Genomic DNA, 236,696 nt, shown 5'->3' with positions numbered 1-236,696 from the left:
TATAGCCTACATGAACAGCTGTAAGTCAGAAGATAAAGTGGAGTGCAAAAATATAGCACTTAGAGGACTATATCAGTTTCTGTTATGATATTTAAGTTTTTTAATTTTTAGCTTATGAATTATGCATTTTGCAATTTTGTGTATTTATTTAAATTTGATTGCATTTTAAATTTTGAATGCACTAATGTTTTCTACTTTGTTTATTTATTTGTGGAATTATTGTGGAGACATATAGCCCAATTGATATTGCAACAAAATGTTACATCAATCCACGGTTTGCCCTGTACTTGAAAAAGAAAGCAATTTATGCAGGTTACAGCCTTTTCAAATATTAAATTAAATTAATAAGTAAAATGTTTCATTGTCAAAGATCAATGCTGAATCAACATGCAACATGAGTATCATTTGGCTTTCATTTAAAAATAAACGTTTGGCTTGCTCAGCAAACGAACTGTTAAATTCATGGTCATTATAAACCACACAATGCTGTAAACAAAGCTATCTGCCAACAAGAATGTCTTTATTATCATTGTGAACCTTTAAAGATTGGTGTCAAAGGTTTCCTGCATTACATGGTCAAGCAGGAAGACAAAAACAATCTTTAATCTATAATAGATTAAGCAAACATAATATATAATTTCAACACTAAGCCAAAAGCTGTTTAACCTCGGGATACTAAAAGCTCTACCACAAATTATACATAATAAATAATAATTATACACATTGCATTATGAAGTATTAGCTAGAGTATACAACTTTAAATTGAAACACCCACACAATACACAACAGCATGTTTTCATTTAATAAGAGGTTGAACCTCTAGGTCATAGTTTCTAAAGTTTTTCTCTTTTTTTCTCTCCCTCTCTCTCTCTCTCTGTGGTTATTTTTTTTTTTTCCTACTAAATAAACCTCTTGATGCAGCATGACAAACTGAATCTATTTATCGGAACCGGTCATAATGAATTTGAATGAAGGTTTTTGGTGTCACCGCCACCCATGCATACATTGCAAGCTGGATGTTTTTCATAAGCCCTAATGTCATTTTGCAATGTGTCATTCAGACGGACTCTTTATTTAAGCAGGCAGCACAAACAGACGAATGTGAATTTGTGCCGCAGGAGGAGAGACAAGTTTAACAAACTCCAGGCTGACCACAGACTCGCATCAGAGAGAATCTATGATTGCTTTATTAAACAAGACCATATTATAAACTAAACTTATAGAATAGAAGAATAAATAAATAATGTGCATTATTAATGCATGCAATGCAGAAAAAAAGTGAATTCTAAAATACATTTTAAAATCAAATTTTACAAATGAAAGTAAGGCTTGTGATATCAATGAATGATTTATTTATGTATTTATATACTGTATGACACACCATATCAGCAGCAACATCTATATTCAAGGCAAAATCAACAACATTTAAATTTTAAAAAACAATTATGATTGCAATATTTCAATGCATTATTTATAATATAACAATTTTTGGCATAAAAAAAACAATCAAAATACAAAAATATACATATATACTGTCAATAATGATGATGATAATAAAAAACAAATGTATTGTAAGATAGAAATTAAAACATTAGATTTTTGCTGATTTTTTTAAAATGTCCATTATTATATTTTCTGAATAAAAACATTTCTAACATTATAAAAAAAAAAAAAAAAAAAAAAAAAAAAAAAAAAAAAAGACATTCTATTAGAATATGTTTCAAACTCAAGAAATTCTTATATAAATTACAAACTGGTTTTTCCTCTTTCAATATATATGAATGAGGGAGTCTTCAGTATCTCGTATATACAACCTAGCCATATCTATTCTCAAAATAATAACAATAATTAATTCTGGGTTGAGTTTTACTCATCTACTAACATTCAAAAATACACTTAAAGCACCTTTTCATTGACTAGCCATAATTTAATTTTTTTTTTACTCATTAAACTATAAAATCAGCCTCAGAAATTTGCTTGAACACATGAATAAACAGGAAAAATGTGAGAGGATTCTGCTGTGCACGAGCAAGTGCATGGGAGATTTTCAATCTGTGACGTGAACAAATGCAAACACACACACACACACACACACACACACACAGCCTGCCGGCCTGGTCGAGCCATTATGTCAGTCACTTCCGACTTGAGTGCTGCCATCTGCCCCCTAATGAAACCGTGCACTGTGGCTCATCACACACACATACACACTTTCTTCTTACACCCATCTAATTCACACACACACATACACATAGACACACACACAGAAGCAGCAAACAAACACTTACACATGAACCCTCTCAATGAAAGCTGCAGAAACTCAATGCTTAGCTAAAACTACAAATGTTACTATTTTGGCAATGGCATTTGTCTTTTTATAGCTGTCTTTTTAATTTTCTGGGAGATTGTGAGTAGCGCTACATTGCAACACATTGCAACCAGTTCTTGTTTGTCTAAAGGTGTAAAGGTATACAGTACTGTATATAAAATTAGATCATGCATGCATCATATAGCCCTGCTGAATTGAATATCTCTTTTCGCCTTAGCTTTCACACAGGTAACACATACACATATGCATGCAGCAATATTTTAATTGCTCAGGTATGACCAAAACATAATCACTTCTGTCTGATTTTACCTCTGGTTGCCATGGAAACTTTTTCATTGTTGGTCCTGTCGTTCTCTTTCATACAGAGTCAATCTTAAACGCAGCAGATTTCCAGTTTGGAGAGCAAACATTTTTCTTGTTTACCTTTTATTAATATTTTGACTCAGATTACTTTTTGGAGTAGTCCTAATAATAGTTTTCATTGACGGGGAAATCACAAATAAATATGATATAAAATGAGCCACTAACCAAACTGTCCAAATGCAAGGCTTTTATTTGACTTTTTCTCTCTCTTTATGCAAATGTTTCAGAGTGGCACAATGTTTCCAAAGAAAATGCTTCTATTTTGTATGCTTTTCTGACTCAATATAAGTTCTTTCATTACAAATAACATTATCAGTATGACATTTGTTTCAAGCAGCATGTTGTGCTTCAGCTAAAACAAGAAAATCAGATTTTTTCCTTTGGTGATGTTCACATTGCCAGTTTTACAATTTGATTAACAAAATTTCTTAGATTTGCTTTGTGCAGAATCTTACATATAAAACTTTTTTCTCTGAATTATATTGATTTTATTTAATTGTTTAAAAAAAAAACAGTGTGATCTTAAATTTTATGCTTATATATATATATATATATATACACACACACACACACACACACACACACACACAGTATATAAATAAAGAAAAAATAGAAACTTTGCCTTGGCAAAGAGTAATAATATGAGTTTTATGGGAGTAATAATATGAGTTTTATGGGAGTTTTTTTATTTTAATTTCAGTTAATGTTTATTTTAATTTAAGTCACTTTTTTATGGTTTTAGTTTTGGTTATAGGTAACTTTAATAATCATATAGACGATAAAAAGGTTACACTTTACAATAAGGTTTATTAGTTAACATTTACTACATTAGCTATAAACTAATTATGAACAATACTTTATTATTATTAAGCATTTATTAATCTTAGACAATGTTAATTTCAGCATTTACTAATGCATTAAAATCACAAGTTGTGTTTGTTAACATTATTTGATACATTGCAAACTAAAATGCACAAACAATGAACAACTGTATTTTTATTAACTAACATTAACAAAGATTAACAGTTTATAGTTCACTGTTTGTTCACATTATATATTAACTTATGTTAACAAATGACACCTTATTGTAAAGTGTTACCAAAAAAACATTAAGGCTAGTTAAACATGGTGCAAGTACAGTTCTTTTTATATTTTTTCAGTCCATCTAAAGACGCTGCATTAAGTTAAATTGTAACATTGTAACATTTCACATGACAGATCTAACACAGCAGGCTTCTGACGTCATACCCGGAGTATTTTTAACAAAACTACTTTTTGTAGATTTGTTACAGGTCAGCTGGATTTCAGGTAGATAACTGTATGTTTGAGATAAATGTGACAGATGTTACCTGTAATCACAGTCTCAATGGCATGTCAGGCATGAGAAGGAATGCAGTGCGTCTCCAGGACGTCTGAAGATAGAAACACTCCTCGTGCTGCGCTCATCTCATAGTCTGAAGGGTAACAATATATCAGTATATTATACATAACTGTTTATATTCCACTGTCGCACGTCTGACCCCTTAAACATTATGAAGCTTCAGCTGTCAGGCCTCTACAACTGATTCATGCAGAGATGTAGGAAGGCATATTTCTATCATGACATATTTTTGTCTTTAAAAGTAATTTGTTTTAGCTCAAACACATTCTAACCAGACAAAATTTGATAAAATGACAAACAATAAGCAACCAGTAAGCAATGAATCTATAAAGGGACAAGCAATCTCTTCCTGTAAATGTGTTTTGCATTAACCATTCGCAAATGATGACACATTTATGTTACCCTAGACCACAAAACCAGTCTTAACTACACTGTAAAAAAAAACAATAAAACACAATTTGTTGAGTCAACTTAAAATAATTTATTACCCTGCTGCCTTAAAAATTTACACTGAATCAACTCAAATATCTAAGTTGTCACTTAGTACAACTTAACATTTTAAGTTGATTAAACTTTTGTAGCAATAGCCAAAAACACATTGTATGGGTCAAATTATCGATTTTTCTTTTATGCCAAAAATCAATAGGATATTAAGTAAAGATCATGTTCCATTAAGATATTTTGTAAATTTCCTACAGAAAAAATATATAAAAACTTAATTTTTGATTAGTAATATGCATTGCTAAGAACTTAATTTGGACAACTTTAAAAGAGATTTTCTCAATATTTAGATTTTTTTGCAACCTCAGATTCTAAATTTTCAAATCGTTATATTATATAATACTGTCCTATCGTCCTAACAAACCATACATCAATAGAAAAATTTATTCAGATTTCAAGTGATGCATAAATCTCAGTTTCAAAAAACTGACTCTTATGATTGGTGTCATATATATATATATAACACGCATACATACATACACACAAATACAAGAGCAATTCAGTGTTTGAAAATTAAGACCTTAAACTGTCTGAGATGGATGAAGAAATCACCAAAATCAAGTGATTATAGAAAAATAATGTGAATTCCAAACAGATTTTTGTGCTTTTCAAGGGCAACTCGAGAGGGGAAACCTGTTCAAAAGTGAGCAAATGAATGCTTTCACAAGTGGCCCCTTTTTTCAAGGCTGTACGTTCAACGATCACTTTAGCCACCCTAATGATTTATTATGAAACATGAGGAAATATAACTATATTTTCTGGGAATTTTTTATGATGTTACCAGTAGTGTATGACATGCGTCAAAATGGCCATATAAGAGACACGATTGATCTGTACCATTCATAATATTACCTTCAAGTGGCCATAGAGATACTTGAATGGAAATGCTTTTCCTTGAAGTGACCATCGTTCATACATTTCACTCACGGCCTTGTGGAAGGGCCCTTCATGAAGGGATTTATTTGCTGTTATTTGGAACAAGTGAACTCGAATGTACAAAAACGTCCAGTTTTGTTTTTTTTGCACAGTCAAGACCAGGAACCCTTATCCTTAAATGAAATCTCACTGATCCAATACGCTGCTCTACATCACAGTGTATTAAATATTAATCATCTTCTGATTGGCTGCAGTTCATCATATTAAAGGAACAGTTCACCCAAAAACAAAAATTTGCTGAAAATGTACACATCCGCAGGCCATGCAAGATATAGGTGAGTTTGTTTCTAACAGATTTGGAGAAATTCAGCATTACATCACTTGCTCACTAATGGATCCTCAGAAGTGAATGGGTGCCATCAGAATGAGAGTCCAAACACCTGATAAAAACATCACAAAGTAATCCACTCCAGTTCATTCATAAATGAATCCATCATTAAGACAAAATTACAATTTTACAAAATACAAGTCCTTTATTCATAACATTACTTTCTCAAGTGAAAAAGTCGTCTTGTCTGATTTAGGAGAGAAATATGCAAATATGAAATATTATGGATTATTTCTTACAAACACGCAGATTTGTTATTTTTATGAGATATTGTTATTGTTTTTATGAGTTATCTGATGGACTGGAATGGAATACTTGTGGATTATTGTGATGTTTTTATCAGCTGTTTGGACTCTCATTCTGAAGGCACCCATTCACTGCAGAGGATCCATTGGTGAGCAAATGATGTGATGCTACATTTATCCAAATCTGTTCAGAAGAAGAAAAAACTCATCTACATCTTGGATGGCCTGAGGGCGAGTAAATTTTCAGGCAATTTCCATTTTTGGGTGAAATATTCCTTTAACTACAGTACAAATATGTTTCACTGAGCTGTTCTGTCATTAAAAAAAAGAGAGTTCTTGTACAGTGTGCTTTCTTTAAAAACAACTGGCATTTGGTTTGACATTTTAACTAATGTAATGACATTCTACCAGGTTTAAGTGTGTTAACATGTTTAGGCCCCACAATAATGATATATAAATCTAACAAATAATTTCTCCACTGTTTTCAAAGATTGAACTCAAATGCACTTCCTTTGGGGCTGCAGATTGTTTGAAGAGCTATGTCAAAAGAACATTCCATGACTGGCTGACTGGCTTTGATCTTCCTAAGCAATGCATTTGGGACAACCTGTTGGGCTACAGTACTAACCACTACAAACAGCATCATAGCTCGCCTGGAGAAACATCTGAGGAATGCTTTAACCAATCGCAAATGTTTTTTAATTGAGTGGCAACATCTCAGGAATGGAGATGAACCCCTCATATTGCTTTTAAAATAAATTACTACACAAATTATTGATGCATACATATATTTTCATATCTTATTGGACCATAGTGGTTAAAACATGCAAACCAGTGGAGAAGCCATAAATTATCACCACCTGTAGCAACACATTTACCGTAGGTTGCTTCATAATGGCATTCTCTGTATTTTAAGACAAAAGAGTCAACTAAATTGCTGCAATTTGCAAAAAAAGAGAAAAAAAAAAACAAAAAAAACACGGTAAAGGTTACATTTATGGTTGACCAATTACAGTGACAGCATCCAGAAGCAATTTAGAGTTGAGTGCTGCTAAAGAGGAGAAATGCGAATGCTTAGCTTTCTGCATTCATCTCAATGCCGCTCACGTGGAAGTACTTGACACACAGTTCTGGCCATAATCACCTGAGCAATAACTGTCATGTGACTAATCACTCTACAGTTGCAGGAAAATTTCATCATGATACTCCAACTAGCTGATGGCATTACAAATACACACACAGTGCTAAAAAATCTAGAGATTATCCTGAGCTGTGATGATAAAGACAGCAGATAGGAAAAAGAAAGTCCATTTTAATTTGAGCAGAATGCAGTTTAAAACATTTACCAGCAGGCACCAACGGCGCATTTTCATTCAACTATGGTTTGAACATGTAATTATGTTCAAGCAATCAATCAATTCATACTGAGGGAAGAAATACAATATCTGACCTTAATGTTCACTGCTTCATATAGAGGGTTTGCACTTACGCCATGATTTGGTCAGTTACCCAGATGCACTGCAATATTGGTGATACTCAGATGTAAACAACAGCATGGATTGCACAGTTAATGTACTACTGAATACGTTTTTCTACTAATTTATGTTGTTGAAACCATGGGAAAAACATGTGGAAGCTTCTAAATCATATACAGAAGGACTTAGTGAGCAGGAAAGGGCACAAACTAAAGTTAATAGGTGGTAAAGATACGTACGAGCAGTATTAATTAAGATATTAGCCTAATATTTGACCTAACTGACCGATGAGTGAAATTTGTTATAACTTTTGGCAGTCTATAGTACTCAAAGGCCTGGTTTCACAGACAGGGCTTAGACTAAACCAGGATTAGGCCATAGTTCAATTAGGACATTTTTTTTATAAATTTTTATAAAAAAAAAAACAAAAACCAAAAAAAAAACATTACTGTGTCCAACCTGAGATAAAACAAAGGCATTGATATATTTTAAGATTAGTCAGTACAGGACTATTTCAGTTTTAAAAGCTCAGACTTGCATTTTAGTCTGGGACTAGGCTTAAGCCTTGTCTGTGAAACCAGGGGCAAATGTTTTTCCTGGTCTGACCGATTAGTGCAGCCCAAGACATGACAATAATTGACCATTTTCAGTAGCAATAATCAGCGAAATATGCGAGTTTTGTTCGGTTCAGTGGCATTGCTTATGTTCGTTGCCGCTAGTACGGCCAATTGATGGCGTGTCGTGAAAATACTCTATAAGTACCAAGGTGTATACACTGATAATCTGGCCGGGCCAATACACCAATATATTAGAGTGAAAATTCTCACACTCAAAATATGACTAGAGAAACCGAACATCATACACTGAACAACTGAAAACAACTCTGTATAGGCCAACAGAAACACATTACTAAGTAAACATACCAAGTAAACGACCACATGTAAACATTTAACAATTAAACATTTAAATGAAAAATTAATATTTTAATTAATATTTAATAATATAACAGTTATGCACACATTTGCAGCACAAAAACAAATCTTACCTTACACTGAAAGTTGTCTTTTCAAACAGCACATGGACTGATGCTGATTTCTCAAATGCATCCACAAATGCAAAGTACATCCATGATTTACTTGTGCATTCAATTACAGACACAAACTGATGTATATTTTTGGATTGTATTGTTATCTTATAGTGGATTTCAATGCATGCTTTAAAAACAATGTACATTCAACTGTGCAAGTTGGTCTTCATGAACAATGTATAAATCTATAATTGAGAATGTTCAGCACCCTTATTTCCTCATCCTTTCCAAACAATGCACGTTTTAGATATTCCCTTACCTGAGATGGTGGTGTCTACAGAAGCCCTGAAGTCCAAATTGCAAAAGGATTTTAAAGTGCCTTCCTGAATCTGCTTTTTTTCCTGCTGCGTTCAGCAGCAAAGCATTACAGATTTCTCAGTCTTTCTGAATATCTTTCCATTTTTTTTTTCCACATTAAAATTAATTTATAGATTTTTGGCTACCAATGAGCATGCAGTGTGCACTGATATATTTTGTTTCTGGTTGTAAGAAGCCTTTGGCTGTAAGTTTACCTTCAGAGCTTCCATAAAATGTTAGATACAAATAAAATGTGCAGTAAAAGTGAGGAACAATACAGAATATAGATGTAGTATAGACTAATTCATAGTAGACGTCACAGTTATGTCACTTGCAGTTGTGCGCGCATGGTGGTGGCAGAAAAACACTCGTAACAAGGGGAGGGAAACGGGTAAAATTCATGGAATAAGAGAAAAAAAAACAGTTTTTGTGCCCTTTGAGGCCAGAATCGGAATGCAAATAATTTTTAGAATACTGTCGTCAAAGACAGCCCAACAAACATGAGACGTCCACCCGACGTGCAGATCATGTCTATATTCCGACAAAGACGTTGAAATGACGTCGTTTGGACGTCGTTTGCTCAGTGGGAGGGGCGGACTGGCCATCGGGAGCACCGGGAAAATCCCCGGTGGCCTGGCAGTCAATTGGCCCGCTGCCAGGGGCGTCGCTAGGGCTAATCATTCGGGGCTCGAGCCCCGAAAGTTTTTAGTCCAGCCCCGAATGTTTTTTGATTTGCACGGAATTTGACAAAGTTTGAATGATTTAATCAAAAGTTGGTCATTAAACTTAAATCAAGTCGCGATATGGACTAGTATCTGTGAATATAATGCCGCAAAAGACTATTTAAACATGAATCCTGCATGATCTGCCTGTCTTTTTATGAATGAATGGCGCGGATGCGCGGTTTCGTTTTCTATACTGACACGCGCAGTGATTTCAGCGTCTGCCGTTTCACTAAATGAGGACATAAATACATTAACAACAACATCTCCAGAACTGCTCTGAGAGTCACTGTTCCATCTGAGTAAAACAAGCGTCAAAAATATACAAAGAAATTTAAAGGTATTCACGGCAAGTCGGCAACCCGTCAAAGTAAAAGTTCGGGTTAACTTTATTAATCATTCAGTATAATGTACGTGCCTACTACTACGACTACTACTACTATTAATTAATAAAAATGTATACATTTTTTTTTCACACAATATTTCTTCCATGTTTTTACATTTTAATAGTAAATCCCCTTTATTTGCCAAAAATAAAATATAATTTTCATTAAAAGATCAATAAAATCAATATTTTATACCTTCATCTGATAACCAGAAAAATGCACAATACAGAAGCTATTGTAAAAAATAAATAAAAATTGTTTTTATGCATTCAATAAACAGAGATGCTAAAACATATCTGGTAACAATAAAACGTAAGAAAAAAAATTAAACATTTCATAGCGTCCTAAACATGTATTTTTTCTTAACTTTTGATAAATTGACAGTAAATTGTATAAGATTCATGGTTTTAATTAATTACACATGATTAAATACATTTTGATTAATAAAATTAAATTTAACCATTAAAAAGAAGACCAGAAAAATGAAAACAGAAAACAGAATTTGAAAAAATAATAATAATAATAATAATAAAATAAAATAAAATGGAATTTGGGAAAATATATATATATATATAGATATATATATATATAGATATAGATATATATATAGGGCCCTATTTTTGCATGCAACTATATATTTGTTACAGTTATAAATACATTTTCAAATGTATTATTTTATTTGTCTAACATATTTTTGTAATGTTATAATTTTGTTATAATACTTTGATATGTTTGCTATTTGCAGTGATTACTATTTACTATTGTTAATAGTGTGACAAGGTCTTTAACACCCAGTTTAATGCCCCCGGTCCCACCTAGAAGGATCCAGGTTCAGCCACTTATGTCTAACAAAATCTTATGTGAGCATGATGTGAGCTCCCACCCACCACCACTAGCCCCTGATGTTTTGGCACCAGCCCCGGATGTTTTAAAATCCTAGAAACGCCCCTGCCCGCTGCCCTACAATTTATTCAATTTATTTTTATTTATGTTTTATAATGTTGTTGTTGTTTTTGTTACCTGCCGACTGTACTTAAGTTATCATTTTCCAATTCGCCATTTAATAATAAAACTCTAATACATCATGATTCGGTTAGTCTTGACTGGCAATGCATCCGCGCATCCGCCAAAAGAATGCGACAGTGAATGGTGTGGAAGTGCCCAGGTGGAGCAGAGAGACAAAACTGTCCTGGGGTGCGTTTCCCGTACAACAACGTAACTCGCTGATTAACCTCCTTAGTTCGATGCATTGTTGTGGAAACGAACTAGCTAGTCACGACTGTTTCCCGAACACGGTCGCATCTCCGTCGTTTGAACCACATTAGTTCAACAACCTAGGTCCGTTGTTAATGATGTCACCGAGTAATATTTTATGCTTTTTAACTTATTAGAGATCTCTAAAATGCAGCTATGTTAAACATGGCACCTGATGACTAATTTACTATTTTTTGTTCCATGTCATTTTGCTTTATTTGATGTTTGATTAATCGCGGGTTCCCGTAGGCATTTATGCGCATGCGCACTATACAAAAACGTGGCTTGCAGTGGAAGCTTAAAAATACATAGATTAAAATGCATTTATATTTAGGTCGAGTGTAAGATATAGATTGTACAGCATATTAGCTTGCTTATTGTGCCCAAGAGCATAATTTATTGAGCCCATATGTCTTACTAACAAGGAACTATGCTTCTAACCACAGGTCGAGAGCTGTAGTTCTAACCACGTAAATTTGCGACGCTGTTTGCGAATGTTCGTTTGAACTATGGTTTCGGGAAACACCAAATCGTTGAACTATGTTGGTAACGACGGAACTTGCGACCATAGTTGGCTAACGATGCTTTTGGGAAACGCACCCCTGTTCAGGACTTAAAGTGACGGTTGGTCAGTTACATCTGTAAATTTACTATTGTACTTTTGCCTTTATTTACTTAGTTAAGCATTAAACGCCTAGCAAAAGTTAGGAGTAGCAGCCATTTACCTCCAACTTAACAAAAGTGCATAATTCGTAAAGAGTAGGAATTTAGCCGACAAAAATATAGATCAGGGGTGCTCAACGCTGGTCCTGGAGATCAACGTTCCTGCAGTGTTCAACTGCAACCCTGACCAAACACACCTGAACCAGCTAATTAGGATCTCGAAGAGCACTTGGTAATTACAGACAGGTGTGTTTGATTAGGGTTGGAACTAAACTCTGTAGGAAAGTAGATCTCCAGGAACAGGGTTGGGCACCCGTGATATAGATCTTTTTAAAACAGGTTTAGAGGGAACTAAGGCAGATAACAACACAAACCTTCAGAAAAATTAACTGGTTTTAATAAAAATAAAACCAAAAACACATGGTTATTATAGTTAAACCATGGTAACCACGAATAAACAATGGTTTTGCTACACTATATAGTTTTACCATGGTATTTGTAATAAAACTCTGGTTATACAAATAGTAATCAATTTTAAGATTTTTCTATAAATATATTCAAGATGTAGCTATTATTGTATCAATTTTGACATTTAGGCACAATAAAACAATAACACATGGTCCTAAAGTAATACTTGTACTGCCCCAGCCTAGGGATTTAAACTTTTTTATGTGATAATGATGATGGCCATACAAAAAATATTGTTGTCTGTGATTTCAAAATGTGTTGTGGGTGTATGGGATGTCCTGGATGAGTGTGAGATTTCCCGGGCTGAAATTTTGTCCCAGTCTGCCCCTGGTCAAAGATGCCATTTGAAGTTAAATGCAGACGTTTAAATGAACAGACTATGGATGAAAACTGCTATGATTACTCTACTTTTAAAGCATAAATTTGATTTAAATAATATGTCTTATATTCACATATGCTGTTTGTAGGGGCCCTACAATTATAGGATGGGATAATATTTAAACCTATTACTATTAAAGGATTAGTTAACTTCCAGAACAAAATTTTACAGAGAATGTACTCACCTCATTGTCATCCAAGATGTTCATGTCTTTCTTTCTTCAGTTGTAAAGAAATTATGTTTTTTGAGAAAAACATTTCAGGATTTCTCTCCATGTAATGAACTTCCAAAGTGCAGTTTAAATGCAGCTTCAAATGGCTCTAAACAATCCCAGCCGCTGAAGAAGGGTCTTATCTAGTGAAATGATCAATTATTTAAAAAAATAAATAAATAAATACGTACAGTTTATATACTTTTTAACCTCAAACGCTAGTCTTGTGTAGCTCTGTGTAAACTGTTTTTTTCCAGTCATAACAGTTAGGGTACATCTAAAACCCCTACATACTTTCTTTACGAAGAAAGAAAGACATGAACATCTTAAATGACAAGAGGGTGAGTACATTATCTGTACATTTTTGATCTGGAAGTGAACTAATCCTTTACATTATTTTACATAACATTTTTTATTTTATCTAACAATTCTGACTTTTTCTCGCAAATGCAAGTTGATATCTCCTAGTTTAGACTTTATAACTCGATTTAACTCAACAATAATGAGTTTGTCAGTTCTCAGGGGAAAAAAAGCCAGAGCCGAGGGGAAAAGAGCGAATGACAAGTTGTTTTTTCTCATCACTGTGAGATTAAGGCCCAATCCCAATTCTACCCCTTACCCCTACACTTTCCCCTACCCCTCCGTTTGGCACGTTCACATGTAGGGGTAGGGGTGTCTCAATTCTCTTTTGGTTGGAGGGGTAGGGGAAAGGGGAAGGGCTAGATAGCCCTCCAAACTAAGATTTTTCGAGACCTCACTTCAAGCGAAGGGCTAAGAGAAATTTCCAACATGGCTGCTCACTAGAGCAAGCAGACCCATAAATGTAAGGATTTTTATGACAATTTTTCATTATATGTATATTACCTTCAATCTTGTGTTTGTGTTTACGGTGATGTTCTGTAAAGAAACATTTGCAAAAAAATCGCTAAAGTTTGCTAGTGGATAGCACTGATTGCACGATATTAGAAAATATATTTTTATGTCATATACCTGGTGACTTGACTGCATGTTAGAAACAAATATGAAAGTCCAGTGGCAAGGCAATTTGCTTTAACCGCGCATGTGGTAACGCATTGTTTTGTTTTGCTTATGGCCATATGTGTACATGTAAATGAACGGTGCTTACACTATTCGCACTTTTTGCAACATGACAACATTTTTGTAACTTATATTCTGTATAGGGACAGTGCATGTCCTCTGACGTAATGTTAGGAGCTAGCGACAACGTATGATGACGTATGACAGTGTAGTAGTGGTGTCCCATTTCTTCTTAGGGGAAAATTTTTAACCCTTCCCCTTTCCACTTCGTTTCAAGGGGCAAGGGGAAGGGGCGAGGGTTAGGCAAAGGGGTAGAAAATAGGATTGGGATTGGGCCTAAATCTCTGAATTGCAAGAATAAAGTCAGAATTTTGAAACATTAACTCAAATTTACCTTTCCATGGCTCCATAAACTGCTACTTGAAAACCGTCATTTTCTGCAACCAGATAAGCTCCGCCCACAAAAAAAAAACGTCATCACTGTTTGCAAACACTGAATGCATCTATAATGACTGCCAAAATTAATTGTGTAATATTGAAAAACAAGCATCAGCACTTCTGTTTTATCAATATACAGAGGCCCAGTTCATCACCAGTTCAATATGACGTGGCCTTTCTGTTTGAAGGGCCTCATGGTTTTGTTCCCACTGCTCCCTCTGATAATGGCTGCGATGGTAATTTTGTCTGAGCTCAAAAGGGCAAGCATGGCATTTGGTGTAATACATGTTGCAGAATAGCAATTATATATGTATTTGGGTTTAAAAATAGGTTTCCTGCAGATAAACTGGACATGTGCATGCTGAATTCCTGAGGCAAGTGTACCATTCCTGTTGCAGCATTGAATTCCTTAATGTCTTTTGGAGTCAAATGAGTTCTAAATATGGTATATTAAATCAATATTTCTCTTGCGTCATCCATCATTCAGATGGATTTATTGGTTTATGCTGATTAGACTTGTAAGATCCCAGTAGTTTTTGTCCAGGTGAAAATGACCAGCATTATTAGACTATATATATAGATATGATATTACCTCAGTTTTTTAATTTATTTGTGAGTATCTGCTTGTCTCAGTATTTGCTAGTGCATCACAAGGTAGAAAGTTCCCTGTCAGTGAGATTAATGGTTTTATGACAGGTACAAGAGAAGTTTGACCAGGCTGCCAGTATGTTTAAATCCTGTGATTATTTTCTGACTTTCTGCTCTTTCAAAATGACGGTGCTCCATCTTAGCAAAAGGTTGCGTCACTTTGCGTTTCAGAAGGTAGAGAGAGCAAAGAGTAGTAAGTTAATCACAGCGTTCTGAAATACATACCATGGGAACATTCGGTTGCTCAGAGCAAGCAAAAAGCATAAAATTAAAATGTTGGCAGGGCAATTTCTCTATTCATGTCATCGACAGCATGCAGTTCCTTTGCTTCGAACACTAAAAGAGATTTACTTACTGTATATGCAACATGATCCAAGTTCAGATGAAACCCACACATATCACAGGCATACATAATTACATCACTTCAGATTTTCTATACTGTTGCAAACTTGTATTTAGATGACTTTTAGGACAGAAAATTAAGATCTCAAGCAGCATTTGTTTGCAGATTCCACTTGGTTTGATATTTGTTTGCATAACACAGTGGCATTCATGTATAGTTGTCCAGTGCACTGTACTTAGATATATTAAGCATATTATTGGATAATTAGAAAAGACAGTTTTCAGATGCACAATTCGTCCTCCTTTTCCTGCTCCTGACTATTGCAAAGCCTTTTATGGATACAACAAAGGAAACACAAAAGAGGGATTCTCTTGTGATTTGCGAGAGGAAATGTGCAATATGGCAAAGTCCCTCTAATATGCATAGTTTTACAGAAACACATGCAAATTGGCTGAATCGCGTGAATAAACATCAGGGTCAAAAAGAGATGTGTTGGGGAAAATTGTTTTCTGTTTTTTATAAAGATACCCAACAGGCAAAATAGCCTCGATGTCTGTTCATTCAAAACGAAACCATGTGGCCCTGGTCATTTTCACAGGAATTATGTTGCATTAATGATCTAATTTCAATATCAGAACAAGGACGGAAATTTGGAAGATTAATAATAACTAGAGGCAAGTTATGACTCACACTCCTCACTGAGCCACGACGGTTAACCTGCGTTTTCCCTTTTTTCTCATCTCTCTCTTTTGCTTGAAAAATATATTCCTGACAGGTTGTCATATGCAGTGTCTGAACAAAACAAAACAAAAAAGGTGGCTAACTTAAAGGAGAAGTCCACTTCCAGAACAAAAATTGACAGATAATGTACTCACCCCCTTGCCATCCAAGATGTTCATGTCTTTCTTTCTTCAGCCGTAAAGAAATTATGTTTTTTGAGGGAAACATTGCAGGATTTTTCCAAAATGCAGTTTAAATGCGGCTTCAAATGATCCCAAATGCAGTTGTAAACAATCTCAGCAGAGGAAGAAGGGTCTTATCTAGCGAAACGATCTGTTATTTTCATTTAAAAAAAATTTCAATATTTTTAATCTCAAACGCTTGTCTTTTCTTGCTCTCCCTGAACTCTGTGTATTCTGGCTCAAGACAGTAAGGGTATGTCAAAAAACTCAAATCGTATTTTCTCCATCAACTTCAAAAATCATTTCAAAATCATCCTACATCACTGCAGAAGTACCGACCCAGTCTTTGCAAAGTGAACATGCAAAGAAGATCAAACATTCTTAACAAAAATGGTAAAACAGCGATATAGGACGATTTTGAAGTTGAGGGAAAACATGAGATGGGAATTTTTCGGACATATGACCCTAACTCTCATCAATTGGAAAAAAACAGTTCAGGCAGAGCAAGACAAGATGAGCGTTTGACATTAAAAAGTATATAAATTGCATTATTTTTATGAAAATAACCGGCTATACAAGACCCTTCTTCCTCGGCTGGGATTGGTTACAACCACATTTGAGATCTTTTGAAGCTGCATTTAAACTGCATTTTGGAAGCTCAAAATCGGGGCACCATAGAAGTCCTGAAATGTTTCCCTCAAAAAATATAATTTCTTTACGGCTGAAGAAAGAAAGACATGAACATCTTGGATGACAAAGTACATTATCTGTCAATTTTTGTTCTGAAAGTGGACTTCTCCTTTAATATCAGAGCATGCAAAGTTTGCAGAACACTTCCATTATCTACCCAATGTCACAAGAGTTTGCTTCTTCTTGTGTTCATACTTTCAAACATATTTGTCAGAAGTTATGTGAAAACATCATTCGTCACTGCTTTTGATAAATAACTCTTTATTTCTGAGAGCAAAAGTAGAACCTGACCAAAAGCGGCACAACAAAAACACATATTTGGTAACAAGGCCTGCAGCGCTCCAGAGCTGACATTCATGACATCTGCTGTTATAAATACCATTTGTTTACAAGAGTAGAAAAACTATAGAAATATTACTGTACAAAATGTACACAGCCATTAGTCCTCATTTTTTGCACAATATGTTATTTTCATTCACAATGTTTTGTGAAAGGAAACTCCACGAGGAGGTGAAATGTGTGGGAAAGGAGTTTGGAGCACAGTTTGATTTTGAGATCATGAATCATTAAGAAAGGCTATTAATCATTATGAATGGGTAACCAAATGACATGCATGAAACAAAAATAGGACAGCAGATCAAAAAAAAAAAAAAAGAAAGAAAGGCTTTTGTGAAAGTTTGGAGTGCATTTACTGATGAGGTCTGAATATGTGTTTGCGTATAAATGCAAGTTTTTTTTAGGTTCATTATAATGATCATTATAAAGCTCATTTTAAACATGTACTGCAATTATGAAACAATTATCGTATTTACAGTATGTGCTACAAGCACAAAGCAAGTTTTTCCATAGTTCAATGATACTTATATATACTTACATCAGTAATCCATTTAAATGCATATTAATTGGGAATATCTAAAATAGAATTTAATGAATATTTCTGGCATGGTCACAGACAACCTGATCTGCCCAGCACTAATCTAACTGGTTGGTCTATGCAGATTTTGGTCATTTACGTGGGCAGTTCTTGGCCAGACTACAATATTTATAACTTTGCCATTTGTTTTTAAAGAAAATATGCAATTGAAAAATGAAAATTTGCTTGAAATGTACTCAACCTCAGGCGATTAAAGATGTAGATGAGTTTGTTTCTTCATCAGAACAGATTTTGGAAAAAAGCATGGCATCACTTGCTCACCACTGCATCCTCTGCAGTAAATGGGTGCCATCAAAATAAGAGTCCAAACAGCTGATAAAAACATCACAATAATCCACAAGCAATCCGCACAACTTCAGTTCATCATTTAATGACTTGTGAAGTAAAGAGCTGCATGTTTGTAAGAAACAAATCCATCAGTAAGGTGATTTAACCATAATCCATAATTCTTCTTCTAGTGAACAAGTCCATCCCATGTTATCCTCAAAATAATAATTCAACAACAGTCTTTTTGACTGTTTTTGTTTGCAAATGGGGTTTGATGTGTGCATATTTCTCTCCTGATTCAGAAAACAACTTTGTTTTTTACTGGAGAAAGCAATATTATGGATAATGAACTCATATTTTAGTCAGAAGCAGCTGTTTGAAGTTAAAATACAGACTGATGGATTTGTGGAAATAATGGATTTGTTTCTTACAAACAAGCAGCTTTTTGCTTCACAAGATGTTAACTGACGGACTGGAGTGGTGTGAATTACTTTGGATTATTGTGATGTTTTTATCAGCTGTTTGGACTCTCATTATGACGGTACTCATTCATTGCAGAGAATCCATTTGTGAGCAAGTAATGTTATATTTCTCTAAATCTGTTCTGATGAAGAAACAAACTCAACATCTTGGATGGCCTAATGGTCAGTTAATTTTTCTTTGAAATTTTCGCAGTAGTTGACGGTGCAGTGATGTTGATTTACATGAATTGTTAGTGTAAAGGATTCTGGGATACATTTGAGGTTCTCACACCAGCAATTTTTCCATCTGCCGCTGGACTTTCTAGCACAGAAAGGGTCTCTGTGACCCTCACTAAAGGGTCACAGCATGAGTCTTCATATGAATGGCAAGTATTTACTGATGATAATTCGCAAACTCTTGGGCAGATCAGCACTCTGTACACAGGGAGGCCATTGGGCATATTTCAGAATACTGACTGATGGGAAATCTTAAGTAAAGTTTGTTTTAATTCATTACTTAAATCACATTCAACAGAATGGGTCACAAGAAATGAAATGTAAATAACTGTAATGAAGTGATTAAAGAAAAACAAAGATTTCTTCCTCCACAGATTCGAGGAAACGTTTAGAAAGCTAATCAGAGAGTATGATGATATCCGAAGCGTCTTACAAATGAGTGCCATGAGAGAGATGGAATGTGTGATATGCCTTTCAAACAGAGCGTCAGAGGTGAAGATTGTTAATGAATTCTCTTGCTCACAGGGTTGTTTGGTCTAATTATCCGGAATGTGAATTATTTGGTAATTATCAAAGCAGCAAATCACTCGCCTACGTTGAAAATTACATGAAAATGTGCCTCAAAGCAGGGCGCGTTAAGAAATTAACAATCCTGCGTTGGTTAACGACTTGTGGAATTATGAAATCAGCTGTTATGTATGGACGGGGGCTTCTTTTATGCCATAACGTGATGGTAAACACGTCCCGTCATAAGTAATTAAGTGCTTTGCATTTTAATCAGATGCTTCTAAGAGGCATGTTTACTTTGCGGCGCGTTCGGGTTATTGTTGGCGACGGGCTTTCATTTAATGCTACACAGCTCAATCAGCCCATCTTCCTGCTTTTTGAATGCTAATGATCACACTCACATAGTCAGAAAGACAATGTAAACAAAGGTTAAAACTTTGTACATTAAGAACATTATTACATTGCATATTGCTTATCAGATCATTAGTTAATGTGCATTCAAATTGTTTTAAACATCCACCAGATTCAAAACATAAGTCTGATGGCCAGTGAGCACATGTATGTCTGCAAGATGTCTGTTAAAGATCACTTGATCTGGAAAGCATCTGCTGTGTCCAAACATCTGTAAGATGTCAGTTTTACATACATTGTAAGTCATAAACATTTGAAAGACATCTAATAGATGTCAGATTTGACATCTGATTGGAAAAGTCCTATAGATGTATTGCAGATAAGCAAACAATCTAAAAAAATACATCTTCCAGATGTAAATGCAGACGTCAGTTAGACGTTTCCATGATGTATGTGTGCTATCAGGGATTTGAATTTACATAAACTACTGATCTGAGTTACTGGGCATAATATGACATGCATTTTAGGAACGCATGAGTGATGTTTGACTGTGCAAAACTCAGTTCTGAAGTGCGGTTACACTTACTGTTGCTCTGCAAAACTGAATGGGCAAATTCAATTAATTTCAATAGAAATTTGTGCAATTGAGAGTTTCACACAATGGTGAAAAAGCTCCCCATGCAGATTTTGCTTGGTTTGAAACTGACTTTTGTATAAGCAGCGCTTCATACATCCCTACATTATCGACAATGGAAAATTGAGCCGAAAGGCATTCCGTTCTCTAGATATGACTCTGGTTCTTCCATCTATGTGATTTTTTTTGGCTTTTTATGTACTATAACATGCATTTGGTGGTGTTTGAATGTGAAAATTTTTTTATCCATTAATTTTATGGACATTTCCGTTAACCCTAAAATACCATGCAATTAGGTACAAAATTCAAAATACAGGTAAACACCTGTAAAAAAATCAATACTGAAAATTCTTTCAGTACATTGTGCCCTATTTTTTTTTACAGTGTTATCAGTGGTTTTTAGTGAGTTGCTATATGTTTAAAAATGCATTTTGAGTGTGTTTTTTTTTAGCCCACTGCCATGCAGTTGCTATGGCGTTATAGATAATTGCAAAGTCATTGCTAACACCATATCTACACTGGATGCAAATATTGTTTACTTTAAAAAATGAAAGACGAAGCAGAACGTGGAAAAAGAAGCATACCAAAAAAGGCCCAAAGGTCAGGACAGCCGTGTCCATACAGCTTTCCAAATTGCATTGCATCGCACCACTTAAAGGAGAAGTTCGCTTCCAGAACAAAAATGTACAGATAATTTACTCGCCCCCTTGTCATCCAAGATGTTCATGTCTGTCTTTCTTCAGTCGTAAAGAAATTGTTTTTTTAAGGAAAACATTTCAGCTTTTCTCCTCCAACTTCAAAATCATCCTACATCGCTGCAGAAGTACTGACCCAGTGTTTACAAAAGAAAAGTTAAAACAGCGATGTTGGAGAAGAAAATTAGATGGGAGTTTTTTGACCTACATGGAGAGAAATCCTGAAATGTTTTCCTCAACAAAAAAAAAACAATTTCTTTATGACTGATGAAAGGAAGACATGAACATCTTGGATGACAAGGGGGTGAGTAAATTATCCGAAAATATTTGTTCTGGAAGTAAACTTCTCCTTCAACATAGAGACTTTGTTCAGGTCTCTAGCTATGACTTATTTCATCATTGTAAGTCTATGGCATTTTCCCACCAGTTTTATCATCCATCAGGCAAAAATCGAAAGTCTGTGAAATGCATGAACAATGTGGGATCCCAAACATACTAAGTATGAGTAACAGTAATTGTGATGGTTGGCAAAAACCATTAAAATGCTGGTTGATGGCTTATTAATAAATGTTATATGTAAGTAAAAAAAAAAAAGCATGCACATTACTCATAAAGAGAGATACTTACACACAATTAAGCACATCCCACCTGTCTGCCCCTCTCTTACCTTTCCTGTATGACTAATACAATCGTTTATTATGCTGAAAGTTAAAGGTCAACTAGCAGATTTTTCTGAAAACAGTGATGTCTGTCCAATGGGCAGAAAATGTCAGTGAGATCATTTTACTGTCCTGAGTGCAAAGAGTAGTGTAATTAAATGAGGGCTTGTGCGGCTGCATACCTGAACAGCTCCTGCGCAGACACTGACTCATCAGACGACAGACACAGTGCACCGAGTGAGTGAGTGTGAGTGTATCTTTGTGTATGTTTTACATTATGTAAAAAGATGAAGATACCTGGACATTAAAATATGCTGAGATGTAGCACAGAAAATAATAAAATAAGCAGATATTAAAGGTGAAGTGTGAAATTGCATGAATAACAACTGTTTCCGAACAGGTTTCCAAACAAAATTTCCTTATGAAGAAGTAAATATTCTTTCCAGGTGCTGTGAATCTGTTATATCTTTTATGGAGTGTCTATTTACACTACATGCAAATAGCCCGCCTTGTTGGCAGAGGCTATTTACATTAAACATCAACTTCAGTGGTGCAAATAGTGAAGTGCGTGCTTTTAGAATCTGCTGTTTGGCAAACTTTTTTTCTCACTTTTTTTTTTTTAAATCTCATATCAAATCAGAAAGGTATTTATTTATTAATAAAAATGAAGAAAATAATAAAAAAAGTTGAAAATAATGTAACAGTTAGGGTTAGAATAGCTGTAGGGAGGGCTTATTGTCCCAATAAGGCAGCATCTAATGAATAACTTATAATTTACACTTCATACGTTATTGCATACTGTTTTATAATGTACTACAATACTGAGGTGCAGATAATTGCCTCTATATGCAATATTATAAATAGCAGAAAATTCTGCTATTTTAACATAGCATAAATAGAATCTATAGCTATTTGCACATAGTGTAAATAGAACCCACTGCTATTTTCACTGTGTTAACAGAATCTATCGCTATTTGCACTTAGTGTAAATAGCACATATTACTAAGAAAATATGCTATTTTCACTTAGTGTAAATTGCATCTATTGCCATTTGCACTTAGTGTAAATAGTATCTATCGCTAAGAAAATATGCTATTTTCACTTGGTGTAAATCACATCTATTGACATTTGCACTTGGTGTAAATAGCACCTATCGCTAAGAAGATATGTTATTTTCACTTAGTGTAAATAGCATCTAATAGCATCTGTCAATAAACATTTACCTCAGTACAAAGATTGTCTGTACTCTATGCGCATGTGTTCTGATATACTTTACATACGGTGCCTTGGTTATTAAATATAATTTGTGTTTATTAAAGTCCATGCTCACCAAGAGTGCATTTATAATTTTAAATACAGTAAAATAGTAATATAGTGAAATATTATTTTAATATAAAATAAATGTTTTCTGTTTTACTATATTTTAAAATGTAATTTATTCATGTTATGTCAAAGCTAAATTTTCAGCATTACTTTAGTCTTTAGTTTAGTCTTTACTTTATCAGTCTTTAGTGTCACACAGTCCCTTAGAAATTATTCTAATATGCTGATTTGCTGCTCAAGAAACATTTCTTTTTTAATGTTTTCTTTCCTGTTTTTAAAATACAAATCTTTTGTAACATAAATGACTTTACTGTCACTTTTCTGATTCTATTATACATTTGCAATGCATCTTACTTTTTACTTCATGAAATAATCAAGTACACAGTCTTTTACCTGTTTAATAGTTTTCTAATAGCTTTCATTTGACTCAAATACGGTAATGTGATTCACCTCAGTGCTGGTTGATTTGACAAGGTCCTATTTGAAAAATGATTTGAAATCTCTGTGGAGGAAATGAATGAGTAAAATCCCTCTAGAGTCATGGCTGCTGAAAAAGTCAACGTGCATTCAATTGTTTGGATAAACAGGTGCCTCATCCGCAAAATTACTCCGTTGGTTGAATTAATGCTGCAGTTTCAGATCAATCAAACAAACAGGGAAATCATGCTATAAATAGCTCACTTATAATTTCTTTGTTTATTAAACCTGAATATTAAAATATGTTACTATTAAAAAATTACACACTTCACCTTTAATGCAGCTCCAGAATGGCTGTGATGTCAATAGTAGACATGTTTGGAATGGAGGACAGATACTGTCTCTGTGTATACGGGTTACAAAGATGCAGCCTCTTTTTAAAATTAAAAATCAAAACCAAACCAAAGTTACCGGCCATATTCTGCATAGACTAACAAAGCAAGGGCTCTCTATACTGAACTCAGTCCATGCATCATAAGGATCACAGGAAGCCAGTGCCATGATTTCCTGTTACGTAACTGATGAGGTAAGACCTTGGTCCAGGGCTTGACTGGGTGTGACAATGCAGTCCAGATGAGACAATGAGAGAAAGAAAGGCCTTCTGAAGAACAGGAACCCATCGCTGTCACAGCCTATGAAAAGGAAAACAAATAAGGTTAAACCAGCATGACGAATTATGTTAGTCTCTTCTGCTTCTCATGGGTTACACTGAAAAATTACACAAACGCATTACCTCCAAAACCTTGTGAGCTGCCTAGCTAGACAGGATTTTGAGGCATATGACACAAAAGCTGTTCATAAATGTAGACAGCAACATCATGCCTTCGGAAATTGCGATTCTAAGGCTATTTCATACTAGTGCTGTGTTGTTAGCTTAGCAACATGCTAACACAAACGGAATCAGCTGTGAGTGTGTGCAAAGTAAAAAAAAAAAAAAAAAAAATTTGCGCTGAGTGAGTCAAATCACTGTATCATAAACTAAAAGCATAAAAACATTGTTACACTGCAAAAAATGCTTTTTTGCCAAAATATCTACATTTTGTATGTTTCCAGCCAAAATATCTAAAAATTCTAAAATTAAAAGGATTTTCTAGACAAGCAAAAATTATTGTAAGTGAGTTTTGCTTGAAACATGCAAAATAATCTGTCAATGGGGTAAGCAAAATAATCTTGTTTTCTGCTACCCCATTTGCTTACAAAATATTAAAATATTCATTTAAATCTAATCTAAATCTAATTCAAAATATTAACATACTGTAAACTATAATAAGATATCAGTGATACTAAAATACACTGAGCCAAAGTCACTATTAGATTTAAGTAGGACAGCTGTCTATATGCAGTAGACAGCAAGGCAGCTCGCTAGGTTTTGGAACAGAGCTAAAAAATAAAAAAAATAAAAAACCTCACATTATTCTTTTCTGTTTCTTTATTTACATTGTCAGTATCCATCAGCTCAACTGTAAGGATCTCGGGAGAGTAAGCAAAGTTTGCTCTCAGGTGGATTTTTCATACTTTTAATATATGGAATTCCTTTTGGATTTTTTTTTTTTTTTTAATAATTTTTTAATTAGCATAAAGCATTTACCATAAAGCCAGCTAACAGGTAATATTCTCTGAATTTTGGTTAAAGTTCTGGCATAATTTTTTTTAAAATGACGTCTATTTAAAATGATCTGGTCTCAAATAATGTTCTCAAAACACTTTAAACATTTTAACTATGTGACTATTATATTTCAAAACATTCAGAGAACATTCAAAAACAGTGTTCTAATAATGTTTTCAAAATGATCAAATTGATTGTTCTATTAATGTAAGTTTCAAATTTAAAAATGGAACATTTCAAATGTAACATTTAGAAATAACTTTTTCAAAATTTAATTGGAACATTGGAAAAATGTAGAACATATCTGTTAGTTGGGAATTGTCTTTATGATCAGTTTTAACTGAACTTCTATGGAAAATCTTGCTGATCAAGTTAAAAATGTGCCAACCTGCCAAACTAAAACTAGCTTGAAAACTATCTGAATGATATATTAAAGGGATAGTTCACCCAAAAAAAAAAAAATCTGTCATTAATTACCATCATGTTGTTCCAAACCCATAAGACCTTTGTTCATCTTAGGGACACAAATTAAGATATTTTTGATGACATCCGAGAGCTTTCTGACCCTGCATAGACAGCAACGCAACTGACACGTTCAAGGCCCAGAAAAGTAGTAAGGACATCATTAAAATAGTACATGTGATATCAGTGGTTCAACCGTAATTTTATGAAGCTATGAGAATACTTTTTGTGCGCAGATAAAATAATGATAATTTCTTCAGTGTGCGTTCATGAAGGTACCTCGATTAAAAACAAGGCACAGGGTCAGGAAGCTCTCGGATTTCATTGAAAAAAATCCTAATTTGTGGTGTAAGACGATGGTCTTACTGGTTTGGAACGACGTGAGGGCTAGTAATAATGAAAGAATTTTCATTTCTGGGTAAACTATCCTTTTAATTAAAGTTATTTTCCGGCAAAAATGCAAACTCCTCGGGACTCTGCACTTTGCAATGCTTTGGCCAAAGGATTTCCGTCTGCATTTGCGCACCTACGTCGAATATGTTTTGGCCCTAAGACCCTAAAATACACACAATAACACAATGAGCAAGACGAGATATTAAAAGTCTGCGTCAGCGTTTTGGGTGTCATTGCTAGTGGATCTACTGCCTGCTGTGCGATTCAGTATTACCACTCTTTTTATCACTCGTCTTTGAATCTAACCTTTTCTCATTCTCTCACAGCTCTCTTCTTCTTTGGCCCAAGTTCGTGACTAATCAGCACAAGCTCAGTGAAGTGTGTGGGTGTCTTCAGCGAGGTAAAGAAAAACCACGACTCTTCTGCGCATATGACTTTTAAACTAGACATCTGAAGCATGAAATTGGTCCGAAAGTCCTCCCACGTAGAAAAGGCATATATTGATACAGTACCTGTGACTGGACACCCTTTAGATTGGAGCGAAAATGCTCATTTTCAGTGCAAACTGAGCTTGAGGCCGTAAATCCAGATCAAACCTTCACAAATGGGAGTGTGGTAGCAACAAGCTTTGGATATTTCGTTTACCTCCAGGCCTGGTTTGCGCATCCCGGTTCATTCAGAAAGACAGACTCATTATGGGTGAGAGAAATTATATGTGGAGGAGGTAAAAAGAGAAAAGTTGACAATGGAAGGTTCAAAACGTTTCAACAGAAGGTCAAGTTTAAAACATCAGACACTGGACAAAAAACACAAAATTATTCCTCTTAGATTTTAGCTCTGTGTGACTAAATATTAGCTATAAGCTCTGTTCCAAAACATAGTGAGCCGCCTTCTAAGACAGCATAAATGAAATGGAACAAGCTATGTCATACTAATCATGTAATACAAATAATTTTTCTCATGTAAATAAAAGAACCAAATGTTTGAAGAACATTTTGATAATCTAATAAATAACCTTTACTTTTTAAGAGCATAAACATTTCTCTGAGCATAAACATATGCCTAGTTATGCTTAATTATTTAATATGCAATTTATTTAATAATTAAATAATTATTTGATAATTAATTAAATAAATAATTATTTATTTAATAATTAAATAATTATTACGTATATATATATATATATATATATATATATTGTGTGTGTGTAGCATTAAACACTCAAAATTATTGTGCAACATAATTACATTTTAATTACACATTTTTTATTTTATTTTAGTATTTTCAGGACATATTGAAATGTATTTATAATAGATTTTCATTTTTATTTATTTATTTACTTATTTATTGAGCTTGTTGCACTGCATTCAGGTATTGCATGATATTATCCAGCACAATCAAGTTGCCTACCTTTCGGAAAAGCCTTCGCACGTTTACGATGCCTTAAAATGTTCCCTCTGAAGTCAGCACACTGGATTTTGGAAGAAATATACTGTAAATCTAATATTAAATACATACAACATGCTTATCTACTGTGTGCACTGACAAGACAGCCAATTACAACATCAAATTTTACTTCCTTTACCCTGCGCTTTCTTTGCTCACTGCTTCTGATTCAATTAAGGATCCCCTGCTAATAATTCTTTTGTGGTTATGGTCTTTTATGATAGTACTCCACGTGTCTTTCTTAAATGCTAACCCTCATCTAACTCTGATCAAGGGAATTCAATTAGTTTATCCGCTTGTAATTGGAAGATCTCAGAGGTGCTTCTTGATGGAGGTTTTGGGTCAGTTTGTTCTCGCATATTTCTTCAGGCCACTTTTTATTATGTGAAACCAAGGTTTTTGTAAAAGCCAATTTTTTAGCCAATTTAGGTTATAATCACTTTGTTTTGCATTGACACACTTAACTAATTGTAATTAGATGAGGCATTATGTGTGTATAAATGCATTATATTTATTATACATTATATATCCATAAACTAATATTAATCATATTTTAAATTAAATATGTAAAATATTAATATTAATCCACAATATATAAAAATATGTAATTAAGCCTCAATTTGAGCTATATATTTGTAGTGGGTTTCAGGCTCACCTCATTTCACATTTTAAACAGTGATTTGACCTAATTAAACTCATCAGCTGAGGGAGAAATTGGGAGCACCAGGAGCAGATCATTCTCTCATTAGAAAGACTAGCCAGTAAAGATGTGATGTTTGACATTTGCAGTCAGGTAGTGTCTGCTGCCCAGATTCTTAAAGCGACAGCTCACCGTAAAATGAAAATTGTATCTCGTATCATTCCAAACACGTATGTCTCACTTTCTACTGTAGAACAGGAAAGGTGCATGAAGAAAAATATCAGTATATTATTCAGAATTCACCTTTTGTGTACAAAGAACATAGAATCTAATATTGGTTTTGTTTGAACGGTCTTTTTAAGTGGCCTAAACATAATTGACAGCTCTGTATGTTCAGCTTTACCAGTGTATACTGGACATTCAGTTGAATCAAAAAGTGATAGATCAAAGGTTTTAAAAGGATAGTTCACCCAAAGATGATAAAGTATTCATTTACGTTGTGTCTACACCGTGACGCAGCTTGAGACTGTCTACACGTGACTCGATAAAGCGACCGTTGCAAATCATTTGAATTTTGTGTCAGTACATCATAAATAAAACGAGGCATCGGTTTACTGTCAGGGATTTGTTGTGTCACACCACATCCAGTGTAGACAGCATCACGACTTGGTCAGTTACCTGGATGCATGGCCATATGTGACTAAAACCAGTCATAAGTAGCGTGAGTATATTTGTAGCAATAGCCAACAATACATTATCAATCAAATTATTGATTTTCCTTTGATGCCAGAAAGCATTAGGTATTAAGTAAAGATCATGTTTCCATGAAGATATTTTGTAAATTTCCTACTTTAAAAATATCAAAACTTAATTAAGAACTTCTTTTGGACAACTTTAAAGGTGATTTTCTCAATATTTAATTTTTTTGCACCTTCACATTCCAGATTTTCAAATAGCTGTATCTCGGCCAAATATTGTCCTATTCTAACAAACCATACATCAATGAAAAGCTTATTTATTCATTTTCAAATATTGACCCTTATGATTGGTTTTGTGGTCCAAGTCACATAATGGAGATACTCGGATGTAAACAGCAGCATGGATTGCATGGTTAATGTACTACTGAATATATTGTTCAAATTAATGCTGTCTAAATAAAGAATGACTTGGTAAGCAGGAAAGGGCGCAATATTTTGACAAACTAAATTTAATAGGTGGTAAAGATACCTACAAGCAGTATTAATTAAGATATTAACCTAAGATATTATCACCTACCTGACCGGAAATGATAAGAACAGACAGGAATGTTGTCATAATTCTTGCCCTGGAAATCCTGGTTCAACCTGGGTCAACCACAAACTCTCCTTGATTTGTCATAACTTTTGACAGTCTGTAGTACTCCAAATGTTTCTTCCTAATTTGAGCGCTTACTACAGCCCAAACGTGACAATAACTGACCGTTTTCAGCAGCAATAATCAGCCAAATGTGTGAATTTCATTGGGTTTAGTGGCATTGTTTATATTAAGTGCCGCCAATAAAGCGTTTAGCCGATTGATGACGCGGCATCGCGAGGCACCGCTCGTTTCCGGTGTAGACACGTCGTAACCACTGATCTAAAATAGAGAACATTATATATATATATTATATATTATATATATCATCATATAGATCAGTGGTCGTTACCCTTATGTCGTTTCAAACCTGTATGATTTTTTCTGTTGAAAACAGCTAACGGTCACCGATACGGTCAAATCTTCGGTTACCCACATTATACAAAAACAAGCTCCTTTTGTGCTCAACAGAAGAAAGAAACTCGTACAGGTTTAAAACGACAGGAGGGAGAGTACATTTTTGGGTGAACTCGACCTCCTTACCTGTTAAACCATGTTTATCTCCAGTCTGTATAAATCAGAGTTATGAATTCTTAGAGTAAATTAGATATGAATAGAATTTGCAAAATGTTTAATACAGATATTTACCAAGTGTGATTTGAATAATTATAAATATTTATGATGTAGTTTAGTCACTTTTTTTTTCTTAGTTTAAACGAAAGATTTTAAAGCTTTATTCTGTTCCTGATCCAATTACTTGTTAAAATAATTACAAATGATTATTAAATCATCATTTACTTACAGTAATCACTTAAGAACTTATCAGGTTTAAAGCTGTTACAATGCAATATAGATTTTATACCAACATAAAACATGAATCATGACAAGGAGTAAAAAGAAATGACGAACAAAAAACAAAAGTCCAAAATCAACACGTTTTTATTTTCATATATTTTCATAAAGGATGAGTGCAAAGAAAGAGCTTGTGATGTGTACCAGTCGCTAAGCCATGGACCATAAGGCATCAGTAAATACAAGCTTTATATATACTTACAACAAATACATAATACAAAAACTCAATCATGGAGGCCATCAAAGAAATCTGCGAAGACGCGCACACAATATCAGAAAAGAAACATAAACAAGAGCGATGGAGAAGTGTTGAAAATAATCAACGACCACTGAGTTAATGCATGGATGGATAGTAAGAAAAAAAAGGAAAAGAAAACGTTAACAACAACACACACACATACACACAGAACAACTCATACATTCATAATGGAGCAGAAATATAAGAGATGATGATGAGGTCGGATTGAGTGATTGGAATATTAATTACAGCAACAGATTATTAAGCAAAATGTACAGCCTGTTAAATAGGCCTGATATGGAAGCTGCTAATAATGGTTGTTAACAAGATCCCATCTTCTCACGATTTCCCATCATTCCCAGCGTAAAAACACTGTCCCGGCACTTCCTCGTAGCCCCGTTTCAAAAAAATATATAAACATTATAGCACAGTTATTGACTTATAGATTTAAAACGTGTGCCTTGCTAGGCCCGATACAGACTTTAAATATCATTTTGTATTACTTTCTCTGTCACATACTCCATCATTTAGTCATAGCTTGTAAAACTACTATGTCTGCTTCTGTACTCGAGGGGACAAATCCCCTAAAAATGTTCTCATGCATGTAAAAACGGTCGACCGTACAAATATAAACGCCCACTTAACAACAAATCTGTATTTTTGTGATCCTAAAATATACTCGAGCACTTCAGAAAATAACAGCAGCAACAAGTTTGTGAGCACTGGCACTGTTTATGACCCAAAAACCATGGCTTTACAAGTGAGCAGATTGTCTGTACCCAGAGTGCATGGTGGAGAAAGCGGGATAGCGGTTCGGTTTAAGCCATACCTAGCTAGCGACACCAACCTTCACACTCATTTCGACATGATCACCGTTCTGTGTTACAACATGGACACTCCAGAACTTGCAACATGCAACAGTCATAGTAATGAGATGTGGTTTAGAATAATATACAAATGCCGTGGTGATGGTGAAAATAGTGCACTATTACTCATGGTACTGTATATTCTCTACAATATAACAATGTGTAGCCTAGTACAAACAACGCAAAGCTTTAAATTATGCTAAAACATTCGTAAGTATGCACTGATAAGAAAAGGTTCGTAAGTGTGATAGATACACTCCGCCATATCTATCCCTTTTTCTTTGTAGGCTCAGGAATAGCAGTTTACCCTCGGGTAATTCTGTTTTTGTCACAGTTAGGCATGATACAATTCAAGTGTCGATAATATACATACGCGATTACGGCGCCACCTTTCTGACCGCGCAAGTAAATGAGTGACGGCTGTACGCGCTACCTTATCTACAATGCGACAGGAAGGGAGAAAAATTCTTCACATTCTCGGAATACACGAATCTCCCTGCGTTACGGTAAAGCTTTGTGATCGGAAAATTCAAACGACAGCATGGAGACACTGATACAGCGTGAATGAGAGAAAACAAACAAGTGTAAAACAAGTCCAAAAGGGTACATTTTTCAAAAATCGAAAAAAATAAATACATTCATCCAATGACTAAATTCAAACAGAAAAAAACAATACAGACAAAAACTCCAATAACACTAGTTTCAGTTGTTTATAAAAATGCATTGCAGAGGTTCAACGAAAGAAAACAACATTCACTGAAAGTGGACTCATTCAAGATAATAATGAGAAATAATCACAAGCAGTTGATATATGCAAAACAGATCAAACATTTAGCAACAAAAAAAAAACAACAACAAAAAAAGAAGAAGAAAACATCTCCCTTTCATGAGCAAATGATACACCAGAAAATACCGTGTGCTCTAAATATGCTAAATGATCACTGCGTTTAGGAAACGTCGCTAAATACAGCAGAATTACATGCACCATCCAGTAGCGACTCTCTCAGTCACGCCGACTGACTCCATTTTAGCGTTACCTCACGATTGTTTTGCGTTTTTCTTTTTTTTTTCGTTTGTTTATTTTATAAACAGGCGTTTTTGAGTTTAGCTTAGCTCATTTCACATACTCAGCTGATTTCCAGAAGTGTACTGGGTGAGACAGGCGACGGTTGCGTTTCGGGAGCTTCTCCAGTAGCTCCACGAGCTTGGAGAAGCTGGGCCGCTCTTCCTGTTCATACGCCCAACAGAACAGCAGGATGTCCTACACAGAAAAGAAACGTCTGATCAAGTACTAGGTTCTAATTTGACACGATCTAACAGGCAGTCAAGCATCTCCATCTCCTCAAGTGAAAGGAGAAGTCCACTTCCAGAACGACACCTCCTTGTCGTCCAACATGTTCATGTCTTTCTTTCTTCAGTTGTAAAGAAATTATGTTTTTTGAGGGAAACATTTCATGATTTTTCTCCATATAATGGACTGCTATGGTGCCCCGATTTTGAACTTCCATAATGCAGTTTAAAGGCAGCTTCAAACAATCCCAACGATCCTCTGTGTACTCTGGTTCAAGACAGTTAGGGTATGTTGAATTAGGGTATTTTCTCCCTCAACTTCAAAAATCATTTCAAAATCATCCTGCACCACTGCAGAAGTACCGACCCAGTCTTTGCAAAGTGAACATGCAAAGAAGATCAAACTCCCTTAACCAAAAAGGTAAAACAGCGATAGGACGATTTTGAAGCTGAGGGAGAACATGAGATGGGAGTTATTCAACAAACCCTAACTGTCATGAACCGGAAAAAAAACAGGTCGGGACGAGCAAGACAAGATGAGCATTTGAGATTAAAAAGTATATAAACTGTATTATTTTTATGAAAATAACCGATCGTTTCACTAGATAAGGCCCTTCTTCCTCGGCTGGGATCGTTTTCAACCACATTTAGGATTGTTTGAAGTCGCATTTAAACTGCATTTTGGAAGTTCAAACTCTGGGCACCATAGCAGTCCATTATATGGAGAAAAATCCTGAAATGCTCAAAATCAAAAAACACTCTGACTGAAGAAGGAAAGACATGAACTGTCAGGACTCTGGGCTGATCAGCCTGGCTCTGTATGTCTGTTTGTGTTTATGGTTGTCATGTGCGTCTAGCACATGGCTTTTGTTTTGTTTGCAATAGGTGTGTTCGACTTAACGCGGCGCTGCGCAGCTCGATCAAATTCTGACTTGAAGCAGTGCATGCCGGTTAGAAATTTTGTCCGACTTGAGACAGCGCAGACGCCTCGTGACTGTCACGTGTGGCATCAAACGTAGATGATCAAACGGTGCAGTTTCTTCAGAGCGGCTGCAGGAGCTCTGATGACCACATGGCTGTTTTATGATTGGCCAGATTCACCGCATGACAACGATCACGTGTGTTTTGGGTTTATTCTAACATCTTCAAGTCCGATAATGCTGACAAATCTGTGTTTTTAGAACAGTAAAAATGTTTTTACTGTAGTCGCAATGTTATATTGAGTCACACTTATTCATAAAACACTGATAAAAGCATATATAACCCCAATTTATTAGTATTTAAATAGTATATGTTTATGTTGAACATTATTCTTGTTCAGATGGCGCTGTATTAAGCAGTATATGAAACGTGTTTCTGTTCATGAAAACGCCTTTGAAAAGTCTGTGTATTTGATGAACATTGCATTTAATCCACTTCATCTGTGATAGTGCATGCAAACACCGCGAGAGCTCCAATGGCGAGAGCAGAAAGTGTCCGACTTGACAGCTCCGTTTTCAACTCCGCCCTCGACTGCTCTCGGCTACTCTCGTTGATCGCCGTCTGTAGCCGTAGATGAAGTCGAACACACCTAATGTGTTCCTTTGTTTGTCATGTCTTGGCCCCGCCCTCTCGTTTTATTTTAGTCTATTTGCCTCACCTGTCATTGCTCGTTATCCTGCTCATTGATTGCTCTACTTATTCTTTTTGTGTGTATTGTTCTGTGCCAGACTGTTGTTTGCTCTTGAGCGCTCAGCTTTAAGTTGTTTTTTTGACTTGTCAGTTTGTCCAGTTTGGGTTTTTTCTGTTGGCTCCAGGATTCTCTGCTTGTCTTGTTCTTCTTTCTCTGTCAACCCCTTGCCAGGCTTCATCTATCCAATTTGTGCTCCTGGCTAGCCTGGGATAAGGAGGTTTCATGTTCAGACCTGGATCCTTTGGATTTGTCATTTGGATCTCCCTCCTACCTGACCTCTGGCCTTCCAAGCCTGTACACCTGTTTGTTCCTGGAGATTTCATCTGGTTACCTTTGCCACTGTGAGGGTTGCAATGGCCTGGTCTACTTCCCTCATTTTCTGGTACTGACTGCCCAACTGGTTTCGAACTCTGCCTGTCCTGACTTCAGAAGCAGCCTGCACCTATGTGGCTTTGCCTCCAAGGTTCTCCTGCCATTTTGTGATTGTTGCTAGGCTGAGGATCCTGCTATTCTGTGACTGTTGGCTGTGGATTAATTTTTTGACTATTTTGGCCTGTTTTTTTTTGGCCTGAGTTTGCTTTTTTCAAATAAACTCATAACCTTCACCTGCATTTGGGTTCTCTCTCTGTTACTGCCCGTGACATGAACATCTTGGATCACAAGGGTTTGAGTACATTATCTAAAAAAATTGTTGCTCTGGAAGTGCACTTCTCCTTGAAGTAGATTGTATGACACATACACTATATCTGACAGCTTTGTGTGTGAAAGTCACACGAAGTCTGTATATAGTCTGGACCTCAGAGCCTGTGAGGTATATGTGAATACTCACGGATATCTCCTTGCCCATGCCGATCTGAGTAAGGTTGGGCTTCATTCCACTTCCCACCTGCCAGATAATGACTTCAGCTGGCTGATTCTTAAAGGGCCACTCGCGTGCATGGAGCTCGTACCAGATAGTGCTGAAACACGACACATATAAATGTTAGTGTACATGCATTTACTGGTTTCTCTATACTTGTGAGGGACCCTGGAAAACAAAACCATGTTAGGGTAGGACACTATTTGGCTAAGATACTATTTGAAAATCTGGAATCTGAGGGTGCAAAATAATCAAATTATTGAGAAAATCGCCTTTAAAGTTGTACAAGTTCTTAGCAATGCATAATTACTAATCAAATTTTTTTTATATATATTTAAGGTAGGATATTTCTGAAATATCTTAATGGAACATGATCTTTACTTAATATCATATGATTTTTGGCATAAAAGAAAAATGGATAATTTTGACCCAAACAATGTATTAGTTATAGCCATTGCTATAAATATACCCGTACTACTTATGACTGGTTTTGTGGTCCAGGGTCACAAATGTTTAAAAATGTTGCCATTGATATAATATAAAACAAATAAAAAAGGTTTGTAAATTAAACAATGTCTTAAAATACATTTATTTTATATAAATAATACATAAATAAATGTAATATGCTTTAATAACTTTAAATACGTTTTAAAATTTTATGTTAAAATTTATTTTAAAAAATTCATATATACTTTTAAATGTTAATGCATTTAATAAGTTAATAATATATTTCTGAATGCCTTAACATTCAGTATTTAAGAGGAAACAAATAAAAAGGTTAATAAATTTAATTAAAAAAATATATATTATTTGTACATTTATATAAATAAAAATGTTTTATATATTATACAATGAATAAATCTATAAATCTTAATTATAATTTGCATAATTTAAGAACAATAGGAGTTCTTTTCCAAGTATTTGTGTACAAGTTTACAAGTCCGTACTTGTTTTGCTATGTCTTTGAGGGCCAAAGATCTGAAAATGTTCTATTTTGCTAAAATAGTAAAATCTCTGAATAAAAAAAGGTTTGTAATTGGATCAAATAATGCATTCATTAAATTCTTCAATTATCTTAATTATAATTTGTTTAATTCAGAAAGAACAAAAAATCAGATGGAACTCCTCACAAGTATGTCACAAACATACTTGCTTGAGTATGCATGTGTGTGTGTGAGTACAAGAACATGTGAAGAGTGCCACGGGCCTCCCTGAGGAGCTGCAATATAGCAGTTCAAAAGCTTTAAAGCACTTCGGGTGCACGACGTCACTTTGCGTTTCCATTTAGTTAGAAGTCATTCAAGATAATTAATAAATGATTTTGAGGTGCTGTTGACTGCTGAAAAACACTGTATTCTGCTCCAAAGAGCATGCTCGTGTTAAAGTTTACTAAACCACACTTAAGAGCTAATTAACAATCATTGAATGGAGAGCGTCGCTGAAAAGCCCAATCATCTGAGCTCTGCAATTTAAAACCAAAAGTAAAACGTGCAGCTTGCTGGGATTGGTGAGGGAAACAAAATCAATCTGAGATGGCTTTTGCAATATTTAGTGGGAGAATTCACTAGGAATTGAATTTGAACCCGATGACAGACTTTTACACCATGTCCTAACTATAGACCTTTTTCCTAAATAAACGGTGAGCGCCGCCATTACAAATTCTAACTTCTGATTGGATGCTCTTCTGTTCCGATCTCCATAGGAACCCATTCAAATAGCGCCCATCTGTTTGTAATGTTGCTAACGTCGGCAGCTTCGTGTCATCTACACACTCAGTAAACTTTGAGGAGTGAGGCACTGACAAATGACGGTCATTGCAACATTGCAAAGTGATGGCGCTATGAAGCCACGTGCTTTTTAAAAACATTTTAATAGGTTTAACATTACATCATTAACTCGGAATATAAGCTAATGCGACTAGAAACACTGGAGACCGGAAAAGCAAAGCATCCTTCTGGTTAAGAGTCAGGCATGACTTCCGCATTCAGGAAAAATGCCTATATGTGATGCGACAAGATTCCAGCGACAAGCAATTTGGATGTCCAAACCAGACACAATGCAACAACACGATGCAACAGAATCAATCAAATACTGTATCACAGCCAATCAAAAGCATGCGTGGGTGGGCTCTCTAACGAAATAGATAAGCTTAGAATCTAATTCACAAATATTAAACCTTTTTAACATTATTAAATGTACATACTGAGTGACTGATACCATCTTTGTTACAGAATACGCTTGATGGTTCGCATTGAGTTCGCCGTTTAACATCTTTGCTTAAATTTATTTTCAGGATTTTCATCTGTTGTTGCTTTCAGTATGGCTATAAGGTCACGCAAAATGATATTTAAACCCACATTAGACATATTTAACTTTGAGTAAAGCACATAACAGTACCTGATATTATCACTGTCATATACAGTGTTGCCAAGTCCACTGTTTTCCCGCGGAATTGGGCTACATTAACACCGCTGCCGTGGGTCGTTTTTCATGTCTACGGGTTGAAGTGACCCCCAAAAATGTGATATTTATCCTCTGGAATGCAAATTTTACTAGGGGTTCCCCAACAAACACGCGTATTTTACCCTGCAGAATGCGTTTTTTAATGGGGGACCCCCCTCTAAACACGATCAGCCTAGTTGGGTAGCAATTGGGCTGTAGTTTGTATGTTGTTGTTCCAGCGGTGACGTTGTGGAAATAGAAATTGTTTCTAAAGTAGAAACTTAGCTTGTTGCCATTGTGACTAGTTAGGATAAAATCTAACATGGAAAAGATGGCCTATGTTGTGGCATCACATCATGTAGTTAGGACACAATGTTAGGCTTTGTCCACATTAATTTGGATACATTTGAAATGCATCTTTTTCTCGTTTTTTTAGCCTTTAGTGCACAATGAAACAGCATTTTTGTTAAATGATGTTTCGCCTTGACTGTGAAAACAGAGGTATTTGAAAATGATGATACGTTTAGTCATGTGACACATATTGTACCCATGTATATCTACGAATCTACCGGCATTGCTGTGCCTGCCGTTTAATGCATATATAGAACAGTGTCGACGAGCAACCTTTCCAAAACGCTTAAAAACACTAGTGTGAGCGGAGAGCATTTTGAAATGAAAACACAGTTTTTAAATATATGCGTATTATTATTGATGTAGCATTAAAGTTCTTTACTGGTGTCGATGGTTCCATGAAGAACCTCCACAGAACATTCCACAAAAAGTTCTTTAGATTTTTAAAATCTGAATAGTTTCTTTAGGAAAAATGGTTCTTCTATGGCATCACTCAAAAATCTCTAAAATTTTTATTTTTAGAAGCATAGTGTCATTCATTTCGTTTCCACAACACATTTTTAATCTTCCAGGCTGTTTTTCAGGATTGGAACACATGACTTTTGCCCAGATTTTTGTCCCAATTTTCAAGATGGAGCAGTCGATGCTAGCTGCCAAAAATCAGAGCTAATCTGCAGATTCAAGTTGATAGACTTCTAAGAAAATTGTGTTGTGTATGACAGCCAAAGACTCATTTTTTAGCTTTAGACTATGATTCCATCCAGTCATCAGATATCAAATATGTTCAATATTTTGAGCTGATTTCAGAACACAATGTTTGAATTTGTCATGCACCTCCTAACAACAATGCGTGTGTTTCTGTGAGAGTCTGCTGTGTTCTGAACGACTTGAAAGTCTGGTAGTGTGAGCGTCATTCGTGTGGTAGTTCTCCTCTGCAACTATATACCAAATGTATGATTCCTAGTGTTTAAAATCTTTTAAAATTTAAAAATGTAAAATTTAAAATTGTTAAAAAGTTGTGTAATGTGTTCCAGCCTTTAGTGCTTTTTGTAGAGGATGTACTAGACTTTCTTATCTCCTATACTTTACTGAGACTTTTTTCACTTTACTGTGATCCAGACACCTGAATCGGCTCCTAAAAAATGCTGAAAATGCACTTGTCTACACCGAATCTGGACATATGCCCGGTTTCTCCATCATTTGATAATCGTTTGATGAATTACCACTGCCATGATCGCTAGAAAACATACGTAAACATGTCTTTTTTTAATAATAGTACATTTACCGCCCACAGAAAGCAAAGTCGATAGTGCCAGGCACATAGTGCTGAATAATGCATACTATAATTAGCCAAATTTACATAGAAAGGATGCACATTTATGCTGAAAAGAATGACAACAACTTGTGGGTGGTTAGTGAATAAGGCCATTTAGTGAATTCGCCCCTGATTTTTTAGCTTAACATATTGTCGAGTTCACGGCGTATATACGGATAGCATCATAAAAAGTCCATAAAACAGAACATGAGAGCATTACGTGCATAAAATATCCCACAGCTGCTGCGAACTCTGCACTCGCAGAGAACAACGGAAGTGAAAAGAGGAGGCAGACGGGACAATAGGGAGAATGGCTTTGGGGTCACCTCTAGGTAATGTCCCTTTAGTGTGACCAGCTGGACAGCTTGCGTGGGTGCTGTATTCAGCTCCCATAGAGTGACAGTGTGACAGAGCCTCCATATGGAGAGAACAGCTGAGGACGCAATTGTGTTAGGACCCAACAGAGCAGCATTCCTTCATTTCATCAACCATCCATCCATTCTTTTATTCATTTGGCCCACACTCTCACTGCCTCTGGAAAGGCCCAGGTCAGGTAGAAATAAGTACAGATGGAGGTTCAGTTCTGCATGTCGCCTCATGTGAATACAATCTGATTAGTGGAGGCTGAGCACTGAGCGAATCAATTTGGTAATAATACTCATCCTAAATGGGACATGTTCTATTTAGATGTTCATGTTTTTTGTGATTTCATAACATTTGTGACCCTGGACCACAAAAGGGTAATTTTTTTGAAATTGAGATTTATACATCAACTAAAAGCTGAATAAATAAGCTTTCCACTGATGTATGGTTTGTTAGGGTAGGACAATATTTGGTTGAGACAACTACTTTAAAAATCTGGAATCTGAGAGTGCAAAAAAAAAAAAAAAAATCAAGATATTAAGAAAATGACCTTTAAGGTTGTCCTAATTAAGTTCCTAGCAATGCACATGACTAATCAAAAATTAAGTTCTGATATATTTACAGGAGGAAATTTACAAAATATCTTAATGGAACATGATCTTTACTTAATCCTAATGATTTCTGTCATAAAAGAAAAATCTATAATTTTGACCCACACAATGTAAGGTTGACTATTGTTACAAATTTATGTGGGCTACCTGGTTTTGTGGTCCAGGGTCACATTTGATACTATAGCTGTCAAGTTTGAACATCCAAAATGCAGTTTACATGCAGCTTCAAACGATCCCAAATGCGGTTGTAAACGATCCCAGTCAGCGATCGGTTATTTTCATTAAAAAAAATGTCAAACACTCATCTTGTCTTGCTCTGCCTGAACTCTGTGTATTCTGACTCCAATCGTATTTTCTCCATCAACTTCAAAAATCATTTCAAAATCATCCTACATCGCTGCAGAACCAACCCAGTCTTTGCAAAGTGAACATGCAAAGAAGATCAAACACCCTTAATAAACAAGGCAAAACAGCGATATAGGATGATTTTGAAGTTGAGGGAGAACATGAGATGAGAGTTTTTCAACATACCCTAACTGTCATGACCCGAAACAAAACAGAGGTCGAGCAAGACAAGACGAGCGTTTGACATTAACAAGTATAGAAATTGTATTATTTTTATGAAAATAACCGATCATTTCACTAGATAAGACGCTTCTTCCTCGGCTGGGATCATTTACAACAGCATTTGGGATCGTTTGAAGACGCATTTAAACTGCATTTTGGAAGTTCAAACTCGGGGCACCATAGCAGTCCATTATATGGAGAAAAATCCTGAAATGTTTTCCTCAAAAAACATAATTCCTTTCCGATTGAAGAAAGAAAGACTTGAAGATCTTGGATGACAAGGGGGTGAGTACATTATCTGTAAATAGTTCTGGAAGTGGACTTCTCCTTTAAAAGGATTGATTTAAATGGAGAAGGATTTTGGCTGATCAGAATGGATATCCAAAATGTATTTGGACACTTAAAGCCCAGCTCACATTGTGCGATTTTCGCCATGATTTGGTCGTCTGAGACAAATTTTAAAATCATAGAAGATTCCTATAATCCTAGGCTAAAATCTGTAGTCTTTGATCGCTAGTTTGACATGTTCACCTACAGCCGATTAATGGCCGTTGCAATCAAATTTTACCTCAGACGAAATTCTGGCGGTGTCAGAAGATTTGGCGCATAGTCCTGCAGTGTGACATCTCCTACGACGCACGCCAAACTGTCTTAGTTTTTCAAGACAAGCCATGATCAGAATTAATGCTAGAGATTTCTTCTATCCGCCCTAATCTCCGGCGCTCCCATCCTCTACTCACGGAATTCATCCGATATGTTGTCTTTTCTATGATAAACACCGGTTAAGCCGCAGTTTTAATGTGGGTGTGTAGTACTGCTTTCACTATTCTTAAATACGCAGGTATTGCCGCCGTTCATATACTTTTAATGATAGCCAGAATTTCAGCCCTGCGTGCAATGCAGCTGGCAGTCACTGAGCGTTTATAGGTTGATAAAGTTTTCTTGTGTGCACCTGTTTTTAACACGTCTTGGCTGTCGTACAGTTTGACAATAATAACAGCGAAATGCATAAAGTCAGTTCTCCTCAAGTTAATTTTAAATAGTACAATACTATTGAAAAGTTTGGGTTATTTTATTTTATTTTTGAAAGAAGTCTCTAATGCTTATCAAGTCTGCATTACACAGCGGGTAAAATAAGTATTGACCACGTCACCATTTTTCCCACTATATATATTTCTAAAGGTGCTGTTGACACAAAATTTTCACCAGATGTCGATAACAACCCAAGTAATCCATACATAAAAAATAAAACAAAACAAGTAATTTCTAATGACACAGGGAAAAAGAACTGAACTACTGAAATGCATGAAATACTTTGTACAAAAAGCTTTTGTTGGTAATGACAGCTTCAAGATGCCTCCTGTATGGAGAAACATGTTGCATGCATTGCTCAGGTGTGATTTCGGCCCATTCTTTCACAGAGTCTTTAAATCTTGAAGGTTTTGTGGGCCTCTTCTATGAACTCTGATCTTTAGTTCTTATTTTCTATTGGATTCAAGTCAGGTGATTGACTGGGCCATTCTAGGAGCTCTATTTTCTTTTTCTGAAAACCAACTGATAGTTTCCTTGGGTGTGTTTGGGATCATTGTCTTGCTGAAATGTCCACCCTTGATTGATACTGTAGGTGTTGGGACTGAACCAGCTAATATTACTGATAGATTTCAGCTGGTGTCTTGGCTTTCCATGCCTCTTTGCACCTCCCTTTCTTCATGTGCTCAATACTTTTTTCCTGTGCATTTCATTTTATTACACATAACTTCATTTCTGAACTTATTTGTTTTGTTTTCTTTGTATATATGGTTTACTTGGGTTGTTACCGACATCTGGTGAAAATTTCAAGTCAACAGCACCTTTAGAAATATATTTACTGAGATAAATGCTGTCGTGTTCAATACTTATTTTACCTGCTCTAAATGTCTTAAAGGTCACTTCACTGTCAATTTACTGCTTAAAAGAGAAGTTCACTTCCAGAACAACAATTTACAGATAATTTACTCTCCCCCGTGTCATCCAAGATGTTCATGTCTCTCTTTCTTCAGTTATAAAGAAATTATGTTTTTTAAAGGAAAAAAATTCAGGAATGTTCTCCATATAGTGTATTTCTAAGGTGCCCGCGAGTTTTAAACAATCCCAGCCGAGGAAGAAGGGTCTTATCTATCAAAACGATCAGTTAATATCTAGAAAAAAATTTATATAGGACAATTTTGAAGTTGGAGGAGAAAATGAGATGGGAGTTTTGAGACTGTATTCTGAACTGTATAAGAACTGTATTGACCCAGAATGCACAGAGATCATGCAGAGCTAGACAAGATGAGCATCTGAGGTTAGAAAAAATATAAACTGTAAAATAACCAATCGTTTCGCTAGATAAGACCCTTTAGAGCCCTTTAAAAGTTCACGCTCGCAGGCACCGTTAAAGTCCACTATATGGAGAAAAATCCTGAAATGTTTGCCTCAAAGAACAATTTCTTTACGACTGAAGAAAAAAAAAGACATGAACATCTTTGATGACAAGGGGGTGAGTAAATTATCTGTACATTTTTGTTCTGGAAGTCAACATCTCCTTTAATAAAAGTGTTAAATAAATCTTACTGACCTCAAACTTTTGAAACTTTTTTTTAGTGTATATATTCTATTATTTAAAACCAAGCAAACTTAAATGAAATAAATGCCACTCAGTTGAGATTTTCTATCTAATGCAATGCTAATGTTGCAATATGCATTTGTACGCAATTTACAATATGAATACTATACCTAATGAAGTTCTATGATATTTTTAGCTTTTGTATCCAAAAAAGATTAAAATCCCCAAATGCTGACACTATTATGGCACATGAACTGTGAAGAGAAAAGTCCTAGGCTTATTTCTGTAAATAAAATGGATTCTGTTCGTCCCCTGAGTGACAAAGGCACAGAAGCAGTGAGGGGTGAAAACACGGGTGCTGCGAGGGGTACAGAGAAGGACCCACCCAAAGGCAAAGACGTCAGACTGTTTGGAGAAAGGAAGCTGGTTTTCTGCGGTCTCGGGGGAGAGCTGACGGATGAGCTCAGGAGCGAGATGACACAGCCAGCCGCTTGGGATCCGCAGCTTATCCTTTCTCCTACTGGAGAAAGAGACACACAGAAGACGAAGTTTAAAGCATTATCAATCACAAAACACAAATCCTTTTTGAGTTAGATTTATCTGTACCATACAAAAGGTCAGAAAACAAACTAAAAGATCATTACAGTGACAATTCTGTCTAAGGAATACAATAGAGGGCAGGGAACAATTAGTCTCCCATAGTCAGACTATCGACAGTCTAGTCCACAAATGAGACCTCTAGTTGAACTTATCATTTCCCCTAGAAAGCAATGAGATCAAATGAAAAGCAAATGGAGACTTTTCCTATAGTCTCTGTCAAAATGTTCTCCTCAGACAAATAATACTGAAATCTCACATTCTGTAGAGAATTCAGATTTCTCTCAAACTTTGCTCAGATTCAAGCAATCGTCAATTAATTGTCTATGAACTCAACATTTCTTATAAAATTGTCTAAATCTGTTTACTTAAATAATAGATAGTTAATACGTGCTAGTATACGTTCTACAGAAACTCTTCAACAAGACTGAATGGCAAGAAACTCAAACTACTACTAGCTGTTTTTTTTCTCAGAAGTACACAATGTAACAGAGTCTGGGAACTTGTAAACACAACTTTGTTTCCCACTGGACCGATTAAAAACCTGTGAACCCTCTACAATGATAAAGTAGTCGCCTCCTTCTCAAGTGTCAGACATGGATTTGAAAGTGGTCTATCACTGACAGACATAGAGCTGTTTCAGCTTGACTGATTCTCTGATCCGAGTAAAAACTAATTCACTCACTCATAATGCTGCAGTACACATATATATATATATACACTACACACACACACACACACACACATATATATATATATATATATATATATATATATACACCAAACCAGAGTCAAAAATGAATGGGCTCAGGAAAAAAATGCCCCCAAAACTGAAATAATGGGGACAAAATGCACTTTTCTTTATTTCCTAAACATCCTATATATATATACATAAATTCAAAATAATATTACCAATTAATAATATAATACATTGATAATAATATATTAATAACACATTATTTTATAATGCATTTTATACCATTTAAATTTTATAAATTAATTATTGATTTCATCTTTTTAATTTTGTTCTTTGATTAACAGACATCACAGCAGCTGGTTATTAGAATATTTTGGCTGCTGTTACTTTAAAAGCTGCCGCTGCTAAACTGGACGCGGATCTGACACTGCTTTAAATGTAACTCATAAATAAATACTTACATGCACTGTTTTAAGGCAGCTTTGGTCGCCTTTTTTGTAACATCTTGACTTAACTGACGGCATAACTACAACATTGCATACTCATAGTTTCATTTGGGTTTGAATATGATACAGCTCTTTAATATAACCTAATACAGCGAGGCACATTCGTGCGTGCACTTGAAGAGCACGCGCTACGAGCATAGTATAACGGCTGACAGAGCAGGAAGATCCGTTTTTACTGACACATGACCTGACAACATCTCATCTGACCGCAGTTCACTGTTGTTCTACTGAAGCTCCTCATCACCGGTACTGTTTCCGTGCTCATTTGACTTGTGCCTGGTGCTGAGGTGAAATTGGAGCGTGACTCTGAAATGTCTCCTGTTTATGTGTGCTCGTACAGACATTCAGCATTCAATTCTTTAGCAGTTGTGAGTGGGAAGGCCAAACCTAGCCCCGTCCCTGGGTTAAAAATATTTAACGCATTACCCTGAAAAAATGAATCACCTGCGTTAACACGCTAATTTTGACACCACTAATTTATAAATTACATTTTTATAAGCAACAATCTATATATTATGCATAGTCAGACTTCATTTTAATAAATGAGATCAATCTATTGACTTAAAAATATAAATACAGGGTGTGGTTTTATATGTTAAAAAAAATACCCACATAAAGGTAAAAAAAAAAAATACCCCCCAAAGCTCAAATAGTGGGGACACAATGCATTTTTTTTTCTTAATTTTCTTAACATCCTATATATACATACATTTAATACTATATAATTATTATTATATTAAATTATGATTAATTTTATACACTACCAGTCAAAAGTTTTTGAACAGTAAGATTTTTATGTTTTTAGAGAAGTCTCTTCTGCTCACTAAGCCTGCATTTATTTGATCCATAGTACAGCAAAAACAGTAAAATAACTGTAAATTAAAATAACTGTTTTCTATTTGAATATATTTTACAATGTATTTTATTCCTGTGATTTCAAAGCTGAATTTTTAGCATCATTACTCCATTCACATGATCCTTCAGAAATAATTCTAATATTCTGACTTGCTGCTCAAAAAAACATTTATTATTAGTAATACTCATGTGATCATGTGACACTGAAGACTGGAGTAATGATGCTGAAAATTTAGCTTTGATCACAGGAATAAATTACATTTTAAAATAGATTCAAATAGAAAGCAGTTATTTTTGATAGTAAAAATACTATAATATAAATATTTTTAAAAATGTTCTAGTTTTGCTGTACTTTGGATCAAACAAATACAGGCCTGGCGAGCAGAAGAGACTTATTTAAAAAGCATTAAAAATTTTAATTTTGACTGGTAGTGTACCATTTAAATTCATGAAAAATATTTTATGAATAACATTTTTATAAGCAACCTATATAATTGTGCACTGTCAGACTTCTTTTTAAAAAATACAAATCTATTTGACTTAAGAGTATGATTTTATATAGTTAAATACATATATGCATACATATATATATATATATATATATATATATATATATAAACAACCCCCAGAAAACTCAAACTCAGGAGCATATATTGCCCTTTAATTAAAATGACCAAGAAACAATAACAACAACAGACCTGTGTTACATTAGATCATGTTATGTTACATCATGATCACAAAAGACAGGGGAAAAAGATGCATGAGCTCCTAGGGCTTCCATAGCATTGAAACACCATTATTGTCTGAAATCTGGGCGGCCCGTCAGACTGCCCAGAGTAAATTTCCAATGACTTCATCTCTCCAAAAGACTCAAACCCACACAAACCCTCATAAACAAACCTTGACATTTCATGATGCTTCAGTACGAGCGCGTTCACAGCCTCGCTAGGCTCTCGTACCTGCTAGATGTTGCCTTACATGGCTGTGGTATTTCAAACAGCACCAAATCCCAGAATAATCAGATCTTATTACAATACCCAGTCAGGTCCTGAGTCATAATACATAACTAATGTAAAATCGTGTTATTGAGAGCCAGACTTGTGCCTTACAGATAAACAATTCATAATTATGCTAGAGCCTGCACGTCCCTGATGGCCTGAGAAAAATGTGCCCCTCTCAAATACTATCCCTTCCTCCTAATAACTCCTGATCATAATTCACATGGCTGCGGAGGTGTAGAAGTGGGCTGATCAGAACGGCAACACTGAGCCCATCCAAGAGACTCGATCAACAATGGCTGCAATGTAAACCTGTCGCTGTGGAGACGTCGTCTTTTTCCCGGTAATTACTGCCAACATACGTAAACACACTTGTGCGAAATCAGCCTCATAATCAGATGAACCGATGGGTACGAGTGTTTGTAATATCGCTCCATCGGGGATGTTGATTTACTGCTTGCAATGCCAATGAAAACATTTTCGAAGAGGCGCGACACGCAAACACGAACGGGACGAGTGCCAAAACAACATCAACATCATCACGGTCATCAGCGGTGGCAAATGCTTCGTGTTGCCCCAGATAATTTACTCTCATTTTCAGCACTTTCAAAGCCAAAGACTTCATTAAACATCTTATTACACAAATAAACAGAAATTCAAGACAAAGAAGTAGAATTTCTTAATTTAAATTGTGTTTCACGGCTGTTGTTTGGCAACTTCAAGAACTGAATACTGTTAAGACTATGCTTAATCTCACAAAAATGTTTTTCTTTGCTTATTCATGATTTATTATACATATTTATCATATTTCCCACAATCTGATTACTCGAATGCTGAAAAAAAGAAAGTAAACTTATAAAATTACACAGTTATTAAATTGCAAAGTATGTTTACATGTCAGTACTAAATTCAAGTATATTACAACATCACATTTCTAACATTTTTCATATTTCTTTGTTTTTCCTTATTTTAATGCTGGACAAAAGCTATTATTATAAATGTAAACATTTTAAAATTATGTGTGTACATCATGGCACCATTATATTAACATGACATCATATTTATCATATTTATCACATAATTATATTAAATTAAATTATTTACAAAAAAGTAAAATGTCTGGATGCATTGTGGTAATAAGAATTTGAATAGAAAATGTGCTTAATTGTCTTAAAAATAATATTACAATGCAAAACGTATTAATTTTCCTAAAAAAACAGGCGTTAACTGCCTTTATGTAAAATATTATTCCTTTTTTCTGATTTTTTGATCAACATATTTATCATAATTATCACATGTATCATATTTCCTTCATTCTCATTACTGGAATGCTGTAAAAAAAAATATTACTTAAAATGAAAAGAAAAATCTGTATTTTTAAAAATTATATAATTACTCAAAATGACAAATTATTAAATTAAATTAAATTAAATTACTTACAAAAAAGTAAAATGTCTGGATGCACTGTGGTAATAAGAATTTGAATAGAAAATGTGCTTAATGTCTTAAAAATAATATTACAATGCAAAACATATTAATATTCCTAAAAAAATAGGTGTAACTGTCTTTATGCAAAATATTATTAATTTTTTCAGATTTTTTGATCATCATGTTTGTCATGTTTATCACATGTATCATATTTGCTTTATTTTCATTACTGTAATGCTGAAACAATACTACTAAAAAATGAAAAATGATATATTTTAAAAAAATTATAATTACTCAAAATGGCACAGTATAACTAAATTAAATTAAATTAAATTAAATTATTTACAAAAAAGTAAAATGACTGGATGCACTGTGGTAATAAGAATTTTAATAGAAAATGTGCTTAATTGTCCTTTAAATAATACTACAATGCAAAACATATTAATATTCCTAAAAAATAGGCGTAACTGTCTTTATGCAAAATATTATTCCTTTTCCTGTTTTGTTGATGCATTGTTACATGCTGTACAGGAGGACGTCCTCGTATAACCTTTCCCTTTGCCCTATGAAACATTCAAAACTGAAAAACAACTGAGATATATGAAGCATATCACAGTTTTGCAAAAGAAATCAAACGTCTGCCACTTTTCACGGTACTTCAGCGGCCTTGCCTGGAGGAAGGAATATCTCTGAGTTCATTCGGCCATAAAGAAGAGGATGTTTCCTCTTCATACATCGCAAGAGAGTAACAAAACACATACATCAGACACCCTTTTTCATGGATTTTCCTGTTCAAAAGAGTGTGGCAGAGAAAGGCTTCTTTTAAGTCTTTGTCTCTTAAAGGAGATGGGAATATATATATATAGACACAGGTCTTAAGAATTCCTAGGCAGGTGATTAGTACAGAGCCAAAAGAGATGTCATATACAGAAAAGATAGCTGTTCAGTGCTTCAGTGCTGATCAGAGACAGATGTGCTTTTTCCTCATGTTGTGTATTATGACACCTAATCATATATAATTTTACACCAGATGATGCATGCATATCATATACACAGGCGGAATTAAATTAATTACTTGGAGAAAATGGCAATAAAACATAATTAATTGAATATTCGTAACAGTGAATACTGATTTGTGATTTAAACTAAAATGAAGTAACCCTAAGGGAAATGCATGCTCAATTAAAGGGATATTCACCTAAAAATACTGGTCAACATTCACTCAACCTTATGTGAACGGAAACGCTCCTAGCTATACAAGCTCGATTTCATGCACTGCTGCTTTCTGAAATGTGTAACATTAAAGGGATAGTTCACAAAAATTACAATTTTGTCAGTTATATTTTTGTCTATACTCTTCAACATTTCTGGCTTTATAATGTTAAGCTTTAAAAATGACAAAAAACAAAGAAGTCCATATGTGACTCCGGACCACAAAACCATTCAATAAATAAGCTTTCCATTGATGTATGGTTTGTTAGGATAGGACAATGTTTGCAGAGATACATCTATTTGAAAATCTAAATATTGAGAAAATCGCCTTTAAAGTTGTCCAAATGAAGTTCTTAGCAATGCATATTAAACTGTAAACGTTTTTACAAATTTCAACTTAAAACTTTAAGTTCAGAAGCTCCTTTAAAATGTTAAAAGTTACATCAACTTAGTACTTTTAAGTTGATTTAACTTATTAGTTGAAATGACTTGTACTTTTAAGTTGATTTAACTTACAATTAAGGCAGCTGCTTAAACTGGTAAAAACTTTTTACAGTGTATTACTCTGTGAATATCTGGTTGGCAAAAGCAACAATTTTCATCTATTCATATTTTTTCCAGTGCATTGAAATTAGACTGCTAGAGGGAGTTTCCCCAATAAAAGTTACTGACGTCCTGTCAAACGCTCGTGTGATGATAACATCTGCTGCTGCTTCAATTCACTGAAGCAGACATTTATCAGCAACCATGAGAACACTGAAGGTGAAACCGGATTTAGCTCTGTGGCCCACACTCTAATAATTACAGGCTTTGGTTTTTAATAAGCAGTTCTGAAAGTCATTATGGAATTTAAGGACGTTATTAATGGCTTGCCACATGTAAAGTATGATAGGTTGTACATTTGTCACTCTTCTGTTGGAGACACAGAGCTCTTGCACTCTCGATTTCAGCTAGTAACAGCTAACCTTGTACATCTAGGGATACCAACAGCTTGTCACTGGGGCAACACCCTTAAAGGTATATATCTGTACCATATTTACCCCTAAAAGGTGCATGGTAGTACCTTGAGGTACATACTGTAACTCTAAGGTGCAAATATCTGCCTTTTAGAGATACAAAGTTGTCTCTTGTTGTTGTAAGGGTATTGCTCTAGCAAAAAGCTGCTGTAAAGCTCACTTTATTTTTTCTGGCAGTGTAGACAGCATTTTACAACATTACAGGTGCACCCCTGAAGGGAAGTCTTTTTCCAAAGGAAGGCTGCAACATCATGTTGCCTGCCTAATTTTGGCCAATATATAAGGCAACATCGCAGGGTTTTTTGCAGAGGTAATCCCAGAATATAAAAGCAAGCCCAAACATGTATCTGAGATGAAAATTAATATATAAAAAGTTGATTAGTTCACTGACAAAAAGTATATATACAAATATCATAGTTCAATATGATTTAAAAACCTACTCATTATTCTGTTTGCTACATGTTTTTATGCTTACTGGACTAGAGTATCACATCACTGGTTTATCAACTACAAAAGCAATAGTTTAAAGACTTAATTTAAAAATGTAAATTATTGCAATGGCTGGTAATGAAAAATATACATTTTCTACGTGAAGAAGAAAATTTTAACTTAAAATTACAGTAAAAGGAATTGTGTGTTTGTGTGTATTTTGACCTACCTGCCTGCTTGTAGGACACCAGATATTGTGAACAGGCCAAAGTCGGTGATGACCACTTTCCCGTTGTCATAAAATACATTCTTGGATTTCATATCTTTGTGAAGGATCCCTTTGGCATGTAGGTAGCCCATGCCCTGAAAAAAAAAAGTTGTTAATGTAATAAGGGATACATGTTTCTAATTTTTTGTATTTTTTGGCTTCGCGTCATGCCTAACAACGCCCCTTAGCTGTTATAATTCACCGTAAACCACAGCTTCACAGGGCTTATTGCTTTTATAAAATGATTATTTAATTTATGTAGTAAGGTTTCACAAAATAAAACAGAGTAAATAAAGTGTAATAATACTAATAAAAACATTATTCTTCTGCCAAACATTGTAGTTCCTCAGAAATGGTTGTGCTTGCAACAAAGTGGCTGCTGAGCAACACACAGACATAAACAAAAGTGTTTGTAGAGTAATTTACAGCAGCTTTAAACAGGGCTCAACCAATCAGAATCAAGGACCGGAGCTATCCATTTTATAAGTAAGGGATAATTAATTGTTCGCCGTGCATTAAAGGATTTTAAACGCACAACACGGGGGCGAAGAACCACCCGACCCGACAAGTCTATTTAAAATCCTTTAATGCACGGTAAGCCGTTGATTATCCCGCTTATTCCATGGTCATTTGCCAAGTTATAGACAAGTTAAAACTAGCATTGCTCTTTGCAGCGCAATATTTGAAAGAATGTGTAAAAATTAGTTATTTTCGTCCGTTACGGCTCGTTAACTATTGCATTCTGCCCACTTCAAATCAGACAAACAGATGAAATAGTGTGGTAAGATCACATTTATTTGAATGAATTATAGTATTTACTTCAAATAATTATCCATCGAGAGAGAGAGAGAGATGACAGTTGTGTATACATACCTGCATGCTGCGTCTGCACGTCTCTCTCTACAAACAACTAATTCAAAAAAAAAACGCGGGGAAGCATTGACAACAAGTTTATGTATGTGCGCAGTGCGATCTCCGACCCCCCTCTTTCTCTCTCTCTCTCTGTGTGTGTGTGTGTGTGTGTGTGTGTGTGTGCGTTTGTGTGCATCAATTAAAGCAGCGCATTAATATAGAACAGTGATTAAACTGACTTGGTACTACCTGTACATTAAACGGTTTTACTGCATACCTGCCAGCCAATCAGAATCCAGTATTCTGACAGACCATGGAATAAAAGTCTTGATTTTCTCTCGACATCAGATCCACTGAGGACGCAGTGGATTAGTTTTTTTGTTTTTATGGTAACGTGACACAAAAAAAAAAGAGAGGGGCGGAGTGAGCAGTAGCTTATTAGCATTTAAAGAGACAAGCACTAAAACGGCTCGCTGTGAACAGAGCTAAAATGAGTGTTGTTTTACACAACCAATTAAGAATTTTAACAATGTGTGTTGCAGACTTTTCATGAAGACCCTAAAGAATCAAACCAACTTGTGGAAAGTAGGCATCTGATGTCCCCTTTAAATCACGGTCTTTGTGATTTGATAATCATGTACTTTCGGTTTATTCTCATTATTTGTGCAGCCCAAAATGTAATCACATACTGCATGTGTAAAGGAACAGTACATACACAAGTACTTTAGTTTTCCAAAATGGCTTTTACACATGTGTGAATCAATTTTAGCTGACATTTAGCGAACAGTCGTCACTGTTCGCTTATTCTTACCTTCACCATCTCTTGTGCGATTTGTCTAGTCTTGTTCACGTCGAGAACGACTTTTGCATCTCGAATCACTGAGTAGAGGGTCCTGCCCTTACACAAACTACAACAGAAGAACAAAAAAACATATTAGAAATCAAAATGTGTTCATTTTCATCTTATTCAGCTATTTGTGCAGATTGTGGGTTTTCAAAACAACCTTTGCAGCAATAAAGAATAGCATTACAGGTTCAGGCAGATTCAGTGTATAAAAACAACTCACTCAAATATGAATCAAATAAACATTTGACTATTTTTACCAAGGCAATTTGAATTAAATGAAATAATATCATAAGATTGCTTATTGATGTCCATGTGCTAACTGGTATTGGTCATAATTAAGAATTAAGCAATTTAACAATATATTAAAAAATCTGAATTCAATTTAGCTTGTTGACAAAAGGCAATAAAGCTTGCCACAAAATACAACTCATTTAGCCAGCTGAGAAACACAGCAGGATTGTGTATTATTAAGGGCAGTTTAAGTCAAAATAAAACATAATGAATTTCATCCATTTCCTTTCTTGTGCTGCCACCAAGAATGATGGGAAATGAAGGTAGGGTCATGACTACCTAAAGCACATGAGTAAAATAAAGTCATATGCTTTAAATAATAAAGCCCTTAAAGCAACCTTTGCTTTTAGTCACAATGCTAAAAGTTCAAGGATCACCACTTGTGGAGCTTGAACCTACAACCTACATTATCATATGACATGGTAGGACAAGTATGATGCATGTTCATATTTCAGCATGCTGTACTGAATTTGCATACAGCCAGATATGAGCACTGTCACTTGGAGTACTAATGATGCTGAGCGAGCCATGAACTTCACCTCTGCGGGAATGAGGAGAAAGACAGCCCTCCAACTCCCTGACATCTGAGCTCCTACTGTGCCACCTGACAAAGACGTCTACGTCTTTCCCTGGGCTGCCTTCTTCCTTCATTTATACATATTCATAACACCGTCAGGGTACGAGGCCCATTTTTAGCATCACTCTGGCCTTTTGGCCTTCTGCAGTGTGGGACTCTTCAAATGAGTGATACACAAATGCAAATGCTGAACTCTGCATATATGCCATCAGTACAGAAATGTGTCACGTACATCACGTTTCAACTGTTAACACTAATAATGTCAAGACTGTTCTAAATAATGACAGGCTCTGACATTCTGCTGCAATTATGCTGTACACAGTGCATTTGTGAGCAAAAAGCCGAACTTTTATTCTACACTGCAGGGGTGATATGGAAAACAATCAATGCGTAATCACTCACGACAATGCTAAGACACACAATCAATATTTATTTATTTCCCTTATTTATTTTTAAGAAAGAGCCCATTTCTAGCAATTATATCTCAATTTGTTTGTTTGGGCCTGCTGTCCTATGATTAAGGACTATGAATAAAACCATTATAATTTATGTCTGTGTTAACAGAAATACACAAAATCATGAACTAAACTTAGAGAGAATTAGACATTAATATACGTTTACCAGGTTTTCAGGGGTTCAAGCACATAACGCTGAAACCCTATTGTAATTGTTAGAATGGTTATGGATCAGCAATCTCTGCGTAAAACTGATTGTGTAGACCAAAGTCGTAGAGACTTGAAACTTGGGAGGGATGGTAGTACTCACACTGCCGACAACGTCGCCAAAGCTCACCCCAATCAGCCTGACAGGGGAGCTACAGCGATCAAAAGTACAAAATCGATGATAACTCCTAAACTGTCAGTCGCAGGCTCAAGTATCTTAAGTCGTTGGAATCCTTGGCTCACAACGGACAAAATGCATGCCTCAGATTCAATCGTGAAATTTTCAGGTATTTTGGATTTTTTGCAAAACCTACTTTTGTGAACTAGTCCTAGGTTTTTTGCCCGATCTGAACCAAACCAGTGCAGAAAGATTCTCTGTAGAGCGAATATCATTATCAAAAAAGTCAAACTTTCGACTCACCGTCGCAAAGAAATGTCAAAATGTTCGAAAGGGGCAGGGCCACGTTTAGAAAAATGCCTATAACTCATGAACAGAATGACATATCTTCGCCAAACTCAAAACACTTACGTAAGAACTCAATCTGATGTCGCAAAACAAAAATCGCAGGGCTCTGCCACTTGGTAGCCCATAAGGTGGCTTATAGGTGGCTATCCCTACGCAACCATTTGTCCTATCAACATGAAAATCACTTGGTCCAAAGTGCCACAAGGATATTTGCATATATCAAAAAAACATGCCCGCCATTTGGCTGATGAATTTTGAGCACTTATTAGACACAGTAAACGGACGCCGATCGAAACCAAACTTGGTGGGCCTGTTTGACTCACGGCCTGTGAGAAATATGAAAGAAATCGGCCACTGGGAGGCGATATCGTACATTATTTGTACATTGCGCGCGTTTTCACACATAGACGCGGTATTCGTATCACATGATAGAACTCCTCATTCTGGACAACTTTGCTTCTAAAACCACTGCTGTCAAATTGATTGTTAAATGATTGAGAAGATGTTAAAAAACAACTTTTGCGAACTAGTCCTAGGTTTTTCGCTCAATCTGGAAAAAAAACACCGCAGTGCAATTCTCTGGACTTTCTAGGTCAATAATTATTAAAAAATGTTGAAATATACCCTTTGGGAAGCTATAACGGGGTAGTTTAAAAAAGGACACTGCCCAAATATACCCAAAATCCTATAAAGCCTAAAGGAAAACTCAAAACTTCATGAAAACTGGTGAGCACATGGGACAGGTGATTCTAAACAAGCATGCAAAGTTTTAAGGAGATGAGACCACAGCTGGCACTTAAACAGTCATAAAAGTTACAAAACATAATATTTTTATGGTAAACTACCTGTATTTGCAAAAAAAAGCTTGCATAATGTTTTTTTCATGTGTGTTTAAATGCCTTAAAGCGCTTGAACCCCAGTAATCGGTATATATATTTTGCCAATAAGGTAAAGGTATAAATAATGGAATTAATATAGTTGAGCAAGTATGCATCATTAAATTTACGAAAGTGACAGTAAACTATTTCAAATAATTGCTCTTCTTCCAAACTCTCAATTCTCAAAAAAAAAAAAAAAAAAAAAAAAAAAATATATATATTTTTTTTTTATTAAATAGTAATATAAACAGAAAAAGAAAATAAAAAATGAATCCTCCGTTGAAATATTTAACTGGCTGTGGCCATACAGTACAGCATTTTTTTGCAGACAAACAAACAGGAAGCACCAATTTGTGTGGCGAGAGGAAAGAAATAATATTGGCCATCTCCTGTTCAGACAGGATGCTAAAGTAGAGCATGTTTTTCACAACCCTCTCCATTCATATACTGACATGCCTTCTGAGAATTCTGAGAAGTGAAAAAATTCAGCCACTTATGTTTACATTTGTGGTCAAAGACATGACTTTTTAAATTAGGTTGAAAGCAGGCAATAACGCAAGCTATGAGGTCATGCTGATTAGAGAAGATCAGGAAAGGTGAGTCAACTTTAAGAGCACACACGAACTGGAAATACTGAGCTGCGGTCACTCACCCAACTCTGTTCAAGCTTACCTGGTGATGATGGCCAGATGAGGGGGTCTCATGCACGCTCCCATGAATAGGACCACGTTTTCATGCCGTGTGTTCCTGTACGCCATCACCTCTCTTTTAAATGCTTTCAGCTGTTCTTCATTGTCTCTTTCAATGTCAATTAGCCGTATGGCCACTTCTCCGTGCCAGCGTCCGTGGTAGACCTGTCCAAAGCGGCCTTTCCCAATCAACTCTCCAATCTCCAGTTGCTCCATGGGAATGTCCCACTCCTGCAGGAAGATGCTGGTCTGGCTGGCCTTACGTGGGAAGTTCCGTGCGGACAAGAGGGAGAGATTCATCTCTTCGAACTCATCCGCTGAGCCCTCGGCCTCATCGTTGCCTTCCTCATTCTGATGGATAGATAGAACGATAAATATAACTGTTAACAACAGACAGACAGATAGATGATTGAATAGATGGATGGAAGATCAGTGGATGGATGGATGGATGGATAGATAGAGTAATAGATAGACAGAATGATAGAATGATGGAATGATAGAATGACAGAATGGTAGAGCGGTGGAATGACAGAACAAATAGAGAACAACAGATAGACAGAACGACAGATAGACAGAAAGAGTGATGGAATGATGGGATGTAAGACAGACAAAGCAACAGAAAGTTGGAGTGATGCGAACGATAGAACGAATGACAAAATAACAGAGCGATAGAATGACAGAATGACAGACGACAGACAGACAGATACCAGCAAACAAATGGTAGAATGATCGTAGAGTGGTAGAACGATAGATAGATGATAGATAGAAATATAGATAGATGATAGATGATAGATAGATAGATAGACGAAATGAAAGAATGAAATGACAGAACAAATGAATGATAGAACAAAAATGAATGAATGAATGAATGCATGAATGAATGGGCAAATGAACGCTAGACAAAACAAAAGAATGACAAAACGAACGAATGAACGAACGACAGAACAAACGAATGAACAAACAAACAACAGATATAGACAAAATGAAAATGACAAAATGAATGAAATAAACAAACAACAGATATAGACAAAATGAAAATGACAGAACCAATGAATGATAGAACGACAGAACAAACAAATGAATGAACAATAGATAGATAGACAGACAGATAAACAGAGACAAATAGACAAAATGATGGAACAAACGAATGATAGAACAGAGCAAACGAATGAACGAACAAACAAACAACAGATAGCTAGATAGATAGATAGATAGATGACAGATAGATGACAGATAGATAGATAGATAGCCAGATTGACAGACAGATAGATAAATAGACAGAGAGAGATAGACAAAATGATGGAACGAACAAATGATAGAACAGAACAAACGAATGAAAAAATGAACGAACCATAGATAGATGGATAGATAGAATGGTAGAACGATGGAACCATGGAACCATGGAACGTTAGAACAAATGATAGAATGACAGAATGAGAGAATGAGAGTACGATAGATAGACAGACAGAGAGACAGATAGATAGACCAACCTTTAAATCTAACGAATGATTGTTAGATAGACAAAACAACAGAACAACATAACAAAAGAATGTCACAACAAATAAATGATGGAACGACAGAACGCATAAATTCTTGAATGAACAAATGGACGAACAAATGAATGACAGATAAAATGACAACGAACAAGTGAATGATAGAAGTACAGTATAAATGAATGAAGAAACAAACAAACAAATGAGCGAACAAACGACAGTCAAAATGACAGAACAACATATCGTCAGAACGAATGATAGAACAACAGAACAAACTAATGATAGAATGAATGAACGAATGATAGACAGACATAGATATGTTCAGGTTTTATCACATGATGGTACACATTTGCTATAGAAGCAGGATGACTCACATCAGATGTTGGCTCAACCTCAATTTGTAGCAAGGGACTCCCTTTGGTACTGTGTGAACAGAAACAGATAATGTGTTTGCTCAGGGAGGGTCATTTACCTCAGCAGAACAAACTGATGTTTCATTTTCAAGGACCTATAATCTAATTAAAATCCATTGTTTATTTTATCTGAAAAGATCACATGCAAAATTCTGCTTGTTCATCTTCATATTTTTAGCTTGCACACAAGCTCTGCCTAGTCAGCTGCCAACATTAACCGTCCTTAATGTAACGTAACCACATATTGCTAAGCTGACAATACTCTAATCAGCATAAACAAAAATATAGATATATTATGCAAAATAATCCACTTTTAAACACAAATCTATTTCCTATTAACACTTCTAGTAAAAAATAAAATAAAATAAAATAAAATAAAATAGCATTTTTCTTTATGGGTCTCTGAGTTTTTCAAAACATCCATGGATATGGTGGACATCATCACTGTAGCTTAAGCTCCACTCTTTGTTTAGCCAATGTTTATGTGTGTGTGTGTGTGTGTGTGTGTGTGCGTGTGTGACTTGTCTTCAGTCACATCAGCTTTTGCGCCACAAATATTTTTGCTCTAATAATTCTGTTATCTAAAATGCTCATATCTGCCATAAATAGACACAAGCCGTGGTGAAAACTGAACTGTCTGACATGTCTGTGGCCTTTCACTGGGCATCGCTCTAAATACGAACACTAACACACTCACTGTACAGGACAGAACATGACATTTCAGACACATTTGTATATTAATAAACAATGTTAAGTGGTCTTGGCATGTCATTAGAAGTGACACAAAAAGATAATTGCACATTTTGCAGTATTTGACCTCCATCTGAAGGAGCAAGAGAGCATCATAACTACATTTTATGCTACTAATTTTTGCATTTGGAATAAAAAGATGCTGATTAACATTTGACCTTCAGAGAACTTTGTTAGGTTAAATAAAACCAGGCTTTTTAGGCAGTTTTAGCTTATTGGTTTACTCATACAGACTGTTTGGATTTGTGATCAAATCTTTTCTAGCTCTAAAACCTAGATTGCCAATCAGAATCAATGCAAATCAAAATTTAGTTCCAAATCCCAGTGAGCTGTTTTGCCGTTTACGACCTCATGCTGATTTGAAATGCTCTACATAGACAGACTGATGTCATCATGTTTAAATGCGTCCTAAAATGTCAAATCAACATAAACGCACATAAACACACACACACTTACCCGGGCTCAGACAGAACAGGGTGTAGAATGACTTGAGGGGCCCTGGTGGGAACCTCAGGGGCCACATCTACAAAGAGAAAGAGGAAAAAGGTAAGTCACAAGGTAGAGATGAGAGAGAAAATGACATCATTTGTAAACAAGTGTATTTTTATAGACTAAGTTTATCACAACATGCTGGAGTACTGCTGAGAACAAAACATGCAGGAGTACTGCTGAGAACAACAACATTTAAGTCTCTGATTTACGCCGCGGCTTACACTGAAAAAAACAACAACAATCTGCACTCAGAAAATTGTATTTTCTTGAAAAACACACTCCAAATATCTTCACATAAAAATCATTCTTATTTTATCATATCTTATCTTATCTTATACTTTTTTCCTACTACACAAACCACTGAAGCCATTCACTGCTGTTTAAAAGTATGTGGTCGATAAGATTTTTATTTTTTAAAATTTTTTATTCATCAAGGATGCATTAAATTGAGGGATGCACGATATTGGATTTTTGCCGATATCCGATAATTTTTCAACTCATTTTGGATGATAGCCCATGCTGATACCGATATACAGCAGGTAAAATAAGTATTGAACACGTCACCATTTTTTCACATATATCATTCTCAAATATATCTCCAAAGGTGCTGTTGACTTGAATTTTTTACCAGATGTCGGTAACAACCCAAGTAATCCATACATACAAAGAAATCAAAACAAATAAGTTGATAAATTAAGTTGCGTGTAATAGAATGGAATAACACAGGGAAGAAGAATTAAACACATGAAGAAAGGGAGGTGCAAAAGGCATGTAAAGCCAAGACACCAGCTGAAATTTATCAGTAATTAGAAAGCAATCCTGCCCTTTGTCAGTGGAAATTAATATTAGCTGGTTCAGTCCCAACACCTACAGTACCAGGATGATGAAGATGAAACGAGGGTGGACATTTCAGCAAGACAATGATCCCAAACACGCCATGGAAACTTAATTGGTTTCAGAAAAAGAAAAAGCTGCTAGAATGGTCCAGCTAATCACCTGACTTGAATCCAATAGAAAATAAGAACCAAAGATCAGAGTTCATAGAAGAGGCCCACAAAACCTTTGAGTTTTGAAGACTCTGTGGAAGAATGGGCCAAAAATCACACCTGAGCAATGCATGCAACTAGTTTCTCCATACAGGAGGCGTCTTGAAGCTGTCATTACCAACAAAGGCTTTTGTACAAAGTATTAAATACATTTCAGTAGTTCAGTAATTTTTCCCCGTGTCATTCCATTTTATTACACATAACTTAATTTCTGAAATTATTTGTTTTGTTTGTATGTATGGATTGCTTGGGTTGTTATCAACATCTGGTGAAATATATTTACCGGGAAAAATGGTGACGTGTTCAATACTTATTTTACCTGCTGTATTTCCTTTTGTTTGGAAACAACATTAAGTCTCTCCTGTGCGGAAATTATAAGCAAATTATTTTTCATTTTGGTTAGTTTTTAACAAGAACTTATTTGTTAGAATTAAATAAACAATAATGAAGTTCTTTTATCATTACAGTACTCTAAAGCTTTTAAAATAACTTTAAATAAACTACATATCAATCGCTGCTTTTCTCAGAAAAATGCAGTTTATTTTAAGATTTAACATTTGTAGATGGTCTAAAGCAAAAGAGTTGTAAAAATTCTGAAAATCTTTTAGAGCTCATTTTGTTTAAAAAAATGTAACATATTATACATTAAAGAATAAATCAGTATATATAAAATTATTTAATTTACAAGTGTCATGTTTATGATTTTTTTTTAAATTCATGTTAGCTTAGCTATAGCTTCTGACCTTTAAATTAAAACATACTTATGATTTTATGACATCAATTACTGCTTTATGTCTAAATGTTATTTGTGTATTTATTAGAAGTAGGCCAACAGTGTCCCCTACAGAATTAGAACTCCTAATGAAGTTCTTTTATTATGACAGTACATTGAAGCTTTGAAAATAACTACAAAAAAAACTATATATCAATCGCTGCATACTTTCCATAAAAAGTAACTAAGCAACGTAATTAGTTACTTTTTTAGGGAGTAACACAACACTGTAGCGCATTACTTTTAAAAGTAACTTTCCCCAACACTGTTGGTGAGCATAAGAGACTTCCTTTAAAAATCTTACTGAGAAGAGAAGTCCACTTCCAAAACAAAGATTCACATATAATGAACTAGCGTAACGATTGGTTATTTTCAGAAAAATAATACAATTTATATACTTTTTAATGTCAAACGCTCGTCTTGTCTTAGTCTGCCTGGACTGTTTTTGTTCCGGTTCATGACAGTTAGGGTATGTCGAAAAACTCCCATCTCATGTTCTCCCTCAACTTCAAAATCGTCCATTATATGGATAAAAATGCTGAAATGTTTTCCTCAAAAAACATAATTGTTTTTCTTTCTATTGAAAAACAAATGAATGGTTTTGCCTAATAGACAAAACCGGACGTGTGTTCCCTGTTGAAAGGTACAATGGTGACTGATCTCAGCAGCTCACCTCTTCATTGGAATAAACCAGCAAAGTTGGCTTCAGTAGCCTTTATTCTAAACTATCAGGCTACCAACACAACATGGCTTTCCTCCCTCCACACGTTCATAAAAAACACGCAGCGAGCTGAGTGCCTCCCACAGAATACAGGCACTTATCAGCCTTTATTTGTCAGCGAGGCGCAGGCGACCTCGCCTTTAAAAGAACCATCATTAGAGAATACAGCATTGCTGGTTAAGAGACGACGACAAGAAGAGCAAAGAAAGACAGAGGGAGAGGGAGGGGGTTTGTTGCGCGTCAAAGAAAAGATGGCATAAAAAATGACATCAAAAAAGTTCGCCTCGGCATGTCGCGCTGCATTATGGGTAGGGGTAATGACCAATTATGACACACTTACCGGGGAAGATGAACTGCTGCTTGTATTTGTAGAAATGAGATGCTGAGAAGAGCACAGGAGAGAAGGAGACAGAATTCAATAAAATTCAACACACCCCCAGATGCTTATTGGTCTGTGTTATTGTTCTGCAAAATTCATCACAAAGATGCATTTGCCATAAAAATAGTCACTTTTGGGATACAGAAGGGTCCAAAAGTCTGAAACCATGCTGAAAATCTTACATTCATTGTTGAAAAAATAAAGTGGAATAAATAGAAAGTTTTATGATTCTGAAAAATGTATAAGAAATGTTGTGATTTAAAATATTTAATATTCAAATATTTATTTTTCTGCTTTGTTATCACTAATCAAAATATGGATGTCAAGTGAAGTCAAATTTTCTGGTTCTTTGGCTCATTCTTCACAAACTTTCACAAAAGTTTGACTGCTGCTTCTATTAAGTGCTATTATAACTGAAAACCAGGACATTCCAAACAGAACTCCAGACTATGATTCGAATGATCACAAATGTGCCAGAAAATTCAAACGGCATAATTGCAACAATTTAAACTCTTTTTGCTGTCGGCAACAGTCAAGAAAACTTTGTGTGTGTCAACATTAGTGGTTCCTTCAGATATTGTCTGATTAGAAAGTGCACTAGTGTTTTCTGCACGCAACTACAAACACAGCACGAGTAGTGATGTCCAATTTGAAAAAAAAAATATATATATATATTAGAAATATATAAAATGTAAATATATATATATATATATATATATATTTTTTTTTTTTTTTTTTTTTGCAGTTAGCAAAGTTAGCAGTAAAAGTTAGCAGTTTGAATCAGACTCACTAAGCCATTCCGGTGTTCACAGGTTGACACCTGTAGTGACATGATGGTTTTCTAGTAAAACACAGTAATATATTTTCTACACACCTTTTTCACAGCATTGTAGATTATGCTAACTAACTAATTCAAATTGATATAATACATCAATTCACTGTATTAACCATTTAATACCATCTCAATAAATATTTTTATAAGGTTTTGAGAATAACTAAGCCTGAACTGGCAGAAAAAATGTTTTAACCTAGTTTATATCATTAAAATTGTCCTTGTCTTTTCACACATAATCATTGCTGTCATTTTTTGCTCTGCCATATACCGGAAGATTCTAAAATCCAACTTTTCACTTAAATTGTTACGCTAATATAGTTGTATAAAGTGAAATTTTTGTTTTATTAACGTAGGCCTCATTATCTGTGCTAATGCACCCTTAGTATTGGAGTGGAAAAAGCATTATTTTTAGATAACCTTTGGAAAATTCACTCAAAAACCGAGGTGCATAAGGTCAGATCACTCTCAGTTCCACAAAGTAATACAAAACCTGTGTTAACAGAAAGAAAACAAGTTTATAAAGGAATATTTATAAGTAAGTTTATAAAAGAAATGTATAAGCAAATTGTGTGACAATATGTAAAGATTATAATTTTTTTGTGTGAAGATACCTTGTGTGAGCAAAGTCAGTAAGTTTTAGTCCAATGTGATAATATTAACTAGCATTTTCACCAAAAAAAGAAAACCCTCTCTGGGTCAAAATGACCAACTTGAGGATTAAACAATTATTATTTGAAATTTAGTGAAAAAGACTTAAAAAAATCATAAAATAATTAAGGATAAGTTCACTTCCAGAACAAACATTTCCTGATAATTTACTCACCCCCAAGTCATCCAAAATATTTCTCTTTCTTCAGTCGAAAAGAAATTAAGGTTTTGTGGGAAAACATTCCAGGATTTTTCTCCATATAGTAGACTTCAATGATGGCCAACAGGTTGAAGGTCCAAATTGCAGTTTCAATGCAGCTTCAAAGGGCTCTACATGATCTTAGCCGAGGAATAAGTGTCTTATCTAGCAAAACAATCAGTCAAAAAAAAAAAAAAAAAAAATTAATTTCTGTACTTTTTAACCACAAATGCTGCCACCACTAAAGTCCACTATATGGAGAAAAATCCTGGAATGTTTTCCCTTCAAAAACTTTTATTTTTTTTCGACTGGAGAAAGAAAGACATGAACATCTTGGATGACATGGGGGTGCGTAAATTATCAGGAAATTTTTACTCTGGAAATGGACATTTTTACAGAATTAATAGCAAAGTATAATATTAGCTTATGTTTTGGGTTGGTACCTGTAAGGTTGGACTGTTTCTGCTGTCTGGCGCTCTGCGGGGAAGGGTGCAGAGGAGATGGGGGCGTCGCGCTGGGTGGCAGAGGGGGAGCAGGAGACGACGGGGTGGAGGAGGTGGTGGAGGAGGGGTTACTGCTGGAGTCGGGCTGATACGGCACAGGGATGTGGTCCTGAAACACAGACAGACAGACTTTTCATAACACACAGAAACACTCCCTACTCCCTGCTCATTACCAGCACGGTCACACATCAGTAAACCCGGCTTCATTCTCACGGTCGGTTAAAGATTAATCAAAAACCAGGGGTGTGGTGGCTGTAGACCTGATCTCCCACGGGCTGAAAACTGGACAGCCGTGCTTCATTTGAAAACCAACATCGTGTTAGAAAGAGAAGCACATCAGTAGCCAGTGTTGTCGTAAAGCATGACTGAGTGGCATATATATTTGAGAAGACAACAGAAAGCCAAAAACATGTCACGACTCTATGCTCTGCCAGTTATTAAAAGGCTTTTCGACTGCTATATTTGTAGCTTAAGTGTCACAAATTGAGTCTGAGGTTGTGGGAAAAACAAAAGTTATAAAACATAATGCAATATAAAACCAACTGCACCTCTTTAAAAATTGAAGAGTGGAACAATAACAATAAGCTCATGAGTTTTAAAACTCTAATGTCAAATGATAAGGTTATGAACTTTTTCTATTCACTGTCATGATTTAAATATTGTATCAGTTGCTGTTGCATAAAAACATCAAACTGCCCAAAGACAAAACATGCAAGGAGAATAAAATGCCAATTTTTAAATTCAGTTCAGGTTCAGGTCAGGTTATTCTTTTTTTTTTTTTTTTTTCATTTTAGTTCTCAATTTTCCATAATTAATTATAACCAAAAACGTCTAGACTCAGGCTTTAGCTTATTTTATTTTTCCTTTTTTAATTATAATTCTAATTAAGTGTCACATCCACTAATAGGTTCAATCTACCCTAGTGAAAAATAAATATTCTAAAATGTATTTAAAATACATTTATTTCATGCTAAGTATACTACAAATACATTTACATATTATGTACCTAATAAAAATACCTTGCAATTGCACTTTTAGTATACATAACTGATGTATTTAAAGTCTGATAAATTGGAACTAATTTCGTACTTAATGCACTTTAATTGTGCGGAAGTAGTGCTAAAGTCTAACTAAAGATATACCTAAGTATATTTGATTGTGCTAAAGTGGAACATATTTTGCATTTAAAGACTGCTATTATTTAAAGATCATACAATCCTCATCAATAGTGACATTAAAACATATGTCAGGCTTAATATTAAGAAATATAAAGTAGTACTCCAAATAAAGTTTAATTGCAATTATTATATATCAGGAAGTCTCAAGCGATATGTCAGTAAATGTGTTAACAGACTTTAACTTTATACTTAGCATACGAAAACAGTTACCCAAGATAAAAAAATGTGTCAAGGTTTACATTTATAAATTATTCATTTTTGATTTATATTTATCACCTTTTAATTAATTATGTTTTTTATTTTAGCTAAAATAAATGAATTTTAGTTTTAGTAATTTTATGTTGTGCTTTTGTCATTTTTAGTTTTTATATGTCTATATAGTTTTTATTATTTTTTGTATTTCAGTTTTCATTTTAGTTATTTTAATACATCAAGTTAAATTAAACTAATTAAAATGAGGAATTTTGCCTTGGAAACTAGCTAGTTTTTATATTTTATTTTATTTTATTTTATTTTATTTTACCTAACATTTCTTTTATTTCAAATAACATTTTTTAATTTATGTTTTTAGTTTCAGTGTTTTAGTTAACTATAGTAACACTAAACTGAACTACGCATTCTCAAACTACGAAATTCTTTGTCACAGTTAAAGGAGAACTCCACTTTCAGAACAACAATTCACAAATAATTTACTCACTCCCTTGTCATCCAAGATGTTCATGTCTTTCTGTCTTCAGTTGTGAGGAAATTATGGTTTTTGATGAAAGCATTTCTGGATTTTTCTCCATATAATGGACTTCATTGGTCCCCCGATTTTGAACTTCCAAAATGTAGTTTAAATGCAGCTTCAAAGGGTTTTAAAGGATCCCAGCCAAGGAAGAAGGGTCTTATCTAGCGAAATGATCGGTCATTTTTTCCAGAAAATAATTTTTTAAAATATTTTTTAAGCACAAAAGCTTGCTCTGGGATGCGCATTCACGACACTACATACTACTGAATCACATCGAAAAGTCACGCGGAATGTAGGCGGAACTACAGACCCAGTGTTTACAAAGCAAACGCGCAAAGACTAAGAAAGTGCAAGTAAGTTTGTAAACGCTGTTTTTGCCATACTCAGTACACAGACTAATCTTTTTTCAAGTAATTTCGTTCATTTTAGCAAAATATAATTAAAACGTTACATGTTACTTCCCTAACACATCTACTGCTTAAACAAACGATCACACTACAAACAAGACAAAACAATTATGCTATAAGAAACAGAAAAGATTAATTCATTGTTTACCTGGGTCTTTAGTCAAAGATTAGCCTACCTCACCTTTTTTCTGAGAAGTTTTCTGGTTTGAGTCGTTCGTTAATCAAAGGGCTACATATGATGAACGAACGACTCGAAAAACCCAAAGACTCAAAACAGGCAAACTAATTCCAGTACAGAACCTAATAGGATGTTGCGAATGCACGACTGAACGAATCACTCTCCGAGACGACTTTTTCTTCTCGAGTCACATTAAAGATTCGTTCAAAATGAAAGAATCATTCAAGAACGCCCCATTACTAATTCATAGCATCGTGAACATGCATCCCAAAGCCTGTGCTACATGAGCTTTTGTGCTTAAAAAGGATACAAATTTTTATTTTTTGAAATAACTGATCGTTTCACTACATAAGACCCTTCTTCCTCGGCTGGGATCATTTAGAGCCCTTTGAAGCTGCATTTAAACTACATTTTGGAAGTTCAAACTTGGGGCACCAATCAAGTACATTATATGGAGAAAAATCCTGCAATGTTTTCCTCAAAAACCATAATTTCATAAAAGACAAAAAGACATGAACATCCTGGATGACAAGGGGGTGAGTACATTATCTGTAAATTGTTGTTCTGGAAGTGGACTTCTCCTTTAAGGTCCTTGCACACTGAGTCCGAAATTCTCGTCCGAAATCGGGTTCAATTTACTGCATTTTTTGCAACCGTAGCAAGCATTTTACAAGGTGTTTTCACAATTCTGAGCCACTGTGACGTTCTGAATTTTGATGAATGCAAAAAACACACATACAAACATTTCGGACTGAGTGTGCAAGGAAAATATCAAACATTTCATAGCAACATTTTATTTTTAATCACTTTTTTAACTTATAACCAGCTGGTCTGAAGGTGATTTTTAGAGGATATAAGTCAGTTCTCTTCACACAAGTACTAGCAGCATTTATGCCATCAGAAAGCGCACACATACACACACAGGACGTGTTCTTGCATTTAAAAACAGCTAGATGGAGCGCAATGGAATCGAATTGAATGCAAGGATCCCCAGACACGCTTTTTAAAAGTAGACTTGACATGGTGGGTTAAAAATGCCATCCTTTTTTTTTCGTGCCTTGTTTTCTAATAAATATATAAGCACTGCAAACCAGTTGTTCCAAAAATTACAGGAAGGCTGTTTGATGTCGGTCTGTAAAAATTACCTTTCTTGCTAAGTTGTTTAAATAAAAAGCAAAAGCAAACAAGTTGTTCTAAAGATTACAGGAAGGGCTTATAATGCCAATTTGCCCGTGATAGTTTTGTAATAATGTTGACAGTGGAGGGATGTTACAGGGGTGAGTTGTGTTTGTTCAAACAAAATGGAAAGTAACTAATCTTACCTTGTTGATTTTGTTGGTCTTGGGGAGAGTCTGGCTAATGTGGAGGTCTGAGTACCTGAGGGGGTTGTTTATGTCACATGGTACCGACTCGGTCCTGACGAGCTGACGAGCTGAGAGAGAGGGCGAGAGAAACAGCATAGTATCCACGGTAACAGGAGGCAGTTGTCACGGTAACAGAAAAACTCTGAAAAGTCTTGTCACATTTTAATGGAGGAGCCACTAAACCATGTATTATGTACAGTATATATCAGAAATATCACATGTATAACATGCATGGAAATTCAACAGCAACAACCGGGTTGTGTAAAATCTCATAGGAAAACACATCTTTATGTATTTTATATGCAAAAAAAAACAAATATTTTTTATATTATGGGTCCAATAAATTGAAGCATGAAAATAAGACGCGTTAAAAGTAGTCATTTATCACAGTAACTCATTTCATATAATTTCCTAAAGTTAGTGTAATTTCCTAACACACTTATCTTGAAAGTGTTTTACAACCTATGACTTTTTCCTATATTATATTCATTTTTTTCATATGCTGTAATATACTAATATACACTACAGTTCAAAAGATTGGGGTCAGTAAGTAGGGCTGCAAAACGTTTAATCGCGATTAATCGCATTCAAAATAAAAGTTTATGTTTACATACTATATGTGTGTGTACTGTAGTTATTATGTATATATATAATGCACACGATAAATTTTTCAAGTTTAATGCGTTAAAAATATTTAAAGGGGTCCTATTATGCTTTTCAATTTTTGAACTTTATTTAGTGTATGGTGTGTATCTTTGGCATAAAAAAAGATCTACGAAGTTACAAATCTCAAAGTCCACTTCAAAGGGAGATATTTCGTTTTTAAAAAAATCCCTTTTCAAGAACTACAACGAACGGACTTTGGACTACAATGTTTGTTTTCCGCATGCAATGATGTCACAACGCGGTCCATTAGAATATCATTAAATTAAATCCCGCCCACGGAAATTCGAATTGTTGAAGGGAGGGTAGGGAGGAGGTGGGGGATTAGCCTAACTTTAGCGATGCAGCATGGAGAACCGCTTCAACGAGCCGCAGCACGGCAGGTATAAACACAAGCTTTGACTAGAGTGGCCGCTTCAGAGCTGTAACGCGCCGCAGACGTGTGCAGTACAGTGGGTCGAAACACATGCCGAAGCCGCGATCTACTCCCGTTGCCGCGTCGGAGCCGTAACGTACCACAGACGTGTGCAATGTGTGGTAAGAGATTTATTCATCATACAGTGTAGATAACGCTAGCTTCACCTATAACACAAGTGTGTATAAGTGTTTTTTAAAATGCATAAACTTGCACTAGAATAGGCTAGGCTAATCAGTGATGATGTTTTTTGATAATGTTAGGCTGCTTTTAGCCTTATGCTGGAGCTGGTTTCAGGCAATGAAACTAAGTATGTAAATAATTAAATACATTAGCATGATAATATCATGTATTGGCAAACTTGCAGGCTGATGATAGGACCCAACACTACTGTAGCGTATTATTTATTCATCCTCCATGCATCGTAGGTGTATATGACTTCCTTCTTTTAGTTATATTACAATTTTTCCTGGCACTCCCAAGCTTTAGAACGGCATAGACGGGTGTTTCTCCTCATCGGTCCAAAACAAGTGAAATAATATGCATCCATCCATAATAAAAAGTGTCTCACACAACTCCGGGGGGTTAATAAAGGCCTCCTTTAGGAAATCAATGCATTTATGTAAGAAAATTATCCATATTTAAAACATAAGAATCACTTTAATCTAGCTTGCGCTAACAGTTGTACGTGGTAGTACTAAAACACTGTCTAAGCTGTTCGCCAATTGCAACACAGTGGGACAGCTAACCAATCACAACACATTTCATTTTTCAGAAGGCGGGCCTTCAGTAAACCTGGAACTAATCGAGCCATATGTGCCAGGCTGGGAGAAATGTATTGTAATAATGTGAATTATGTTATAAAATAATGCATTTTTCAAACCACCAAGCATGAAAGCATATTCTAGTACACCCCCAAAACAAAATCAAGACTTTGTAAAAGAGCATAATAGGACACCTTTAATGTTAGATGGAATTAATTTCAGAAAAAATGTGCGATTAATTAATTTTTTTTTAATTGATTGACACCACTATTATATATAAATACATGCACATACATGTATATATTAAGGAAAAGTATGTTAGATTTATATATAAAGTACTTTTTTTTTTTTTTTTTTTTTTTAGATTTATTTTTTGCCTTTTTTGCCTGTATTAGGATAGAACAGATCATACGGGACAGGAAGCGAAGTGGGAGAGAGAGAAGGGGACGGAATCGGGAAAGGTCCTCGAGCCGGGATTCAAACTTGGGACGCCCGTAGTGCAATAGCGCAATTTATATATAATATAAAATATATACAAAAGTATAAATATATATGTATAAGATTTTTTTTTATATTGACATTTATGTGTGTATTTATATATACATAGTAAATATACACACTACACACATATATATGGTATGTAAACATAAAGTTAGATTTTGAATGCTATTAATCACGATTAATCGTTTTGCAGCCCTGGGTCAGTAGTATGTTTTTTTTTGTTGTTGATTTTGAAATAATTGATACTTTTATTCAGCTAGGATAAAATTGCTCAAAAGTGACAGTCAAGACATTTGCAATGTTACAAAAGATTTCTGTTGCAAGTAAATGCTACTCTTTTGAGTCCTGAATTTAAAAATGTTTTCACAAAAAATATTAAGCAGCACAACTTTTTTTCAGTTTTAATGATAGGAAATGTTTGTGTATCAAATCAGCATATGATTTCTAAATGATGATGCTGAGAATTAAATCAAATTACATTTTAAATTATATTAACATTGAAAACTTTTTTTTTTTTTTTTTCAAATGTAATATTATTTCACAATGTTACTGTTTTACTGTATTTTTATCACATAAATGCTGCCTTGGCAAAAATAAGAGACTTCTTTTTAAAACATTGAAAACTCTTACCAACCTCAAACTTCTGAACATTAGTGTACATTTGTTTTTACCTTTCCAATGCAAAATTTAAGGTATGAAATAGAAAACACTGTGTTTGAGGAGCATAAACCTGCTCCCTTACCTTGAGATGTTCCTTGATCTGCAAAAATTAGAAATGAGTGAAAGATAACATGATGAAAACAGGAAAAGAGAGAAAGGGTAAGACAGGTACAGACTTTTACGTTTAACGAAGAAAAAGACAAACTGTTTAATACATTAATGCAAAACAGCTGTGAAGCCACTAACAATGACAGTCTTTTAAAATACATTTTATTCTCTTGTTTTGGAAGCCAATTTTCAAAAATGCAATTTTTCTGAAGAAGATAAAACGTGTAATTAAATATGTTCAACTGAATATAAAGGAATTACGAGGTTGTGTAACACTGCTGTTTCTGAAATCATATTTGAACCATAATTAATGGCCTGCCTTGCGTAGTACTTTTTATTTAAGCATTTATAGAGTGAAAAAGAAAGAAAGAAACCATGAAAGTTTAAATACCTCTGAATGGGTCCCTACCTCCTCTGTGGTATATGAGTAAATGACAGGGCGGTGCTTCTTTGGTGCATTTGTTGTGGCACTTCAATCTGACAAAAGAAAGCATGACAGAAATGTTTATTAGTTTGCTCTTGTAAAAGCAAATCAATGAATATTCAAAACAAACACTTAATATGCAGCCATTATTTTGAGGGTGTCAAAAGCCAGCAAGTATCTTAGTAACAAGATGCCATAGTCAAGGGTGGTAGAGTGGAAACTATTAGGCAGGTAATTTATTCAAATAATCTTTTAATGATAATGATAATTATGCTCAATTTGAATGTTCAGACACTACCGCAGACATAAAGTGTCTAGCGCTGAATTCTAAAGAGGCTCTGATGCAAACAAAAACATCAAATCACATCGCTGCAAAGCTGAAATGTTAGGAATTTTCATTTTCAGACATTGGAGTAGTTATAAGAGATGGTTCAAGAAATGATAATAGATAGTGGAGTGTATATTTAACACTTGACATTTATGATTTACACGCTGTGAATCAGTCTGTAATCAGACAGAATTACAAAAATAACTTGTTTTTTTTTTAAGATCTTTTGATCTTCAAGAAAACATAAGTGCTGTTTGCTGATGCAAAACAAATGTAACAAATGTAATTTTTGTCATAATTATAACTTTATCTCATACAGCAATTTACTTGTATCTCAATTATGTATTTTACCTAATCATTTGACTTTGTCAACTGTTTTCATATCATAATGTACATATTTTGACATTATTTAAACTTTTATATGACTTAATACCTCATAATTTTCATCAAATAATTTTGACATTGTCATTAGTATCTTATTATTTAAACTTTTTATCTCATAATTATGACCTTCATACAGTAATTTACACTTTTTATCTCATGTATTTTATCTAATCATTTGACTCATGTCAATTGTTTTAATATCATAATTTAAATGTTTTGTCTCATACAGTCATTATGACTTAGCATCTCATAATTAGGACTTATTAAATAATTTTGACATCATAGTCATAATTTAACTCCTAATTATAACAGCATCATATAATTTTTATTATATGATTTATCTTATAACTGTCTATCTAATAACCTCGACTTTTTTCATAATTGTTTTAGTCACAATTTCAACCTTATCTCATAATTATGAATTTTTATCTCATACAGTAATTTAGACTTTTTATCTCAGTTATGTATTTTATCTAATCATTTGACTTACGTCAATTATTTTTAAATCACAATGTAAATGTTTTGTCATAATTTGAACATTTTGTCTCATACAGTTATTATGACTTAGCATCTCATAATTTCCACTTTGTTATAATTATGACTTTTATTTAATAATTTTGACATGTCAGTCATAATTTTTGACTTTTTAACTTCTAATTATGACATAACTCATAACTATGTCTATCCAATAACCTCAACTTTTTGTCATAATTGTTTGTCACAATTTCAACTTTATCTCATAGTTATGAATTTTTATCTTATACAGTAATTTAGACTTTTTATCTCAATTATGTATTTTATCCAATCTTTTGACTTGTCAACTTTGTCATAATTATGACTTTATCTCAGATGACATTTATGTCATAATCAAAATGTAAACTTTATCTTATAATCTCATTATGACAGCATCATGTAATTTCAAATTTATCTTACAGTTATGACTATCTAATAACTTTTTCATAATTGTTTTTGTCACAATTTCAACTTTATGACATAAATATGACTTTTTCTCTCATACAGTAATTTAAACTTTTTGTTTCAGTTATGTATTCTATCTAATCATTTGGCTTATGTCAACTGTTTTTATATCATAATGTAAATGTTCTGTCATAATTTGAACGTTTTACATCATACAGTAATTATTACTTAGCATCTCATAATTTCAGCCTTTTATCTCAGAATTATGACTATCTAATAACTACACATTTGTCATAATTGTTTTTGTCACAATTTTAACTTTATCTTATTATGACCTAGTATTTTATCATTTAAACTTTTAATCTCATAATTATGACTTTTTATCCCATACAGTAATTTAGGCTTTCTCAATTATGTATTTTATATAATAATTTGATTGATGTCAATTGTTTTTTTATAATAATGTAAACTTTTTATCTCATATAATTCTGACTTAGTAACTTATAATTTCAACTTTTTATCTCATAATTATGACTTTTTATCTCATACAGTAAATATTACTTAGTATCTCACAATTTTAACGTTGTCATAATGTTGATTCTTTTTATCTAATAATTATGACAGTATCATATAGTCTCAAAATTATGACCATCTAGTAACTTTTTGTCATAATTGTTTTTGTCAAAATTTCAGCTTTTTATCTCATAATTATGACTTTATCTCATACAGTAATTATAAATTAGTATCTCATAATTTTGACTTTGTCATAATTTTGACTTTTTATATAATAGTTTTAATATTTGTCATAGTCATAATTGTAACTTTCTATCTCATAATTATGATATTATCATATAATTTCCAACCATTTATCTTATAATTATGGCCATCTAATAACATCAATTTTTGTCATAATTGGTTTTGTCACAGTTCCAACGTTTATCTCATAATGACTTAGTATCTTACAATTTCAACTTATCTCATAATTATGACTTTTTATCTCTTACAGTAATTTAGACTTTATCTCAAATATATATTGAATCTTTTTATCTCATACAGTAATTATGACTTAAAATGTCATAATTATGACAGTCAAAATTATTAAATACTATATAATAATTTTGATATTCATGTCAAAATGATTTAATCTCATTTTATCTCATAATTATGATAGCATCATATAATTTCAACCTTTTATCTCATAATTATGACTACCTAATAACTTCAACATTTTGTCATAATTGTTTTGCCACAATTTAATGTCATCTCATAATTATGACCTAGTATCTTATAATTTAAACTTTTTTTCTCATAATTCCGACTTTTTATCTCATACAGTAATTTAGACATTTTATCTCAGTTATGTATTTTATCTAATCATTTAACTTATGTCAATTGTTTTAATAGCATAATGTAAATGTTTTGGCATAATTTAAACTTTTTATCTCATAAAGTAATTACGATTTAGTATCTCATAATTTTGACTTCAAATTTTTGTTAGAATTTCAACTTTTTAATCTCATAATTATGACTAATAATTTAAACATTTTGTCAATTGTTTTCATTCATAATTCAACTTTTTATCAAATGTTTTTAGAATTTCAACTTTTTATCTTATAATTATGACTTTGTATCTTTCAACTTTTCATGTCATACTCACAGTAAAATTTACAAAAGCATGATTTATGTTGCAAAAACAGATTCTCACACAAACATGTTACCACTTACTTGCAGTTTTTGCATTTTAAGCCGAACAGCATTCCTTTCCCGCACACGATACACGTCTGCGACATCCAATACTTTGTGGAAAACCTGCACAAGCACAAATAAGTGGCGTGATTCATTAATGAGCCTTTTTTTGAGACATTTTCCCAGAAAAAACACTAATTTCATCCATTTTTAAAATGCATGAGGCCATATGGGTTTGTTTTGCATCACTGTCAAACTATCAGCAGATGGTTCTGACCTTTTGACAACCACTCCTAAACTCTTCAGATGAAAGAGCAAATGTGTCACAACAGCGATTACATTTGCCAAGTAACCTTTTCATCGAGAGACAGATATGTGTAGCGTATGCCCAAAGATAGGCACTTTGGCAGTAATTCTCAATTTAGAGTAATTTAATTGTAACCGAGTATCTCTCAATATCTCCTTTGCACTCAACTGCGCTTCCGCGCTTGACAAACACACGTGAGGACAAAGGCCGTACAGATGCATTGCCGATTGTTCAGCAGAATTGCATGGAAGGTGCTCGCTTTATTCTTCATTTCTTCTCTCTTTTTGTTTACATGTAGTCACATTTGCTGCTCTCCACAATAAAAGAGCCATTCAAATCTCCTGCAATAGAGTTCCTCTGAAGGGTCACTGTGCATTTGCCAATCTATTTCTCTGATATGAACAGAAGCTGACAGTTAATAGAATATGACTAATGGGCTCTGACAGTGTCAAAGTGTCTTCATTAGATTGAAGCCATGCTGTCTTATAAAAGAGGAGGCTGGCTTTAGTACTCAGCTCACATCACCGTAGCCAGCTCAAAGTTGATATGAGCGTTTCAATTTTTTGGATCTGTTTATCAGCTTGCGTTTTGAAAGTGGCAGTTGTCCATCTATGATGACACGCAGACATGAAAAGTGTAAAATGAGACATTTTTTTAAGCCTTAGTGAACTTTGCATATGTTTTGATTGTTAATCTACATTCAGCTCTCATTAAAACCATTATAACTTCCATCACAAAAGCATTGTGTTTCATGGTGTACGTGCAAACGCAGGCTCTTTGTTTGACTTGGGATCGATGGTATTTGGAGTAATCAAGTCATGTGAGCAGGAATGACTGGAGTTGCACAACCGCACAAGTTAATTGGCTTGACATTTTGTAACCAATACCATGCATTCACATCTGCACAAATCTTACCTGTGTTTTATGGAGTTGCCGAGGTCTCTGCGAGGTATCTGAGGAGACCAACGAGGAACAGACAGAGTATCTACAAAAGAACGGTTGGGTCAGACAAAAGAAAACACAAAGAACAGGACATTAAAACACCAAGTAACTATTATAAACCTTGAAATCACTTTCATAAAGTGGATAAAAAAGGTATTCCCGGATGAGCTACAAAACGGTTGTAAAAAAGCAATAAGTTACAAGAAGCCAAACAGTAATTTTACCATGGTTAAGAGGTTAAGAGCCACAATATTAATAAAACAGCTGCAAAATTGAGATTTAAATTCTACATTTTAAAAAGTTATAACAAAACATTTACATTATGATATAAAAACAAAAAAAAAAAACGTTGAAATTATAAGATACTAAGACATAATTGCGAGATAAGTTGGAATTGTGACAAAAATAATTATGACAAAAAGTTGAAATTATTAGACATAATTATGAGCTAAAAGGTTGAAAATACCTGATACTGTCAATTATGAGATAAACAGTTAAAATCATGTCAAAATTAAGTCAAATGATTAGATAAAATTAATAAAAATAAAAAAAATAAAAATAATTGAGATAAAAAGTCTAAATTAGTGTATAAGATAAAAAGTCATAAATAAATAACAATCATAAACTTTAATTTGCATTAATATAGAAATCAACTGACATATCATGTATTGTGCAACAACTGTAAAACAATTTATTAAAAAAAAATAATAAATGTGAAACAGATTATTTTTTAAGATTTTTTTTTTTTTGCTTTAAATAGATCCAAGGTAAAGACAGTAAAGACATTTATACAAGATATTTCTGAAGGTTTTGTTTTTGAAATAAATACTGTTCTTTTTATTCATTCTAAAAAAAAATGTATCAGTTTCCATAAAAATAATTTGTAACAACTGTTTTCAGCATTGAAAATAATAAGAAATGTTCCTTGAATCAGCATTCTGGAGATTTTTTAATTACATTTAAAAATATTTTAAAATAGAAAGAGTCACAATATTCCTGTTTCACTGGATTCTTACACTGTTAAAAGTTTCACCAGTTTCAACTTAAAAAGTTAAGTTAAGCAGCTGCCTTAAATTTTAAGTTAAATCAACATAAAAGTCATTTAAACTAATAAGTTAAATTAACTTAAAAATACAAGTCATTTTAACTCACTATATTGTAGCGAGTTAAAATGACTTGTAGTTTTAAGTTGATTTAACTTAAAATTTTAAGGCAGCTGCTGAACTTAGGTTTTTGAGCTGAAACTGGTAAAAAAAAAAAAAAAAGTTTTACAGTGTACTGACCACAATTTTCAAACAGTAGTGACTTTGTTATTATTTGTATTTTTTAAGAAAATGCTATATTTAATATATAAATCCTTAAATGCTTAAAAAGATCACTCAGATAGAATTTGAAGAATTTAAATTTGATGTGTTCTGTCATCGCTTAGATGGACGAGATGTGATAAAAACCAAATGGAGACTTGTAAGACAATAATCACATTTGCTGCCCACAGCACTGTTAGTTCAAAAGGCCATTCATTAGATTGTCCATGCTCAATTATACTCTATTTGTATATGATTAAGAGAGAGGACAAGTACACACGCACACACGCACACACACACATGATAATCTGCTCTGCCTTATTCTAAAAGGATAAAACAGTGTATGAAAAAATATGAGGAGCCTTGCTTTAATAACCTGCTTCATAGTCTGCCTTTGATTGCATCCACTTATATATTCACTTGAGATTCCTGATGACTGCCTCTGTCAATGCGCATTGCCTGATGCTTATATCAAATATGGATGCGAGTGTGTCTCTATCGTGACCTCGGCATTCGGCTCGGCTGGTTCTTTCTGGTGGATCAGGATGAACACGGAGTTCCAAATTAGATCAGAGCTTTGATATGATCTTTGTTCTGGGGTGCTGGACTTCTCCTGAATCATGAGTGATCTTGAGGACACAAACAGCATAAATATATGAGTGTTTTTCCGACTATGGGAACTTTAATGGCTCAGAGGTTGATTTTTATCAAAACTTACACACAAACTTACACTTTTTATTATATGACGCTCAGATTAAAACATTTTCCTTTTACTCTGCCTACTTTTCAGATTCTTCTTCTATACAAATTCTATTACTTTACTCTTGCCCCAGACCCACACTTTCAACCTTTAAGTATGAAAATCTATTATAAAATGTCATATTCTACAAGCTCTGATATCTACTAAAGCTTGTTTCCACCATAATAAAAAAGGAAATTGCGACTTTTTATCTTACAATTTGGATATTTTTCACAATTCTTAGTTTATATCTCACAATTTACTCTTTTTTTCCTGGGAACTGCGAGATATGAACTTACAGACAAACTCAAAAATGTGAGATTCAAATTATGAGATAAAAAGTTTCAATTACCTTTTCTATTGTTTATTTCATGTTGGAAACAAAAAAAGAATTCAGAGATAAAAAAAAGTAACTAAGAATTCTGAGAAAATTTAGAATTCTGCATTCATCTTACAATTTTGACTTTTTCTCAGAATTCTGAGGAAATTTGTGAAACAAAAATTTGCAACTACCTTTTTAAATTTATTGTGTAACATAAATAATAGCAATTTTTACACAAATTATGAAACTGACTGAAAATTCTGCCCATAATAAAATCCAATCCAAATCCAAACGTTTGTATAAAATGTCTTTTACACCTAGGGCTGGGCGATATGGGCAAAACAAATATCACAATAATTTTTTTCATATCAGTTGATATCGATAATTAGCACGACAAATGTCAAATCTTTATTTCTTTCAAGTTTAAAGTCAGATTTTTGCTCCAAAGTGAAAGTTGTAGAAACCAGACCATTAATTTTCCTTAACGAAATAAATATCTAAATAGAAAAATTAGTTGATGTTCTAATCAGTTATATTGTTTCAAATCAAGAAACAGGTTTGGGTTGTCTGATAATAATAATAATCATAATAATAATATCACTTTTTTTGTCTCTTAGAAATGCACATTTGATAGTAGCTTGAGGATGCAAATTTTTGTTCATTATCAATCAGTAACATCTGTAAAAATTGTAGCAACCTCAGTTTTATATGGTTAAATTTATTCTGACCCATTTTTTTTTTTTTTTTTTTTTAATTAAGCATTGGTCTCCCATAGTAGCAAGCATACATTTAAAACATGATAAACACAGTTAAAACCACACATAATGGCACCTCATCACCATGGTAAAAATATAACTACATGGTTTTATAGGTAGCCTATTTGCATTAAAAACGTTAGTGTAAAAACATTCAGTATAAATGCACACATGTTATAGCTTAATCATAAATACATACATACTATAATTATATACCATTACTCCTGTAATAAAATTCAATGTGAATATCCCACATTGCTGCCACAATACTATGGTGCAGTGAGTGTTACTACATGAAAATCCATGGTAAATGATGTTGATGTGTAGATTGAAAAGCCTTCTGACTGTCTTGTTGCACACAGCTTTAAACTAGTTTAAATCACTAAAAGGTCAGTGTGGCGCGATTTAAATGAGTCATGCTGTTTCGTTCCGCTTTTGGCACATAAAAATTATACTGAACATTTATCAAACTCTTTATATAGTTTTATAGAGGAAAATTATATCGCGATAATTATTGCTATCGCATTATCGCCCAGCCCTATTTGCACCACATACTTCTATCACGCACAAGGCATAATTTGATTTGAGAAAGAATTTACATTGTGGTGAAAGGTAAATGAACAAACTCTCAATCAAAAAGTAAGTGTAGTTTTCTAGAAGCTGTACCTTTAAAACATTTGATTACTGTTATTTTACTCAAAAGTCATCATCACACATGTGAAATGCCATATTTAATTTTCCATTAATAAAAACAAGCACAACCTGCTCAAAAAGTCACACTGTTTTGCACATGGATGTCAATCATTCATAGTTTTCCACAAATTTACAGTGCTCAAAAAACTCATGGGCTGTGAGAATTAGATATAGTGTAAGCACAACATATCAAACAGACTGTACGTCTATCCTTTAAAGTCTTTTTTCACTAATGTACAAATGTAGCAGTGTGCATACACAATTATCTTTTTAAAGCAGCTGGATTTTTCCACTTATATAAATGTACACTCTTGCATACAAAAAACAAATCCACGGTGTACAAAGCAAAGAGCCTCTACACTGATGTCTTTTGTACATTATTACAATGATACCTTTAATGAAAGTAGAATATAAAATGCTCAAACGATGAAAACAAATGTTATTTTTACTTCAGCAAAGCAATTCTGCTCATGCTAAGAGGCTCTTCTCCGAATTAAAAATCCTGGAAGCATTTCATTATAAAACCAGAAGCTGGTCTCCACTATTGATATCTTTATATCTGGTATATGCATCAATTTAGTCCATAATAATCAGAGACGAGCACATCAACCAATGTTGTTATTGTTAAATAAAGCTATTAAAAAATGATCTGCTATTTGAAATAAAACTGAAGTATATGGAAAACCATTTCCGCCACAGATAAAAAGAAACAAATAGTCACAGGTTATTGCAACTTCTTACCTCACAGTTCTGATAATTTTCTTTTCTCAGAATTGTGATATAAACTCGCAACAGTGAGTTATAAAGTTAGAATTGTGAGATATAAAATTGCGTGACGAACTCGCAATTGCAAGTTATAAAGTCAGAGATGAAAGACAAAGTCGAAATTCAGAGAAATAAAGTCAAAACTGCAAGATACAAACTCGCAATTCAGACTTTTTTCTCAGAATTGTGAGTTATGAAGTCAGAATTATGTGATTAAAAACTCAAAATTGCAAGAAATAAACTCATGATAAATAAAGCCAGAATAGCGAATTCTGAGGAAAAAGTCACAATTGCAGGACATAAACTCGTAATTCTGAGAAATTCTGAAAAACTGTGAATGTACAACTCGCAGCTGGGTCATTCTGTGTCAAATCAACCAAATTTCAAAAACTTTTTGATACATTTTTACAAGATAGACAATGTATAGTGATGAAAGCCAAAATATTCAATGTCATGGATGAATATCTACTGAGTAATCCACTATTTGTAGAGGGAGGTCAAAATGGCAATTTCACCTGAGATTCAGAGTCAAGTTACAGCGAGTAAAAATGACTTCAGAAAGATGGCAGCATCATAATGTTATTTTTACACAGAGATTGGTAGTTCTATTAGTAAAATCTGTTCACTTCTGTCATCTTTGTTGCATTGTGTGCCAATGGTGACCATTAAAAAATGGGCAAAACGTTTTTCTCCAAAGTTTGCATGGCTGTAACTCAAGAAGTATTAAAGATATTTAAATGCCCTTTTAGATATTTGGTCTTAACAAACTTTCCCTTTTTTGCATATTTATTTTTAATGCCCTATGAGGTTCGGTTCCAGAGATATTGGAAATTCAATATGGTGTTTCTAATTACAACATTATTTCTTCTTCAGACATTGTTCTTTAAATAAAATAAGTATCAACTGTATACAAAGTGACCAACATCTGATTTTCGACCACTAAAAACGGGTAACATTCAACAATCTGGACATAGAGCCTCAGTGTGATCCCCATATCTCTGGGACTGAATGATGTAGGGCCTTAAAAAAAAGTTAAGATTCCCAAAGAAACGTTTATTAACAATTAGAATCTAAAATCATATTGCAATATCTTTAATACTTAAGTTACAGGCACACAAACTTTGGAAAAAGAATATTTATGGCACTCAGGTACGTTCAATACAGTTGTCTTGTCTCTAGTTTCAAGATTATTTGTTGTTCAGCCATTCCTCTTTAAAGGAGAACTCCACTTCCAGAACAACAATTCGATGTGATTCAATAGTATGTAGCGTCGTGGACACGGAACACAAACTTTTGTGCTTAAGAGGTATACAAATTCTTATTTTCTGAAAAAATGACAGATCGTTTCGCTAGATAGGTGTATTCTGTGTAAAAATAAGATAATGATGCTGCCATTTTTCCAAAGTAATTTTTAACCCCCTGTAACTTGACTCTAAATCTAAAGCGAAAATTGCCATTTTAACCTCCCTCTACAAAATAGTGGATTACTCAGTAGATATTTATCAATGGTATTTAATATTTTGGCTTTCATCACTATACATGTCTATCGTGTCTACGAATGACTAAGAATATTAGCAAAATCCAAAATTTGTTTTTGAAATTTGGTTGATTTAACATGGAATGATCCAATTGCGAGTAGTAAATTTCTCAGAATTGTGAGTTTGTCCTGCAAATTTCTCTCAAAATTTTCAATTCTGGCTTTATATCATGTATTTGTGAGTTATTAAGTCCGAATTGTGAGATATAAGCTTACAATTCTGAGAAAATATCAGTTGTAAGTTTATATCTCTCAATTCCGAGAAAAATCGTTAGAACTGTGAGAAAAAAGTCAGAATTGTGAGTTTTTAATCACACAATTCTGACTTTATAACTCACAATTGCTAGTTTATATCTCACAATTCTGATAAAAAAAGTCTGAATTGCGAGTTCGTATCACACAATTCTGAGAAAAATATAAAACAAACAAAAACTATAAATATTGAACTAAATGAATACTATAACAAAAAATATAAATACTGAAAAACTAAAAAAAAAGTTAAATTAATTGTTGCCTTGCAACTGAAGTAAAGTTGAAGTACTAAAATTACTAGAATTAAAAACACACATTAAAGCTAAACAGAAATATAAAACTAATTAAAAACTAATAAAAATGACAAAATCATAATTTACTAAAACTTAAAATAAAATGAATTTTATGAAGTTTCAAAATATAAAGAAAGATTCATAAATACAAACACTGTTTTGAAATACTTAAATAACACTGATATTAATATCCTATGACTCTGCAGTGATAAATGCATTATGATTAAAAATGATAACAGTTATTTAAAATAAAATGATTAGAGTATATATTAATACACATAAAAACAAACAATCTAAACAAGTAGCATAAACTACACTGCAGTGATAATTTTAGACAAAACCCTTGCTTGCCTGTTTCTATGGCAACCGCTCAAAGTTTTAAAGGAGATGATGCAAATCATAACAAAAACCAGAAACTAATCTTATTTACTATAATAATCAAATACACTTGTAAGGGTTAAAGTGAAACAAAAGCCAGCTGAAAAATGATCCAACAGACTTCAGCATCCATCAAAAAAAGCACAGCGGCAGCAAAGTACCAGGACTTAATCAAATATAGAATGATTACCATATTTCTATACCATGGCATTTACATGGCATTTAAATGTAAATCAAATCCTTTCATGCTATGAAGAAACAGAGCAAAAGAGAGCAGTCTTTCATCAGACCCGAGTTAAAAGTTTACCTGACAAACTCCCATCGTCTCACAGCAGGTGGATGCTTTAACCGCAGGCACAGAAACAGACCTACTTACTTGTGAACACAAACCAGCATCACTACTGAGCAGGTGAATGTGTGTTTAATTGGTGCATCTAAAAAAAACAAAAAAACCCAAACTACAGCACAAATATTGCTAAAAATACCAAATCTACCAGAGGCAGATGTCTAATTAGCAGAAAAACATTCATATGGTACTGTTTCCCCTTTTTAAACCAACAACCAGTCATTAAGAACCACCATGTTGACTCAATTAACTATCAGATTTAGACAAACAAGAGTTTGTTCAGCCAGATGAAGCAGCAGTTGGCCCATAGTCACGATCGACCAATCACATGCCAGTGTAAGTGATATAAATACCACAGGCATCTTACAAACAGACAGACTAAACAAAATGGTTTGTAAAACAATGACTAACATAGTGATTTGCTTCTGATCAGGCCTTTCCAGAACAGTACAAAGCACCATTATTGGATTTACAGTTTGCTAAGATTTCAACTGACAGGCTTTTTTCAAAAAGGAAATATGAGTGACGTTAAGTACATTTAACACCTGCTATTGACCTGCTCTTAAACAATTCTATGGGTTTGAGTGACAGCCCGATAAATGATGTTATAAAAGTGCTGCACTGCGTCTTTGTGTCATGAGGATAAATTGTTGCAGCCAAGAAATTACAGTCAAGAGTTGGCTATTACATTATACAGTAGTTTACATTTGTTCTACAGCTAGACACACACTTCAAAAGGATGTAAATGACAAAAGAGTCCTTAAACTTTCTATAAAGTATTGAAATTAAATTGAGAACAATTTTTTTATTTATTTTTTACCAAGTGATCTCAAATTTAAAAATTATTTATTTATTTATTGTGTGACCCTAAATTGTGGAGGTGTTGAATAATATTAATAACGATACTATTAAAATTATTTTTGCATTGATAATAATAATAAATAAATAAACAATAATAATAATAATAACAACAAATAACTATTAGTAGTAGTGATAGTAGTAGTAGTAGTATTAAGTGATCTCAATGTATTATAAATAAATTTATTATTATTATTATTATTATTATTATTATTATGTGACCAAATGATCTCAAGATACAATAAATAAATGAATAAATAAATAAATGTTACTATTATTATTATTATTATTATTATTATTATTATTATTATTATTATTATGTGACCATAAACTGTGGAGGTGTTAAATAATAATACTAATAATACTATTAAAATTATGCTTGCTTTAATAATAATAATAAAAATAATAAGTACTATTAGTAGTAGTGGTAGTAGTAAGTGATCTCAAGGTACTATAAATAAATTGATTATTATTATTATTATTATTATTATGGGACCAAGTGATCTCAAGGTACTATAAATAAATAAATTATTATATTATATTTTAATGGGACCCTAAATTGTAATATTAATATGATACTATTAAAATCATGTTTGCATTAATAATAATAATAATTATTATTATTATTATTGTTGTTGTTGTTGTTGTTATTAGTAGCCATTATAATAGTAGTATTAACCAAGTGATCTCAAAGTACTCTAAATAAAATTTATTTATTATTATTATTATTATTACTATTATTGTGACCCTAAATTGTGGAGGTGTTGAATAAAAATAATGCTATTATAATACTATTATAATTATGTTTGCATTAATAATATTAATAATAAATAATAATAAAAATAGTCAGAAATTTCTATTCAAACACAAACATTTTAATCACCTAAGAAATTTTAAGAGAAAAATCTGAGATTCTTAAATAAAACCAACTAAGAATTTTTAGTCTCCTAACCTATCCTAAGTCTAACATGCAAACACCAACAATATCCTCTGGCTTATTTGTCTTTCTCTACCCTATTCTCAACTTTTAGTTGTGAAGTCTAGAGTTAAACTGCACGAAAGCATTTCACAGTATTGCACACACTGATTGTATTCTGTGTGGATGTCAAGAAACTTGAAACCGTGAAGTACAGACCTTGGGCAAACTGTTGCTTGCTGTGTACAAAAATATTGTCACCACACGCAGAACAACAGCAGACGCATTACCAGGGCTGACGACACTCGCGAGGCCTGGTTACTGCCACCGCGTCCGGCCTGGAGCCCCATCGGGAAGTCCAGAAAGCAAGTAATGCTATTAGAGAGGCTGCCACAAACCCAATGTGATTATACCCCTGCAACCGATTTATCGGAAATTCAACTATAACGATCTTTCATCTGGTTTTGCAACAAAAGCTCTTGCATCCAAAACTCTGGAGGAATTTAGTTGTTTGGGTTGTTGTCATTAAGTAAAAAGAGAACTAAAACTATTAAAACATTAGTGCTAATTGAAATAAAAATGACAATTTGCTATACAATTACAGATCACACAAGATGTAGATGAGTTTGTTTCTTCTTCAGAACAGATTTGGAGAAATTTTGCATTAAATCACATGCTCACCAATGGATCCTTTGCAGTGAATGGGTGCCGTCAGAATAAAGTCCAAACAGCTGATAAAAACATCACAATAATCCACAAAAGAATCATTTTGTACTGCTTTTGCTTGTAAATTGTGTTAGATCTGGGTTTTTTCCTCTCCTGATTTAGACAAGATGACTTTTTCACTGGAGAAAGCAATACTGTATTATGGATAGAGAACCATATTTTAGCCAGAAGGAATAGTTTGAAATGAAAAACGTCTTAATGATTGATTTTCTTTATTACAAACATTAAATGATGGACTGAAGTGGTGTGGATTACTTGTGAATTTTTGTGATTTTTTTTAATCAGCTGTTTGGACTCTCCTTCTGACGGCACCCATTCACTGCAGACGATCCATTGGTGAGCAACTGATGTAAAGCTATTTTTAGTAAAAAATAAGAGTAGAAACACTGCTCAACAGTGGTTGGACTTCAATTAGAGCCAAAAATTGTGATTACCTGAAGTATTAATTTGTCAAAACCATCAAAACAGGGGTAGATGAAACGAAAAACACCCTAACAGTTACCTCTCCGGATATTTCCCCCAGCATACAATGTACAAAGCACACGGTAGATTGCCAAAGCTTGGAGGGGGTCTATCACTCATAATTCTGGAAACAAGCAGTCAAAACTTTTCCCTCCATCTGTACTATAATCTCATTCCAAAACAGAATGTTTTGCGTCATTCTTGTGTCATTCCCAGTCTTCTCACATACACACGGCTTCCGTTCGGCCCATTATTCCTCTAATAGCCCACGCTAAGAGGCCCCCGGTGTAGGAGACATTGGGCTTGGACAATATGCGCTCACACGATGCCAGGTGTCCTGGGACACATGTAGGTTTGGGACGCTGCCCTTTAATAGGTGATGAGAAGAAAAGTCACATTGTGGAAGAAAACGACAAAGAAAGTTGTAATTGAGCGACGTGCGTCATCGGACATCTGTCAACGCTAGCGGTGATCTAACGATGTTGACCAAGAGTTTGAATGTCTTTAAACGCGCCTGAGATGAAGCGGTGCAATTGAATGCAAAAAGGAAATTTAGATCAGGGATTTTTCTCGAAATGAGAAAGTCGATACAGGTAGCGTATTATAATAACATATTAAAAAGTGATTAGTAAATATGATGCATTTCTTGAATATTTCACATAAACACTGTATACACTACCAGTCAAAAGTTTTTGAACAGTACGATTTTTTATGTTTTTTAAAGACGTTTTTTTTGGTCACCAAGCCTGCATTTATTTAAATTTATTCAAAGTACAGCAAAAACAGAAATATTTTTACTATTAAAAATAGTAATTTTCTATATATATTTTAAAATGTAATTTATTCCTATGATCAAAGCTGAGTTTTCAGCATCAGTACTCTAGTCTTCAGTGTCACATGATCCTTCAGAAATTATTCTAATGAGTTGATTTGCTGTTCACTAAATGGTTTTTATTATTATTATCAATATTTAAAACATCTGAGAAATTTTTTTCAGGATTCTTTGATGAATAGAAAGATACAAAGATCAGCATTTATCTGAAATAAAAAGCTTTTGTAATATTATACACTATACCATTCAAAAGCTTGGAGTATATATATATATATATATATATTTTTTTTTATTACAGAAATTAATACTTTTATTTTGCAAGGATGCTTTAAACTGATCAAAAGTGAGGATAAAAACATAATGTATTATGTTGCAAAAAAATTCAGATCAGAGATTTTTCTCAAAATGAGAAAGTTTCTATTAATCGAAGAAACCTGAAAAAATTCTATTCAGCCATTTTTAACATAATAATAATAAATGTTTTTGAGGCAGCAAATCAGAATATTGAAATGATTTCTGAAGGCTCATGTGACTGCAGTAATGACTCAGCTTTGAAATCACAGGAATAAATGACATTTTAAAATATATTTAAATAGCAAACAGTTATTTTAAATAGTAAAAATATATCTAAATTTTACTGTTTTTGTTGTATTTTGGATCAAATAAATGTAGGCTTGGTGAGCAGAAGAGACTTCTTTAAAAAAACATTAAAACATTTTTAACTGGGAGTGTAAATTAAATGAATTTCTCACATGTACAACCCATTTGAATTCTATTAGGCAACATATTTCTGATGGTACAACAAATTACATCAGCAAAAATGATTTATTTTTAATCAAAAAGGTTTAAGCAAGGAATGGAAAATGGAGCCAAGTGGAGAAAAGGAAATTAAAATTTATTAACCTAATATGATTTCATGACAGATTATTTTTCTTTGGAATCAAAGAAATGTGCCTAATAAAACCAGAAACATATATTAAAAAAGGTATTATAAAAAGGTATTATATTAAAAAAAAACAAAAAAAAAACAAAACATTTTTTTAATTTTATAAAATGAAATAAATTAGAATATGTTCAATTAAATTATTAATTAATTATTAATTAAATTAAATTATTTAATACATATATACACATACATATACATACATATATATATATAAATATATATAACAAAAACGTTACTTAATAATTATTCATTAATTTATTATTACAATTTAATGAATTTTAATCATTGCTGTATCATCTGTTTATACGATAATATTGACTTAAACTAATAACTTGTAATGTATTATATATTAAAAACATATTTTTCTAATATGTTACATTCAATTATTTTTAGTACATATATATTTTATTATATATTTTATTAAATACTATTTTATTATATAATGTTTGGCTATAAAACAACAGACACATACACACACACACACAACATTACTTAGTAATTATTTATTAATTTATTATTACAATTTAGAAAATGTATTAACTTGTAAGGTATTATATATTAAAAAATATATATATTGGCTATAAAGAATAACACACACACACAAACATTACTGACTAATTATTCATTAATTTTAATCATTACTGTATCATCTGTTCATCTGTTTATATGATGATAATGTCACCAGATTGCTTTACTGTTCTGTCTGGATATTTGGGATATTTGCCATTTCAAGCAAAGAAAAACATACTACGCAGGGAGGCTTTTCAGGAGTAATGCTCTCATCATCTGTATTTTAAGTAGGACTGAAACAATGTGTTGTTATGCATAGAGGTTAATGGCTGTTACTCACTTGCTGAGGGGGTGTCGGAGTGCACCGGTGGTGTCGAAGGGACAAAATTGGGGAAAAAGAAGGAGCGGAGTGAGTGATCGGAGTGGAGAGGAGAGCGCTGGGTTGGCAGGTTTTCACAGCTCCCAGCCACACTGCTGTGGATCTTCAGGTTCAGCGGCTTGTTCTTCTTTTTTGCTCTACAAAGAGAGACAGAGGAAAAACAAATGAGCCCAAAATAAGACAAGATCACAGTGTTTACAATGTCATATCTGGTTTCAAAACAAGCTCTTGCACGTCATACTCCAAAACAGATTTAGCTCGAAACCTGGCATAGGTAAACCTGCAGACACATGCATGCTTACATAAGCTCATGTCCTCAAAAAAAAAATAAAAAGAAATAAAAAAGAAATGATTAAAATGGCTTGAGCTGATTGATTAGGGTTGGTTGAACATTATAACTAGTCACAGACCTGTCCATTGAGCACATGAATGCAGTGCAGATTTAAACCAGTCCTTAAATCAGTCAGTTAATTTCCTTTTTTTAAAATTATTTTTTTATTACTATTGGTGCCAACTTTTTTTGTGTTTATTTTATTTTATTTTATTTCTGTGGATTTGTGACAAAGTAAAATTGCCTCTATAAAAAAAAAAAATGAGTATACGGTGCAAAATAAAATAAAATAAAATAAAATAAAATAATTTTAATCATGCATTTTTGAATGAGAACAAAAATTTGGTAATAAATAATAAAATAAAATAAAATAAAATAAAATAAAATAAAATACTGGAATGGAACAAGGTGGAGAAACTGAAATTAAGCAGAAAAAGTTATTAAAATTTAATGAAAGATTATAAACTTTTTTCTTTGGAATAATATGCACTGATGATATGTACACAATAAATAAAATAAATAAAAATAAAAATAAAAAAAAATAAAATAAAATAAAATAAAATAAAATAAAATAAAAATAAAATAAAATAAAATAAAATAAAATAAAATAAAATAAAATAAAATAAAATAAAATAAAATAAAATAAATACTGGAATGGACCAAGATAGAGAAAATGAAATTAAGCAGAAAATAATGAAAGATTATAAAATTTTTGTCATTATCCTGTAGCCCTAAACTCATAACAAGTCCTTTCAAATTATAGTAATTATTATATACAAATTATTATAGTATTTCTCACATATCAGTAGGACACACACATCTATGAGAAACCGCTTATTTAGACAAGTTTGCTTGTGAACTCAGGAAAGCTGTTCTCCAACTGAGTCACACAATGAGAGATTTCTGGCTTCACACAATGAATAAACAGACCACAGGTTATCATGAGGGCACAGTCAGCAATTAAAAAACACATTATAGCATTCAAATCCAATTAGATCCATTTCTTTTCTGTGTGGGTGCATGTTTGCAAGGGCAGATGTCTTGCTGTTCAGAATATCCTTCTTTCTTCTCTATGAAAATGTCATCATGTCACCTTTCTCTTAACTTCATTAAGTCTATCATGTTTAAAAATCAAGGCAATAATGAAACAGACTCGGAAGCAACTGTTAAATCTGCTCTAGATATTTTCCCTCATGATGTCATTATTGCTGTGAGCAACTCTTAAAATGCAAAGTAAGAAAAGTAATTGTCAGATCTAGATGCAGCTGATAAATATGCATTCGCATGTATGTTCAAATGCCCTGCATAACTAAAGTCTTTACAGCTTGTTTTAAACATGTTTACAAGCATTTCTAAACACTTTTCACAATTTTTCAACATTCCTCCAGCATGCACTTTCACTCAGCAGTTTGTTTTCTGTCAAAATGCATTAAAACTTCAGAACATTTCTCAAACTCATCCCATTCTACCATAGGGCAAACCCATGTGCACGAAGGGGTTGTCCATTTTTACTAATGCAAAATATGAATTTTGCCAAATGCTCTCACTAAATACATTTTGTATCAAAAGAAAGACAAAGTGATCCACAGTTTAGTCCACAGATACTGTTGTTGTGCTGTAGGGATTGAGAAATGCACAAAAACAACTGTTTAAGAAAAACTGTATCCAAGTAGGGCTGGGCGATATGGGCAAAAAATGATCACCATAATTTTTTTCATATCAGTCGATATTGATAATTATCACCATAAATGTCACATTTTTAATTCTTTCAAGTTTAAAGGTAGATTTTTGCTACAATGTGAAAGTCTTTGTTTTTTGAATTTCCAGTCATTTTTCCTTAACAAAATAAATATCTTAACGAAAAAAATATTTCTTAGTTTTGCATGTTTTAATGAGTAATATTGTTTCAAATCAAAAAAAAGGTTTGTGTTACCTGATAATATTAATAATATAACACTTTTTTGTCATTTGATAGTATCTTAAGTTAGGATGCAGATGTAAATTTATGTTCATTATCAAAATCAGTAATATCTGTAAAAATTGGTGAAATTTTATTCTTTTTTTTTTTTAAATTAACCATTGCTCTTTCATAGATTCATCCATAAATCGTGATAATAACAGTTATAAGCTCAAATATAGCCCTTAATACCATTGAGTAAAACTATGGTACTATGGTAAAAAATGTAATATGGTTCCTAGGTATTTGTACGAAAAACAGTAGTCTAAATACATTTAGTATATATGCATAAACGCTACAGCTTAATTACAAAAATACTGTAATTATATTCCATTATTCCTCCTTCAATACATTTAATACATGTCTACATTAATAATATAATAAAATTCAAGACAAATATACCCACATTTCTGACAGAATACCACTGTGCAGTTAGTGCTACTACAGTAAATCTAAGGTAAATGATGGCGATTTGTAGATTAAAAAGCCTTCTGACTGTATCGTTGCACACAGTGTTTCTGCTGTTTGTCAGCGCTGTTTCATCTGGCTTTAAACCAAGTCATTTGTGTCTTCGCTGAATTCAAGCACCTCACGCTGTCACTGTTTAATGACCAAGACTCCTCATCAGCAAGTGAACTCATCTGCTCTAGTAAGTTTATTGTAGTAAGTTCGCACCGTGCCGCCGTTTGAAATTTGATCCGAGCGGATAAACGGTCCGAGTGGCACGCTTTGATTAGTGCTCTTTTGTTTCGCCTTTGCCGCATAAACATTATATCGAACATTTATCGTATTTTTTTATATCGTTTATCGAGGAAATTCGAACCCTATATCCAAGACTTAAAGGGACAGCTCGTTCAAAAATTCTGTTGTCATTTACTCACCCTCAAGTTGTTTCAAACCTGTATTTTTTCAGCTGTTATACACAGAAGATGACATTTTGAAGAATGTTGGCAACCAAACTGTTGGCGGTAGCCACTTACTTCCATAGCATGCAAAAAATACTATGGAAGTCAATGGCTACCGTCAACTGTTTGGTTACCAACATTCTTCAAAATATCTTTGTGCTCAAATCATCTTGTGGGCCAGACTGGACTCCTCCACAAGTCAAATTTGTGTTTGACAAACCAATTTTCATTTGTTTTCACCATATGAAAGAGCTCGAGTTGAATCAAAAGAAAAGTGTGGGCATCAAAACATGCCTGATTGGCATTTTACAGTAGTCACATAATTTACTGAACCTACTTCTGAATGTAATATGGATATGAACAAACTGGTTTTGGTAAAAGCATTGATGTTTATGAAGCTTTGAAGTAGGAGGGAGAGAGAATCGTGTCATCTAATAGCAAATTAAAAAGGAAAACGCTTACAACATGATGATCCGCTTAATAAACAAACTCCAGCTGGTCCAAAATGCAGCAGCTAGAGTTCTTACTAGAACCAAAAAGTATGATCATATTAGCCCGGTTCTGTCAACACTGCACTGGCTCCCTATTAAACATCGTATAGATTTTAAAATCTTGCTAATTACTTATAAAGCCCTGAATGGTTTAGCTCCCCAGTACCTGAGCAAGCTCTTATCGCATTATAGTCCCTCACGTCCGCTGCGTTCTTAAAACTCTGGCAGTTTGATAATACCTAGAATATCCAAATCAACCGCGGGTGGCAGATCATTTTCCTATTTAGCACCCAAACTTTGGAACAATCTACCCAACACTGTTCGGGACGCAGACACACTCTGTCAGTTTAAATCTAGATTAAAGACCCATCTCTTTAACCTTGCTTACACATAACACATTAACACATTTTTATTATTCAAATCCGTTAAAGGATTGTTAGGCTGCACTAATTAGGTCAACCGGCACTTCCCATAACACCCGATGTACTCAGTGCATCGTCAGAAGAATGGCATCTACGCTAATATTAGTCTGTTTCTTTCTTATTCCGAGATCACCTTAACCACCAGATCCAGTCCGTATCCAGATCAGATGGTCATTGCAGTCCCCCGGATCCAGTCCGTACCCAGCCCAGAAGGTGGATCAGCACCTAGAGACGGCCTCTACAGCACTGAATGTCAGCGGAGACCACATCGACTAGATGAGCCCCAGAGACGGATCCCCAGTGAAGACCTCGTCACCTAGACAGCTGTCGGCACAGGACCAGAGGGACCTGGTGAGTCCTCTGTGTCTGGCCAGAGGAGAACTGGCCCCCCGACTAAGCCTGATTTCTCCCAAGGTTTTTTTCTCCATTTGTCACCGATGGAGTTTTGGTTCCTTGCCGCTGTCGTCTCTGGCTTGCTTAGTTGGGGACGCTTTATCTTCAGTTTATCTTCACACAATATTGTATTTTATTTTGTTGTATTTGATTAACTACCTTTACCTGAAAATTGAGTGTTTACTGTTGCCCTTTGCATTGTTGATGTACTATTTCCTATTTAATACTGTACAGCCGCCTTGTCACAATTCTGTATTGTTATAGGCGGTATATAAATAAAGGTGATTTGATTTTGATTTGATGCAGATCATTAACAGAAAGATTCTTATGATTTTATGCCAAAAAAGGAGCAAAGAAATGTATTGTTCAGCAACGGTTAGATATTTTTGGTTCATTGTGAGCATGTTTCTGCGTATACAGACGATGACAACAATGTGCAAGACTCTGAGAGCACAATGCATTAGTGTGTGGATTTGACAAATACTGACAGTGTGTGCGAGAGAAGCTTTCTTATTGTGCAGGAATAAGCAGAAAGGTGAGGTGTGTGAACGCGAAAGCGAAGAAAAAAAGAGAGTCGGAGAACAGGAGACAAACAAACAGACAAATAAAAATGGATCAACAGGGTGACAAGCAGAACAACTGACTGGCAGCAAACTACTGGTGACAGATTCTCATTCTTTCTTTTATGCTTTTTGTTTCACTTTGTGGTGTCTCTCTTTTTTTCTTTTCTTTTTTTTACTTCTTGCTTTATTATTGTGTTGTCTTGAAGTTTAAGGTTGGGTGTAAAGTGAAAAATAATCTGACATTTGCATCAAAATATTACACAGTGTTGACATGAATGTTAAAACAAGACAAAAATATATAAATATTAATAATAATAATTTAACTGTTTAAACTGATTAACTGATTAAATCTGGTAATTAAATAAAATCACATATGTGAGATTTACTGAGAAAAGCCCCCAAAACAAAGAAAATGTAAAAATACTAAATAAAAAAAACTAAATTATTGAATAGGCTTTACAAATAGTGTTAAAAAATATAAATAATATCTTAGTAATATTTTTTTCCATGTTATTGAATACAGCTATATTACTGACCAGAGGAATAAACAGCATGTTTCAATGAAAATAATTTCATTACTGTAATGATGCATTTTTGAATGAGAACTATAAATGTTATGGGACATATTTTGGTGCAAAAAAAACCCCCAAAACAAAACAAAATAAAATAATTGTCATGATGCATTTTTGAATGAGAACTATAAATGTTAGGGGTATAGTTGTTAAATGTTAAATTTTCTTTTGGTGTAAAAAAACAAAACAAAACAAAACAAAAAATAAATGACATAAAAACTATAAATGTTGGGGGATTTTTCTGAAGGGGAATAAATAAAATAAAATAAAATAAAATAAATAAAATAAAATAAAATAAAATAAAATACAATAAAATAAAATAAAATTGTCATGATGCATTGTTGAATGAGAAATTTGGGGGAACAATTCCTTTATGTAGAAAAATAAATCAAATAAATATATTTGAAATTCACATGCAAACGTGAATAAGAGTTTATATTGATTTTACTTTGAGTTTATCTTGTTTTTTATGTATTTATTGTATTACTAATTGTTTATTGTATGTTTGTAGCAACATTTAGTCCACAACAAATGTGCTTTTGAGGACAATAAAGTATACTACTACTAGAGAAATTAACCTACTTTTACCTACCTATTCATGTAAAAATTCTATGTTAATGTAACTGTACATATATATAATGAATCAATAATGTGCAATATATATATATATATATATATATATATATATATATATAATTTATTTATTTATTTTTACAAATAAACACAACGTACTCCACAGGTTAGTGACTTTGTCAAAGAAAGCAGCCACAGTGAGCGTGTTGTTTTTGTAGAGCTGTCAAAGGTTTTTGGAAATGATCTGTTTGTTTTGTGCGTGTGTGGCAATGCTGTCACTGATGACAATGATATGTAAGTGTCCAAGCGCGGAACGCATTAGTGTGTGGATATGACACACACTGACAGCAGATGTTCTTGAAGGTGTGTGTGAGTGAGAGTGTGAGTGTGTGGCGATACTGAAGCTTTCCGAACATGACGCAAGCACGAAAAAGGTGACAGGGAGAGACCTTGACATGCTGTTACTCCTAACCTCAGAAACTATATTTAAAAGAGAATTATCAAGCAGCAAGGAACTAGATGCCATTTCTTCCACATTAATCACAAATGAAAACCAATTATCTGCTCTACAACAATTATTAAAGATGAATAGTGCACACAAAAGTCACACTTTGCTTTAAAATCACCACAGATAATGAAACAAACTGATATTTTAGTGGAAACTATTATCATGGTAAAATTATAAAAAAGATCTCAGCCAGTGACACACACACAGAAAATTAACCATATCCTATTTCAAAAAAGCACCTCTAATGATGGTCATTAAAGAAAATCACAGTGTGCCTTTAGTGATATAGAATTGTCCATTTATCTTTTACAGTTTCATTTCTTCTCATCTTTTTTCCTTAAATCGCCTCTGTTTCTGAAAAGACTACAATCTTACTTTGATTAATTGAAATGATTCATCAAAGTACCTTAAAGTAATAGATTTGTTCAAATTGAGTCAGTCTGTCTAGTAAACATTACACAATCCAGTAATGACATAAAAACGCACTTACTGTGAAGAACTGAAACCCTTTAAAAATTTTTAGCTGAAATTTGAATTAAACTCGACATAACACAGAAAACTGAACCATGATGACAGGAAAATGTATTTAATGAATTTTAAGTCAAAGACATTTAAAACAGGTAAAACATTCTGGAAAATAAAGTGTCCTATCTATCTGTCCACCTATCCATCCATCTGTCTTCTATCCATTTATCCATCCAACCATCTTCTATCCATTATTCATCCATCCACCTTTTATTCACCCACCCATCCATCCATCCATTTTTTATCCATTATCCATCCATCCATCCACCTTTTATCCATCTATCCATTAATTCATCCATTACTTCTGACTTCTATCCATCATTCATCCATCCACCTTTTATTCACCCATCCATCCATCAAACCATCTTTTATCCATCATCCATCCATCTTTTATCCATATCCATATCCATTCATTCATCCATCTTTTATTTATCCATCTATCCATCCATCTCCTGTCTATCCATTTATCGATTCATTCATCCATTTATTGATTCATCCATCCATCTTCTATCCATTCACCCATCTTTTCATCATCCATAATTTATCTTTTATCCATCCATTTATTTTTTATTCACCCATTCAACCATCCATCTTTTATCCATTTATCCACGCATCCATCCATCCATCTTTCATTCATCCATCATCCATCCATCTTATATCCATCCATCCATCCATCTTCTATCCTTCAACCCATCTTTTATCCATCCATCCATCATCCATCTTCTAGCATCTATCCATCTATCCATTCATCCACCGATCCATCTTTTATCCATCATGCATCCACCCATCTTCATCCATCATCCATCCATCTTCTATCCATCCATCAGCCATTTTTATCCATCTATCCATTCATCTTTTAATTATCTATCCATTCATCCATCCATCCAAATGTCTATAATCCATCCATCCGTCTTTTATCCATTCATTTATAAATTCATCTGTCTTCTCTCCATCCATCAATCCATCTCTTCTATCCATTCATCCATCTTCTATTCATTCATCCATCCTTTATCCATCCATTATCCATCTTTTATCTATCTATCCATTCCTCCATCCATCTTTTATCCATCTATCTATTCACCCGTCTTTTATCCATCATCTATCCATCCATCCATCCATCCATCTATCCATCTTCTATCCAGCCATTCGTAAATCCAATCCATGTCTTCTCTCCATCCATCCATCCATCCATCTATTCATCATTTAGGCTCTTTGAACTGTTTTCAAAACTCTCAAATGTTTGTTAAGCCAGCATTCATTTTTCTTGTAGAGAAACTTTGCTTTTCTAGATAAAAATGACAGTACCATGAATTTGACTTTACATTAAAACTTGAACCTTTCAAACCTTTCAAACTTGAAACACCTCCTTTCAAATTTAAATTTCAATTAGGTATTCTGTTTGCCACCTCAATTAAATTCAATAACTGGATTGGAATTCAAAAGGCATTCTCAATTAAATTCTGAATGGCGCACAACCCTACACACAGAAACACACTCACATACACACTATATCTTCTGCCCATAAACATCACATTAAAGAAACAAACTGCGACTGGCCACTTTATATTGGTCAAATGGCATCTTTCTGCCTAAGTGGGCAGTTCTTTTCTGGACTAAGCTGTAATGAGCTGCAGACTTAATGCCGCTAGTCTGGTTATGTGAGACTGCAGCGTAATGCCTGCCGTGGACTCTCCCCTCAGTACGACCAGTGCTAATAGGGAGGAACATGGATAGTTAGGCTTCATTACACCTCACCTACGCTCATTATTTGCAACTCTGCTCTGCAGAACGGAGGGAAAAAAATGTGTCATTCAGGTGAAGGAGAGGAGCAGGGGGACAATTTAATTTATCTGTTTAATAAGGTTTTATATTCAAGATAAAGAGCCAGAGACTCACAACGCAGACCGTAAATGAGAACAAAGTGTGTACTTACGTTCATGTGTGCAATTGTTATGCAAGATTATAAAACAGTGAACATGAAAACAAAAATTTACCATGGTAACCAGGGATTTAGAAAAAATGCCAATTAGCACAGCTAACAAAATATCATGTTATTTTTTCTCACACTTGCTGTTTTTCAAAACACCTAGAAGTAACAGTAATGACATTTTGGCCGAAACTGTAGTTACCATGGTGAATTTTTGAAGGGAAGAAAGGCTAATAACTCTGTTATGGATTTTTCTTATTAAAGGAATAATTCACCCCAAATTAAAATGTAATCATCCTGAGGCAATAAAAGATGTAGATGAGTTTGTTTCTTCATCAGAACAGATTTGGAGAAATTTAGCATTACATCATTAGTCCACCAATGGATCCTCTGCAGTGAATGGGTGCCGTCAGAATGAGAGTCCAAACATCTGATGAAAACCTCCCAATAATCCACAAGTAATCCACACCACTCCAGTCCATCAGTTAACATCTTCTGAAGTGAAAAGCTACACGTTTGTACGAAAAAACAACTCCATCACTAAGACATTTTTAACTTGAAACTGCTAAAATGCTAAAGTCCTCTATCCTTTATATTGCTTTTTTGAGTTAAAAAAATTGACTTGTCTGAATCAGGAGAGAAATACGCACAGATCAAGAATGGTTTAACAGTTCAAACCAAATATGTGAGTGGATTTTGATGTGAGAGAACAACAGGAGACTGACTTTTTCCACCTCAGAAAATGTTATTATAAACTACCGTTTCAAGTTAAAATGCACTAATGATGGATTTGTTTCCAACAAACATACACCTTTTGGCTTCACAAGACATTAACTGATGGAGTGGTGTGAATTACTTGTGGGCTACTGTGATGTTTTTATCAGCTGTTTGCACTCTCATTCTGACGGCACCCATTCACTGCAGAGGATCCATTGGTGAGTGATATAATGCTACATTTCTCCAAATCTGTTCTGATGAACAAACTCATCAACATCTTGGATGACCTGATTTTCACAGATCAACAGATTTTCAGCTATTTTTTATTTTTTTAGTGAATTATTCCTTTAAGTTAATAAGGACAGTAAATAGAGAAAAGCCATATTATATAAAAGGGAATTTTATAACATAAACTAATAAATCATTGCGTGTCTCTTTAAATGAACAGCACTTCAAACTGTGATGGAACCAATAATTCAGGCCTCCGTCAGACTGCACTGCATACATATAACTGAGATGAAAGGCAGATAGGAAGGGGGAGCTGATTCATTGATATAGGTGGTCTCCAGATACTCGTTCAGGGTCTCCTGGCAGGTTTGTGTCCGACAGTTCGACTCCCTTCAGTAGGGCACGGCTGTGATAAATCAATGATACGCAGGGATGCAACTGAAGCCGGGCCCTCTTAAACACTCATTTAAATTCGCAATCATGATTCCAATCTGGGCGGGAGGGAGGGTTAGAGCGGCTCATTACAAAGGCCAGACTGGGGAAAGGAAAATCAGCCACACTGGTGCTTATATGCCTTTAACCTGACCACTCATTAATGGGACGCGGGGAAAAAAGGCTGGCATTAACATGGATGAGGTTTGCCTAATGGCCAGATTGCTCAAACACACAGTGCTTAAACACAAATGAAGGGAAATTGGCCTAATACATTACACATACAGAAAATGTAAGAGTGAGAGTGAATGCCCCATATGTATGGGATAAGACAAAAAAAACTGTAGACATGAAACAAAACAATGCTAATATTACAAAATATAACATTATTAAAAAGTGTAGAAATCACTTGTTTTCTAAAGAAACACTGTCCAACAGCGACACAAGCAGGAAAAGTTACAATGGGTCGCTCTCGCCTCCCCCATTGAGTTTTAACAGACCCACTAAAGAATGTCGTAGGTTTGGTGGTGGTGGGGGGGACTGAGAATGAATGGGGGAAAGTCACATGAGAGGAGGCAATTCCTCTATCACAATATGATTGGACATGACTAATTATGATCGGCTGTGATTGGTTCATGCGATAAATCCCACCTCTTGTGTTTGTGCGCATCGCACATTAATAAATCAGTCTGAATTAACCACATAATGGTATTAATAGGAAGACTAATTTAAAACAGTAAGTAAACAACTCACACACTTAGATATAACCACTTTGTTACGTCAAAATAAAACTTAAAATTACATGAAAACATGGTCTGCATGCAAGAATTTTTAGTAAGTAATCAGCTTGGTGAAATTTAAAGTAATTATCCGTGTCTGTGACCAATATTTACAGGGTTGCCAGGTTTTGACAACAAAACCCACTCAATTGCTAAGCGTTTAGAGGGGGCTGCGTGGTTAAAAATCATTTTTTTTGCTGGGTTCCCCTGGTAAAATTCGCATTTCATTGGATAAATATCACGTTTTTGGGGTCGCTTCAACCCACGGACATGAAAAACAACCCACGACAACAGTGTTAAAGCAGCCCAATTCCGCAGAAAAACCACAGACTTGGCAACACTGAATATTTACCAAGCTTTGATGACTGATAATCCAAAAAATTCAAAAATAGCTAAAAGTTAACTATTAAAAACAATAGCTGAACATAAGATGATAAGATAAAATATTTTTTAACTACTGCTTTAAGTTATTATTTTAGAATGAATGTAAAATACTTAAAAACACTAGCTTGATAAGATTCATGTTCAGCTTTAATAAACAGAATATTGATTGCATTGTTAATGTAAAAATATAAAATAGAATTTTTTTCTGATAGTGTAAGTAATGTTTTTTTTTAACCAAGAAAATGTGACTGGGACATTAATTTACATTTGAATAATTTAAAAAGAAAAAACTTTTTGCCTCCTCATTTCAAAACACCAACATTCAAAACATACACAGTTGAGGTCAAAAGTTTATATTTCAAAATCTGCAAAATGTTAATTAGCCTATTTTACCAAAATAAGAGGGATCATACAAAATGCTTGTTACTGCTTATTTAGTACTGGCTTGAATAACATATTTCACATAAAAGATGTTTACATATAGCCCACAAGAGAAAATAAGAAGGTTACAGAGAGTTCAAATGCTCACTGGTACTCTAGAAGGAAAAACCATGCATTAAGAGCTGGGGGGTGCAAACTTTTTCAATTTGAAGACCAGGGTAAATTTACTTATTTTGTCTTCTGGGAAATATGTAACTATCTTCTATAAGCCCCTGAAGGGCAGTACTAAATGAAAAAAATATTATATTTAGGCAAAATAAGAAAAATGTACACATTTCCATTCTGTTCAAAAGTTTTCACCCCCGAGTCTTAATGCATCATGTTTCCTTCTGGAGCATCAGTGAGCGTTTGAACCTTCTGTAATAGTTGCATGTCAGTCCCTCAGTTGTCCTCAGTGTGAAAAGATGGATCTCAAAATCATACAGTCATTGTTGGAAAGGGTTTGAATATACTAAAATTTCGTGGGACCTGAAGGATTTCTCTGAAGACGAACGGGCAGTTTAACTGTTCAGGACAAACAAGGGACTCATGAACAACTATCACTAAACAAAAAAACAGCTGTGGATCATTCAGGTAACAACACAGTATTAAGAATCAAGCATTTGTAAACTTTTGAACAGGATGATTTTTATAAATTCAACTATTATTTTCTTTTGTGGACTATATGTAAACATCTTTTATGTGAAATATATTATTCATGTCAGTACTAAATAAACAATAACATGCATTTTGTATGATCTCTCATTTTGGTCAAATAATTAACATTTTGCAGATTCTGTAAGGAGTATGTAAACTTTTGACCTCAGCTGTATATATAGACAAAGCTTTTATACAAAACTAAAAAATCTTATCTTGCTGCTTGCAAAATTTCGGCTTTCAGTTTATACAATGTTAATACAAATCTAATATTTACACACATCTATACACAAAATGTGTATTGGCATTCCATTGCATCATAATAAGCTTGATTCACTCATTTTTGTATGACTTCTGTGATCCCAAAGCAACATGATCCTATTTCCATATCTTTTAGATTGAAGCCCCGACGCCTCAATAGCCCTGAACTACACACGATGATCAAACACAGGTCTGCTCCTCTTCTCATTTCAAAAGTTTTCAGCCATAAAAAACACTCTCATTAAAAGTGAGAGATGTGAGGGGAGACAGAGTAAAGGGGAGGTAACAGACCTAATCAATCCAAACACAGAGGCTCGCATCGGATCGGATGCAAATTTCTCAATTTCAAGTAATCCACAACAGAATTACTTGAAGAAAAGGCTTCGCGGCATGATTCATGCATCTCCTCCCCCGTATTCCACCCCGTTCCCTGTCCCCTCTCCTGTATTTACTCCATTTCTCCATCGGAGTCTCCTGAGCTCATCAGAATAAATAAAAGAGTGCTTAACATTTGCCATAAAGGCAGCCGTTCCCACGCATATACACACTCTCATTAAGTACTGCTCAAACTCACCTTAACTTTCATAAAGTGCTAATATATTCTTTTAGACATCTTTATTAATGTAAGCTTTCACACATTCAGATAACGTTGCATGTACTTTGTAACGTTCACTCATATTGAATAGGATTAGTAAATGTCATCTGCATGACAAACTTCTAGAGTGAAACTTAAATTAGGGTCTATTTCACACAGAAATATATATATATATATATATATATATATTTATTTATTTATTTATTTATACATCATGGTAGTATGTGTGTTTTTTTTTTTCTTTTTTTTTTTTTTTTTTTTTTGAGACTTTTCAAGATGCCCTAACCTTTTTGTATCATGGCTTTTAAAACAATAAATAAAAAAAGTGTTTATACATCATGTTTTGTTTTTGTTTTTTTGGTAGAAATGAATTATATTTAAATTTACATTTATGTATTTGGCAAACACTTATTTAAAGCGGCTTGAATTGCGTTCAATGTATACAATTTTATGAGTTCATGCATGCATGCATTTCATCCTTTCCTTTGAAATCATACCCATGACCTTGGTGTTGTTAGCACCATGCTGTACTGTTTGAGCTACAGTAATACAATTTTGTATATTACAAAAACTTCAGTGCAGTTTGACTACATTTTAACTCATGAGTAGCATGTAATTTGGTAAGCGACAGTTTTAAAGCAGCTTCCCCAATCCTCCTCCTGTCATCTGGCTCATCAACTAGTTGACTAGCACAGAGGCCTGGAGAGACATTGGCCTTTATGCAGATGCATGTTGACGCTCATTAGCATAGCAAATAAGCCTTGCTAATTATCTCTACAGCAGAGAGCAGCACTCAGTTTGAAAAGGGCAGAGAGAGAGAGAGGTGGCCCGGGTACATAAGCAAAATTAATAGACCTCCACTCCACGCTAAAAAAAGTTTAAGAGGTGACAGGAGTGTGTTTATAAATTGAGAGAGAGTGTTGAAAAGATCGGCTTAGACTAGACAGATAGATAGATAGATAGATAGATAGACAGATAGACACATAGATAGATGGACAGATAGATAGATATTTTTGTAATTTAAGATATATTTATAATCGTTTAATTTATAATTTTATTTTAATTTATAATTTCTTTTCATTTTTAGAATATATTTATAAACTAAATAACATAATATAATTATTTGTAATATATAATTTATTTTTAAATATATATAAAAGACTGTGATGTATACATATATTCTGAAGAATATCACATAAAAATAATATTTTTTGTGATACATTTTTTTAAGATATACTATATATATATATAGTTATGAAAAATAACGCGATTAAAACATTTTAACACAGTTAATGGCTGGCCCCGCCCCCAGACCTGTACGTCATCTTATATTTCATACAGTTGACTGTTGACAAATAAATGCAGTTATGCCCTAAAATTCAAGATATTGGTGCAAAAAAGTCCCGATCTATCACAAGCTTAAATGTGATTTTATACAACAGTTCAGTAAATAAGAAGTTGTTATATTTTAAACACAATATTATGTGTTTTTGGTCAATTTTGAAGACAACATATTACCATGGAAGGCATAGCAGAATTTTTGCGTGACTCAGAGCAACACAACTGTGTTTAGTTTCTGCATTTTGAATGAATCGTGTGAATCAGTGACTCAAAGGCCCATTCATAAATAGAGCCATTCTCTTCATTCCTGAATGAATCAGCCATTTGAATGATTCGAATTGAATGAGTGAATGACTCATAAAGACATTTACCGCCACCTGCTGGCAAATTTAGTTTCTTATTCAGAGCATCATCAGAGTATCAAAACAATAATAATACTACTAAAAACATTAAAGGCCACCTTTAGTTGTTTTAGCTGTTTTAGTTACCAATGACAAAAATACTGAGATGTTTCTCAAATTATCTTCTTCTGTCTTCCATAGTTCACATTAGGCCTTTGCAGCCTACATGTTTATGTGTAATTTTCTTTCTAAAGCTACAATTTGTAATGTCTACTTGATACTTTCTCATTTAACACAAAAATAGCTTTAAATAATCTTTCGTGGGTATTTTCACAGTCAACTTTATTTTGCGATTAATTAGATTAATTAATCAACGCATCATGTAATTAATTAGATAAAAAAATTTAATCGGCTAACAGCCCTAATATATATAAAACGCTCTATCAGTTCACAAGGCTCCCCGAAGACGTTGAAACTTATGTTATTCAGCCAAAGTGGGTACACATATAAAACACCACTGAAATCATATTCGACAAATTACAATGGCAAATGAATCTAAAAAATCCTATCAGTTACGATCCAATCACAAAGGCAGAAATAGATGACATGCAAATCAAACAGCACTAATTTCATCATCTCCTGCTTCTCCATTCCTGCAGTTTTCCCCTTCAAACCTGCCAGATATAATAAAACAGCTGTCAAGCATTCCACACTCCAAGCTCCTTTCAAAAACATCTCTCTCACACACATACGATACAATACAGGACCCGGCAAAAAGAAAGAATGCTGCACGGCACAAATGACACCATGAATGATGACCAGAGAGAAAATGACATTCATGTTAGTGCTTTATCAGGCGACTAAAGGATAGACACATTCTTACGGTCTCCATAATACAGATTCCTCTCATATAATCAGAAGAAACTCTGTGCTAGATGCACATTTGAATGTTAAGAGAATTCCTCCGTCCGTCTGTCTCATTAAAAATCCCTCATTAGGAATTCGGGAGTGTGTGTGAGCGTGCGTGTCTCACTGTGTGAGGGTCAAAGGTTAATGCAAGCTGTCAAAAGGTCCGTAATTATGAGGAAGAAACATGGTGAGCTCAGGTTTATGGCCAATTCTGTCGCTCAAGACAACGAACATTTATCCAAAACACATTCCTAAAGGGAACCACAATTTTAGACCCCATACAACCTGTGTCTGAGCTCTTGAATATAAAAGATCCGCAATAAAAGATTTGTAGATGATTCTTGGGGTTTTTAATTAACAGCACAGAGCAGAGTTGAAGCCGTGCTCTTGCAGTATTAGTCTCGAGACCTTTCCAGCCCGAATGAACGTGGCCTTGGTCTAAGTCTCATTATGTGGTGTCTTGCTCATGGTCTGGGTCTCAGGTTATGGCAGTCTATTTCCACTGTACTAAAGGTGATAATTACCTCAACTACTAGTCGACAGTGTCTTTTCAGGACAAAGATGTTTCTGCAGCTCTTCATGTCTTTGTGTGTATAGAGCATGTGCACTAGCCACAAGGCCACAGCTCTGACATTTGTACAATACTCTTAAAGTCAAAATGAATTGCCAATTTTACTCACATAAAGCAAACATTCAACAAGAAAAAGACTGGGACTTACATGGCAACAAAAAAGGTGAGTCTTTCCATAGAATGAGACCATTTTTATTAAAGTTTATTATTATTATTTATTAATGGAATCACAGCTGTTATGCAGCCTACGGATAGCAGACAAAAAAGTATTAAGCTGCAAAACTGTTTCCCAGCATTTATAATTCTAGGAAATGTTTCTGTGCAGCAAATCAGCATATTAGAATGATTTCTGAAGGATCATGTGACACTGAAGACTGGAGTAATGATGCTGAAAATTCAGCTTTGCATCAAAATCTTTTCAAATACAAAACATTCTTTCTAAAAAAAAAAAACTTTTAAAACACAATTTAAAAATATAGCTGCAAGCAGCACTTCCCGGGGTTCAAGCATTTTAAGAACTTGAGAAATAGAGTATATTTGGTCACCTGGCCAAACCCAGAAAACAGGTCTCATCGCTTGTCAGAGAACGTATTAATACCCATATTAATGGATTTTTAAGGTAATCAGTTAAATTAGTTAGCTGTTTTTATTGTTGATGTTTTATTCGACCAGTCATATTTGTCAATTTCTCAAAACTGAGATCTGAAAGCTGAATAAATAAGCTTTCTATTGATTTTCCATTGAAAATCTGGAAACTGAGGGTGCAAAAAAAAACAAAATACTGAGAAAATTGCCTTTAAAGTTGTACAAATGAAGTTCTTAGCAATGCATATTAATAATCAAAAATTAAGTTTTGATATATTTACGCTTGGAAATTTGCAAAATATCTTCACTTGAACATGATCTTTACTTAACATCCTAATAATTTCTGGCATAAAAGAAAAATCGATAATTTTGACCCATACAATGTCTTTTTGGCTATTGCTACAAATATACCCATGCTACTTGGTTTTGTGGTCCGGGGTCACATATGTGATGGACATTGGTTATGATTATCTTTAGCCGATCGTCTTTTCTTGTTTACTTAAAGCACAAAATAAACATGAATGAACATCAGAACGTATTTTATTTAAACCGCCTCAATTAAGATACACAGTTTTTCAAGTTTATGTCCAGCAAAGTTAATCTACTTTCCTGTCTGATTTATCTGTCAGATCGCCTGTCAGTCAAGCTGTTTGCGAAGGGTCAATTATAGACATTTTAAGATAGATTTACCCAAGAGGCTGAAAAATGAAGTTCCAAACATAGGTTCGGGAGGAGCCTAATCATTCAGTCCTGTCAATAATCATTGCGAGCCTATATAAGCAGCTCTCATTGCACCGTCCCAGTGTCAGTTCTTCCGGCATTCCTCCACCTCCCCTTCTCCTCCTCTATTTCTGTTATATAGCTCAAGCTCGGTGCTCAGGTTCGAGCCTCCATTAAGGACAGCAAGCCAAGTTTGTTTACCATTGCCCATCAGGACTAGATGGGCAGGCGAACTCGTGAAATAATAAAAAAATCACTAGAAAGAGCCTTAGATCCATTTTGGTATTTTTTCATATCTCCTGACCACTAGGTAGCACTGTGCTAAAACTGTGCAGGTAACCTCAGGACATGGTTGTCAAAACAAACTCCAAGTTTGGTCTGAATACAACAAAGTGTTGAGGAGATATAGCCTCATGTCTACGTTAGTGAGCTCTTTGTCAAATTTATTTGTGCGTTATTTAAAAAATGTTGAGTCTATTACAAAGCTTTTGATAACTTTCTGTTAGTGTCAATTTTGGTGAAAATTGAATGAACCGTCTAGGATGTGTTAAAAATGTATATATATATATATATATATATATATATTTTTTTTTACAATATGTAAAATATTTAACTAACTATTTGATTGACAGCAGTGGTTCTAGAGCAGGGGTAAGCAACATCGAGTTTAGCTCCAACCATGGAAAAAAACCCTCTATAGTCATAGTGATCCTGAAGACGTTGCCAACCCCTGTTCTAGAGGCAAAGTTGTTCAGAATGAGGAGATCTAACATATGAGTACTGTGTGTGTGTGTGAATAATTGTGTGATACACGAGGCGTAAAACCCCGTGAGGCCACCTAGTGGCCAATTTCTTTCAAATTTCTCACAGACCTCTAGAGACACGAGTCAAACAGTCCCAATCAAGTTTTGTTTTTGTCTAATAGGTGCTTAAAGTTGATTGGCTAATGGCCATATATTTCAAGATACACCAATGCCCTCATAGATATTAGCTGCACCTTGGACAATGACACTGCATGCCAAATTTCAAGTCGATCAGACTAACGTGTGCATAAAGCCATTTTCATGTTTTCTTCAAGTTATAGTGACGCCAAGTGGCCAAACTTTTATTTTAAAATAAAAATAAAAAATCTGGAAAAACTGTGGAAAGTTGTTTTGGAGAGTTTTCAGCCATGTTCAGACAACAAACGTCCATTTCCGTCCACTATTTCCAAACTAACCACTGAGATCGACAACATACCAGATCCAGGTCCTGTCTTAGTGATGCTTATGATGCTTTTTATTTTTAAAGTAACCAAAGCATTACAGGTTCGTCAAGACCACTGAAGCAAAAGAACAAGAAGATGGTCTCAGTGTTTAGGATCTGAATGTGAAGCAAAAATGTAGTAGATCCAGACTGACAACTGATAAGCTCAAAGCAGGGCACTCCATTTTACAAGTGAATGCAAATGCTGGTCATAAATATACACCCAAAGAGATGCCTGTCTTTGGATCTTTATTTATGACCAGCATTTGCCTTGCTTTGTATTTTTGGTATGTCATGCATGTGCATACCTAAATTTATTGCTCCATGAGACAAGGGTTAATTATACAATATGATGACCTCCTTGCCCAAATGTCATGTTAGTGTCTATTGACCAAAGGTGACAGTAAAGACATTTCAAACGAATGCTGTTTGTTTGTACTTTACATTCATCAAAAAATGTATCACCATTTCCAAAATATTAAGCAGCACAACTGTGTTTAACATTGCTAATATTAAGAAATGTTTCTTGAACAGATCAGCATAATAAAATGATTTCTAAAGGATCATGTGAGACTGAAAACTGGAGTAATGATGCTAAAAATTCAGCTTTGCATCACAGTGCATTATATTTATGACCAGCATTTGCCTTGCCTTTATTATTTTTACATTTCTGGTATGCCATGCATGTACATACCTGAATGAATTGCTCCATAGGACATGTCTATTTAGAAAGAATGCATGAGCAAATCAGCATATTAGAATGATTTCTGAAGGATCATGTAAGACTGAAGACTGGAGTAATGATGCTGTAAAATACATAAAAATATAAAATATATTTTAAAGTGCAATAATATTTCACAATATTACTGTGTTTTTTATCACATCAATGCAGTCTTGGGGAGCGTTAAAAGAATAAAACAATTTTGATTTGATGTTGACTTTAACTTCAGTTCTTGCATTAACAAATATGTATTCAATACATTCTTAATTGACAGTTCCAAGTTTGCTCCAAATTATAATTAAACCGTCAAAATCGGACGGCGACAGGGTCTCACCAAGATGCATTCGTAATCATTTTGGATGCATGCTGCACACAAGCTAAGCGTCTTTCCTTCAGTCGTGATCCTATCAAATCAACAGAAAATCCAAATCCGTTGTGACTTAAATATGAAGCAGGTGTACAACTTAATTTACCTGTCCTGACATTAACTATGTTCCCTCTTTTATATGATTCGGCTAAGGCAGCTGTTCTAATGAGATATATGTAGCACCAACGCAGTAAGAATTGAAAACACAGCATTTCACAATCAGCTTAAGCAAATATGTAAATCCGGCCATAAAACAATTACGGTTAGAATGTCCTGCAACTGGTGATGAAACAAACCATTATGAGGCACCAAGGCTTTATACAGAAAGTACGCCTCAACAATGGCAGTGAAACAATGTGGGTTTGACAGACAAGCTCATTAGCTGTTTCAAAAAATAAACTGTAGCATTATGAAACCTTCACAAATGAGTAATATTCTGGATAAATTGTGAAAAGTTGTTTTAGAGAGTCTTTAGCCGTGTTCAGACAGCAAAAGCGCAACTATTTCCACAGTAACTGCACAACATTACATGCTTTTTGCACGCTATTTCACTAATCAAAGCATCACAGGTTCATTTATAAGAACGGGGAGACCGAGCTACTAAATCAAAAAGATGATCTCGGTGTTTAGGATCTGAATGTGAAGCAAAAAATGTAGCAAATCCAGATTGGCAACTGATTAGCTTAAAGGTCCAGCAGTGCACTCTTTTTTACAACTAGATGCAAATGGTGGTCATAAATCCACATCCAAAGACAGGCTGTAACTATGAGATATGCCCGGCCTTTTTGGTATGCCATGCATGTGGGTCAAAGACCAGACATCCCATTTTGGTGTCCACTAAGGCTGTCACGATTTCTTTATTTAATTCAAATCCTCAACTGCATTTTCCCTGTGTCGAGTAACCAGCAAAAAAAAATGGAAGTGGTGCACTTCACAGATGAGAATCCCTGAGACGCATTATTAGACAGTTTTCCAAGGCTGCATAATATATTTAACCCATTTAAAAATCATAATAAAGCATAATGCTACTGTGAATTCACAAACTCCATTTCTGCATATTGCTGTGAGCTTGGGTTTATTATAGCGCTCATCTGTGAACGGCATTTCATAAGATTTGTAGGGTAAATCATTTATAAACCTACGCAAACACAGGAGAATACATCAATATCTCTAATTGCTAACTGCGATTTCAAAATAAAAGTTTAAACCCTCGCTCTGAGTTTACACGTTTTGTCCACATATTCAAGAAATTACAGTGGCTGTGGCATTTCTGTCAGAAAGAAATGGCCAAATATTAAAGATTAAGTGGACATTTAAATTAAATGTTGTTTGGTCAATATTAAACAAGGATTAAGTCGTGGTGTAAAGTCTATAAACAATCATCAGGCCATTGGGCATTGAATCATCAGGCCATTATATATGTATTTTAAGCCGTTTTAAAGGCTATTGTTCACTTAGGTCTATTTTTATTACCACAAAAATAATTAGAATAATTATAATATAATATTATATTATAATTATTTGAATTATAGGACCCCATGACCCTATGAATTTTTTTCCAAATTCTGCTTTTTTTTTCGGTTTTAATTTTTCTGGATTCTGTTTTTTTTTTTCCGGTTTTAATTTTTCTATACTCTGTTTTAATGGTTTAATAATTTTTTTAGATCAAAAAACGTCATACTAATTGAAATTTGGAACTTACACAATTTAACAGTAATTTTGAAAAGTTCAACAAAAGTTACATTTTAAGGCTCTATAAAATGTTTTATTTTTTCCTCAAATTCAGTTTTATTTTTAATTCTGTTTTCCATTATTTTTCTGGGTTCCATTTTAATGGTTTCATTAAATTTTAATAATCAAAAGCATCTCCAATTAATTGACTTTATTAAAAAAAAAAAAAATAACGTATTATAATTTTCGAAACATGCTAACTTCATCGCGATTTCAAAATAAAAGCTCAAACTCTCACTCTGAGTTTACATGTTATGATGTCCACATACGACAAATTACAGTTGCTGTAGCATTTCTGTCATAAAGAAATGGCCAAATTTTAAGGTTTAAGTGGACATCTGAATTAAATGTTGTTTAGTCAATATTAAACAAGTAAAGTGTAAAAACAATCGTCAGGTCGCTGGCGCCCTCTGCAGTCATTTGTTATAATGCATAATGTACATTTCAACAGTTTTGTTCAATAAAACAATATGATTACTTACTTTTGATACTTTATTTAAACTAATTATTATATGTGTTTTAAGTCATATTAAAGGCTGTTGATTGCTTGGGTCTATTTTTATTACCACAAAATATAGTTATCAGATTACTTGACTAATCATCAAAATAATCAACAGATTACGCGATTATCAAAATAATCGTTAGTGACAGCCCTAGTATCCACAACAAATTTACAAAAGTGATTTTATTCACATAAAAAACATTAAATGTACAGTAAGTAATGTTTTCAAATAACTCTTATGAAAATGAAATGTCAAAATATGGGTGAAATAACGTTCCATTGTCATTCAGCATAACAGATATATTTATGTAAAAATTAAACATTATTAATTCTGACCTGTACTTATTAAAATATATAAAAGAATAAGTGATCATACTAAATGTTATTATATTTTAAATGATTACAAACTTCTAGCTGGCAAATAGATACAACCTAGTGGTTTACAAGATGTGAAAAAAGTAAGAAAGATTGGTAAAGATTTAAATTTATAATTAATTAGTATTTGGGTGCTGCACTGTGGTCTAATGATTCTGCTTCTGTATATACTTGATAAGATTTATCAGATGCATCATCTGAAAGCTGATAAAGCCTTTCATTGATTTGTTTGTTAGGATAGGACAATATTTGGTCAAGATACAACTATTTGAAAATCTGGAATCTGAGATTGCAAAAAAAAATCAAAGTATTGAGAAAATCGCCTTTAAAGTTGTCCAAATGAAGTTTTTAGCAATGCATATTACAAATCAAAAATTAAGTTTTGATATATTTCCAAAAGGAAATTTACAAAATATATTCATGGAACATGGTCTTTACTTAATATCCTAATGATTTTTGGCATAAAAGAAAAATCCATAATTTTGACCCATACAATGTATATGTGGCTATTGCTACAAAAATACCCATGCTACTTAAGACTGGTTTTGTGGTCCAGGATCAAATATAAACTATTGTTACACTAAATGACATTTTGATGGGTGTCTGTAAATCATGGTAAAATGTATGACAATCATTATTTTTTTGCTTAGGAAAAAGTGTATTAAGCAGGACACATTCTAATGTATAGAGGAAAGGAAATTAAAGCTGTATTAAACTTATCGTTTTGATGTTTGAAAACCCTTTTTTGTCTTTGACCCACGTAGATACCTAAATGTACTGTTCCGTTAGACATGGCTTAATTATACAACATGATGATCCTTGTCATTGTCTGTTCGCAAACTGTCCTGTTCATAAATCAGCAAAGTCTCAAATGCGCAATACAAGTCCCAAATCAGGTCTAGTGGAGGTATCGGAATAGCTCTGTCCTGATTGGATTTCCCTATTTGCTGGCATTCACTGCGTCCAGGCCCTTATTAAAGGGACATGGAAAGGGTCTGGATCACATCAGAGCAGGGGGACTGGTAATCACCCATCTAATGCCATTTAATCTGGTTTACTGATCTAAACTAGGAAGTAATGTCTCTGTATTCTTCTCTTTTATCTTTCTCTCAAGACAGCGCAAGGCACAAGTGGCCAAACCTGAAGTTACTGACTCAAGACGCTCTAAAAGTCTTTAGATGAATATTTTTTCACTCATGCACAACACACAAAGACTGCATAAGAGTCTAGAATATTGCTTACAGACTATTCAAACAGGCATACAGATTGTTGTTAACATGTTCCTGAACTACAGTAAATACATGATACTCTGATTCAAAAAGTAGTGGTGTATTTTGTTTTACTTATTATTTATATGTTATTTTGGTATCATTGATATAGTATATATTTCTTCTCATTATTTTGAACGTATTTTTATTTTTTATTTCCCATTTTCATTTTAATTTTAGTTTAGCTTTAGTAATTTTGTCTTACATTTTTTAAACGCTGCAACCAAAATAAAGTTTTTTAGTTATATTCAAATAAAAAACTAAATAAGATGTTCAAGATGTTTTTTTTTCTAAAAACCTTTTTTCTAAAAAATATATATGGGTCAATGATGTGACGGCTAAATTTTCTGTTCGCATTTTTTCAGTTAAAAATTGGTTCAAATGCATTAAAAATGGCTGGTATGTTATTACCACATTTGGATATCATGTGGTATGACCTTAAAAAAACAATAAATATTAAGTTATTTCTACAAGTATTTATTTTTATTATAAATTTCATAGTGGTCTTTTGTGGGAAGCTAGCTTGTTTTGTGTAGGTGGACAATTCTGTGCTTGTAAATTTTGAATAAATTTGAAATATCATGAGGTGCGACCAAATATCATGTGGTGCGACCACTGCAGAGTGTTTTCCATTATAGATATATGTCCCAGATTGTCAGTTTTTGTGCTTTTACATTCAATCAACGGTTTATATACATAAAACGCTTTATTTTAGAATCATTTGGAACAGATTTTTATGCAATTTGGGTCATTTCAGGGGGTTTATGTTTGATCTTTGTACAATATGATTTAGTTTGGTAATTATGCATTTATTAGTAATTTATTATTTATTTATTAATACTAACTATTTTAATCTATTTTACCAGATTCCACTACCAAGCAAAGTAAAATAAATGGTCACCACAGGCAGCATGTTAATTCTGACTCTGCAGTCAAGTACAAACTCCAGATGTAATTTTCTCCTGCAAGAAAGATGTTCATGCTGTGATCTCAGAATCTGAACCAGCAACCTCCCGCAACTCTAAATTGACCCTTTGCAAAGACCTGCCCCCTTAGTTACTGCTGCTATGTCCGACAAACTATGGCACTTTTATGCCACACATCATGTTCTCATGCAGTGAAAAATACATCACGGAGCAAAGAGGTCATTTGGGCGACCACTTATCATGTGGTGCAACCAATAATAGAAATAACTGTATTAAAATAAAAATAAAATATCTCATTTCTGTGGTTGAAATATGAATCACTACTACAGCATGCTTAAGTGAATGGTATTTTTAAAACATTTTTATCAGTTTTATGCCGTTTTACAGCAAAAATAAGTCTGCTAACTAAATTTAAAGAAGAAGTCTACTTCCAAAACAAAGATTCATATATAATGTACTCACCCCCTTGTCATCCAAGACGTTCATGTCCGTCTTTCTTCTGTCGTAAAGAAATTATGTTTTTTTAAGGAAAACATTTCAGCATTTTTCTCCATATAATGGACTGATATGGTGCCCCGATTTTGAACTTCCAAAATGCAGTTTAAATGCAGCTTCATATGATCCCAAATGCGGTTTTAAACCCAGCCGAGAAAGAAGGGTCTTATCTAGTGAAACGATCGGTTATTTTAATAAAAATAATACAATTTATATACTTTTTAATGCCAAACGCTTGTCTTGTCTTACTCTGCCTGGACTGTTTTTGTTCCGGTTCATGACAGTTAGGGTATGTCGAAAAACTCCCATCTCATGTTCTCCCTCAACTTCGAAATCGCCCTATATCGCTGTTTTACCTTTATGTTGAGGGTGTTTGGTCTTCTTTGCATGTTCACTTTGCAAAGACTGGGTTGATACTTCTGCAGCGATGTAGAATGATTTTGAAATGATTTTTGAAGTTGAGGGAGAAAATACAATTGGAGTTTTTCAACATGCCCTAACTGTCTTGAGTCAGAATACACAGAGTTCAGGCAGAGCAAGACAAGACGAGCGTTTGAGATTAAAAAGTATTTCAATTGTATTTTTTTTTTTAATGAAAGTAAACGATCGTTTTGCTAGATAAGACCCTTCTTCCTCGGTTTACAACCACATTTGGGATCGTTTGAAGCCGCATTTAAACTGCATTTTGGAAGTTCAAACCCAGGGCACCATATCAGTCCGTTATATGGAGAAAAATCCTGAAATGTTTTCCTCAAAAAACATAATTTCTTTACGACTGAAGTAAGAAAGACATGAACATCTTGGATGTCAAGGGGGTGAGTACATTATATGTGAATCTTTGTTTTGCAAGTGGACTTCTCCTTTAAGAAGGCAACTCTGAAATTCTAAAACCAAAATATGAGATCATATTTTACAAAAAACAAATTAATGCAAATACTTTGTTTCTAAAAACTTTAATTACTGAGAACATCTAAAATAAATGTTAAGCATGTTAAGGAAATGAAATAATTTGAATATACATCATGGTCGCACCACATGATATTTTTAAGGCCATTTTTTAAGATGAAAAAAATCACTTAATTTTCATGCTAAAAATCACTTAATTTTACATTTTAATATGAATTTATGCGTAAACAACATTCTTAATGGTTGAACAATTACAACAGATACATACATACATATACACACACATATATATATATATATATATATACACACACACACACATACATACATACATACACACACACTTTTTTAGTAAAGTCATTAAATATATCCTGATTAATCTAATTATTAATCAGTGCATTCTGGGATTGTCTTACCTATTAAGAATTACATGCAATGCTGTTTTCAAGGAGTTTAGAAAGGAAGTCTAATGCTTTGTTGCCTAACTTTTGGCCTTTATGTCAAAAGCACGTTTATAACGTCTAAAAATGCTCTCTACCTAGGCAGCTGACTTGGTTTTGCTGAGATGTGGCCTTCACATCGAAAAACAAATCAACATTTGAAATGCACTGCACAATGCATTACGTAGAACGCTGCATAATGTAGTGTGACTCACTTGGGTGTCTGTGCGTCATCTATTCTGTTCCCCAGCTGGAACTCGTGGGATTTGCTGCGGTGCAGAGCCGTGAACCCCGGCAGAAGGTGGATGAGCTTCCGGCTGGCGGGCGGCGGGGTTCCAGGGGCCTTCAGTTTATTCCTGCGTCTGACCTGCGGCGTCCCTGGAGGGGTCATGGTGTTCACTACTAAGGGAGTCCGCGGAGGGGTGTGGGCAAAATGCCTCTGTCTAGGGGAAGGAGGGAGAGAGTGATGTCCCATATCCAGAGGCGAGGGGAAGAGGCCGGAGTGAGAGTCCACGGTCAGCCGGTCCGAATGTGGGTGAGGGGAGTAGAAGGGGGGCGCCAGGGCCTGGGGACTCTGGCACAAGTGCTGGCTGTAGCGCGAGTGCAATTTGGGGCTCTGAGAGAGCTGGAGACGGACCCACTGACTGGGGTCTGACGGCCCCACTGGGGTGTTCTCTTTCCCCGACTCGGACGTGGGCCACTGAATGGACCAGTCCTGCTTGGATCCTGTGGACACACAGTGTGAGAGGTGGAGGTTTGTACCAGCCAGAATAAAGGGGAACAGTTAAGCTTGAAAAGAAACACTGGAGGAGAGGAGAGGAGGTAAGACAAGGACAAATAAGAAAAGAAGAGAAACAAACAAGTGATGAAACATAAAGAGAAGAGAAGAGGTAAGATGAGGTTACATGCGATGAACCAAGACATGAGATAATAATAGATCAGATGAGAGATGCCTGATGCCAATATCTTAGAGAAAAAGTGGCCAGTGGCTGATATATGACAAACAAATTTAAATGAATTTAATTTAAAGACAGTAAATAACGAATATGAATAATGAATATGAAAATGAATTAATAAGTTTGTCTTTAAAATTTATGCTTGACATTATATTTACTAAAATAATTTGACAATTTAAAAAATCAGTTTGAACAAACAAACTGAACAAAAAAAAACTAATCTTCAAAATAAATATTTTAAATAATTTTAACTAAACATGAGCAATATAACATTTATTTAACTTCGTTTTTACTAAAAGAATTTGACATATGAAAACGAATCAATTTGATATAAACTTAAATTTTAAAATGAATATTTAAATGAGTTTTAAATAATTACTTTAAAGGTGAAGCAATAACGAGCAATATAATATTTATTTGACTTAGTTTTTACTAAAATAATTTGACAATATGAAAATGAATCAATCTGATTTACACTTAAATTTTATTTTACATCATATTTACTAAAATAATTTGACAAATTGAAAATAAATAATTTTAAACAAATAAACTGAACTTGATAAAAACAAATCTGCAAAATGAATATTTTAAATAATTTTTATAAACTTAAATACATTTTTAAAATTAATATTTTATATCATATTTAGTGCAATAATTTGACAATTTAAAAATAAATCAGACTGAACAAAACTTAACTTGATAAAAATAAATCTGAAATGAATATGAAAATGAATATTTTAAATAATTTTTACTAAAATAATTTTAAATAATTCAGTTGAAAGTGAAGCAATAATATGAGCAATATAACATTTATTTAACTTCGGTTTCTCTGAAGTATTTGACATAATATGAAATAATATATAATAATATTTACTAAATTATTTCAAATTATTCATTTGATAACGAAGCAACAACACGGCCAATGCAATATTTAATTTACTTAATATTAGAATTTGACAATATATATATTTGAAAAACTTCGACAGTTGGCAAAGAAATAAATCTTCAAAATGAATATTTATTTCAAATATTTACCAAAATATATTTAAAAAAATTATATATATATATATATAATGTATATACATATTTTTTCAATAATGTCTGCTAAAATCATTTAAAATAATTGAACTAAAAATTGGAATTAACTTCTTAATTCTGCAATCTTCAAACAGTCTAACAGAAAAACTTACTGGCTAATGCTGGCTAATGATTTGAAGAAAAAAAAGCCAAATTTACAATATTTAAACATTAGAAATATATTGGCCAACAACAAGAACAGAAGAGAAGAGACAGCATGAGATGACAAGAGAAACAAACAGAAGAAAAAAAATGAGATATGTTAGGTAAGACATGAAATGAGCCAAGATGACAAAAGGAATAAAAAAGATGAAGAGAAGAGAAGAGAAGAGAAGAGAAGAGAAGAGAAGAGAAGAGAAGAGAAGAGAAGAGAAGAGAAGAGAAGAGAAGAGAGAAGAGAAGAGAAGAGAAGAGAAGAGAAGAGAAGAGAAGAGAAGAGAAGAGAAGAGAAGAGAAGATGAGTTTTGATACCAAGTGCCAGATGAAGGATGTCAACAGTGAAGAGACTCAGACTGCATCTATCATGACAAACAGACAGAGAGATGAAAGGATACGTGTGATTGAGAGCAAAGTGAGTCTGAAATGTTTCGATGTAATGAGTACTGACCGATAGTTGACCGATACGTAAAAACACCACAATGACAACAGACACACTGGAGAAAGAGAAACGGACGGTGCCTCACCTCCATTACTGTGTAATTTGTCATCCTCAAGTTGTTCTAAAAGAAAAAAAAAATCAATGCATATTCATTAATACATATTCATTAGTACATATTCAAATGAAATTCAATACATATTCATTAGACTCCTAAAAACAATATTACTATTGCAATTAAAAGTTTAACTGAAATGGGTCCCTTATACCAATTTTGTAGTGTTCATAATGGAATCACCAGCACCATTAATGTAAGAAGAGAGGGAAATTAAAATGTGAGTCAAAATATGATCCATCTTTTGTTCCAAAAGATGACCATTATGCATCATCTCCTGTTTTTTTCACAGTCTCTCTAGCTTGTTTTCCTCTTTCAAAATGATTGTGTTGACATAAATACAGAAAAATTTTGTCTCTGTCCTTTTTTCAGTGCATTGCTGTTAAACTCCAACAGACATACATTAAATGCAGGGCTCTACAGTGTGACTGAAAACTACTGCGTGCGACTATGAAAAAATATTTAGGAGCACCATATACGACTAACCCGATCAGCATATCTGTGTTTGCGCTGAGGGCAGAGTCAAAGGTTTCTACATGTTTTTGCAACATTGAGTAATGTATCACAGACATATCTCACGAATCCTTTCATAAACAAAGTGTAGAGACTGTAAATAAGAGATTCATTGTGCAGTGTAGAGAGCTTCGTTGATTATAATGGGACTTTATGAGATTGTGATGAACTAAGATGAATGACAGCTTTTAATGATTTTTAAGAGAGTTTGTAAATGAGATACTGATTTAATACAACAGTTAAATAAACAAGAAGTTAATATTAAGTGACTTACATTGTGTGACTATAACACTACTGCCTGATTTTGCTCTTTTTTGTCGTCAAAAATAGTTTGTATGTTTTTAAACGGGTCAATAATTCAGTTTCCCATTCATAAAGACAGGCACTTGCTTTATTCCTGAATGAATCAGCTGTTCGAACAAATCAAATGAATGATATGATTCAGTAATTAAATCAGTAGGGCCCTATGATTTCCGCGATGGACGGAATCTCGGAATCCAGTCATAAAAAACGGAATTTACTGAATAACGCGGAATGTCACGGAATTTGTCAAAGTTTGAATTATTCAAAAGTAGGTCATTACACATTACACAGACTAGTATTTGTAAATATTATGCTGCAAAAATACCATTTAAATGTGAATCCTGCATGTTTTGCATCTCTGTTTTAATGAATGGAGCAGAGGAGCGGGTTTGTTTACTACACTCACTGAAGCGCGCGTGACGCTCGTATGTGTTTCATGATTTTAATAAATTAGACATGCTTGTTAATTAATAAAATTTTATTTAACCATTAAAAAGGAGTTTTAATCCAGAATCCAAAAAAAACTGAAAAAAACGGAAAAAAAGGAATCCAGAAAAATGGATTTCATAGGGTCCTAAATCAGTGACTTGCTGCCACCTACTGGCAGATTTAGTTTCATTTTTAAAGTATCATTTCAGTTCTTTAAATCATTTAATATTTCTGTATTCAAAATGTTATATTTAAAACATTAATCTCAACATGAATTTATGAATTTTATTGCACTCATGCCACCTAGGAGCTGCATTAAACATATGAAATTACACCTACAAGCCACTTTTGTGTTCTATGCCACCACTGTAGTACATATTAATTTTGTTAATACTGATTTCATTTGATTGGTAACTTATTCTTATTCTGCATGTTCTTATCATGTTGTAATTAGAAATGTTAAAAAGCTTAAAAAAGTATAATTGTTTAAAAAAATTATATTTAAGATGACATACTTTTATTAAAGTTAGAAAAATGCCAATACAAAGGTAAATACAAAATTCCCCTGTAAATCACTTTAAGCAGTCAAATATCACCCCGTAATGGGAAGGCTAATTTTTCTATCAGATTTTTTGATTATTGATTAGAAGGTGCTCCTAAAAATTTGACTGTTCTCCTAAATTTGTTAAGTAAGGAGCACAAGTGCTCCTAAACAGAAAAGTAAGCATAGCCCTGAAATATGTCTAAACTCTGTGGGATTCTTTTTGGTTTAACCCTTTATTAGATCATTTTCTGACGTATTTTCAGGACACTGAACGTGAGCTGTAGAAAATCTGGTAAATCTGGTAGAGCAGGTAGGCCGCTGTGATTTGACTGATGGCGCCTTTATATAGAACAGCTGAAAGACAGGAAGATAGATGGGAACCCACACAGTGAAATGTGCTACAGAACGTCAACTCTTTTTCAAACTCGTCTAATAGGTTAATTGTAAAAGTGATTCAATTTTCATTCAAGTGAATTGTTTTAATTTTGCACTCTATTAAATCATGTACTTTCATAATGCATGTGAACTTTTAAACTTTTCAGCAGTTCCATTGCATGATAACTCGCCAAAAAAAAAAAAAGGTACAAAAGGTACCACTGGGGTGGTACTGGTACTAACATGCACACTTTAATTACTAAGATGTATCTTTTGTTTTGCTCTCTCACTGCTTCCACGTTCGCCGGATGCCAAATGGCGGTTTCCAACGTTTTTTTTAAATATGGATTTTTTTTTTTTTTTTTTTTTTTTTTTTTTTTTTTACATCAGTTCAGTTCAGAAGGCCTATGTTAATGCCCCAGAGTCGTGTGGAGCACTTTTATAATGAATGTATGCACTTTATTTTGCTTCAAAATCTCAGCAGCTATTCACTGCCATTATAAACCTTATAAAATTATAAAAGAGCCAGGACATTTTTTTTATACATAACTCCGATTGTATTCGTCTGAAAGACGTCATATACAGTTGAAGTCAAAGGTTTACATACACCTTGCAGAATCTGCAAAATGTTAATTATTTTATCAAAATAAGAGGGAGCATACAAAATGCATGTTATTTTTAATTTAGTACTGATCTGAAAGACGTTTACATGTAGTCCATGGGAAAATAATAGCTGAATTTATAAAAATGACCCCGTTCAAAAGTTTACATATACTTGATTCTTAATACTGTGTTGTTACCTGAATGATCCACAGCTGTGTTTTCGTGTCCTGAACAGTTAAACTGCCCGCTGTTCTTCATAAAAATCCTGTTGTTTTGTGTATTTGAACCCTTTTTAACAATGACTTTGTTTTGTGTATTTGAACCCTTTTTAACAATGAATCTTTTCATTTTCAACTGAGGGACTCAGATGCATATGCTATTACAGAAGGTTTAAATGCACAGGTACGTTTACATGGACACTTTTTGCTTCCATCGGAATTAACTCATTCTGACTGACGAGCCAAGATGCAGCTTCTGAAGGGCAGTACTAAATTAAACAAAAAAAAATGTAGGCAAAATAAGAAAAAAGTACACATCTTCATTCTGTTCAAAAGTTTTCACCCCTTAATGAGCTTTTGAACCTTCTGTAATAATTGCATATGCATCCCTCAATACACAAAAATGCTAAAAAACAAAAACAAAAAAAAACCTCAAGGATTTTTTTGAAGAACAGCAGGCAGTTGGTGATATTGCTAGGATTCATTCCAGCGTAATAATCAAGGAACTTCGCTGCCGTATCATGGGTGCAGCAGGTGCAATAAGTAAGAAAATAGCAACTTTTTATTTTTCGTCCGTCTTTGTACACAATGTAACTACAGAAAAGTCAAGTTTTAAATAGGAAAAATATCGAAACTCTTTGGTTATTTTTGAGCGAGATGCTAATGGTCTATTTGGCTTCAATGAATTATAAATAACACATTTCTCTTAAATATATACATTAATTTGTGTGTATTTATAATATACATAATAATTACACACAGTACACATGTTTATTAGGAAAACCCAGGCTTTTATTTTGTATGTGAATAATCACGATTAATCTTTTGACAGCCCTAACTTGTGGACTTTATGTAATTATCTTTTATGTGAAATATCTTATTCAGGTCAGTATTAAATAAAAAATAACATGCATTTTGTATTATCCCTCTTTATGTTGGTGAAATAATTAACATTTTGCAGATTCTGCAAGGTGTATGTAAACTTTTGACTTCAACTGTACACCTAGGATGGCTTAAGGGTGAGTAGATTATGGGTTAATTTTGATTTTTGGGTAAATTATCCATTTAAAGAGTGGAAAGAGTTTTTGGCGTTTTACCACATTTTATTAATAAAGATCTGGAAATATTACATGCATGATGCTCATGGGCATCACAGCTCATCATGTTAGGGCAAACATGTTAATATTTAGGCCACACTGCAAAACTAAAAATTACAGCTTTACTAAGTCATGGTTCACACATAAAACTTTCTGAAAAAAGAGAAAAACTGTCCATTTCTGTCAAAGACGGTTAATCAGTAATTGCTTGGAACCCACAGTCCACCAACTCCACACATGAACAAACACCGTTACAGGAGCCTCCCTCTTGTGGTTTCTACCTGGACTGCGGCTCAGTGGTCACAGTTCACTACGCACAAATGATTCCAAGGGCCCTTAACAACCCCCCAACCCCCTTACAAGACACACTTGCTCTAGGGGACACACTCCCCCTCTTTGAGCATGATGGGATATAAGTGTTTGCCACTCCTAAGGAGGGGTCCAGTGGGCACAGCTAAAGGACACTTCTCTCCGTCCTCTCATGCCCTGCAAGATGCTCAAATGAGCATTTTTAATTACAGAGGAGAGATGACAAACAAGCTACTCGAAGTTTTAAAGTTTCAGGCATGGCCTGCGCTTGACCCGCCGGGAGATGTGTGAAGCTTGCAATGTCAAGTTGCTTGCACGATTGAGAAACCAATAACTAACTACTTGGCTAGTTGATGAGTTTATTAATATGTTGCAGAGCCCCCGAGGATGTTTCACATTAACAACATCCTTCTTTCAGCACCTGACAAACAAACAACAACCCTAAGCAATTATCCTATATGTATATCACATCTTAAAAAGTACAACATTACCCACACTGTAATAAGTTTTCTCCAGTTTCAACTTAAAAACGTAAGTTTAGCAGCAGCCTTAAAATTTTTAGATAAATTAACTTAAAACTACAAGTCGTTTCAACTCAATACAATAAATAGTTAAAATGACTTGTACTTTTAAGTTGATTTAACTTAAAATTTTAAGACAGCTGCTGAACTTAAGTTTTTAAGTTGAAAATGGTGAAAACTTTTTACAGTGCAGAACTGATCATTTTTAGACTTAAATGTTATATCCCTTTTTAATGTTAAAATACTGCATACCATCATAGTGGAAATTTGCAGAAACACTTTAAGCCACATGTAGGTTGATTTCGCCTGAAAAGTAACAAAATTGTAAACAAAAAAGAGCAAAGCTGACTTAGGGTAGTGTCTGGTGGGACTACATGTTTATCTAATGGCAACTAATGGCAAAGCTGAATTTATTTTTCTTATATTGTCAAGCTAATTTGAAAGCAACAGTTTATGTAAGAACTAAAGATGATGCTTAAATGAAATGATTCTTCATCAGCTGAATGTGTTTCACATATTTTGTAAAATAGTTTTCAAATTCAATCTATACAATTTTTTTTCCGCTCCACAACCGTTCCAAGGGTCAGTACTTTTTTTTCTTTCATGTCTCTCATGTTTAACAAGACTCCACTTATTTGACCTGAATTTCCAAAAACAGCAGTATATTGAACTATTATTACAATTAAAAACTGCTTTCTATTTTAATAGGGTGCAAAGAGGCTAAAGGCACACCTTAAGAAAAAATGTGCTTTTCGCTGCGCCAAAAATGTATGATTGCAGAAAAAATATATATGTTTGTATTGAACATTTATGGAGCAACAGATTTTGTGTGAAAATAGCTCATACAAAGCATGGGGCAAAAGGCACACAGTATTAATACAAATACTTTAGCTAAAATAATGTTTGTTTGTTTTTTTAATAATGACTAAGTTACTATTTTCTGCTTATTTTGATAAATAAAACAATTTTGGTTCAATAAATATACTGTCATTAAAATGTGTTAATATAAAAAATATATTTTAAAATACAGAAACAAAATCATTTGGAAATGTAAAGATTCTGAAAGCATTGAAGGAGATCCCCTAATAATTTAATATAATTTACAGTAGTAACAACAAATGATATTTTATTATATACTATGATTAATATTATGTTTTTAAATATGATGGTTTCGTTCTAAACATGATGCTTATTTCTAAGATGGACACCCAACATAATATTTGATATTCACCATTTGAATCTAACCATGTCAGGTCAACAAATGGAAAAGTCAGCCATCTGTTAATTATCATGTAAATTACTGCGCATTTTTGCCCCAACAGCAGGGGCACTTTTTACCCCGAACACCATTCTTTTGCATATTCTTCTGTTATTTAAAAACTGTTGCTTTAATTACCTTAAACAAAACAACATCAAGAATCATCAAATATTAGATTAAGTAAGCACAGAATCAACTTTGCACTGATGCCCACGATCGTGTCAATAATCAGCCAAATTTGCACATACATCTTGAAAAGTGAATGTTTCGGAAAGTGCTATGCCATTTTTTTTTGCCGTTAAGTGGTTTACAGGAAAATAATATCAAAGGCGCCTTTTACACTGGAGCACCTTTAGTCCCATTGTAATTTATTCCTGTGATGCAAAGCTAAATTTTTAGCTCATTACCCCAGTATTTACCCCAGTGTCACATGATCCCTCTGAAATCATTGTAATATGCTGGTTTGCTGCACAAGAAACATTTCTTGTTATTGTCAGTGTAGAGTCAAGTGGAAGTTGAGCTGTTTAATGTTTTTGTTGTAACCGTGCATTTTTATTTTCAGGATTCTCTGATGAATAGTAAGTTCAAACGAACAGGATGTATTTTAAAAGTAAGTCCTACATTACTTTCTAAACGTTTTTACTTTGATGTTTAATTTTGATTAATTTAATGCATGCTTGATGAGTACAAGTATTAATTACTTTTTAAAAAATCGTATGGAGCCCAAACTTTTGGACTGTATACAAAGCAAAACACAGAGTAGAAAAGATATCTGGTTGGAAAGTTCGAAAACTAACACATAAGAACACATAACAGAATTTAAACTGTAAAAAAAGTATTACAAAAATTAATAATACAAAAAGAAAAGTTTAATTTTGTTGGATACGGATATGCCACTGATACATGGTGCATCCCTACCTAGTAACACCCTGAAATGAGTGCAAAGATAAAAACGGTTTGTTCTCCAAAAACCTGTTATGTGTATTTTTCTAAACATCCTCATCTCAAGACCCCATGGTGGTTTGTCTATCGTCAATTTTCAACCTCAGGATTCACCTCTGTCTTGCTATAGAAAGGTGTGAATGAATCTGTCTGTTGTGCAGTAGATTGTGACTACAGCTGTCAATAATCGTTCGTTCTCCTGAAACAATAAATGTATCTTATTAAAATAAGGAACAAATGCCATGGATTTCATTCGTAAGTGTTATGCATATTCTTCCGGTTGCTATGAGTTTGCTAAGGTGTTTTGACTGTTTGACTTGTTCACCCAAAAATGAAAAATTGCTGAGAATCTACTCACTCTCAAGCCATCCGAAATGCAGATGAGTTTGTTTAGAGATAAAGCATTTTTTTTAATTATGGACTCATATTTCGTGTTTTTTGTTTATTATAAACATGCAGCTTTTTGCTTCACAAGATGTTAACCAGTGTTGGGCAGTAATGCATTACTTTGTAACGCGTTACTGTAATTTGATTCTTTTTTTAGTAACGGAGTAATTTAACACGTTATAATTTCCAAATGAGTAATTAAAGTATAGTTACAAGCATGCGTTACCGCTGTGTTACATCATTGCTGACAGAATCTGTTTTATCATCTGCATTGTAAAAAGGGTGTTGACTAGCACATGTGACGTCCTCTACCTGAGACATACTTTGACTGAAAAGCGGATTCTACCAATGAAAACAAAGTCAGCATGGGGAGAGGAAAGTACGTGTTCTGTAGCTGGAAATACAATAATTATTTTGAGTTTAATTCTGTCAAAGGAAAGAACATTATTGTGTGTTGTCAGAGGGGAAGAAAACATTTTCAACCGTGAAAAACTCTATATCCATTTTAAAACACCTGAACGGGCAGTACGGCACAGTAAAACTTCTTGAGAATGTACCGGGTGCGGAGAGCAACGCATTAACTTCCATTGTCTTCACATGAGTCTCTGCCTGCCCGCGCCCGTGCCCACAGCCGCACTCGTCTTGTCCTGCGCCGTGTGTCGACACAACAGAGAGTGGCGCTGGACAAGGCTTCATGGGCGAGTGCGGGTGCGGGGCTGCGGGCGGGCAGAGCTGCGTTGTGCGGGATGCGATAGAATAAAATGATTTGCGGGACTCCCGCAAATATCCCGAAATATCTAAACATAAATTATCTAAAACAAATGAATTGCTATTCATGTATTGCACAAAAGCAACAAGAACAACTACTCTAAAACAAAAATGATTAACACGGGTAAGCATAGGCAGAGTTTCTATTTATAACACGTATATGCAGCGTTAAACAATTTTGATTTCTGGAATGCAGTGGACAATCAGAGATTCCACTCACCGCTCAAAATGCCGTGCATTTTGCAACCACGCATGCAGCAGCCTATTGCTTTTAGTAAAAATAACAGTGGTTTGTGAATGTTGATGCTTTAATGACAAATATTTTATCGGGAGCGTTTATGCTGGGATGTTAGGCAACACACAAACTTACTATTTCACGTAAATTTCGTGGATGTACAGAAAAGAAGTAATGTAACTAGTAATGTAACTAATTACTTTTGAAATAAAGTAATCAAAACAGTAATTTGATTACTTTTAAAAGGAGTAATCAGTAATCAGTAATTTAATTACTTTTTCAGAGTAACTTGCCCAACACTGATGTTAACTGGTCATGCAGATTACGTGTGGATCACTGTAATGTTTTTATCAGCTGTTTGGACTCTCATTCTGATGGCACCCATTCACTGCAATGGATCCACTAATGAACAGTGATGGGAATAATGGCATTATAAATAAACAGCGTTACTAATAGCATTATTTTTTCAGTAACGAGTACTCAAATGAATTACTGTTTCCCCGATTACAACGCCATTTCATTCATCAGCTTTTAAGAACTGCCGGTTTCCATGGTAGTAGGAACTAATGCGCAAACGGCAATCTCATTGGCTAGCGCTCACCTATTATCGTCCCTGTTTTTATTTCAGCACATAAGTTTGAGTGAACGCAGACAACATGATTAATATTTATGAACCCAGCAGCTCAATAATCCTTGGCGCGTTTTATATTGTTATTAGTAGTAGAATTCGTAGTAGTTTTGTTGTCTTATCAGTATTATTTTTAGTTTTTTCCTTTTTTTATAGAAACAAATTACAAACAATATCTTAAAGCGTTACTCCACCCCAAAATGAAAATTTTGTCATTAATCATTTACCCCCATGTCATTCCAAACCCATAAAAGCTTTGTTCGTCTTCAGAACACAAGGCCCAGAAAACTATGAAAGAGGTTGTCAAAATAGTCCATCTGCCATCAGTGAATCAACCATAATTTTACTAAGCTACGAGAATACTTTTCGTACGGAAAGAATACAAAAATAATGACTTTATTCAACAATCTGTCTCCTCCACGTCACAGCGGCACCATTTCAGAGAGTATCCGCTGGATGCAAACTGCGTACGCTGTTCTGTGTCAGCTGCGTCTTTGGCTGCGTTACGCGGATACACTGTTGTCGTTCAAATCAAAGTGTAAATAAATGTATAGAAAACGTATCCGTGTGGTGTACGCTGTTTGCGTCTAACGCATACTTTCCAAAATGGCACTACGGTGACGCGGAGGAGACGAATTGTTGAACAAAGTCATTATTTGTGTTTTCTTTGTGTATAAAAAGTATTCTTAAATAAAGTATGGTTAAACCACTGATGGCAGATGGACTATTTTGACGACCTCTTTCATAGTTTTCTGGGCCTTGACAGTGTTATTTACTTGGCAGTCAATAGGACAGTCACGAACTGCCTGGTTTTCATTCAAAATATCTTAAATTGTGTTCCGAAGACAAACAAAGCTTTTACGAGTTTCGAATGACATGAGGGAAAGTGATTAAAGGGGTCATCGGATGCCCATTTTCCACAAGTTGATATGATTCTTTGGGGTCTTAATGAAAAGTCTATAATATACTTTGGTTAAAAATTCTCACAACACCCTTTTTACCTTGTCAAAATAAGCTCTGCAAAAATCATCTCATTCTGGTCGCGCTGCTTTAAATGTAAATGAGCTCTGCTCGCCCCACCCCTCTCTTTTCTCTGTGGAGAGGAGCCTGTTTACTTTAGCTGCTAAACTTGCTAACTAGACACATTATTAGGAAAGGTGATCACAAAGATTCATAAAAAAACCCTTATACTCACTTCTGCTGTAAGTGAAGGTGGATCATGAATGAACATATACGGATATATGTAGATCGGGAGGCGCATTCCCTTCACAAACAAATGTAATCCACTGCATCTTCAGCGGCTCAGATGTCGGGAGTAAATGACGACCACTATGTTCATTATTGCATCCAGCAACACAACACCTCAATCGCTCAATCGGAGATATTCTTGTCTAACTTACATCCCTGCTCCGGCATCGAAACAAAGAGGGCGGACTGTTACAGCTGATCTGAGGTAAAACGCTCATGTCAATCAACTATTGTGGGAGCGGCCTCTGTGGGTGCGACACCACAACGACAGGCATCTTAGAACGGCTCGATTTGAAAAAGGGGATATTATCTTTACAGATTAATTAAAAACCACTGCATGGATTTTTATCATTATAGGGTAGATGTGTACATACACTGCCAACACACATTAATGTTCAAACAACATGTAAAAGTGAACTTAGCATCCAATGACAAAATTTTCATTTTGGGGTGTAGTAACCCCTTAAGCACCACCTCCGGTCCTAAGTTCAGTTAACATGACAAATATGCATTCATACATGGTTATTCTAATTACTAAAGATCTAATTACAAAATTTTAATGCTAAATTATCATAATGTTATATTTTAATGCTTGACTGATTGATGCTAAGTGTCATATATTTAAAAACCTGTGGCATTAAGCTTTACATTTACACACATTTAATATCAGTCTGGTGAGTGAACTAAAATATTTTATTCATTTCATTCAAATTTCATTCATTTAACGTATTTAATATTGGGGGCATCCAAGTTATCTGACATATTTGATTTTTTTTTTTACAAAAGTAACACAATAGTATTACTTCCCTGGTAATTAGTTACTTTTATAATGATGTAACTCAGTTACATCATTATAACATGTCCAACACTGTTGGTGAACAAGTGACGTAATGCTAAATTTCTCCAAATCCATTCTGACGGATCTAAAATCATTGCCTAGAGTGCTAAGAAAATAATCCATCCAATTTAAGATTTCATTCAGGCCTGTTACACAAACAGTGTGGGATGAGTTACATGAGCAAACTGAATATGTAGGGTCAGAGGTTTGTTCAAATCCTTAATCCTAACTATAACACCACTAATGGCATAATACCCAAACTACAGAACACAAAGAAAGAAGGAGAGTCGAGCGATAATGATTTAGCAAATCCTAATGAGAACATGTCAACATTTCTGAAACAATGCATTTGCAGTCACAAGCATTGCCTAGCAACAGTGCTACAAAAGGGACGCATGGATACTTCTATTAGCATCTCGATTAGCAATGGCATTATCACAAGTCAAAGATACTGTCATTAATATCACAAAACAACTCAAGAAAGGTGTCAAGACGACACGTCACCCACACAGCTTGCCTATACATCACGGCGCTAATCATTTCCCAATGCCATTAATTAGGTTCTGCTCTAATAATAACGCAATGTGACTGACTACATGACACGATGACTATGAATATGACTTAGCAGTGATATTTCTGTCAAGACAAGGCTAATTATAAAGGCTCACAGCCATCCAGAGTGGACAGAATACTGATAAAGAGGAAATGACACACGCATTAGATCAAAAAGACATTTGAGATATTTTGAAATGACTAAGTCTCTCCAATCAAACGTCTCTTTACCAAGAGGTAAAGAGATGTTTGGTGAACAGAGGAGACTTCTTTAAAAAACATTAAAAAATCTTACTGTTCAAAACTTTGGACTGGCAGTGTATATTAAAACTGAAAACACTTTTTTATTTTTTATTTTAAATAGCAAGAATTCTACACACTATTACTGTTTATGCTGTACTTTTATGCAGACATTTTTAAGGACTTTTATAAATTCTAACGGTTGTGTATATAAAATAAGCTCTAAACAGTTCTAACAGCCTGAAATTCTAAATGGAATTTTTATAGTAATTTGGAATTTCTAGTTTTCTATGAACTGAAGGACAAGTTGAAATTACTGCAAATATAGTATTTCAAAGATGCTGTCGACAGAGCGTAAATTGTATTGAACCTGGAATATTTGCTTAAAGCCAGTTACTAAATAGTAACAATGTCATGGTTTACGCAATTTGTTTTTACAGTTCGCACATTTCTTTTATGAAAACAACCACCTTGGGTGAATATTTGTGGCAGCGACATTTCTGAAAGACGGTTTATTTGTAAAACCGTTTGAGGGGCTGTTAGCATAGCATGGGCTGAAAACATACATCCCATTTACACTCTAATATGGATGATAAGCAGCATTTAGAAGGATTGTGGGCAAACCAAGGACACAATTAGAATCCTACATGTGACTCAACAGCATGACAACTGACTCAAGAACAGAAATTTGCACCGAATTATATGCTTTAAGGCATTTTCTGATTACTTCGCTTAGTTAACTCATCAATATCTGAATGCTGCCTTTAGCATGGCCTTCAAATCAGCTGTGTGGCTATTAGTTGTACGCAATCTCTCCCATTCAATCATAAAACCGTGTTTAAATATCTCTGAGATGCTCAAAGTGAATAAATCTCTTTTCAAGGTCTCTAGAGACACCTGTAAATAAATTAGGTGTTATAACTTTATTTCAGTGCTGTTTAAAGTTCAGTTTGTAAACAGCACGAATCATTTATTTAGTGCTTTTGAAAGACTGGCTGGGGTAAATTTATAAAAGTAAACAAACTTGGTATAATATTTATTTGTCTGAGATTTTTTGGCCACTTAATTTTGGAAATAACAATGTGAATATCAGTGACTGAAATGTTTTTATGCCAATTATGGCAATTTGGCCAAACAGATGCTCTGGGAGAATGCTCAATGGCATAACTCAATTACTAGCTGAAGTAGAAATATTTTTTTTATACGGTGTATAAAGTACCTGTTCAAAGGTTAACGGGTTTGTTTACCCAAAATTAAAATTCTGTTATTAATTACTCACCCTCATGTCGTTCCAAACCCATAAGACTGTTAGTAGTAAGTAAGGACATCATTAAAATAGTCCATGTGACATTAGTGGTTTAACCTTAATTTTATTATTCTTTTGACTGAAACACTGACTATTTTAACAATTTCCTTACCACCTTTCTGGCCCTTGAACATATCAGTTGCTTTGCTGTCTATGCAGGGTCAAAAAGCTCTCGGATTTCATCAAAAAATACCCTAATTTGTGTTCCAAAGATGAAAGGTCTTACTGGTTTGGAATGAAAAGAAGGTGAGTAATTAATGACAGAATTTTAATTTCTGAGTGAACTAACCCTTTAAATAGATTCCAATAGGAGGTCAATAAAATAGCATGACGGACAGTATTATACACCTGTTCATCTTTATAGACTGGTAGAAATATACAGTAAACGCTGACACGCTGAACATGAAATTGCTATACTGTAGCTTTTTTTTCAAGAGGCTATTGAAAGGTCTTGAGAAATGGCTGAGATGTGACTTTCCACTTTTGCTACGGTGTGTCTTTTAAAAGATAAGAAAGAAATCACTCAAACCAGAAAAAAAGAAAGTTACAGCAGCCGACAGATTCTGTTCTAGAAAGAGAAGTTGCAACCCCCTACATTCACAGTGGGGATACAATGATCAAAGGTGCGTCTAAAGAACAAATGGCAGAAATTGTGATATTTTCTAGAACTTTGATTTGCTCTGAGAATGAAATATTTTGTAAATATATCAAAACATAATTTCTGATTAGTTATGCATTGCTATGAATTTCATTTGGACAACTTTAAAGCTGATTGTCTTTTTGCATCCTCAAATTCCAGATTTTCAAATAGTTGTATCTCGGCCCAATATTGTCCTAACAAACCACACATCAATGGAAAGCTTATTTATTCAGCTTTCAGGTGATGTATGCATCTCAATTTCAAAAACTGACCCTTATGACTGGTTTTGTGGTCGAGGGTCACACACACACACACACACACACACACATATATATATATATATATATATATACTTAAATACAGTTATTTCTGTGATGGTAAAGCTGAATTTTTTAGCAGCAGTTACTCCAGTCTTGAAGGGATAGTTCACCTAAAAATGACAATTCTGTCATCAATTACTCACCCTCATGTCGTTCCAAATCCAAAAGACCTTTGTTTATCTTCGGAACACAAATTAAAGGAGAATTCCACTTCCAGAACAACAATTTACAGATAATTTACTCACTCCCTTGTCATCCAAGATGTTCATGTCTTTCTGTCTTCAGTCATAAAGAAATTATGGTTTTTCTGGAAAACATTTCAGCATTTTTCTTCATATAATGGACTTCAATAGTGCCCCCGATTTTGAACTTCCAAAATGCAGTTTAAATGCAGCTTCAAAAAGCTCTAAACGAAGGGTCTTATCTAGCAAAACGATCACTAATTTTTTTTCAAAAAATGAAAATCTGTATACTTTTTAAGCACAAAAGTTTGTGTAGCACAGGCTCTGAGATGTTCATGACACTACGTACTATTGAATCACATCGAAAGGTCACGCAGAACTACAGACCCAGTGTTTACAAAGTGAACGCACAAAGATTAACAAAGTGCAAGTAAGTCAAACACTGTTTACAAACAAAAAAAGCTACAACAAAGTCGGACGATTCTGAAGTTGTAGGAGAAAATAAGATGGAGTTTTTCACCATACTCTACCTTTTTAGCCGGAGTACACAGACGATGAACTTAGATGTGATTCGTAGTAATGATGGGAAGTTCGTATCATTTTACCGACTCGGACCTTTGAGTCTCGTTCAGCAAAATCAACAAATCTTTTTTCGAGTCATTTCATTTATTTTAGCAAAATATAATTATAATGTTACGTGTTACTTCCCTAACACATCTTCTGCTTACACAAACATTGATCACACTACAAACAAGACAAAACTATAATGCTATAAGAAACAGAAAAGATTAATTCATTATTTACCTGGTCTTTAATCTATGATTAGCTCACCTCACCTCTTATCTGACAGGTTTTCGGGTTTGAGTCGTTCGTTCATCACGTGACAGCCCCATAAGTTGAAGGAACGACTCGAAACAGGTGAACTAATTCCAGTACAGAACCTAATAGGATGTTGCGCATGCGTGACTGAACGAATCACTCCTCGAGACGACTGAAGACAGAAAATTTGTAAATTATAAATTATTTGTAAATTGTTGTTCTGGAAGTGGAGTTCTCCTTTAAGATATTTTTTAATGAAATCCGAGAGCTTTCTGACCCTGCATAGACAGCAAGGGTCCTACCAAAGTCAAGGCACAGAAATGTAGGAAGGATGTTACAATAGTTCATATGACATCAGTGGCTCAAATGTAATTTTTACGCGCATGCATGTTTACATGCCAAGGAAAGCGTGCTCATGCATTGTGAAACTCTCCAAAATGGTGCTAGGGTGATGCAGAGGAGAATCATTGTTGAATAAAGTTGCTATTTTTGTTATGTTTTGGGTTTTTTTGCACATAAAAATTATTCTCGTAGCTTCATAAAATTATGCACTGCAAAAAATGCTTTTCTTACTTAGATTTTTTGTCTTGTTTTGTGAAAATTCTTAAATCAAGAAGGATTTTCTAGACAAGCAAAATTTATTGTCTTCATTTTAGAAAAAGGACTTTAAATTTTAGACATCAAAATAATCTTCCAATGGGGTAAGCAAAAATAATCTTATTTCAAGCAAAAACTCACTTAATTTTGACTTGACTTTTGTTTTGTTTTTCTGAAAACTTTTGTCTAGAAAATCCTTCTTTATTTTAGAATTTTTAGATATTTTCGCTGGAAACAAGACAAAAAATCTAAGCATAAAAAGCATTTTTTGCAGTGTGGTTGAACCACTAATGTCACATGAACTACTTTGTCATGTTCTTGGTACCTTTCTGGACCTTGACTGTGGTAGGACCTTTGTTGTCTATGCAGGATCAGAGAGCTCTCGGACTTCATTAAAAAAATTTGTGTTCCGAAGATGAACGAAGATGGACCCGTCTCATGGGTTTGGAACAGCATGAAGGTGAGTAATTAATGCCAGAATTTTCATTTTTGAGTGAACTAAACCTTTCAGTATCACATGATCATTCAGAAATCATTCTAACAAACGAAACATTTATTACCACAATATATATTTATACTACAGGGCTGTAAGGTGGAATGTAATTATAATAGGTTGCAAAGCAAAATAAATTATGCATGATTTCCTTATGCTGCTTTGCTCTCTGCCTACAAGTATCCTTTTTAATGTGATTATTTCTTTACTCTGGAGAGCAATGAGGTGTGAGGGCTCAAACTCACTAAAATCTCTAATTCAGTTTGGTATCCTCTCGACATTTCCACAACCCCTCTCGCTCTCTCTCTCTCCTCATATTAAACTCCTCTTATGAGACCTCTATGCCTATCTTCAAACCCTTCAAGAAAGGGAGTTAGAACGACACTGAGATGAAAGCAAAGAAAACACATGTAGTTCACTCAAAATGTTTTTTAATTAATTCTTATAAAATCCTCCATGGAACAAAAAAGACGTTTAAACAAATATCTGAGCTGCATATATCTATACAATGGAAGTGGATGGTGACTTCAGGCTGTCAAGCTGTGAAAGCTCTGTAAAAGCATCATAAGAGTAATCCATGACTCATGCACTATTTTATTTAAGTTATATATGGTGTGATCCATATTTATAATCATTATTCACTGAAAATCTCGCTCCACATCCTAGGCCACCATTCACTTTCACTGAATGGAAAAGCAGCTTGGATCACAGAAGAAACAATGCCCTAAGTGGGTTTGGAACGAGATGAGAGTGAGTAAATGATGACAGAATTCTCATTTTAGGGTGAACTATTCATTTTAAATGAATCAGAGTCTGAATAAAGACACTGCAGAGATGAAAACAAGGGGGGTAGAGAGACAGACGGAGAGCGAGAGTGAGAAAGGAAGAGAAATCAAGATGACGAGAGGTGCCATTTCTAAATTATACACCACGCTCTCGTGGCGGCTGGAATCCCCCACGGTCCTCGTGTGGCACCTCCGCTGGACCCTGAAGGAGCCCATGCTGTGTCCTCAACAAGCTACAAGCATCGTAAAATCCTCTCTAAACCCGTCTTTAAACAAAGCAATCCAGCCTGATCACACTTTCAACAGTGCAACCGGCAGTTAGCGCTGTGTCTGAACACTATCGCAGCGGGGAATCCACGTTTGCGAAAATTCAGGCACTCCAGGGCAGCCGCACTAACGCTACTCAAAGCAAACAGAGTCAGTGGAGGAAAGAACAATCGGATGTGAGGGCGCGGTGGATTTGGTGAAGAGATTCAATTACAACAATTTGCTTTATGTCTTATCGCTTAAAAAATACATGCATAATTTGAACAGATAGAGAAAAGCCTGTAAACAAACACTTAAATGTACTTTAACTTTAAAAAAGCACAATGAGGCTTGTGCAAAGTAGTATGCGTGATGTAATTCACCTGCTTAAGAACATGCCAGAACTGTTCTCCTTTGTTTTCTGGCAATCCTTATAACGTTTACACAATGCACTACCAGAATGAAAGAGCTTTGCTGCCCTCTGATGGCCAACTCGAGTATTTTTGGGTTTCCCAGTGCACTTTTTGTCTTTGAGAAATGACATTTAAAGAAGTCCACTTCCAAAACAAGATTCACATATAATGTACTCACCCCCTTGTCATCTGAGATGTTCATGTCTTTCTTTCTTCAGTCGTAAAGAAATTGTTTATTGAGGAAAACAATTCAGCATTTTTCTTCATATAATGGACTGATATGGTGGCCCGAGTTTCTGAACTTCCAAAATGCAGTTTAAATGCGGCTTCAAACAATCCCAAATGCTAAATGTGGTTGTAAACGATCCCAGCCGAGGAAGAACCGTGTTTTTTCAAAAATCCTTTCAAAATCATCCTACATCACTGCTGAAGTACCGACCCAGTCTTTGCAAAGTGAACATGCAAAGAAGATCAAACACCCTTAACAAAAAAGGTGATATAGGATGATTTTGAAGTTGAGGGAGAACATGAGATGGGAGTTTTTCGACCCTAACTGTCATGTCCCGGAACAAAAACAGTTTAGGCAGAGTGAGACGAGACGAGCGTTTGACATTGAAAAAGTATATAAATTGTATTATTTTTATAAAAATAACTCATCATTTCGCTAGATAAGACCCTTCTTCCTCGGCTGGGACGTTTACAGCCACATTTGGGATCGTTTGAAGCCGCATTTAAACTGCATTTTGGAAGTTCAAAATCGGGGCACCGTAGCGGTTCATTACATGAAGAAAAATGCTGAAATGTTTTCCTCAAAAACCATAATTTCTTTACAACTGAAAAAAGAAAGACATGAACATCTTGGATGACAATGGGGTGAGTACACTGTATGTGAATCTTTGTTTCGGAAGTGAACTTCTCCTTTAAACAAAAATCCACTTTTCTAGGGCTGTCAAACAATTAATCGCGATTAATCGCATACGAAATAAAAGTTTGAGTTTGCTTAATATTTGTGTGTGTACTGTGTGTAATTATTATGTATATATAAATACACACAAATTAATGTATATATTTAAGAGAAATATGTTATTTATGTACAAAATATTTGTATATAATATAAATTATATAAAATGATAAAATAAATGCAAAAATGAAATAAATATAATAATTACATAATAATTACACACAGTAAACACACATATATTAGGCAAACTCGAACTTTTTTGTATGTAATTAATTGTTTGACAGCCCTACTTTTAATATAAAATGTTAAGACAAAATATTAATAAATAAAAGTAAAAACCATAAAATTATGATATGCACATAACATATTTACTCAAAATGCATTATGTTATCAAATTGGTTAGTAGATTTTGGAACTGACTAAATATAAATATATATATATATATATATATACACATACATACATAAGTCTGCAAAACATTAACTTCCATGCATGCAGAAAGCTGATGTGCAAATGCATCTGATATGATAGTGTCGCACTTTAAAAATCTACGGATCAATTAAGGACAAAATGGATCCTTTAAGTCATTTTCAAAATTGGGCTACTTTAACACTGTAGCCACGGGTTGTTTTTGATGTCCGCGGGTTTAAGCGACCCCATAACGTCATGTGTAGCCCTGGAATGCGAATTTACCAAGGGAACCCCAACAACAGGGTTGCCAGATTTTCACAACAAAACCCAACCAACTGCTACTCAAAACTAGCCCATAATTATCCCAGTCACATTTTGAGGGGTCCCCTGTTAGAATTGCAAGGGCTATGACGTTATTGGGGTCGCAACAGTGTTAAAGTAGCCCAACGTTGGGGGATAACTTTTTACAGGAAAACTGCAGACTTGGCAACACTGGCTGACAAAAAAACATGTATTTTATAACCCTGAACGTGATTTTTAACGTGAGACCCCCTCAAAATGTGATTGGGCTAGTTTTGAGTAACAGTTGGGCGGGATTATTGCGCAAACCTGGCAACCCTGGTGGTGAGGATTTTAAATTGGACTGAGATTGAACATCTGCAGAAACACTTCCTTCAATCACATCTTTTTCAGGTAAGAGCAGGAACAATCAGCTCCTGCTGTGAAGGTAGAGGACAAACACTGCAGGAGGATCTAGTTGATCATTTAAAGTGTGAGGTTACCTAACACCGTTATCAAACTGTGCTGCATTTCAGAGCGTGATACAATGCTGCCCTCCAGTGGTAGAAACACACACAACGAACAAGCTCTGGAGGCATCAAACAGCATGCCATGTACTATAAGCACAGCCCTTAAGCTCATTGCAGTGAAAACATCTGGAGAAAAGCCTTATTTAATTAAAACCCTTTAATTAAATTAATTTACGAATTAGTGATTGATTTAAGTCTCACTTAATTATGTCAATTAATTACTCAATCTTACTTTCTTATTCTAAGCATAAAACCTTCTAAATTCAGATTAAATTCAACATTCATGTAACAATTACTAATAAATTGTAAAACTTAAGCCTCATGGGGTGACGTATGATTCAATTAGTAAAACAGTTCTGTGCAATTTACACAGTTTTTTTCACATAAAATATTATTTTTAAACTGTATGGATTTATTAAACTGATCAAAAGTGACAATAAAGACCTTTACAATGGTTTTGTAAATGAAAAAATGCTGCATAACTACAGAAAATTCAGCTTTGCCATCACAGGAATAAATTGTATTGAATTCAACCCAAAAAAAAATATTTTAAATAGTAATAATATTTCAGATTATTACTGTTTACACAGTATTTTTAATCAAATAAATGCATGCTCAGAAATCATCATTATTGGTTTTAACTGATCATGGCTCATCCAATCATAATTAGAGTTGGAAATATCTGTACAACTTATAATGTGGGACATACTGTGAAAAACAGATTTTTATTTATTTATTTATTTATTTATTTTTGATACTATGAAACTGAAGAGTTTAATGTACTATGTAGACAAATTTAAGTGCACAAAGCTTCTTCTCCATTCCACGATCTGTGATTAATTAACTTAAATACAAAACACACACACAAAAAACTTTTATATCACTTAATGCACCATATTAAGCAAAATCACATGACATTATATGACAGTGAGTAACATAAAGGTCTCTTTCCATCCCAGTCTACAATATTGAAACTCAGTTTTGTGTTGCCCTCTACTGGACGATCTCTGATAGAGCTGTTCTTTCACAGCAGATCTATGTGAACCAAAATATATGGAAACCTTGAATTACCTATTCCAATAATTTAAGTAAAAACTAATGTAAATGCTACACCGTATAATGACTTTTTAGAGAATTCTGGGTTTTCTTACTTTACTGTATTTTTTTGCCATAAAGTGTAGATAGATAGACAGGTAGATAGATAGATAGATAGATAGATAGATAGATAGATAGATAGATAGATAGATAGATAGATAGATAGATAGATATTCAGGACTGCAGGACTGTATGAAGGCTGTATGAACAGTTAGGTGATATTTTTAGCTGCATCCTGTAAACTCGCCTGATTTGTGGGCTGATCGTAGACATGTGAGCGAGGCATTGAGCCGAGCACATTCTTCATCACTCGCTCCAAACTTCTGCAGCGCCTCAGACACCTGCTCATCCGACATCTCCAACAGAGACTCCAGAGTCAGCTCACCTGGAGAGATCTCCTACAATAAAGAGACAAGTCTGAGATGTGCAACCTAGACTGAAAAACCATTTGTGAAATCACTTGGATGACTTTCACAAGTCCCACATGAGATTTTTGAGTGAAATGGACTTTGAATACAACTTCCAAAAAAGTATGTTTTTTTACGAATACTTTTATTCAGCAAGGATGCATTAAATTGATCAAAAGTTAAATATTTCCAAAAAAATAAATAAATAATAAAAAATAAATCCTTAAACCAATCCAATTCACATACATGCCCCTCAAAACTTACAGAGGTCGGTATTAAAATAACAAGCTGTGCAAATACTATATTTGACATATATTACTATATTATATTTAATTATTATGTAAATTTCAAAGTAAAATTACACCATTTTTTTAAAATAAATAAAAATAAATAAATAAATAAATACATATTTTAATACAAGTAACTCATTAAACAGTACTAGTACTATTTTAATATGTGACCCTGGACCACAAAACCAGTCATAAGGGTCAGTTTTTTTTTAAAATTGAGCTGTATACATCATTGATGTATGGTTTGTTAGGATATGAAAATATTTGGTTGATATACAACTATTTGAAAATCTGGGGAAAAAATAAAAAAATAAAAAATAAAAATACTGAGAAAAATCGCCTTTAAAGTTGTACAAATTAAGTTCTTAGCAATGCATATAACTAATCAAAAAAATTTTTATTTATTTACAGTAGGAAATTTACAAAATATCTTCATGAAACATGATTTTTACTTAAAGGAGAAGTCCACTTCCAGAACAAAAATTTACAGATAATGTACTCACCCCCTTGTCATCCAAGATGTTCATGTCTTTATTTCTTAAGTCGTAAAGAAATTATGTTTTTTGACAAAAACATTTCAGGATTTTTCTCCATATAATGGACTGATATAGTGCCCCGAATTTGAATTTTCAAAATGCAGTTTAAATGCGGCATCAAACGATCCCAAATGCGGTTGTAAACAATCCCAGCGGAGGAAGAAGGGTCTTATCTAGTGAAACGATCGGTTATTTTCATTAAAAAATATATATAATTTAAATACTTTTTAATGTCAAATCTCATCTTCTCTTACTCTCCCTGAACTTGTTTTTGTTTTTGTTCCGGTTCATGACAGTTCCATCTCATGCTCTCCCTCAACTTCAAAATATACCTTTTTTGTTAAGGGTGTTTGATCTTCTTTGCATGTTCACACTGCAAAGACTGGGTCTTGTTGGCTACTGCTACAAGTTTGGCTAGTGCTACTTATCTGGTTTTGTGGTCCAGGGTCACATATAATGTAAGAATGATTTTAAATAATACCTCTTTTTAAATAAATTAAATTAATTGACAGGGTTTTTAAAACTAACCTACAGAATATATGAAAATATTAACTTGATGGCAAAAGACTTGAGACTCATAAAAATGTCAGCAACACATACAATCACTGATGCTGTTATCCACAGTAAATTACAATGAACTTATTACAGGGACATATTAGAGCAATAAACTTATTACAGCAAATGCTTCACTCACTGAACTGAAACCTACAACCTTCAATTACCATGCAACATGCCAAACAACTACATTAAAATATAAAATTAAACACTCAGCTTTCAGCATAACATCTTATACCTTTTTATTCTAAAACACAAATTTCACTTCACTTCACTAGTGCACAATATTCCCTGTCTATTTTTTTTTATTTCCCTGTCAGTCTTCATTTAGGAAGTATTTTTCCAGAAATTTAATGAAGCACTGCAACTGACATAATTAAGACGTAATTAAATTAAAAACAAAGGAGAAATATAAAAATGCTGATTTAAAGATGTTGGTTGTATATAGAGAAACAGGCAAGTTGAAATAATGTGGGCTGGTTATAGCAAAAGCATACTGCTTAATTCCCCTATGGACAAAATTAATAGGATTTTTATTTCAGGAACTGTTGTGCCCTATATAGCTGCAATTCCTTCTCCACATCAGCAGGGGGCTTCAGCACATTGGACAGCGCCAACACTTCAGCACAGAGGACAGCGACACAGGAGGAAAAACCTCAAGGCCTTCAGAGTATCTGCTGTTCTAAACAGTATGTTTACAACCTTTTATGCCATCAGAAGAGAAATATTTCGAGATGTACTTCATAGGGAGGCTCAGAAGCAGCTACTTCCCACAAAACATCCTGATTCTACATAAGCACGCTCTCACTAGCCAACCATAAACCATTCAGACATTTACATATAATTACACATCTCTCCACACACTCACTAAAATCTGGATTTCACATCACTTTGTTCACTTTAGTGTACAACTTCTAGATATGTATATATTGTATTTATTTTCTTTATTCTTTTTTCTGCCTTTATTTTCTTTGTTAGACATAGCTTTTACAATATTTCACTGCCATTTGTTTGAGCAGCAACTAGGACTAAACTCTGAAACATGTAATTTGTCAGCTTTTTTAACATACTGTTTCTGATTTTCTTTCAATGATAACAATATGGTGTAATTAATTCAATGCTTAGATTCATGTAGGTTTAGGGTTAATACAAATACCATAAATATAACATCATAAGTAAAAATATTAAATGTAATTGTTTTTAGTAAAAAATAAATAGATAAAACTGTCAGTATTTAGGACATTTAAGACAATATTTTCACTTGTAGTATCAAAATGCACTTTTTTATGTCAGAGATTATTGTTCTTACAGTATATTAAAATAATCACTTGTGCATTACTGTGCATTTTCAAAAGTTAGAGACCAGCTGTCTTTTTTACATGCCGTATTTAGATGCATTTGGAACTCATTTTGGACCTTAATAACAGTTAATATAAAAATGAAAGTTGCTGATTCGTTGGATGAACCCAAAAATGTATTGTATATTTGTATTAAGACATGATCTGAGACCAGCATTATTTATCATTGCTCACATACTATTATTTTTTAATATTTTCAACTAGACTTTATTTTTATATATTCTGTTTTCATTTTAATTTTAAAGTTGTGTGTTTTTGTCATTTTCATTAGTTTAGTTTTTTGGCTTATTTCAATTATTGTGTAGTATTAGATTTTGTTTTCATATTTTCTTTTTTCATTCTAATTTTAAAGTGTTTACAATTTTGCTCGTTTTTAAGTTTTAGTTTTATTTTAGTTATTTTAGCACTTCAATTTTAAACAAAAATTAGAAATGGGAGCTGTTTTTACTATTTTATTTAGGTTAAATATTAATTTTAAAACATTAATATATATTATATCATAATATTTAATTTTTATGTTTTGTTTTTGTTTTTTGTTTTTATTGTTACAGTGCTTTGGTCAGTGTAAGCTCAATTTAATTGTGCTCTATAAACAAAATTTACTTTAAATAGTTTAAACTTTAAATAGTTTTAGTTTAACCCTATAACTATCACTCCCATTTTTTAACACAGACATAAAAATGCACTATCCAGATGTAAATTTTTATAATTCATGTATGAAAACATTTGTAATATGATTTTGAATATGATGTACATTTTCCGTGGTAATGCAATGTCTGATTTTAAAATGCCTTTCAAAGGATGAATTTTGAGAGTTTAAGTTTTGCACTGAAATATAATTTCTTATGATTTCAAAAATGTGATAGGGAAAAAGGCAGCAAAGAAAGGTCTGAACTCATGTTATGATGTAGATTTTTTAAGTTGCACTCTTGACATATAAAAATCTTTTACTTTTCCCACATAATTTGTAACACAAAAATATGGTAAAATATCTATTTACGAGTCCTAGACCTTTCCAACGATGTATAGTTTGTCATGATTAGATTAGGATTTATTTGTAATATGGTGAAGTAAACGTAGGCGCCCCACAGGGGGGACGTGACAGTTAAAGGGTTAAGTTAACGATAATAACCCAGTTTGAAACAAAAATACAATTCTAAATATTTCATTAGTAATCACAGGGCTGATTACCGAAACTAAACTAAACAAATACTAACTCCTAACCCTAACTTTTGTATTGCATTGGTAGTACATCTTGATAGACAGCTTTACTGTTTGTCACAATCGAAATCATCCATGAGATTTCTGAACTTTTCACCAATGTGACTGTGTGATGAAGTAGGATGTAGGATGTAGTACAATGAAATGATCTGTGGGCCAGGGTTTGTTTAGGACACAGCACACACAAATGTACATACCTCAATAACCTCCTTCCTCATGTTAACAATGCGGAACCAGTGTCCCAGCCGCGGGAATCCATCCAACTCCACATTCCGCTCCTGTAAGGACACTTTACGCTTGTAAGAGAGCTGCCGACTAAAATACTTCACCAGTTTACCCTGAAAAAAAAGGAAAAAAAGAACTTTATGTAACACTCATTAACCAATATGATATTTGACATTTTTAATATGTAAATATAAGTTGAGCAATATGTGACTGTGTCACATTTCCAGATCTGTAAGCAAACTAAATGTAATGCTTGGCATTTTTATTCATCTTTCATGTCATTCAATATTTTATGATCACTTTAAGCTGATTCTCAGCATGTTGGAAAAACATGAATATTCTAAACTGGAAAAGTTTCCCAAGACAGTGATGTCACTGCAGTGTCTGTGCAAGGAAACAAGGAATACGAAAGCAACATTTAAAGCTTTTTTACTACCTCCATGAATAAACATAACACACAAAAAAACTCACAGGAGAAACTTTTTGTTGTTGTTGCTTAAAAACAATTTTAAAGTGGAAAAACTGAAATAGCATTTTCTTGTAAAATTAATTTTTAACTTTGAAAAATCCATTTTAACGTTGTATAGCATTTTCTCTTTCATATACTCTATTTATGGCTTTAAAGACTTTAACTTTCAACTATTTACATAACTATTTTGGAGTCAACAAGCATAAATGCACTAAACAATTCTTACATCAAGCAAATATTGCTAATAAAAATACTTTTTTTGGTGTTTTCTGTCATGATACACTAATTTTTAAGCACAGATGAGTTAGATTAATGCATTTTTTATTTCAAACAGGTCTATGCTGAAGAAAAAAAAGGTTTTGTGGTTTAGCTCCATTCCCAGCATGCACCATGCCATTAATAATTAATATGGCTGCATTGTTTGACCATATAGCAGTTTTATATACATAGTTGTTGGGGGTTTTGCTGTCACATTTAGAAATGTTAGACATTTTAAGGTATTTCACAAGTGAATACTCATGTAAATACAGAATATTCATTTCTTATTGTTTAACTATTTAAAATAAAAAAGTGATAACTGCGGAAAAAAAAAACTGATTCTTAAACATACTAAATTATCTGTACACAGTAAACATTTATTTACTGTGTAAATTGCTTAACTGAACTTAGCCATACAAATGGTTTCCCTACGTTGTAGGAAAACTTTCTTTTTTACAACATGCAAAACATGGATTTGTTGCGCTCTCCATACAGTGCATGAGGAATAATATCACACACTGGATGCCATCAAAATATATGTTGACCCTTTCAAGCTAATGAGTAAATAATAATCAGCTATTTCATCATTTCAGCCTTATCAGTTTATTGAAGACTGTCCATCTACATCTGTAGTCTGTTCAGTTTCATTTGTGTTGAGTTGATCTCCCATGGCAACACTGTTCGCTCAATGTTACTGTATGAAAACAAAACACATTGTCTGTGGGTCCCAGCTAAAATAATGAAAGATTAAAGCCTGGAGATGTTCCTTCTAACATACATTTTCAGTCAAAGTTCTCAATTCACACCCTGAACTAAATACCCTTTCTGAACTGAAATGGATTGACCCAAATCCATGTCACTCTCCCTTGTTATTTCGGAACAGCTGCAGGTATATTGCGAACAGAACAGATTAATTCTTTAACCCAAGAAATACCACACTTTTTGTCAGCCGAACCCTTTTGACCTAAAATATTAACAAGTAACTCCTTTTAAAGTAAATATTTCAATAATTTAACAACACATTGACACTTTGAAAGTTAATTGTCACATGACATGCAGGTAAACAAATATTTTATTTTAATTTTAATTTTACTATGATTCCCTTTTCACCTAAAATATAAACAAGTAACTCCTTTTCATGTAAATATTTCAGTAATTTAAAGGAGAAGTCCACTTCCAGAACAACAAATTACAAATAATTAACTCACCCCCTTGGCATCCAAGATGTTCATGTCTTTCTGCCTTCAGTCGTAAAAAAATTATGGTTTTTTAGGAAAACAAATTTCAGGATTTTTCTCCATATAATGGACTTCATTGGTGCCCCAAATTTGAACTTCCAAAATGCAGTTTAAATGCAGCCTCAAAGGGCTCTAAATGATACCAGCTGAGGAAGAAGGGTCTTATCTAGCGAAATGATCTGTCATTTTTTTCAAAAAATAAAATTTTTTATACTTTTTTAAGCACAAAAGCTTGTGTAGCACAGGCTCTGGGATGCGCGTCCACGGGTCGTTCTTGAATGATTCGTTCATTTTTTCATTTTTTCTATTCATTCATTGTACTGGAATTAGTTCACCTGTTTCGAGTCTTTGGGTTTTTCGAGTCGTTCGTTCATCTTATGGGGCTGTCACGTGATGCTGATTTTGCTAAAATTAACGAAATGACTTGAAAAAGAATTGTTCATTTTGCTGAACGAGACTCAAAGGTCTGAGTCGGTAAAATGATCCAAACTTCCCATCACTACTACAAATCACGTCTTCAAAACACCACAAGTTCATCATCTGTGTACTCTGGCTCAAAAAGGTAGAGTATGTCGAAAAACTCCATCTTATTTTCTCCTACAACTTCAGAATCGCCCAACATCATTGTACCTTTTTGTTTGTAAACAGCGTTTGACTTACTTGCACTTTCTTAGTCTTTGCTCATTCGCTTTGTAAACACTGGGTCTGTAGTTCCACATGACCTTTCAACGTGATTCAATAGTAAGTGAGCGCGCATCCCAGAGCCTGTGCTACACAAGCTTTTGTGCATAAAAACACATTTTTATTTTCCGAAAAAAAAATGAATGATCATTTCGGTAAATAAGACCCTTCTTCCTCGGCTGGGATCATTTAGAGCACTTTGAAGCAGCATTTAAACTACATTTTGGAAGTTCAAAATCGGGGCACCAATAAAGTCTGTTATATAGAGAAAAATCCTGAAATGCTTTCCTCAAAAAACATAATTTCTTCACGACTGAAGACAGAAAGACATGAACATCTTGGATGACAAGGGGGTGAGTAAATTATTTGTGAATTGTTGTTCTGGAAGTAGACTTCTCCTTTAACAACACATTAAAGGAGTTATTTTAACAGTTAAATGTCACATGACATGGTGAACAAATAAAATATTTTATTTGAATTTGAATTTTTTAACTTTACATTTTTATGATTCCCTTTTCACTTAAAATAATATTTTAATATTTTAAGTAAATATTTCAATAATTTAACAACACATTGGCATTTTAACAGTTAAATGTCACATGACATGCAGGTAAACAAATACTTTTTTTTAATTTTATTTTAAATTTTTTAATTTTACATTTTTATGATTCAACATGACTTTTTTATGATTTTTTGAGATATCTGTCCTTTATGGAAGCCAATAAATGAAAAGAATAATAATTGCAGAATTTTATCTCACAATTCAGACTTTGTTACTCGCAATCCTGAAAAGAATAAAACGTCAGAACTGTAAAATCTAAACTAAGAACTTCTAGATATAAACTTCCAATTCTAAGTTTAATTATGAGATATATATTACGAGACTCAGAATTCAGACTTTATTTCCCTCACAAGTTTGCAATTCTATTTTTTTCTTCAAATTCTGAGTTTGCATCATGTAACTCTGTCTTTTTGCTTCCATTACAGAAAAATAAATAAGATAACTTTGACTAATTTTACCTGTCTGACTTTAGAATTGTGACATAAGAGTCTCAGCTACCTTTATTTTTTTATTCTGTGGCAGTAATGGGCTCCCATAGTCCAATACAGTAGATTCATAATGTAATTTAAGTCAATGGCAATTTGTAAGCAAAGGATATGCTTGTTTTAAACCATTAACCATAGAATATTGTGAACTTACAAAACAACTTACTATAATAAATTATAATCTTTGATTAGAAAATACTACCGATTCTATCAGTATCTGCTGTATTTGAATGACATGGTTTGTCTAGACCACTGCTGCAATACACTTTAAACCATGAATGAGTTTTTATTATTTTAGGTAAAAGCTTATATTGTTAATGAGGGATCACTGTACTGCTGGTACCAAATACCATTACGCTTTGAGCGTCACTGGTGCCTGGAAAATTGAGGACGCTAATGCACGTACATCACCAGGTAAACAAGCAAGAACCCCCTGATAATATCTAATGTTTGTAATTATTATTCCATCAACATGAACAAACAAAGTGCTTCATTGTGACATACTGACACTAGTGACGGCCGCACTCAGCAGCCAATGGAAAACGGGTATCCCCACGTCAAGAGAACAGAGTGCAAAAATACTAGAGAGCTTCTGAAAAGCAGACTGTCAAAAAAAGGCTAAACACTATGCCAACATGCATGCAACACCACATAATCATGATCAAAAGTACAACCTTACTCAAAACACAGATATCATCGCAAAATAAAGCAATACTATATCATAAAAACTAAAGAAAGACAAATATAGTCAGGTAAGATATTGACAAGATATTGATGGTAGGTTAAGAAATAGGTGTCATACAGCTTATGCATCAAGCCCATAAGCAGAAATCACTTTTACTTGCATTTGCACAGACCTAATCTAATGATCTAATGTAAAACACAGGGAAGTTTTCTTTTTTTTTTTTTTTTTTTTTTACAAGAGCTGTATCCAGTGCTGGGCTTGTTACTCAACAAATATTGAGTAATAAATTACTCATTACTAGTTACTCCTTTCCATTACTTTACTGATTACCCCTGGCCAACAGTACATAGTTACACTACTAGTTACATTAATTGCATAATTTTTTACAGCCAGTGAATCCATAAAAGTTACTGGCTCAAACTGATGAAAAGCCACAATTTTTTTAAACAACTCCTGTTATTTAATAAAGCAGCAACATAGAAAATGCTGCAACAGGGCTTAAGTAGGTAAAACCAACCAAATGTTGGGATTCGCAGTAGACAAAGTTTTGGTACCATTACACAATTTACATGTGACATTGATGTTTTAGTCATCCTTTCTTCCAACAAAATTAAAATATAGGCTGTATTTCCAGTCGCTATATGATGTGGGCTTTTCCATCTTCCGATGAAGCTACTGTAGCTTGCTGCATTGGTGATGTCACGTGTGTCACGACAATGATTATGAAAATTGATAGGGATGACTGAATTTTTAAAAGTAACTAACAAGCCTTTTTTTAGATGGTTGCTGTAATATTATTACTTACATTTTATTACTAATTAGTTACACTACTACACTCTTAATAATAAAAGGATCTTTACTGGCATCGATGGTTCCATGAAGAACCTTGAGCATCCATGGAACCTTTCAAATGCTGAAAAGGTTCTTTATAGTCAAAAAAAAGTTCTTTAGATTTTTAAAAAAGTTCTTTAAAATGGTTCTTTTCACTGTTCACTGAAAGGTTCTATTGGGAACCCAAAATGGTTCTTCTATTGCATCACCATCAAAAACACTCCTTTGGAGCCTTTATTTTTAAGAGTGTAGTTAACAGGGAAAGTTATTACTGTAATGCGTTAGTAGTAACTAGTTACTGCCCAACACTGGACTGGCTGTATTGTAAGGTTTTGAGATACAAGCCCAATTCCACAAATGTGTTTTGTATTTTGGTTTTAAAGACCTAGTTCAAAACTAGTATTTTAAATGATGTAATCTACAGTATCTGTCAGAACAGACCAAACCAATCATTTTTCATCACTGATCATTTTTCCTATGTTAGTCTACCATTTTGCTGTATTATTGTTTTATGGCTTACATTTCATTGAAAAGCCAATAAAATAGAGTCTGTTCTTTTCAGTAAATCATAAATATACAGTGTAACCATGTGGCTGAATAGATTCCTGAATGAATGACTCTTATGAGTCGGTTCTCTTTTGCAAATCAAAAAACATACAGCGGCACCAATGTAGTTGGACAGATTCTTAAATGAGTCTGTTCTTTTAAGCCAATTAATAAATATACAGCGTGAGTAAAGTAATTTGATTCCTCAGTAAATTACTTACATGAATTGATTCCTTTTAGTGAATTAAATAAATATAGTGCGTTTTCACAACGTGTTATTAATCGGCCATATCGGCGGCACTGAACGTAAACAATGCTGCTGCTGAAAATGCTCAATTATTGTCATGTTTTGTGCTGTACTAATGAGTCGGACCGTGAAAAACATTTGGAGTATTACAGACTGCCAGAGAAGAGTGCAAAAAACTGTCTGAGGAACAAAAGGCGCTTGTGGTTGGCCAAACTGAACCAACATTTGTGTTTGTTCTTATCATTTCCTGTCAGGTATGAGGAAATATGAGGCTAATATCGTAATTAATACTGCTTGTACGTATCTTTACCACCTATTAACTTTAGTTTATCAAAACACTGCACCCTTTCCTGCTTACTAAGTCCTTCCCTATGTGATTTAGCAGCTTCCACACATTTTTTCTGTGGTTTAGACAGCATAAATTAGCAGGACAATGTATTCAGAAGTACATTAAACATGCAATGCATGCTGTTTTTGGCCAAATCGTGACGTAAGTACAAACCCTCTATTGTGGGATCAGTGTAGTCCAGCTGTCTAACGAATGATTTTATGAGCCAATTCTTTTTAGTAAAAGAAACACTTATGAATACATAGTTCCTGAATGAATCTGACTCACTTGAACAGCGAGTTAATACTTTCATCCGGTTGTTTTGTTCAATTGTTGTTTTGTTATAAGGCCCAGGAGACCAAAATCAGTTGCCTATTTGCAAATTATTCATGACTAGGCCTATATATATAACTAGCGTTTTTTTTTTTTTTTTTTTTTTTTTTATAATGAATATGCCTGTTATTTTATTTTACTTAGACTTAGTTTTACAGAGTTCTTAAATGTCTCTGTGCAAACGCAAATTTTGTAGCATTTCAGTGCTGTTTTGTAATCTGTTCTGTTGATATCTGAAATTATCTCATCATTTGGCAACAAGCTGTTCAAGGCAGAAACATGAGCTGTTAAGTGAATCAGAAGTAGCTCGAATCGAATCCGAAATCATTTAGAATAATCGGAAAATGAATCGATTCCCATCCCTAAGTTTGGGCACATGACATAAAGAAAAGAAAAGAGTTAAAGACGTTAAAACAAAATGCGTTTTGTTCTCCGTTCTCCCCTGAGTCTATTATCCTGTCACTATTAAAAAAGCATCACATCGGGTCTTTGAAACCGCATATTTGGGCGACCACTACAGTACTAGGCTATAGCCTAGACAAAATACTGCCATCGAATCAAAAGCAAATATCTGGGACGTCACCTCTGGTTACATAACACAATTTAAAACGCTCTCGTGTTTATATTGTACAAAGGAGCGTTTTAATGACGAGGATGCTTTAAAAGCGAGGATATAAATTAATGTCAACAATAGGCCCCTTTCGGTGTCCATGTTCTTCACCACCTGCAGAATGCGCAAGCTCGCGCCTCTCACTGCAGCGCGCAGCTTCTTCATTTATTACGCCAATACAGTCAATCCCCGAGATGCAACTTTAATTGATAACACATTGAAAGATGCACAATTGCTTAACGCGTACTACGCACGGGGTGCAGCATTCACATTTGGGCTCAGGCAAATGGATGCTTGCTTACCTCCAGCGTTCGGATTTCTTTTTGTGTCAAGTCGTTGGATGTGGCACATTTGGTCCTCAGACCTTCCAAGCTGGAGATACTAATGTCTATCATGTTTTGCACCAGTTCGCACTGCTGCAAGGCTTTTTGCAAACTCAGATGATGCTCGTCGCTTTTGGTCATATTCTCCTCGTCCATAATTTGTGAGCAGTGGTCCGTCTCTGAAGTGCAGGCTACTTTTGTCGCTCAATCAGATTAGAAAACACTTTGATGGTGCGTTCGTGAAAGCACTAATAACGGTGTGTGATCATGAAAAACTAGACTCTACGTGTAAGGCGATTCCATTGTTGATATCCTGATATCCTGACGGTGCTGTCATCAGGGTTGCACAGTTTATGTTTGATGCTCCGGCTTGACTCTACCATAATACACAGATATTGACGGAAGGCAGGAAAAAATACAAATCAGATCCTCGCTGCGGTGCCATCAGCTAGATCCACTGCGCGCGTGTGAAATGCAACACAAATTGAGACATCTTTGTCACAGATGATAAAGGAGAACGCTAGGTGTTTTTTCTTAACGATAACGTCTGATTTGACTGCACGTATTCCCCTTCTGGAGCATCATCAGCTGCATCCCGGCGCTCCCCCATCACACCGACATGTTCGCGTCAATCAAATTCACAGCAACAGCATCAGCAGCGCATCGCCGACACAAGCAGGAGGAGAGAGTTCTCGCGAGATAAGCATCAATGCAGTGAGCTCACTGTTTGAACTCGGAGAACCTTCTTTTAATCAAACCGCTGTTTTATATGCTCAAGCTTTATATATATATATATATATATATATATATAAAAGTAGTTGAACTGCCTGTCAAACGGAAGTTGCCCCACTGCATCGCCAAGTGCAGCCCACTTTAAAATTGACAAGCATCATCTTTATCAATCATATGTTGGAATTTACAGCAATACAAACTGCAGAACAGGTGCATCCATTTAAAACAACAACAACAACAATAACAATAATAATAATAATAATAATAATAATTATTATTATTATTATAAAGACTGAATTACCACTGGTTTTGGATGGTTTGGGATGATTGAAGCAGGGTTTTTTTTTTTTGTTTTTTAGCAAGCAGTTTACTTGGGTTCTAGGTTCACAACAAACTGGGTTCACAACAACGTCTTAAGTAAAAAAAATGGTTTACTTATTTAGAATTATTATTTATTATATAATGAATATTTAGATTTTTAACAAATTATTTATTTTTATTTACTATTATATAATTATTATGTATGTAACTTTATTTATTAATTATTAAATGTTAATTTTAAATTATTAAATAGTTTTAATTTAAATTATTAATAGGTTAATTATTTTAAAAAAACTGAAAAGCATAAATGCCATACACACACACATATACACACAGTATATAAACTACCAGTCAAAAGATTTTTTAATGTTTTTTAAATTAGTCTCTTCTGCTCACTAAGCCTGCAATTGTTTGATCCAAAGTTCAGCAAAAACAGTACAATTTTGAAATATTTTTTACTATTGAACCCTTGTGCAACATTGTTTGACATTTTTGTCATTTTCAGTCTTGTTTTTTACAGTCATTTCACCTGTGTATTTTTATTGGAATTTTACTATTTCACCTCCATTTCCTTTAATAAATCTGTTTTGCACTAGGTACAAAAAAAGTGTAACACTCAGCAGAATTTGGACAAAAATGTCCCCAATGAAACTGCTATTTTTAATCACAGTACCATTCAACTGTAAAATGATGCAATTTTTGTTAATAGACTTTCATTCTGTTGGCAAGGCTTCAAAATTATTTTTTTTTATCATTTTTATCAGATGGTGCAATTTTTTTTAGGTTTGGCCAATAAAGCAAATACTCGCTTTATTCCTGTTTTTTGCTTTGCATATTATAGAGCCAATTGGATAAATAATGCAGCTATAATTATGTGAGTGTGTTGGTATGGATGTGTGGTTTGTATGTGTCATAAAAAAAAATTGTGTGTGTGCGTGTGTTCTTGTAATATTTGAGAGAGAAAACCTCTACCACAAATCACAAATCCAACCACTGTGTGCACCAGCGGAGTTTTGCTGGCATCTTATGGGGAAAATTTGACACTGGGCCCAAAATCTTACTGAAAGCTCATTTTCTGAGATATCAACCTCAAATTGGGAACACATCTTGTTTAGATTTATGGCTTTGATTTTCTAGCAGGTTTAGAGTTCAACATGTTTCATAAAATATATATTTTATATAAAATATAACATATGCTTAATATAAAAGCATTTTCATGAACTTAAACCTCTATAACTTTTTTTTAATTTCACTTTTTAAACTTCTTCTACTTCATCAGTAATCTGCCATGGGTTCTTTAAAATGAGACCAAACTTCAGTCTGTGCTCTCACACTTCAAATTTCAAGCTTCACTTTTTTTGACATGGACATTTTTGTCCACTATGGACCTATGTGTAATTTTTTTTTATTGGTGCACAAGGCTTAAAATAACTGTTTTCTATTTGAATATATTTTAAAATGTAATTTATTTGTGTGATTTCAAAGCTGCATTTTTAGCATCATTACTCCAATCACATGATGTTGATATGTTGAAAACAGCTGAGTAGCCTAGATTTTTTTCAGGTTTCTTTGATGAATAGAAAGTTCAGAAGGACAGCATTTATCTGAAACAGAAATCTTTTGTAACATTACAAATGTCTTTATCATCACTTTTGATCAGTTTAAAGCATCATTGCTAAATAAAAGTATGTAAGTATATAAGTATGTAAGTCTGTGATTTATTTCTCCAAGCTTTTGAATGGTATAGTGTATAATATTACAAAACCTTTTTATTTCAGATAAATGCTTATCTTTGTTTTTGTTTTTTTCATCAAAGCATCCTGAAAAAAACCCAACTCAACTGTTTTAAATATTGATGTCAATACTATATGATACTATTTAAATAATTGCTTTCTATTTGAATATATTTAAAAAAAAAATCCTCAACTGTTTTAAATATTTATGATTTGAGTTTTGTCTTTTGTTTTGTTGAATAAAAATCACCCCTGCTAAAGTTTTATGTGCTTTACCATTTTGAGTGAACACTTCAATACTTACAGTAATTGCTCCAGTATCGTAGTAGGGAATACAACAGCTTTTTTGATTAATACATCGTTTTTAAACATTATACTTTGAAGGGCACCAAACATACTGTATTGTACACAGAGCTAATTGCTAATTACTTTGATTTTGTCTTGAACTCTTATTATGAAACCACAGCAAGATAGTTCCGCGTTAAACCCCGCCTTCATTAAAAGCGAGCTTCTGATTGGTCGAGAGCCTGTCAGCAAACTGCGTTCGCGGACGGAAATCTAGTGTAGTCAGAAAAACGCGCCAAAGCACATCGCGGAGTTGATTAAACAACTGAATACAGAAGAATGGCATCAACAAGTAAAGCACAACCTCAGACGAGAAATTTACCATGGTAATTTGTTTTTAGCAGTACAAATTTCAATCTTGTGTTCTTAGCTAATAGTTAAAAGATGTTTATGTTACCTGAGATATTATTTCGTAGCTGACATGTGCAGCACTGCACAAATTTGCTTTGTTTACATCTGATTATTCTGCCCTTGTGGCTATATGCAATTATGAACATTAAACCACTATGTGCTGTAGTTTAGTTTGTCATGTAGTATGCATGAAACATATACGAGAACGTATATAATTTGTATTGTTCTGACAGCTGACATCGTATAATACTGATGGAGAAAAGAGATGACAACTCAAGTGAATCAATCAATTCGCTGCAAAATAGTACTGAAGCACATGTACGAAATGATAAACTCTTTATTAATCATACTTACTTGTGATGATCGCTGTTATAATAATACCGTAATGTTATTATGAGGTGTTTTATGGTTAATTTTAAAAAGGTAAGGAAGTTTATTAGAGTTGCTGTCACTCCACTAGACTTAAACAATGTGATGGAACAAAAACAATGTTTTAAAAATATTATTTCTTGATTTTCAGGGTTGAAAAGTACAGGCCACAGACATTAGATGACCTCATCTCGCATCAAGACATCCTGAGCACAAGTAAGCAATGATATGTATAGATTATGAATTGTTCTCCTTCATTATTATCATGAATTAAGAATTGCACTGTAATGCTGATATACAGAAGTGTTTTTGTGTCCTTAAAGGAATTATTTACCCAAAATAAAAATTCAGTTGCATCCTTAATTTTCAGTTTGGTTCTTATATGAAACTATATGGCTTCAGAGGACTTGAATATATATTTCAAGTTATATGGGCTAATATATGGTACTTTTACAGTTTCTGAAGTTTAAAAACTCCATTCTTTTTAATATTCTGTAAATGACTAATATACTCTTGAACTCTTTTATAAACATCTACTTTCTTTTTCTTGTACAGTCCAGAAGTTCATCAGTGAAGACCGTTTGCCTCATCTGCTCTTCTATGGACCTCCAGGAACAGGAAAGACCTCTACTATACTAGCATGTGCCAAACAGCTGTACAAAGATAAAGAGTTCAACTCCATGGTCCTGGAGGTACTGTAAATGCGTTGTTGTTGTTGTTGTTTTGTTTCTGGCTGTTTTCCAGATGCGTATGTTTGGCCAATTTTTCCCCATGACAAAAAATATGTGGTCATCCACTTGAAGGATAGTTCACCCAAAAATAAAAATATGCTGAAAATACTTGACTTCAGCCTATACAGTATATAGATGAGTTTCTTCATCAAAACAGAATTGGAGAAATGTAGCATTGCATCACTTGCTCACCAGTGGATCCTCTGCAGTGAATAGGTGCCGTTAGAATGAGTCGAAAACGGCTAATAAAAAAAATCACAATATTTCACATGTAATCCACACAACTCCAGTTTCTGAATTAATGTCTTGTGAAGAAAAAAACTATGTGTTTGTAGGAAACAAATTATCATTAGGATGTTTTTAACTTCAAAACTGTTGCTTTTGACTAAAATAGGGTCCTCTGTCTATAATATTGCTTCCTCTAAATTTCTCCAAATCTGTTCAGATGAAGAAACAAACTCATCTACATTTTGGATGAGGGTCTGAGGGTGAGTAAACTTTCAGCAGTTTTCCAATGCTGGGTGAACTATTCTTTTAAATGAGTTGAAATAGGTCTGTTAGTTTTGTCTGATGTTTTTCAAGTCAGACATTTATTTATGACCGCAATTTTGTTTTTTTTATATTCATAATAACAAATGAAGGCTAAATATGCTTATTGCTTGTTGCAAACCCTGTATATTTTTTAAAATGGTATTTATTATGCATTTTACTTCATCAGCTCAATGCATCAGATGACCGTGGCATAGATGTGGTGAGGGGGCCGATCCTCAGCTTTGCCAGCACACGAACCATCTTCAAGTAAGATCAGTACTCGCTTTTACAGTCCATTCATGAATAATTTGTATGATGTGATATCTGTTCTCAGATACAACAGTATATTACAGGTGTTTAAGTGTTGCATTTCATGTAGCAACTATTAAATGAGGTCTTTAGGCTTTTGTTGCATTACATTATATACTGTTGTTATAAAAAAAAAAAAAAAAAAGACTGTTCTCTGTATTTGCTTCTTGTAGGAAAGGCTTTAAGTTGGTGATCCTGGACGAGGCGGATGCTATGACCCAGGATGCACAGAATGCTTTAAGGAGAGGTAGCGTACCATCTGCCCCTCCATCAGCTAACCTGCTGAGCCCCCAAATGGCCCGATGGCAGAAGAATAGGTTTCTGCCATTTCACTGTCCACAGTGAGACATGAATGAGAGCAGTGTGATTATGATTGGGAAAAAATATTTTGGGAGTTTAAGGTTAATTTTGAGAAAGTGTCTGATTTTATTAAAAAGATGTATGCAGTTTATGTACTTTGTTTCAGGTTTTATTGTAAGGATGTCTGTTTTGGATATCATAATTAGATAAAAATCTTTATTTATTATTATTATTGTTATTATTATCATTCCATGTATTTTATATTATTTAAAATGAATTTCTATTTTGAAATAGTGTACATGGCAAAAATATTTGTTAATTTTGACAAACCATCTGCTTTTATTAAATACCTGTATGCTTTAATCCAGGTCAGAATGTAATATTTAATATATCTATTTTTTTATTGATTGATTGATACGTTTTATTCTTCATTCAATTTTATTTTTATTATTTAAAATATTCCCTTTTTATTTTTATAATTTATTTATTTAATTAATTAATATAATTTCATTATATATATATATTTAGATTTATTTGTGCAGATTACATTAAGCCACACCTGATTTTTCTTTCTCTCTCTTTTTCTCAGTCATTGAGAAGTTCACAGAAAACACACGTTTCTGTCTGATCTGTAACTACCTTTCAAAGATCATACCTGCGCTGCAGTCTCGATGCACACGGTTTCGATTCGGCCCCCTGTCCCAGAACCAGATGATTCCCAGACTAGAGCATGTGATACAGCAAGAGAGGTGAGACTCTCATCACAGCAAATCCAGGTCAAGTGGATGTTATTTCTAAATGAAATTCATGTTGAATTTATTGCATCCTGAAAGAAATCCACACCACTCTATTTTATTTAGTTATTTATTTATTTATTTATTTATTTTCCCCCCAGAAAATGTAAAAATCTATTTCTATTTTTATGTAATTAGAGGCAAGTCATCTTTTGTGCCGTTTGAAGGTAGAGCAACATCGAAATGACGGTATTAAGACTGTCTAGTGTTTTTATCTGAATTTTTGGTGAGTCATCAGATGGATCCACTTAAAAGACCCTGAACACAAAAGACCCTGGCTGGAGTGACCCAGCCCTACAGCCCATTTGATTAAAAAAAAAAAAAAAAAACTCTTCACACAAACACACATTTTATCTGGGCTCTGCCTTTTGGCACAGGACACAACTTGGAGCAAATAAAACCAAACATTGTATTTCCCTAGCATAGATCCATAAATATTTAAAAATCTGTTTTGTTCATGATTTCTCACTGATAGCATTGACATCACTCCAGATGGCATGAAGGCCATTGTGACCCTCTCAACAGGAGACATGAGGCGATCATTAAACATTTTACAGGTGTGTATCGCATATATAAGTGATGTGTTATGGTTTGCTTATCATTAGCATAAAAAATATTAATGAAAAAAATCTGTAACGTGTTTTCCTATATAGAGTACTCACATGGCGTATGGGAAGGTGACGGAGGAGACAGTGTACACGTGTACTGGACATCCTCTTAGATCAGACATTGCCAACATACTGGACTGGGCCCTCAATAAAGACTTCACCACTGCATATAACCGTATCCTTCTCCAAGCTTACAGTAACACACAACCTTAATGAAAATGTAGACTGTTTATTAATCCTAATATAGATTAAAAAAATAATAATATACTTTCCAAAGGTTTACCAAAAAGCTTGATAGCATTTTAAAATTTAACATTTCCCCCACATTAACTCTTTCTGCCAAAATTAAAACATATACATGAAACATAAACAGAAAATAATAATAATGACAATCAATAAATTCAAAAAGTAAACTGGTAAAACTTCACATAGATTTATTTTATTTTATTTTATTTTACATTTATACATAGATTAGTCTCCATGTATCCTAATCTGTTACATTTGTGGTTTATACATGTAGTATTTTGAATATATAAAAGCAAACATCAAATTTCTTTTATAATTACTATTAATGAATTAAAAAAAATGCAAATATACTTCTATCTATTCTAATTATGTATAGTATTATAATTATATATTCTTTTATTTAAAAAAGGGGGTAACACAACAATAGTGTCATTTGTTAACATTAGTTAATGTATTAACTAACATGAATTATACTAATTAACCAATTAATGTTGGTTAATAAAAATACAGTTGTTCATTGTTTGTTAGTTAAGTACATTAACTAATGGTAACGAATAGGGCTGTCAAACAATTAATTGCGATTAATCGCATACAAAATAAAAGTTTGAGTATGCTTAATATATGTGTGTGCTGTGTGTAATTATGTATATATAAATACAAACACATTCATGTATATATTTAAGAAATATGTATATGTCTTATAATTTATATATAAACACACAGTACACACACATTTAATAGACAAGCTAAAAATTTTATTTTGTATGCGATTAATCACGATTCATTGTTTGACAGTCCTTTTAACGAACACAACTGATTTTAATAATGCATTAGTAAATTAACTAAAATCAATAAATGCTGTAGAAGTATTGTTCATTCTTAGTTGATGTTAACTTATGTAGTTAACTAATGAACCCTATTTTAAAGTTTTACCCCAAAAAAATATTTTTATAATTTAATAAACAGTTATTTAATTAATGGTATTTAAATGGTATTTTGTTTTTACAGGAATAGGAATTGTGCTGTAAGTTGCTGATATTATTTTGTGACGTTTCCAAAGTCCTTATCTGGGTTTAACAGAAATTCTGCAGCTCAAAACTCTAAAAGGTCTGGCACTTCATGACATTTTGACTGAAGTCCATCTTCTCATTCACCGTGGTAAGACTACACTTTTAACAGAGTATGAAGGAATGACTATGAACGACACACGCAGGCCATCACAACTTTGATATAGTGATGAGCTACGTGTTTTCCCTGCCCTTGTTACCATGGAGACCCTTTTGCGGTTGCCATGGAAACCGGTTGTTCTTGTTTTTAAAGGACGCCTGTTAGAAGTAGCAGAGTGGAGCGTGCTACACACACACACACACACACACACACACACACACAAAAAAAACACTAAATATTACACTATTTTCAGAAACCAGACTGCAATGAGTACTAAAAAAAAATACTTACCACACAGCAAACATTTCAGTAGGTTTTTAAATCATTTTAAAACAGCAAAAAAAGATGTTTATTTTGAATCGGATTTATTGGTGACACAATCAAAGTGTTGTTTGAGCACAGTTAGGTGGGTTAATTTTCCTCTAATGTTTTTGTGTCTCTATTTCAGTGGACTTCCCACCCTCTATCCGCATGGGTTTGCTTATAAAACTGGCAGATATTGAGTGAGTACATCAGCTTATTTAGTAAATCAGTCAATTCATTTGAGATGACTATAAATGTTGTACAACATATACAATCAGACTGATACTTTATTATAGCAAGGATGCATTCAATTGGTCAGAAGTGACAGCAAAGACATTTATGTTACTAAATATTTATATTCCGAATGAATGCTGTTCTTTTGAACTTTCTACTTTAAGAATCCAGAAAAATCTATCACAGTTTACTCAAAAATATTAAACACCACAACTGTTTTCACCATTGGTAATTATAAATGTTTCTTCAGCAGCAAAACAGCATATTAGAATGATTTCTAAAGCATCATGTGACACTGAAAATCATTAATGACTTACCCTCATGTTGTTCCAAACCTGTAAGAGCTTTGTTCATCTTCAGAACACGAATTAAGATATTTTTGATAAAATTTGAGCGCTTTCCGACCATAGACAGCAATGCAACTGACATGTTCAAGGCCCAGAAAGGTAGTAAGGACATCATTAAAATAGTCCATGTGACATCAGTGGTTCAACCGTAATGTTATAAAGCTATGACAACACTTTTTTTCATCAAAATATCTTAATTTGTGTTGTGAAGATGAACGAAGGTCTTATGGGTTTGGAACGACATAACGGTGAGAAATGACATTTTTGTGTGAACTATCCCTTTAAAAACAATTTTAAAACATCATACAAAAAAAGTGTTTTTTTATGTACTTGAGTGAGCTTCTTTAACTTCTTTTCTTTCTTTTTTAACCTTAAGGTATCGTCTGGCTTCTGGAACCAATGAGAAGATCCAGCTGAGCTCAATGGTTGCAGCTTTCCAGGCTGTTAGAGACATAGTAGTCAGCGATGGATAGACCATCGGTTATGTTACATAAATCCGTGATGTCGTAAGAGGAAGTTGTTTACTTCTTCATATTGTTCTGACAAAAAAAAAGTATGCGCAGAACCCTGTAGTATTTTTGAAATGTTTATTTTTATGCTTGAAATAACGCTTGTCTCAGTACTTTGTAAAACAGATGCTACATTTTCAAAGTAGTTATGTAAAAATAAAGTCTTTAAATAAATATTTCAAGTATAGTGTCATAATTTAACCATCATAGAAAAGGTTTGACCCACAAACATTGCTTGTTTTCAGTCATCTGCGGTGTTCTTTACAATAGACAATCTTTTGCTTTGGAATGTTCCTGTAAGTAAGGTAATCCAGGATTTTTTTTGGCAAGGGAAGAGCCTCCACCTGATAGGTTGAAATAGAGAATCTCAGGGCTGTCCGACACAGATGCTTAAGGCTCGGAACGAGACGAGGAACTCTCCAGAATTTGACATGTCCATCTCTGCACCTACAATCAAATATAAAGACATTCTTAAAATTTATTAACAGTAGACAAGCAGCAAATAAAATGAATTATGTGACTTGCAATACCCTGTAGCAATGACACCCCCGTGTGGATGGAAAGCACAGCACACGCCACTGGCTCGGTTATAATCAGTGTCTGTGACTAGTTTGTCTCGTTCCACATCCCAGATCCGTAACGCCCTGCAACACGGTTACATTGTCATCGGTAACAATAGAGAAAGGTGTGAGGCCGCAAGGGTGATGTCTGGTTAGGTAGTTCTTAAGATCTCAGATCTCAAATGGATGATTCACTGCTCACCTGTAGTCTTTGAAAGCCAGCAGCAGACCAACCGGAGAGAAGCTAAGAGATGTCAGTAGATTGTCACTTCTGTAAGCACACACCTCACAGTCTCTGGAAAGAGAAGGAAGTGTTTTTTCCATGAAGTTTTAATGCACAGTATGAGAAACATAAAGGAACGGATTACGCATTTACTCCGCCTTAGGCCATTCAAGATGAAGTTGAATTTGTTTCTTCATCAGGTTTGGAGAATTTTAGCTTTACATCACTTGCTCACCAATAGATCCTCTGCAGTGAATGGGTGCCGTCAGAATGAGAGTCCAAACAGTAAAAAGCTGTTTGTAATAAACAAATCCATCATTAATATGTTTTTAACTTCAAAATGTTTCATCTGTCCAAAATGTAAGTCCCCTATCCATAATACTGCTTTTTATGGTTGCACTTTATTTTACAGTACATGTACGTACATGTACTTACAGTGTACCTACCTAAGAAATTTCTGGTAATATAAGGTAACTAGATGGGGTAGGGTTAGTACCTACTTATTACATAGTTATTGTAATTACTATAATAAGTACACAGTATGTACATGAGGAACAGGACTGTAAAATAAAGTGTCCAGTGAAAATGTGTATACAGATCAAAAAATGTGAGAGGACAACAGGAGATGGACTTTTTCACTGGAGGACATGACGGTTTAAAGTAATGCCTTAAAGGAACACTCCACTTTTTTTGAAAATAGGCTCATTGTCCAACTCCCCTCGAGTTAAACAGTTGAGTTTTACCGTTTTTGAATCCATCCAGCCGATCTCTGGGTCTGCCGGTAGCACTTTTAGCATAGCTTAGCATAGATCATTGAATCCGATTAGACCGTTAGCATCTCGCTCAAAAATGACCGAAGAGTTGCAATATTTTTCCTCTTTAAAACTTGACTCTTCTGTAGTTACATCGTGTACAAAGTCGATGCATCTACGCAAACTTAGTGCCAGTCACTTTCAGGTGCTGTCCCGTGGTACGGTTCCTTGAGTTCCTTGATTATTATGCTGGAATGAGAGTATAGTTCCTAGCCATATCAGCCTAGAAAATCGCAACTTTTCATCTTCCGTCAGTCTTAGTACACAATGTAACTACAGAAGAGTCAAGTTTTAAATAGGAAAAATATCGTCATGGTCATTTTTGAGCGAGATGCTATTGGTCTAATCGGATTCAATGATCTATGCTAAGGTATGCTAAAAGTGCTACCTCCAGACCGGGAGATCGGCTGAATGGATTTGAAAATGGTAGAACACAACTGTTTAACTCTAGGCGAGTTGGACAATGAGCCTATTTTCAAAAAAAAAAGTAGAGTGTTCCTTTAATGATGGATTTGTTTCTTACAAACACAGTTTTCACAAGATGTTAATTGATGGACTGGAATGGTGTGGATTACTTGTGGATTATTGTGATGTTTTTATCAGCTGTTTGGACTCATTCTGACGGCACCCATTCACTGCAGAGGATCCATTGATGAGCAAATGATGTAATGCTAAATTTTAAATTGTTTTGATGAAGAAACAATGATGTACTTTTATGAGTAAATTTTCAGCAAATTTTCATTTTTGGGTTATTCCTTAACAAATTTAGTTTGGAAATTAGATGATTTATGTCTACATATACAAAAACATCAAATCAATCCTTTAGCAATTAATGTAATAGCTTGTCCAAAAAAAGTTCAAAGTTCTGCAATTTCTTTTGTGAAGGACTGTTCTATTGATTTTCTCAATATTTAGATTTTTTGCACCCTCAGATTCCAGATTGTCAAATAATTGTATCTCAACCAAATATTGTCCTGTCCTAACAAACCATACATCAATGGAAAACTTATTTATTCAGCTTTCAGAAGATATATCAATTTTAATTTAAAAAAAATTGATTCCTTATGACTGGTTTTATGGTCCAGGGTTACATACGAGAAAGTAAAAACTTGGTTGCCCAACATACTCTACTCTAGTCAGGACATCAGCTGTATACGGGTCCCACAGGTCCAGCCACCAGCCTGTGGTTGAATGATACGAAGCGATCGCGAGCAGCGCTCCATCCTGGGAAAAGTCACATGATGCCATGGTACGTTCATGGTCGTATGTGAGGTGTCTCATGAAGGTGTAGGACCGCAAGCTCCATAAATACACCTTCTGTTGAAAAAAAGACATTCAGACAATGTAACACAGTTCAGTAATAACAATCACAATGGACATTTTATCTGCATGACTCCACAGGATATCCTGTTGCAGTGTAAGTGTTCCTGTTGCAGAGAGCAAAAGTTTCTGATTATATAACTAAACCCTTTATATGATATCTACTAGACATTCTAGCGGAGTAACCACACCTTCAGCACATTATCTACTATATGAAAGTTTTAAAATTCTGTTCATTTTAAACAGTTCTTTTATTACTATTATTCAAAACCTAACCTGCTTTAGAAAGTTGCTTTATGTTATCTTGTTATACATATATTTGGCAACTAACTGAAATACAATTAAAAAATTGTAAGTTTTAAAATGACTGAAACTGAGAAAAAGTAAAGCTAAACTAATAAATAAATAAAAATGACAAAAGCACATAGTAAAAACTAAAATTAAACCAGAAAATATAAAATAAAAGCTAATTTAAAACATTAATAAATACTATAATAGTATATAAATCATACTAAAATAAGAAATCATACTAAAATATTTTAAAATATAATAATAAAAAAAAAACTTAACCTTGGCAATATATATATATAAAGAATAACAATGACAAAAGCACATAGTAAAATCAATAAAATAAACTAAAATATAAAATAAAAGCTAATTTAAAACATTAATAAATACTATAATAGTATATAAATCATACTAAAATAAATCATACTAAAATAAGAAATCATAATAAAATATTTTTTTTGTAAAACTGAAAAACTTAAACCTTGGCAACTAACTGAAATACAATTAAAATTATTGTAAGTTTTAAAATAACTGAAACTGAGAAAAAGTAAACCTAAACAGAAATATATATATATATATATATGATATTTTTATCAGCTGTTTGGACTCATTCTGACGGCACCCATTCACTGCAGAGGATCCATTGATGAGCAAATGATGTAATGCTAAATTTTAAATTGTTTTGATGAAGAAACAATGATGTACTTTTATGAGTAAATTTTCAGCAAATTTTCATTTTTGGGTTATTCCTTAACAAATTTAGTTTGGAAATTAGATGATTTATGTCTACATATACAAAAACATCAAATCAATCCTTTAGCAATTAATGTAATAGCTTGTCCAAAAAAAGTTCAAAGTTCTGCAATTTCTTTTGTGAAGGACTGTTCTATTGATTTTCTCAATATTTAGATTTTTTGCACCCTCAGATTCCAGATTGTCAAATAATTGTATCTCAACCAAATATTGTCTATATATAAAATATTATATTATATATATATATATATATATATTATATATATATATAAAATAAAAGCTAATTTAAAACATTAATAAATACTATAATAGTATATAAATCACACTAAAATAAATCATACTAAAATATTTTTTCTGTAAAACTGAAAAACTTAAACCTTGGCAACAAACTGAAATACAATTAAAAAATTGTAAGTTTTAAAATGACTGAAACTGAGAAAAAGTAAAGCCAAACAGAAATATAAAAAAAAAAAAAAATGACAAAAGCACATAGTAAAATCAATGAAATAAACTAAAATTAAACCAGAAAATATTAAATAAAAGCTAATTCAAAAAATTAAGAAATACTGTAATAGTATACAAATCATACTAAAATAAGAAACTCACAGAGTCGAGGTTGCAAACAGAGGCAATCACACTGCTGTCAGGTGATATGGAGCATCTGAAGACCCAGTAGTCTGGACCCCGCAGCACATGCGGACTGGCGCCTGCAAATATCAGCAATACAATCTTAAGTACAAAATTAAAGGTCATGAAAACTTCTTTTCATCCCATTTCAAAGACACATTGCTTTCACATCAGATGCTCTGACCTTTCTTGGCCAAGTCCCATATCCTTAAAGTTTTATCTCGGGAGGCCGATACAAGCGTGAGACTTCCATTTGGAGTGAAAAGTAAATCCCTGACAGGAGCCTGATGTCCACTTAAAGTGAACCGCAGATTTCCTGAAGACAGAACAGCGATTTACTAACATACTAAACCTTATACTACATGTCCTTAACACCATTCTGTTAATATTTAGACCAATCTAAGTTCTTGATGATCAAACGGAGTCCAGAGTTCAATTTTACCAGTTGAGACGACCCACACTTGGATCACACCATTGTTTAGTCCAGCAGCCAGCAGTAGCTCATGATCACGTCCGTTCTGATGTAAAGCATGCACTCGGGTAGACAGGCAGGGTCCAAATGCTAGGGCCCACACCATCTGCTTGCAGTTGAGCGTCTTCTCTTTACTGCATCCAGCTTCGGCACTACTGTTAATAGAAAGAAAATTACGAGATGTTTCAACTCTGCTTCCTTCATTGTTCCTTCATTGTTCCACATTACCCTGTGGCTTTATGTTAAAAAAAATAATAATGTTTTAAAGAAGTCTCTTCTGCTCCCCAAGCCTGCTTTTATTTAATTTAAAGTACAGCAAAAAAGGTACAATATTTAAATATTTTACTATGTAAAATACTAACTTTTCTATTAGAATATATTTTATAATTAATTTATTCCAGTGATTTCAAAGCTGAATTTTTAGCATCATTACTCCATTCACATGATCCTTCAGAAATCATTCTAATATTCCGATTTGCTGCTCAAAAAACATTTATTATTATTACTATGTTAAAAACAGCTGAGTAGATTTTTTTTCAGGTTTCCTTGATGAACAAAGTTCAGAAGAACAGCATTTATCTGAAATAGAAATCTTTTGTAACACTGTAAATGTCTTTATCATCACTTTTGATTAATTTAAAGCATCCTTGCTAAATAAGAGTATTAATTTCTATAATGTAATATATATATACTAAATAATACAAAAGCTTTTTATTTCAGATAAATGCTGATCTTTGGATCTTTCTTTTCATCAAAGACCCTTTACTCAACTGTTTTAAATACTGATAATAATAAAAAAAAAAAGTTTCTTAAACAGCAAATCAGCATATTAAAATGATTTTTGAAGGATCATGTGGCACTTTAGACTGGAGTAATGATGCTGAAAATGCAGCTTTGATCACAGGAATAAATTATATTTTAAAATATATTCAAATAAAAAGCAGTTATTTTAAATAGTAAAAATATTTCACAATATTACAGCTTTTGCTGCATTTTGGATCAAATAAATGCAGGCTTGGTGAGGAGAAGAGACTTTTTTAAAAACATTAAAAGTCTTACTGTTCAAAAACTTTTGACTGGTAGTGTATGGTTACATGGAATCAATCCCATGGTACTTTTATTACTTTTTTTTACTGTAATAAAATAGTATTGTCACTGAATTAATAAATAAAATACTTTGATATATAAAATAGTATTGTCAATCAAAATAATTTGATATGTACATTGTATTGTATATGTAACAATTTATATAATATTTAAATATATTTTTTAATAGGTATATCAACATTGTACCCCCTCTAAAACCAGACTAGACGACCAGATAATAATATTTCTGGTTTCAGCAGAAATATTACTTTTTGTTAGTGACAGTTTGAAGGTTCTCCCATAGCAATTTGTTGTGGTGTTACATAAAACTAAGCCTATAATTATTAAACCATTGTGTCATGAATATTGACGCACTCTTTGGATGTCAGCGGCCAGGACAGGAGTCTGACGATGCCGTGACCCATCGACCAGGCAAAATAAGATCCGTCCGGGGAAAAGCGGACGCTCCATGTCTCGCAGCCGGCGGAGCCGTAGAGACGCGGGTGATGAGCGGGTTTAAGCTCCGCGATCAGATCTTGCGGTTCTGTCACAATTAAAGAGACCTGTCATTTACAAAGACAAATGCTCATATCCGGAACTACTTCTTTTCTACTAACATGAAAACATATTTTCCTCTTTCATCAAATCTATATGCCTATAGATCATCTAAATGATGTGAATTGTCTTACCTTGGACATCACAACCTCCAAACGAAGTGCACATCTTACCACTGAAATTAAGAACGCATCATTTCGCCTCCCCTCTACATAAGGATTCATTTCACTAGGGGGCGTGGCCAGATGGCCAAACCACGTGACCTCGTCGTCGAGCTTGTATCATTCTGAGTACAGTACATACTTGGGTGTGTCTACGGTATATTTACAGTGCTGAGGTGTGTTTTACATCTCAGGTATCGTGATTTTACGTAATTTAAAGCTAGTTTACATTACTGAAACTGTATATAGACACATTTGTATATATATATATATATATATATATATATATATATATATATAGACAACCATCATTTTTAATTATGTAATGCCAAAACAAAGATATTATTAAAATTGTATTTATACACAATGTTAGTATTTGTTGTGCTACAATCTGAAAAAAAAAAAATCACCATTGACAAAATTAGAACTGCAAAACACAGTATAGTAATAAGAATTGAAATCTGTTGGATTGTTATGAAAATAAACTTGCAATGCAAAGAAATTGCAAAGGTACAAAATAAGCTTCTATAATTAGTTTTTTTATTATTTTTTATTATTATTATTTTCCACAAAATATGACCCAGACGTATTTTTTCGAGATTCACCCAAACATTTTTTACGGAAAGCATTATTCAAACCAGTTCAAGTATTTTATAACACAGTTCACCAACATACTGTATTATGTAGTATTAAAAGTTTTGATTTCACAAGGCCAGTATATTACAAACTAATACTGAAAATAAAAACAGGGCCTTTCTAAAATGACTTTAAGACCTTTACACTTTACACAGATTGCTTGAATATTATACAAGGATAATATCACACAAAAACAAACACACAAATAATTTAGCATAATTGACCATTTAGAAGAACTGATTTTCTGTACATTTAAACGGGTAATTAATAGTCTTCTGTCTGTTGTACTGGTTCTGTTTGGTCTGGATGTGTTTGAATGGTACTGTCTGCATTATCATCATGATAACCTGTAAAATAAACACATCAGCAAATCAGAAAGTACAAAAAACAAATAAATATGTGTTATATATGCACATAACTATTCATCATCAATATCAAAAATAAAATATTTCAGAGCTGAGTATTATATATTCAGCATAGAAAATATATTCAGTATAGAAATTTGATGCTGTTTTTTTATTGTGATTTTTATATGTAATAAGGAGAAAAAAACAACTTAAAATTCCTTGATACTTCCAGGTTTTTTTATGACTATGAGAACCCTATCTGTAATAAAATTATGAAAGCATCAACTGAAGTACAAAACAGTAATTTGTCAAACTTGCCTAACTTATATTTGCTCAAGTCATAACACAAACGTCTAAACAATATTGGGGAAACCACTGACTTACTGGACGGTATTCTGTGAATCTCAACGTGTGTGGTTGCATGTCCGTTTGTCACCGGAGGGAGTTGTGGAACAGTATCACTGAAAATTTCCTCTTCATCTGAGTCTACTAAACTCAGTACATCCCCTCTGTCATCATCTAAATGACTAGAAAGAAACGTTGCCTCAGCTTTACACATCCTTTTCATAACATTTTGTATGTTTTGAATATGTATAAAGACAATAAATTCATATTTTGAAATAATGCTTATATACGAAAATGATTATTAATGAGGTTTAATGGTTTGCTCATACTTACCTAAATCCTAAACCTGAAAAAAAAAAAAAAATTAGATGAACAATCTTTACAAAAACAGTTTTATTTAGGCACTTAGTATGCAAAAATACTTACCAATACAAATTCTATCTCGCTTTGAATATACTGTCACACCGACAGTGATTCCAATCATCATTATTAAAATGGAAACAAAGACACCAACTACGGCCCCTCCATTACCTGCAGAGGCTGAGAACAGAGATTAAACATACAAAGGGAAGACGTTCACGTGGGGGATGTTGTGTAATACTTTTGCAAAGGGAGAGGTATTACAGAGAAATGGCAGAAACATCTTGTCTGATCACATTCATGCCCAGGTGTCATAGCTTTAGCATCACTAGTATTTGAAGTATCTCCAGATCTGACCTCTGACGTATTTTTTTAAACATGCACCTCACTCTCAAACAACTGAAATCATAAGATTTTACTGTGTGAATCTCACAAATCCTGTCAAGAACATGGAGAAACATTAAAATTTCTAACTTACTCTTCACAGTCAGATAGACTTCCAGCTCTCTTCTGCCAAGAGGGTTTTCACTGTGGCAGAAGTAGGTCCCTTCATCCTCCTTTGTTACATTGATTATAGTGAGTTTGTAGTTGGGGTTATTATCAGACACAATATATTTGGAGGTGGTGTTAATGATTTTGTCCTTTCGCATCCAGACAGTCTTAGCTGGTGGCAGAGAGTCAACCTCTGTACAGCTGATAGTGATATTACTCCCCTTCAGAGCGGTTACCATCGGATCTCCTACTGGATATGGCATCTCTGGAAGACACATAAAATATAATGATTTAAATTCAACCAGAGATGCAGTGGAAGAGGACGAAGATGAGCAAAAACAAAAGCTGTAATATTCTGGAAATGTTTCAAGATCTAAACTCATTAGTTGCACCAAACAGAATTGTATATAATGGCTGATTTTGAAGAAGTTTCAAAGATTTATTTATTCTTTTTGGAAATGCACATACAGTAACCCCAGCCCAAATTCACAACATCAGTTATGTTGGCCCACTTAAAGAAAATAAAATGTCATTTGTGCTGCTAAAACCATTTCAAATTTAAGCAAAAACTGGGCTGATAGTGTAGATTAGAAAAATGTGATTAGAAAAAACAACGGGGTCGGTATTATTATAATGTTTTTTTAAATATGTCTTTCATGCTCACCAAGGCTGCCTTTTATTTGATCAAAAACACAGTGAAAATATTATTACATTTCTATTTTAATATATTTTAAAATGTAATTTATTCCTGTGATGAAGAAAGCTAAATTTTCAGCATCACTATGTTAGTTTTAGTGTCACACGATCCTTCAGAAATCATTCTAATATGCTGATTTGCCACTGAAGAAACATTTATTATTATCAATGCTGAAAGAAACTGTGCTGCCTAGTATATTTTTGTGGAGACGGTGATACCTTTTTTTCTGGACTATTTGATGAACTCAAAGTAATTTTTTAAAAAACAGCATTTATCATGTCAATTTACTATTACTATTTATGACATTTTGGGTCTAATTAATGCTTTCTTGATGAATACAATTATTTATTTCTTCTTTAAAAAAACAATACATTGAGAAAGGTAAAATAACACTCAGTAGGTAAATCTCATGAAAACATGTCTGTGTCACATTGTGCATATAATTAAATAAAAACAATTAATTGATAAATAAATACTGTATTACTATCAAAAAAATGTCTTACTGAGCTTAAAGGAGCAGGAACTGTTCACTCCAGTCACATGATGTCCAATGCACTTAACTTCCTCTCCATCACACAATATAAACCTATTCACGTGGACCTTCAAAAGTTCTGTCTTCTGTGATGTGGAGTTAATCGTGGGACCCTTGGCTATTACACTTTCTTCAAGGACCTCATGCCAGTCCAGAGTGGGCACAGGGTAACCGCCAAACCAACTACATATGAACAAGACATCGGATGGCTCGCTTACTACCTCCCAAAGGCACTCTGGATGCCTCTCCGGAGCATCTGAAAAAGGCATTAGAGACAATTAAAGCATACTTTATATATCACAGATCTAACAAACAATATCCACCTTTTTCTTCAACGCAGAAGTAAGCTTATAGGTGAGACTTCCGGTTCATTAGCCGCTGTAGGGAAATAATGAGAAGAATAACAACGTGCAGCAAACTCTAAAACTGTTTGCACTACAAACCACTGTGTTCATAATTAAGACACACCATAAGCAAGACACACCAGTTTGCAATATCAAGCAGTAAAAGGAGCTGTTTTGTAGAGCTAAAAATAGCTGGATGCGGATGAGACCGGAAGTCAGACCAATAAAATTTACAAATGGCCCCACCCACTCTTACAGGAAGAAAAAGGTGGATACAATCCAATCTAAATAGAAGACTTCTGAAAATATTTTTACTTTTCAAGGTAAACTAAAAGAACAAAATACAACAAAAACTAACTCAAAGAACCATGTGTGAGCATACATTTCAAATATTTTTTAAAAAACAATAAAAAAAAATTGTCTTACAGTAAACTAGCAGCTCCTGGCTCTTGTTCACAGTTGTCTTGGAGAGTGTATTTTGGGATGTACAGGTGTAGATCCCTTGATCGCTTGGTTGGATGTTTTCTATGGAGAACCCAAGGAACGATTTGTTCCCAGACGCCCTGTCATAATTGTCCAGCGCTAAGTCTTCAACAGTCCATGTCAAGTTTTGAGTGGGAAAAGACTCACTGGAGCAGTTCAAATACACATCTGAACCTTTCTGGACATATAATGTTCCATTCGGTAGGAGAGTTGCTGGTTTTACGGCCAGTGAGACACTAGTTGGACCCTCTGAAATATAAATCAAATGCACAAATATTAATAATTAATCATTCATTTGACTCCAAACCACCTTCAGTTCAACCATCATCAGAAATGGTTCTTTAGAATTAATGAAACAAAAGCTGTTCTTAAAATATCACGTGAACATTTTAACTTTTCCACACCAGATGTAATTTTTATATATATATATATATTTTTTTTTTTTACTGGTGAGTGTAGGACATTATAGCTCATTTATGCAAGTGAGGATAGCAAAATAAAGTAAATTGTGACATATCATACCCAAAAATTCCTCATACAGTGGACTGATACAACTGATACAAATTTGGGACCAAAAATTTGATTTGACACTTTGACCTGACAATGTTTTGTTACATAGGTTTCTATCAAGGTTATCTGACTATCAAGATGAATTTGTTCTGACAAAATCTGACTTTGACAGTTTGAATTTTCATATTCTAAACTATAGCAAATAAACTGTGATAATGTGAGAAATTCTGAAGGTGTCTGAATAAATTTTGGTTTGACTGTAATTCATTTGTAATTATCATGATGAATTTGCTCTCACACAGTTTAACTCTGAATTCTTGTCATATTTTATTACTATTTTCTAAACTATAGTGAATAAACTGTGATAATGTGAGAAACTTTGAAGGTGTCTGAATAAATTGACACTTCCATTCAAAATTTGGGGTCAGTACGATTTCTTATATATATATACACACACATATTTTATTTTTTATTTTTTTGAAGAATTATTTGATGTTTATCAAGCTTGAGTTTATTTGATCAAAAATAGAGTAAAATATTATTAGAATTATTAGCAAAATGTATTATATGCAAATTTTATTATATGCAAATATTATTAGAATTTTAAATAACTGTTTTCTTAAATAAATTAAAATATATTTTAAAATGTAATTTATTCCCACGATGCAAAGCTAATTTTTTTAGCATGACCCTTCAGAAATTGTTCTATTGTGCTAATTCGCTACTCAAGAAAGATTTATTTTCAATGTAAATAACAGCGTCTGTTTCATAATTTTGTAGTAAATGTGTTACATTTTACTTTTTGATTAATAGAAAGTTCATCAAAAACAGCATTTGAATTTTGTTTTTCTTTACTCTAACTTTGGTGTCTATCCTACACATCTCAGTCACATGGTAGCGGGTTTCTAGGTTCATGCATTGCGGTTAAACCAGAAAAACCTGTTTGAAGTCAGACTTCCGATTTCACAGAAACTGGAGACATCTATTGCATATCAAAGCTTTCCCACTGTCGCATCAGTTCAATTTAGATATCCATAGTACCGTACCGGCAACTCGAAGCAGGATGTTTGAGTGAGTTTGCCATGAGCTGCCATCCTTTGTTTGGGATTCACATTCATACTGGCCTTCATCTGTATTCTGAAGGGCACTGATCTGAAGAGACCCATTGTTTGAAATGGAAAGATGCTCTGATAGCTTAGAGGGGTTTTGGGTTGCAACAACAGTCCCATTTTTCTTCCAACGATAAAGTGAAGACGTGTTAACTGGCTGGTCAAGACACTCTAGTATAGTATTCTCACCCTTCTCTCGCACCTGCTCTTCTGACACTACAGGAAGAAGGAAACAGCAAATGTGGTTTATAGCAGATCTGTGGTCACTTACAAACACATAGCAAAAGTACTATGGTAATACCATGTTTTTTTAATATGGTGCAATTGTAACACCTTGCTGCTAGATCTTAAAGTGCCACGTAAATATCATTCTGTACAAGGGTTTCACTCACAAAAAAAATAGTACTATGGTTTGGACAAGTTTCATGGTATTCTTGGAAAGTTCCTGGTCTGGAGTACCATGTAAATACTATAGTAAATATTTGGATTATCTATATATAAAATACACAAGAATATCTCATCATAATTTCTCTTATAAAAGTGAAACCAGAATAGATTTTCCTGTCAACTCACCTGTTTGATGTGACAGAAGAAGCAGATATAGAAGTATTGCAGATATTATCATTTTAGTATTGTCACGGTATCGCATCATATTATGGAATAAAATATTTTCTTCTGCCAATTCGATGGAGTTTCCTTTTGTTTCCCGGCAAACGCATCAAACCCTTTTCTATGAATTAAATAAATAACCAGAAATGATCAAAATAAAATCATAAACTTTCTAAAAATCGCTTTTGGCTTCGAATCCAGTATATTTTGTGTCACGTTTGATTCTTGTCCATCTTCAACCTGTTTACTTGCGCTCTTTCCCGGAAACTTTGAAATTGCTGTTTGACCACACCCTTCACCTGCGCTCTTAAAGAGACACACACCACATTTAACGCAAAGGCACGGTGCTCAAAGTCCAGTCTGGCAGGTTGATCAGGCTTACAATGTTAAAAATGTGGGCTTCCGCAGGCTGTTCAGACCTGTATTTCACTATGGTCAAAGGTCCTCTTTACTCTGTATTGTGGCATATTATCCCTATGCATATACAGGGGTTGGACAGTGAAACTGAAACACCTGGGTTTAGACCACAATTAGTATGGTGTTTGGCCTCCTTTTGCAGCCAATACAGCATTATTTCATCTTGGGAATGACAAATACAAGTCCTGCACAGTAGCCAGAAGGATTTTGAGCCATTCCTTTCGCAGAACAGTGGCCAGGTCACTATGTGATGTTGGTGTATGAAAACATTTCCTGACTCGCTCCTCCAAAACACCCCAAAGTGGCTCAATAATATTCAGATCTGGGGACTGTGCAGGCCATGGGAGATGTTTAACTTTACTTTCATGTTCATCAAATCACTCTTGTCACCAGTCTTGCTGTGTGTATTGGTGCATTATCATCCTAATACACGGCACCACCTTCAGGGTACAATGTTTGAGCTATTGGGTGCACATAGTCAACCTTCACACTCTGCTCTTATTGGTGGAATGTGCGATCAGTAAAGACTGGCCACCAGGCTGCATAAATATAGCCATGAAACCTCCAACACTATATTGGCCAGTGTTTCAGTTTCATTGTCCAACCCCTGTATATATGCAACAACCATTCATTACTACGGAACTTTTTTACGGAACTGTTATGAGAAGTTATTGCTGCAGATGGAATTGACTTTAAATGGTTTCATGTAGTATCACGTATTTACGGTACTCCCCCTTCCCCTATTTATTTTGCAAAATAAATAAATTACAATTAAAAATTAAAAACAATGAAATTATTTTATTTTATCTTATGTATACCAAGTAATTGTTTGCACTGAAACATGGTACATATACTACTCTATGTGCAAAATGTATCTTGAATAGTTCCTCATACACCAGTCAAATGGTAAACAGCAAAAACAGTAAGATTTTGGAATATTTTAATATTTAAATTAAATGTTTTCTATTTTAATATATTTTAAAATGTAATTTATTTCTGTGATCAAAGCTGAATTTCATTACTCCAGTCTTCAGTGTCAAATGATCCTTCAGAAATCATTCTAATATGCTGATTTGCTGTTCAATAACAACAACAACAACAACAACAATAATAATAATAATAATTATAATTATAATTATAATAATAAAACATTGTTATTATTATTATTATTATTATTATTATCAATATTTAAAACAGTCGAGTAATTTTTTTTCAGGATTCTTTGATGAATAGAAAGATCCAAAGATCAGCATTTATCGAAATAGAAATTCTATAGAAAATTATAGAAATTAATGATTTTATTTAGCAAGGATGTTTTAAATTGATCAAAAGTGATAAAAACATTTATAATGTTATACAAGATTTCTATTTCAGATAAATGTTGTTCTTCTGAACTTTCTATTCATTAAAGAAACCTGAAAAAAACAGAAAACAGTTATTTTAAATATTAAATATAAAACAATGTTACTTTTTGCTGTTAGGTTTTTGCTGTCCTTTGGATCTAATAAATTAAAGGTTTGGTGAGAGACTTCTCTAAAAAAAAAAAAAAAGAAAAATCTTACTCTTCAAAAACTAGTTGTATCAAGTAGTTTTATGCATTGCAGGATGGTACATACCGTATGTGCAAAATGTAGCTTGAATAGTTTCTCATACATATAAACATACAGTAATAAATAAACAGATAAATGAATGTAATTTATTGTGGCTAAATACCTTATACCTTTGCTAATTTTTACGTACGTTTTTAAAGATTCTTCTATTTTCTAAAAAATATTTTTAAATAATTGCTTTTTTAATAATGTTAATAATAATATAAATAAAATACTAATAATTTATATTTTTTTTTTACAAATTTTGTCCAGTTGTGTGATTATATATATATATATATATATGATTAAATGTGTCCACACTGGAGGATAATAAACTGTTATGTTGCATTATTTTTATTATATGCACTAATATTTAGTATTAGCTAACGTCAATTTTCACCTTCACTAGAGGGCGCCAAAGCTTTACATAACTGACGTTTCCACATGTGTGCGACACTATTTTGGTTCCCCCGCTTTTGGCGCCGGTGAAAATCAGTCCTACACATTTTCAACATGTCAGGCTGTAAGAAGCCGCGGGCTGTAGCAAATCCTCTGGAATCGACTATTACAACACCGAGTGAAAGAATACTGAAAGAATGTCACGATTTATATATCGACAACGACAACGGTAAATGACGGCTACCATTCGTATGTAAACACATGTTGCTATTTGTGTCATGATGAGCTAGACATTATGAAACATTGTAAGATAAAAATCCGCTTGAAAGTTCAACCATCAAACGTCCGAAATATAAAATGCTGTTAGTTGTATTTATAGTAGTCACTCTTTCAATAGTTGTGTTATTGACTGTGTCTAAAAAAACTTAGCAAGCCGTCTACCGGCTACAGTTTTGGCCATCATATGATATGTACTGTAGGCAGCTCAAAGGGATTTGAGACACAGTCATGTTGACCAGTTGTCTCTGCATGTCACACTACTGTAGTCTATGGGGCAGTACAGAATACATATTAATAATGCAGCATATGTAAATTCATGATTATACAATGTCCACAAGTACATCTAAACCGAAAGGTCTTTTAAAGGGCAGCAACATACAATATTTACAGTATATACAGTATATACAGGTGCAAACTGCATGTTTGTAAGCACATTTATAAAACAGTGCAATAGTATTATTCTCTTTGAATCTAAGAAACGTTGGAAAGCAATAGGACATCTAGTACTGATAATAAAGCTCCTTTTGTCTGGATGTTTTTCACAGGATTGGTGAAAATTGCAGAGAGTTTGGGAGTGAGGCTCTTACCGCCGCGGAAAAAGATCATAGTTATGATTATGGGAAACCATTCGGCCGGAAAAAGCTCCTTTATTAACTGGTAATCACACTTTTCACATCTAAAAACCATTTGTATCTCAAAATGATTTCATAGAATCTGATCTGGAGATGAAGTTTATACAGAGATGCATGTTTTTAATGAGAATGCTATTTGTTTTCCCTGATTTTGTTCTTATATACCAACATCAAGTTCCATTATATTGTGTATTTTATCCTTTTTAACTCTAAGGCACCATGTTGTGGTTATAAATTAAAAAATATTGTACTCACAATTTCAGCCTGATAAATAAATTGTTTAAAATGCCCATGGCATTTTAAGATTTTATTAATTTTCATGATTTTTTTTTCAGGTCTAGAAATCATACAATTAATTAAAATTAAAATCATTTTAAGGCCCTCACCTCATTTGACCATATAGTTCTTAAAAAATGTTAAGAGTTAAAACTAAGATTACAAAAGAGGATATATTTTGTATATAATCATGGGATAAAATAAATTTAAATTAAATTTATTTTTCAGGTATGTAGAAGAGCACATACAGAAGACAGGTGTTGCCATTGAGACACAAGGCTTCACGTTTATAACTAGTGGAAGAAAACGAGAGTCACTAACTGTAAGTACATTTAAGTGCACACCAGAAAAGCAGATTATTGTAAAAAGCTGTTTAAGGTGCACAGTTTACACTTTTAACCCCTGTGTATGGTGCATGTGAAATGGTTTTTATGGTTGATTGTGTAGGTACACTGACCACCTTTTTACTTCAGTACTGACTTTTTCTACTCATATTTAAGAGCAACAGCAGGGCAGAGTAATGTCATTGAATACAAAAACAGACAAACACAGATGCCAAGAATAAACACTGATCATTGGATTTGATCCAACCAGGCTCTGGAATAAATTTTACCCAATTCAAGTTAGCACAGACCCTACTATCTAACATTCAAGGACATTTATATCCATTTAATGCACAATCCATTTCCATGTACCAGTAGAGGAGTGCAAATAATGCAAATAAACGGAGGTATACCAAGATCAATAGTGTATTTTTAATGTTTTTGTATTTACTGCCATTATTTTGCGCTCTTGATGGTCATAAATATGGTGGATGAGCGGAAGAGTCGCGTGACTCTACATGAGTTGTGAAAGCGCATTTGTAAGTGCTGTTAATTATGGGGCAATTAATAATAATGACTTATGGGTCACATCATCTTGACCAGAAGGGGTCTTCTCTGGCTGCAAAGAGTTCGATCAAATGAAAACACATTAGCTGAACCTGCTTTAATGAATTTCTAAGGACACTTTTCCTGCTCATTCCTGACATTATTTTTAAAGAATATTATGTAAACTGTTTGTATTCTTTCAGCTACCAGTAAGAGATTAATTTAATACATTGTTCTGTTTAAATACATTTTACAGCATTCTGCATGTTTTTTCCTATCAGAACAGAAAATTTGAAAAAAAAAGCCCAATCTTGTTCCCTGCTGTTCCCCTGTTCTCATTCAGTTTTCCTCTTTAATGGCACAAGTCCAGAAAAAAATGTACTTGTGAGCAGATGCAGATGGAATTTCTGAATTTTTTTCTGAAAGAAATAATTTGGAATGAATTTAAATACAATAAAATACTGTGGCAGTAAAATACTGTTTGGATTAAGGCAACATAAGTTAGATCTGCAGAAATTAGTGTGAACAAAAATATATTTAATATCTTTAATTGACAGCAATTTAATTAAATAGATAGAAAATATTTATTGTAGTTTAACTTTTTTACAAATTTGTTTTCTAAGAGAGAAAAAAAAGAATAATCTTACGTATAATAAATACTGTTCAAACCTGTAAGGTCTGTAAGTTTTCTGTTTAGTTTTTGTTTTTAATTAATTTCTCAGCAAGGATGCATTAAATTGATCAAACGTGGCAGAATAGTCTTTGTTTTGTTATTAAAAAAATAATAATAATTATATATTTCAAGTAAATGCTAATCTTTATAACTTTCTGTCCATCAAAGAATTCTGAAAAACAAAAATTATTTTGTGGCACAACATTTTAAAATATATTCAAATCAAACCATCAAAAAAATCAAACCAGACACCAGATATAATTTTTGATTTTTTTTTTTTTTTACTACTGGGTGCAGGACACTACAGTTCATTTAAGTAAGCATGAGCATAGCAAAATAAAGTAAACTGTGACATATTATACCCAAAAATTCTTCATACAGTAAAATTGATAACAATTTGGGACCAAAAATTGTTCAGACACTTGACCTGACTATGTTTTGCTTAAGTGTTTTTTCTTTAATTGCTAATGCAATCTTTTTACTCTATGGAAGCAATGCTTGGTAATTTTGTAAAAAATTGTTAGTCAACAAAAAGTATTGATAGTTGTGTAAATACTGTCATACTAACAGTTGTCTGAATTTTTGGTTGATTGTAATCCATTACATACCTTTCCATCAAATATATCTGACATTATCAAGATTAATTTGTTCTAACACAGTTCAGCTCTGAGTTCCTGTTATATTTTATTATCATTTTCTGATATATAGGAAAAAGACGATGTGATGATGTGAGAAATGTTGAAGGTGTCTGAACACATTTAGGTTTAACTGTAAATTCAGCATTGGTGAGCTATTTTAAATAGTAATAATATTTCACAATATTACTTTTTTATTACTGAATTTACTGAATTAAATAAATGCAGCCTTGGTGAGCATCAGACCGTCTTCCAAAAATGGTCTGAAAATGTCAGAAAGCCAAAAATTTCAATATGACTTAAAGCATTTATCATTAAGTTCTTATTAAAGGCCAAAATATCAGAGAAATGCCTACATGCAGAATGCAAAAAGGTATGCAAAAGAGGCCAAAAAATAAACTTTTCCTTGAGAGCGAGAGGGAAAATCATACATGCGTGCATGTGGCGAAAGAGTAGACCATATCACAGCTTAGTCAGTCGCTCCTTCTGGAAGCAAAGGGGTTGTCTTAAAGACACAGCGTCTTTTTTACTTAGCATATAGGACTCTCCCTCTCTCTCCTTCCGTCTCTGGCTCTGTGAAGACCTCAACGTGAGTAATGCAATTACGGTGCAGGAATGATATGAAAGGATTATCAGCTCTTACAGGAAGAGCCTACCAGCAGAACAGGAAGAGAGCTGCAGCGTGGTTGAGAGTGTCACACCATCATCCAGCCTGCAGAAAGAGAGAGAGAGAAAGCGAGAGAGAGGAATAGCAGGGAGCCTCCCTACAGCGGGGCCTGGCTTCTGACTTCACACAACATCTCCTCTTTAAATGTATCTTATCTTTCTTTTATCAACATGTTTGCTTCTTTTCCTCACAGGGAAATGCAACATTACACCTCTACCCGCATTTCAGACCTCTGCTGGAGTTCAAAGGTAGGATATTTTAATCTAAGATTAATATTTAACATTAACTATGATTATATACACATATATAGTGTGTGCTATATTATCTCATAATTTAGATATTTCAGAATCTTTAAATCTGATCTATAGGGATTTTTAGTGATGTACATTGCTTCGATTTACCTTTTTTTTGTTATCATTTCATTGCAATTCATTATTGTAGTTTTGGACACCTGTTTCTTTCTGTGCATATATGAACTATCAGATATGAATATTTCTTTTGTGCCATGCATATTGACTGAAAGTAAACGACAACTTCTAGGCGTTGTTGATTAGTGTCACATGGTAGCACACAATAACAAAAATAGGGGTTCTGACAATTCTGTATGATATTAAACAGCCAAACCCTTTAAAAATGTGTAGATTTAGTGCTATTTTCCTCATTTATTGATTAGTAATTCGACTTAGGTTGAGGAAAATGTGTAGTCGAGGCAGTAGCATCTACAGCTATGACTAACACCTCACACTGAGTCATGCAAGCGTATGTACAGCCAGCGCAGTGAGAGCGCGAAACATAGCAACTCATCTCATTCACATGCACCGCGATAAACTCCCTCTGGCTCTGCTGACTTAACGCTTTTTGCTGTGTATTTATGTAACCGTTAAAACCGAGAGTCCAGCTGATGTCACAGCTAGGCTGTATCTGAGTGATGGGACTTCGTTGGTGTAGGTGAGTGATCTTTGGGCGTGTCAGAGGGCATCATCGCCGCACACTGATCGTGCAGTATTTCTTCAGTGGGCAGTGTGGGTTCACCCGGTGCAGAGAACCAGAATGAGTCATTCACGTTGACAACAGTGCAGCATCAGTGGGATAGACAGAGAAATGTCTTCCCACATTACTGCTACGGAGAACATACGATTGATGGTCAACAATAGGCACAAATATGAAATGGCGTTTTGTACAGCCATTGCAAAGTCAGAACCCAAACTTGACATAATTATAAAATGCATTATACATGCATGCATCATTTTATTTTAAATATAAACCACCATTTTCAGATTCTTTTTTTTTTCGTCTGTATAAAGCTCATTCTACTAACATGAATGCGTTGCAAATGTTTGTGGGAACGTCTATGATGTGTCGCATTGAAGGTTTTTCTTGGGTTCAGATGTTTAAAATGTCTGTTGGTCATCAGGATGTGGTTTTGCGTAGGAACATATAATGAGATTTGCGATTGGTGCATTGTTTGGGTGTGGTTTTGGCTGGTTTGTCTTATCTCAATAAGTTTGACACTATCATCATGACTCGGGTCTCTCCGCAGTGGTGCTGCTGTGCGGTTTGGAGATGACGCAGCACTTTCTTGACCTTTGACTTTTCCCCAGTGGAGCAGATCCCTCGGTATCTCCTTCCACCTTTCGGCAGCAAAGTCAGCAAAGTGAGACGCGTCTCTCCAGTTACCTTTTCACCTTTAAAAAGACTCAAAGATCCCTTAATAATCCCTGGTTATTGAGCATGTCACATGCACATGACTACATCTGATTTTAATTACGTAGCACCTGTGGAATGAAAGGAACTACATGGATATGCTGCCATTCAAAAGTTTGAGTTCAGCAAGATTTATTTATTTATTTATTATATATATTTATTGAGGAAAGATGCATTAAAGTAATCAAAAGCGTTGTCATCACAGGAATAAATTACATTTTAAAATATATAAAAATGGAAAACAGTTATTTTTAATTGTAATTTCACTATATTATTGTTTTTACTAAATTTTGATCATGCAAATGCAGCCTTGGTGTGCATAACATTTTTCAAAAATATTTGAAGATTTTATTTGCAAAAACAGATGAATCTGTTTTTATTAATTTTCATAAATCATAAAAATTATTGTGTTATGTTTTTATTGTTGTATTGTGTTAGGTAGCTGTATTATTTACAGTTATTACTATTTAATCAAAACAAACCAACTGCAGATTGTTTAATATTACTTGGAAAGCAGAATAAAAAAAAAAACATGATTTTTGAACATTTTTAAAAATTTAAAAATCTGTTTTGCAAATGAACTCTTCAGATATTTTCGAATTTTTTTGTGCACACTAAGGCTGCATTTGCATGATCAAAATTCAGTAAAACAATAATATAGTAGAACATTATTACAAAGAAAAACAACTGTTTTCAATTTTTATATATTTGAAAAATTATTCCTGTGATTGCAATGCTAAATTTTCAGTATATTTTTGATTCATTTACAAACCTCAAACTCTTGAACGGTAGTGTATATGATGGTGATCGTATGTACTCACAGCAAAATAAAAGCATATATTTTATCATCCACATTGATTTTATAGTCTTTACCCTAAGTAATTTCAGGAAAAATATTAAGTCTTTCTGTATGAAACCTCTGCACAATAATATTTAAAATCAGAGTATCTTTTTGACATGAGAAAGAGAGAGCAGTTAAGAAACCGAGAGATGGACAGACAGATTTGAGGGTGTGTTAGTGCACCTTTGTTGAATGTTGATGAGACAGAACAAGACGGGTTTGTGTAAGATCTTGCACACCTGCAGTCACTATCTAAAAGAGCTTCAGTTTGAGCCGCAGATGTGATGTGACTGTGTATATTTAAGGTGCTATATTAATTTTCTAAACACTCTAACTTGCGATTTTCACCTGGCGGATGATAAAAAACTAAATATTTGAGTAAGAGACCACCTAAAACCTAACACCTTAACAATTGCATATCAGCATACTAAAATCATTCAGAACATGTAAGCACCCATAAAGCAGGCATTGTGGTGACTTTTGCACAGTGAAGCACCAATTGCAATCTTTAGAAATTGTAGTTTTGTAGTATTTACGTGCTTTCAAAACTCTTAGCGTGTGAATATTGGCTGGTTGGCGTTGCTTCACAGTCGTTCTTCACTGGCTAGCTTTATGTGACTCCACCTTAAAGCTGCCAGTTGAAGAGCTGTTGTGGGTAACCATAACAACAGACCACCAGAGGGGGCGTGGTCAAGAAAACTGGATGAGTCGATTAGTATTTATGAACATTTTATTTATCAGATGTTTTTTTTTTCCCGTAAATATTAGTTTTGAAGTAATAGATCGTTACTGCCCTTAAAATCCACATGATGAATCTGCACTTATTAGGGTGACCTATGTTTCTAATACCAGCGCAGTTTTATAAATGCCTGCAGTTGTATATTGTAGGTGTCACGGATTACCTGAGCGCTGAGATTTCCACCTCCAAACAGAAGAAATTCAGCCTGGTGACGTTTGTGGACACTCCAGGGTTGGTGGATGGAGATATGGTGTACCCTTTTGATGTCAACTGTGCCATTACTTCTTTTGGTAAGGCTGTGTCTCATCATTTTGGACATTTATAGCTTCTATAGCTGTTCCTGGAGCCCAGCACATTTTGCTTGTCTTCTTAATCAAACACTTAATCAATTCTGAATGCACCATCAAAATGTTTGAACTCCACTTCTACAAACTGATAAGTAAAAAATGTGTGTCTGTGTGTTTTTGCTTTGTTTTTATTTAATTTAATTAAAAAAATTGAATTAGTATATATTCTATTGTAACTGTACAGTACTATCTTTTATTTATTTGGTGCAACTTAGTTTTATTGTAAATGACAAATATATAATATATAATACAAATTTACCATCAATACAGATGCTGCATCCATTGCGTCTGACGTTTTCTTACTGTCACGCCACCAACTCGGAAACTCGTGGGTGAAAGAAAGTTCAAAGTCTCTTAATTGACCCTTCGCAAACAGCTTGATTGACAGGCGATCTGCCAATCAGAACACTGATTCCGCCATTATGTTCGACAAACAAATCAGACAGGAGAGTTGATTAACTTAGGTGGACGTAAACTAAAAATTGTGTATTGACGTCTTTCCACGGTTTAAATAAAATACGTTCTGATATCCATTCATGTATTTTTCTTGTTTTAAGTAAATAAGAAAACATGTTGATTTATCCAATAAAATCTGTCATGACACATTAAAGAGCCACAAAACAGTATTTTTTAAATTAAATTTATGATTCATATTCATAAGTTAAATGTTCATATGCGTTTAACTTATAAATATGACCTGAAATGGTTGTGTGACAGAAAAGGGACATTTCTGTTCTCTGAGATCTCATGTATTACATTATTTGTGTTGTGTATAGATCTATCAGTTGAACTTAACTGATAGATTTATTAATTATTTCCTCTGTTTTTTGTCTTTTACTTAAAGTACTGTATGTTAACTTTGTGTACCATTGTAGATATCGTTAACTAAAACTATTAATAATAATTTTTCATTAATTAAATAAATCTGATATGAATATATAAAATATAAATGTTAGATGAACTACCAGAAATAAAATGTTTAAGTACTAAAATACTACAACTGAAATAAAAAGAAAATGAAAGCTAAATATGAATATTTAATAAAAGAGTAAACATGACAAAAGCCCATAAAATGACTAAAACTTACCCTAAAATTAAAATAAAAACTTAAAACATAAAAATAAAAGCTAATTCAAAATATGAATATATAATATAATAGCATATAAATAATACTACATTAACACCGACACATTTAATGATTATGTACGAAATGTACAGTCTTTCAAGTCTGAGACATTGGACCAAAAAATGATGACTCATTTTGAAACAAGTAGCAAATCTTGGATTAAGGCTTGTGGTGTAAATTAAAAGCTACTTTCTATTTTAGAAAGAAAGGACAAGCCCTTCAACATGCCCCAACCTAACTTCCTGTTTCAAAAATAATGTCAACACAGGAACAAAATTGTGTTTTTCAAAAAATTGGAAATTATCTTTCTAAGCTAATGAAACAAAATGGACAAATATCAGTACCACTAATAGTGTTTAACTAGTTTTTTTGTCCTAAATTAATTCACACAACTGTTAGATTCACACCTTTCTTCTCATGTTACACATCTGTGTATTTACAGGTGAACAGGCGGACCTCATCTTTGTGTTTTTTGACCCGATGGGACAAGCGTTGTGCAAGCGTACGTTGAACATCGTTGAGAAGCTGAGTGAGAAATGTGGAGACAAACTGCGATTTTACCTGAGCAAAGCTGATGAGGCTGGACGAGAAACAGACAGACAGGTGTGTATGAGTGTGTGTCCTTAAAGTCAATATGAATGTTTAAAACATTTTACCCCAGTAATCTGATATATTTCTGTCTGGAACCAAATGCATAATGGGACTTACAAATTTAATATGGTGATTTCTAGTCTCACTTCAGTATGTAATCCTGATCTTTATGCCATAATAGTTTGTTCTCTGACAGGAAGCCAAACAGGTGCTATTACAAATCCAATCCTCCTGGAGTGTGTCTGTCACTTTAAACCTATTTAGCATTAGCCCATCTTAAGGTCAAATGTCTCAGTCAGTGTTGGTGTTGATTTTGTTCCCACAGCGAGTGATGATGCAGATCGTCCAAGAGCTGTGCAGGAGACCTGGACTCAATAAATGTGGCTTCGAAATGCCCACAATATACATCCCCAACCCTCAAAAAGTAAGAAATGATGATTTGCTGTGACAGATTGCTGTGCTGGTTGAATGTCCATGGTTTCCCTCCAGGAAGTGACATGAGTAATGGAAGCCTGGCAACGCTGCACTGCTGTGTCAGAGGAAATGGATTTATGTCTCTCTGCAGCATTTACATTAATTAGTTCTGTCTGTTAGCAGAGACACTTAAAGAGAGTGAGACGCTTCTCTTAAAGCCCAACTTAAAGGGATAGTTCACCCAAAAATGAAAATTCTGTTATTATTATTAATTTTTTACCCTGAGGTCATTCCAAATCTGTAAGACACAAATTTGGAAATCTTTGATTAAATTCAAGAGCTTTCTGACCCTGCATAGACAGCAACACAACTGAAACGGTCAAGGCCCAGAAAGGTCGTAAGGACATCGTTAACATAGTCCATGTGACATCAGGGGTTCAACAGTAATGTTATGAAGCTAACGGCTTGTGTATTTGTGTGTGCAGCCCAGCAGATGCGTCAACCAGATTGATGAGGTTTGTGAAACCATAGAGAAGAGCATAAACCAGGCAGTGCAGAAAACACTTGACCAGTTGGAGAAAGACTGTAATCTGATCCTCTCTACCATCAACCGTACACTGGAACAGGACCGGTATACATCCATCTATACACACTGTATCACATCATTGTTTAGTGATAGTTGTTCATGAGTCCCTTGTTCATCCTGAACAGTTAAACTGCCTACTGTTCTTTAGAAAAATCCTTTAGGTTCCACATATTTTTGGTTTTTCAGCATTTTTGTGTATTTGAACACTTTCCAACAATGACTATGTGATTTTGAGATCCATCTTTTTCACACTGAGTACCACTGAGGGACTCATATGCAACTATTACAGAAGTTTCAAACACTCACTGATGATTTGGAAAGAAAAAAATTATTCATTAAGAGCCGGGAGGTGAAAACTTTTTGAATTTGAAGATCAGGGTAAATTATACTTATTTTGTCTTCTGGGAAACATGTAAGTATCTTCTGTAGCTTCTGAAGGGCAGTACTAAATGAAAAAATATGATTTTTAGGCAAAATAAGAAAAATGTACACATCTTCATTCTGTTCAAATGTTTACACCCCCAGTTCTTAAAGCATTGTGTTTCCTTTTGGAGCATCAGTGAGCGTTTGAACCTTCTGTAATAGTTGCATATGAGTCTCCCTAAGTTGTACTTAGTATGAAAAGATGAATCTCAAAATCATACAGTCATTGTTGGAAAGGGCTGAAATGCTGAACAACCAAAGAATTTGCGGGACCTAAAGGATTTTGTTTGAAGAACAGTGGGCAGTTTAACTGTTCAGGACAAACAAGGGACTCATGAACAACTATAATTAAACAAAAAAAACACAGCTGTGCATTATTCAGATAACAACACAGTATTAAGAATACAGTGTATGTAAACTTTTGAAAGGGGTCATTTTTTTTTTTCTCTTGTGGACTACATGTAAACATTTTTTGTTAAATATTTTATTCAGGTCAGTACTAAATAAAAAATAACATGCATTTTGTATTATTCCTCTTATTTTGGTATAATAATTAACATTTTGCAGATTCTGCAAGGTGTATGTAAACTTATGACCTCAACTGTATATGTAATATTTATCAATTTTGCATGTATTTGTGTTCCCTCAGGATGAATGTGAGCAGTAATAAAAGCAATCGTTTTAATTCTTTCCTGTGTGGAGTTCTGGGAATCTTCCTTCCATCGATCTTCATCCTCAGCTTCATCATCAGCACTTTCGCTCCAGAGGAATTGGACTCTCTTGTCGGAGAGGGTTTGACTAAAACACTCTATATTTCAACAGTATGTTCTTATTTTCATGTTTTCTGAAGATTAAGATTGGTTCCAATCACAGGTGAATCTGTGTTTTACTTTTTCTGTTTATCTATGCGTGTTTATTAGGGAGTAGTCGTGTATCTGTGGGACTGGATACCTGAAGACTGGCAGATAATGTTTGTGATCATCTTCAGTACTGCGTGCTACTTTATGTTCTTTCTAGCCAAGTATTTTGCACGGTGAGCAAAATTGTCTGTAAATTTTTCCTTTTGTTGTCACAAGGGGGCACCGTAACTCTGACATTACATTTATTTATTTGACACTTTATCATTTGGCTATGTTTGGAATCGCTATTTGTTCAGCAGTGTACAGTGCAGTGTGTACTGTACACAGCATGCAAATTGTCTATACAGAATAGCCAGATACTATGATTAAAAACAAATCAATATACAATAAAGCATATAGCATGGAAAAATATGTATCCCACAATGAAATGCACTTGACTTCCAGTACAACAAACTAAGACTTTTTACATAATTTTCTCAACTTTCCCAATGCAAAAAAAACAAAAAAAAAAAAACAAATTTGTTACACAACACTCACAAAATCCAGCATGCATGCAATGAGGTCCAGTGCCAAACATGATCATTTGCATTATGCTTACTATTTTACATACTGTTTTGAAAGGTCAAAGTAGAACTGCAATAATATTGATCTGCCTGCCATACGGCATCTTCTTCATATATATTCATGTATATTAATATGCTAACATCATATTCTAGATCCTTTAAATCTCCCCAATACCTAAACATAACTACTATAAACAACTACCTTACTAATTATCAACAGCAAGCAGAAAATGTTTTATGAAGTACGCTCACTCAGGGACTTGTTTAATAAGATTTTACCAGAAAAGATTTCAGATTAAAAAAATATCTTATTTTGTGTTTATGTAATGTTTGTGTTATTCCAACTCAGTTTTTGCCATGACAATAGCCTTTGATGTTGACATGGCAATATAAATAAATAACTACTACTACTCTACTACTACTTACTATCAATAAGCAGCAAATTAGGAGTTTACTGAGGGAAAACTCTTAAAATCTAAAGTTTTACTATTAATGTATATTAACATATGTCAAGATATACAGTCTAACCAAAAATTATTCAGACACCAGAATTATTGTATTTTTGGTTGATTGTAATCCATTACATATCTTTCTATCATAGTTATATGACATGATCAGGATGGATTTGTTCTGACACAGTTTAACTCTGAGTTCTTGTCATATTTTATTACCTTTTTCTGAACTATAGTGAATAAACTGCGTTAATGTGAGAAATGTTGAAAGTGTCTGAATAAATTTTTGTTCGACTGGATTTGTACAACATATCAACATTTCAATCAAATATAATCACTGAATGCTAGCGTTTAATCTTTCAGTGTACTTTGCCACTTTAAGTAATTTGACTCTTGAGCTGATTTCTGTTTTTTTAATGGTCACTTCATCAGTTTAACAGCAGTCCTCTCAATGCTCTGATCTCCTTCAGCCAGGGCAGTAAGACGCTGACTAAGAGAGAGAAGAAGAAACTGGCTGAGTACAGTGATTACATCCAAGATGTTGTCAAATCCAAGAAGGTAAGACATACATTACCATTACTGATGATGCCGTTTATGTAGTTTCCTGTTCAGTCCAAATTAAAGTGGTTGTATATAATGTACACTGCCCTCCAAAAGTTTGGAAACGCTCTAGAAAAGTGGGGTTTGGACAATATTGGCATGAATTCTTTTTAATTTGTGATAATTTTGCACTGATAAGGGACAACACAAACTACAAAAACATATTTTATTACATAGACAGTTTATACATAGAAAAAACTTACATTTTCAATTCATCAAAATATCCACCATTAGCAGCTATTACAGCTCTGCATAATCTGGCCCTAAATTAATTGTATTCTAAACTTAATTGGCAATCAGTTGTTGAAGCTATTAAGGTGCTGACCCAAAAATCTTTTATAAACCTGGGCCAAGTTTAAACCAGTAACCAGGCATCACAGCTGGCAAAGGGGCATGTCTGACTTTGACATGTATATATTGCCATTATTATGTAATAAAAATGAAAATTATTATTGCTGGTCTTCAGTGATAATGACAACTTACTTTAATGTATTTGCACCCAAAAATAATACACATTTATGCTAATATCATCCAAAACCACACTTTGCCAAGGGGTGTTTACAAACTTTTGGAGGGCAGTGTATATAATTAAGGATCACTGTGAATGTAGTAAGTTATGTATTTTCCTAAAGACGTACATTTTTTAAATAAAATAAAACTTATAATAAGCAAGGATGAATTTGATTGATCAAAAGTAAACTAAAAACATTAATAATGTTATGAAAGATTTATATTTTAAATAAGTACTGTCTTTTTGTTTTATTATTTACGGATAGGACCTTGAAAATTTTGTGGTTTATTGTGGTTTCCACAAAAATTATTAAGCAGCAGAAGCCATTTCAGCATTTCTAATAATAATAAGAAGAAGAAATACTTCTTGAGAACCAAATCAGCATACTATGATATGATTTCTAAAGGATCATGTGACACTGAAGACTGGAGTAATGATGCTGAAAATTCAGCTTTGCATCACAAGAATAAATTATATTTTAAAATATATAAAAATAGAAAACAGTTATTTTGAAATGTAATAATATTTCACAAAATGACTATTTTTTTTTTTTACTATATTTTTGATCAAATATATGCAGCCATGATGAGCAGAAGAGAGTTATTTCAAGAACATTATAAAATCATACCCCAAAACCCCAAATCGTTTAATGGTAGAGTCTCAAAGTTAAACCTAATTAGCAAAATTGTTGCGAAAATGATTAATTTCTTAATTAATTCTTGATTATTATTATTTTTTTTTTTTTTAACTGTCAGTTCAGTTTAAAATATATATATATATATATATATATATACAATGTCTTTATATTTGCAAAGTTGTCACAAATACATTTTTTTTGTTTGGTTTGGTTTGGTTTTTTTTTTTTTTGCTTTGTCATTATAGTGTTTGGAGTGTAGATTGATGTGGGGGAAAAAAAGCATTCAAACCAGTTTAACATAAGGCTGCAACATAAAACATAAAAAGAGGGGGTTGAATACTTTTGCAATGCACTTTATATACACATACATACATACATATATATGTAGGTAAATATTGCTTTTATTGCTTTTTATAACTGTTCTATGATTAAATAGTTCTATCATATTTTACTGTATTTTACATTTTGCACTATGAAAGTATTACTCTAAAAAAATTGCCTATTTAAGCCATTTAAACATTTACAGATAGCAACATACAAATATAGACATACATTTAAAAAAATATGTTGAGTTATTATGACCAGCTGACAAGTGCCTAAAACACCTCTAAAACCATCAAAACCAGGCCAACTTAACCAACTTGGCTTGGCTGTGATACCAGCTAACCACCTTACTTCCATGTTGGTTTTTCAGCAGAGATGTAAGAGTATCAAAAACTGAACCTGCATTGGAAATGTAAGCCTTTTGAAGCATTCAAGAGGATGTTTGTCTTCTAATCTTGTAATATTTGTCATCTTTATCTTAGCGCAAACTGTATGAGGAGTATCTTCGCCAGTGTGCTGCAGAATATGATTTCTGAAGGAAGCCAGCATGACAGAGTCATCAGAGTCATCTGGATAATTTATACAAAGCACATCCATGCGTGAAATACTGATGTAGTTTCATATTTACACAAGTGAGAATAACAAATCAGTGCCTTTTTGTTAAATGTGAATAGTGTTGAACAAAATGTGATATACAAACATGACCTCAATGTTATCTTACACCAGCTAGTTTTTCTACATGAATCATTTTTAATAATCAGATCCAGAACTGTTTATAGCCAATAAGCTGCATTATATGATATACTGAGACATTAGCCTGGTTTCTGTGGCCTTCTTTTGATCTCCAGGTGCACTGTGGGAGAAACCAAAGGTACCAAATTCAACCTCACATACTCAGTGTTTATTTTATAAATCACATTTGTATTTTTTTATAATGTAACAGAAGAATTTCTCCCAGCAGCCACAGAAAAAACTTTAATTCACTTTAGGTCTTCCTGTCATTCATATGTATTTGAATGTACGGTTGCATGTTTGTCTATGTACATTGTTTATATATGATTGTTTGGTGTTTTAAAGTGATGCTACCTAAAAATTGTAACGTTTTAAATTTTTCTTAGGGCATTGTTTTATGAATACTAAGGACTTGCATCATTTTCCCCCCTTTGAAATAGCTGGTTTTGGAGATGCATACTAAGGGAGATTCAGTTTTTTACCCGTCCATGTATACAGGGTGCAGGGTGGAATCATGCACTGATCAATTTTTTAGTTTTATTTAATTTAGTTATATTTCATTAGCTTATTTTATTTAATTTTTGTAACTTTTAAGAAACTGTAGCACTTCCATGATTTTGAGGAGAAAATGCATTTACCTCAGTGTTGCAAAAACAACTTTTTTAGGACTGCAATAATTCAGATTTCATAGTGTAAAAAAGGCTTTAAAAGGTTTTTTTTTCAGCTATGCCAACTTTTATCTGTCTTACAGAAAAAATGCCATCTTTGATAAACTCAAAACTTTGTATTCCACTGTCTAAGTATATGTGAAAGAACAAGCAGCAGAATAAAATGTTATAGCAACAAATTTATTCATTTTTTATTCCACCAGAACCTGTCCCATATGACTGAAACCTCCAATCCCTGAGTTAGTACCGAAGAAAAGCTATAGGAGGTCAGAGCTACAAGAAAAGCATTCGTTATTATTGCGTACAATCTAAAAATACAATCAACAATCAATCAATCTGTCGTCAATAAATCATTTTACGATTAGTCAGAAAATACAAGCCTCTTATAATACGAGCATTTCTATCGATAAAGTTATAGCTTTAAATATTTGTCATCTTGTGCAATTTTTCTAGCAGGGCAACCACAGTTCCCATGAGCAAGAGGTATATTGTCATTGTTAAAGGTCAGCGTGTTTCAGGCCAGTCCTGGTGCATGGGCTCATGCTTCAGTTTGGGGTGAGAACATTCAAAATGACAGTATCGCATTATTGCCATGGAGAATTTATAGTAGATTTGAACTTGAAATGCTTAATGGCTGGGAGAATTAAATAAAGATTCAGCAGTTCATAATGCCTGTCAATAACACATCCAGGTCATACTTCACCACAAAACCATAAAAGAAAAAAAACTGTATATATTTTGCTGTAGTACAGTAATTAGTGAAACATTGAAGAAAGGAGAGAATTGGGAAAATGTGCTGAAAATAATGCCCTCAAAAAGTGTTTATACTGTATTTATATAAAATGACTGTTAAAATGTATTTTAAAATAAAATGTATTCCTTTTTCAAATATAGGCCTAGTATTAGGGTCGGAAATTAAAGAGGGCATAATAATGTCAAAATGAACAAAAACGCATAAACTCAAGACAATTAAACAATGTATATCGGCTGTCACGATTAAAATGAAATAAATTAAAAGTGTCAATTCGTGGAATTACATTTAGGTTCGATCATAATACGTCAGATTGCTTTTACGCGACGTTTGATGCAACTTTGAGCCTTATAGCCAATCAAACGCGTTTCTGTTGTACTTAGGAATGCATTGGCCAATCAGATGGGCTTAGGTTAGTCAGCGCTGAACCCTGGAGCTGTTGATGATTATTCGCAAATTCCCTCAGCGTAAACAACACAGTAAAGATATGAGGTAAAAAAAAAAAAAATTTATTTTGTAGCTTGTAGAGTTTTTGCATAACTTGTGCTAGACTTGTACTGGACGGACATGTTTGTCGGTGAAGCCAGAATGTGACGTGCCCAAAACGAAACAAAAATGTTTTATATTGTTTTCTATATCGATATTAATAATCATTATTACAATATAAAGAGCAATAATCTACAATAATGCTTTCTGTCATAATATTGCAGCCTTATGAGCTCCTGTGTTTTACATGTATAATTTAGATACAATTTTAAACAGTATTGTTATTGACAACAGTTTAAAATATTGATTAAAGTAATTGGGTAAATGCAAGTATTTAAAATTAAAGACAACATATAGTTTTTAAAATAATAAGGTGATAAAAATAAATAAGAATTGCCCTCAAATGTAAAAAAAAAAAAATGCCCCTGGAAATCACTTCAAGTATTTCCCCCTGGAAAAGTTAATTTCTGACCCTGATATATATATCATTTTTCATTACAGTAATGGGAATTTGGGGTAAATGTTAAGAAAATAATGTCAGAATGAAAAAAAAAGTTAATGGTCCTAAAAACAGGCTTAATTTTCTTTTAAGCAATATATATATTTCATTTCTTTTGGATATGGGTTTTGTGAGATTCACCCATCTACCTGTGAATTCTGAAATATATTAATACTATATCATATATTATATTTGATTTATATTCATAGACATTGACATATGGAACTTGTTCCCTTCCCTGAATAATGATCCCATATTAAGATCCTTTGGGAGAGTCTTGATGAAAACTAATGCCCTGTGCATATGAATTATCATGCATCTGCTCTCTCTACATCTACAAACTGCCACAAGCGAAGCTGCATATTTCGATGTGAGCCAGGCATCAACTCTATTCTCGTTCCCGTAGCCTGGCTAGCAGAGGTTCGGTAGAAAAAAAAAAGTGCAGACTTATTGTTTGAATGTATCTCCAGTTAACAGCTATATACAAAGTCACATGTACAAAATAAAATATGACAATTCCCCTTAACCGCTCTCCCATGAACATTGTGTACAGGCAGATGCTTCATGCAAAAGAGTCGACCAACCCGCAAGAGAGAGAGAGAGAGAGAGAGAGAGAACTGTCCCGTCTAGTACAGAGGGTTAAAAACCAGGTATGGCTCATTTGTTAGTGCTGTGAACGGATCCAGGCCCGGAGAGAGGTTCCACCTCATGGGGACGATGTCCTCGGCACGGCCCAGGTGCTTGGGTTAGGACGGCGTACGTCTCCCATCTAGTGTCCCACTTAACCAACTGCAGCACTAAGACTACGTCTGTTACAGGAGATCGTCCAAGTTTGGCAAGGAAAACTCAAGGAGCTTGCTGTGCTGAGCCAATCACATCCTCACTGTGAGCCTTTATCGATCAGCCATGACATGTCTCCTGTCCTGCAGGAAAAAAATAATACAAAACACATTTTGAAACATCGGTTATTGTAATTTCTAGTAAAAAAGGTTCATATGCAATGAGTATGTCAAAGTTAAAATCGTTAACTAAAACTAGCACAAATATTTTTGTTAATTAAATTAAATGTATATTATTAAATTAAATTATTAAATTAAATGATAACTGAAATTTTAAATAATAACAAACATAAACAGCAAAAAAGAAAAAAAAAAGGTTCTAGCTAAGGAGATTATATTCATAAACTAAAACTATTAAAAATTGTTTGTTAATTGGAATAAAATAAAAATATATAATATAAAATAAAAAATTAAATATTAGATGAAAAACCTAAACTAAATGGAAATTAGAAACTGAAAACTGAAAGTTCAAACTGAAGTCAAATTACCTACTAAAAAACTGAACTAATACAAAAAGTGGAATAAAAATACATTAAACCTATAAAAAATAAATGTTTAAATAATATTTAATGTTACAAAAACAAAAGCACAAAATTAGTACAAATTAAACAAAAATTACAATAAAAACAATTAAGCTGATTCCAAAATATTAAAAGAACTATAATAGTATGTAAATAGTACTAAAATAACACTGCTGTGTGAACTGGTCTTGTTATGTAGGTCATTCCACAGTCTTCCACACTTGCCAGGTTGCACAAACATCCTTGAATTAAGAGTAAGTGCTTATGAATGAGGCAAAAATAAACTCATTATAAAGGGGATTTTCTCATACACTGTGTAGTAAACTGAAAGAAGTCTCTTATGCTCACTGAGGCTGCATTTATTTGATTAAAAATACAGCTAAAACTGCAAAATTATAAAATGTTATTACAATTTTAAATAACTCTTTTCTATTTTAATATATATTTTAATATGCAATTTATTCCTGTAATGCAAAGCTGAATTTACAGCATCATTACTCCAGTCTTCAGTGTCACATAATGCTTCAGAAATCATTCTAATATGCTAATTTGCTGCTTAAAGGAGAAATCCACTTCCAGAACAACAATTTACAAACAATTTACTCTCCCCCTTGTCATCCAAGATGTTCATGTCTTTCTGTCTTCAGTCGTAAAGGAATTATGGTTTTTGGGGAAAACATTTCAGGATTTTTCTCCATATAATGGACTTGATTGGTGCCCCGTTTTGAACTTCCAAAGTGCAGTTTAAATGCAGCTTCAAAGGGCTCTAAATAATCCCAGCTGAGGAAGAAGGGTCTTATCTAGTGAAACAATCATCATTTTTCTCGGAAAATAAAAATTTGTATACTTTTTAAGCACAAAAGCTTGTGTAGCACAGGCTCTGGGATGCGCGTCCACGATGCTACGAATTAGTAATGGGTCATTCTTGAACGATTCTTTCATTTTGAACGAATCTTTAATGTGACTCGGGAAGAACGAGTCGTCTCGGGGAGTGATTCGTTCAGTCGCGCATGCGCAACATCCTATTAGGTTCTGTACTGGAATTAGTTCACCTGTTTTCTTCGGGTCTTCGGGTTTTTCAAGTTGTTCGTTCATCTTATGGGGCTGTCACGTGATGAACGAACAACTCAAACCTGAAAACTTGTCAGATAAGAGGTGAGGTGAGCTAATCATAGACTAAAAGCCCCAGGAAAAAAAGGAATTAATCTTTTCTGTTTCTTATAGCATTATAAATTTGTCTTGTTTGTAGTGTGATCAACGTTTGTGTAAGCAGTAGATGTGTTAGGGAAGTAACACGTAACATTTTAAATATATTTTGCCTAAATGAACGAAATGACTCAAAAAGATTAGTTCATTTTGCTGAATGAGACGAAGGTCAGAGTCGGTAAAATGATCCAAACTTTCTATCACTACTATGAATCACGTGTAAATTCATCGTCTGTGTACTAAGTATGGCGAAAAACTCCTACAACTTGAGAGGAGGACATCGTTGTATCGTTGAACTTACTTGCACTTTCTTAGTCTTTGTGCATTCGCTTTGTAAACACTGGGTCTGTAGTTCCGCCTACGTTCAGCGTGACCTTTCGACGTGATTCAATAGTGAACGCGCATCCCAGAGCCTGTGCTACACAAGCTTTTGTGCTTAAAAAGTAAGCAAATTTTTATTTTCCGAAAAAAAATGACAGATCGTTTCGCTAGATAAGACCCTTCTTCCTCAGCTGGGATCGTTTAGAGCCCTTTCAAGCTGCATTTTGGAAGTTCAAAATCAGGGCACCTATGAAGTCCATTATATGGAGAAAAATCCTGAAATGCTTTCCTCAAAAACCATAATTTCTTCACGACTGATTACAGAAAGACACGAACATCTTGGATGACAAGGGGGTGAGTAAATTATCTGTGAATTGTTGTTCTGGAAGTGGAGTTCCAGACTTCTTTAAGAAACATCATAATCAATGTTGAAAACAAGTCTAAACTGTCACTTGTTTAAACCATGGAAAACTTACTACGTCTGTTCTCTGTGAAACTAGAAAATGTACTTACTCCACGTCACGTTTCCTAATCGTCTTTCCAGAGCCAAAGACTTCTGCAACCCGTGACACAATGGGGTCATAGTTCATACTGGCCACGGCTACCACCTCCTCACTCCTGTAATCACAGCAGATTAAACACACACACACACACACACACACAGCTTGCATCAGCTGCACAGGAAACACAGTAAGAAGTCAAATATTAATAAGTACTGCTACAACAGCAATAATATAGTATGATATTAAATCCTTCTATACATCACAAAATAAAGCAAAGACTGACAAAGAATTTATTAAGTCATTATTTTTGCTTTCTTTGCGTACAAAAAGTATTTTGTCGCTTCATATCATTACGGTTGAACTACTGATGTCACATGGACTATTTTAATGATGTCCTTACTATCCTTCTGGGCCTTAAACGTGTCAGTTGCATGTCTGTCTATGCAGGGTCAGAAAACTCTAGGATTTCATCACAAATATCTTACTTTATGGGTTAGTAACGACATGAGGGTGATTAATTAATGACACATTTTTCATTTTTGGGTGAACAATTATAACAGTGATATATGCCTTATCAAGTGAAGCCCAGTAAATCTGGTTATTATTTTGATCTATTTCTTTCATCTGTGAGATTAAGGTCTTTTTACACATTGATTTGATTTATTCATTTCACTTTCTAGCAGCTGGAGATTTATTATCACAGAAGCCCAAGAAGCCGCATTTAAACTGCATTTTGGAATTTCAAAATCAGGGCACCATATCCGTCCATTATATGGAGAAAAATGCTAAAATGTTTTCCTAAAAAAACATAATTTCTTTACGACTGAAGAAAGAAAGACATGAACATCTTGGATGACAAGGAGGTGGAGTAAATTATTTGTTAATTGTTGTTCTAAAAGTGGAGTTATCCTTTAAGACTGGTTTTGTGGTCCAGGGTCACATATAACAATAATAATCACATCCTTGATCTACATCAGAATTGATTTTTGATATGATAATTTCAAGGTAATATTAAATGGCTTGATCATATTTGTAAACAATATGATTTCAATCAACTCACTTTGTGTAGAATGCCACAAATTTCAGCTCATCCAAATCCCCCTGGATGACGACATCATCAAAGCCGTCTCCATAACCTTGACAACAACATTTAAAGCACATGAGATGCATCAGAGGAGCACTGACGCTGAAACTACATCAGTCATTTATTTAATCTAAATGAAGTGGGTTTTTTTCCATGTGTATGTGTATTTTTAGTGCTAGATGTTTGTTCTTACCTGCATATCGTATGCTTTTTCCAAACATGGCTGTCCAGAAATAAGGCACCGTTTTAATTTCTGAGGCCTTTCCCATCATGCTAAGGGCAGCTACTCTACCTGTGGCGGAAGACAGAAAAATGTACAAAATGAAAAATGTACAAAAATGAACAAAACATTATTCATTATTCATATTAAAAAAATGGCACATGCACATGCATACATCCCAATGGGCTGCAGTTCTTACCGTGTACGTGAGCCATCTGCCAGTGGGGTATGTTCACCTTCTTATGGCTACGTAAAGCTAAAGGAAACGTTACCACGTCACCTCCAGCGAAAACCCCATCAATGTTCGTCTGCATGGTCTGAAAGGGTTAAAGGTATAAGTTTACATACGCTTTGTACTGTAGCTTGTCCTTTGTAGCTTATTATCATGAAATACTCAAGGTCGTCACAGTAAAACAATTTATCACTGATACAGCAGACACAAGCATGGACAAATTAGCACAGGTAACAGAAATGAACATGTTCTGAATGGCAACAGATGTTAATTTGCTCTAAGATGCAATAACAGATGTGCAGTGCAGAATGCAGAATGACTGAACCTTATTGACTGGGATGAATCCTTTGGAGTCCATGTGCACTCCGCTCTGCTTCAGAAATGCTGTGGCTGGACTGGAGCCTAAAAACACACACACACACACACACACTTACGATCGACCCCAGCACAAATTGATATTTTTCATTGGGGCATGCTGTCACGTGTTTTAAACCTTTGCTTTGTTTTGTTTAATGAATTGTTTCGCATTTAATAATTGTTTTATTGTGTAAATTTTGCTTAAAAGCCTAGTTAATTGCAAGTTTCCATTTGTGACAATTATTGCAATGTATATACAGTAATGTGACAACATGCCCCACTATGACCCATATATTTAGTCAGTGTATTTTTATTATAATTATTCAATCAGCAAATCAGCATATTAGAATGATTTCCGAAGGATCATGTGAGTAAAATTCAGCTTTGCATCATGGAAATAAATTACATTTTATAATATATATTAGAATAGAAAAGAGTTATTTTAAATAGTAAAATTATATTGACAATATTACTATTTTCACTGCAAAAAGATTTATTTTAAAAACCTTACAAATGTATATTTTATTAGCTATTTCTGTAGCCAAGACTACAATGGGACTTGAGAAAAAAAAGACAAATAAAGAAGCACTCACCTATGCCAATAACACAGACGTCAGCTCTCAAGACTTTGCCGCTTTTTAGAACCACTTCTTTTAACTATCGAAACAAAAAAAATATTTCAGTTTAACATTTATGTCATAGTTGCCAATTTTCTTACCACTATGACTTATAATACAGAAATCTCATTACGTTATTTCTTAAGGAAGAAATATTTATCACACATTATCAAACATGTCATTTCATAATAGATCACAGTCCTGCTTATTCTCAATTATACATTTACTTTGCTGACTGTGTGCTCACTCATTTTATGAGTTCTGGCCAATCCATTATTGAAATAGCTGTGTTAGAAAATATTCAAAGCTAAGCAGTGCTACTGTGAGAGCAGCTGTAATTAATCACTCTACAGGAACGAGAGCAAGAGAGAGAGAGCCCTACACTACACTGAACTCCTGTTTTTCTCACTTTCATGATACCTGTCCATTATGCCCTCGCATCTCCCACACCTCGTTCAACATGTAGAACTTCACCCTGTTTGACTCAAACAACTGAGGAGAGAAACAAAATGAAAAAAAAAAAAAAATGTAATGAGAGAAATACTCTTTGAATATAGGTTTAATGTGATTGCAGCAAGGAATAATTTTCACGTATTTTTTTACAGTATGTAGGAAGAGAAAGGCAACAGAGTGATAAGAGAGGCATGAAACTAGCATGTAACAGCAATATATATTAATGGTCTAGGACAACAAACAGCTACATAGTTTAATGTCATACGCACTCAATTTTTTATTTAAAATGTATTTATTTAAACATGCTTAACTTATAAAATCAGTTAAAACAATGGCAAAGAAAATGCAACTGATTTAATATTTATTAAATAATATTGTTAAAACTTAATCATTTTGCTTTCTAAGCTTTAAAAGTTCATGCTTCACATTTACTTAGAATACATATAAATACCAGAGATGCCAAACCAGGGTCCCATGACCTTTGATTTGCCATATCATAAGAGGGGGAAAATATGAAAAAAATTGAAGCATATCTTTATTTCTAATTTATGCATTATGCATTGAAATATATATACATTTTTTACAAATTACATTATAGCTGGGTATAACGCAAAATAGACCTGCAATGAAATTAGATTTTTCAACCATCATTAAAAACAAGCTTGGTCACCTCTGATGTGCACCATTTAACGATTATTTCATGTTTAAATCTTAATATTCATATTTATGTCATTGTATATAAATAGTTGTTTTCTGTCACCTTCATCAAGGCTTTTCCCACTTTCTCTCCAAGTGCTTTACGAAATGGTACAGCCTCGATGCCGATCACAGACACTGAGTGAGCCTTATCTGTGAGAGCTGCGGCCACCTCCATACCTGAACACAGGACAGCACATATAATCCTTATCAGACAGAGGCGCCAAATATATTTACACACCTACTTGAGTCTGCTTGTGCATCTATCTTTAAAATAAGCATCACATGGTATTTTGTTATCTAATGCAATGATGCGGATTCATCTTAAATTGTGCCTTAAGAGTCTAAACACTATTATTTAACTACACAGATAATACATACAGTATATGTACATTTCACATAAGCTCTTACCAATAAATGAGGTTCCAACAATTACAGCGTTCTTACTGCTGGCGAGTGTTGCGATGCTGTTGGCATCTTCCGGTGTTCTGAGATGAAACACATTTCCCACATCTTTGCCTTTGTAGCTCAAAGGTTTGGGTCTGTAAAGATGAAGGAAGTAGAACTTATTAATTCAAATGAAAAAAAAAAATTAAATGCGTTTTTCATTATCACATACACTAATCTTCAAAAGTTAGAGGAGTAAGATTTTTGTGAAATGTATGTTTCTGAAAGCATTTATTTGAAATAGATATTAATGCATCAGTGTAAAAGTCTTTGCTGTCACTTTTGATCAATTTAATGCACCCTTCCTGAATAAAAGTATTAATTTCTTCAAAAAATAAAAACTTACTGACCCTAAACTTCTTAATGGTAGTGTAGGATCATTTGATAGCTGTAGTCATGTTTACCTGCTCCCTGTGGCAATGAAGAGTTTTCGATACTCCATTTTAAAACCATCCCGAAATGTCACAGTACGTGTCTTCACATCCACAGAGGCAACCTGTGAAGAAACATATGGCAAATTGTGCAATTTTGCATGGTAATTAGCATAAATGACACTGATTTAGACATCAATTATTCAAATACCGTGTCCTTTCAGTAACAGTGCCAAAAATATAATAGAATACTTGGAGTTGTTTCAATATACTGTAGTATTACCATCTGATACCATACTTTTTTGTAGTGGTCAAAAGAGATAGAATCACATTTCAAGTGTTTTTCCTCAGTAAACCATATTACAGTCAGGTTAAGCGTTCTCACCTCTTTCTCTAATAGTATCTCAATGTCATGCATCTGAAAGAAGTCAGATGAGCGCAGCTGAAGCTGCTCAGCCGTGCTCTCTAAACACTGAAGAAAAAAGAATAGGCATCAAATCAATATCATACTTGCTGAATTTTAGGACACGTGTGGTCAAAATAAAATCGTCTTATGTTCATTTTAGATTGTAAAATTTTGTTCCCACACTGTTCTATGTTCTGTGTACAAACCTTACTCAGTTTAGGCCTGTCGTAAGGCAGATGTTTGTCCATAGTGCACATCACTATACGGTCAGTGAAACCCTCCTGCCTCAGAGTCTCAGCGCACACCAGACCAGCAGGACCTGAGTGAGAACATCAACAGAAGTCAAGAGGAGCAAGGTGGCATCTTCATCTTGAACTCTAATCTGGGGCTGGTTGCGTAGAGACTAAAAGGTCTTAAAAAGTAGTCATGCTATTTTTTTTCTTCTAGACTGGTCGTAACTTTTTAAAATCAGTTATAAAAAGGTGACTGGTCTAAATTGAACTAAAAAATATGACTGTTTATCCCTCCTTGGCTAACTGCTAGTTAACATAGTGGCTATGTTTATGCAACTGGTTCCTGAATATAAATGTTTTTGATGATTTTATTTGATGCTTTGAATGTTATCTCTTACACTTTATCTTTAACTTAACAAGCAGTAAATGCATTTCTTATGTTTAAAGATGGCATATAACCTTTGGACCTCTGAAGTCTGTTCCAAATGTAGAAATTCAACTGCTAAGATGCCATAAAACATTTATAAGAGATAAAAAAAAAAACGTAATGAAATGGCCCAGTGTGAGTGTGGTTAACCCACAACTAAACAGACAATATAGATTTTCACAGTTGAAATAGCTAACCCCGTGTCATTGTAAACCCACTTAAGCTTAACAATGAATTAATTAATGATTTATGACTTACGTTTCACTTTGTACATTCAAACCCTGGGTTAACGATCTTATTAGCATATTTGCAATGTCAATGCCACTGATTGGACGAACACAGGCACGTGACTGTTTGTATAACGACTCTAAAGTTGCGCATTTTCATATCATAAATTACCTACTGTATTATCAAGTTTCCTTTAATGTAGTTTTCGGACTTTAAAGGTAAGGATAAAACAGTCTTCACTTCAATTCACCCGTTTTCAGTCACCATTTAAAATTTTCCCCCTCAGCACTAAACGCCGAAATGACTGTTTATTAACGAGCGATGTTTCCGTTAGCGCCTCCGTTCCAAAGCACTTGAAGACAAACTAGTCCAACTCTACCACAATAATCCCCAGGTAAAAACAGTGCTAACTTGAGTATTTAAATTAAATCATTGGTCATTATTTAAATATAAATCATTTCTGTATAAAGAAGTCAGTTGTTTGCATGCCACAGTTATTTTTTTTAAAGGAAAGATGTATGTTTTTAAGGATTGATTTTACAATGCTGCCTAGTGAATTCACCCCTGTGTTATTGCATTTTAGTCTCATTTTATAACATTATGGCTGCAACCTGATCCGATAATGAGAACGTGACTGAATCCAGTGCTGGAATTGATGACAGCTGAACATTTTGACATGGCCTTTGACCGCCGCTGAGTCTGAAGGGCCTGTCAGGAAACAGACAATTCCCCACATCAACATTTACAACTGTTGTTAAATATAACTCTCTTTACACACGTACTCCAGAGAAAGAGAGACTATTCACCTGCTTGTTTGCTCTTATTATCACCTTCTCCTTTTCGACTCTGACCTGAAATAGTAAGAAAACAAATTGACATGACAGATTATTACATAACAGAGGGATTATAAAAACACCCCCACTGCTTAGTGATGACACATACTGAGATTCATTTTCTCTCTTCTGATGAAATCATATGTCCTCAGGCTTATAAAGAGTATGTACTCCCTCTATGTCTTGTTGAGAATATGTTTTTTTAGTTTTTTTCCCAGTTCAATAGGTCTCATTCAGTAGTTTTTCATAAGCCTGTGAACATTTTCAGAAAAATCATGATCTATCAACAAGTTCACACTTACATTGTTTTCTAAATAACTGATCAAATTTAAAACTAAAGTCAAACTGCAAATGCACTTATATCACAAGCCAAATCCTGGTTGGCTTAAATGCTTAAATAATAAGTAAATAAATTAATAAATTTATTCTTAATATATGAAAATAAAATGAGATATTTATTTTGTATAAATCTAAATAAATTCACACTGTTTATTAAAGCACAAGCCAAACTCCTTGATGGCTTAATAATGTTTATAAATAAATAAAAATTATTATTATTATTATTATTATTATTATTATATCCTAATAATATTATATGTTATTTATTTTATATAAATACATATGTATACATAATAATAATTATTATGTTTTTTTTTTTACAGTCCGAAAGAACATGTGTACGCAGTGAAAGTTCGGAGAGGAATTTCGAGATGGGTTGAAGAGAAACATCTGTTACCTGGAAGGTAGGCAAACTGTCTAGGCCAGGAAAATCCTCAATATCACCCGTAGTGATGTTAAAACATGCCCCATGCCATGGACATCGCACACGCCCTTTTGATAGCACACCTGAAAGAATTTTTAAATACATAGTATTACTGAAAGAACAGTCTGTTTTGCTATTTGATAAGGCTTGTCTAATAGCAGCGTGTTATAAAATCCTCTGAGAGCTATTAGTATCCAAAGCTATGGAATGTAGAAGATCAAGAGCGCTCCACAGCACGTCCCTCACCTTTGACCAGTGGAGCCCCATAATGTGGGCACTTGTGTCCCATGGCAAAGAATTCTCCATGTTCCTTAATGAGCAGAGCACGACCTGCCCCCAAATCCACCTCACGCATTCTGCCAAACACAACGCATAAAATACTGATACATTCAAAGGTTACAACTGATGTGTGTCATTTATGTGGCACCAAACGGGAAAAAAGTGACACTGGTATTAAAAATTGCATTTTTTAGTTCCATTTTCTTAGCTTTGATCTCAATCCATATGCTAGCATATTCTTAAAAGGTTGACAAAGATTAATGCATTTAAAATTTACAGTCTTTCTCTTCCTGGAACACAAATCAAAAACTTAATGACATCACTTTATGCTTATTGGCATATGCAAACTGTAGAATTTTATTTTAGAATACTGCAAACTGAAAACTTTTAAACTTCAAGCTATCAAAACTTTTTCTGACTTTTTTGTCTGACTTTCTCAAGCCAACTTCAAAGTTCGTTTTCAAACTATAAAATGAATAAAATTCTCTATAGAATGAGAATGTCCCTCCCCTTAATACCACCTGCCACCAACTAGCAATAGTTTGTAGAAAAAAACTGTGGTTTTGCTGTTTTCTGATGTAAACTAAAGACTAATAGCTAATTAACAGGCTCAACTTCCTTTTTAATAGGAAATAAATAAAATATCAAAAAGAAAAATTATTTGATGGGGTGTTTAAGGCCTCTGAATTAAAAAAAATCATTGAATTTTTTATTGTGATGTTCATCAACATCTACTAGTTGTAAAGCTTATATTTACAATTATATTTATTTCATTTATTTTCTTGTTTTTTTCAATATTTAATGTCTTAATATATTTTAGAATTTTAAATATGTTTTTATGTTTTATTCCTGTGATGCCAGTGCTAAAATTTCAGCATCATTACTGCAGTCTTCAGTGTCACATGATCCTTCAGAAATCATTCTAAAATGCTGATTTGCTGTTCTAGAAACATTTATTATTACCGTCAATGTTGAAAAATAGTGCTATTAAACATTTATGTGGAAACCACGGTTTTTAATCTTTAGCTCTAAATAGCTCACAAATATGCACTCAGATATACAGTACAGGAAGACAAAATTACTGTGTTGCATTGAAATCAAGAACTTACTGTCCATTTTCGAGATCTTTTACATGGCAGACGGATGCCTCTATGTAGTCTCTATGTTTGCGCTGTGGCCGCAGTGTCATGGAGTCCTCGTCCGAACAGTGTCCCAGAGATCCGTTGGGTCTGCATTCTGAAAATGGACTGGCCTTTCCATTAGGAGACATCAGGTCCACCTCTTTCTCTTTGTCCAAAAGAGTGAGCTCAACTTTGACCTCTACTGCAAAAAATGGCTTGATATAAGTACAAAAGAATAAGCCAAATTTTTGTACTTCAGACAACTGATTGATTTGTTCGGCTAAATTCCAATGCGATCCACTTCCATTTTTAAATATGTTGCTAACGCTTTAGTAATTGTTCTTGGTGTGAACAGGCCTTAAAGGATTAGTTCACATCCAGAATAAAAATTTCCTGATAATTTACTCACCCCCGTGTCTTCCAAGATATTAATGTCTTTCCTTTTTCATTCGAAAGAAATGACAGTTTTTGAGTAAAACATTCCAGGATATTTCTCCATATAGTGAACTTCAATGCAGCTTCAAAGGGCTCTACACGATCCCACCGGAGGAATAAGGGACTTATCTAGTGAAACTATTTGTCGTTTTCTAAAAAAAAAAAAAAAACTATATACTTTTTAACCACAAATGCTTGTCTTAACATTAGCCTTGCGATGCGCATTTCATGCATTGCGTAATCATGTTGGAAAAGTTACACGTGATTAGTTCTTCGACTGTGTACTTCGATTTAAAAAGGTAGGGTTGGGCGAAAAACTCCATTTCATTTTCTCCTCCAACTTCAAAATCTTTTTTTGCCCTTTGAAGCTGTATTGAAATTGCAATTTGGACCTGTTGGCCACCATTGAAGTCCACTATATGGAGAAAAATTATGGAATGTTTTCTTCAAAAAGCTTAATTTCTTTTCGACTGAAGCAAGAAAGACATGAACATCTTGGATGACACAGTGGTATGGTATTCAAGGGAAATTTAACCTAATACATAAATACAGTGCTATTTATTTGTTGAAATAACATAAGTGAGAAGAACATCAGAAGCTGAAGCACCATTTTAATGTACACAGTCTTTAAAGAAAGCGATTGTGCAATGTGCTTCCTCTACAGTTTGGTCTCGGTCTAGCTTTCTCTCTGGCCGGAAAAATGTGCTGAGGGCCTGCTTCTTATGCCTTAATCACACAGGAATTCACACCTGCTGAGTGAAGCTTAATTAAAATCAATGGAAAATCATGCAAGATGACTTGAGCCGACGGAGGAAAGAAAAAGAAAGAAAACTCGCCTTTTCAAAGCTGGCACTTTGTTTTCAGTGTCAGAACTGGGAAAATAACATCTGACAGATTATTTAGCGAATGTGCGTATCTATAGGGTTCATCAATGAAATCACACTATCCTTCCCATTCCCTTATTCAGCCTACAAGAAAGAAATAATCTGTGGACATAAATGACAAGCATTAAATATAAGGATAAGCAGTGTAGACTACTTCAGTCATTTCAGCAAAGGGCTTCATTTAAGCAACAGGTCCAGTGATCCAATATCTACTGCCTAATATTTATTTTTCCTCCCATTCTCGCTCTAACTAAAGGTAATGATTTTAATTTCAGTGACAGCTCAACAGACATTAGATTTAGAGTAAACATACTGTTTCAAAAAAATGTTCTAGCAGGGAAAAGTTTCAAATATTGGTTCTTGAATGCTTCAAGTTGGCCTACATACAGGTGATTCTCAAAAAACAATTCCATTTGTGCCTCATTTATGTCATGAGTTACCACTAATAAAATTGAACAGGATACAGAAACGTAGACATGTTATTTGGTGAATTCTTTTCAGTGTGCATAATGCAGAAAAATGCTTTGAATAAATTTGTTAAAGAACAATTATGAAAATAAATAATATAGAACATGTATTTTATTTTCTGCAGAATATTAACCAGATTGCATTGCCCCATTTATTTACATTTTAATTCATTTAAAAATTATTTGAAAAACATTTAATTCCTCTTTTAAAAAAAAAAAAATTCAACTACATTGTTCTGTGTGATGTATGGAACCTTGTTTCTCCCACAGTTCAATTTTTTTTTATTCCATGGTGGAAACAAGCTTCATGCAATGGTTCTGACATGTATTAAAAAAGTATTTTATTTTTCAACTGACAATTAAAAAAGTAAAAGTTTAGGTATATACACTACCAGCCAAAAGTTTTTGAACAGTAAAATGTAGTGTTTTTTAAAGAAGTCTCTTCTGCTGACCAAGCCTGCATTTATTTGATCCAAAGTACAGCAAAAACAGTACAATTTTTAAATATTTTTACAATTGTTTTCTACTTGAATATATTTTAAAATGTAATTTATTCCCGTGGTCAAAGCTACATTTTTAGCATCATTACTCCAGTTTTCAGTGTCACATGATCCTTCAGAAATCATTCTAATATGCTGATTTGCTGTTGAAGAAACATTTTTTTATTATTATTATTATCAATATTTAAAACAGTTTTTAGGAATCTTTGATGAATGGAAAGATCCAAAGATCAGCATTTATCTGAAATAAAAAAAGCTTTAAAAAGATTTACATTTATCAAAGTGATCAAAAGTGATGATAAAGACATTTATAATGTTACAAAAGATTTCTATTTTAGATAATTGCTTTTCTTCTGAACTCTTCAATATAATAATAATAATAATAATAATAATAATAATAATAATAATGTTTTTGAGCAGCAAATCAGAATATTAAAATGATTTCTGAAGGATCATGTGACTAGAGTAATGATGCTAAAAATTTAGCTTAGAAATCACAGGAATGAATTACATTTTAAAATACATTCAAATAGAAAACAGTTATTTTAAACAGTAAAAATATTTCAAAATTGTACTGTTTTTGCTGTACTTTAGATCAAATAAATGCAGGCTTAGTGAGCAGAACAGGCCTCTTCAAAAAACAAAAAAATCTTACTCTTCTTATCATATTAAATCATATTCATATAATCATAGTCTTAATGTTATACAGTAGCATTCAGATGTTTTTGAAAGATTTTTGAAAGGATCATTACTCTTAGTCTTCAGTGTCACATGATCCTTCTAATATGCTGATTTGTATCACCAACCTCATGGTAATCCTGTTGCTCTGACATATTGTATGATCATAACAGAAAAGATAGTCATAGTCATTTCTTATGTAAGTTTCCAAGCACAGTAACTGACTTAAAAATGCCACAGTGTCACAGTCCTCTCTCTGAACCCTCTGAAATCCAACACCCACGGTCACACTTTCACAACTGAGTCTTTGGACAGATGAAAGTTGCCCCTCAGCCCCTCAGTAGTACCCCCCTCCCCCAGCCACCACAGAAGAGAAACAGCGATACATTGTGAAACATTCGAAACCCAACTCATATTCCACTGTCTAATCCTCTTGAACACAGAGCAATTAAGAGCATTAAAATTCCTCCTGCACTAAAGGAAAGCCACATCACAACAGCAGTCAGGGGCCACGTTAACTGACCTATATATAGGTGGAGACACAAGTCGCAATTATTACGGAATTTAATCAACAGGTCGCGCTACACAGACTAAGGGTTTTCTATATACTATAAGTGTGTTCATCACCTGGTTTGGGTTTGGAGAGGCATCCTCCCATGGTGGGCCCAGAGTGAAGCCAGGTGGCCCGATGAGAGGGAAGCCCAGGATGGGTGTTAGCAGGGCTGGGCCGATCAGATGCACAGGGTGGGCCGCTGGGCCTGGAGGAGGTGGAGGCAGCGCTGCAGGGGGGATGTTTGGGCCTGTCGGGCCCACACGGCCATCTCAGAGATCAGCAACTGTACATAATACACAGCCTGAGAAAAGGAAACATATAATGGTCATCTAGTCTGCACATTCTTCTTATTCACCACTGCTTTGCTGTTAGACCAGAATGACCAGTATTTATTGCATTTTGGGGGCTGGTGTGCTGGTGTCTCCACCTTGTTTTACCTGCAAGGCTTTCTTGGCCAAACAGCTTTATCAGGTTAGTTTCACTGGTGAACAAATCCACCCTAACAGACCAACAGTGTTAATAAACACTTAAGCTGGCCAATATCAATTAATATAGCTGACAAAAAAGTTAAAGGTAAAATAAAATAAAAAATAAACTTCCTACTGTCCGTGTCTTTTTAAAGTTTAAGACATGGATGGAGGCAGAAAACAAATGTATGCCATTTGCACAAAGCATGACTCTGATTTTATAATTTCATAGGTTTGGGTACATTTAATTTAACTTTTTAATTTTCCTAGCCAAATTTGGACCACTTTGTACAAAGTTAAAATTCAGTACACAAAAACATTAAAAATATACTCCATTTGCACCACTCCCATTTGCTGTCTTTACCTGTAATTTGCTACTGGCATGTTACTCACAAAGTTGTCAAAAATCCATTTGGTCATTTTTGCATAAAATGACCTGAACGTCGTGTGACCAAAATTTGTTTAAAACTGGACAAACTTTGCAGGTACAGAGTAGAGAGAGAGAGGTATATAGATGTACACTACCAGTCAAAAGTTTTTGAACAGTAAGATTTTTGTTAATGTTTTTTAAATAAGTCTCTTCTGCTCACCAAGCCTGCATTTGATCCAAAATACAGCAAAAGCAGAAATATTTGTACTTATTAAAATAGTTGCTTTCCATTTGAATATATTTTAAAATGTAATTTATTCCTGTGATCAAAGCTACATTTTCAGCATTAGTAGTCTTCAGTGTCACATGATCCTTCAGAAATCATTCTAGTATGCTGATTTGCTATTCAAGAAACATTTTATAAACATATTATAATTATTTAAAACAGCTGAGTACATTTCTTTCAGGATTCTTTGAGGAATAGAAAGATTCAAAGATCAGCTGATACACAGCTATACACTATACCAATCAAAAGCTCTGAGACAGTATACTTTTTTTTTTTGGAAAGAAATGACAGAAATTAATATTTATTTAGCAAGGATGTTTTAAATTGACCAAAAGTGATGATAAAGACATTTATATACAGATAAATGCTGTTCTTCTGAACATTCTATTCATCAAAGAAACCTGAAAACATTCTACTCTGCTGTTTTCGACGTAACAATAATAGAAAATGTTTTTTTGAGCAGCAAATCAGAATATTAGAATGATTCTGAAGGATCATGTGATGGGAGTAATGCTGCTAAAAAATTAGCTTTGAAATCACATAAAAAAATGATGTTTTAAAATATATTTAAATTAAAAAAGTAAAAATATTTTTTGCTGTAGTTTGGATCAAATAAATGCAGGCTTAAAGAAGAGACTTCTTTAAAAAACATTACAAATCTTACTGTTCAGAAACTTTTGACTGATAGTGTACAAACATTAAAATCCATAAAATAAAAACCATGATAATAAAATAAAATAAAAACATAAAGAAATATGAAATTAGGATAGAGGCAGAAAACATTCCATTGAGTTATTGTGCATGACCGATTCGCCTGCCTTTCTTTTAACATGCAGCAATTCGGCTATTGCGCAAGCAGTCTTCAGATGTTTATGTCAAGGCTTAGCAAATGCAAATGTTGTAAAAGTGTAGATGATAATTGGAACCAAGACAGTTAACAAAATGCAACAATAAGGCCAAACGGTTCATAACAGCTTACTATTATTTTTTTGCAAATAGCCCTTGGGTTAAATACCCTTGCTGCTTTAATATGATGCAAATCAAGGAAACTGCATGTTTGACATTGATTTATGATGTCTGTGTCCATGGTGAGTGGGACAGTCCATTCAGAAGTCCCTTTGGAGAATGCAAGAATCCAGGGGTGGGGCAGGAACAACAACTGGCCCTGTCAGAGAAGTAATACTAGAATTTCTCCTATCCATGTTTACTCTGACTAAAAGCAAAGAATACGTTTAGACAAAGAAATAGAGTCATAATGCTGTTCGATAGTCAAAAATGAATATGTGCTTGCATGTGTGTGTGGGAGAGACAGACTAAGATCAGGAAGAACAAAGTGTGTGTGCTTACATGTGCATGTGCATGCATCTTAAACACACCAACTCTAATTGTTCTCAGTTTTCCACTTAAATCTTGTTTCAGAGTTAACCATTACCCTCACTTACATCTGTACTGTAGATTCACTAACACTAGAGAAGAGCTTGTTTCACAGCCTTCAGAGTACTCTCGGTTTACCCACAACCTTTTTTCTTTTTTCTGCTCGGGAGGATGAAACAGGCTTAAAAATAAAAATCACTGATTTCAGCCTAACAAAACTTGAGCTTAAATGCTCAAGCATCAGGGTCTTAGCTCAAGAGCCACTTGATATTCACATCACACACAAAGGTCTGTGAAGTGGCGAGTAAAAAACAAAAGTTTGCCTTAATTAAGGAAAGGAAATGTTCCACAAACAAAACAGGAGCAGAAACAGCAAACTTTGGGAACTTTTAAAACACATGCTTTGAGAGCTGCTACATAAAATATATTTAATGATCATCTGGCTGTGGTGCAACTTTTGAAGCAAATCACATAAAAGGGTGAAATGAGCAGAAATTAGTCTCTTGGCACTAAATTCTCCTCTCATCTCTCTCAGAGCTCTGCCTTGTTTGTGGTATTCAGAGATGCAATATGAAAAACACATACTTTTAACAATCCCAAAAGCATCACCAAAATGGTCTGCCTGTAACAAACAGCAAAAAATAGACCGCCTCCCTCTTCCTGCTGGCAGAAAAGAGCCATTTCTGCTATTCCTGAAGAATTTATGAAAATCTCCATAGCAACTGTGAATCTGTCTATAGAAGCCGTGCACAATGCATTATGGTTTATGGCTTGCATGAAGGTAAATAAATAAAGTGGTAATTTTATTCCACCCTCTCTCGCACTCTTACCCGTGCCCTTTTACTATATCTAAAAATACATTTATCAATTATAATAAACTAACATCTCACTAAAAGCTATTCTCATACTCTCACAGGGTGAATTTCACTACAACATGTCCTGGTCACAGTACATCCCAAAATCAAAATAAATGCTTTAAGAAATTATATTTTGCACGAAGAGAATTGAAGTTCTCTTTCAAATTTAAATTCTCAAAAAAAAAAAAAAAAAAAAAAGATTAAAATGTAAAATTTGCAAAAGTCAGTATAACATATATATGAATATCTTTTATTAATTCATTTTATTATTAGAAAAAAAAATGTGCTTAAGTGTCATAAAATAAAATGCAAATAGGCTTTATTCAAGCAAAATATGAGCTGGACATTTCCTTGATATATTGCATCAGATTCACCACTAATTTACTACGTTACTTGTACTATTGTACTATTGTATTATTTCTCAGCAGAGCCTATTAAAAGTACTACATTGTCACAACGCCCTGCTTACATTTTAGCAAATCATGTAACTTTTTTGTTGGATCAACTGTTGCCCTTTCTGGGCAGTTGGGCAGCAAGCCCCAAATATTTCACTTTTCCCCCTGAAGTAGGTTAATCAGATTTTCAGCCTTCACAACACATGACGCAGGTCTCCTTCTTACTTAGCAGTATATCTGTCTACAAGCCAAATGTGAAAACTCTTTGCGGTAAACAGGCTGTCAGCCTCACTAAAAATGATATACACAGTAGCACCTAGTAGCAGTTGGGTTATGTAGAGGGTGAAAAACCAGGAACATTATTTCAACATATAAAACAGAAAAATTAAATATAGGGGATAAAACATAGATAAATAAGAATAATCTCAATAGGATTGTAACTTCTAGCCTGCAGTCAGATTTTGGCTAAAAGCCCTGGATCACAAAACCAGTCTTAAGTAGCATGGGTATATTTGTAGCAGTAGCGAAAAATACATTGTACATATTGTATAAATTTTTCTTTTGTGCCAAAAATCATTAGGATATTAAGTAAAGATCATGTTCCATTAAGATATTTTATATATATATATATATATATATATATATATATGCTTTATCAGACATCTCAGTATCTTACAGATCTGCCTAGATACCAAATCCAATTTAGCCTAATCAAATTATCTGAGTAATGATGTTTATATATAGCAATATAGCAATAAAAATGTATTGATCTAATCTATTACTGGATAGTTGGCATGAAATACTATTGGGGAGCTGACATGCTGACATGTCATAACAGCAGTACATAACATGCTGAACTACTATTTAAACAGCATTTTTAAAATGATAATGCATATTTAAAAATTCACATTCATTGAGAGGCTAATTAATAAATAAAATAAAATAGTCAATATAGTCAAATAATATTTTCGTTAAAAAAAATCACACAGCAGGACTATTTATTAAAAAGTATTGAAGTAAAAAAAAAACTAAAATATATAGTTTCTTTTTTCATATTCCCATTCATATACACTATACAATGTTTTAATAAGAAAATTCAGAAAAAAATGCATCACAGTTTCCAGAAAAATTATTTTCAACATTGATGATGATAAGAAATGCTTCTTGAGCAGCAAATCAGCATACGAAAATGATTTCTGAAGGATCAAGTGACAGCAAAGTTTAAAAATTCAGCTTTGCATCACTGGATTTAATTACATTTTAAAATATATTCAAATAGAAAGCAGCTATTTCAAATCATAATACAGTATTACTGTTTTACTATATTTTTGATCACATAAATGCAGCCTTGCTGAGCATAAAAAAACTTCTTTCAAAAACAGTAAAAAAATCTTTCCGACCCCAAACTTTTGAACAGTAATATGCATCATGACCCCAAATACTGATGTTATTTTGTGACTGATGTTATGCTGTATGTCAACTATTGTCACATTTGTACAGAATTTTAGGAGACATAGTCGATAGTCTATTAAGTCTCAAGAACTATGATAGAGCAGTGATATTTTCTTACGGCAGTGTTCAGGACAAACCCTTTCTCCCTCAGGATCTTTATTGATCCTGCAGACTTTCGTTTTCTACCCCTGCTGTTCCTCCAAATCGTTCTGACAGTTGCAAGTTACAGCTTTACTCAAAATACTGCAATGTAGCAGCAAAGCTGGCCTAAGACTGCATTATAACAGCCACCATCTACAGCCATTTCATTAAAACGAGCAACCCCAGTCCAAACAAACAGCCTGCAAAAGCATTTTCTCTCCTCCTGAAAGCCTTAGATAGACAACCTACACAAGCACAACTGTCCAGTCGCTGAGCTGACTGACCACCCTGGTCAGAGACAAAAACAATATATGACAGTCACCTACTGTATGATCATGCCTGTCTCTCATTAAATCTTCTGTTCAGCTGCCAAGAACTGGAAATGTCCTGTTGTGTCATCCAGTAAATTTGAGTGAATGCTTCTCTGGACTTGTAAGGTTTGTCCCCTTCCCACACCCACAACGTCCCCTCCACCAGCACACACACACACACACACACACATATACATTTATTACCTGGACTCTGACTGATATGTGAGTACAAATGGCAGCACTACACGGTGATGTGTGTCCCACAGCCATGACATGAGCACTGGAAGGCTTCAGGAACTACATAACTCCACATGGAAGCATGTGTCAGCAGTTAGATACATGACAGCCCTGGTTTTATCACACAGTGTCAATCATTCATTTATCAGCTAAGTGCCATTCAGAATTGAACTGAGAATTAAAATTGCATTCAAGAAATTTAATTTTAAATGTCAATAATAAATAATAATTAATAAATAAGCTTTCCATTGATGTATGGTTTGTTAGGATAGGACAATATCTGCCTGAGATACAATTATTTGAAAATCTGGAATCTGAGGGTGTGAAAAAAAAAATCAAAATATCCATTAAAGTTGTCCAAATAAAGTTCTTAGCACTGAATATTACTAATTAAAAATTAAGTTTTGATATATTTACGGTAGGAAATTTACAAAATATCTTCATGGAACATGATCTTTACTTAATATCCTAATGAATTTTGGTATAAAAGAAAATTCAATAATTTGGACCCATACAATGTATTTTTGGCTATTGCTACAAATATACCTATGCTACTTATGACTGGTTTTGTGGTCCAGGGCCACATATTTATATTTTAGAAATTATCTTTTATTTTATGAACCAGGGTGGAAGAACACTTCATTTACCAGAATCTATTACCTGTGTTGAAGTACTTTAAACTTCTCATTAAACGTCACTTCCTGTCATTCTAATTCAACTTCCTTTGGGGTGTGGCCACTTCAGGTACCTACTGTATGCAAAACAACCTAGTAAATTCTAACCAATAAAACAAAGAGTGATAAATAATGAAGCAATGAGGCAAGTAAAATAAACTTTAGCTGGTCTCAGATTGTTCTCCTGAGAAAAGTCCCCAATCATCTCACATTTGTCTCAGAATAGATCTCAACAATGTCTCAAACTGTGCTCAGCATTACCAAAGTATGAAATCACAGGTCAGACATTTCAACAAGAACTCAGATGTTTCTCCTTAAATTCATCCAAGGTGACAAATCTTCTTAAATCCACCAAACAAGTATCTTTTACACAATAAAAAACGTCCTTTGCAATGATATTTTGAGTTCAAATAAAGTCTAACTGACCAGCATCTAAAAAGATCCCTTAAGGTGAATTTGATGCTCAAACAAAAGACACTAGAGTCAATGCAAACCAAGATTGCAGAAGTTGTCAATAGTCCCTAAGTAAAAAGTGTCTTCTGGTTAAACATTAGGCCATTTGCCCTGATCTCAAGAAGATAAAGTGTCTCCTGATCGAAGGAAGATAAATCAGAGTGCCAACACTCACAACAAAGCAGAACCGCACTTAATGTTTGACAACCTTCACCCTGTTTCCATTCAGTATATTTATCCCTAGTTATATTCCACAACAAAGTCAACCAGTTGCACTCCAGCCCAGCTGTTTAATCAACATGCTGTGGGAATACAGGCAAAGCATCACAGCATTGTCTGAGTGTTTACACCAGAACATTTGCATGGACCCTCAGTCAGGGATGCCATGTACTGTAAGCATTTGCTGTATTTAGCTGAATGGTGATGCTGAACAAGCAAACAATGACGTGTTTGCGCAGATAAATCATTTAGAGAATTAAGTATTAGGAAACAGCTGATTATATTCATTTATGATATGGCCCGATTGATATTAACGATAGCCTGCAGTCAGCAGTTCTCAGTCCTATAAATAAAAAATGCATTGCATTTATGATAAGGTTCTCATCTCTAAAATGAAATAATATAATATAAAATCTATTCACTGTGTGCAGGATTTGTTTTTGTTGTTTAGTTTTGACCTGTTTTTTGGACTGTGAGTCCTACGCACCTACAGATTGCTGTCAGGTGTGCGGAGATGAATTGTTAATTTACAAAGTGAACTACAAAAGAGGAACAGAAGCTATTTTATCATTTATTATAATGGTCAATAATATTTGTAATATAAAATGCCAAGGTGCTCATCAATAAAATAAAATAAAATAAAATAAAACATTTGGCATTTTGACAGCTCTCTATTCAAAGGGACTTACTAAAGAGGAATGAAGGCAAACTGTCAAGGAGCCATTACATTCATAATATATACAATATCAGGTGCTCAACATAATATTTGTGACCCTGGACCACAAAATCAGTCACAATGGTCAATTTTTTGAGACTGAGGACAATATTTGGCCAAGATACAACTATCTGAAAATCTGGAATCTGAGGGTGCAAAAAAATCAAAATATTGAGAAAATCGCCTGTAAAACTGTCCAAATGAAGTTCTTAGCAATGCATATTACTAATCAAAAATTAAGGTTTGATATAGGATATTTACAAAATATCTTCATAGAACATGATCTTTACTTAATAGCCTAATGATTTTTGGCATAAAATAAAAATCGATAATTTTAGCCCGTATAATGTATTTTTGGCTATAGCAAATATACCTGTGCCACGTAAGACTGGTTTTGTGGTCCAGGGTCACATTTATGCATTTTACCAGACCTTTATGCATTTATCAGATGATTTTATTCAAAGTTACTTAAAGATAGCAAAGTCTGCAATTAAAAGTCTTCACTATGAACTTATTCAACATTTCTCATTGATAAAAGTGGTCTGAGATTTTTTCCATGTCTAATTTATAGCTCTATATCTTACAGGTCAACGATTGTCACATCTATTTTTATTTCTACTAATGAAATTTAGGAGAAACATCATTGACAAACTTGATGCTTAAACACAATTTAACCAAGCCCTTGTTAAGTAAGGTCACATATCATTTTGGTAGCCAGTCCAGCACTTAAGGGCCCAGAGGGTTCATCCATAGCCCCCTTAAACAACAATGTCTGAGCAATAAACATTCCCTTTCTGAATCCCCAAAACTACAATGGCAGTCTTGAGTTGTAGTGAGATGTAAAGAGGCTTTTGTTTGACTTTAGTTTATCACTTCGAGCTGCCACAGGATTATTACAGTGCAAATGAAATTCAAATATTGGCTTACAGCTAATCAGATTCCTCATTAAGAGCTCTGAAAAGAAGAAACAATCATACATCATGATTCATGACCCTAGTGGCCCTCTGACTTTTTTTTACATGCTCCTTGAGTTCAGCTGAAAGTAGTGTGACCCGCTGTAAGTCTTTTCCGTAATCAAAAGTTCATTGTAGTTCAGCACTGATCTGCTTGTGGAATTTAGACGGTAACCTTTACTACATTGTGGGTTGAAGCACAAACTCAATTCTAGCTGAAATTGTAAAACATACTCCAATAATCTTTATTTACAACTTCAAAAAAGTATTTTTTACAGTGTACTACATGAAAATATAATGTAATTTAATTTAGCAGATTCAGTCATTTATTTATTATTTATGAAGAGCAATATCTCTAGATTAAATCTTAATTTATTTAAGTATAAATTACAAGTAAAACTGGCAATAGAAATTTCCACATTTTCACACCTTTTAACAAAAACTCTGTCTTGTCTGTGCCTGGAAATCATAGTTTTAAAGCACCTTAATATTTCAATGTTTTTTGTTATGATTGTGGAAACCTCAAGTGTGGGAAATACACTGTAAAACAACTATTTTTTTAATTGAGTTTTCTACTGCAAAATATCACATTTAATTGAATATGTTACATGCCATTTGTCTGTGAAATGTATTAGCAATTTCTGAGTAAAAACTGAATTTACTTTAAAACTATTTTCACCCAGAAATAGCTAGTAAATTCCACAAATAATTATAGACAAATAACAAGTAACACTTGTATCTTTTGATTATATCAATCAATAAATAAATAATTGGTGTATAATGTGTATAAATAATTGGTGTATATATAATATCATAAATAATGATAAATCATACATTTATATATGATATAGGAAGTAACACATTGAATTAAATGTAAAATTTAAAAGTAGAAAGACTGAAATTGTAATCATACTTGTAAAACATACTCCAGTAATCTTTACAGTACAGTGTACCACATGAGACTATAATATAATGTAATTTAATTTTAGCAAATTTAGACATTTGTTTATTATTTAAGACATGATTGTTTAATAGCCTAAATATAAATAAAAAGTAAAACTGACAATTCAAAATTCCACAAATTATTTCTCTGTTTTACATGATTGTGGAAACCCCAAATGGGGAAAATACACTATAATTTTTTTTTTTTTTTGAGTTTTTCTACTACGTAATATCACATTTAATTGCATGTGTTACATGCTATTTGTTTATGATTGTTTGTTTTTTTTTTTTTTTTTCAGTTTAGAAAGAAAAACTGATGCTGAGATAGATGGAGAGAACTAAAGTTTACTTAAGTTCACCCATCATCTGAGAGCTCAATGCACCACTATAATACTCCAACGTTGTGGACCTCAAATCTGCACCAATCTACTGTACTTGACCAAACAGCTTCGCTGTGCAAAATTCAACCTCAGATGTCTCACGTACAGAGCTTTCTTTTATCTTATCTGCCTGCAGAAGTTAATTTAATCTGATAAGGCACTGTTCCATGCGCTAGCAGATTACAATCTGAATTGCATAACATTGCCAAACTGAGAGTTAATGATCTCTACTCACCTGGTCCAATCTAAATCAGGTGTGCTCAGAGTTTTCTGCATAAGGCCAGAGGTGTGGAAGCCGCTGAGATCTCACTAGGTATCCGGTCCGATGCTATCCGTGCAGCTGGATTGGTGTTATTCCTCTTTCCTATGGAGAATTCCAGAGCGCAGCACTCTCCTCTCCTGCCTCCTCCTCACGCTTTTACTGCAGCAGCCCAAGATCAAGACACAGTCCCACCACAAACCTCTCACACACACACTAACACACATACACACACCAGAAAGCAGAGGCGCTTGTAAGAACTGCTCTCTCTTACTCTCTCTCCGCTTTTGTGCTTGTCTTTCATAAACACCCTCTCTTTTTACCCCCTTCTTTCTTTTTTACTCACTCCTGCTCTCTCTCTCTCTGGCGGTGGTTGGGGTTGCAGCAGCGGGACTCTTGCCAGTAACTCAGCTGTATGCAGTATTGATGGAGTTGCTCAGGGATGCTAACACAGCATGAATTTTCCCAGCGCTCCACTTTCCCTTTCGCTCCTCACCCCCTCCTGCACCTCCGTCTCTCTTTTTTGTCACTCCCCCAATCTATCAGTCTGCTTCTTTTGGTTGACCACTATCTAAATCACTTTGTTCCTACGATCTCTTTTATTCTCCATTGAGCTTGTTCTCTGTCACAAGCATTGCATCGTGGGTCTAATTTGCCGTTTAAGCAGATCAAATCTCAGTTTCTCGCTTCATTACTGTACATGCTGCCCCTGTGGATGATCTTTTAACACATCATGAGTGCTCATTAGTGGCGCTCGCTAGGACTATCACTGTTATTTTTGCTCATAGTTAGGTTTAGGAATTTGAATGAACCTTCAAACCAGAGTAACACTGAGTTATGCAGGTGATATTCCCATCCTGTACTGCTGTGTTGTGGACAAGAATTTAAAGTTAATTGTTAAAAATAGGTGTGCTACAGTTTTGTAATTAAATGGATTTTCATCTGATGAATAATAAAAGGGTTCTGACTTGGGCCATATGCGACAACCTAGAACACCCTAGCAATTACATATAAACATAACAAAAACTATTTGAAAACTTGTAGCTACTGCATAGCAACAAAGTAAAAATTGATGCACAAATCATTATTTTTCATGTCCGATTCCAAAAAAAAAAAAAAAAAATTACAAGCAAATTGGCCAATTCTGATACTGCCTGTTGATTTTTTTTTAAGCAAATTTGTTGTTTGTTGTTTATTTGAACAGACAAAATGGCCTAAAATATCTGTAGCCATTAGAGGCAATCACTGTATTTTAATCACAATCCAGACAAAGATATTGCACACATGTAGCATTAGCAGTTGTTTCTGATTTGAAATAGATTGTATAATTTCAAGATTTAAAGCAAAAAAGAGTCTGGTATTAGACTTGTGAAATTATGTTACATATATCATACCTGCATGAAACAAAAACAGCAGACTGGTTGAATGAGAATGCAAATTCACTCTCTGACAGCAGGTGGCGCTTATGGAACAGCAGCAATACAGCGTTTCCTTGGTTACCACTGTAAACAAAGCAGCGCTATTACTTTTAGACAGATGTAAGAGGAAAAGAAAATGGCATCAAAACGTGACAGTCAGTTTCCCTCAGAGATACACTCAATAAGTTGTGCAAAATTAACAGTATTCTCTCCTCTTTGCATCCATCTTCAGTGTGTCTAGTCTCTGTTAACGACCGTTTACAGACGTTGTAATATTTCCACATAAATTACATTTTGGGAAATGATTGCAATGGTACAGAGATGGGATGAAATAAAACTAAAAACCTTTTTTTTTTTTTTTTTTTTTTTTTTTATGAAAGCCTGTTTCCACTGCTGATAAAAAAAAAAAAAAAAAAAAAATCATTAATTGGTTCAATAAATTAATTGACTTGTGCAGTTAATTAATTAATTTCTTGCAGTTGTGAGTTTACATCAGATTTTTTGTTAGAATTGTGATACAAACTTGCAATTCAGACTTCTTTTCTTAGAACTGCGAGTTTGTATCTTGCGATTCTGACCTTATAACACGCAACTGCAAGTAGTTAAGTAAGAATTCTGAGATATGAACTCGCAATTCTGAGAACATATCAGCCTTTTTTCCAGAATTAGACTTTATAACTTGCAAAAATTTAAATCTCACAATTCTGACTTGATTTCTCAGAATGAGTTTGTATTTACACAGTTCTGAGGAAAAAATCTGAATTGCGAAATGTAAACTCAAAATTGCAAGAAAGAAGTCAGAACTGTGAGATGAAAACTTGTAATTACCTTTGAAAAATGCATGATATCGGATTTTTGCCAATACCCAAATTTTCAACTCATTTTGGCCAATAGCTGATGGCGATACCATTATATTTGCTTACCGATATATACTTTATAAGCAAAATGTTTTTCATTTTGGTTAGTTTTTAACAAGAACTTATTTGTTAGAATTAAATAAACGACAGTACATTGAAGATTTGAAAATAACTTTAAATAAACTATATCAATCGCAGTGGTAACGTTAACATTTTATTTTAAACTTTAACATTTGTAGATGGTCTAAAGCGAAAGAGTTGTAAAAGTTTTGAAAATCTTTTAGAGCTCATAATTTGTTTAAAAAATATAGCATTACACATTAATGAATAAATCAGTATATATCAAATTATTTAATTTACAGGTGTCATGTTTGTGATTTTTTTTTTTATTATTCATGTAAGCTGTAGCTTCTGGCCTTTAAATTAAAACATACTCATGATTTCATTATATCAATTACTGCTTTATTTAATCAGAAACACAGTCTAAATGTTGAGTGTGAGTTAACGTATCCCTTTTATCGGCAGGACATACCAGCATAATTTTTCATATCGGGCCGAAGCCGATATTTACATTTAAAGCCATTATCGATTGTTTCCGATAATACCTTGCATCCCTAGCGGAAACGGGCTTCTATAGTTTTTGCTCCAATCACATGATCATCAACCGGTCCACCTATCTCTATACCAGAATTGCACACCTACTGCAGTCATTTCCAATGTATGGCTGGTCGACCAGTGCATCTCTAACTAAAAACCACCAGAACAATATAGAAACTGCATAGCAAAACACTAAAACTATTTAGATCACCCATACAACCCAGCAGGCGCTAGACGTCAATATAACGTCAGGTTGAGGTTGGACTCCAACGTCGGATAGACGTTGCATTTTGGTTGAGAATGAAATTCAGGTTGACGTCAGCATTTGACCTCAATTTGACGTTGATGTAATGTTGGATTTTGGTTACACAACCTAAAAACAACAAAATACCAAAAGTTAGCTGATGTCAGTAGTGGACATCAAATTAACATCGACAATAAGTGTTGAACTGACATTGAATTTTGGTCACCCAATGTCAGAACTTAAATATAACTAAATATCAACATGTCATGACGTTGTGTGCCTGCTGGAAGCTGCCTACTGTAGTAACATTTCTAAAACCATCCAGAAAACCTAGCAACGTACTGTACTACAAACCACTTAGAACACCCTAACAACTGCATAGCATCATGCTAAAAACACCCGGAATATACTACTATCTGCATAGCAATAAACTAAAACCAATTAAAACCCTGGTAACCATCAGAAAACCCAAGTAGCTGCATTGTCATGCATCAACAAAACACTAAAAATCACCAGAACACCCTAGCAACCATCTATCAATGCTCTAAACTTAACAACAAACCTAAATGTAAACAACTAGATGTATCTTTTCCCCATCATGTGTGTTTGACTGTCTTTGTATCGTGAGACTTTTTAATCCTTTTTCAGTCTAATTATTATTGAAAGGATCATGGGCTCTTTTTGCTGTGCTCATCACAAAAAGGAACCTCTCTGATTTCATATTCATTAAATATGCTGTCGGATCAGGGAACAGGATGCACTTCATTTCAGGAGAGGAGGTGACTAAACCTGAAATGAAGAATCACTAATTAAAGTTGTGCTTGCCAATTAGATTCAAACAATATTTTTAGATATCTACAAAAATTCAGCACGCTGTTTGTCACAATGCATTAAGACAGCAGTAAATAACAAGCAATGCATTAGGGATTCAGTCTTGCACCAGCAGTCTTTTTTACTGCAGCTGTCTGACATCTCTGCAGCGTTTTCCAGCAGGTACAATCAAACGTACCTCCATCAGGGATCAAAGATCGTGGTAGAACACCCATTAATGAGGCCCTCTGCTGGCAATGGAGGAAAGTCACCGAAGATTAGAGGTGAAGAGGAGAGGAAACATCACCTCAAGGATAAAAGGACAAACATTATAAATCATTTCATAAGGCACTCATTCCCCTCACTAGGCATGGCCTGTTCCAGTGCAAAGAGCCATACAGGTCACAGCATATTATATAGAAGATCACAGATCTGATGAATTATGAATGACCCTCATTCTGTGTTATGAATGTTAATGTCTTCTTCCTGGAGAGGTGCTTTTGCTTCTGGTTTTAACCCCTGTGCATGTCCTGGAAAGAATCGATAGCTTTAGATTTTCAAGGACACAATTACTTATTAATCAGGTTAGTTGTTGGATAGGAATAATAAATCATTAGTTTGTCTGATTTAAAAATGCAAGAGTTTTTGAAACAAGAATACAATGATATTTAAAGTATATTAGTTATGATAATATATAAATTAAAATAGATATGTATACAACCCTTCAAAAACTGGGGTCATCCAGTTTTTTTTGGACTTTTGAAAGTCTCATGCCTATGGAAGCCCATTTCCGCCACTGAATAAAAAAAATAAGGTAATTGCGACTTTTTGTCTTACAATTTTGACTTTCTTTATTGCAATTGCAAGCTTATATCTCATAATCTGACTTTTATTTCTCAGAATTGCGTGATGTAATCTCACAGTTGCGAGTTATAAAGTCAGAATAGCGGGATATAAACTTGCAATTGCGAGAAATAAAGTCAGAATTGCAAGATATTCACAATTCTGACTTTTTTCGCAAATGTGAGTAATAAAGTCTAATACTGAGAGGAAAAAAAGATTGATTTGTTCTCAGAATTGCAAGTTAATATCTCACAGTATAAGTTTATATCTCTGAAGAAAAAAAATCACAATTGTAAGATGCAATTCTGAGAAAAAAGTTCCTTTTTTTTTCAGAATTGTGAGTTTATATAATGCAATTCTGAGAAATATCAGAACTGTGAGTTTATATGTTGCAATTCTGACTTTTCAACCCAAAATTGCAAGTTTATATCTCACAATTGTGAGAAAAAAATCAGAATTGCGAATTTGTATCACACAATTCCGAGGAAAAAAGTCAGAAATGTGAGATAAAAAGTCGCAATTACCTTTATTTTTTATTTATTGCCAAAACCTCCTTTCATACTCATGTTCACCATTGCTGCATTTTGATTAAAAGGCAATTTTATGAAATATTACTATAATTTAACTGTTATTTTACTAACAGTTAAATAACTGTTTTCTATTTGAATATATTTTAAAATTTTATTTATTTCTGAAGCTGAAATTTTCAGCATCATTGCTCCAGTCTTCAGGGTCACATGATCCTTCAGAAGTCATTCTAATATGAGGTTTTGCTGCTCAAGAAACATTTCTTATTAGAAAGAGAAATCTTTCGTAACATCATAATGCATTATTGCTCAATTAAAGTGTTAATGATACTGAACTTTTCAACATATATACACAAAAATGACAATAATATCAGCTAAGCTAAACATCATATAGCACATCTGTATGGTGATGAATGCTGACTGACTGTAGGCCAAAGACACGCCCTCTCTTTATTTGTACCCGCTGACCTAGCTGTTTAACAGGAAACTCTTATCTGAACTCTACGCTAGATGACTTTCACTCAAGATTAGCCGAGCGCTAAAAGGTAGCATGCCTGTCCTAGACAAGAAAAAAGAATTCATTGTTTTCCAGCTTCTGCTTTAACTGAGGTCTGTCTCTCCCTATCTGTCTTCTTTCATTTCCTTTATACTTGTTTGAATATTGTTCTAACCAATGCCAAAATATCCATTAGGGATGTTATACAAGCTACACAATGTTTGCTATCCCAAAAACACTACACAAAAGAGGAATGGAAGCGTTTGGAGTGAAGTCTGACCATGCCACACACTTTTATTTAGTTTATCCTCATTCATCCATCAAGTTCTAAAACACGCTTGATTTAACAATAATTCAACATTAACATATTCAGTCTTAAACTGACTTCATTGTGCTTATAGGAATACTCATCCTTGCGTGGCTCTGAAATGTAAGACTCTTAAGATTCTTTTTTTCTGTGGAACATAAAAGAACATATTATAAGGAGCTGGAATGACAGAATTGTAATTTTTGTCATATAGTAATTCTGGTTATGCACAGAATACAGATCCCAAATATAATTACAAATTTATTTAGACACATACTATAAAATTGCAAAACTTGCATTACAGCATTAACCATCCTTGGCAATATTACCATTGATAAAACATACTGTTGCTAAAAAAAGTGTCAAATAATGCACACACACACACACACAAATAAAATAAAATATATTTTTTTACTAGACTGGTTTATACTGGTTTAAATGTTTTTAATGCTATCAGTATGTAAAAATACCAATAGGCCACTGATTTCTTTTCCAAATAGGGCTTTGAAAGTCACCTGAAAGCTTCAGATGTGAATAAATTCTGTCCAAATGCTTCCAAATCATGCATAACATTAATTGAGTTTTCGGTGCAATGCATCAACAGTGCAAATAAATCAGCTGCTGTCCCGTACAAACCTTACAAAATGATTTTGAGAGTTTTATTATTCCTTAAGATGACAGCTCACAAATCTCAAGTCTGCAGAGATTGATTCTAATGTAAAAGAACTGAAGCATTACTAAAAGTATAATTTTGCTCTTGAGGGGATGAATAAATATGGAAACAATCACCGTGCAAGTAACCATGCCCTTCTGATTGCACTCACAATTCTGATTAAAACAAATTCACTATTTCATGATAACAAGTTTGGCATGCTTATTTAGTAAAGCTGAGCTTTATTCTTGAATATTTCCAACCTTAAGATGAAATCTAAACTAAATGATTTCCGTCTTTCTGTAATGCTGAGTTCTCGGGCGTTGCTCTAGACTGCGAGCGAGAATTTTACTTTGCAACTTTGCTTCGTGATCGCCCATGCAGACGGCAACAAATACAAAAGCACCTCCAACAACCAACAGAAGTCCAGCAAACCAGGCAGAAAACATGGCCTCTCCATATTCCCATCTAGGCATCACATCTGGGAGATTCTCATCCCAGAACTTCACTACCATTATGTACGCCATTAACGAAACAGGTGCGAGGGTCGTGATCCCTGACACAAGGATAAACACTCCACCGATGATGAGCAGCGTCCTCTTCATCCTCTCCCGTCCAGTGCCAATGTCAACACCTTGGAGTCCGAAAAAAGCAGCCGCCACACCAAGGAATCCCGTCGCGATGGAAATGCACATGAGAACCCGTGAAGCTAAAGTGTCTAGTGGAAGGGCTAAAAAAGACTCAAAGGCTTTGCAGTGAATGCCAACTTCTTCTGTATAGATACACATGTGCCAGAGTCCCTCATACCAATTCTCCATCTCATTCAGATCCGAGTTCATCGTCTTCCATAGTGGCAGGAAGGTTGTAATGAAGGTTGTGACTAAACCTCCAAAGGACACAAAGAGCGAAGCTCTTTGGACAAACTTAGTGGTGAACAGCACCATGTTAACGCTCGTCTGTTCTCAGGCTTTGTCTGTCTGTCCATCAGAAACTGACTGACTCGTACATCTCGTCTAGTCTGGACTGGCTCCTCCTTTGCTTTAATAAAAACCCACCTGTTCTTGCTGGATAATCCAGCAGCCCTTCACAACGGCGGGACTGTTTTTCAAACTGATGAATATCTTTACGGAGGACAATAACTGCTTTTTAAAGAGGAAATACGATATGTCCAGTTTTAAGTCTGTGCAAGAAGCCTGAACAGAGCGCAATAAGACTTTATTGAGATTGAGGGAAAAGAAAAGAAAAAATTAGGAAGAGCTTTTTCCTTTCTAATTTAGCAAATTAAGTTATACTGAATAGTTTTAGGATGCTGTAACTTTGCAAAGTGTCAGGTAGCAGCTGAATGAATGAGAATTTGCTTTGAGAACGCTATGTACCACAGGTTTTTTTTCTCTGAAGCTCCTCTGATATTCGGAGATCAGTGGTCGGAAATCGGACACCTTGTCCTACATGCTGAGCTGAGCTCATCCATACCTCACTATTTGTCCTTGAGCACTGAATGTGGATATCTTCCCTTTTATGTATAATAGGCTAGATTTAAAGATGGCACACCTCTAACCTTAAGTTTTAACTTGAGTAATTCATTCCACACTTTGAAACAGACAAACGCTACTGTTCAAATCTGAGGTCAGTTTTTAATTTTAAATTAAAAAATTAATACTCTTATTCAGCAGGATGTTTTAAATTAACTGAAAGATTAAGCTATTCATCAAAGAATCTAAAAAAGCATCAATTTCCACAAAATATTAATCAGTATTAACAACCAATAAAATAAGTTTCTCAAGCAGCAAATCAGAATATTAGAATGATTTCTGAAGGATCATGTGACACTGAAGACTGGAGAAATGATGCTGGAAATTCAGCTTTGTATCACAGGAATAAATTACATTTTTAAAATACCCATTGGAATTACTCAGTTTTTCTTCTTCTCCAAAATGAATCGCATTTGACGGCATAAACACTCGAAAACCCATGAAACTGCACACATGCTAAAAGTGTTGAAAATTTACATCTGATATGGGTTTCAGAAGTGGGTGTGGCAAAATGGCTCAACAGCGCCACCTATAAAATTTCAACAAATTGCCCCTCAAGCTATGTTTCATACATATAAGAAATTCTGGAAACACATGTAACACACTAATACTTACAAAAAAGTCCCCCGGTATGAAGCCCGAAACCCAAATGTCAAAAATGTCATTTTTGACATTTCCATTGTATTTAAACAAACTCCTCCTAGAGTTTTAAACAGATCAACACCAAGTTAGTGTAATCTAAAGCCCTTTGTGGTGTTAAATTGCAAAGATCTTGAGTTTTCGTTGAAGGGCGTGTTCGTGGTGAAAACAGAAAGTTGCTATAACACATATTCAGTTATAGTCATAACACCACCTGCTGGCAACAGGAAGTGATATGTTTTATGCTGTAACGAACTCCTCCTAGAGATTCAGAAACAACAACATTATATTTGGTCAGTCTAATCTGAAGGCCTTTGTGATGTTAAATTGCGAAGATCTTGAGTTTTCATTAAAGGGCGTGTCTGTGGCAGCCTGACAAATTTCGATGTTTCGATTTCCTATTTTTACCACTTTAAATGCATATTGCTCTTCGTTCGCTGTTTTCCTAAAACCACCGGGTGGCGCTGAGTCTGGGTGCAAGGGCCCTTTCAACACTGTTTGCAGCTTTAAAGGAGTAGTTCACTACCAGAACAAAAATTTACAGATAATGTACTGGCCCCTTGTCATCCAAGATGTGCATGTCTTTCTTTCTTCAGTCGTAAAGAAATTATGTTTTATGAGGAAAACATTTCAGGATTTCTCTCCATATAATGGACTGCTTTTGTGCCCCGAGTTTGAACTTCCAAAATTCTGTTTAAATGCAGCTTCAAAGGGCTCTAAACAATTCCAGCTTCAAAATCATCCTAGATCGCTGTTTTACCTTTTTTTGTAAAGGGAGTATGATCATCTTTGCATGTTCACTTTGTAAACACTGGGTTGGTACTTCTGCAGCCATGTAGGACGATGTAATGTAATGACCTTGATTACTTGAGTTCACGCAGAGCTAGACAAGACCATCATTTGCAGTTAAAATGTATATAAATTGTAACACTTTTTTAGAAAATAACCGATCTTTTCACTAAATAAGACCGTTCTTCCTCGGCTGGGATCGTTTACAGCGGAGATCACCAAACTTGTTCCTGGAGGGCCAGAGTCCTGCAGAGTTTAGCTCCAACTTGCCTTAACACACCTGCCTGGAAGTTTCAAGCATACCTATTAAGGCCTCGATTAGCTGGTTCAGGTGTGTTTAATTAACACTGGCCCTCAAAGACCGTGTGGTGACCCCTGGTTTAGAGCTGCCTTTAAACCGCATTTTGGAAGTTCAAACTCTGGGGCACCATACATATTCATTATATGGAGAGAAATCCTTAAATGTTTTCCTCAAAAACATAATTTCTTTGCAACTGAAGAAAGAAAGACATGAACATCTTAGACAAGGGGGTGAGTACATTATCTGTAATTTTTTGTTCTGGAAGTGAACTATTCAATTCAATTCAATTCAAATTTATTTCGATAGCGCTTTTCACGATACATATCGTTGCAAAGCAACTTTACACCAAATTGACATTTTATACAGTATATGTAGCAGTAGCTTGATGTACATATGGTAGAGATGTGTGGTAAAGATCAATTAACGACGTAGTCAAACAGACAAAGAACACTATAAATTAGTAGCAGAATTCGGTAGTGCTGTATGTTGTTTCAGGGTTGGTATCATCTGAAGTCTTCTGTGGGGTTGGCATCATCTCTTCTTAAGTGTTCTGGATCCGCACTGGAGCTTGTGAATTCCTAGTTACCATGGGATGGCAGAAACCGAGAACAAATAGGAACATAATTAGCGTAGCTGCTGTTCAGACTAAGAAAAGAAAGACTTAACTACTCCTTTATTTAAATTGTAATCATATTTTACAATATCACAGTTTTTACTGTATTTTTGATCAAATAAATGCATCTTTAGTGAGCAGAGGTCAAACTTCAAGATGGATGCTAATAAAAATATTTTACAAACAAATAAATAAATAATCTATACCCCCCAAAAAACTTACCTGAACTTAAATGCCATTGTTAAAACTTCTCTCTCTGAGAAGACTTCATTATAAAGGCTTATCTTACCAAATCTGATGTAACCATATCCACACACTGAAATGAAGATAAATTGGCTGGTTAAAGGTCAAGGATTGATCTGTGCTTTGAACATCATAGATAAGTTACCCTTTTGTGCTGAACCATAGAAAGATTTGGTGTAGTCCCTTAAAGGAATAGTTCATCCAATAACGAACTTTTGCTGAAAAATGTATCCATGTTGACTCAGGTCCATCAACTGATATCTTGTAATAAACAAATAGATCATCAAGACATTTTTAAATTCAAATTGCTTCCAGCTAAAATAAATAAGAGACATCTGTTCATAATATTGCTTTTTAGGGTGAAAAAGTCATCTCGTCCAAATCGTTTTTTTACAAACAAATACAGTCCAAAACAGCTCTAAACAAATATGTTGGTAGTTTTTGATGTGTGAAGACAACAGGGCGTGTTTACTAGAGAAAGCATTATTATGGACTTTTTTCTGTCATTTTTTCTGTCAGTTTATTCTGATAATTTATCCAAGATCTGAGGCATCTGTCATCCAAGATGTTCATGTGTTTCTGTCTTCAGTCAAAAAGAAATTAATGTTTTTGAGGTAAACATTTCCATATATTTTTCTCCATATAGTGGACTAAAATGGGAGCCAACGGTTGAAGGTCCAAATTGCAGTTTCAATGCAGCTTCAAGAGATACAATCCCAGCCAAGGAATAAGGGTCTTATCTAGCGAAACGATTGGTCATTTCCTAAAAAAAAAAAAAATTACAATTTATAATACTTTTTAACCACAAATGCTCGTCGTGCATTAGCTCGACCTCATGCATTACGTAATCACACACGCCATAGACATAGGCGGAAGTACCGACCCAGTGTTTACAAAGAAAACATGCAAAGACAGTCAGAAGGTTAAAAAACTTTTTTTTTTCTTTTTTTTTTTTGGAAAATGACCGATCGTTTTGCTAGATAAGACTGTGTAGAGCCCTTTGAAGCTGCATTGAAACTGCAATTTGAACCTTCAACTCATTATGCTCCCATTGAAATCCACTATATGGAGAAAAATCCTGGAATGTTTTCCTCAAAATTCTTAATTTCTTTTTGACTGAGGAAAGAAAGACATGAACATCTTGGAAGACATAATGGCGAGTAAATTATTATTCTGAAAGTGAACTAATCCTTTAAAATGTCTCAGTTATGCATTTTGTTTATTTAAACACAAAACTTTTCACTTCACAAGATGTTAACTGATGGACTGGAATGGTGTGGATTACTTGTGGATTATTGTGATGTTTTTATCAGTTGTTTTGACTCTCATTCTGACGGCACCCATTTGCTGCAGAGGATCCATTGGTGAGCAATTGATGTGATGCTAAGTTTCTCCATCTCATCTACAACATCTTTGATAGCCTGAATTTTCAGCAAATTGTTATTTTTGGGTGAACAATTCCTTTAATTTAACCCTTACCCTTTGATGAAAATGAAACAATAAAACTAGTTAGTATGAAAGGGCTTCTTCAGTCAACCGAGACATGTTCAATCACTAACAATGCTAGATAATAATAAAGTCCGATCTCTGAGGCTGTGTGGCCTGAGAGACGCCCAGGTGCAGTTGCAGCCCCTGGCAGCATGTGTGATACTCTGAAAAGAATGCTCCCCTTTGTGCTGCTATCCAAAACCTTTCATTTTTCTTTCATCACCCCTGTCTCAGGTTCAGATTTTATGGTGCTCTGTTGAAAATGACAGCAAACATCATTGCAGTTAATAATGTTTAGATTTTATTTAAAATTGCTTGAGAACATCAGTGATTTTGAGTTTTTAGTGAAGTATTACTATTTGAATAATCTTTTCATTAAAGGTGCTGTTTGGGATTTTAACCATTTGGCTTCAACCACATTAAAGGAGAAGTCCACTTCCAGAACAAAAATTTATAGATTATGTACTCACCCCCTTGTCATCCAAGATGTTCATGTCTTTCTTTCTTCAGTTGTAAAGAAATTATGTTTTTTGAGGAAAACATTTCAGGATTTTTCTCCATATAATGGACTGCTATGGTGCCCCGAGTTTGAAAAATAAAGGAACAAAAAGCCCAAAAGTATAACTTAAAAAAAATGTTTACATACATATGCAGAATCTGCAAAATGTTAATTATTTTACCAGAAAAGAGGGATCATACATAATAAATGTTATTTTTTATTTATTACTGACTTGAATAAGATATTTCACATAAACAACGTTTACATATAGTCCACAAGAGAAAAAAATAGTATTTAACCCCTTGATTCTTAATAGTGTTTTTTTTTTTTTTTTTTTAGTGATAGTTGTTCATGAGTCACTTGTTTGTCCTGAACAGTAAAACTACCTGCTGTTCTTCACAAAAGTCCTTCAAATCCCACAGATTCTTTGGTTTGAACCCTTTCCAGCAATGACTGTAAAATTTTGAGATCCATCTTTTCACACTGAGTACAACTGAGGGACTCACATGCAGCTATTACATAAGGTTCAAACGCTCTGTGATGCTTCAGAAGAAAACACAATGCAGTAGGAGCCGGAGGTGAAAACTTTTTGAATTTGAAGATCAGGGTAAATTTAACTTATTTTGTCTTCTAGGAAACATGTAAGTATCTTCTGTAGATTCTGAAGGGCAGTACTAAATGAAAAAAATATTATATTCAGGCAAAATAAGAAAGATGTACACATATTCATTCTGTTCAAAAGTTTACACCCCTGGTTCTTAATGCATCGTGTTTCTTTCTGAAGCATCAGTGAACGTTTGAACCTTCTATAATTGTTGCATATGAGTCCCTCAGGTGTCCTCAGTGTGAAAAGATGCATCTCAAAATCATACACTCATTGTTGGAAAGGGTTCAAATACACAAAAATGCTAAAAAAAAAGAAGAACAGCGGGCAGTTCAACTGTTCAGGACAAACAAGGGACTCATGAACAACTATAATTAAACAAAAAAGCAGAGCTGTGGATCATTCAGGTAACAACACAGTATTAAGAATCA

General features: G+C 33.9%; 7 protein-coding genes across 14 annotated transcripts; 2 read left to right on the top strand and 5 right to left on the bottom strand.

Annotated features, from left to right (window-relative positions):
• Positions 1-30,429: 30,429 nt before the first annotated feature.
• Positions 30,430-153,781, bottom strand: ksr2 (kinase suppressor of ras 2). 2 transcript variants are annotated; one of them, XM_051110462.1, is made up of 21 exons: positions 153,086-153,781; positions 145,483-145,623; positions 141,166-141,316; positions 119,807-119,842; positions 117,306-117,816; positions 89,969-90,144; positions 76,968-77,037; positions 75,785-75,868; positions 72,397-72,482; positions 71,980-71,997; positions 68,853-68,962; positions 64,978-65,146; positions 62,814-62,855; positions 59,899-59,965; positions 58,654-58,702; positions 56,770-57,137; positions 53,188-53,284; positions 51,486-51,619; positions 43,904-44,038; positions 35,256-35,385; positions 30,430-32,725 (listed from the first exon to the last, which is right to left on the bottom strand). In XM_051110462.1, the coding sequence occupies exons 1-21, from the start codon at positions 153,260-153,262 to the stop codon at positions 32,579-32,581; spliced, it is 2,898 nt and encodes a 965-aa protein (XP_050966419.1). In that variant the 5' UTR covers positions 153,263-153,781; the 3' UTR covers positions 30,430-32,578. The 2 variants fall into 2 exon arrangements, with proteins under 2 accessions (XP_050966419.1, XP_050966420.1); XM_051110463.1 differs by having other exon boundaries at positions 72,415-72,482.
• A 2,641-nt stretch (positions 153,782-156,422) lies between these two features.
• On the top strand, positions 156,423-163,218 carry rfc5 (replication factor C (activator 1) 5). The gene is made up of 11 exons (XM_051111073.1): positions 156,423-156,563; positions 157,109-157,173; positions 157,513-157,649; positions 158,407-158,486; positions 158,702-158,775; positions 159,418-159,577; positions 160,098-160,179; positions 160,276-160,405; positions 161,557-161,634; positions 162,092-162,146; positions 162,904-163,218. Exons 1-11 carry the CDS (start codon positions 156,517-156,519, stop codon positions 162,998-163,000), a joined length of 1,005 nt encoding a protein of 334 aa, XP_050967030.1. The 5' UTR covers positions 156,423-156,516; the 3' UTR covers positions 163,001-163,218.
• Positions 163,101-169,972, bottom strand: wsb2 (WD repeat and SOCS box containing 2). Of its 3 annotated transcripts, none has more exons than XM_051111070.1 (9): positions 169,867-169,972; positions 169,553-169,721; positions 168,062-168,246; positions 167,804-167,935; positions 167,599-167,699; positions 165,758-165,948; positions 163,799-163,891; positions 163,567-163,680; positions 163,101-163,483 (listed from the first exon to the last, which is right to left on the bottom strand). In XM_051111070.1, exons 1-9 carry the CDS (start codon positions 169,898-169,900, stop codon positions 163,282-163,284), a joined length of 1,221 nt encoding a protein of 406 aa, XP_050967027.1. In that variant the 5' UTR covers positions 169,901-169,972; the 3' UTR covers positions 163,101-163,281. The 3 variants fall into 3 exon arrangements, with proteins under 3 accessions (XP_050967027.1, XP_050967028.1, XP_050967029.1); XM_051111071.1 differs by having other exon boundaries at positions 168,062-168,243; XM_051111072.1 differs by having other exon boundaries at positions 169,553-169,740; positions 169,867-169,950.
• Positions 169,973-170,437: 465 nt separating this feature from the next.
• Positions 170,438-176,623, bottom strand: vsig10 (V-set and immunoglobulin domain containing 10). The gene is made up of 9 exons (XM_051108868.1): positions 176,322-176,623; positions 175,686-175,964; positions 174,073-174,378; positions 173,274-173,558; positions 172,060-172,338; positions 171,648-171,761; positions 171,555-171,567; positions 171,261-171,403; positions 170,438-170,876 (listed from the first exon to the last, which is right to left on the bottom strand). Exons 1-9 carry the CDS (start codon positions 176,398-176,400, stop codon positions 170,794-170,796), a joined length of 1,581 nt encoding a protein of 526 aa, XP_050964825.1. The 5' UTR covers positions 176,401-176,623; the 3' UTR covers positions 170,438-170,793.
• A 2,216-nt stretch (positions 176,624-178,839) lies between these two features.
• On the top strand, positions 178,840-195,082 carry si:dkey-98f17.5 (uncharacterized protein LOC569123 homolog). Its single transcript, XM_051110285.1, has 12 exons — positions 178,840-178,991; positions 179,587-179,698; positions 180,178-180,271; positions 182,987-183,041; positions 186,227-186,367; positions 187,993-188,153; positions 188,467-188,565; positions 189,041-189,186; positions 190,214-190,385; positions 190,485-190,597; positions 191,910-191,997; positions 193,994-195,082. The coding sequence occupies exons 1-12, from the start codon at positions 178,877-178,879 to the stop codon at positions 194,045-194,047; spliced, it is 1,350 nt and encodes a 449-aa protein (XP_050966242.1). The 5' UTR covers positions 178,840-178,876; the 3' UTR covers positions 194,048-195,082.
• LOC127165547 (apoptosis-inducing factor 3) lies at positions 195,073-224,255 on the bottom strand. Of its 5 annotated transcripts, XM_051110281.1 has the most exons (21): positions 224,201-224,255; positions 222,783-223,022; positions 212,396-212,622; positions 208,793-209,006; positions 207,651-207,760; positions 207,378-207,487; positions 206,615-206,659; positions 206,420-206,516; positions 205,127-205,239; positions 204,900-204,986; positions 204,548-204,639; positions 204,108-204,238; positions 203,761-203,876; positions 202,968-203,039; positions 202,524-202,587; positions 201,899-201,975; positions 201,541-201,658; positions 201,315-201,413; positions 201,098-201,173; positions 200,048-200,152; positions 195,073-197,570 (listed from the first exon to the last, which is right to left on the bottom strand). In XM_051110281.1, the coding sequence occupies exons 3-21, from the start codon at positions 212,424-212,426 to the stop codon at positions 197,528-197,530; spliced, it is 1,800 nt and encodes a 599-aa protein (XP_050966238.1). In that variant the 5' UTR covers positions 212,427-212,622; positions 222,783-223,022; positions 224,201-224,255; the 3' UTR covers positions 195,073-197,527. The 5 variants fall into 5 exon arrangements, with proteins under 5 accessions (XP_050966238.1, XP_050966237.1, XP_050966240.1 ...); XM_051110280.1 differs by lacking the exon at positions 224,201-224,255 and having other exon boundaries at positions 222,783-223,084; XM_051110283.1 differs by lacking the exon at positions 224,201-224,255 and having other exon boundaries at positions 208,793-209,003; positions 222,783-223,084.
• A 4,632-nt stretch (positions 224,256-228,887) lies between these two features.
• cldn26 (claudin 26) lies at positions 228,888-230,552 on the bottom strand. Its single transcript, XM_051110746.1, has one exon. The coding sequence runs from the start codon at positions 230,499-230,501 to the stop codon at positions 229,839-229,841; it is 663 nt and encodes a 220-aa protein (XP_050966703.1). The 5' UTR covers positions 230,502-230,552; the 3' UTR covers positions 228,888-229,838.
• Between the last annotated feature and the right edge of the window lie 6,144 nt (positions 230,553-236,696).

The sequence above is a fragment of the Labeo rohita genome, chromosome 5 (genome assembly GCF_022985175.1).
Source record: "Labeo rohita strain BAU-BD-2019 chromosome 5, IGBB_LRoh.1.0, whole genome shotgun sequence".
Classification (NCBI taxonomy): domain Eukaryota; kingdom Metazoa; phylum Chordata; class Actinopteri; order Cypriniformes; family Cyprinidae; genus Labeo; species Labeo rohita.
This window is presented reverse-complemented; position numbering and strand designations above follow the sequence as displayed.

Excerpts from the sequence above, each read along its gene's own strand:
- ksr2 (XM_051110462.1), bottom strand. The coding sequence starts at position 153,262 with ATGGACGAGGAGAATATGACCAAAAGCGACGAGCATCATCTGAGTTTG. Across the intron at positions 72,483-75,784 it reads TTAAAATGCAAAAACTGCAA|ATTGAAGTGCCACAACAAAT; the intron begins GTAAGTGGTAAC and ends TTCTTTTGTCAG. Across the intron at positions 35,386-43,903 it reads TCTGACGTCTTTGCCTTTGG|CACTATCTGGTACGAGCTCC; the intron begins GTGGGTCCTTCT and ends GTCGTGTTTCAG.
- rfc5 (XM_051111073.1), top strand. The coding sequence starts at position 156,517 with ATGGCATCAACAAGTAAAGCACAACCTCAGACGAGAAATTTACCATG. Across the intron at positions 157,650-158,406 it reads TCAACTCCATGGTCCTGGAG|CTCAATGCATCAGATGACCG; the intron begins GTACTGTAAATG and ends TTACTTCATCAG. Across the intron at positions 160,180-160,275 it reads GATCATTAAACATTTTACAG|AGTACTCACATGGCGTATGG; the intron begins GTGTGTATCGCA and ends TTTCCTATATAG.
- wsb2 (XM_051111070.1), bottom strand. The coding sequence starts at position 169,900 with ATGTGCACTTCGTTTGGAGGTTGTGATGTCCAAG. Across the intron at positions 167,700-167,803 it reads ATGGGACTTGGCCAAGAAAG|GCGCCAGTCCGCATGTGCTG; the intron begins GTCAGAGCATCT and ends TGATATTTGCAG. Across the intron at positions 165,949-167,598 it reads CTGTTTGCAACCTCGACTCT|AAGGTGTATTTATGGAGCTT; the intron begins GTGAGTTTCTTA and ends TTTTTTCAACAG.
- vsig10 (XM_051108868.1), bottom strand. The coding sequence starts at position 176,400 with ATGATGCGATACCGTGACAATACTAAAATGATAATATCTGCAATACTT. Across the intron at positions 173,559-174,072 it reads CCAGGAGCTGCTAGTTTACT|ATGCTCCGGAGAGGCATCCA; the intron begins GTAAGACAATTT and ends TGCCTTTTTCAG. Across the intron at positions 172,339-173,273 it reads TTCCTGCTCCTTTAAGCTCA|AGATGCCATATCCAGTAGGA; the intron begins GTAAGACATTTT and ends TGTGTCTTCCAG.
- si:dkey-98f17.5 (XM_051110285.1), top strand. The coding sequence starts at position 178,877 with ATGTCAGGCTGTAAGAAGCCGCGGGCTGTAGCAAATCCTCTGGAATCG. Across the intron at positions 183,042-186,226 it reads ACCTCTGCTGGAGTTCAAAG|GTGTCACGGATTACCTGAGC; the intron begins GTAGGATATTTT and ends TGTATATTGTAG. Across the intron at positions 186,368-187,992 it reads CTGTGCCATTACTTCTTTTG|GTGAACAGGCGGACCTCATC; the intron begins GTAAGGCTGTGT and ends GTGTATTTACAG.
- LOC127165547 (XM_051110281.1), bottom strand. The coding sequence starts at position 212,426 with ATGGGAGGATGCCTCTCCAAACCCAAACCAG. Across the intron at positions 207,488-207,650 it reads TGGGGCTCCACTGGTCAAAG|GTGTGCTATCAAAAGGGCGT; the intron begins GTGAGGGACGTG and ends AAATTCTTTCAG. Across the intron at positions 203,877-204,107 it reads TGTTGGAACCTCATTTATTG|GTATGGAGGTGGCCGCAGCT; the intron begins GTAAGAGCTTAT and ends TCCTGTGTTCAG.
- cldn26 (XM_051110746.1), bottom strand. The coding sequence starts at position 230,501 with ATGGTGCTGTTCACCACTAAGTTTGTCCAAAGAGCTTCGCTCTTTGTG.